The sequence below is a fragment of the Xyrauchen texanus genome, chromosome 2 (assembly GCF_025860055.1).
Source record: "Xyrauchen texanus isolate HMW12.3.18 chromosome 2, RBS_HiC_50CHRs, whole genome shotgun sequence".
Taxonomy (NCBI): Eukaryota; Metazoa; Chordata; class Actinopteri; order Cypriniformes; family Catostomidae; genus Xyrauchen; species Xyrauchen texanus.
This window is the reverse complement of record NC_068277.1, coordinates 12,091,401-12,346,796: the sequence shown is the minus strand read 5'-3', so window position 1 is coordinate 12,346,796 and position 255,396 is coordinate 12,091,401. Positions and strand designations below refer to the sequence as shown.

The window sequence follows — 255,396 nt, the reverse complement described above, 5'->3', positions numbered from 1 at the left end:
TTAAGCTGGGATAGGAGAAAAAATGGCAGAAAAAAGCATTCGCTAGGAATATGTAATGCCAATGTGCAATTGGTGCCCAATATTATGTTAAGATTTTCAATGAAAGTGAAATTCTCATCTTCCTCTTACTTTTAAAGCCATGACAATGTTATGCACAGAAACTTGGCTTATCATATTTGCTTAATTAAAAGACTAGTTGCTATTCTGTTGCAACTATTTATATTTATATTATGCAATTGAGTCTTGGCACATAACCAGGGACTGACACATACTTAATTTAATGGGGCTGCGTAAGTGGCAGAATTTCTGAAACTTCCTTTAATTTTGAAATCGTAAATCTGAGCAGATGAAATCCTTGAGAACAGCATAACATTCAGTATAGTCCTTATAGCTTACTCATTCTGTAGGAAAACAGCAGCATCTGGAGAAAAGCCAACCAATTAGTCTCAGCCTGCTAAGTCAGAAAAAAAGTTGATGATCTTCGGTCGAAGCCTTTGTGTGTTGTGTAGAGTGCAGAATCAGATTATCCAACTGGATAAAAAATCATGCACTGTGGGACTGCTGTATGGTCGACACATGTGTTCACCTCTACACATTGTACATCAATGCTAAGCTGTCTAACAGTATCGTGGGTTGTAAATGTGCTACTTCTGTGCCAGATGTTGCTTTTTACTATTGATCATGTATTCGTAAAAAAGAAAATGAAAGAAAGAAAATGAACCAGGGGCTTAACCACGATACATGTTGACAGGGACATGCCCTCCAAATATTCAGACAATTGGCCTACCAGTATGGGTTTCAGAGGTTGATTCTGAAATTATTACATTTAGCCTCCCTAATCCTGAATATTTGGTTGCAGTTATAATTTATTTTGCTTAAAGAAAAGAAAACCTATTAGGAGCATTAAAGGATCCGTATTCCGGCCACTGTTTACTCACCCCTGTATTGTTTTAACCATATATGACTTTCTTCCTTTTCTTAACACAAAGGGAGAAATGTGATGTTATACAATTGCAGTTTATGGTGACCTTCAAGCTTCAAAAGAATGCAAAAGTATAATTCAGAAGTTGAATAAATTATTCCATGAGACTCATGATTGTTATGAAAGCATATGATAAGATTTGGGTGAGAAACAAATTGAAATATAATGTGTTATTTAGTGAAAATGTTCACTGACCATTGATCTCCTGTGTGCGTTCATTGAAGAATTGATGCATTTCTATGCCCAGCCTTATTTTTTTTAAACTTTGCATAAATGCTTCAACTACAAACTCTTAAGACATGTTTAGTAAGTTCTGTTCTCTGTTTTATGTGCAGCTGTGTTCTGTTGTCACTATCGCTGTGGAGTACCTGTTTTTAGATAAACAAAATTAGTTTCACTTGAACACATTATGTCGCACGGGGCTCCGTGAACTGTTGCTCTCGTGCCCTATCATGAACGCAAACAGGAGATCAACGGTCAGTGAACATTTTCACTAAATAATACATTCGATTACAGTTCATTTCTCACCAAACCTTATCATATGCTTTCATAACAATCATGAGTCTCATGGAATAATTTATTAGACTTCTGAATGATACTTTTGCATTCTTTTGAAGCATGAAGAGGTGGTCACCATAAACTTCCATTGTATGACATCAATGAGCACAATTTTTTTTTGGTTAAGAAAAAGAAAGAAAGTCCTGTGAGTTATAACAACAACTGAATTTTCATTTTTGGGTGAACTATCCCTTTAAGATTTGTTTTGCATTGTGACATAACAATTAACGGGCTTATGCACGATTGCACTTTGTAGATTTTAGCTCCGCTTTTAATACGCTTCAGCCGCAGTTACTTCTGAGTAAGCTTGGAAAGAGTGATGTTAATCCTTTTATTATTAAGTGGTTTTTCTCTTTCTTAACCAAACGTACTCAAATTGTAAAAGTAAATAATACACTCTCTTATCCAATACCTATTAGTATTGGTGCGCCTCAAGGTTGCGTATGCTCTCCTTTTCTGTTTACTTTATATACAAATGACTGTTTTAGTACAAATAAGAATAACTATATAATTAAATATTCTGACGACATAGTAATATTAAGTCTTTTGGCGAAAGATCATGATATATCAGTGTATCAGTCTGAAATTGAGAATTTTGTATGGTGGTGTAATGTAAATCATCTCATCGTAAATACATCAAAAACTAAATGATAAATTAGGTGATTATAGCCCCGTCACCATCTATGATAATACCATCGAGCAGGTGGATACCTATAAGTATCTAGGTGTGGTTATTGATTGTTCATTTACTTGGAAAGCCCACATTGATTACGTTGCCTCCAAATTCCAACAACGCTTGTATTTTTTAAGAAAACTTCGGCTGTTTGGTGTAAATCAGAGAATTATGCAATTATTTTATTATGCAGTTTTAGGTAGCCTTTTAAATTATGGCATGCAAACTTGGTATGGCAATCTTTCGGTTCAATTAAAATCACAACTTGCACGTCTTGTGAGAATTGCAATGAAGGTTATGGGTATAAGGGAATACTCATCACTTCAATCAATTTATGAATCGTTGGTTTTAAAAAATGCACAGACAATTGTAGGTGATACCAGCCATGTTTTATTTCCAATGTATGAGTTGCTGCCATCAGGGAGACGGTATAGAGTCCCATTGTGTAAGAGTAACCGTTATAAAAAATCCTTTATTCCTCTATCAATTCATATGTTAAATAGCAAGATGCAGTAATGTAGGTCTATAGTTTGTGTGTGCATTTGTTATAGGTATATATTATGCAGCCTTGAGTACATTTGTTGTATGTATGTTGTGTATTAATGCAGCTTTGAGTCCAAGACAAATTTCCTGAAAAAGGACAATAAAGTATACAAACAAACAAACAAACAATTAAGCACATTTTCCACCAAAATCCCATTACCATGATAAGCAAAAAATATAATTCTCATTAGTGTAATGCAGAGAAAATATTTATATATTATATACATTTTAAAATGTGCATACATTTAATGAAGAGGATCTCACAATAATCAGCTTTTGAGAGTAGTGAGTTTGATGCATTACAGTAATAAGAATGAGGATTTATTTCACATTACAGTTAATGAGAATGTGTGAAGGGCTTTTTGTCATAAAAATGCTTATTTTTGTAAATTTTAATACATTTTATAATAAAAATAAAAATGTATTATGAAATACAAAAGTTATTATTATTATTCTTATAGTAGAATATGACTGTGATGTTTTTGACAAAGATTTCCTAAGATTCACCCAAATACTGTTCTTTAATTGGAATTTTATTTTTATCATTTTTTATTATTTTTATAGAGTATGCACAGTTTTCAGAAAAAATTATTATGCCATGATGTGCACACTCACCAAAATAAATAATAAAACAGGAAATTCCCAATGCTGCTGATTGCCCCAGGACTATCCTCTTCACAGAGTACATAGCTGAATTCTTAAACACTGTTTGATTGCTGTTGGACTGCCTTAAGCTCTATATCAAGCTTGAATACACTGGCTCAATAGGAACCTTGCTTTGACCCTAAGATCCTTTTGTAACTGTTTATCAAGGGTTGGACCGAGTTCACTTGCAGCACAAGTACCACAACATATCAGAATGTGAAAATTTTTTGAACGCACCTGTTTTCCCCATGGGTGTGTTTTGGGCTATAAAACAAGCAATAATACTTACTGGACTCACAGTTGGGCAGTTGGGCTTTACCAGTTTAACACTGTTTCAGAAGTTCTTTGATCAACATCTAGCCAACTAAATTGACCGTATCAACTTATTTCATCCCTCTCAGGAGCGTGTGTCACAGAGATGTATGGAAGTGAACGTTTGTAGTTAAAAAGTATATATGTATTGTTTTATTTCTAAAAATAATCAATAATTTGGGTTCAGAAGGACTTTATTTGTTGACTGGAGTCATGTGGATTATTTTGATGCAACATAATTAGGTATTTTGGACCATCAGAAAATGGAGTACATTCACTTGCATTGTTTAGAGGAGGAAGCCTAAAATGAAATCCTAAAAATTATAAATTCTGTGTTGATGAAGAACAAAACTCAAATACATCTTGGATGGCCTGAGGGTGAGTAAATTATCAGCAATTTTTCATTTTTGGGTGAACTATTCCTTTAATTAAATCATGCTACCATAAGTAAATGGAGTGTAATCTATACACTAGGGGTTGATTTAGTCAATATAAGAAATCTCAGTGGAGAAGCATCACAATAGACCTACACAGTTTGCACTGGTGCACAAAAGGAAGTTTCTCCACCAAGCAACATGTGCCCCAGTTTTTCTCAGTGATGTCAATGGAAAAAATGGTCTCTTATCCTAATTGTCAGAGTCAGTTTATCTGCTCTAACTGCCAATACCAAAACAGCCCTGTGATATCTAAAGCAAGTTTTAGTGCAGCCATAGCTACCGTAAACATACAATAGAAGCAAAATACATCACAGCCACCACCTGGTATACAGGCAGAGTTTTATTAAGCAAATCCTTGAAATTATGTTTGCTTATGTTGGTCTTGATAGCATCACCCCAAAAGCTGGACTAGGTTGGTAGGATAATATGCCAGACTCCATTTAATTGTGTGCTTGATTTAAACTGTGATGCTTTCAAAAACAATAATCTAAATGTGACACTTTTTTAATCAACCAGCAACCATGCCTTAGTAAAACCTTGGTATTTCAGGTTGGTTAAATTCAGTTATATTCAGTATCTTTAAACACTTTCATTTCAACAAACCCAGTTAATTTAGATGTTACAACATGAAGTACATTTTCTAAGTTGAACTGACAAAAAATGTGTTTCAGTGTATATACATATACGGTATACTATAGAAATAAGTGTAGTGTGGTAGAATGCTATTGTGAACATATAGCCATCGTCACTATTAATGAAGATCAGCAATAAACAATTCCTGAATTTGATATACCCAACAAAACATTGCAGCTCTTTTCATTATTCAAAAATTACTTGTTTTTATGTCATAGTCAAGGAAACTACTCTGTGTCACTTTGCACAGGTGACTTAACATCCTCTTCAAAGGTTGATAATTCACATTAACAAACTAACATCACATGCTGCCAGTTCTGTTACTGTTTTTGGCAATTTACATACTACTAACCTTATGAACTTATGGCTGATGATAACTGGCCTGCGGTTTGGACTTTTAACGCTCACAGCAGGTGGTCAAATGACATAAGAAGCTGGCAGAATCTATAGACACAGTTCTGAGGCACTGTGGGACCAAAATTGGATTGGGACGTAACAAAAAATACTTAAAAGGTCAAGAGCAGGTTGCTGAAAACATGGTGTAAAGGTCCCTGAAAGGAGAATGCACATACAGGAGCACCTGCGACTCCCGTATTCAAGTCATCATAGTCAGCATTGAGCTCAGGCATGCTGCCATTATGTAAACATGCAGAATCTGATTATGATTGACAGGTAGCAGCCATTCAATGTTTAATGGATTTAGTGGTGTTTGCTAAGGCAAGTATCACTATTCCTATTCCTCATACTTAGGGTTCGGGATTGGAACAAGCCTATAAGCATTACATTTCGATGTGTAACTCATCCCGCTATCTGACTTGCAATTTTCACCAGACGGATGATGAGTGAAAACAATCACGTAGAAGTTTACAGACAGAAGAACCAGAATTTCATAGAACGTTGGGGGTGTGCTATTTTGACTTGGGCCATTAAGAAAGGAACTGGCAACTTCCCAAATTACCCTAGCAACCACCAAGAACACCCTATAAACCACAGTTACGCTGACAAATATGTAACAAAATGTGTCTTACACAGTGAATATACAGGGTACATATGTAAAGGAAGAACTATAAAGATGTTCTTGTTCTTTGTTTATGGAGAAACTGGTATCCTCAGGAGATCAATTAAATCATGTTACCATAAGTAAATGGAGTGTAATCTATACACTAGGGGTTGATTTAGTCAATATAAGAAATCTCAGTGGAGAAGCATCACAATAGACCTACACAGGTTGCACTGGTGCACAAAAGGAAGTTTCTCCACCAAGCAACATGTGCCCCAGTTTTTCTCAGTGATGTCAATGGAAAAAATGGTCTCTTATCCTAATTGTCAGAGTCAGTTTATCTGCTCTAACTGCCAATACCAAAACAGTCCTGTGATATCTAAAGCAAGTTTTAGTGCAGCCATAGCTACCGTAAACATACAATAGAAGCAAAATACATCACAGCCACCACCTGGTATACAGGCAGAGTTTTATTAAGCAAATCCTAGAAATGATGTTTGCTTATTTTGTTCTTGATAGCATCACCCCAAAGCTGGACAAGGTTGGTAGGATAATATATTTACATTTACATTTATGCATTTGGCAGATGTGTTTATCCAAAGCGACTTACAGGGCCCTTATTACAGGGACTTATTACAGGGACAATCCCCCTGGAGCAACCGGAAGTTAAGTGCCTTGCTCAAGGACACAATGGTGGTGGCTGTGGGGCTCGAACCAGCGACCTTCTGATTACCAGATTACCCGTTATGTTCTTAGATCACTACACCACCACCACTTCCAAAAACCAAAATCTAAATGTGAGACTTTTTTAATCAACAACATTTTTATGAATTTGTTATGAAATGGCATTAATTTTTTAGTGAAAATAACAAAAGTAAATAACGTTTATCCAAAAGTTTTCATTGCAACATGAAATCAAAATGTACTCTCCTTACTTTCTTGAAACACATTCCTGTTCTTATTGGAAATAAATCATCAGTGCATGTTAATTCAAAGTAAATGTAAATACTGTCTTCATAAACTTTAATCATAGTATAAATGCCTTATTGGTCCACCTCTGAAAGCACTTCCTTTTCAGCTGATGTCACTAGCTGAGCTCAGCCCCCTTATTTTTTAACCCCTCCCCTTTATCTACCTGTCATTTAAAGACCAGTTTTTACTATTCACAATTCCTGAAAAATAAAATAGGTAATTTTTTTTTTATTGATTAAATAGATTAATAATGGATAAAAAGACTTCTATCCATTTTATATCCAGTTAATGCATTGTATATATCCATTAGAGAAAACGATAAATTGGATCAAATTTATAAAATGGGATACATTGGTTAACAAACAAATGGATAAGACTTTTGTTAAAATAAATATAAAACAATTATCTATTTTCTATCCATTTAGTTTAAACTATTCCTAGTGGATAAAATGGATAGAAAATTGTTTTAAAAATAATATTACATATATAAATATTGTATATAAATGTGAAGAAAATTTGGGGCATAAACCAGTCAACTCCTGATGGATAAACATGTTAATAAATGTAAAAAAAACTAAAAAAAAAAAAAAATAATATATATATATATATATATATATATATATATATATATATATATATATATATATATATATATATATATATATATATATATATTTAAATATCCATTTTATCCATTAGGAATTGAGTGGATTGTGCCCCACATTTTCTTCATTTGACACTATATCAGTGGTTTGACAATATCAGACCACAGGAGAATGTATATATTGACAAAAAACATACAAGCATTAAATGGAGCATATGACAACTGTACTCACTACCAAACCAAGGTCATAACAAATCAAATCAAGTTTAAACTAGTATGATCTGATTTTGCCTTACACCACATCAATACCAGTAGGGTGAGTGAGGCCACATATCCACCAGCCCAATTATTTTGTGACCTGCTGCATTTACAATCTCACCCTGTTAAAATACTTTTAATGCAAAGGGCTAAATGGATTACACAGTTAATGCGAACTTGTCATTAAGCCATAATTCTAACTTGAGACATGTTAATTTAAAATTTAAGGAACTTGGTAATGAATGCTAGCACAATTCATGAGTATAAGCCATGGCTTTAAATCAAGCAGGAAAATTGAAAACGTCAGCTTCATTTAGCAACTAATGATATTCTACAATTCTTTCCTGGTCCTTAATATCATTATTCAAAGGGGGATATATACATATGAATGTATACAGTGTGCTGCTCATGAGGGATTATATGGTTCACTGCTATAATGGAATTTATTTCAAGGTGAGTGTTCCCTGACATTGTGTACTGTGGTACCCCCCAACCAAAAAGGCCCTATGGCTAGGTCCTTTTATTCGATAAAAAAAAAAAAAACAGTGTTTATAATACGTTAGCAAACATTTGCAATGGTTTGTTTACACCTAATATAGTTTATAATAAGAAAATCATCAATCCATTACAATTTGTATTAATTACATGATCCCGATTAACTAATAAAATTAACCGCAAATATCTATAATTGCTGAGAAAATCCCTAAATTAAGATAATTCAAATAGATTAGCATGAATTATTGTAGTATGAGAGTTAATCATTTAATAGACATTGCAAAAAGTTGCTTAGGTCAATATATTGTTTGTTTATGTTGCCAAATTGTTCTCACTTTAGGAAATGACTGGGTGTTGACTCATGTGAGAAAACAACCCAGCTCCTGAAAATTCTGCAGAACTTAGTCATTAAAACTGCATCTACTCTATAACAACTGAAGATCCATATGTGGTGTTAAAACATACAACTAGCATGCTATCAGTCTGAGCAACAGACACACATTCACCCTCAAATGAACATTATATAAAATACTCCGCTACCTTACAATGAATCATTTTGATTTATTAAGTCATTTCAAGACCTTGAATATCAGTGGAGGAAGCATTATATGTTCCTCAGGGAATAAATTTGCAGAAGGAAAATGCATTGTCTTTTAAATGGGCTTTTCAAGTACTTCCTATGGAAAGGAGTGTCCAATTCTGATACACTGTGACCCCTCTTAGCACACTCAAGTAATGTGCCTGATTTCCTTTAGCATTTTCAAGTACAGCACAATGGTCAACCACTGAATATACTTCTCCTTGTCAAATCAGAGTACATGTATATATATTTTGATCCGGCTCAAATGAGAAACAGCATTGCACATTATAATAAACTAAATGGTTGAATAAACTAAAACTTTTTATGTAACAGGATTAGACAAATGGTGGCCAGATAACAGTGGTCTTACATTACATCGCACCAGACTACTGCTTTCATCAACAAAAAGAACAGTATATATAATGCAAGTCCATTACAGGTCCAAAGCTGACAATACTTGAGCACTGAACAAACTATATGTCCAAGAGGGCTAAACCTTGTCACAATGGAATACTAGTGTACTGCTTACTGCAAACTGACCACTATATACTGTATACTGAACTATTTTATTTTTAAAAAGCAGTATGCAATCTGAAACAAAAAGGTTTTAAGCAGTACTATGCTAAATTGTTGGCATATGACCACACCAAAATTGCATGTTTAATACAGAAAGTGTAGACCAATTAACTTGGAAATAAATATGGTTATTTAGCATTTTTTGTCAAAAATAAAAATAACAATAAAAATTCAATTGTTTGGCAGCTGCATCAAATAAGACTGCATTTCCTTGCTGGAAAAAAGAAAACCTGCTTAGATCAGCCTAAGATTGTCTGCTGGTCTTGAATTACCACCCAATTGGCCACCCCACTTGCAATTGCTGTTTTAGTCATTTTTGGCACCATTTAGTTCTTTAGAGGTGAAATCATCTCTGTACAAATGTACGAACTTAACATGTGTGCACACCAAGGTTGCCAAACCTCTCCATCCAGGGGGTCATTGTATCCACTCACACAAACCCACCCCCCAGTCCGACGATATAAAAATGCTGCCCGTACATTTCTGTGCCACCACAGACTGATCGCTTGCCCCTACCTGGCCACCCTTTTTAAAAACTCCTGGCTCCGCCCCTCGTTTAAAGGATTACTTCACTCAAATATGACATTTCAGTCATTGTTTACTTACCTTTGTGTTGTTGTAACCCTATATATCTTACTTTATTTTTCTTAACACAGAGAGAGAATTTGTGAAAAAATAATATGCTTAGTGATGTTATACAATTGCAGTTTATGGTGACCTTCAAGCTTCAAAAGAACGCAAGAGTATAATTCAGAAGTTGAATAAATTATTCCATGAGACTCATGATTGTTATGAAAGCATATGATAAGATTTGGTGAGAAACAAATTGAAATATAATGTGTTATTTAGTGAAAATGTTCAATGACCGTTGATCTCCTGTGCGTGTTCATGATAGGGCAAGAGAGCAACAGTTCATGCAGCCCCTTCGCATTGGGGCGAAAACTTGTATTGTTTATCTAAAAACAGGTCCTCCACAGTGATTGCGACAACAAAACACAACACAGCTGCACATAAAACAGAGAACAGAACTTACTAAACATGTCTTAAGAGTTTGTTGTCGAAGAATTGATACATTTCTATGCCCACCCTTATGTTTTGGAAAGTTTTTGGACCGGTGCCAGTTCACAGCGGACAGAGTGCCTGACGTGATGCCAAAAATAGAAAACAAGCCATCGATATAATGTACCGTTGCTCATCACGGCTGGTTAGGACAAAAACTCTGATTAACATGTACATTTTATCGCATTTCGTTTGCCCACAGTTTACAACACGTTGTGACTGTGGCTGCCTGTAGACTTGTCTATGTTTCTGTTTGATTTCCGAGTACTCAATAAATAAGGCTGGGCATAGAAATACATCAATTATTTGACTACAAACTCTTAAGACATGTTTAATAAGTTCTGTTCTCTGTTTTATATGCAGCTGTGTTCTGTTCTGATGTCGTGGAGGACTTGTTTTTAGAGAACTAGTTTTCGGTTGAAAGCCTCAATCTCGCGATAGAGCTGTGTGTACTGTTGCTCTCATCATGAATGGCGATTTAACGGCCAACGGTCAGTGAACATATTCAGTAAATAATACATGATATTTCGGTTTGTTTCTCAACAAATCTTATTGTATGCCCAGACTCATGGAATCATTTATTATAGACTTCTTAACAATACTTTTGCGTCCTTTGAAGCTTGAAGATGTGGTCACCATAAACTGCCATTGAATGACATCACTGAGAAAAACAATGTCCCATAATTTATCCCTTCCTGTTAAGAAAGATAAAGAATGTCATATAGGGTTATAAAAATTCAGGGGTGAGCAAATAATCACAGAATTTTCATTTTTGGGTGAACTATGTTTTAATGTGTGTTTTATTTTCAGCAGGGATTTTGCTTTTGGTTCATTTCTCACACTGGAAATTGATGGCAAAGTGCAGTACATTGCATTCGAGGATATAGTATTCTTTGCAGTATGCTCTGTTTTGTATAAGTCAATCCTGACAATAAATAAATAAACATGTAATTTTTACACATATAATATAATTCCAAAAATGTAAATTTAGGGAAATGTATAGCCTAAAACATTTCCCCACTTTGGTTATTTTAGGCTAGTTCTTTATTTCTTTCTTTTTCATTTGTGCAGGTTTGGTCCTCTATACCAACCTCTATATTCTATACACACAGACAATTTGCAAACTGTGCACAATATTCATACAAGATACCACAGAAATAATATGAGAAGTATGGAACTAGCAAATGGCATATATGGTACTATGCTATTTCTCTTAAACAGAGGAAGTGTCTCCTAAACTAGGGAGCTGCTTACCTATAAAGCAATTTGGTGCACCAATAGACGCATTCCGAGTCACACACACACTGGCCAAAAAGGCTGTCTATGTAGGCAGCGCTACAATTTGAAACAGAGCCACTGTGTATATCGCCATCCAAATGTGTAGCAGCTCTGTTTCGACACAGCAAGGGAAAGTGTGAGAGCGCAAGGGAATAGAAAAATTGTGAGGTAACTCCTCCCTTCGCCGGGACTGCAGTAAATAGTGTACTAGAGCAGAGGCGGGGTTTGACCTCCGCACTGAAACCAGCTCGAATCCAGAATTTCAGGTGTCAGCAGTCAGTTAGTAAACTCTGGAGCTCACTACTGCCGCTCATGTCAGTAGTACACACACAGGACTACTGCGGGGACCTTTGAGCTCACGGAATAGCATTTCAGAGTAACTAATAGAGTGAAAAGAGAAAAACAGTCATTCATTAAAGAAGACGAGTAGCCTATGATGTCATAGAATGTAGTGTACATACAGAGTCGCGTGTCGCTTCCGCTTTGTGTCAGTCCAGCAGTTTGACGGCGAAATTCAGCTGGAGTCAATGGGAATTTCTCATCATCAGTAATTTCACTGGAAACGGACAGAATTTCAGGAATACAACTCGCGATTACTGTTCATATGGTGAGTCGATGTGTCTCTTGTCCCATCTGTACATATTGTTTTCATGAAACTTTTTCTTCGCCATGTTTCATTCGCCAGTGCGCATGTGGAGGAAACGTACCTGAATCAGGTAGACAAATGGCCTCAACATCAAGATTTAACAGCTGAAAACTAACAATGAGAGTTTGTGTGTTTATTTAGAGTATTAGCTTAATTTAATCCGTTTACATAACACATCCACAAGTAGACTGTTTTGTTAAAAGGTTACCTTTTAAAAGAACACACATCTTGTGACGTTGCAACAACATAAGTGTCTGTGTGTATGAGAGTTTAAACATTCCCGAAAATAATATCAACATATTTTCCACTTCGATAAACTATCATTGAGTCCAAACAGATGCCTTCATGTCCTCTTTGATACTCTGAAATATATACTAATAATCAGGCTGGGTTGCATTTAATCAGGTTGTATTAATGGAACTCGTGATGCAATTGCTCATTGTTTACATCGCTGAGAAATATTTGTTCCTTTTGTCTTATTGACATATATTTAGATGTAAACATTCCACAGAACAGTACAATACAGCAACAAGACAGCGATAATAATAATAATAATACAAAAATACTAAAAAAATAAATAAATAAAAATTGTATAAAAATATAAATGTAATAGAAAATGTAGTATATATAGAATATACACAATAATACAAAAATACACACACACACACACACACACACACACACATATATTACACATATATGTTCAAGGGAATGTAATGTCAGAAGAGATAGGATGTGTTGGATAAATATAAAAAGACTAAACTGTTTATTGTGCATAATTATTGCTCAATGGGGAAGTTTTAATTGTTGATGAGATGGATAGTCTGAGGGGAAAAGACTGTTCAGCAAACAGACTGTTTTGTTTATATGATACTTTTAAAAAGTACACTGATCTTGTTAAGTTTCAACAACATAAGTGTCTATGTGTTATAGAGCTAATTGCGTTCATTGCCGTGAAGGACCACTTAAGTAAACTACAGATGTATCTATTTGATATCATGTAGTTTATAATAATAAGATGCTAAAGAATGACATAAGATGCTTCACAAAAGCATTTGTCTTAAGATGGTTATTTATATCTTCAGATTTAGTGTGTCTGTAGAAAATATAAACATTAGACTATCAAACTTTACGTTTGCAATTAGAAAAGATTTGACCAGAAGAACAGGGAGCCCTGCAACAGATGCCATGGCCCTCACAAAGCCCCCCACTGAACATCATGTCAGTCTGAGATTACATAAAGAGACAGAAGCAATTGAGACAGTCTTAATAGATAGAAGAACTGTTGCGAATACTCCCAAGAAGCTTTGAACATCCTATCTGCCAACAACCAAGAAAAACTGTGTCCAGGTGTACCTAGGAGAATTGGTGCTGTTTTAAAGGCAAAGGTGGTCATACCAAATATTTATTTAGGTATTTTTATGTTTACTGGGCTTGTATGACATTAAGTGATAAATGAAAACAATTCACAAGTGCCTAAAACGTTTGCACAGTACTGTGTGTGTGTGTGTGTGTGTAATATATATATATATAATTTAGATGAAAACATTCTGCAAATAGGCTGCTTAAAACTAAAGAACATTTTAAGATTTTTGGTTTAGCTTTTCTCTTTTACAAAAATAGTGAGAATGCATTTGGGGTTGCTAATGTTATTTATTCGCTTCTTTGCCATGAACACTTCAGCTGATTAAATTGGCTGCACACACCTGCCAAAGCAATCTCCTCATTAAAGTTTTGCTATACTGGCAATTCATTTAAATATCATGCAGAAATTTCAGCTTTGCATTAGCTCATTTTGTGTAATGGACATTAGAATAGAAACATGTCAAGCACATTTGCGTTCTCTAATTATTTCTCTGATCTCTCTTGAGAGTTATGTCATCAGAACTTATACTACAACCATCTTAATTAATGTAGATATTAGTGCAGGGTAATTCAAATTAAACTACGAATGAATTTTAGTCCTAGTGACAAATTTAAATCACCATAATTGTTTTTCCCTCTGATTAACACTTTTTATTGATTCACACAATGAAACAGAAAAGCAAAACATATATTTACAGAATCAACTATAAACCCCCATTATTCCCCCTCCCAAGCCCTAACCCCACCTGACCCTCAACAAATATCCCTGTGGTCACAACTTGAGCATACACACAAAAAGAATGAATCCAAGTTGCCAAGCCAATATGAAATTTCTTCGAATGCCTCTACCCTACCCATCTCTGTCTACTACCCCTGCAATGAGGGCGTTTCAGCTGACTTCCATGCATTTGTGTAGTTTTAAACTTGTCTGGTATATTGTGAGGCTGAGCAGCATTTCTTTACTCCCTGGTGTAACCAGTGCAATATAGACGACATGTAGTAAAACTGGCTGTCTTCCCCAATACGCTAATATCTACTATATCAACTAATGTCAGATCAGTTCTGTTTCCTAACCACCCATAAATCAGTCATTCAAATGTGTATGAAAACTGACTTCAGATCATGTCCTACATGTAGGTACGTATTCATAGCTAGAGCCTGTTGCATTAGTCCTTAAGGTGTTTGCTGATGGAAATTAATGTAATTGTTCTGGGAGGAATTTCAGTGTAAGTCAGTTATGGAGATCGGGTTTGTGGAAACTAGAATTATTTTACATTTGGCTACCATGGTGTGAACATGGTTATCTTACAGGAGTGTTTATGTTTTTGTGTAAAATGTGCATGTGTCTGTGTGCATGACAGGTGTGTGTTTGCGATAGAGCAAAGGGTATGACTGTTCATTCGGGTTTAACAATTATCACGTTTACATGCACCCTCATAATGCGATTAGGTTGTGATTTCAGGCAGTACTGTGATTAAATTGTTGATCATGTAAACAGAATATTGCGATTGTGATATTGTGATTATGCAAATAATCTGAGTAATGATAAGTGAAGTATGATTTGTGGAGTATTACATTTACATTTACATTTATTCATTTGGCAGACGCGTTTATCCAAAGCGACTTACAAAAGAGGAAAAAAAACATCAGCGAATCATCTTAGGGGGACAGTGGTACAAAAAGTGCCATATTACAAAGTTTCACTATCATCAGAATAGTATACAAAACAGATGTAAGTGCAACAAGAAATGTAAATATTTAAAAAAAAATTTCTTCTATTCTTATCGCTGCAGTGCTGCAGACGGATGATGTTACGTGCAAGCACAGGTTCAAAAATATTTTAAATATTTTCCTGAGTTGTGAATGTCAGTTTGGCATCTGAATTGAATGTTGGTGTGATAAAAAAGCTGTATATCACAAAAAATGGCAAGTACATCTTTCAAATGAGTTTGTCCTTGCAGGCGGAACACAACATCCAGCACGTGTATTCAGATTCAAACAAGTGACTCTTATGAACCAATTCTTTTTAGTGAACAAAACAGACAGTGCATCCTAGTCCGACAATATTATCACAGTTGTGATACACATTAGCCAATATTGTCACAGTTGTGAATCACCCTGGAGTTGTGTATGACTTTCATTCTTCAGAACACAAATGGAGACTTTTAGAAGAATGCAAGTGAATGGTAACCAAAACTTTGAAGCTCCAAAAAGTGCATAAAGTCAGCATAAAATTCGGTTTTGGGTGAGGATTGTTCACAGCCCAAAAATGATCAGATCACTTAAGAATACATGGATTTAACCACTGGAGACGTATGGATTACTTTATGCTGCTTTTATGTGGTTTTTGGACTGCAAATATAAGTACTAATTAAGAAAGGGTGTTTACTCTTAAAAAGAAACAGACAAAAAAATAATAATAATAATAAAAATACAGTGGGACAGGACAGATTCACATCATCGTCACATTGTATCTTTTTACTGTGTACCTGTTTTTGTCCATTTTGTTATAGGGTCTCAGACTACTTTTCACTATTGTTTTTTGGAACCCAATAATAATTTATAATTATTAATAATAAATAAAGAAATATATTTTTGTAAAATTCTACTAATTATTATTATTATTAAAAAGTAGCATATTTATGTACTAATTTGATGCACTAATTACGCTTGCATGTAGCATTGCTATGCCATGAATCTGGTTAAACACATAAGCCTTTATTTTGGCGGAGATTTTATTTTGACGGAATATGAAGGAAGACGTTTGTATGTAGTTGTGTTCAAATGGTCGTTTACTGCAGAGAAATGCTCTCATCCACTCTTCTGTCCACAAAAACCCAGTGTTATGGGGTTGTTTAGATTTGGATAGCACCTTTTAGCAGCCAAGCATAGTTGGAAGTATGCTTGCTTTGAGTATGTGTGCAAAGAATAGATAGTCCATTCGATTCGTGCATCATATACTAAGTAATACGGTCATCATTTTATGATGAACAGACTGATCAGTCGGTATTCACCAGAGCCATTGAAAAAGAGATTTGTGACACTCCCATAGACTTCAAATGTAATCGAAGAATGCTGTAGTAACTCGTGTCATGGGCCGACCAATAGTTTCAAAATTTTATAGTTCCAACGTGCAACCGCATTTATTTTCAGTGTTTCTGAAGCACGCTCGCTGGTACGTTGATGAAATGACTGAAATGTTTTCATATTCCAAGCATTAGTGGACCTCCTATCAATTTTGTTTAGTGGTATTTCATGTAGCCAGCTTTAGTTAAAGTTTATCGTAAGATAACAGATCGTTAGTATTCAATTACTTGGTTGTCATCAAGCTCTGCTGAAGCCTGATAACAACCCATTCATTTGAATCAGGTATGTTAGAAGAGGGAAACATATAAAACACGCAGGGCAGGGAGTACTTGAGGACCAGGGTTGAAGACCACTGATCTAGATCACCAGATCTAGCATTGCAAATAACAGGAGAGGAAGACAATGGGTGGGGGAACCACCTTTACCCTCTCACTGGACATATTGTATAATAAAATGTTTTATTGAATGCAATTGTTTGCCTTGTATATTCTGTAATATTGACCAAACTCCTTTCTTGGCTTAAATTGAGCTGGTGTGATTGATATTTAGATTAGATTTAACTTTGTCATTGCATCGAGTACTATAAATGTAAGTACCAGCAATGTAGTAAATTGTAATGTGGGCTAATTAATTAAAGAACATGTTTAACAAGTCCCATTTACTTAACCACTCTAACGTTAAATGAAAAGTAAAACAATAGTCCTTAGTAGGCTACAGTACGGTAGCTAGCATAGCCATTTCTTGCTCTGCTTCACAATACTGTTATATGGTAATGTAATATAAATAAATGTAAATAATAATAATAAAGTAGCAGACATATAAATTATACAACACACCAGTAACCAATGGGCATTATGTGTTAATATACCGAAAATTGCTGTAAATCTAGTTGGTGCTGTTATCTGTCCCGCCGAAAACCATTCAAATCAGAATTTTCATTTTTGGGCAAATTATTCCTTTAAACTTCTCTGAAAGAACTGAGGTAAATGTACCCAAAGTGTTAGATGTTTTGCTGAAATCACTGAATAGAAGAAGGCCTTTTCTCAGCAAATAAGCCAGCTACTTCATTTGTTATTGTTTACAAGGAATCCTCTTCAGAATATCTGGAACTTTCTGACTAAGCACTCCACTAATAATGCATGAAGCCACTGAAGCTTTAATAAATGCTTCAACCCCTGTTGGAGGAAACCCCATTTTTCAGTGAGAAAATGAAAGGAAGGAGAGTTGTTGCATGCATTGTAGCTTTTGCATATATTGGCAAGCCACAGGGAAGCCAGGAAACATTTAGGAAGTCGAGTATGTTTAAGAGAGGATATTGTACTTCAGTAACTGACAAAAGTTTTTAGATTTCAAAGGAAAAAGTTAATGTCTGTTTTTGTTTGTTTGGGAGTTTTTATGTCACCTCCAGACAAACCTAAGGTGCTATTGAGTGGAGTTATTGTATTTTGAATGGGTGAGAGAGTAAGTGACCTGTTCAGTTTCTCTGGACTCAAAGTGCTGACCATGTGCTGGAATGCAATGCATGGCCAACAGGATGCCCACTCAGGAAACGGCCACAGTATTGTTACTTGAAGCCAAATCAGCCTTCTCCTGTCCTAAGGGAGTTCTGCCTTTCTCTTAGTGTTGTTTCAGGATTTCAGGAGCGTGTCATGTTTCGACTCAGTAGTGTGGCCCACCATGTGTTAACAGGCCTCTGCTCTTTCTTTACAGCAATTTTTGTGGATTTGCAATCAGGAGAAATATTCTTTAAGTTTTATTTTAATATTATTTTTTTGTTTCTAATTTATTTTTAATTTGTGCTTTCATAGTAGTTTAGTTTTTAGTAATTTTTTTTTTTGTGGATTATTTTTTATTTTAGGGCATGTTTTAAGAGATTGTGACACTTCCAGGTCAGTAAAGGGGGAAAGGAGAAAGCTGGAACCAGCTTACACACTTCACAGTGCTTTATTTTTCACACAAAACTGTTCAGGTTTCTTCTAGATCAACATAAAGTCCTTACTTCAAGGTTCACACTGACGTAAATGCACGCTGCTGTCCACAGCGTATTCAACTTCAGTTCTCCCTCCTTCACTGCTGCTGTTATCTCTTACCGGCTTTCACTGTTAACACAAAACAGCTGTCAGAGATAATTTTCCCCAGGTGTCAATCTTTACCGTTCTCTCTCTCTCCCAGCCTCGCCCTCCACAGACGTCTCTCGGCCACACCCATACCACATACACCCATTGCCCATCACCTAATCCTCACCCCCATTTCTAGAGAGGAAGTCCACCACAGCCATCTGTGCCTCACCTCTAGATCACCTCAACTTAAAAGGCTGGAGAGCCAGGTACCAACGGGTGATCTGCGTGTTGGTATCCTTCATGCAATGTAACCAAAGGAGCGGGTCATAGTCCGAACAGAGGATGAAAGCACACCCCATCAGATAGCACTGGAGGGTGAGGACCGCCCACTTGTTGGCCAAACACACCTTCTCAATCATGCTGTACATAGTCTCCCTCAATGAAAGTTTGCAACTAATGTACAGCACTGGATGCTCCTCCCCGCCACCATTTGGGAGAGTACCACTCCCAACCCTCTGTCTGATGCATCCATCTGCAAGATAAAAGGGAGAGAGAAGTCAGGAAAGTGTAAAGTATTTTAAACCTTCTTTTAACAACTTGAATATTAAAAATATGTTTTCACTTTCATGGTAATTATCAATTAAAGACATTACAAACAACATCTCTTTTTATGAGACAATAATGCTTGGACATCATAGTTTTACACTTCAGACTCCAGAAGACATGGGGACTTTTCTGGTAAGGGAACATATTGAGCAAGTATGCTCCCTGGTTTTACAGTGCATTTGGGGAATTTTTAGGGAGAATACGGATATGTGAGTGCAATGTCTGCTATATCATAATAGTCGCCATATGTGTTTGGCCCCCGACAATAGTCTCTTGTGGCTATATTTAGTTTTTCTACAGTAAGACAGAATTGAGTCATGGTGCAATTGTGTATCTTCCCCAAATGTTTCAGACATCTGCCTACAAAATGAAATTGCTGGCTTAATTTATAGATGTAAAAAAAAAAAAAAAAATTGTTTTTTGTTGCATAACTAGCCATCTGTCATTCTGTGCAGCCATTTCTAATACAAATTATTCTCAGTCTCCTCCCTTGGTTGAATATTTCTATTAGGCTATACTTGCAACATTATGATACATTTACGCATTTGGCAGACGCTTTTATCCAAAGCGACTTACAGTGCAATTATTACAGGGACAATCCCCCCGGAGCAACCTGGAGTTAAGTGTCTTGCTCAAGGAAACAATGGTGGTGGCCGTGGGGTTAGAACCTGCGACCTTCTGATTAACAGCCCTGTGCTTTAGCCACTACGCCTCCACCACCACTTGCTGGTTAGCAGTGGTTGTCTGTTTCACAACCATGTTTGTCATTCATATCCTTTTTTTCTTAGACTAATGCTAAGATTGGGAAATCTCAGAAAATGGCATGATACATTTTGTAGCCCTCAAACAAGTTTGTTACAAGTGCATGACAAGATTTCCACATGCTGCTTTTCAAGTCAAGTCATCTTAGAAAATCATTGAAAACTTAAATGAAAAGAACATACCAGTAAACTTTAAACCTTGAAAAGGTCAGATCTTATTGTGTTAATATTTTACGAATGTACCTTTTTTTTTTTTTTTTTAGCACTGATAATAATTGTGTATTAAAACTGCCTTTAGAGTGATTTACACCTGCAGGCTTTTCATTCCTCCTGTAAATCTCTTCTTAATCACTCAAACCACTTTAAAAAAGAGCTGGAGCTAAAGCAATAAGTCACAAATGTCCTTAGTGTTACTGTGATTTAATGGTTAAGGGGGTAAAACAGTCCTTACTCATGGTAAAATCACTATAAAAATGGCTTCGGAATAAGCAATTTTTCTTACCCCAAGTAAAATAGTTGATTTAATGTATTTATGGTTGCAAAGAAACAAAGCAACTGCAATTTGCACAGTAGTACGTGCAGACGCAAATGTGTTTAATAGCGTTTATCAATGTTTAATGGCTTCGAACGTGGCTCATTCAATCAGATGAGTTAGAACATTTTTATCAGAATCTGCTGTATTGCCAAATAAGCTTACACATACAAGGAATTTGTCTTGGTGGCTGGAGCTTCCAGTGCACAACATTGCAATACAGCAACAAGACAGAGATGATAATAATGAGAAAAAATAAATACAAATAGAATAAAATAAATGTGATATATGCCACATTATAAAGTAAAGATTAATTCAAGAAATAGTGAGAGAAATTTGTGTGTTATTGCTGTTTGAGAAGTTATGCAAGTTGTTGCATATTTTCCTGACAGCAATTTTAAATTAGGATGCTTAAGATGTAATGAGAACACGGGTAATTATTACATCCATTGCGCATAAATTCCATTTCCCTTTAGGGTGGGAATTTCCGCATTGACGTTAGGTAAGAATTGACTTGTTAATATAGCAAGTAGAAGAGTGACATGGCATTTTTAAACCTTGACTGAAACCAGACTGTTGCGTATATTTTTTAAGGCTGTTCTTGAAAACTCTGCTTTTGTCTATTGGTGTAGCTCACCTATAGTATGTCACAGGGACACCAGAACCAGGATTGCATTTTTAACCCAGTTGACCAGTTTTGGTCTTTTCATCTGTTATTAAAATGTTCCATTGGCCCCATTCTCTTCCATTGTAAGTGTCTCACTGGAACCCAGATATTTGCTTTTTTTTTTTTAAGAAAAGAGGGGACAAGTTGAAATTAATTATGACATAAATGCTGTAGATAGAGCTTAACTTGTATTGAACCCAGAATTTTCATTTAATGGATCACTCAGACAGTTTCTCAAAACTGAAAGTTAGTGTAAATGTATTTAAGCAGATGTAAAGCTGATTGTTTCACAATGCAGGGTCCGCATGGAACGCCTGTAAAAACATGCATATCTGCATGTGACATGAATTTATAAGTATACCAAGGTGCGCTGGCTCATAAATATTTATATGGATACCTGAATGGACAGTCTAGGAAGATTACCTGAGCTAATACTATTCATAAGTTCAGCCTTCCCCTTTAGTACTGACATCAGGACTTCCTTGTCTCACCCCTTTCTAAAATGTGTTTGTCATGACTGGTATGTAGTGTTACTAAAATTCAGTCAAAAAATAAATTCATAATATAGATTTCAAATCATTTTGTGCAGTGCCCATGTACAGCAGGCAGTGTGTATGCTGTAGGTTTCTAATGGCAGGTATTTATACACCTCCCTTTTTCTGTGCTGCTTCACCCTCACTATTGCTGGCCAAGTTTGTGTCATGCTGGGATGAATGACCAGGGCCGGTGGCTCGTGAGAAAAAACCATCAGCTGTAATGTCAACATTTTCCACTCAACAGCTACATCATCAGTGATGATTAGACCGCAGATGACTCTGGATGTGGGCTCTTTTTCCTGCCTGTTTTCTGCCTTTCTCTTGAACTGAGAAGTAATTGAAATATGAGAGCACCAGACGGAAGTGGTTGTGACAGATTGTGGATGTGAGTAATCAAACTTTTGTTTAATAGGAAAAAAAAAACAACAAATTAGACAGAAATTAGGTGCTTGAAATACACATTATCATTAATTTACCGTCAATACTTTATCTAAGTAATGTCGCTCGCATCACCGTTTGAATGTGTGGATATTTATTTGGGTACAGAAAATGACACCATAAGAAATGTGCTCCTTTGACCTGAGAGATGGGTATGTAAAAGTAATGTTCATTTAGGATCAGTGCATCCACACTGAAACTGAAATGATCTCCATATCCACATACTTTGGAAAACAATAACTATTGGAAACTGAAAACGGAGGTTTCAAACTTGAACGGATTAGTGCGGACGTGGCCTGAATTTATTGTACATGATTCATCAGAGCGTGTTATTCCAAAAATAATCTTTCAAAAATTATTCCAAAAAATGAATCGTTCAACAAAATGTAATAAGTACTCTGCTTCTTAAACAGCTGTATTTTTCGCTGATGTCACCTGGGCAGCTTATTTAAAATCCCACCAGTAGTCATTTATTGGTTAACGTGAATGCAATACAAGGAATTTTAGTCCAGCAGACCTGATTTCTGGGACAACATTTTCATCCTCTTCAAAGTGGAGTGGTGGTGGTGGTGTAGTGGTCTAAAGCACATAACTGTTAATCAGAAGGTGGTTCGATCCCCACAGTCACCACCATTGTGTCCTTGAGCAAGGCACTTAACTCCAGGTTGCTCAGGGGAATTGTCCCTGTTATAAGTGCACTGTAAGTCACTTTGGATAAAAGCATCTGCCAAATGCATAAATGTAAATGTAAATGTGGAAGTGAATGGAGGCCAATCCATAAACATTTTAAATATTCACGGTTTCAAAAGTATAGCCACAAGTCATAAACAATAAGCATGTTAAGATGATTTTAGTGTGATAAAATCACTTACTAATCTTTTCTGTGTAAAGATAAAGCCAACAAACCCTAACATTACTGTAAAAAATTACGATTTAAACAAATTTACAGCTCAAATAATGCATGAGTTTTAACAGAAGAATTAATGTAAGTGCTTTTATAAAATTATAAGCTTCACAATTAAGCCTTTAAACCCATCCAAAAATTGGCCCCTTTCACTTTTTTATTGCTTTTACAATTTTTGCTTTTTTTAAAGAGTGATACTTCTGGGGCCTGGGTAGCTCGGCGAGTATTGACACTGACTACCACCCCTGGAGTCACTAGTTCGGATCCAGGGTGTGCTGAGTGACTCCAGCTAGGTCTCCTAAGCAACCAAATTGGCCCAGTTGCTAGGAAGGGTAGACATGGGGTGACCTCCTCGTGGTCGTTATTAGGGGTTCTCGCGCTCAATGGGGTGTGTGGTAAGTTGTGCATGGATCGTGGAGTGTAGCATGAGCCCTCACATGCAGAGTCTCTGCGGTGTCATGCACAACGAGCCACGTGATAAGATGCGTGGATTGACGGTCTCAGAAGCGGAGGCAACTGAGACTTGATTTATTTATCATTAACAATAATAAACTGTAAGTTGTGTACAGCTTGAAACTCCAAAAATACAAGAAACATTTTTGTTCAATCAAAGCTTTATTTATACAAATATTTATTTTTTACTGACCAACCATTTTAATGCAAACTTGAAAACATCAACATCGGAGAAAAATTCCTTACTGTAAAATGAAAACGTGAACGCAAAACAGCTACCCAAATATGCATGTAGCCAACTGTTTATAAATCATTTAAATAAAAAAATTAATGTGAATTTTTATATTTTCCTATTTTGTTTTGTAGATTTTCTCCCCAATTTGGAATGCCCAGTTCCCAATGCGCTCTAAGTCCTCGTGGCAGTGTAGTGACTTGCCTCATCCAGGTGGCGGAGAATGTCAATCCGCGCATCATATCACGTGGCTTGTTGAGCGTGTTGCCGCTGAGACGTAGCGCGTCTGGAGGCTTCACGCTATTCTCCGCGGCATCCTCGCACAACTTGCCACACACCCCACGGAGAGCAACAACCACATTATAGCGACCACGAGGAGGTTAACCAAACGTGATTCTACCAACCCTAGCAACCGGGCCAATTGGTTGCTTAGGAAGCCTGATTGGATTCACTCAGCACGCCCTGATTTGAACTTGCGACTCCAGGTGTGGTAGTCAGCGTCTTTACTTGCTGAGCTACCGAGGCTCTGATATTTTCCTCTTTAATATATTTTCAGTGTAGTGTATTTTTAATACATTCAGCCTGTGTTTAGTATGAATTTGTGAATTCAATCCTGCTTGCTGTCCCGGCGAGAACTGACATGATTTTTGGGATGGATGATACAGGGAGACCGGCAGATTAACAATGTTTTGTAATCAATTATTGTCTTGTACTGTAACACACTTTCATGGTTTATGTAGTAAACGTAGGCTGCGTCTGAAACCAGGAAAATGCTGAACCTAGAGGCAGTATACAGAGATCGGAAGGGATCAAGGCATGTCCAAATCCAATGTTTGTGTCACATCTTGTCTACACAGACCTTCGTTTGATCAATTTTTGAAGGCAGCATAGATGCATCCTTCGCTGCCTATGAAATCCCACAATCCTGTGCTCCCAAATCCACAGCGGTTGAGCTGAAGAATACAAAATGGTGGCCGAAGAGGCAGTTTATAGCCAATTTGTGTATAAGTGTACGTTTTTATTCACTTTTTCCAACTTTTGATTCCATTTGCTTTCACCTTTAGTGGACACCTAATGGCGTTAATCAGTTGCTGGTATCCAAGCAATGATGTAAAGTTATGCTGCCTCAGTAGCCTGTCTAAAACCAGTTCCTGGAGGTAACTTAATACGCAAACACTGTCTGTTGAGTCACTGTCACTTTGACTGATGGGGCAGCGAGGCACCAAGACAGCTACCTTTGGTTTTGGATGCAGCCGTAGTGTTCATCTTTAGAGAAACGCTCCATGATTAGCATGGAAGTAAAGGATGTGGATCTGTTTTTATTCTATTTCTGACAGGATGTAACATGCAGTGCTCAAGCGACTTGTGCATTCTGAGATGCTAATCTGCTCAATACAATTGCACAGAGTGGTTATCTGAGTTACCGTTACCAGTCTGGCCAGTCTCTGCTGACCTCTCATCAACAAGGCATTTCCGGCCACGGAACTACCGCTCAATGGATGTTTTTTTGTTTTTGACACCATGTTATTGTAAAGAGTAAACTCTAGGGACTGTTGTGTGAAAATCCCAAGAGCTCAGCAGTTGCAGAAATATTCAAACCAGCCTGTCTGGCACCAACAATCATGCCACGGTCCAAATCACTGAGATCACATTTATCTCAAAATTCAGTCTAAATTACCAAATGAGCAATCATTTTTAGAGTCCACCTTGCATATCATGTTCTACCCAACCCTACAAAAATGATTTCAAAGTGGAACATATGTTACTGTGTAAGATGTATACATGGAGATGTGTCTCCTGGGCCAAGCTCTGAGCATAATCCTGAATACTAGAGCTCTTTAGCAACAAAGTGTCTTAAATGATCACCTTGGAATGCTGTTGCTATTGTCATCTGTAGCCACATTACAAATGAGAAGGACACCTCAGAGCCTCAAGTAGCCATTTTTGTGCCTTGTTTAATTGCCTAACCCTAAGAAAAATGTCTATTAGTGGGTCAGTGGTCATACTGTTCTCTGTTGGTCACTGTATAAAAGTTCTTCTGAATTTTTTGAATACCAGTGTGAATGAAATGCTGTTGAACAGGTTTTTGTTTGTCTTATGTACATGCATTCACATAGAGACATTCACAAGTCTGTACAAAAATGAACAAAATCATTTGAACGCGTTTAATGCAAGGAAACTTCTGGTTGTTGGGATCCCATTCAAAATGAGAGAAGTGCTGGAGACAAATAAACGTGTAGCTTTTCTTTTGGAAAATTTTTTCAAATATAATAATCTGAAGCTAATCTGTAAAAAACTAAACAAAGGATGTCTTACATTTTTGACCAAATTAAACAGTTTAACCAAAGATTTCTCCAGACCTTCACACCACGATCTCGGCCAAGAACTAACCGTGGTTCTCAAAGTGTGTGTAGCATTTTTGGAACACACACATTTTGTCTTGGAACTTCATGTCCTGTTCTGTCTTTACTTTTTAATATTAAAAGAACCTCACTTCAGCAAGCCACACGACTTGAGGTATCAAATATTAATGTCCGTTGCTCAAATGTTGTTATGAATACAAGTTATACACTAAAATGTAATACTTAAGGTTAGAGGTTTGTTCGAACCATTAACCCTAAAAATATGACTTGGAAAAACTTGATAAGACGTTCTAAGAAGTCCATATTTTTATGCCAACCAACTGCCAAACTGTCGATTATGGATGTTTATTACACTTATTATTCGGTATCACCACTTGTGATCTCTAACATTGGAACAAAAAAATTAAGACATTATACCAGTTTTAAAATGTCTGAAGGTGAGCAACTAAGACCCTATTACACTTCGTTTTTAAGTGTTACATTAATGTCAGCCTGATTATATTGGATAACGTCACCTTGCTCTAAAAAGTAAATAGGTTGGTACAAAGGATAGTCATAAAAAGTTAAACAATAACATTATTAATTGCAGCAGTATCAGTTGTTTGAGAGCTGACCTACTGACTTTTGCACAGTTTTGAGGTGTTTAGCCACTCCTCCTGTGGTGAAAGTTCAAAGGTTCAATAAATATCAAAACATTATTTCCAGTGGTGGTTTATAAAACATTGTTTATAGTGATGGATGGTTCTATATTGATTACAGTGTCACCATTTGATTAGACATGAGATTAATCAGGTGATAAAGCAAAATAATTGCATATTTTTTATGCATATTTAAGTATAATATGATTTAATGGTTAAAGGGACAGTTCACTAAAAACATATACAGTATATATGCCATTATTCACACAAGAATACATAAGGCAATGTTAAGTAGAATGTTGGACTCAGTCACCATTCACTTTCTTTGTGTGGAAAAAGGATGCAATAATGATGACTGAGACTAACATACTGCATAACATCTCCTCCTGTGTTCCACTGAAGAAAGTCAGTCATATGGGTATGAAACAATATGAGGGTGAATAAATGATGACAGGATTTTCATTTTTGGGTGAACCGTTTTTTTTTTGTAACACACTATTTGAGCAATCATGTTGTAAATGTAAAATGTTTTCCTCACTGCATACAGCGCTTCAGGAATTCACACACCGCTTCTCTCCGCAGAGTGGATGCTACTGAAACCTAAGGCTGATATCCTCCACTTGCAGCGTCTCAGATATGGATGACCCTTTAAAGGTTGACTGATTTCAGCTGACACCTCATGTGTGCTTCATAACTATGCTGCGAGTTACTAGAGGCCGCATGGCCACAGTACCCACCAAGGACCCGCTCAAATCCCCCACCCCATTCAGGGAGTGATCAAACCACCTTGTCTATGACAAATGCAATCAAGAGACCTCTTTCACACAGGTCAGTAGCAAACCAAAAGTATTCTTGTTACTCTTGTTACTCTTTGATTCACTGGAATGTGTTTGAAATGGACCATTAAATCCTCAAATTAAAAAAATGGTTCAACCAAAAATGAAACTATCATTATTTACTCACCCCAATGTCATTCCAACACAAAAGTAGCGTGTTAGGGACTGACAGCCTCAGTCACCAATCGCTTTCAATCTCAGTATCTGTCCATACAATTAAAGTGAATGGTGAATGAGGCTACCATTCTGCTTAACATCTCTTTTTGCTTTCCATGGAAGAAAGAAAATCATATGGGTTTGAAACTACATGAACGTTTCATAAGATCTCTGTCCTTTGTGCTTCAGCTTTGAATGTGGACTAAAATGTATATCAATACTCAAAATCTGCTTGAACAATTACTGTTAATCAGCAGGAAGGCAGATACCCCAAATCCAATGGCATGGGTGAAGTTCTTCAGGAGACCGGGGGGCAATCTTTCCAGGTCGTACCAGCCAGGATCTATGCTGTCACTGGCCCCAACCAAGGGACTTCTAAATGAGCCGGGACAGAACAGCTGCTTCCTCAACAGTGCAGTGCAGGTACATGTTTGTCCTAAAACTAAAGGAACGGTTGCATAATAAGGTCTGTTTTTCGTAGACATACCTTTTGAATGGTAATTTTTTAATTGGCCCTATTTTTATCTATTGGCTATTTTGTTTTATTTTGTTTCTTGCTATCGCAAAAAATTGCTCAAGTGAACGCACTCAAAAAAGTTCTTGGTATGACATGGTTTTTAGACTTTTGTTTTTGGGACATGTACCATAGTAATACCATGGTTTTCTTTGAAACCAAACATACCATTTGAGTACTATGTAAATAGCATGGTATATTATTATGCCAATCATTTACTACCCAGGTATATTTTAAAGTAGCAATGTATTCCCATCTGATACCTTGCTTGAATAGTACCGTAATACTTTACCCTATTTCTATCAAATGGCACACTTGTTTTTGCTATTACAAAAATAGCTTAATTGGATTTACTTACAAAACATACAAGTACATGGTTAGACTTGGTTTTTGGACAGGGTGCCATGGTATTGCAAAATCTTTTGGACACCTACCATGGTAATACCATGGCATTAATGGTGCAGTATGTAAGATTCATAAACCCTTGTAATTAATGACACCTGTGGCCATTAAGTGAACTGCAGCCAGCTACCTGTTGCTCGTGCTTGTGCTCACGCTCGTGCACACACTCTATATGGACACGCGTGAGCATCAACCAAAACAATAACGTAACGTACAAAGAGACTGAACGTGATCCACCTGCATCATGCTAACAGATGAAGTAGCATAATTAAAATTACACAGTTATGATTGTTTTAATAAAAACTTTGAGACTGTATATTATATTTGACTCTCAAGTGCTGGAACAGTGCTAAAACAAAGTGTGGATATAGGTCTGATTATGCGAGACTGTAGTTTGAAGTAATCACTTTTCTTTGCACGATATATAGACTGCATTTATATATAGCCTACATAGCCTATGTCAGTGTTAGCTAGCTAGCCAGCTTTATCAATAGCTGTTAGCTAAATTTGGTGGATGATGACAGTAGCTGTTCATAAAATAGACTGTACATTTATAAATATGTTGACACAATTCAGTATTGATGTGATTCCATCACAACTGTCATTTTGATATATTGATGCACTATTGTTTTATAATAATAGAATGTATATGTTTTCTATCGTATGAATATAAATATTCTCTCATGTATGAATTTACATTGTCTAGAATTCATTTAATGTGTTATTGTAGTTTACCTTGCTGAATAATTACAGATTAACATTGTTTATGACAGTTTTTTTTTGTTTTATTATTATTATTTTTTTTTATATTGCATGAAAATTGTTACATATTGCACATTTAATCTGGAATATGAGATAGTATTTAAACATTGAAAAAATAATACACTTTTCAGCTTCAGCTTTTTTGGGGTTGAAAATACAAAAGTGACAAATTTTCTTAAAATTGGATGGGTCACATTGCCACAGTGCTTTTGAATACTTGGGGCAGTATATTTTCCACTATGTGTAAAACATGGATGGACACACGGAATCCAGTCATAAAAATTGAATTAACTATAAAACACAGAATGTCAATGAATTTGACAAATTTGGGATGAAATTAATGTATAAATACACAATTCATCTAATCAAATTTGTGCTATGTCCTAGTGTGATTATTAAACCACAAAAGCCTGAGATGTAATTAAAGAAATGGCCTACATGAGCTGCATGCTTCATCAGTAATTATAAACTAACCACATCATTAACATCATGCTCTGTGTGTGTATTAATGACAAGATCGTGGCAGAGCACTTTATTCATTGTGAAGCACAGCACATGCAGACTATATATTTTTACAATTATATCATAGCCTTTTGTGTTTAAAATGCACATTAGCTTTTTGTGTAAGTGACGCCATCAAAAACATCCGGGCGTATGCCTAAATAAAAGCTCCATTTAACTAGATGCATGAAATCTTTAAAATTCTTCCAAAAATATTACCTCCTGAATAGTAAAATTTTATTTTCAATGTAGTAGCATTAATAATAATAATATCAATAAAAGTGATATTATACTTAAGCAATATCTCATGCAAGAATTTCATCGCTGCTTTCTATAATACTGTAATGCTCTACTGTGCAGATCTGAAGTTGACCAAATATTAGATTATGGATTGTGCTGCGAGGATCACTATAGACACTATTCATATAATAAAAAATAATCCAATGATTGAAATCTAAATTAAACAGAAAACACACATTGTGGGAAAAAATTTATTGGAATTTTGAAAAAATACAAATGATTTCATAGGGCCCTAAATGCTATGTAAATACCATGGTATACTGTTATGGTAATCATTTAGTACCATAATATATTTTAAAGTACCATGGCATTACCATCTGATGACATCACTGTTCTATGGCACATATCACAGTACTTTTTGTAAGGTTAACATAAATACATAGGATGTTTGATTTGAAGGATTTGTTTATGGGGTTACTGTTTTTTGCCTTTGCAGCACATTTTAAGACTCTTTAAGACATAGTAGCATATTAGTCACCTCCCCCCACGCACCCCCCTAAACAGACTTAAATTTCTTGACTCACATCTGACATCCAACTTTCACAGTCTCAACAGTCATCTCTTCAATGCCCTCTGAGAGAGCACTTACATAATGTTCCATTGAACGCAAATATTCACGGCATCTCAACTCCACCCATCAACCTCCAGATCTTGCTCACAGAAGTCTTTGTCATGTTCTCAGTCTGTCTGCTGGTTACTGGAAAGCTGTTTGTCCCCTGTGGATGGGAATGTGGACATAATGATTGATTTAGTGGGGGTGTGCTCTCTTGTTCATGTACTCATCACCATGAAGTGAGGACATACTCAGGCTGTGTTCAGACTAAGTTTTCTGGGGCTTAAGGAAAAGACATTGAAAGAAGAGTAACCTTATACTGCCAATACACACACACACACACACACACACACACACACACACACACACACACACACACACACACACACACACACACACACACAGATGAACAACTCTCTTCTCCCCATCTTCTGTCAACATAGCCTCACCTCCCTTAATCTCTGTCCACCAAGCAAGGACATTATGAGTCACATTTCACTTCTCAGAGTTTCTGTTCACAATGAAGGCCAATCATTAAAAAAAAGCATGTAAGAAAACATAGTCAATGGAGGTTGGCCTAAAGTTTGAGATATCAAATGCCTCATGCAAAATAAAAAGATTCAAAAATTTAGGAAGATTCATCGGATGCAAAATTGGTTTGTGGAGAAGCACTCATTGGATTTGTTTTTAAAAACCTAGCAAGCGGCCTTGCTGTCTGCTGCTACCTTCCAAGGCAGCATCCAAACTGAAATCGAACCTCATGACTGACTCAAAACACTAAATAGGCAGCGACTCCACATGTTACACAAATAGCGCACCTCACATGAAGCACACAAGAGAATCGCCTCGCTATTTATTCCATGTTGCATGTTAGCATGTTGCTAAGTTAACAAAGAAAACCTAAAAAAGATTTTTTAGGTTTTACCAATTTTAATTTATACCTTTCAGTATTGAATGAAATATATTTAAAATCGACACTTCTCTTGAATCCTTCCGCCATCTTGTATTTTATTTATTGATTTTTTTTGGGGATTGCCTAGTCACGAATACATTTAAAGCTTACTTGGAATTTGTCAGAAGCTAGGTATCTTTAAAGACAGCATAATTTTGCTGCCTGTGGTGTGGGCCAACATTCACAAAGGGAGTGCGTCCGATCCCTTAAAATGCTGTCTAGCTCACTAGTTTTTGGAACAAAGCCAACGTATATGTACGTAACAATTTGTGAGGTGAAGAAATCTAATTCCGCATCTATAATTGTTTGTTCCAGGTGTTATGGCAGCTGGATATCTTCAGACGGAGTCTTCGGCAGCTCCCAAACCACTACTGCCTGGGTGACTCCTGCATTTTCTGTGCTTTGAAGGTATTCTCCTGGCCAAACAAAACATTAAACATATTTAAATAAATGTTTACAGCTTTTGTGGGATAATATTGATTCATCTTTTGTTTATTTAAAATGTTTTAAAAAAGATCATGGTTATAGTTAGGTATTTACAGTGGAAGGGAATGGAGCCAGTTCATAAAGGTTTCAAAACTATAGCCACAAAACATAAGCATTATACGTTGTTAGCATGATTTTTCTGTTATTAAAGGGATAGTTCATCCAAAAAAGGAAAAATCTTGCATCATTTACTGACTCTCATGCCATCCCAGATGTGTATGACTAACTTTCTTTTACTGAACACAAAATGATTTTTAGAAGAAAATCTCAGCTCTTTATGTCCATATTGCAAGTGAAACATGACCAGAGTTTGGAAGGTCCAAAAATCATATAATAAGCAGCATAAAAGTAATCCATATGACTCCATTGGTTTAATTTATGTCTTCAGAAAAGATATGATCTGTGTGGGCGAGAAACAGATCAGTATTCAACAGATCAAAAAGTCCGTAGTTGGTGGCGATATGCACAAAGAATGCAAATTGGCAAAAACAAAAGAAGAATGTGAAACTGGAGATTTATAGTTAAAGGAGTTAAATATTGATCTGCTTCTCACCCACACCTATCATATAGTTTCTGAAGAGATGGATTTAATCAATGGAGCCAGATGGATACTTTTTATGCTGCTTTTATGCACTTTTTGGACCGTCAAAATTTTGGTACCAATTAACTTGCATTGTATGAACCTACAGAGCTGAGATACAGTTGAAGTCAGAAGTTTACATACACTTAGGTTGAAGTCATTAAACCAAATTTTGTAACCACTCCACAGATTTCATATTAGCAAACTATAGTTTTGGCAAGTTTTTTAGGACAGCTACTTTGTGCATGACACAAGTAATTTTTCAAACAACTGTTTACAGACAGATTGGTTCACTTTTAATTGACTATATCACAATTCCAGTGGGTCAGAAGTTTACTTGCACTAAGTTAGTCAAGTATCTAACTAATAAGTCCTAAATCGACATTATCTGAAAGGTTGCTCAGCAAGGAAGAAGCCAAAACCACCATAAAAAAGCCAGACTACAGTTTGCAAGTGCACATGGGGACAAAGATCTTACTTTCTGGAGAAATGTCCTCGGAACTGTTTGGCCTTAATTACCATTGTTATGTTTTGAGTATAAATGGTGAGGCTTGCAAGCCGAAGAACACCATCCCAACCTTGAAGCATGGGGGTGGCAGCATCATGTTGTGTGGGTGCTTTTCTGTAGGAGAGACTGGTGCACTTCACAAAATAGATGGCATCATGAGGAAGGACAATTATGTGGATATATTGAAGTTGTGGCAAAATAGCTAAAGGACAACAAAGTCAAGGTATTGGACTGGAGTTGCCATCACAAAACCCTGACCTCAATCAGAATATTTGTGGGCAAAACTGAAAAAGTGTGTGTGAGCACGGAGGCCTACAAACCTGACTCAGTTACACCAGTTCTGTCTGGAGGAATGGGCCAAAATTTCACTTATTGTGATATGCTTGTGAAAGGCTACCCAAAATTTTTGAACCAAGTTAAACAGTGGAGTGGTGGTGGCGTAGTGGGCTAAAGCGCTGAGCTGGTAATCAGAAGGTCTCTGGTTCGATCCCCACAGTTACCACCATTGTGTCCTTGAGCAAGGCACTTAACTCCAGGTTGCTCCGGGGGGATTGTCCCTGTAATAATTGATAATGGATTGTCCCTGCATTGTCGCTTTGGATAAAAGCGTCTGCTAAATGCATAAATGTAAATGTAAACAATTTAAAGGCAATGCTACCAAATACTATCTAATTGTATGCAAACATTTGACCCACTGGGAATGTGATGAAAGATATAAAAACTGAAATAAATAATTCTCTCTACTATTATTCTGACATTTCACATTCTTAAAATAGTGATCCTAACTGACCTAAGACAGGGAATGATTTCCCGCTTTTACAAGATTATAGGGTTTACCGGTGTTACCGTCATGACGGTATGCAAAAAAGTTTAAATATTGCACAATTCTGGCTAGTAAGCAAGTTACATGTTAACGCGTATAACGTTTATAACTTGTGGCTTTACTTTTCAAACGGTGTGTGTTGTTTTTGACTAGCCCCATTCACTTCCATTGTAAGTCCCTCATTGCAATTGTGTGTGTATGTGTGTGTTTATTTTTAATTAAAGGAGGGATTCGAAAATCAAAATTATGCCACAAATGATGTCAATTGAGCTAAACTTGTATTGAACCTGAAATATCCCTCTTAATATCTTCTTAAATTGTGTTTTGTGTCAAAATTCAGTAAGTACATTTTGTTTGTTGTGCAGGGAATATTCTGTCAGTTCCAGCACAGTCGAGAGCGAGCGCTACCCTCGGATAACCTTCGCATTGCCCTTGCCGAAACATTTAGGGATGAACAGCGCTTTCAGTTAGGCCTTATGGACGATGCTGCTGAATGCTTCGTAAGTGTCTGTCTGTGTGTGTTTGTGAGTCAGAAACCAAAAGGAAAATATCATGACAAATGCTAAATGGGTAACATGTAAATAGAAATGATATTAATAGCTTTTTCAAGTTTAGTTTTTTCAGTCTATTTGATTTCAGGCCATCTGTTGGGTTTTGTTTGGCTGTGTGACCCCCTCCAATTTTAAGACATTTTGTCACTTTTGTATTTTCAACCCAAGAGCTTAAAGCTGACGTGTCTTTTTTTTTCCCCAAAGTTTAAACACTTTCTCATATCCCAGCTTAATGTGAAGAGACATCTATAAAAAAAAGCAATTTTTAGGTCAATTTCTTTTCAAAGTTTAAACTCTCTGGCACAGTAACATTAGCTCAACTAGTAGCATTAGTTTTAGGCAGGACTATCTGCTTGCCTGGCCAATGGAAAATGTGGGGGAATTTTTAGAAGTTTGTTTTACTTTTCTGTTTGGTGATGCAAGTGCCACATAAATTGCACATTTTACCTTCAAAATTGCAATGTGGTTATTTTAGATTGTCTTTTTATAGAGAAATGAAATACTGATATAAAGGGCAAGCTCATATCTTTATGTCTTCAAAACAGTTCCAAATAAAGCTCTGTGTGCACAGTATAGTTCATGCACCCTAACAAATATAAGTGTTTGTATTTCGCTTCCCTTGGCTCCCATGTTACTCTCTCACAGAAAAGGCTGAAGCAAGCATGTTCACTCCTTAGTAATGTGCATTTCTCTCAGGCCACCTAATTGCAGTAAACCTGCTTAGCACTGGAGCCTGTAATCATTTTCTGTTTAGCACAGCTGGACTGTGGAGAGTCAGTCATTACCTCAGTAAAGGTTTGTTTACAGTGCTGTCCTAAACAACATGATCAATGAAGGCGCTCTATCAAGTCAAGCCTGGAGGTGCATTTACATTGATGTCAATGAAGGCTCTTTATCAGTGCTTAGGGAGAAGGCAACGCATCCAATAATGGATTTATCTTTTTTGTTTAAGTTGCCCTTTTGTACAGACCCGTGCCAGTGAAAAACAAATGTTATCCTTAATCTTTATTGGCGAAACATAAAATTAATCCTACTTCATTGCAAAAGGGCAAGTTGTGACAGCACTGTTGGCATTACTCAATGTACCCACGGTTCTCAAGTTTGAAAGGGTATGTTTAAGCAGATAATAGGCTTGGGGAAAATTACGCAAGCTCTGCATTCATTCACTTAATGCTAAGGTATCATTGTTCCAGCCCAAACAAATCTAACGTTTGCTTCTCTGGTAGGTAGAGGAATTGTTTTCATGTTGGTCTATTGCATTTGTTCTTTATTATTTAATATGATAAATCACCTGCAATTGAGTTGAAATATCTTGTCTTCTGTAATATTTGATAAGCTGATTAAGTCTGATGAAGGCCCTGATGGTGGCCAAAACATTGATTTTTTTTTTTGTTGTTATTGAATAAAGCTCTCTTTTTTGCATGTAGCGCAAGTGTTGCACCTTCTTCTTATTAAAGTATGGCATTTTTAATATTGTTTGTACCTCCTCTTTAGTTGGTTAAATTTTTTTTTTTTTTATAATTAAGCCCAGAAACATTCTTTGCTGCTTGAACATGCTTATGTGCGTTCTGGTGTTACCTTTAAAAAATTGCCAGTAAACTGGATCTGATATTATTCAGGAAAGTTGCTATAAATATATTGACTTGCTCAAAAATATTGTATTCAAACTGTTGGTGTGCCATGACAATTGTTGTCTTGGTAAATGCGGACAGTTTACACACCCTGGTGGCACTGTTGAGAATGAAAAGCATACATGCATTGTTATGAATTGCATTCGGACACATTGGAATGCAACAACTCACAAAATCAAGCTGCGATCATGTACTTGCATAGAGTATGTTTCAATCTAAAAGCTAAAGTGTGGTTATGTTTTGGATGTTAGAATACTTCCTCCCAACTTAATGCGCAGAGACTACTTGTAGGTAGATTTCCCTGAAAAGTGTAAACATTGCTGCTTGGTGGTGCTAACAAACCCTGACCAGTATGACACAGCAAAATTAGTTTAACCGTTGGTGTTTGGGGCCTATCCATTTGTTCGACCAATGGGATAAGTGTTTGGGAAATCAGTTTGAAAACAATAATTATTTTTGAAATTCCATTTGTTGACTTGAGTGGCACAGAAACACTTCACCTGTAAATACCTTTTGGAAAAATGCCTCTTTACACAAACACTAACAGCACTTTTTTTATTTATTTTTTTTACAGGAAAATATTCTAGAAAGGATTCACCTGCACATCGCACCTGATTGCGAGACGGATGCCTGTACCTCTAAGTCCTGCATCACGCATCAGAAGTTTGCTATGACACTTTATGAACAGGTATCGCAGTCTTTTTAATACCCTACCTAACATGTGCACACACCTGCAACTCATGTGAGAAACAGAATGGATCACTGTCCTGCACTGGTGGTTTTTAATCAGTCGGGTACAGTGGTTGGCACACACACAGAATACTAATTCTGTGACAGAATTACCATTCCATCGCCCTCCTTCTCTTGAGACGTGGGAATACAGCCCTTAGAAAACAGTACTGTGGTGGTATCATGGTGCATTGATGGTAATATCATGTTACTTTGGGATATAGCTTGGAATCAAATAATTACCCAATTCATATACCATGGTATTTACATGGCATTCCAAGCTACGTCAAAGCCATGGTGTTTATTTATGTATTTATTGATGTTCCTTCTACTCTCCTTATTTTGTGTATTACCTTTCCCTGGCATGAAATGTCCATTATTCTGGCAGACAATTACAGTCTCACTCAGCTGTTTATACACTCTTCCACACTCCACATACATCTTCATTCTCACATTTATCTTACTACTATGTTATTGTCCTACTATCTAACATCAGATGTCATGATTTGTTTTGTCTAAAACTAAAAACAAGTTATTACCATAGTGCATGTCTAAAAACATGGGTTTACCATGATACATGTCCAAAATAATGGTTTTACCATGAAACCCAGGTCCAAAATTTTTGTTACCATGTTACATGTCTAAAAATGCATAATATTATCATGGTACCACATCAAAAAGGGTTTTACCATGGTACCATGTCCAAAAACATACAAAGCATTATCATGATACCTCTCCAGCAATTGTTTTACCATTGTGCATGTCCAAATATAAATTGTTTTACCATGGTACATGTGCAAAAACATGGTTTAACCATGGTACATGTATACAATTTCATAGCATTATCATGTTGTCATTTCCAGAAACAATGTGATACCATTTTACATATATATATAATTTAGAGACCATCATATAAAGCAAATTTATATTTATCCTAACATGTCATATACCTTGTTTATTTGCCGTTTTAAACAGGATATGGCCATTAAAGAAATGATGGGTGCTTAATGTGCTAATTTTACATGCTGTACATCATCTAGGATACACAATATATAAGTGTGTAAAAATACATTTAGTTTGAGACATCGCTTGCATTATAAAGTATAATCAAGACAATTATATGATTATTATAGATTATGGTGACTAGTAATGAATCACTTTGTTTATGTGTGTACGTTTCCTTTAGTCAGTTTGTAGGAGCTGTGGGGCATCATCCGACCCGCTACCCTTCACTGAGCTTGTGCATTATGTGTCCACCACAGCACTCTGGTAAGCAATAAGCACCACACAAACCATCTTGTATGATCTGTGCCAAAACTTAGTGAGCTGCCTTTTAAGGTGTCATTGGCATGCTCTCAACACCACACACTAGCTATTGGTGGAGAGGAGAGTAGAGTGATGTAGCCAATTCAGGGATGGAGAATATTAGGAGGCCTTGATAGATAAGGGCTATTGGGCAGAATTTGTATAGGACACCGGGGTTATACCCCTACTCTTTACGAGAAGTGCCCTGGGATTTTTATCGACCACAGAGAGTTAGCACCTCGGTTTAACGTCTCGTCCGAAAGACCTTTTACAGTATAGTGTCCCCGTTACTATACTGGGTCATTAGGACCCACACAGACTGCAGGGTAAGCACCCCCTGCTGACCACCCTAATACCTCTTCCAGCAGCAACCTTGGTTTTCCCCAGGAGTTCTTCCATCCAGGTACTGGTCAGGCTCAACCCAAAAAAAAGGCTCATAAGTGGACTGAAACATGCGCAAATGTAATAAAAAATGTTTGGTTTGGAGTCGTCGGCACATACATTGACCAGGAAAATAAAAATGGCACTCCATATCAAAAAGGTTGCCGACCCCTGGTGGAGAGAATAAGAAATCTGTCACTATTCTGTCACTTTTTATGACTGGAAGCAGTGTTGGGTGGTATCGGATTACAAAGTAATAAGTTACTGTAATCGTATACATTTTAAGCACAACAAGTAGTGTAATGCATTACATTTAAAATTCTTGAAATCGGATTACAGTTACTGACTTTCAGTGAAAGTAATTACTTTTATGTACATTACCTGGGTTACATATGTCTCTAAAAAATATATAGAAATATGTGTAATACAATTAAAATGTGAGTTCAAATGTTCATATGAATGTCTGTTTGCGTTTCTGTGACATCAGAAGGGTGTGCGATAATAAACAAACAATTATTTTGAATTTGTTGAGTGGGAAAATACATTATTTTTTTTGTGACAAACACTGATAAATAAATAGAACTGGATCGATGACGCAACATTAAACTGCCAGCAGGAAGTGAAGCCACCGGAAGTGTTCGAGTGGCCATCTTAGTATGCCCAACCTCTCATAGAGCGTCAATGACTGACAGGTGAAAACACCCCAGTTTCACCATCTCCGACCTGCGGAAATGATAGTTGCATATCCCCCTGTAGTGACAATCACGTTTAATGCTTGTTATGGCTAATATTTGTTACGAGGTAGGAGATGCAGATCGCCATGTCGGAGTATTCACCTGCCCTGGAGTTCAGTATATTTCTAAATTGCCTTAAATGCTCGGGATTTGCTTGTTTTGACCTTGGAGTACTCCCTGTAGCCTGTTTAATTCATTGTCCTACAGTCAAACCCATATCAATTTTAACCAGCTTTGCATGGTATGTCTCCCTCAATCTCAGCGCCCACTGCGTGTGATAGAGGGAGAGAGAGTGTTCTCTCTTATTCAGGTGACCGTGAGAACAAGCACTTTTTGATAAAATCATAAATCAAGTAACTCTGAACAAACTCTTTGATTATCACAACAAATACGTCTGAAAATGTCTGTTTGTATCTTACCTCAGTTTAACTTGTTTACATTCAGCTGATCTGTTCGCTGATAAATTTTGTTAGAGGTGGATACCGTTTGATATACAGTAGATAGACATAACTTGCTTGTGCTTTCAAGAAACAGGAAACTTCCCGACTTTAAATAAATAAATAATTACATGTGTAGGACGTTTGCAATGTAGGGATGTACATTCAGATTTCAGATGTACAATTGGTGATTGAATGACTAATATTTACTTGCTGAAATGTGATGATTTCCTATTAAGTCAATAGGGACATTGAATGTTTGGGCATAGCAATATGGTGGTGCCGTGGATTCACTGATATGACGTCATGTGCAATCCAGATCTTTCCAGTGTTTTAGAAAAAAGTAAAGTAATTATTAATGTGTTTACTTTTTCAATGAAGTAATTAGTAAATCATTTTAGAGAATTAGTCATTTGTAGTGAATGACTTTAAGTAATTTACCCAACACTGATTGCAAGTATGCTGCCTTAGTAGGTAGCTGCCTATGTAGGAGTTTTGGAATTTACACTTCTCCTTCCTCTTTCTTTGCACTTCAGCCAACAAGTTCTTGAGAGGAGGGATGACAAGGTGCGTCCAGATACATTTGGGGAGTTGCTTCAAGCCGCAAGCACAGTTGGAGATCTGCGTAACTGTCCGGTAGGTGGACTCCGATGTGACTAACCACTCACAGTGGCGGGTGTTCATCATACCTTATACTTTTCCAATCTGGATAATGTTGTGATCTCATATAGTGGGGTCCAAAAGTCTCATTTAAAGCTGGAAATTGACAGTTATTTTTAAGTTAGTTGTAGGGGGAATTTTTTGGTGTTTTGGAAAAAGAAATAACTTGAAACGTTAAGGCGTCAAATGATTGAAGATTCTTTATTATATCTGGGTCACTAATCTAATAAGAAAATGTGTGACTTTGACCATGTTGTATATTTTGCCCTTAACGGATGATAACATAAACAAAATGATGGTTCTTTCTCAATGAAGGCCATGTAATTTCACCAAGCACACCCCATTGACACACAATCTGATATTCTGCAAGTGTAACACCTCTATGAGAAGTAAAGTAGTGAGATGAAATAGGAGATGTCCTCTCACATATCAAAACATTATGCATTTTTAAAAAGGCAAAGTAGGAAGTCACATCACACTACAGGAACTGCTTTTTGTCTTGCTAAGTGCATTGAAATGTTTTGTCACAATGTGTGGTTTAAGTGAACTGAATTTAATCTATGCTTTTGTTTCTTTTCTTACATTTAAAAATTTTTTATCTCTACCTCCTCAATAGAGTAACTGTGGTCAGAGAATCAAAATCCGGCGCGTGTTGATGAACTCTCCAGAAATCGTGACCATCGGGTTTGTGTGGGACACTGAACAGTCAGACTTAACTGAAGATGTCATCCGATCTCTCGGACCACACCTCAAACTCTCAGGGGTAAGTGCATTCGAGTACACAACCTCAAATACTCCATCTGCTTAAGTTGATAATTCAGCAAGACATTTGGCCCTGTCCCAAAGATCCAAAATACAAAAGCTTAAAATTACACCAGGAGACCATGAAACAATTAAGAACATCTGTGGTCATTGAAGAGTTCAAGATTTTCTCCAGTAAGTCCAAAATAAGTGTTGAGTGCCTGATTGAGGTCAGGGCTTTGTGATAGCCACTCCAATACTTTGACTTTGTTGTCCTTAAGCCATTTTACCACAACTTTGGAGGTATGCTTGGGGTCATTTGCTCATTTGGAAGACCCATTTGCGACCAAACTTTAACTGCATGGCAGATATCTTGAGATTTTGCTTCAATACATCCACAAAATGTTCCTTCATCATGATGCCATCTATTTTGTGAAGTACACCAGTCCCTCCTGCAGCGAAGCACCCGCTAGGGTTGGGCGATGTCCCCTAAATTGGCAGTTGACGATGTTGACAGTAAAACATCACGATGGGCGATGATTTCGTCGGTGGGGTGGGGTGGGACGGGGATTATATAATTTCATATAATTTTCAAAAATTATATGAAAAATTATAATTTCGTTATTTTACTAACCCAACTAATGACTCGTCGGCACTTTATCAGTAGGTTGCACGACACGTAAAGCATTTTTTTTTTTAGCTTTCACTTAAGAAGAGTTGTGCACTTTTTATTTTAATATATCTCTTTACATAAATAATATTTTCCACTTAAAAACTATAATTTCATTATTTTACTCACTGATGAGCAAAAGGTCGAGGCAGAAATGACCATGTACCTGCAGGAAATGGCCATTGACGGGGAAGAGGACCCGCTGACTTGGTGGAAAACGAACGACAAAAGGTTTCCGTTCATGGCAAGATTGGCACGGAAATATCTGTGCATATGTGCTACCAGTACTCCATCAGAGCGGGTCTTCAGCACAGCGGGTAGAGTAGTTACTCCAATCCGCAGCTTATTAAAACCAGATAAAGTGAATATGTTGGTATTTCTGGCCAGAAACATCGAAATTTAAACATGGTCTATGGTGAAAGATATTAGACTTCTTTACGCATTTTTCGCCATCCGTTGCGGAGCTATTCGATATTGCATATTATTTTTTAAATGTTCATTTGTGTAGTTCATATGACCACTTCACAATATTTCAATAACATAATTTATTTTGTAGCCTGTGCTGAAGTTAATTGTGCTGCTAATTATAAGTGAAATGTTAATGCCGATTTTCGGTCTGAGTGTTGTTCCCGTTTTCTTGTTCTTTATTTGTTGGTCTTCTATGTTTTAATAAATGTGTGTTATTCATATTCACCTTGTTTCTTTCATTTGATTTGACATTATGGATTTATGGCCAAGGAAATTTTTCTTTAAAAGTATTAACCAGACAAAGGTTATTTGACGTTCAGCTGGTCTGGGTTTATCTTAAACTGCCGCTTCAGTGTATACAAGAGCTATGTGACAATGAGCAAGATTTTCTGAGACACTACAACTACTAATAATTAATTAATAAAGGCTATTTTCTTGTAGCCTACAACATAAAATATTTTAATCTAAATGTACAGTGTAAGACATGTAAAAAAAAGACGAAGCTAACAACGTCAAGATCAATATTTGTGTAGCCTGCCTGACACGGTATTTTCACAGACTAACACGTCATGTCTCTGGCATATACTACAGTATTTAAAATAGCATATATGCATTAGTTATATTCTCAATTTAATTTACAGAGCAATCCCTGCAAAGTTTTTAGGTTAACTATAGAAGAGACTAGGATTAGTGAGTCACACTAGCAAGACTCGCAAAAGGGGCGTGGCATCACGATGGTGGCTCTACATCGTGATGTTGGTCAGCCATCACGATGGACGATGCCATCGTCCACAACCCTAGCACCCGCACAACATTATGCTGCCACCCCCATGCTTCACGGTTGGGATGGTGTTCTTTGGCTTGCAAGCCTCACATTTTTTCCTCCAATCATAACAATGGCCAAACAGTTACATTTGTTTCATTAGACCTGAGGACATTTCTCCCAAATGTAAGATCTTTGTCGCCATGTGCACTTGCAAACTGTTGTCTGGCTATTTTATGGCGGTTTTGGAGCAGTGGCTTCTTCCTTGCTGAGCAGCCTTTCAGGTTATGTTGATATAGGACTCGTTTTAGAGTGGATATAGATACTTGTATACTGGTTTCCTCCAGCATCTTCACACTGTCCTTTACTGCTGTTCTAGGATTGATTTGCACTTTTCGCACCAAAATATGTTAATCTCTAGGAGACAGAATGTGTCCCCTTCCTGAGCGGTATGATGGCGCGTGGTCCCATGGTGTTTATACTTGCGTACTTTTGTTTGTACAGATGAACGTGGTTCCTTCAGGCATTTGGAAATTGCTCCCAAAGATAAACCAGACTTGTGGAAGTCCACAATCTTTTTTCTGATGTCTTGGCTGATTTCTTTTGATTTTCCTATGATGTCAAGTAAAGAGGCACTGAGTTTGAAGGTAGGCCTTCAAATACATCCACAGGTATTCAGTACACCTCCTATCAGATGCAAATTGGCTAATTGTCTAAAGGCTTGACATCATTTTCTAGAATTTTCCAAGCTGCATAATGGCACAATTAATTTAGTGTATGTTAGCTTCTGACCCACTGGAATTGTGATGTAGTCAATTAAAAGTGAAACAATCTGTCTGTAAACAATTGTTGGAAAACGTACTTGTGTCATGCACAAAGTAGATGTCCTAAATGACATGTCAAAACAATAGTTTGCTATTATTGAATTTGTGGAGTGGTTAAAAAAATGAGTTTTAATGACTTCAACCGAAGTATATTTAAACTTCTGACTTCAACTGTATATAAAACAAAAAATCCAATACAGGGGCATTTATTTTGCCTGCAACATTTTGAATTTTTGTCTATTTTTGTGGCATTTTTACCCTGATCCACTCTTAATTTCTACCCCTGAAATGTGCCCACAAAAACAAAACCTTAATCAGATCTTTAAAATGTCAAAAGTGTACTTGAATACACTGCATGCCTGGATGTATGTCCAGTTATAATGGCCATCTTCATTATTCGATCAATAATTGCTGCCATGATCAACAGAAACTGTACACAGACATCTCTTTTTAATGAAATTTGATTTATCATCTGGTAGAGTTTTGTGAATAAGGCGCCATCTATAATTAACTTAATTTACATTGAAAAGAGGCTTGTTTGCACATAAAAGAATGACAATGACTTCATTAAAATTGTCATGCTTCAGTGCTTAGTTGTTAAACTGGATTGTGTGTGATTAGTGAATAAGATGCAGGTTTTTGCACTGAAATACAGTGTACAAAAGTGGCAGAATCGTTTAGTGAATTTGCATCTTATAGTTTCTACTATTGTTATAATGGTATTAATACCTGCCAAAGATTCATATCCAGAGAGAAACATTTTCAGCCCATAGCCAAAACAAGCATCGCTTATGCAAAAAAGCATTCTTTGTTCTTTATGCCCACTTCCAAGTTACCACCCTTCAACACTAGACTCAGTCTAAACCCCCTTGATGAGTACAGAGGCCTTAATTAATTCCGTAGGTCTCCATGTGATGTGGAGACTTCAGAGAAAAACGGCTTCCGTCTGCCTGGAATCCATTGTTTTTCAGGCCTTCTAAGAAAACCAGCTATTCAGGAACCAGGGTGGAGTAACAAGTTTTGGTTACGCAATAGCTACTTTATTCATACTCTGTGTTCTGTGTCATCATCTGCTGCCTTCTTAATCTAGAGGGGCTCCCTGACACTGTGATTTTAGTCATTAGATACAGTTGAAGTTTACATACACCTTAGCCAAATACATATAAACACACATTTTCACAATTCCTGACATTTAATCGTAGAGAACATTCCCTGTATTTGGTCAGTTAAGATCACTACTTTATTTTAAGAATCAGAATATTAGTAGAGAGAATTATATATGTAAGATTTTATTTCCTTCATCACATTCCCAGTGGGTCAGATGTTTACATACACTTTGTTAGTATTTTGTAGCATTGCCTTTAAATTGTTTAACTTGGTTCAAACATTTTGGGTAGTCTTCCACAAGCTTCTCACAATAAGTTGCTGGAATTTTGGCCCATTCCTCCAGACAGAACTGGTGTAACTGAGTCAGGTTTGAAGGCCTCGAAGATTCTATCAGATTGAGGTCAGGGATTTGTGATGGCGACTCCAGTCCAATACCTTGACTTTGTTGTCCTTTAGCTATTTTGCCACAATTTCAATATATCCACATAATTGTCCTTCCTCATGATGCCATCTATTTTGTGAAGTGCACCAGTCTCTCCTACAGAAAAGCACCCCCATGCTTCACGGTTGTTCTTCGGTGTTCTTCGGCTTGCAAGCCTCACCATTTTTACTCCAAACATAACAATGGTAATTATGGCCAAACAGTTCCAAGGACATTTCTCCAGAAAGTAAGATCACATCAACCATTGTGCCTGTTCCGAAGCAAGCTATAATCACTTGCTTAAATGACTGGCGTCCTGTTGCTCTGACCCCCATCATCAGCAAATGCTTCGAGAGGTTAATCAGAGATCACATCTGCTCTGTTCTGCCCCCCTCTTTGGACCCATTGCAGTTTGCCTACCGCAACAACCGCTCCACCGATGATGCCATTGCATCTACAATACACACTGCTCTCTCCCATCTGGAAAAAAGGAACACATGTGAGAATGCTCTTTGTAGACTACAGCTCAGCATTCAACACCATAGTGCCCTCCAAGCTTGATGTGAAACTCCGGGCTCTGGGCTTAAACAGCTCGCTGTCCAGCTGGATCCTGGATTTCCTGTCAGGCAGACGTCAGGTGGTTAGAATGGGCAGCAACACCTCCTAATCACTGACCCTCAACACTGGAGCCCCGCAGGGCTGTGTTCTCAGCCCACTCCTGTATTCCCTGTACACACACATGACTGTGTGGCAACACATAACTCCAATGCCATCATTAAGTGTGCTGACGATACGACGGTGGTAGGTCTGATCACTGACAATGATGAAAGAGCCTACAGAGAGGAGGTGCACACTCTGACACGCTGGTGTCAAGAGCACAACCTCTCCCTCAACGTCAGTAAAACCAAGGAGCTTGTTGTGGACTTCAGGAAGAAAGACGGAGAACACAGCCCCATCACCATCAATGGAGCACCGGTGGAGAGAGTCAGCAGCTTCAAGTTCCTCGGTGTCCACATTACTGAGGAACTCACATGGTCCGGTCCACACTGAGGCCGTTGTGAAGAAAGCTCACCAGCGCCTCTTCTTCCTGAGACGGCTGAGGAAGTTTGGAATGAACCACCACATCCTCACACGGTTCTACACCAGCACTGTAGAGAGCATCCTGACTGGCTGCATCACCGCCTGGTACGGCAATAGCACCGCGCACAACTGCAAAGCCCTGCAAAGGGTGGTGCGAACTGCCAGGAACATCATCGGAGGTGAGCTTCCCACCCTCCAGGACATATATACCAGGCGGTGTGTGAAAAAAGCTCGGAGGATCATCAGAGACTCCAGCCACCCGAGTCATGGTCTGTTCTCACTGCTACCATCAGGCAGGTGGTATCGCAGCATCAGGACCTGCACCAGCCGACTACATGACAGCTTCTTCCCCCAAGCAATCAGACTGTTGAACACTTGATCTATCAGGATCAATAATTAGCACTGCACTTTATTCAGCTATAATCTCACACTGGACTGTCAACATATTCTCCTCAATATACTACTTCATATATATATATATATATATATATATATATATATATATATATAATTTCATATACTCCTTACTTATTGTATTGTATATTGTGTATTCTATATTGTGTGTATTGTATATAATTATCATGTTGTGTAAGTATGTGTACATTTGATATGTAAATTGTGTTGTGTAAGTATGTTGTTTATTGTAATTGGTATATGTCTCGTCACTGTCATGACTGCTATGTTGCTCGGAACTGCACACAAGAATTTCACCTACTGTTGCACTTGTGTACATGGTAGTGTGCCAGTAAAGTGATTTTTGATTTGATTTGATTTGATTTGTCCCCATGTGCACTTGCAAACTGTAGTCTGGCTTTTTTATGGTGGTTTTGGAGCAGTGGCTACTTCCTGAGCAGCCTTTCAGAAAATGTCGATTTAGGACTCATTAGTTAGATACTTGACTAACTTAGAGCATGTAAACTTCTTACTCTGGAATTGTGATATAGTCAATTAAAAGTGAAACAATCTGTCTGTAAACAGTTGTTTGAAAAATTACTTGTGTCATGCACAAAGTAGATGTCCTAAACGACTTGCCAAAACTATAGTTTGCTAATCTGAAATCTTTGGATTGGTTAAAAATGGTTTAAATGACTTCAAACTTAAGTGTATGTAAACTTCTGACTTCAACTGTAGCTGTATAACTTATTTTGCCTAATATCGGACAATTATTACAATAATATTTTTTTTTGTTCGTCTAAATAAATGTACATTTTTGTGTATTTTTGCAGCTCTTTTGCCGTGTCACAGACGAGCGTGCAAAGAAGTGCGAGCTGCTGTTGGTGGGAATGATCTGTTACTACAGCAGACATTACTGTGCCTTTGCCTTTCACACCGAATCCTCCAAATGGGTTTTCTTTGATGATGCCACTGTCAAAGAGGTGAGAACTCTACATGATTGTTATGAATCACTTCTGCCTTGAGTGCTTGCTGAGACGAGCATTACTAGTGTTATTACTCAAAGTTAGGGTTAGGCCCTAAGAATTAAACTTTGGCGCGTATCTCGGCCTACACGGTTTCTGCTTCAGATATGTAGGATACCTTAAATGGTTCTGCTTGTTGAGCAGAGGTGTGCTATTATTTTTTCTTATTGGTAGATCAAATGAAAAAATAAGGCAGGAGCCGATTATGCTGCATTTAGCTGTTTTTCCCAGCATCTTTAACTTTTAAAAAGAGAGTTTTTGAGTAGATTCGATTCCTTTTGTTGACTAATTAAACAACAAAACAAATCTCATGACATTGTCTTGCACACTGGTGTGTTCAGGTTGAATACTGACTGAAAACATTTAACCAAAGTTGGTGGAGCTTCAGGTCACACTTACTGATGACGTGGACCAGTGGCAGCAATATGGTGTTTGGAGTTCACTTTATTCCAAGTCGTCTTAAAACATTTGATAACTTTGTGTGTTGAATATATATTCTGAAATCCTTCCCCTTCACTGTAGAATCGAATCAGATATGTCACAATATGATGCATCACCTCAGGTTTCACATCAATGATGTTTGACAATGAGGCAAACACAGACTTCAGTGGTGCTTTTTTTTCTTTTTCATTTTGGGAAGTCCCCATCCACTTACATTATATGGAAAAAAGCGTTCAGGATATTTTTTAAACATCTCCTTTTGTGTTCTATGAAAGAGATGACGTAATATGGGTTTGGAACAACATATGAGTGAGTAAATGATTACAGAATTTTTGACTTTTTAAATTTTTATTTGTAGTGCTTTTCACAACACACATGGTTTCAAAACAGCTTACAGAAAATTATGCTTTAACAGAAAATAAAGCTATAATATCTGTAATGTCTTCATTGCACAGTTTCATAAAAACGTGATTGTTAATTGTGCCTTTAAATAAATAAATAAGTAAATAATATTTGTATTTAGACCCCCAGTGAGCAAACTAAAGGCTACTGTGGCAAGGAACATTAAACTCCATAAGATGTTGGTTAATGGAGAAAAATAACCTTGGGGGAAACCAGACTCACTGTGGGGGCCAGTTCCCCTCTGACTAAACAGCATGAATATAATGCCAATAGTAGTTATTTATGCATAGCTGAATAATTTTAAACCATGACTTACACTAAGTAAGTGTTAGGGGCTAAGATTTTGTATGAACTATTCCTTTAATACCTGGTCTTAAGATTTTATTCCTCTAATTTCCTGTCTGCTCTTGTTTGCTTCTACCTTTTGGCAGTTTGTATAATTGCATTTCTTTAGTGGGATGCACAACATCAACAAACTGCTTCTGGAAAAGGTCCCAGTGACATTCTCTCTCTCTCTCTCTCTCTCTCTCTCGATCCTTCATTTCCCCCATCCATTAATTAAGAAGGAAGCTTACATCTGTTTGCCTAGAGAGGTTTTTTGTAGTGCAGTGATGCTTTACATATACTCTTACCTAAACCATCCTGAGGCATGTGTGCTTTCATGTCTAATAACAATCTAATGCACCCTATATAGTTACACAGCTCTATCTGTTTTAACTATGATGTCATGTTTGTGTACAGGTGGGAACGAGATGGAAAGACGTGGTCACCAAATGCATCAAAGGTCACTTCCAACCTTTGCTTTTGTTTTACTCTAACCCTGACGGCAGCGCCGTAACCACAGATGAAGCCCAGAGGCCTAATAGCGCCACCACCCAAAATAAGACCTCTGTCAATGGAGAAACACCAGGTAAAAACATCCATGCACCTGCATTTAAAGGTAGTTAATTTGTGTTGTGCTAGTCAGCAAAGAGCTATCAGATTATTGCATTTGAATAAAGGATTTTTTGTTAAAGGGATAGTTCACCCAATAATGAAAATGATCTCTTCATTTACTCGCCCTCATACCATTCATGATGTGTACAGTCAAAGTTTTTTAGAAGAATATCTCAGCTCTGTAGGTCCATGCAATGCAAGTGAATGGTCAAAAACAAAAAGTATTCCATATTACTCCAGTGATTTAATCCATGTCTTCAGAAGTTAAATGATAGGTGTGGGTGAGAAACAGATCAATATTTTATTCATTTTTACTATAATTATCCTCCCTTCCCAGTAGGTGGCGACATGCACAAAGAATGTGAATCACAAAGAACAATTGATGAAGAATGTAAAAGTGGAGATTTATAGTAAAAAAAATACTTAAATATTTTTTTTTTCTCACCCACACCTATCATATCACTTCTGAAGACATGGATTTAAACACTGGATTCTTATAGATTACTCTTATGCTACCTTTATGTGCTTTTTGGACCTTCAAAGTTCTAGCCACCATTCACTTGCATTGTAAGGACCAACAGAGCTGAGATATTTTTCTAAAAATCTTTGTGTTCACATGAGAGTAAATGATTAGAGAATTTGCATTTTTGGGTGAGCAGTTCCTATTAAGGCATCATGTAATGATCGTTTTATTAATTTAATTTGTCGTTCATTCATTTGGCACTCATGTGCATTTATCTCTTTGTCACAAAGTCGCATAAGGACAGAATAAGTCGTTTTTGGACTGCGGAGAAAGTTTTGATTTCTGAAAATTTCTGAATGTTTTAATTTCAAAAGTTTAAAGAAATTTTGATTACTCATGATAGGACTCCTTTAAAACATTTTACACATTGGTTATTTTTTTAAATGGTAGTGGACTTGTATTGTAATATCCTGCTGTCAAAATTAATATAACATTTAATTGAAAATATTTAATGCAGAAATTGTTTTCATAGTTAATGCATTTATCTGATACAACATTATATCAGTCATTCTGCTTTACAAAAAAAAATATGGTATTAATCACAATTAATTGAATCAGTTGACAGCCCTAATCAAAATATGTCATTTCAGATGGTAGCTGTCTTATGGTGATCAAAATGTAGAGTCCCAAATATATTGTATTTATTGAACTTTTCATTCAGTGGTTTTTGTCTTCCAAATTTTGCTGATGTGATCTAATAGTAGAGAATGTAATTTCAATGTGAGCCTGTCTAATGTTAGTATCGATTGTTACAAATTGATCATTGCTTGTTATTTTTAGAGTCTGAGTACTCTATGCCAATGCTCAACCAGTGCCATTAGTAGTAACATCATTTAGTTTTATTATTGGCTTCACTGGGAACTGGAATATTTGGTTGACCTCAACTAGTGTCACTGCTATTGATCATAAATATAAGTTGAGACCTGGATAAAAATAGCTGCACCACTGACAATGATGAGTCACTGTAAAATGGGAATTTATGAATACAATTTATTCTTCAAATTGTAAAATGTTTGATAGAAGTTTAACAACCCTACAGTTTGTGCTGATTGGCTTTAAAGAGTTTGCAAACCTATATTTCATAATGTGCCATTTATTTTAATCATAGGCCAACCCACAATAAACATAGTTGATCCCTAAAATCAGAGGGAAATGTTATGTTGATAAAAATTTTGTTCAAGCCTGGCAATAAAATGTGATCGGCAGTTAACAGAAGTTGTTGTTCTAGGACCAACAGTGTTGTTGTTCCAGGAAAATGTCTTACTTATGTACATCACATTAGTGAGCGTGCATTGTTATAGTGAACATTTTCATAAATCACTGTATAAAAATTGAACAAAATAGCTTTTTAGTTGAGTTGCAGCCTTGAAAGCTGTGGTTCTGTAGAACTCTTAAAAGGGCTAGCTTGCAGTATCATGACTTACTGTCTTTACTGGGGCTTCAGTTATCTGGTTGACCTCACAAGCCCCAAATGACACAAGGCCATTTCAGGTCACTTAATTAAATTGGTCATCCATGCTTACTATAATTTAATTTTGTATGAAAAAATCATTTGTAGCCAAGTATGATCCAACATACAATTTATTATCTGTCACAGGTACTCCAATCTCTGGTGGTAAAAAGTTGGATTTGACTCGAGAGAACCTGACTGCTTTCTTTTCTAATCATGGCACAATGAAGCAGAAGTCGCAGCCACCCTCTGTCTTTAGTCGTGGCAGTAACCAGACCAGTGGCGGTAGAGCGCCAGGTAAAAAAAAAAAAACACACACACACACTTAAAGGAATAGTTCACCCAAAATGTATAGTTCTCTCATCATTAATTCTGGGTAACACCAAGATATTTTTAAGGATGCATGATGTGTTTTTGTCCGTACAATGCAAGTCAGCATTAAAGTAATCCTTATGTCTCGAGTGGTTTAATCCATGTCTTCTGAAGCGATGAGATTGGTTTTGGGTGAGAGGCAGACCAAGATGCAACTCCTTTTCCACTGTTAATCTTGACATCTGCATTCTCCTTTGCACGATCATGATTTGAAGCTCAATTACACTTCTTTGCGTGTTGGACCCCATTGACTTGCATTGTATGGATAAAACACCTCATATTTCCAACAAAACATCTTCATTTGTGTTCTGCAGAAAAAATAGTCATGCGAGCTCGAGTCTGCATAAAGATTAAAAAAAAAAAAAGATGAGAGAATTATTATTTTGGGGTGAGCTATTCCTTTAATGTATGAATTTCATCATATTAGATAACAAAAAATCATACCAAGTGGCAAATAAACCAATGGATACTTGCATCACTGCTTTTATCAGTAGTGGACACCATGCTTAATGAGGGTGAGTAAATGATGAGAACATTTTATTTTTGGGTTAACTATCCCTTTAAATGTGACCAAATACTTGTGGGCCTCTTTAAGTGTTAACATGAAGTTCAGTAGGATATCTTGAAAGTATGTTTTTGAATATAAGATGCAATACAGGATAGATTGGGTGATGTTTTTGCAGAGGTATGAACTTTATATGCCTTTCATTTTTGCTGTGTCCAGTAACCATTATTTACTCTAATAGACTGTTATGAGACTGCAGTTTGTTTAAGGGCAAGAAATGTCCTCTCTCTTTCCCTCTCACTAATATCTCTCTCTCTCCATCTCTCTTCGCTCTCTTGCACTCTTGTAACACTTCACTGCTTTTCTCCTCCAGCACAGCAAAAAGCTGGAACACACACACATTGATTGCGGTTAAGGCTCTTACACTGTCCTGTCCTTCCCAGCAGCCTCAGGGGTGCATTTAAAGAGTGCAGAGGCCACACTTTCTCCCACCGTCCCAATGATTCTTAACTTTGAGTGTACTGTAAAGCTTTATTTGAAGGGTGCTACATATGGATTTTACAGCAGAGCCATAAAACATATTTGACAGTTTTTGTAATGGCCACATTAAAATTCCTATTTAGAAAAACGGTAAGATTCAGACTGTGACATATGAGCATTTATAGTTAAGCTAATAAATTTAAGCTGTATAGTTTTTAATACCTTTTTAGGGACCTCTATACATGACTATAGGACAGTAGCTTAAATTTGTAGAATTACAGTTCTGGTCAAAAGAACTGCATTTACTTGAGAGTAAGTTTTTCTCTTACAGGGAAGACGAACTTTGATCCAAAGAGTCGATTCAGAGAGATTTTGAGGGAGCTGCCAAAAGAGGTCCGTCCCATCAACCTTATGAAGAAGGAGTCGGACAGGTCACAGGGCAGACCAGAAACACCGAGGCATCGGGGTAAGAAAGAATTCTTGTACTTTCAGACATATTCATACACAAATAAACACATCATGACCACTTTAGGTGAGAGTATTAAAGGTAATGAGTGTGATTTTTCTACTTCAAGAGCATCAAAACAGAGTTTGAAGTAACAAAAGTAACGACTTAACAGGTACAGTTGTCCTGCCAAACTCCATGCTTTTGCTTGAGGCAAATATTGACATGGTGGTCTGAAAGTGCCACAATTTTTACTGTATTTTAACGTTGAGAAAATAACACTATTCACTGTTAAAGTAAATTGTCTCTTTGTTTTTAAGACTATGTCTTAGCTTGCTGTTTAACAGCACAACAGGCTGCATTACATATCTAGAGTCTCTTGTACCCTCTTGCATTAGATAATGCCCCTTGAAAGTCTTTACAGTCCTCTTAAGTGAAGCACAGATTTATGGTAGTTACACTGAGAGCTTTTATCAGAGCTTTAGAGTGGAATAAACTCTCTGAGAGTGCTCTGGTGGTACTTATGTAACCTGGGGTCAGTGAGAAGTGTTAAAAAACGCAGATTACCTCTGACGTGCGCTCCATCCTCACACTGAGCCCTGTAATCTCTGCAACTGTTCCCCTGTCTAGCTTGTGCTGAACGACCAGCTCTTTTCCAGTACAAAGGGAATGGGTCATATTGGGTTATGCGTTTATATATACCATGTATATTTATACAGATCAGCCACAACATTAAAACCACCTGCCTGATAGATCCCCCTTGTGCCGCCAAAACAGCACCAACCCATTCTGAGATGCTAATCTTCTCACCACAATCTTACAGTGCTGTTATCTGAGTTACCGTAGACTTTGTCAGTTCAAACCATTCTGGCCATTCCCAGTTGTCTTCTCTCATCAAAAAGGCATTTCTGTCTAGAGAACTGTTGCTCACTGGTAGTTTTTTGTTTTTGGCACCATTCTGAGTAAATTCTAGAGACTGTTGTGCGTGAAAATCCCAGGAGATCAGCAGTTGCAGAAATACTCAAACCAGTCTGTCTGGCACCAACAATCATGCCACGGTCTAAATCACTGAGATCTCAATTTTTCCCCATTCTGATGGTTGATGTGAACATTAACTGAAGCTCTTGACACATATCTGCTTGATTGTATACACTGCACTGCTGCCACACGATTGGATGTTTAGATAATCGCATGGATGATTGTTAGTGCCAGTTGATGAGCAGCGTTTGCTGCAGCTAGATTATAACATGATGGCTCGTGTATTTTATCATGAAGAAAATCTCAATTCAAGCTCTATTAAGAAGAGAACGTTTTTTTTTTTTTTTGGTGATTTTAAAGATGGATTGATGTGAACAAAGGTGAGCGAGTGTAGTCTTAGCCCCTTACACTGCAACAAAATAGTTGGCTTGTTTTCCAAAATAATATCTAAAATTTCTTTAAAACAGCATGCATTTAATTTAGGCTGCAGAAGAAAAAAAATTATCATCAGAGAATGTTGAATACAAAATGTATTCAGGGCTCGACATTAACGCTTGTCCGGGACAAGTGGATTTTTGTGAAAGAGAATTTGACTTACCCAACTGGACAAGCAGACTGATTAACACATCAATAATGAAAAAATAACCGGCAATATTTGTGATAGCCTAGGCTTGTGTTACTTATTAGAAATTTCATATTCTTATTTTGCTGTTGAAAGTAATCAAAAGTAATTATTATTATTTTTTTTTTTTTTAAGTTCAATAAATGCATGATGCTTCGAAAGTCAATGAGTAATCGTGTTAAATAATCATGATCTCAATATTGTCCTAATTAATTGTGATTTATGATTTTTTCCATAATCAAGCAGCCCTACACACAAGCCACATGAAGTACTTTTATGATACTTAAAGAAGGTCAGATGAGTTTGGAATGGCAAGAGAATGAATAAATTATGACAGTTATTCAATTATGAATAAATATATTCAGCCTAAACCATTCAGACATAATTTCAGTCTTAGATGTGGTTTCTATTTTTTGTCAACTTTATACTTGCTAATAAATGTAAGAAAAATGTCCCATTGACCTACATTGATGGAAAAGTCAGCATTCAGAATGTTACAGTGATGGCGTTTTTGTAATATTTGCAAGTTACGATTCATCTCATCTTCCTTGCATACTGTTTATTTATCCTGTAGCTGCTTTTACTCTGCACACTGACAATGTGTTGACTTCCTTGCACCGTCAACTGAAAATAAGATGCATGTTGAGTATCAAGACAAGGGCGAAGAGCAATGGAGCAATTCATTTTTAGAAAACCAAAGCCTAAATTTAAAAATGACCTAATATTAGATCACTATTATTTTGCTGCCTTGCTGACTGACTGGTGACTAGTATTTCCCTCAAGAAATCTAGATCTAGTTGCAGTTACAGTACATTTATCTAGAAGTAGAGCTTCTGCAATAATTAGTCATGATACTTACAAAGAAGAGTTCAGTGCATGGAAACCTAACATTTTCATTTGTTTTACATTGTGGTGACTTATAAAACTAGATAAGACGTTTCAAATGGGCTTGCACACACACATTTAAAAATAGGCATAAAGTCATTCTTAACACAGTCAGCTAAGTACAACAGATGGCATCTATGTCTACCCATCAAAAGCTCTGGATATTGTATAAAAAATGGATCTTATATTCCAAATCATGTCACACATCATGTCACATATCAATGTGCAATGCTTTTACACCTCTCTTTTCCTGTTCGCAGCTTAGTGAAGCAGTTTTATTATCACCTAGCCCATTTCCAGATGTCATCTTTAGACAAATGATATCAACACGTCCAGTCAGATTCACTGAGGAGATTAAACGGTGTACGCCACACTGGATCACCAGCACCAAATCTTCACTTGCATAACCACACTAATGCTGTATAGGGTAAATGACACTCAATCAAAGGGCCTATACACACTATAGATGTGCAATGAGTGTCAGTGAGTGTCACCTCTTCAGTGTTTAATCATAATGTCTCACCCCATTGGACCGTGATCATGTGAACAAGCATTCATTATGCCAAGTTCATTTGGTGTGTGTGTGTGTGTGTGTGTGTGTGTGTGTGTGTGTGTGTGTGTGTGTGTGTGTGTGTGTGTGTGTGTGTGTGTGTGTGTGTGTGTGTGTGTGATTGTGATTGTGATTGTGGTTGTGATTGCTGCAAGACAAAGCTGCATTAATATCTAATGAGACAATGCTGGGGTTTGTTTAAAGCTCATACTGCATAACTATATAGTGAACCTGGCCATGTGAAAAGGCACCACAGCATTATAGATTTGCACTGTCACAGAATTTCTATGCCAGCCCATTTAACAATGCCAATATCAGCACTGTTCAGCCAGAGAGTCACTCTTCACCTTCACAAGAACAAAAGGTCATACAGGCTATTAGTGCAACCCCGCATTGCAAAAATATAATAGTTTACTAGAGAACTGTGAATATGAAATGCAGCAGATTTAGAGACCGTACTAGGTATATGTTCTCCCAGAAGCAGAATACACAGGGTTCCCACTATCGTGGACTTAAAACAGGGAATTCCAGGCCTGGAAAAGTCATGGACATTTCTATATACATAATTCTAGTTATTCTCTGCTCTATAATACTTCATTGGCAAGAAATTGCTTTGCATGAGGGCAATCTCTATAAATAATCAGTAACACTTACAATAAGGTTTTATTTGTTAACACTAGTTAACAATGTTAGTTAACATGAACTAACAATGAACAATACTGCCCTGCACTGCAATGGTGTGTGTTCCCTCTTAAGTCATGCTCCACGATTCTCCCGGGAAGCTTCAGCCTATTCGCACATGCACACTCTTTAAAAACCTATAAGAACGCTGCTTATGTGTTTAAATGGCCAAATACGATGAAACCTTTCTTTTAATCCCTTAAATGCCGTAAGGAAAACAGCGTTTGTTTCAGCGGCACCTTGCAAAACCCTGTAATAAGCCGATTGTGCATGTATTGCATATAAAACAATGTCATTGAACGTGAATGGTTATTGCGGGTAACATTCTGCCTCACATCTCCATGCGTGTGTTGAACAACATGACAGAAATTTCTGTTTTGGGTGGACTGTCCCTTTAAAGACGCAATACAAAGTCTTGTATACTCAAGTAAAAGTCTATTTACTAACATTACCTGTTGCCATAGTAACAGGCTTTACTCAATCCTTTCGTAAGTTCAAGAGTGCAGTTTTGATTTTAGATCTTTAGATGCTTTCATTGTGACCAGACTGTGGCCTGGTAAACAAAACTGTATTAAATTGACATTGTATGTATACTTAGTGCATTCAGAAGGAAAGTTGGCATTTTTCCAACTGTAATTATACAGCATATGTACAGTACTATGCAAAAGTCTCAGGCACATTAGATAAATGTTTCACAAAAACATTAGTTTCAAATAGAATAGAGAAGACGAACAAGGAGTCCTGTAATAGATGCAATGGCCCCCACAGAGCCCAAATCTCAACATAATCCAGTCAGTCTGGGACAGTAGCAGTTGAGACTTAATCCATAGAAATGCCCACCAAATATTGATTTAGATTTACTGTACATTGTGTGAAGTTAACTGATAAATAAAAGCTTTGCAACATTTTTCACAAGTGCCCAAAACCTTTGCACTATACTTAGAACTACATAGACTGTGTATTGAAAGCAATCATAGACCATTCTGAAAACATCCATACTGATGATTCTTTAATTTTACTGAACCATCCCCAAAGGTGGTTTGTTTCGCTCCAGTGGTACTGTATGTCTGGTAAATTTTGCAGTAAGAACCACCTGAAAAGTAACTTGTAACTGTTTTTTCTCCCCAGGTCCAGACTCAGCCCCTGAGAAGCCCTATTCCCGCTCGCTGTCGCCTCCTGAGAATGGCTTCAACCATCTGGAGTCACGACTCTATAGTAGTCAGGGCAGAGGCCCAACGAAGGCAGAACGCTGGCCTCACGTCAATCATGAACCACGCTCCCAATCTCAGCCTCGCATCCCAGTCCATCCTCCTAATGGCAATCACTCCCGGAGGTTAGATCTTGGTAACGGCTATGATACGGACAGCAGTCAGGACTCTCGGACTAACGGAGCCTCTCGCAGCCGTGTCAATCGGGCGTGGAGGCCGATGCGGGAGGCACTTAATGTCGACAGTGTAATAAAGACGGATAACAATCAGAACTACCACAACTCTCGCAGACAGACCTCCAATCAGGAGAGCGATGAGTTGCCGCAGGGTCGATGTGACAAACGCAAACCCAAAAGTTTAATGACAATTTACGAGGACGAGCAGAGGCTAGATATGGGCAGCAAACGCTCACTGGACTTGGAGGGTCGGGGACCTCCAGAGCAGGAGAGAGCTAAAGGAACAGTCAACAATCTCAAAATTAGGACTGATAACTGGCAGATGCAACGCACTGAGTCTGGATATGAGAGCAGTGATCGTCTCAGCAGTAGTTCAGCGAACTTGGACTCTCCTCTTGCGGAGAACTTGAGCAACAAAGAAATGTACTCCATACCAGAGCTACACTTGGCCAGGTAAGGACTGATTTCACGGTTCTTTTGAATTTCTTATGATTAGCTGAGCTATGTAATCTTCAACCAAGAGGAGTAGCAAAACATTTGAGTTTAAAGGTGAAATGTGTCATTTCTGCACCACTGTGCAACACATAATGTTCGCCTTTCTTCAGTAAGCAAATAAATACTTACTGAATCACAAATCATTAATTTCGTCATGTTTGATTTTCAAATTAACTAAGAATTGCTCATTAATGGATGAATGGACAAAGAGTAATTACTGGATGGTTGTTAATATGGTAATTTGAAAATGTGTAGTTAAAGATATTAAAGGCAATACCTTAATTAAAAGGTCTTTGTAAACAGACCATTTGCAATAATCAGTCTCATAATTTGGTAACAGATTGCTGAGGGCAGTTAATCCAATGAGAAATGCATTTCTTCTTTCCAAATATTTCTTCCTCAAAAAGAATCTTTAAGAAGAATTGGAACCGGAATCCATAAATTCCTTTGCAGTTAGGGTTGTGCTAAAGGTGTGTTGTTACATTCAAGTCCCATTTGGGTGGCTTTCTTTGTCAGAAGTGTGCTCGCTGTGAATCAAAGTACAGCATGTTGAGGTAATGTTGGGTGGAGGTGTTTACGCCATTCAATCAAATATCTTAAAAATGTTAATGGTGGGAGGAACCAATGTAGATTGACTAAAGAGGCAGTCACACTAGATTTTAAGCACACAAAATTACTTAAACCTCTGTACAGTTTGTCTACCTTGTATATGCTCAATTGAAGTATGCATTATTTTAAACTTGTATAATGAACACAACAAAGTTGAAATTTACATATACGTGCTTATGTACCTGTACTTCTGCATTCGAGTGCTATTATTAAGTTAATGTTTTTTTTTTTTTTTTTTTTTTTAGGGACCCAAGCTACCAAAAGAGATATGACGATTCAAAAGCCAAGTACTACGGTAAGTACCCCAGAAGTTAGACTTCCAAATTGTACAAAAAGGCTGTTTAACAATTATATCAGAAATAACCTTTTTTTAGCTTCTGGTGGATAAAAAGGGATTATATGAATTAAATATATGTCAGGGGTTGGAAGAGTGGTGTCAAGTGTGTACTCTGTCATCCTGTCACTTTCAACCTGTCAGATCTCACCACTGGTGGTCAATTAGACCGCCACACATTGTGTTTATTTGATGAATGTGCAACAACACAGAAACAGTACTTGTTGACAAAGAAATCGATTGTTCTACGCATCATTGAAGAAGGGTTTGAACTTTAGATAATAAACTGGGTTCTCACAGTTATGAAAACCTGGAAATATCAGTAATATTACAATTGGGTTTTTCAAGCCTGAAAAAGTCATGGAAATAACAAAATGTAGTGAATATAATTTTTTTCTAATTACGCTTTGCTATAAAATATTTAATCACCTAAATATTGCTCTTGGTTAGATATTTTTGTAAATTAGAACTTGCTTGCAAGCCATAATATTGTCCCATTTTGTTGTGAATTTTTTAGTTAGTAATTGGCCTAAATTGTCTGAATCAGTCTTAATGATTCATTGGCAAATCAGTCTGAATCAAAATGGTTCTTAAAAATTGGTTTCAAGAAATCGGAAATGACTGGAAGGCTCATTGAATTTCATTGGTCAAAAAGGATATGAACCCTAAATATGTTATATAAGAATAGTATTAATCAAGTAATTATAAGGCGTTATGTTGTAAATAACCCCCCGCATGTGTGGATGTTGTTGTATTTTGGCTTCACTATACGCAACACATAATTTCATTTTAACCAACTGATCTCAGTTCAGATGACTCTGGGCTATCTGTAAAGTGATAAACTTTTCACATAAATTGATTTCAGTGGAGTAATCTAGAAACTACAGTCTCTAGATTAATTCGATATGCCATTTTTAAGATTTGAACGATTTATCGCAAAACGCCGTGCTGCTAAACAAAATGTACACTAATGTGTCCAATAGCACAAGATTTTCATTAGAAATCCTATATTTACTGTGCATTTTCACATTGAGAACATTATATGGAGTTAGGATGAAAATAAGGTGCATGTCAATCTGTTCTGAGCTCAGTGGAGACAGACCGCACACTGGAGAAGTCATTCACTAAATAGGAGCAAGGGAGCATCCTGTCACTTTCCTATGAGCCAATTGCATTCAATCCAAACCTCCTATCAAAAGTTCAGTTTCAGGCTGCAGATGATGTTTGAACCACTCAACATGGTTTGCAGACATGGGACAGTGGTAATCAGTACATTGAATCAGAATTTAGAATTTATAATGTATAATGTATAATTGTATTTTAACCTGTTTGGCATTGATAGGACAATGGTTGCCATAATATAATTATTTATGCTAATTTCTGATTGGTGAAATATATCAGCACTGGCTATCACTTTTTCTTTGACAGTGCAAAAAGAGAACATTGAGACTTTGTTGCCAAAGTAGAAATACAAATATTGTAACATAAGTCAAATCAAGTCAAATAATTTTTATTTGTGTAGTTTTTTGTATTTGTGCTTATCCAAATACATATTGTTCCAAAGCAGCTTGACAGTTAATTAGCTGTAATGTCTGTAACGCCTTAAAAACGTGAATAACCAGCAATCCTGTAAACATAATAAACAATTTGATAAATGTGATCGCTTGGTATTATTTAAAATTTCACATCTCAATTTTTGGGAAAATATTTTGCTCTTTGAATGTATTTTTATTGCATGTTTTATTAGGTGCTACCAATCACAAATCAAAAACGGAAATCAAAGTGCACACAGCAGTCAGGATCGGGTCTCAAAATGTACAAAGTTGTGTGTGCAAATTTTAATTGTGTCCAAATATTTTACAAGAAATTAAAACATTATTTAAATGTAGCAAAAAGTACAAATATTTTTATATCAAATTTGTAATGTAAATAAAAAACGATATGTTTGTGTTATGTAAGTTGCAAAAACAAAAGCTGCAGGTGGCATCTAAAACAATGATAAGATCCAACAACTGTATATTTCCGTACTCAGATCATAGAAGCGATTGTAGGACAGAGTCAAAATAAAAGCGTCAGAGCTGCCCAGCCAGACAGAAAACATCATGAGCTATGCTTTCAGAGTTGTGGCATTTGAACTACGGCCAAATAATATGCCAATGTATGCCTGAGCAGAGCAATCTCGGGTTGTTATCAGCACTCACAGCCCAGATGAACTGGTGAAGTGTGCGCATAGAGTCGTGCTTGGGGACGAATCATTTGTCCTTCTTGTCAGCGCTGGGAGGTGTTTGTGTTTATGTGAGTGTTCTGTGATGGTCAGGATGGGTGGGGGGCTGTTAACCCCAGCTTAAGTTGGTTTACAGGAGTTTTATGGTCTGAAGTAGTGAAGCAGAAAGGACAGCTCTGAGGCATGTGTCTTCCTGCTCGCCTTTGAGGCCATTTTCACTGCAGATCGAGTGTCAAAGCGTTCACTGCCGTAGGAGTATAATGGCTCTGATGTTTTCTTTTGACATTAAATTGGGTAGGAGGGTTTCTAGGATGTTGATAATCTTCCTCTGGCCAGTTTAATTTGTTTTATTTATTTTTTAAGCACATATTGCAATGTCATAAAATGTATTCTCAATAATACAACTTAGAGAAGCTCTGCAGTGCTACTTGATAACAGAAATGTTTGTTGTTTGATTTGTGCTGCATCAATTCTTCCTATTTTATATCCAGTTCCATTTTAAAATTGTATTGACAGTTCTTGTGAAATGTATCAATTTGGCATTAGTTCAAATGTGGTGACTGCTGTTTTTGTTGCCCCCTCACTGGCCTGATTCTGGCAGCCATTAGAAATGAAATCATTTTGAAAAGAGCTAAATATATATATACACTGTATATGCATATGCGCAATGTTGGAGCCAATGTATATGAGGATATGCTTTCCCCTGCCCTTCGTCAGATTGACCAAATGGCAACAGCCTCATTTTCTCCATACTCTCTTGTGTAGTTTTAATTCTGTGCTCACAGTTTTCAGTGTGCCAAGTGCACTTTGTATCCAGTAAGATGTTTGAATAGGTCAGACCAGCATGAGTGGCTGAAAATGCACTCTTGTAAACAGACAAACCCCTGACAATTGATCTTCCTGTCAGGGCTAACTGCCTTTGTTTTGTCCCCTTACTGCATCCCTGTAGACGCCGTAATCGCCTGTTGATGATCTCTCAGTCTATATGCAATTTGGAACAAAATACAACTATGTTTGTAATCTCTGGGATAGATGGTTCTGTTTTATTCCAATAAACTTTAGGCATTTTATTTAGGCGGTGGGGGTTCCTAAGTTCCGCGCATACTCCGATGAAGTCATTTTAGTATAGCATATCACATTTTTCCTCCATGTCTCGAATCCCTAGTCAACACAAGACAGAATCAAGGGGTGTGTGTGTGTGTGTGTGTGTGTGTGTGTGTGTGTGTGTGTGTGTGTGTGTGTGTGTATGTGTGAGCGTGTATTTATCACTTTGTGGGGACCAAATGTCCCCATAAGGATAGTAAAACCCGAAATTTTTGACCTTGTGGGGACATTTTGTCGGTCCCCATGAGGAAAACAGCTTATAAATCATACTAAATTATGTTTTTTGAAAATGTAAAAATGCAGAAAGTTTTCTGTGAGGTTTAGGTTTAGGGGTAGGGTTAGGTTTAGGGGATAGAATATAAAGTTTGTTCAGTATAAAAACCATTATGTCTATGGAAAGTCCCCATAAAACATGGAAACACAACATGTGTGTGTGTGTGTGTGTGTGTGTGTGTGTGTGTGTGTGTGTGTGTGTGTGTGTGTGTGTGTGTGTTAAAGGTACAGACAGGAGCAGTCTGGCTACGTTGCCGCACACCTACAGTATATGTTAATTGTTAATAATCATGGGACATTACTTTTAAAAGCTCACACAGCTGATGTTATTTTTTTTTTATTCAGTATTTAATTTAATATGCTACGCTAACATGTAAACTGACATGCTTTAGTTACAAGCTATTTTTCATCATGTTTGTAATTCTGTTAGCTTTCTTATTTATTTTATTTATTTTCAATAATATAACTTTTTTTACACATTTTACGCATAAAGACTGTTATCGTACTGTGAAAATCTCTTACCGTTGCAACCCTAGTTGGAATTCAATATGAATCTATAGTATCTGTTAACTCCAGGGTATTTATTTAAGAATTTTGTGTTTATACTCTTTCGAGCCAAACAAGTTTAATGACAAGTTTGTTTAATGACCCCTAAACCACAATGAATCAGGTGTTAAGTATAGCGCAATTGATCCATCCACTGGTATTTATTGCCCTTTACTACAATGTAGTCACCATATTGATGTTCTTCTTTCTTCTCTTTGTAATTGGTCTTTTTGCCTTGCATTTTTTAAACTTAAAACTCTGAACTGAAATTGGCCTACTCCTTAAAACTAATTGAGCAGATTGCTATTTGTTAATTTGAGAAAAGCACAGTCTGTTTAAGGCCTATTTTTTAAAGACTAAATTTGAATGCATGCATGCTTGTCTAGTTGTTTTGAGAGTTTGAAGCATGCCTCTTCTGTATGGCGCATTAAAACCTTGACAAGACAATCTCAAAGTTGCGTTTAAGACATCCTGTTGCACTGTGGAAAATAGTTATTCTTAGACATCAGTAAATATTTTTGACAGGTCGGCAGATCCAATTCAGTCATGTCTAATGCGATACATATGTTTGTATTTATATATGCAAGTATTACTTTGGCAAGCAATTGCATATGGAATCATATTCCCATTTAGCATTAATATAAAAGGTGGTGAAAATGAGAGTCATTTAACACTGCCGTAAAAGACATTTATCACACACTTAAATATCTGCCTAAAGGTGCATTCTAGCTTGGCCAATTTTCCATCTAAATGTGGTGCTGAACTTTTTACTTTTGAATTCACTCCACTATCAAGTGCAAACTAGGAGAACAGGTGTGTCAGTCAGCTGTTGAGCTGGCAATGATCTCATGTTGGCATGACACCAGTCCAAAACCTTCAGTCTGATCTGCTGCTCAACAGACTTCTGATGTAGGCCTGTCTGGACGTGTGATGGCTGTCTATGTGCTATTATTCTCACGGGTGCGGATACTCTGGCTTTACAGAAATGTGAGAAATATGAAATTGTACATGCTGTTCTGCTCTGTGTTTTTTGCTTTCTATGTACGTGTGCTCAGTTGACATGGTGCATGGTATTATAGCCATATATTTAGCAGTTGCTTTCTGTTCCTCTTTTCTCTCTTCCTTTTTATGATGTTCTGTATTCCGTAAAACATACTTATTTTTGTGAGTTGAATTGGTCATATTTGTTTTTGTGAGGTGAAGAGGTCATACTGGTTTTCGTGAGGGGAATAGGGTCCGCTATAGTGCAGAGCGTCTTTTGGCATCTGTATATGGTCCTGTTCCTGTATCACTCCGATGTATCCAGTTTCTCCCCCTTGATCATACAAGCCTTGTTGTCACTTTACTATTGGCTGTTCCTTGCCTCATGAAGAATATAAATAACATGCTTGCTGTAATAAACGTTGAATAGATTGAAAATAGACACTCCCATGTGTTGTTGTTCTTTCTCCTCCCTTCGCGAAGTCTTCAGAGACACAGACTCACGACTGCACCTCACTGGGCATGAACATAGAAGGACGGGACCGGGGAATTGGAGATCACGACTAGATCCAAAATATTCCTAACAAGAAACTTTATATGAATTTAACAAATAAGCGATTAACAGTGTTGAGATTAATAACCAATACAATACTCTTACAGTCATTTTAAAAGGCGTAGTTGTATGACTAAAGCTGGTAAAGTTCTCATTTTCTTTTCTTTTGCAGGACAAGCTATTACTCACAGTTAATGACATCAGTTTATAGTCAGTAATGACAAATCCAACATCACAGAGTTATCCTTTATTGGTGGCGCTTGCTAAGTCAAGCATCACTGCTACTGTTGCTCATGTTAGGGTTTTGAACAAACGTACATCATTTTTAGTCATGTGGTGTGCTGTTGCCTTTCTAAACAATCATTAAAATCAACAAAATTCCCATAGGCCTGCATGGAAGGAGATACCAAAGCCATATCTAAAGAGCAGAAAACCATAGAGACTTTATTAAGTGCTTAATAGGTTATTAAGCAACCACTCAGAACACTTTAGCAACCACATAACAACACCCTGGCAACCACCAACACTCACCCCCAGTATCATGTCAGTGGGTTTGTACAGGCAAGCACACTGTAAAATCGCATTAGTTAACCGTACTTAGATTTTTTTTAAAGCAATTGGTTTGCATGTTTGTTTTTTTTTTTTTTTTTTTTTAAATAAGTAAACACTTATTTTGCTCAAGTAAACTTACTAAACTAAACTTTTTATTTGTATTTTATATATATAACATCAACTAGTTACAAGTCATCTGTGATTTAAGGTCTTATTGCTTTATTTAAATTCAAATGAAGTTATTGCACATCTTTTACAGTATTAGGGAAATTATTACTGGAATCTAAGTATGGCTCATTTGATTCTCCTCGGTACATCTATGTGCACATAAATCTGCTTTTTTGTAAAGTACAATTGAGTAAAGAAGAATGGATTAAATTTGACAGGCTCCAAGTTCACCAGAAATAACACTTGTCACCCTAATGTGCCAGCTACAACAAAACAACAACAATAGAAACAGGAATTAAAACTATATTCATATTTAAATAACAATAGTAATTTTTCTACATAAATTCCCTTGTTTTGCCTAAACATACGTAATTTATTCAAGCACAAGGGCTTATGGGTATTCCACAAAGTCGCAATTGTGTACATTTTGAGTTTGTTGTACTCAAAGCCAGTTTAAAGAGTGTATAAATTTGAGTAAAGATTCCAAAATGTGGCATTTCAAGTACTGTAATTAGGACCAATTAAATGTTTTTATTAATGACAACTTTAGGGTTTAGAGAGTAACAGTAACTTAATTAAAACTAGTAAGAATAGTAAAAAAAATAATAATAAGCTTGTAAAGGGGTTAATGGGCAAGGAGGAGGCAAGAACCGGCTTGACAATATAAATAATATTTTAATGAAAAACTTAAAATACACAAACACACACATGACGGTCAGCTGCCCGTAAATGCTCGCGCTCTGTCGCACCACCATCCGCAGTCGGCCTTTATTCCTCTCTGAGGCTTAATTACCCTGATAAGGGACCGGGTGTGTATAATCACGACCCGGCCCCGCCCTCCGCCCTGTCACAAAGCTTAAGTTTGAGTAAATTATTTAAAAAAATATATATTTTTTTTTAATTTGAGAACTATTTTCATTTACAGTGCACCACTCTCATTGTAAATATTTATTTTTCAGAAAATGTAAATGTCTAATCTAGTCAGTTGATTTCAGGACTATGAGGTACTGAATGGTAATAGAAGTGGATTTGATCTAAATGTAACTATTTGCTGTCCTTGATCATGTTTTAAAAAGTGCAGGCTCTGTGGCTTCTACTACACACAAGCCATTTCATGATAGGCTGTAGACCGGCTTTCTGTTTATCTTCTATATTGTCGATGTTGTTATCAGCTTGCCAACACTGCAAGTAGTGTCCATCAAATGGAGGTTCTTCTCATGAGGCTTAGCAGCTTAAACACAACAGGATGGAAAGACTAGAAAATGGGGTCTAAAGTCCAATCCTCTCATAATTGCATGCTGGCCAAAGGGATTTAGTTGTTAATGCGCTGGGAAAAAACAAAACAGTTCATCACACACACACACACACATGCACCCTGCTGCTTGAATCTCACAGGCCTTGACATCGGGAGCAACCGCTGTGCTCAGAAAGCAAATACAATCAGAGTTTCCCATGATAGCAAGCAAGTATAGGACTAATTAAAGAGTGTATTTGCTTTTTTTATTTCTTTTGTTATTTATGAAATTTTTTGCATTAAAATATGCAGCAGTCGACTGTTGAAAGTGAAATTTATATTAACACTAATGGGTTTAATTAAAGTTCTGCTCACTGGATTTGAGACAGTACATGTACACAAAAGCAAATCTCTGTGATACTTTAGGGACATCTGTCTTTAGGACAGGATCTGCAGTGCCCTCTAGGGATTGTGGACACTTTCACTTACTTATTCAGATCCCAGTTCTTAAAAAATCCTGTAACAAACAGTTTTCTTTCCTTTACTTATTTCCCATTGAAATAGGAATTTAGGGCAGGACAAATCAAAGGGCTTGTTCTTTATTTATTTATTTATTTATTTATTTTTATATATAAAATTGTGTGCAACAAATACCCTTTAGTAGAGCTGACAGAATTAACACTTTTAACAGGCGATTCATTTAAAAAAGTTTATTTCTTAAATAAAGTAATTGTGATTAGCGCATTTACCGTTAATACAGCATAAACCAGCATTAACAGTTGTTGAGAGGGCAAAACCTTTGCAATGTGTCTGCCCAGATTCATTACACTAACGCACACACACAACAGCACTTCCCTGTCAGTGAAAGAATTATGGAGAAAAGGACCTCTTAGCCCAGATGGGACAGCCTATGTATGTAAGGTGTGTTTTAATGACCATAGAAGCACATTGAATCTTAACTATCACCAAAACAATATGAGACGTTTTTGTCTGCAAGCGCTTTTCATGTGGAGTTCAAAGTGACGCTTGACGCTAGCATTGCTGCTCTGATGCAGATTGTGAACGCAGCTTCACGATTGCTGTAGAAAAATAGATAGCCACAGTCTGCCGGCAAATTAATATTGTGGCGGATGAGAGTTTAAAAGATTTCATCTAATTTAAATCTTTGGCTTTTTTAGTGTAAATTGTAACTGATTGAAATTTTTTAAATATTATCTGGAACATATTTACATTGTATTAATTTGATAGCACATCTTTTTAATGTAATTTTATGTGTAAACCTGAAGAAAAACATTGTAAATTTATCTATGAGTCTTAAAAAAAGCAGAATAAAAGAATAACAATATTCAAAAAAATATATATAATTGCTTTTTCCACAGATCCACTAGAACCCCCAGTTTGAATCCCCTGAACCAGCATATAGATGGTCACAAAGCTATCAAATATGGGCTAAAAGCAATACAAATTAAAGTTTTCCATGGCGTCAAATACTACCTATATTAACCTGGAACATTTTCAAAATCCAAACTTATCTATTATATATAGAATTCCTAAGCTTGGATTTTGAGTTGTGATATATTTTTTCCTTTATACATTTATGCCATACCTCTACATTTTAAGGTGTGCATTTACTTGTCTCTTCAAGGAAAACTGATTTGAGAAAAGTTGCCCAGTGACTCTGCAACCGTTGCATGTGAACGTGTAACCATCATTTAGCTGTGCAGTCACATGCCTCAAAATTACCAAAATCCACCTGGCAGCTAGTCAGATTTACAAGGTGTGGTTACTACAACAACACATTCAATTTTGAAGGCTTTCCTCCCTTTCTCTATTTTAATTCATGTTCTCCTACTCAGTGCCCACTTGGCATGGCAAGGGCATTCTTATGGTCACATTTACCCCTTCAGCTCTTTGTTAACCAGCCATAGGGAGTGCACTAAGATGCTGGATTAAACCAGATGGGACGGGGCCCCTCTGTAGGGGCCCAGTGCCAGAAAACTGAACTGCATCAGACAGACCAAGGCCTTCCCGCTGTGACACTTCCTCACTGGACCCAGACAATGCCCTAGCCCTGACCCCTGTTACATAACATGTCTGTACTGTGAATTTACAGCCAGGACTTGCCCTCTGTGGAAAAATCTGCCAGAATCTAGCCACAGTCTATGTGTGAATGCACAACGCTAACCATCTTTTTCACAGTTTGTCAGTGTGGAAATATTAAAGTGCAAATAAATATGTATTAATGGGTATATAACAAATGTTATTTTGCATTTATGTTGTAGGTGACCATCAAAAGAAAACACATGATCATTCCATGAGTCCTGTCATTCCAAGGTAAGCTGTTTATGAACTAAATTTCATAAGATGAGACTTCATGCATAGGTTTTTTACAAAAAATGTATGTACTCAGTACACACATATATGTTTAACCATACATGCAGTGGCCCCAATTATGTATTTGGACACAAAGGAATATTGCGAGATCAATACAACTTAAGCTCAATCAACAGCAATTGTGGCATAATGTTGATTACCACAAAAATAATATTTTGACACGTTCGTCCTTTTCTGTAAAAAAATAAATAATTGGTTACTGTCAGACACTTACAATAGAGCTGTTTAAATCTTTTTTTAACATCATTTTAGGGTTTGTTAACAGTTATGCAATGAAGTTGTAAAATTGGATATAACGTTACACAGAAAAGTTAGTAAGCGATTTTATTACACTAAAATAATCTTTTTAACATATATTGTTCATGTCTTGTGACTATACATTTGAAACAGTGAGTTTTTTTTTAACTATTACGGATTGGCTCCATTCACTTCAGTTGTAAGTGCCTTTTGCATTTTTTTCCAAAGACAAATGCTGTCGGTTGTGCTTAACTTGTATTGAACCCGGAATATTCTTTAAAAATACACTTAAAATGTTTGGCTTTCATTGCAGTAGATAACAAAATATAAAATCAAGTTTAGTGGTGGCGTAGTGGCTAAAGCACAGGGCTGTTAATCAGAAGGTCGCAGGTTCGAACCTCATGGCCACCACCATTGTGCCCTTGAGCAAGGCACTTAACTCCAGGCTGTTCCGGGGGGATTTGCACTGTAAGTCGCTTTGGATAAAAGCGTCTGCCAAATGCATAAATGTAAATGTAAATGTAAATGTAAGTGGCATCTTCATACAAATGACGATAAACCATAACAAACATTAATTTCCTTTGCTATTTTTTGCTATTACAACTGGTCCAAAAAACAGCTGGTCCTATTTTTAGTCAATGTATGAAGTCAAGTAAGTGTTTAACTTACATTAACTTACTTTTAACAAAGTCACATTAACTTTGGATCAGATCCACTACGTTTGACCAACAGAAAGTGTCCTAATAATTTCTGTCATCATTTTGAACAGTATATCTATTGTTTTTGCTTTTATTTCAAACCTAACACACTCTTTTATTTCAAACCTAACACACTCTTTTATTTCAAACCTAACACACTCTTTTATTTCAAACCTAACACACTCTTTTATTTCAAACCTAACACACTCTTTTATGTGTTTTGATAGAAAAGTGTGTTTGTGTAATCATTAAAAAAAATCCACTTGGTGTCATATATTGTTCATGGCTTAGAACACTTTTATGAAGGATTTTATGAAATCCCTGTGGAAGAAATTAATGGGAAAAATACTTTGGGAACCAAGACGGCTGAAAAAGTGGGCAGGAACTGTTGTGCTTAATTAAAATCATTTGCTTTACATGACTCTCCCCATCTCTCCTCTTAGGCATCATGGGTATGGCATATACACTTTCCAAAGACATTTTGTGCAAACATAAATATTAATAAAAATGACCCGGGCTTCATGTTTAAATAAGTGAGTTCAGTTCATTGCACTGCCTCATACGGGCAAGCATAGGCAATTGTTGTGTTTAGTTTCATTGATATCTTTGACAAGTCATTCTTTGTGTACAGGGACTAAAAACTGAATGGTTTTCATTTGTGTTCTGTGCAGAAACTGTATTTTTTCATTCTGGTTCCGACGTTCCACAGCCTCCTTTCCAATTGGTAACCAGTTAGAAACTAAATAAAAGAGCAGTTAATATCGTTCTTTTTTAAATTAAAGTACTCTGTGCTAAGGGTGGGTGATATACCAGTTGCAGTGTTGCCAGATCTCACAAGAGAAACATGTGGCCTGGTCTGAAAAACCAAGCTCAAAATAAGGGACGTGCATCACCCAAAATAAGCGAAAATATAAGGAATTTTGTTCCCCATTTTTAAATATAAAAATTATATTTCAATAAATGTAATTATTTAAATGTTTTTATTTCTTGAACTGTTTTTAGTCGCTGCTTGTATATAACATTACAACCTGGTGTTTCCTCCTGCAGAAGAACAGCTGTTAGATACAACCCTGGTACGAACAAGACAGAAAAGACTGGGGGCAAGAGAGCAGATGTAGCAAACAGAAACCCCATCACTCCTTATTTCACCAAAACCAGCAGCTCGGAGTGGAATAGCTCTGATGACCTCGCTGGTCCTTTTTCCGAGCAGGAGGATTCCTCATCACACACTGAAGCAGCGCCTCAGGTTCCCTCTCAGACTCTATCCCACTCTACAGCTCCACCATTGCCTCCAAAGCCACACATTTTAAGTTCAGAGGACCGGCGACGCTTCATGCACAATCCCACTCCGCCCAGCCCTCAACGCCTTCCACGAAACGGCTTGCCCATGTCCCACACAAGCCTAAAGAAGTGGCTTGAAAACTCGGCTGAGTCAAACATGCTCTCATCAGACACAAGCTCCAAATCTGGTTCTTCTGATCAAGACAGGAATGATCTCTCAGCTAGCGAGGGTGAGGAGAAGTTCTCTACTGGTTCTAAACATCTGGTCGGATCTCCTGTGATCCCCACCACATATTTTTCTGTAGATAACTGCATGACGGACACATACTGTGCCAAGTACCACAAAAAGAGAGCTGCTCTGTATATGACTGCAGACTCTAGAGGTGGGGATCATACATCATCTGGAGAAAGTGATTATGGGGACAGAGCATCACCAGCTCCATCAGATTCACAGCCACCACAGCATCCCAGAGCGATACCGGTACCAGGTAACTGCAGTCTCAAATGCACACACACCTACGTATGCTATTTGTCAAACTTCTAATGTTTATATATGTAGTTTCTAAAAATGTCTCCAGAATGCAATGAGAGGTTTCCAAAGCTTATTTTTTTTTTTTTAACAAGCCAGTTAATGTGGTAGGTATCATGAACTAACTATGAACAATATTTTATTGCATCATTTATAAATCTTGGTTACTATTTATGTATTAAAATACTATCCTTTAATGTTAGTTCATGTTAGTTCATAATGCACTGATGTTGACATATACAACTTTTAATTTTTAAAATGTATTTGTTTATGTTGGAAATAACAGTAACTCTTTACACTAAGGTTGCATTTATTAACAGTTTAACGACATTAGTTTATATGAACTAACAATGAACAATATTTTTACATCACTTAATCTTTTTTAATATTATACAAATAATTGTAAATGACATGTATGTGTTAACATTAGTTAATGCATTATGAACTAACATGAATTTACAATAAACAATCGAATTTTCATAAATTGACATTAAGATCAATACCTACTGTAAAAATTTATTGTTCTTGGTTAGTTCATGATGCATTATGCATTTATTACACTGAAAAAAAAATTGGAGTGAGGTTTACTTAAAAAAAAAAAAAAAAAACAGGAAATTTCCACGCAGAAATTTCTAGTAAATTTAACAGACCATAATTTCAAGTAAAGGCTACTATTTCTTGGTGGCTTTAATTAGAAATTCTCAGGAAAGTTTGTTGCAATACTTTGTTTCAAGTAAATTTGACTCACTCTTTGTACATTTACTGTAGCACTGAACAGCGCAATGATTTTAAATGTGTACTAGCGTTTCAATGCTTTTTTTAATATATTAATCTCATACCACATGACAGACAAAAGCCTTCCTCAGGGAAGCGTAATGCATGCTATGTAGTCTATTAGACAACATCGTAAAGATAAGATAAAGATGAAACTTTATTGTCATCATTGAGTACAGGTACAGAGCCAATGAAATGCATTTGTTTTCGCATATCCCAACTAAGCTGGGGTCAGAGCGCAGGGTCAGCCATTAAACAGCGCCCCTGGAGCAGATAGGGTCAAGGGCCTTGCTCAAGGGGCCAACAGTGATATCTTGGCTGTGCTGGGGCTTGAACCACCGACTTTTCGGTTAGTAACCCAGAGCCTTAACCGCTGAGCCACCACTGGCCCATGACCACCGCTGGCCCATCATCTTTCTTTAATGGCTATAAAAACAAGATCCAGAGCTGTGCACGCAGACCTAAATACTTGGTGCATAAAACACAATGACGGTAAAAATCAACAGATTATTTGTTTTATCATGAACCGGTAATTTTGTGTAGAAAATTAATTTCCGAAGTTACCACAAGTAACAACATAATCAATAATAAAAACAGTGTATATCAACTTTCAAACAGTGAAACCATGCAAGCTCATTAATTATTCAAGCCTGTTGCATGCCGGGAACACCAGTTTTTGAAAAGTTTTGTGAAGTGAACCTGTGAAATTTACTCAAATAAGCAAATAAATATGACACTGTTTTCTTCTATAGGATTGATACATAATGACGCATGTATAGATAGCAGACAATCATAAATAATATTTACTTATAAGCTAGAGCATTCATTTGTACAAGTTCATGCTTACACTACCTTATTCAGTGTAGAAAGTACTTCATCTTTTCTGTTTTATCTTTTCAGTGTAGTGTTAAATAAAGGAACCATATTATCAAGTGTTACCAGAATAACATTAACCATGATTAATACGTGCTGTTAAAAATATTGTTCATTTGTAGTTCATGTTTTTGAATAAATCTTTATTGTAAAGTGTTACCAATACTAACATGTTTTGTGCACTTTGTACTTTAATGGTTGATGTTTTAATTGGCTCATGCTATCCATATTGCAAACTCGTGATTATAATTAAGTAGCATTACTGTTAATAAAGTCTTTGATATTCACCAAGTTAATTACATCAGTCTCATGTAATGAAACTGTTAAAATATTAACACTAAATGTTTCATTTTCAGTTCATGCTTCCAGTAAACCCGCTGCAAAATGGAACCCTGTTCCCATAAAAGGACTGGATGAACATGGATTCCTATGACACTAGATTTCATCCAGTGACCTACACAGTGGTGATTTGCATAATATTATGAGCACTCCACCTGAGAAATGTGGATCAGTGTACTTTAAGTTGCCTTCTCATGCAGATTTGTGGTTCTACGTTTTGAGAGAGAGAGAGAGAGAGAGAGAGAGAGAGAGAGAGAGAGAGTGAGTGAGTGTGGGGCAGTTTAAAACATGACATTTGCACATTTTTAAGCAAAGGAGAATTATATTGCAGAACTTAAAAGAAAATGTATGAAACACTCCTTAGGCTCAGAGTAAGTCTGATGCAAAATGAATTAAAAACAGAACTAACGAAACTGAAAGAATGGGTAAGCAGTTGCATGGAAATTCAATATGCCTTATGTATTGCACAGTGCATTTGTTCTTTTGGAGGATATTTCGGTTTACTGCTTATAATTTTCTCTGGAATGGCTTAATGTTTGATTGTGTTTTCAGAGGGTAAAGCTGCTAAATGTGACATGGTTCCTATGTTTGAGAAGAACTGCCTTTAAAAACAGAGATATCATAATCCCTTAATATGTTTAATGGCCTTCTTTTGTTGGTTTAGATGTGTGGTAACTTATTTTTAAGTTAATCCCTGATCACACTATTTTAAATGGGCCATGGGAAAATATTTCCACCCTTTTACTATGTTGAGCAAATTTTTTCGACTAATGTGCACAGAAATGACAGTAGAGGACACTGGAAAATAACATACACGATTGCTGAGATTAATTTGTAAATTGTGTGTTAACAGCAGTCTGGATTTATTTGGGCGCACCAAAGTGTGGATAATTGTCATTTTATTTCTCTTATTTGGAACAAGACAAGTTGTACATTTGTCATATGTTCATTTGAATGATAATGTTTTTGTATATTGCGAGGCAGGCAACACTGAATAGTGCCTTATTTTGTATGTAAAGATGGGATAAAGGTGTTTTTATCTGTATAATGTTAACTTTTTAAATTCTTTTATATGATATGCTAGTTCATTTTGATTGACTTTTAATAAACTGATTTATTTAAATATAATATTGTTTCTTCATTTAGCCGAATTCAATTCAAACCTTAGACGCTAACGGATGCTGAAGATGGAGCATGAGCTTGGTCAGGATTGTGGAATTATATCTGGATGACATCCCAATGTTTCTAAATCTTAAAAAATTAAAAAATATCTAGTTTTGAATAAAGGCCCATTAACTCTTTGGCAAACTAGGTGTAGATAATTTTACACAGAATTGAACAAAGATCAAAGTTTGTTTGCAAAACTACATATGTGCTAATTTACATACTGGCTGACCAAACAGGTGTCATGTATCCTTAGATTGAAAATGAATATTATTTTGCTAATAATTACACCTCATTCATTGCACAAACATACTATGAATTCATAATGTATGTACAGACCTCCCTGTTTTTTCCTACTTTCAATACGGATTGTTGTTTTGAGCTCTTCACATACAGCTAATTCTTTCATTTAAAGTTTTAGTAAAACTTCCAGAAATCTAGAAAGTGTCAATATCCTTACTTGATCAAATAGATTCATTCACTCCTCAATTACAATTAGTAAAAAAGAAAAAAATGCACAAATTAAAACGTATGGAATATATTCCTTAATTTTTTGCCTGAAATTAAAATTCTTCCAAGTTCAGATACCAAAAAACTAAATTTTGTTTGATAAGTTATTTTTTTATTATTATGTCTACACGTTGATCTGCTCTCAATATAATTGTACTTTTTATTTTTTTAAATATAGAATTTGAATTATTTTAACAAACAAAACACCACCAGTTATTTTTATAGAATTTATTGTATTATTTCTACTAGAGCAAGTCAATGATTTCTGGAGGAATAAAAACATTCTTACGATTGTAACGTTGTTCCCTCTTGCCCTTTTCTTATGTGTTACGTGTAATTATTATGAGAGAATGTTTTTGACAATGTAATGAATTAAGATTAAAAAAAAAAAAACTTACAGAAGTTGTGCTTGTTACAAAATAAAAATAAAACATTGCATAGGTGCTTGTAAAAATATAAAACTACTTTCTTGTACATAGTGTTATTTTGGTCCAGATATTTGGTCCCAAAACATGGAAAATCTCAGAGCATACAGAACATATACAATAATGAAATATGTAAAAATAACCTTGACATACAGTACTGGATGAGCATATATTACATTTACATTATATGACAGTCCTCTTGATAACTCTAAAATGTGTAGCTTTTAATCACTTGGCTATAGTAACAGTCAGTTGCATTGCTTGATGCATTCTGTGCTGGTGGCTTTTTCTATACATCACACACACACAATACCGCATGCATGATATTCACTGCACTGTTATGTATAAATATTCCCGATATGCTTAACAACCATGGCAACCACTTTACATTGAGGCCTCTAGTAATTCTATGATATGACAAAGTTCACAAAGCACACGTTTCATTTTCAGTTTCTCAATTAATGATGTGCACATGATTAATATGTGTATCCACCCATGTTATGTAACGCACTGAGGGGAGCAGTCTTTGGGAGGGGCACTGTGAAGCTACGAATGTCCTTGCTCAGCATCAGCCCATCTGCAACTCATGTTTTAACATAACACACATAGCGATGGCCCTTTCCTTTCTTACAGTCTCGTATTTGCCATTTTGTCTTCCTCCAGACCAGGACACACTTCCTTGTTCCCTTCCGCCTGTTTTTTGGAGGGCTCCTCCTCCAGTTGGTGTAACTGACAGGTTCCCCACCCGCCCACTCCCAGCGGCCTTTACTTTCACCTTCATTCAGTCCTGTGATTCATCAAAAAGTGAGAGAAATGCGAATTAACGTTTGAATTGGAAAGCTCAAAAAAATTTACATCCATTGTAAACACATTGATTGTGCAACAGCAATTTTATGTCGAAAGAAAATTACCAATCCAAAAAGGTTTCCTTTCGCTGAAGTCCCACAGCCAGTCCATATCTGTTTTTGACAAAATACTGACCAGGTTTCCATTGAAGCTTGTGGAAAAAAGCATTTAGTTTCAAGTTAGTCACTGTTGTCATAAAGTCGTTTATCTGGACAACTAGTATGTCTCTCAGCCTGACCAGCAGACAAGTGCCCAAAACACCTCTAAAACAGAACAGACTTACAAGTCATGGAGACCAGCTAAAAAAAGCAAACCAGCTTAGGCTGGTGTAAACTTTATTTCAGCAGGCTATTGTATTCTATGTGTCCAATTTGGTTTCATACATTTTTGTAAAGCATTTAAAGCATTTGCTTTAAATAATTATCTTTTTTTTTTTTTATGTCTATAAAAATGTCATGTGGTGTAACTCTCAAAATTTCAAAAAAAAAAAATTTTTTTGGACTGGTTTCTCTGTTTTATGTTTTTTGTCTACATAACCAACAAAATGGCAACCTACATGTTTGTTACACCACATGACTTTGATTTGGTAGACAACATTTTTCAAATATTAATAATATTTATTAATATCTTATTAATGTTAATATCAATGATTAACTCTTCTGCCACAAGAATGTAATGCATTGTAATTATCTGAATATTTTTTTTATTTTAGTCTGCTATATATATATATATATATAAATTTTAAATGTTTAAAGATAACTATGTATCATTATTTCATCATTATATACTGAATTATTTTTATATAAGGAGCTTTCTCAGCAAATATTTGTAAATGCGATTAATCGTGATTAATTATTCGGGACACCATGTAATTAATTAGACAAAAAATGTTAATCGATTGACAGCCCTATATATATATATATATATATCAGTGGGGATTTCTTTAAGACTGCAAGGGAAGCTCAGCTTCCCCTATAATGTCAAAAAAATAATGGTCAAATATGTACTATTGTGTAAACAATTTATTGACTAAAAATGCGTTAGAACACGTTCATCTCGAAGACGAGTTCGTTCAGAATCAGCTACATTACATATAGCAGGTCGGCTGACTCGATTTACTTCTCATACATTCCCGTAAGCGTCAGTGCATTTCCCTGTTGAAGCCGAGCGTCCATTGACTTCAATGGGGCTGCTATGAACAGTTTTTTCAGTGCTCGAAAATAGGCGGTCATTGGATAAATGCTGCGATTATGTCCCGCCCACGGAGGCTCAGCATCTCTGGGGGTGAATGAGGAGTGGTCTGGCCCGGACTCCGGGCTTCCGGGTGATGATTGGAGGATCTGTCGAAAGACTGCATCTCCTTTTGATTGACAGCGAATCTGTACTATAAGAAGTCACTGAAGCTATTTCCCGCTCAGTCCCATCGCGGATTTCTCAAGTGTAGTCGAAAGACAAACTACTGCAACCTATTTCTTTATATTTGTTTGGCGAAATTGCTAGTCAATTTGCATAATACATTTCACACAATTATACACCACATTCCTTGTTTCAGTTTTACCAAGTTTAATATATTTTGTTTTAGAGCGTTCATTCGTTCGTTCATTCATTCATTCATACAGTAGGCTAGGCTAGCGTCGTACGGGTGAAACTGTGCACGATGGCAGACAGTGCTAATATTGTCGACCTGATTTTGGCGAAGCCATTTGAAAGTCTTCCTTACGAGGAAAAAATTAGAATTAAACAGCAGGGCAGATCAACACCTAAGATTGATTTAGTGCAAAAAATAGGGAAAAATAACAGGTCTTTTCAGCTCTCCTGGTATGACAAAGTTAGCTGGCTGACTGGAAGTGCTGTGACAAATAAAATGTACTGCTGGCCATGCCTCTTCATGAAACCATCTCACGGATGTGTTGTTTGGTCAAAAGTGGGGTTTGGAGATCTGTCTAACTTTGACAGGGCATATAAAAGACATGAAAAGAGCAATGAACATGTGAGTGCATGTGCAAGATTAAGTTGCATGGGCAGGATCAGGGTTGAGCATGCAATCAATGAAGGTGCTCGCATTCAAGTGACTAAACATAATGAAACAGTCAAACAAAACAGGGCCTTCCTAAACCACCTTATTGATGTAACATCCTTGCTTGGCCGACAGGAGCTGTCATTTAGGGGACATGATGAGAGTAGTGAATCATCCAACAAGGGAAATTACAGGGAGTTCACAGAAACATTATCTAAATATGACTCTGTACTGTCCACACAATTAGAGTCCTCAACTGTGTTTTCTGGTATGTCCCATACTATTCAAAATGACTTGATCTCTGCTCTTGCAGCCACCATTTCTGATCAGAGATGAAATTCAGGATGCTCCCTTTTTTGGATGGCAGGTGGATGAAACAACTGATATATCCTGCCGTGCCCAACTCTGTCATTGTTCGCTATGTGGATAGTGCAGGTAAAATTCAGGAGCGCTTTATTGGATTTTTTGATGTTTCTGGAGGGCGAGATGCTCAGTCCGTTTTTGATGTTTTAAATGAGAACATGCAGGCCTACAATTTTAAGGATAAGCTTGTGGCACAGACCTATGATGGGGCTGCTGTCATGGCTTCAGCATTCAATGGTCTGCAGGCCAAAGTGAAAGCAATAGCCCCAAGTGCAATGTTTGTGCATTGCTATGCACACAGACTGAATCTGGTGCTGTCACAGGGGCTAAATGTTTGCCTGAGTGCAGAATTTTTTTGCATCACTCTCTGGGTTTGGCACATTTTTTCAAAATCCACAAAGAGGACGTCTTTTCTGGAGTCTGCAGGCTGTTCAAGGTTGCCCAGAAGCGCTCCTACTCGATGGAATTTCACATCACGGATAGTGAGCACTGTGGCAAACAATTATGATGGCCTCCTGCAGACATTTGAAAACATCATTGCAGACACGACAATTGATGATGATACACTGGATTGTGCCAAAGGCTTTCTGAGGAAACTGGAGGATTTTGAGTTTGTGTTCATGTTGTACACATATGAACAAATCTTCACTGAGACTGATGTGGTCTTTGATGTTGTCCAGCAGAGGGCGATGGATGTTTTTTACTGCAAGAAAAGAATTGAATCTCTTCTTGCATTTGTCAAAGAGAAAAGGTCAGAGGGGCTTTCCAAGCTGTTTATGCCAAAACAGCAGATCTCACATCAGACCCACGAGATGAGCCCATGAGAAAGCCGTCTGACCCAATTGCAGGATCCCCAAGAGCACTACAGAAATCTCTACATGGCCATCCTTGATAACATCTTGGAGCAGATTCCTCAACGTTTTTCAAATTTGGAAAGTATGCTCTTCTTAGAATTAGTCAATCCAGGGAAATTTGATGACATGAGACAAGAATTTCCAGAGGAGGCCTTCCAAAGTGTCCTGAAAAGTTATGGCCATCACTTTGATTCAGGGAGACTGAGGTCTGAACTTCAAGTCCTGTATTCAGATCAGGACTTGCAGGGTAACAGGGGAAAGCTGTGTGATTACTTGGTGTTCCTCAAAGACATGGAGTTGGACAGTGCAATGCCTCAGCTTTACAAACTGTTCTCATTAGTGGCAACAATTGGAGCTACATCTGCAGGTGTAGAAAGGAGCTTCTCCTGTTTAAAGCATCTCAAGTCCTACACCCGTAACACAATGGGCCAAGGTCGTTTAAGCAGCCTAGCTCTGCTGGCCATTGAGAAGACACTGGTCAAGTCACTGGAAAAGACGCCTAGTTGATACGACAGAGTCACAGTGCATTTTCTCGAAAAGGAACGTAGGGCAGAATTTACTTTTAAATAAGTTTATAATGTAGGCCGAAAATGAGCTTCCCCTCTTTGAAAGACCAGCAGCCGCCACTGATATATATATATATATAAAACAAAATTACTTTAAACAAAATCATTTAAAACATGCTCATAGAAGAGGTGTATTTAAGTAATTATTTAGCATATTTTGGAATAATTTAATAAAACTGGGCAAAAAATTGTTGCATAACTTCATTGAGCCTTTTCCTGTTTGTTTTGCTTTACCTTTCTCTGCATGCCTGTGCTGCAGTGCTCCATGTGGCTTTGCGGTCTGTGCTCAGTAAGTAACAAAAGTTGTTGTGGTACGTCCATCCTCGAGGACATTTCTGTGCTTTCACCGTCTGGATAAGTGCAGAGTTATGTCAAAACACAAAGGTATAATCATAAATAATCATGACTTATAATGATCTTTCATTTTAAAGGAATAATTAACCCAAAATGAAAATGATCTAATCTTTTACTCACCCTCAGGCCATCACAGATGTGAATGGCTTGCTTTGTTCTGCTGAACCCAAACAAAGATTTTTAGAAGAATATCTCAACTCTGTAGGTCCAAACAATGAAAGTGAATGGTGGCCAAATCTTTGAAGCTCCACATAAATGCAGCATAAAAGTAATCCATAAGACTCCATTTAATTAAATCATGTCATCTGAAGCGATCCAATGTATCTTCACATTAGCAGTCTCCTTGGCGATTATTATTTTAAGATCGATTACACTTCCTAGTGCACTGCGCATGCTTCAAGCACTAGGAAGTGTAATCAAGCTTGAAATCATTATTGTGCCAAGATATTGCAATGGCAAGATTTAGTGAAAAGGGAGTTATAATTTGGTCTGTTCCCACCTAAAACCGATTGGATCGCTTGAGAAGACATTGATTAAACCACTGGAGTTTTATGGATTACTTTTATGCTGACTTTTTGGAGCTTCAAATTTCTGGTCACCATTCACTTGCATTGTATGGACCTACAGAGCTGAGATTTTCTTCTAAAAAATCTTTGTTTGCGTTCAGCAGAAGAGGGAAAGTCATAGACTACTTGGATGGCATTAGAGTGAGTAAATGATTAGATAATTTTCATTTTTGGGTGAACTATCCCTTTAATTACCTCATTTGATGGAGCCCATGGCCTCCAGGTGTCACCATTACAGCGAAACAACTGACCTAAGCTGTCATTGTAATGGAGAAATCCAATAAGGTCAGGTTTACAGGGTTTAGAAGCCGGTTTGAGAGCGATCCTCTGTGGATACAAACAAATAAGCGTTGATTTAATTGATCCATCTGGATCATCATCATTTAATATAAAGGAGTAAAAAAGACACACTCCAAACACACAAAACGCTGACCTGAGGTGTAATATGTTGGCGAGTGTTTGTGTGAAGGGAAGATTCTCGTTTTGTCTCTCTGACTAGGAGAGAGCCCTGCTGCCCCCTGCTGGTCACGTGTACTTTGGCCTGTCTGCCTGTTCTTGAGTCTGTGTTGTCATCCTCAACTGCCATCGATATGAGACCATGATACTGTAAGTTTGTCACATGTTATTGTCACTACAAGCAGAGGTAAATTAAATAAAGCTTAAAATGAGAATTACACATGGGGTGAAAAAATGCACACAAAAAAAGCAGTTCTGTGAGTTGGCTCATAAAACCACCAGGCATCAACATGGCTTCGTGCAAATTGTTTAAAAGATGATCTTACTGAGAATTTTAAGTACTTTAAGTATCTTACTTTGTAAATGACATCAGATCCATGATGTATTGTTTCTGAGGGTTGAATCTGTGAATGTTTCAAAAGACAAGGTATTTCATTCTTGTATTAAGCATATTTACTAGCAGTGTACGTGTTAAATTGTATCTCATGTTTTGAGGGTCAATGACATGATGCTCGTTTTTTTTTTTTTTCTCCAGATCTAATAAGTTATTCAAAAATACAGTTGAAGTCAGAAGTTTACATACACCTTTTCCCTCCAAACATAGCTATGGTAATTTACATTTACATCTATTCATTTGGCAGACGTTTTTATCCAAAGCGACTTACAAAAGAGGAAAACATAAGCGAATCATCTTAAGGAGACAGTGGTACGAAAAAAGTGCCATACTACAAAGTTTCACTATCATCAGAATAGTATACAAAACAGATTTAAGTGCAACAAGAAATGTTTTTATTTTTTATTTTATTATTATTATTATTTTTTTATTAGTGACCGGTTAAGTGCGTTTGGAAAAGATGTGTTTTTAGCCGTTTTTTGAAGATAGAGAGCGAGTTAGCTTCCCGGATTGAGTTGGGAAGGTCATTCCACCACCGTGGTATGATGAAACTGAAAGTCCGGGAAAGTGTTTTGGTGCCTCTTTGTTTTGGTATGACAAGCCGATGTTCCTTCAGGCTTCTGGTGGGAACGGAGGTCTGCATAAATATTTTTAGGTATGCTGGAGCAGACCCAGTGACTGTTTTGTATGCCAGCCTCAGGGCCTTGAATTTAGTACGTGCATGAACTGGCAGCCAGTGGAGAGAGACAAAGAGAGGTGTAACATGTGCTCTCTTAGGTTCATTAAAGACCATATGTGCTGCTGCATTCTGGATCATTTGGAGCGGTCTGATAGCACATGCAGGAAGGCCTGCATTGAAAGCGTTACAGTAGTCCAGTCTAGTTATGACAGGTGACTGAACAAGCAGTTGTGTGGCATGTTCAGAGAGGAAAGGTCTTATCTTCCTGATATTGTAGCGTTTAAATCTACATGATCTTGCAGTCTTTGAGATGTGGTCTGTGAAATTTAGCTCATCATCAATGGTTACCCCTAGATTTCTGACCGTTTTGGAAGTAAAAATGAGGACAATTATGGCCAAACAGTTCAAATTTATTTTCATTAGACCAGAGGACATTTCTTCAAAAAGTAAGATCTTTGTCCCCACTGCACTGTAGTCTGGGTTTTTTATGGCAGTTTAGGAGCAGCGGCTTATTCCTTGCTGAGCAGCCTTTCAGGTTGTGTCGATATAGGCCTCATTTTTACTGTGGATATAGATACTTGTCTACCTGTTTCCTCCATCATCTTCACAAGGTCCTTTGCTGTTGTTCTGGGATTGATTTGCACTTTTTGCACCAAACTGCATTAATCTCTTGGAGACAGAATGCATCTCCTTCCTGAGTGGTATGATGGCTGCGTGGTCCAATGGTTTTTATTCTTGCATACAATTGTTTGTATAAATGAACGTGGTACCTTCAGGCTTTTGGAAATTGAATGACTTGCCAAAACTATAGTGCTAATATTAAATCTGTGGAGTTGTTTATGTTTACAGTCTTTATTGTTATAAAGACTGTATGTAACTTCCGACTTCAACTTTACATTAAAAATGCAAATCACACAAAACACCAGCTTGAATACACCTCTTCTGATAAGCATGTTTTAAAAATGTCATGTGGTATAACCCTCCATAGACAGTAAAACATTTTTTTTATTGATGATTAAGTTAGCTCTCATGTATTCAAGGTGCAAGGGAAAAAATGTAATACCTTTTTAGCAGATGGTTACACCACATGGCCTTTTTAAAGTCACTAGATACATTTTTGTTGAAAACTTTATAAATATATTTTCAAAAATGTTATGAAATTAACATGGACACAATGATTACATTTCTATAAACTTGACACCAGTGTTTTAAACTAGATTCTGACAATGTCATCAGGACCACAACATAAACATTATCCTGTTAATAACGTGGCTATTTACCAAATAAATGGGCATAATATATTGATATATGTCGAACTTCTTTTATTATGTGAGAAGAGACCACAGGGTAAAAGAGACTTGAAACTAGCACAGCAATGCAGGAATTAAGTAGTGTTATTTATATCTCAATTGATGTATAACTTAACCCCGCGCACATCTGTGTATGTTATATTTTGGTTCGTTATACGCAGCGTATAACTTAAGTTCATTTAAACCGACTGATCTCAGTTCAAGAGACTGGGCTTTCAGTAAAGAGTAAAACTTTCGACAAAACAACATGGCTCTGATCACAGCGGAATTTCGACAAAACTACATGGCTCTGATCACAGCGGAATTTGTCTTTGGGAGAAACACCAACAAAACTACATCTGGTTAGAAACCTTATTAAGTTTTTACATTGAAACCTGTTAGAGTCAAAGGATTAGAGTCTCTAGTTTCATCCGGTATGCCATTTTTCAAATTTGAGCAATTGATCGCAAAATACCACACTGCTAAACACAATGTACACGATCGTGTACTTTAGTGCATTTTTTTCCTTTGATATCCTATATTTAATGTGCATTATCACATCGAGAATCAATGGGTTCATCCAAAAGCTGAAAAATGTGGCTTTATATGGAGTTAGGATGAAAAAAGGTGCATTTCGAACAGTTCTGAGACCAGTGCAGACAGACAGCACACTGGAGGTTAAGTCATTACCTAATGAGGGAGCATCCTATAACTCTCTGTGCAGCTAAGTGCATTCACTCCTAAAATCAGACAAAAGTTCAGTTTCAGGCTGCAGATGATGTTTGGACCGCTCAACATTTTTGGCAGACATGGGATGATGGTAATCAGTACATAGACTCAGAATTTATCAAATTCTATTTTAACATGGTTGACAGTGATTCAATGATGTTGAACATTACTTTGAATCATAATTAATATGCACATTTCTGATGTAATGTCTGTAACGTCTCAAAAACTCAACAAAATCAACACTCCTGGAAACAAAATAAACATTTGATAAAAAAAAATAAAAAAAAACATCTATTGCTAACTTAGTCCGGCTCTCCACATATATGGGAATCAATTTAGGTAAAATATTTGCTCTAGTTTTATTTGTATTTATTTAAAATGTTTTGTCATGTTTATTAGGTAATACTAGTTACAAATCAAAAAGGGAAATGGAAATGCACACAGCAGTCACAATCGGGTCTCAGAGGGTTAAATTAAACTTACCACGTTACCATTCCCAATGACTTTGAGTCTTTTCTTTCCAGCAGAGGGAGTCTCAGCTATTACATCACCATCACCTCGGATGTATACTTCAGAATATGGTAAAGTCTCCACCTGGATGGAGCCGTGTTGACGGTATGGCCCTGGCTGCACCTCTTGACCTTGAAGACTAGTGCCCACTTTCAAATGGTTCTCATTACACTTCCCTATAGAAACAGAAAATGACAGCTATCTTTTAGATTAAATACTTTTTCAGAAAAATATAATATATAGATCATTTTGTCTTTTCATGCAAATAATAGCAACAGATCATTCTACTTGGTGAGGTCATTTGTAATCCCTGAAATGTTTAATGGTCTAACCATTTTTGTCCTTTATAATGAAGGTGGCTTTTGTGTTGCCTCTCAGTACTGCACCTACTGGAGAGACCAAGTTAACCTCAAATTTCTCATCGGCCTCCTCCAAAGAGTCCTGAATTATTTCCACGCTCCAAACTCGACTGACCATACCTGAAAAAGAATACCATTTGATTTGTATATATTAGTATTTATCTTTTTTAGTATTTATTATTCAGTTGCAAGACATGACTTAATTGCTTCGTTTGTATCAAGAGTTCCAATAAATATAACTAATAAATTATTTGTGTTAAGGCTGAGTTTCAATGTACCTGGGTCGAACTGAATCAAAGATACGGGAGTAGATATAAAATCTTTTCCAGCGGATGCTGTTAGTTCTTTCACCTATAAGGAATAATACATTGATAATATTAAAATTATATTTTAAAGTAAAACAAATAAACAAACAAACTAATTATGGAGGCCTATAAGGGTCATTCTCAAAAGATGTTGACTTAACGACTTACAAATATTTGATTTTCAGTTCAGTTTGCAACTGTAGCGAACACACCCACACAAGATGAGACAGTCACAATGTTGGATGAAAACTGCTTTATTAATAAAAGGCAGTCCAGACAAAAGTACAAACAAGGGGCAAATCCAATGAAGAGTAGTCGTGGGAAGCGTAGGGTCAAAAGCCGGGAATCAAAGATATAACAAGGGGAAGATCCAATGAGGGAGGTGAACGATAGCGGGGAAAACAGTTAACAAGTAGAGGCGATGAACTAGACGAGACTAGCGGGAACAAAGACAGGGAAACGAGAGGAAAAGGGAGTTGGCAAGCTAAGAGGTAATCAAACAGAGGGGTGGTCAAAACTAGACGAGACTAGCAGGGCAACGATACGGGGAACTAAATACAATAACCAACGGATTCAAACGGAGGGATAGTGTATTTATAGGGGCGAGTGCAGGTGTAGACAATGACAGGTGACAGAGACGAGTGCAGGTGTAACTAATGTGTGGGGACAAGAAGCGCGTGAGTGCAGGTGTAAACAATGTGTGAAGATAGGAAGCGCGTGAGTGCAAGTGGTCATAATGTTCAGGCTGATTGAGGCGAAGTGCGCCAGAGGAGGAGATATTTTACTGAACAAGAGAGCCCGGGGAAGCATAGTGGGCGTGAGGGCTCGAGCGAGCAATGCGAGCGTCCGAACTCGAAGGGGGCGGAACGAGCGAGTAAGCACAAGGGAGTGCTGCGTGTGAGAAGGGAGATAGTGTGCGTGTGTGAGGAAGCGGAGATGGGGCAGAGGAATGGGGTTCGTGACAGTACTCCCCTCTGAATAGGATGGCTCCTGACGGCCGCTCGGCTGCGAGGCGCAGGGGACAGAACAGCGGTGAGCTCGAGGGACAGAACGAGCGTGTGAGCTCGCGGGGACCAGAACGAGAGTGTGAGTTCGCGGGGACCAGAACGAGAGTGTGAGCTCGCGGGGACCAGAACGAGAGTGTGAGCTCGCGGGGAACAGAACGAGCGTGTGAGCTCGTGGGGGGCAGAAGGCACAAAAGGGAAATGAAACAGTCCATGGGGGTCAATGGGCAGTTCAAGACAAGGTCAGGGGGAACATAGTGGACAGGCGGGTGGTCGGGAGGTCTAGGGGGCAGCCATAGGGCAGAGACTGGGTCAGGAGGTCTGGAAGGCGACTGGAGGACAGGGACTGGGTCCGGGGGTCTGGAAGGTGACCACCGGACAGGAATAGGGTCCGGAGGCCAGGGAAGAGGCCACAGGACAGGTAGAGGGTCAGGAAGTCCGGGCTGAGCCGTGAAAGGCGGAGCCATCAGAGGTGGCACCGTGAGGTGGCTCTGGAGGGGTCCGGAGGCTCGGAGCTGGAGAGGCTCTAGGCAAGGCCTGGAAGGCTCTGGAAGTGGAGCCGGAGGCTTTAGGGGCTGAAGGCCTGGAAGGCTCTGGAGGTGGAGCCGAAGGAGGCTTTAGGGGCGAAGGCCTGGAAGGCTCTGGAGGTGGAGCCAAGGGGGGCTTTAGGGGCGAAGGCCTGGAAGGCTCAGGAAGTGGAGCCCATGGAAGTGGCGCCGTAGGAGGCTCCAGAGGTGAAGCCCTGGAAGGCTCTGGAGGCAGAGCCGAGGGAGGTGACGCCGTGGGAGGTGGTGCCGTAGAAGGCTCCATGAGTGAAGCCCTGGTAGGCTCTGGAGGCAGAGCCGAGGGAGGTGACGCCGTGGGAGGTGGCGCCGTAGAAGGCTCCAGGAGTGAAGCCCTGGTAGGCTCTGGAGGCAGAGCCGGGGGAGGTGACGCCGTGGGAGGTGGCGCCGTAGAAGGCTCGGGAGGCGAATCTCTAGAAGGCTCTGGAGTCTTAAGGAGCAGAGCCGTAGGAGGCTCGGGTGGCGGAGCCGTGGAAGGCTCGAGAGGCGGAGCCCTAGGAAGCTCTGGAGTCTTTGGGAGCAGAGCCATGAGAGGCTCGGAGGTGGAGCCGTAGGAGGCTCTGGAGGGGGACCGTAAGAGGCTTGGGAGGCCGAGCCAAAGGAGCCTCTAGTGGCCGAGCCCTGGGAGGCTCGGGAGGTGGAGCCGTAGGAGGCTCTGGAGGCAGAGCCATAGGAGGCTCGGGAGGCAGAGCCATAGGAGGCTCGGGAGGCAGAGCCCTGAGAGGCTCGGGAGGCTTGAGGGGGGGAGCCTTGAAAGACTCGAGAGACGGAGCCCTGAGAGGCTTGAGAGGGGGAGGAGCCCCGAAAGACTCGAGAGGGGAGCCCTGAGGAGGCTTGAGAGGGGAGGAGCCCTGAGGAGACTCCGAGGAGGCTGAAGCCGTGAGAGGCTTGAGGGGTGGAGCCATGAAAGACTTCGAGAGGGGACGCCCTGAGAGACTCGGGAGAGGCAGGCCGTGAGAGGCTTGAGGGGTGGAGCCATGAAAGACTCGAGGGATGGAGCCTTGAGAGACTCGAGAGGCGAGCCGTGAGAGGCTTGAGGGGTGGAGCCATGAAAGACTCGAGGGATGGAGCCTTGAGAGACTCCGGAGGGATGGAGCCATGAGAGACTCGGGAGAGCCTGAGGCTGAGCACGTGAGAGGCTTGAGGGGTGGAGCCATGAAAGACTCGAGGGATGGAGCCCTGAGAGACTCGAGAGGCGAAGCCATGAGAGGCTTGAGGGGTGGAGCCATGAAAGACTCGAGGGATGGAGCCCTGAGAGACTCGAGAGGCGAAGCCGTGAGAGGCTTGAGGGGTGGAGCCATGAAAGACTCGAGGGATGGAGCCTTGAGAGACTCGAGAGGCGAAGCCGTGAGAGGCTTGAGGGGTGGAGCCATGAAAGACTCGAGGGATGGAGCCCTGAGAGACTCGAGAGGCGAAGCCGTGAGAGGCTTGAGGGGTGGAGCCCTGGGAGGCTCGTGAGGAGGAGCCCTAGGAGGCTCGTGAGGGGCCCTTGGAGACTCGTGAGGCGGAGCCCGGGAGGGCTCAGAGGGGCGAGCAGAACCCGGCAGAGCCGTGGGAGACTCTGAGGGCGGAGCAGAACCCGGCAGAGCCGTGGGAGACCCTGAGGGCGGAGCAGAGGTCTGCAGAGCCGTGGGAGACTCTGCGGGACCCTCTGCGGTCTTGAGCACAAGACGAGACTGGGGAGAAGGGGCCCTCTTCCTTCTCTTACGTCTTCGGCCAACAGGGGACGTGGCCATGGGGACGGTCGAGGCTACAGGCCCTGGCTCGCTGACCGTGGCAGACATGGGCGCTGGCTCGTTGGCCGTGGCGGGCATGGGCGCTGGCTCGTTGGCCGTGGCGGGCATGGGCGCTGGCTCGTTGGCCGTGGCGGGCATGGGCGCTGGCCTCGAGGCTGGGGCGTGACAGGCCTCGTGGACTGGGGCCGTGTCAGGCTTAGGGACTGGGGCCGTGTCAGGCTTAGGGACTGGGGCCGTGATCAGGCTTCGGGACGGGGGCCGTGACAGGCTTCGGGACGGGGGCCGTGGTAGGCTTCGGGACGGGGGCCGTGGTAGGCTTCGAGGCGGGGGCCGTGGTAGGCTTCGAGGCGGGGGCCGTGGTGTGGAGCGCTGGTTCAGTGTCTGCCTCCCCACAGTGAACGAGGAACCAGAGTACAGTAGGGCGAGGTCAATAAACTGAGCCAGGTTAAGGGGCAGCGACCACCAGGCATTAATGATGAGGTTGGCTCATTCAGACCACATTGAAAAATGGTCTTCAGAGCCACCTCATTAAAATTCACCTGGTACGCCAGGACACAAAAATCCATAATATAAGCCTCCACGGTTTGGCTCCCCTGACGCAAACCCACGAGTTGGGCCGCTGGGTCCATAATGCCGAGGGCGGGGTTATGGGTTACACAACCGCTGCCTCGCATAAAAACCCCTTGGTCAGCGTCTGAAGAGCCGTAAAACCTCTCCGGGGGTGGAGAGCTTACGGCGCTCAAAACGCATGGGAAGCATAAACGGGCTCAGGGGCAGACACAGGTGACGCAGGGTGACAAAAATCAAAAATCGCACGTACCTGCTGGCCCTGGGCTGTGAGCGCGCGATCATGCTTCCACACCGTAGCTCCTCGCGCTGAATGTGACGTGTTCCTCCGCTCTATTGAGCCGCGCGAATCCTTAGCGCGGGGCATTGTGACTGTCAACGGTGAGGTTGGTTATTCTGTAGCGAACACACCCACACAAGATGAGACAGTCACAATGTTGGATGAAAACTGCTTTATTAATAAAAGGCAGTCCAGACAAAAGTACAAACAAGGGGCAAATCCAATGAAGAGTAGTCGTGGGAAGCGTAGGGTCAAAAGCCGGGGAATCAAAGATATAACAAGGGGGAAGATCCAATGAGGGAGGTGAACGATAGCGGGGAAAACAGTTAACAAGTAGGGCGATGAACTAGACGAGACTAGCGGGAACAAAGACAGGGAAACGAGAGGAAAAGGGAGTTGGCAAGCTAAGAGGTAATCAAACAGAGGGGTGGTCAAAACTAGACGAGACTAGCAGGGCAACGATACGGGGAACTAAATACAATAACCAACCGGATTCAAACGGAGGGATAGTGTATTTATAGGGGCGAGTGCAGGTGTAGACAATGACAGGTGACGAGACGAGTGCAGGTGTAACTAATGTGTGGGGACAAGAAGCGCGTGAGTGCAGGTGTAAACAATGTGTGAAGATAGGAAGCGCGTGAGTGCAAGTGGTCATAATGTTCAGGCTGATTGAGGCGAGTGCGCCAGAGGGAGGAGATATTTTACGAACAAGAGAGCCCGGGGAAGCATAGTGGGCGTGAGGGCTCGAGCGAGCAATGCGAGCGTCCGAACTCGAAGGGGGCGGAACGAGCGAGTAAGCACAAGGGAGTGCGCGTGTGTGAGAAGGGAGATAGTGTGCGTGTGTGAGGAAGCGGAGATGGGGCAGAGGAATGGGGTTCGTGACAGCAACCATTAAAAGCTGACCATTTGCAACCATTTTAACATATTGACATTATTTTTATTCATAAAGGTGAACTTGACTGTTCTTTATTTTATTTTATTTTATTTATGTATTTATTATTAAGCAAGTGTTGTAACACCATTGCCAAAATATCTTAAAAGATGAATTTTCTCAGATGTGTTAATAACAACACAAAACATACACAGCTGATCAGACTTAAAATCAATAAATCATAACATTTAAATATAAAAATCTTTCACATGAACATTAAACAATGTAACACCAATGCCATATTTAAATGTACCATGTGAAAATATACTGTTCAAATGGGAATATCACTAAAGGCACATTTGAACAACTTCTTCCTCTGTGAGGAAGAACTCCACAACTCATTTTTAACATTAATAACATCAATGTCATGAAATCAATGGACAAACATTCTTTTTAAAGTATTCAAATGATTCATTACTTATTTTGTTTTACTTTTTTGCACACTTTTTAGGCCTTGCACTACTGCTTGACCTGAGAAAACAAAATAATTAAAACATAAACAGATAAATAACAAAAAAGTGGTGTACCAGAAGAAGGGTACAAGGGTTTTTGTTCAGGCAACTGTCAAATTTAAATATATATATTTTCTAAAAAATGTGTAAAACAATAGTCAAACCTTTTCATATTATTTAATAAAAGGTTACGTTATAAAATGATGCATTTTAAATGGGGTTTCTTGACTGTTTCTTATCTTTTTTAAGACTGAAAAGTCAAGGAAAATTTTTGTCACAATATTTTTATAATTACCCATAAATTAACTATTGCATGAGTAAATAAATGAGTTAACACTATAGTCTATACCTGTACAGTGACATAAGATGAGTCCTGTACATTTCCACTCCTCTGGATGGTAAGTGAGACTGATCCCTGATTCTCACATATAACATACTCAGAGTTTGCCAGCTCAACACTCGCCCAACTGAACTCCAATCTGAGGAGAGAGATTATTTTTAGACATGTACATAGACAACATGTAATACAAAAATACAGTATGTGTGAATGTGTAATGCTCCATTAAAACTGTTTTTTAAGCAGATGTTAACTAATGGAAATTAGCATAAAATGTATATAATAATTAATCAGCAAATTGTAAACGCATGTTGTGTTTTTCAATCTGTTGAAATATATCTACACGTTATTTCAAAGAGCATGCATTACTTTTTAGAGGGTCCAGTGTTGCCAAGTGCATCAGAAACAGCAAACTCCAGACTGTCGGTTAGAGCGTCCAGAGCAGAGTTTATAATGAAGAGAATATTCCTCTTGTTAAGATCCCTTTGAGAGAAACGCTGCCTCACAAACTCACCTACAGAAATGTTAAACATTAGAATTAATGTGTGTGTGTATATATATATATATATATATATATATATATATATATATATATATATATATACTGTGTGTGTATATATATATATATATATATATATATATATATATATATATATATATATATATATATATATATATATATATATATATGATTTCTAACAAGACCTTCCTATTTCAGTCTCTCACCATTGGTATAATTTTCCAGGTACCCAAAGTAAGGTGCTTTGAGGATGTGATAGATAAGATCTTCATCTACAGAGTTAGAATCCTGAGCCTTAAGCTCTCTTGATGAAATGAAGATCCCATAACGACCATCTTTGAGAAGCTCCACTTTCCACAAAGTTTCAAGCACTACTATCTGTGGAGCAGAGCTGTCCAGTGCTTCAATCTAAGGCATTAGACGTTGAAAAAAATTAAAGGATATTCAATATGTAGCAGCGTGCAGCTGCATGATAAAGAAAAAACTAATGAAAATTTTCTTAAACATGTCAAGAAAAGAGTGTCAAAATATATAAAAACTAGACAAAACAAATAGAAAAGTCAATTGCTAAACCAACTTGTAGTGTGAAGAAGACTGGCTCAGTTTGCACTTTTCCATCAACCAGGAAGCCACTCTCTGTGCTATCAGAGGCTGTGAACCTGAAGTGATCAATCTGAGAAGCTCCACCAGAGTGTCTGTATGCCACATCCAGGTCATGAATGTTTTGTTGGGTAAAATTACTACCAGTGAACTGAGGTTGTCCTTTCAAAAGCAACTGGCCATACTGGGGTGGGTGGACTATCTTATAGATCAAGGCAGTGGGTGGGGTGTCAGGGTCAGATAGGAACAACGCATCAGGAGTTATAGATATGGTGGACCCTTGGGGAACCCGTAGACCAGCATTTTGCACTAACGTGGGCAGAACTTTATCAGTAATTTCCACCAAGATCTCCAGCGTTCCACTGCGAGTTGATTTGCCATTGCTGACCACAAACCTTGGAATAATTTAAACATGTTGCATAAATATCTTAAGATTAATGATTATAGTACAGTAGTTGCACAGACATTCAATGAGAATTTACCTAATGCAGTAATATGAATTTGGGGGTGGGGGCAAATGTGCTTAATTGTAATGAGAAAAAATTTAAAATGCACCAAAAAAGTTAATGTGCCTACAATAAGCTTCATTTGCAAAATATACACTCACTTAACACTTTATTAGGTACACTTGTACACCTACTTATTCATGCGATTATCTAATCAGCCAATTGTGTGGCAGCAGTGCAATGCATAGAATCATGCAGATACAGGTCAGGAGCTTCAGGTAAAGTTCACATCCACCATCAAAATGGGGAAAAATTATGATCTCAGTGATTTCGACTGTGGCATAATTGTTGGTGCCAGATGGACTGGTTTGAGTATTTCTGTAACTGCTGATCTCCTGGGATTTTCATGTACAACAGTCTCTAATGTTTAAACAGAATGGTGCCAAAAACAAAAAAACATCAAGTGAGCAGCAGTTCTGCAGAAACACCTTGTTGATGAGAGAGGTCAACGGAGAATGGCCAGACTGGTTTGAGCTGACAAAAGGGCTACAGTAACTCAGATAACCACTCTGTACAATTGTAGAGAGTAGAATAGCATCTCAGAATGCACAACCTGTCGAACCTTGAGGCGGATGGGCTACAAAAGCAGAAGACCACTTCAGGTTCCACTACTGCTGCAGTGGGCGCAGGCTCACCAAAACTGGACAGTTGAAGAGTGGAAAAATGTAGCCCGGTCTGATGAATCTCGATTTCTGCTGAGGCACACAGATGATAGGGTCAGAATTTGGTGCCAACAGCATGAATCTATAGACCAAATCTGCCTTGAGCCAACAGTCCAGGCTGGTGGTGGTGGTGGTTTAATGGTGTGGCGAATGTTTTTGGCACACTTTGGTCCTGTAATACAAATCAATAATTGCTTGAATCTTCTAATGGCTCCTTCCAGCATGATTAAGCACCATGTTACAAAGCAAAAGTAATCTCAAATTGGTTTCATGAATATTACAATGACTTCACTTTTCTTCATTGGCCTTCCCAGTCACCAGATCTGAATCCGATAGAAAACCTTTGGGATATGGTAGAACGGGAGATTAGCGACATGGACCAGAATCTCAAATGAATGTTTCTATCATCTTGTGGAATCCATGAAAAGAAGAATTGAGGCTGTTTTGAGAGCAAAGGGAGGCCCTGCCCAGCATTAGTATAGTGTTCCTAATAATGTGCTCAGTGAGTGTATTTTTTCTTTTTAATTGGGTGAAATATGACCCAAATATTCTTCATGAGGTTCAGCAAAAATTAATACAGACTGCAACAACTGTTGCAAAAGGTGCTTACTGCAGTGTCTCTTTAGATGAGGTGGCTCTGTTGTCATGTACATAGCACACCAGGTTTGCTGCTATGTCCAGTTGATTGAAAGACTGAATTTGCACTCCGGTGTTTTTGATGTACTCCACGTGTCCATGTGCTGCAGGTACAGTGATAATGTAGAGCAGTTCCTCTGGCTTATCAGTGCCGTCTACAGCCAGCAAGACACCTGTAGTGAGGACCACACGCTCTCCGCGACTAGTTCTCACAGGCCTCACGATCAATGCTATGTCTCCTGAAAATCCATAAAGAGCAGACAATGTTGCAACATTGCCGTTTACATTTTTGACAAATTTTGTTTGCCACTCTAGTCCCTCATTATCATTAATGTTTTCAGACAACAAAAATATTATTAGTAAATTAGATAAAAATCGAACTAAAACACAAGCAGGACTACAACCAGTTACTTATCATAAACCAAATTAAAATGTAAACAAATTTTTATGTTACCTTTCTCCAGTTCTTTAACTGCAATGTAGAAGTGCTGAGCTGGAGAGTGGTTCTTGCCATCCAACAGATGGAAGACAAAGAAATCACTAGTGAGTGCTCCAGTCTGACCAGTGTGAAGGTAACGTAACAGGTTCATATCCAAAACCTCCTGAGAGCAGTTCATTCCTGCAGTTATAGACACCCAGTCTGTTAGTGGGTTCTGATGGGACAAATGAAAATAAAATAGCTTGTTATTTGATTATATATTGTAAACATTGTAAATCCAGTCATAAAGAAAGAAAGAAATTGCTGATTTGGCCAGCTAGAATTGGAGTCACAGTGTTGCAACATGCTTAATTTGGATTTGGTCAACAGTATGTTAGTTATGATACATTATTCTATGCTTTATGTGCAAATAATAGTTATAAGAAATCATTGCTACATTAAGTTTTGATCATCTATATTTTTTACCATTCTCCTTGCATCTTTAGTGCACTTACCTTAATCTGAATGACTCCATGAATGGGTAAACTCTCAAACACATAGATGATTTCAGAGGATGGAGTGTCTTTGTCTTCTGCACTGAGTACAGCACTGGAGATAAACCTGGACTCCCCAGCCTCTATCTCAATCCCTGTGTTCCTGGGAAACCAAAACAGAACCACAGAGTCTGCCTACCACACATTCTTATTCCCCATTGGACTACCACAATTTATATAGTTGGTAAAATGAGATTTAGCAATATAAGACCTGGATCAATATTCTTGTTGGTTGTGGTACAACATTTATCTCAACCAATCAGATTTTATGGTTAGGTTTAGGTTAAAGCTTAGGTCTGGGTTTAGAGGTTTGAATGACAGTGTCATCAATGTATCATTTCCCTCTTATTTAACCCTTTAAGCTCTGAAGGTGTTTTTAAAGATTTCCTGTTTCAGAGGTATGTGCAAAATTGAAGTCTTTAAATTCAATATAACTAACAAAACTAACAATAAAAAAAAAAAACTAAAAAAAACAATGGGAGCCAATTGTTTGGTATAAATTTAAATATTTTTTTTTTATGTTTTTATTATACAGATTATGATAAATTAGGAGACTCTCAGCCTAAGAAACTGCACAAAAATGTGACATCTAATATGACATCATATATCTCTGGGTGTTAATAAGGTAGCTCTGAAAATCTGCTTTTGTTTTGTTCCCAATCAATCTCATATGTGAGTACAATTTTGTGTTGATACGACAAGGCAATCAAAAGTTATAGCATTACAAAAATTATTTATCCTAGTGTCCAAAAACACCTCCAAGTGTCCAAAAGCCTCTCCAAACAAATAAAGCATAGTAACTGTACATAAGAACTAATTATACAACAATGAATGTATGCTCTCTTTTCAAAGCATGCAGGCATGAGTAACGAGATCTTATTCAGTTCCATTCTGTGTCATTTGAGCCAACATTGTGTCTGTGTCATGTTCTTGGCACCATCTCCTGGTGGCTATATGAAGTTGTAGTGAATGATCCTCTCTGCCCATATTTGGATGACTTCCACCTCTGGTTGCAGCGATCTGAATCCTAATACTTTTGATTTAGTGTTCTATGATGCAGAACATAATGCTACATCATTTCAGATGAAGTTATCTGATTCAGGAAATCTAACGTGTTTTTTGAGTCAGATAGCTGACTAGGTGGTTGCTGTATGTATAGGGTTTGGCCTATGATTGTTTCAGAGAAATGTTGCTCCAGGACCAACAAAGGACTCGTCTTTCTTTGATGAATCACATAATTTGCTGCTCATAGCAGTTACCTTATAATATGTGGCTCCTCATCATTGACTGGCAGCACTTTAACCTGCATGTGTCTTTGGAGCTGGTGTTTTCCATCAGAGAGCTGAATGATAAAACCATCCTGCTCACTCTCAGAGTCATCATGCATGTACATCAGAGCCATGCCTGAGGACAGGGCAACACACACTTTCTTTTTTATCAGATCTATGATGTAGACATTACAGATTACAGATGAATATTTTAAATAGAAGAAAAAAAAATTACATAAATAACAAATTGTAGATTAATAGGTCAAATACATGTTTAGATATTTTCAAATAGATTTGCAAACTGCAGATCATACTACATGATACTATATGTGAGTGGTTCTTACCCATGTGAAAGTCATGGTGCTAGGGTAGTGTGACTGGTTGCCAGTGCATTGATATGTGGTTAATAGGGTGTTGTAGGTGGATGAGAGGGCGTTGATATGTGGTTGCTAGTTTGTTGTGGGTGGTTGCTAGGATATTGTTTTGTATTTGCTAGATTGCTGTAGGTGGTTTCCAGGGCATTGTCATATGGTTGCTAAGGTGTTGTGAATGGTTGCTGGGCTGATACTATTAGGTTGCTAGAGTGATGTGGATGGTTGCCAGAGCACAGTTATGTAGTTGCTAGAGTGTTATGGGTGGTTGCGAGGATGTTGTTATGTGGTTGCTACCCTAGCTTTGGGTGGTTTCGAGGCTGTTGCTTTATGGTTGCTAGGGTGTTGTTGGTGAATGCTTGGATGTTAATTTGTTTCTAGGGTGTTGTGGGTGTTTGCTAGAGCATTGCTATGTGGTTACTAGGGTGTTGTGGGTGGCTGCAAGGACTTTGTTATGATGTTGCCTGGGTGCTGTGGATGGTTTCTGGGGCGTTACTATTAGGTCGCTAGGGTGCTGTGGGTAGTTGTTTGGATGTTTTTACTTGGTCATTAGGGTATTGTGGGTGGTTTCTAGGGCTTTGCTATGTGGTTTCTAGGGTGCTGTGGTTGATGTGTGGTTGCTAAGGTATTGTGAATTGTTGCTTGGGCATTGCTATTAGGTTGCTAGGGTGCTGTGGCTGGTTGCCAAACCATTGTTATGTGGTTGATAGGGTGTTGCTGTATGGCTGTTTGGGTGCTGTAGCTGGTTGCCAAGGTATTTATATGTGGTTGCTATGGTGTTGTGGGTGGTTGCTAGTGTGTTGCATTCTGGTTGCTAGGGTGCTGTGGCTGGTTGCCAGACCATTGCTATGTAGTTGCTAGGGTGTTGTGTGTGGTTGCAAGGATGTTGTAATGTGGTTGCTAGGAGCTGTGGGTGGTTGCCAGGGTATTGTTCTATGGCTGCTTGGGTGCTGTAGCTGTTTGCCAAGGTATTGATATGTGGTTGCTAGGGTGTTGTGGGTGGTTTCTAGGGCATTACTATGTGGTTGCTAGGGTGCTGTGGCTGATTGCAAGGACATTGTTATGTGATTGCTAGGGTGTTGTGGGTGGTTACTTGGACATTGTTTTGTGGTTGCTAGTGTGCTGTGGGAGGTTGATTAGACCTTTCTATGCAATTGCTAGGGTGCGGTGGGTGGTTGCATGGAATGTTTTTAGATTTGAAATAACCCAAAAGCCCCAGTCACACAAGAGAAGACGAGAGACCAAAAGAAAATCTATGTCATACCTGAATACATATTTTTTAAAGCTGTGTGTTTTTGTTGTTACAGGAACGTGAATAGACATATATTTTTATATTTGTAATAACATATTTTTTTGTGATTTTTTTATTTTATTTATAAAAACCAGAAGCTCAAAGCCCAGTGTGAACACCCCTTAAGTATTAAAAAAACAGAAAGAGTGATGCTTGCCTTAGAAAATTGCATGAATGAACCAGATTTGCTGGTCTGGTGAAAAATAGAAACAAATTCCAAATCTTTAAAACATACAGTACCATTCCTGAGGTCATCCATGGTGAAGTGTTCTACAGGGATCTCAGATCTATGCTTGTTCAGTCTTTTGTGATGCATCATGTCATTGCGGTGTGGCACACTCATAATAGAGCCATGCTGGGGCTGCTGGATTATGCTGAATATTAATCGGTCTCTGGGAATATCCAGATCCACTGCACTGATGACAGATGGGTCCAACTCTCTCATGTCTCCTTCTTTAATCTGAGAGACAAAACTTTGTCATCACTCCTAAACTGATGAATGTCTTCTAGCCAGGAATTGTAAAGTGTGTTCTCCCATCAGCTATTCGTGTTTTATAAAGTTATAAAGATCATTACTTTCTAACTAACCGTGATATTTCTGGCCAGGAATTCTGGTATCTCATCATTGGTTGGACTGATTATAATGTAGAATGGGACTGAAGTGGACTGCTGTTTTCCATCAGAAACACACAGCATGAACTGGTCAGTGGTAGGCTCCATCCTCTGGTGTCTTGACTGGACATAGTTAATGTGGCCGTTCAACACATCCCTGTACCTGAAAGAAGCTGAAAAAAAAAACTATATGTTTTTAGACAGTACAGTCTTGCTGCATTATTATGTTCATTGCTTGTTACACTGATAATTGAAATAAATGGGGGGCTGTTTAATACTTTAATCTCAGATTGGCCCACCGAGAAAAAACTAGCCTGTTTGTTTTACTCACTTACAAAATAGAATGAGTAATAGCTAAGAACATGTCTTTGACATACATGTTACATGTAAACAGGTGTTCCTTATAAGCTGCGTATTGCCTAGAACTTCAAAAATAAAATAAAACAGAACATAAAATATCTTATACCATTACATTTATGATGCAATTAAAAGCTGCCAGGTCAGCATTGTTTTAGCAATATATCATAGTATATATAATATAATATACTCATAGAAAATAACCTCAAGAGTCCTAGGTGTTTATTCAGTACTGTGACTAAATTGGTTAGGATTAAAGCCTCAACTGAACCAGATATTCTGTCGTAGCACAATAGTATTGACCATTAATTTCTTTACTGATAAAATTGAAATCATCAGAAATAAAATTGGAATTATGCAATCATCTGTCACAGTACCTCAGAAAACATTGTATCATAATTTACCTCACAATCAACTATAATCCTTCACTATCATAGGTCACGAAAAGCTAACAAAACGTATCAAAACATCAAAAGCCACAACATGTATGTTAGATCCAATACTAACTAAGCTCTTAAAAGAGGTATTCCCTGTAATCTCAGAACCTCTTCTTTATATTATTAACTCCTCGCTATCCTTAGGACATGTCCCAAGAAACTTTTAAATGGCAGTTAGCAAACCATTTATTAAGAAGCTACAGCTTGATCCTGGAGAACTGGCTAATTATAGACCGATTTCAAATCTCCTATTTATGTAAAAGAAATACTAGAAAAGGTAATGTCCTCCCAATTATGTTAATTTCTACAGAGAAATAGTATATATATGAACAAATTCAGTTAGGATTTACGCCCCATCACGGTACAGAGACTGCACTTATCAGAATTACAAATTATTGTTCTTAATATCTGATCACAGCTGCATTTCATTTCTAGTGCTTTTAGATCTTAGTGCTACTTTCAACACCATAGATCACAACATTCTCTTGAATAAGCTTGAGAATTATGTTGGCATTTGTGGACTTGCATTAGCATGGTTTAGGTCATATTTAGCAGACCGCTACCACTTTGTATGTGTGAACGAGGAATAGTCAAATCAAACAAAAGTTAAGTATGGAGTGCCACAGGGTTCAGTTTTAGGGCCTCTGTTTTTCTCCTTATATATTCTTTCCTTGGGAGATATTATCAGGAATCGTGGAATAATTTTCCACTGTTATGCCGATGCTCAGCTTCAACATTCTGCAGTGCCACGGAGCACATCTCGCATAGTTTTCCATTAAATTCGACCCTAATCATTATCAAAGGACAAAGATTATTTACTTTAGTATAACTGGATGATATATTGTTTATAAGTATCTTTCATAGAGCCTAAACAATGTATTTTCAGTAACAAGTATGTCTTTTTGTGGTTTGACAGCTTAAATTCATGGCTACATATTGAGAAATTGCATAATAAATGTCATGCAGTTCCACCAGTTTCAGTAACCTGAAAACTCATCAGTGTCACTTTTCTTTCTAGAAGTACAAAAAACAATGTAACTTTGGACAGCCATCTGTGCCTCTTCAGATCGTCCTGTTTGTGTGTGTGATTGTGACCGCGACTGGCTTCAGTAAATGGTATATCCCAAAGCTATTGCACCAGACTGTTAAACAGAGGCCAACCGAGTGTATTTAAAAGCACGTCAAATGGGCATAATATGTAAAAATATATCAATAAAATAAAGTGCCGATCAATAATTGATATATCAATATTTTATGACATTCCAAGTAAAACTTTTGATTGCTTTGTTGTATCAACACGTCATTTTTCTCAGTTACAGGTATCATTATTGGGAACTGAACAGAAGCAGATTTTCAGAGCTACCTTATTAACACCTTGAGATATATAATGTCAAATCAGAAAAAAATAGAAAAAGTAAATCTTTGGCTCAATGTTTTTTTTTTTTTTACAGTTTCTTAGGCTGAGAGTCTTATAATTTATCATAATATAAATCATTAAAAATATTAAAAGTTTTCTTTAAAATTATACCAAACAATCAACCCTCTTTAGTTTTTAGAGTTATGAGCCTTTAATTTTGGGCATGCATGCCACTGAAACAAGAAATCTTTAAAAACACATTCAAAGCTTAAAGGGTTAAAACCAATCAACAAATAAAGTGTTAAATCCAAAAATCCATGGAGGAGACACATGACACTTGACTGACCAATACTGATTCCCATATTGCTCTTTTCGAAGCCTGGACTGGGCAGGATATTCTCTATGTAGCCATACTGTGGAGGAGCAACCAGGATGAGCTCCAGATCTTCTGGAGGAGTGTCCTGATCTTCAACTCTCAGATGGGTTACTGTGATAGCGGTCGACCCACCCTCATCCACCTTGAACACCTCTCCTGATGTAAGTCAATGAAGTATAATGTTACCATGATATGTGGTAACAGTGTATTTCACAAATGTTCATTTCTATATTACTACAATTTCTCTTACCAATAGCAATAGATGGTGGTTGGTTGTTGACAGGATAAACAGTGATATTAAGGTCATAGACAGGCAGGGAGTTCTGGAGTTGAGGTGTTTGTGCACTAAATAAAGTGGCCTTGCCATCGCAACAGGAAGGAACTGGCTCTGATTCTCCATCAGAGATCACAAACGTTATGATGTCATGATAAGGCTGTAGCCCAATCTCTTGTCCTTGGATGCACAGCATAAATTAATTATCACATGGGTTTATAATAACATTATACTGTACATATCACATAAAACACATGCATACAAAGATGGGCAAATCCTCTAGCAGAGCAGTCACAATCCTCTAGCATAGGCATTTTGGTTATACTCAGTTGCTAAATTTGAGGAATTATTACAAAAAATTATAATTATTATTAACAATTATTTTCACATTACCTGTGTGCCTATAGGAAATTAAGCCAGCAGTTACATCCGCTTGAATGAAACGGTCAACCACAATGCCATTTCTTTGAACTACCCCATAATATGGTTGCCGGGCAATCAAATACATCAACGTGCTATCATCACTGTCAGGATCTGTGGCACAGATGTAATCTATGGTGATGAGCACTTCTTGTCCCTCTGCACAGGATAAAATGGGGTTCAGACCACGCACAAGGACTGGCACCTCATCGTTGACTAGTGTCACCTGTCAAAGTAAGTTTGTAAGACTTCTTCTTATGTTTCTATTGTGATACAGTTTTATATTATGACATGCAAAAATACTGTAAGATAAATTACCAATACCTTGACATGTAGCACAAAGTCAGCAATATTTATCCCATCAGTGGCTATGAATTTAATATTATCTTGATCTGTCTCAGAGCTGTCATGGTGATATCTGATGGGAAAAATAGTACAAACTAAAGAAAACTGGATCGGCAATGCCCAATTATATTTAAAAGTATTAAATATGAATATATAAATAAAATATAAATAAAACATAAAAGGGCAGTTGACAAATAAGGTTATCAGAGATGATAAAATTTAGCAATTTAAAAAAAAAATCCAGTTTAAAACACATGTGCCAAGTTCGTAGAAATGCAGTATTTTTGTCCATGTTGGTTTCATACATTTTTGTGAAACAATTACAGCATTTCTAAAAAAAATAAAAATATTTTAAATAATGTTTTATTATTTTGTAACCATCAAAGTAAAAGGTATTAAAATAATTTCCTTGTACTTTGAATACATGTGAGTATACACAACTTAATTTTAACCAACCAATCATTTTAAAAACATTTTCAAACATGTTTGGTAAAAAATATTTAACAAGTAGCCTATCATGACTTTTTGAGTTACGGATATCAAGAAGTTTTCTTAGGGTTCCTACATTTGACCTGAACAAAATGTGCCTTTTCATAAAAAATGTCAAAATTATTTTTAAACATTTAAAAAAAATTCAAAACACAGTCATCAAGGTCGAAACGTGTCCTATGTTTTTTTTTACATGACAATGAAATGGTTACCTGCATGTTGTTAACACCACGAGACATATCAAATATTCATATTCTAAAACAAAATAGTTCCACTTTTTATTTTTATTAAGAAAAAATCATAACAAATTGTCCTACTTATGCGATCAATAATATTTTCAAGAATTTCAGCATAAAATTAGACTTTTTTTTTAATGTCTCCAGACGATTATACCACTAAGATTTTGAAAATATCTAAATGATTTTGAACCTAGATTTTAATATACTGTATTTTTGAATAGCTCAATAGATCTAGACAGAAAACAGCATCACATCATTGACCCAAATACAGTATACATTTTATAAATATTTTTAAAACATATAAATATGTATTACTATATAATTTGTTTTGCTTTTTGGACATGGTAAAATAGTAATATCATGGTTTTTGTTGACATACACCATGGTATTCTTTGAAGTAACTTGGAGTACCATGTAAATATCTTTAAACATACTGTAAATATGCTAATCATTAAATACCATGGTATATATCAAAATACCATGGCATTACCATCTGATAACATCACTGTATCATAGTATCACCACAGCACTTTTTAGTAAAGGTATGTGGAACCACATCTGACCTAACTTTTAGGCTTTTCAGATCCCTCACTGTGAAAGTCTGGCCCGGACTCATGGGGGTGCCATCAAGGTAAATATTGCCATGCTGGGGTCCCGTGTTTAGCTGCACACACAGAGAGTCCTCTAATGAGTCCTGGTCAGTTAGACGAATGTGGTCTTCACTCACTCGGCCCTCTGCCCCCTCATGCACTGTCAACTGCTTCACATACACCTAAAAAGGACAAGAAACACATCCTAATTTTACCACTTGTGTTGGGGGGTTGTTTAAAATTGTATAATCAATAATTTTTCATGTCCAAGAGTGCATGGACTTCAACAGTGCAAGACATACTGTAATGTGACAAACTTTAACATTTAGGGGTGTGGGTTTAGAACAAACTCCTAACCCAAAATATGTGCAATAGAAAGCAAGCACCACTAATTATTTTGTGTATATACTCTATTATATATTTGGTTTTGGATAGGGTAGATGAGGGCTACCTCTGGTGCAAGGTTGTCCACTGGTAAAACCGTTATGTTGAAGCAGATTCCAGTGGTTGTGCTGCCTTGCTGGTTGGTCACTGACAGGACAAACTGGATGTGCTGGGAGTATGGCCCAATGTCCAGGATGGGTGGCATGTAAGCAACTTTCATGTAGTTGATTGCATGCTAGAAGGTTTGAAAGAGACATAAGAGAGAATTCAGTATTCACCTTCAAATACACAGGAAAATTATGTCTAACCCTATTTCAGAGTATTTACCTGGGTGAAAAGTCTCAGCATTGGGGCATTTGGGTCCTTCTTCCATTTTGGGATACTATCAACCATGAACAACCTTCCAGCATCTGACCCTCTGTAAATGAACACATACATCTCCATAAAGCTCTTTCAAGTATTCAACATCATCCTGAATTATCTTGTCAACTTATGTGTTGCAGGTAAAACAACTCTTTGAAGTGAATGGATGTGTCCTGTGGATTGTACGGTCTTCTAACAGATTGTTTGGAATACTGTAGCTTTATTTTATACCCATAGGTGGTGCTGTAGAAGGGTGGGGTGGTGACGGTGTATGTGAGCTCACTATCTGGTGACTCCAAATCAACAAAGTGCAGCTGTTGCTTGGTCAGGAAAATTACATCGGTCTCATTAACAACCAAGGATCTTGTCACACCTGGTGCCTCTTGTGGAGGCTGATCAGGGACTGGCTGAATTTGTATCACAATAACCTGCAAAGATCACCTGGTTAGAGAGTAACCCCATGTAAAAGGTTGAGAAGAATTATATTAGTGAATCAGCTGAAAGAGGCTAAGATCTTAGTAACAGTTGAATATCAATTATATAGATAGGTACACTACACCGATCACTGGGGGAAATCGATGTTCAGGAAATCAAGAAATTACCTGAGGGTCTGAAAGATTAGGAGGGTCATGAAAGTCAGACAGCACCACCTCAAAAGAGTCATCAAACACCTCATTGCCGGAGTGACTATAATAAATGATGGAATGGAACAGGTCTTTCTGAAGAAAACGGGTCACAGGGTAACCTGAAAAAAAGTGAATCTCTGCAATTGGAATGTCAATGAATATTCAATATCCCAAATTTATTTTGTGATGAAGTCATGGTGACAATGCTACAGTATGTTGTTTTGGGTGGTTGCTAGTAAGTTCCTATGTGGTTGCTATGGGATTTTTCACCAGTCATATGTCTGCTAGGGAAAAATCTGATTGTCAGATCACATAAAAAGTACATCAAGCAACAAAACTGTAGATATCATTCAAATCCAAAGCACAAACAAGCAGTAAGAGATATGCACCGAATTCGAATACTTAGGGTTAGGGGTTTGTTCAAACCATTGCCTTAGAAAACACTGCTAGCAGACATTTAATTTAGCATACATTTATTTTGTAAGTCGCTTTTTATTCAAAGCAATTTACAAAATGAGGAAGGATACAACATAAGCGATTCATCTTAAGGAGACAGTAACACAAAAAGTGCTGCATTACAAAGTTCCAATTGCATCAGAAAAGGGGTTGTGTTCACACATAACCTCTAATCTGAAAATTGCAGTACATTTTCCGGAAAACGCTGTTTGTGTGAAAGGGACTATTGACAATATTCATCCATAAATTTATCCTCACTTCAATGCATATTTTGAAATGTTAATAGTAATGGGGCTAAGTCTCCATCATTTTAAAAAAAGAGTCCCTTGTATGTTTTGGGTTTGTTTGTAGTTAAAAGTCCCGCATTATGCACCAAATCTTATTAGTTATTAACGATTATTGGGATTTCGGTTGAACAATAAACTTCATCTAGGGTTTTATTCATTTCGGTCTCTTGTAGCCTCTATGTAAGTGCCTGTCATATTAAGTAAAGACTAATAATGTTTTTCATATTCTATAAATCAATTTTATAAACTATCAATCAATTAATCGTTTATCTGCCTTTTCCACCACCTTAGTTATCTGTATCGGCAAAATCCACTATTGGTCAGCCTCTAGTGATGGCAATCAGCAATAACATCACTATTTCAAATGACAAATCTGAATATACACTGAGAGTTGATAGCTTTGAAATTTTAGCCTGTTCTCACCTGTAATTCCAGGACCTGGCATCTTCATGATTTCTCCTGCCTGAGGTGGTCTGGTGATGTTGAACATAATGTAGTCATCATTGGAGTCCATATCACAGGCTTGTAGAATGGATCCCCTCAAAAGAGCCATCTGACCTTCATACAGCTCCAGCACCATATTAGTGATGAGGAACGGTGGACTGTCATCTTTGGGCAGGATGTTGATGGGAAACTTGTGTCTAGTCTGATGCAAACCATCAGTAATCCGGAACGCTATATAATCTTTAGTAGTGTCACTGTCATCGTGGTGGTAGCTCACCACACCTTCCTTAATGTCATTTACAGTGAACATGAAACTTCTTCCTCCTATAATGAACATATAGTTATACTATTGTAGATTGTTTTGTACAAGGTTATGACTGAAACAATCGATTTAACAAATTAAAGGTGCTGTAAGTAATGTTTTCAGAATATTGCATATACAGTAAATATCTCTAATAATATTTCTTATGACAGATATCATTAAAATAGGTGACATCCTGAGAAACCATTCCTGCCTCTGGGATACAGCTGGGGGAGCAGCCTGCACTTTGTTTAGTCAATCAGAGATTGGTCTTTGCTTTTGTAATTTTGTAAAGGGCAGAGTTTTGGAGAGAGGGCATGTGGTTGAAAGGACTGGGATGGTCCAATTTAAGCAGAAGTCTAGCAGAAGTTAGGAAAATGGCTGAAATCACTTACAGCACCTTGAGGCCAAACTGTGCAAGTTCTATATGTGTACCTCTGACAGACATTCTCCCATGCTGAAGGCCATCTACAGTAATTATTTTCACAGCTTTCAGGTTGTCGTTGTCAACAATCTGCAACTGATCCCATGTGATTGGACGCGATTGACCTTCCAACAGGCTGAGACCTATTAATATGGCAGGTATAAGAAGAATCAATTACATCTACTGTATTTGCAATGCTGGATTTGTGAGTTTTAACTGCAATTTTTGACTCTCTAATGCTGTTTTCTCCAGGTATAATTGAGGAGTTGTCCGGCTCCAGTTCAAATTCCAATTTAGTTTGAAAATGAAGCCTCATCAAGTATGGTCTTAAATGGGTCATGTCATGAGGAATCAAATTTTCCTTGATATTTTGACATATACAGTAAGAGTTCATACTATTCATGAATATGTCTATTGTCATGACTGTTGTGCTTGAGATAAGCAGTTTAATATATTTGGATGAAATGTGTTGGATGTGTGTTATGTGTAAAACCTGAAACGCAGTTTCATAATATTGTGGAGCTTGTTCATTCTCTTCCGACTGAGATTCAAATATGGCTGATTTCAAGGGGCTGCACGCTGTTAACCAATCATTACAGTGATTGTTTACGTTGATGTTTTAAGAAGACGCTTAGGCCCAAACCACACATTTTAGACAAAGGGCCAAATGCCGGTGAAAAATTATCATATATTACTAAATTATGACCAAAATGTATCTTTTGATGCAAAAAAAAAACCTTCATATTATCAGTGGACCTCAGCCAATATAATAAAACTATTAAAAAAGAGCATTTCAGTATCAGAATCAGAATGAGCTTTATTGCCAAGTGTTCTCGTTCTCGAGTGCAGACAGAATATAAAAGTATATAGAGTGTAAATATACATACAAATAATAGGACATATAACAGAATGGCATATGTACATGCGCAAGTGGTAATATAAGTGCAAGTTAGGGGTACGTACAGTTATTTAATTAAATATGAGTGAATTTGCATATGTACATGAGATATCTATTTAAATTATTGCACTATGGGGGAGTCCTGAGGCAGTTTAACTGTTCATGTGGAAAATGGCCTGAGGGTTAAAACTGTTCTTGCGCCTAAATGCTCTGTAGTCCTGTCTAGAGGGCAACAGTTCAAAGAGGGATTGGGCTGGGTGTGTGGGGTTCAGAGTGATTCTACCTGCACATTTCCCCACTCTGGAGATGTACAGGTCTTGGATGGTGGCAGCAGGGGCGGACTGGCCATCGGGAGAACCAGGACTTTTCCTGAAGGGCCGGCAGCAAAACGGGGCAGAATGGGCTGCGATAAGCAGAAATGGGCTACCACGTTATTCAGAATGGGCCACAAGTTGGCACCACAATATGCCGAAGGGGGCAGCGATATGCAGAAATGGACAGCGACACGCTATAAGAGTGACAGGTCTGTAGTCATCAAGTCCTGTGGTTTTGGGGTTTTTGTGAACCGGAATGATGGTGGAGCATTTGAAGCAGCAGGGAACTTAACACAGTTCTAGTTTTCTGTAGAGGATCTGTGTGAAGATGTGGGCCAGTTGGTCAGTGCAGACATTCAGACAGGCAGGTGAAACACCGTCTGGGCCTGAAGCTTCCTAGTATTTTGTTTTCGAAAGATGCAGTATCATGTGCTGAAAACTGTTTTATCAGCTTTTCTGAGCAGCTTCTTTTAGCCAAACTATTTTTCAACTTTTCAGAGTATCTACTTTTAGTCAATCTGATCTCCCTAGTCAGTGTGTTCCTGGCCTGGTTGTACAATATTTTATCCCCACTTCTGTAAACATCCTCTTTGGCATTATGAAGCTGTCTGAGTTTTCTTGTAAACTGTGGTTTATCATTACTGAATAATAAAAATGTCCTAGTAGGGATGCAAATATCCTCACAGAAACTGATATGTGATGTTACAGTCTCTGTGAGCTCGTCCATGTCTGTGGTTGCAGCTTCAAAAACTCTCAAATCAGTGCAGTCAATGCAGGCTTCCTGATCTGCTTCATTAGTCCATCACTTTTTTAGCTGATTTTAGCTGCTGCTTGTAGGTCGGAAGAAGATGAACCAGACAGTAATCAAAGAGTCCTAAAGCTGCACGTGGGACAGAGCGATATGCATAATTTAAAGTGGTGTAGTAGTGGTATATTTCTGTCTCCAGTGGGGCATGTGATGTGTTGTTTGTATTTTGGCAGTTCATGAGTGAGGTTAGCTTTATTAAAATCTCCCAGAATAATAATAAGTGAGTCTGGGTGTTGTTGCTCTGTGTCTGTCATCTAATCAGCCAGCTGTTGCAACGCTGCATTCACGCATGCTTGTGAAGGGATCTACACACTCACCAGAATAAAATAGGAAAACTCCCTTGGTGAATAGAAAGGCTTACAGTTTATGATGACATATGACAGCACATCTTCTTCAATAATGTTACATCTACACACCAACTTTCATTGTGTTGAACCAGAATGTTCCACCACCTCTTGATTTCCCAGATAATTCCACAACACGATCCACTCTGAACAGCCGGAAGCCCGGCATATGAAGCGTGCTGTCTGTAATGGCTTCATTTCATGACCCCGTTAAACAATAATTGTATTGTACTTGCAGCCCACTACCTTGCAAATATACTTTTTATGAGAGTTATTAAAATGAAGCAATGGGAACAGAGTGGATGGAGTGGGATGTAAATGGTATGAGAAAGTTATATTACACAGTACATACCCATGTTCCAAGATACCCTTGGTGCATTGGTATCAGCTGTCCTGACTGACACATGTACCATCATAGGCTGGCTCTTCACAAAGTAGAAATCATACACCTCAAACTCTACCTAATAGAAATGAACAATTAATGACACTAAAAAAATGACAAATCTGTCATCATTTACTCACCCATATGTTCCAAACCCATATGACTTTCTTTCTTCTGTGGAATACAGAAGGAGATATTAGGCAGAATGTTAGCCTCAGTCACCTTTCACTTTCATGATGGTGAATGGCGACTGAAGCTAACATTTTGCCAGCTCTTTCTGAGTTCCACAAAAGATAGAATGTCATATAGTTTTGGAATAAAATGAGGGTGAGTAAATTATGAGTTTCCCTTTAAATGCAGGATAACAGTTATGTAAACTTGAAACTTAAGATTAAATTCAAAGCTTAAGAAAGAAAGCGATGTTTTTAACAAAACTTCTGTTGAAGCTCATGTTAGCACTGTTACCTCATAGTTCCGGCGCTGTGTGTGGCTGGAGTTTGGTGGTTGGTAGCTGATCAGCATATCATTGAGATCCACCCAGGTGAAGGAGGAGATTGGTTTGGTGTGATCAGACAGATGGGTGATGAAGCCCTCTCTAGGAGGTTTGGTGATGTTAAACACCAGCCTCTGGTTGGGTGTTTCGGTGTCCTCTGCATCCAGTGTTGCCGTGGTGAGTGGAGTCAAAATGAACTGGTCCACCTCCAAGATGAACATGGACATAAATGCAGGCTTGGGTGGCTGATTGGGCATGGCATCTTTAATGGTCACAGGGATCCAGGCCTGCTCTGTCTGGAAGTGATGTGGATAGAACAATTGTTATATCATTTTATTTACTCTCAGGTTGTACAAAAGCCATACGACATTCTTTCATCCATGGAAGCCAAAAGGAGATGTTAGGCAGAATGACAGGCCAAGTCACCATTCGCTTGTATGGAAAAAAGATGCAATGAAAGTAAATGAAGACTAAGACTAAAGGCCCCATTACAGCCTATTTCAAGCAAAATCAAGAGTGACATCATTGCAAATAAATTCTGGCCAAAAAGGTGTTATTTAGTTTGTTTTGATGGTTCAAAACAGCTTGGCAGTGCATTTTAAGGAAAATGTCTTACTGGCTGGTAAACACCTTCTTACTGCCATTGGTCCACGTCACCCGGTGCTCCACCTACTTTAAGGCTGGAAGCTAATTCTGATACATTCTTCAGTCAGTTAAGATCAGGCAACATGAATACACTGGTGTGCAGATTTATAAACCTGGTGCAAACTTACCTACATCTGTATGATCATTCACGTAGAGGCTTTTTTGAAGACCATGTTGTGTTCTTTTTTTTAATTAGTCTACAAAAGGAATCAAATATACTAAAAAACTCTTAAGTGCCAATTCATGCAGCTGTTTGATATGTTGCTTCATACTTACCATCTGCAGCCGAAAGCAAGCTGAATTCACACATTTACATTTGCGTTATCATCATTCTTTAGTCTGCATATTTAAAATAATATGCATCCTCATATCTAAATTATTTTTAAAATGCCTCCTCCCAGTGCCGTGGCCAGTGTCTAAATGTTCACAAACATTATACCATTGATTGACTGTTTCGAACGTCTTTTTAGCTCTTAGTGAAGATTGAAGTAGAGCTTTGCAGTGAGTCCATTGGAGCCTTAACATACATGCCTAATGTCTCCTTTTGTGTTCCATCAAAGAAAATACTGTCATACTGGTTTGAAACAAAAAGTGGGTGAGTAAATGACAATGAGAACTAAAATTTTTGCATGAACTATCTCTTTAATTGTACAATGTATACCTGGATGATGCTCCTGCTTCTCGTGTCTGTGAGGTCCAGTCTAATGGCAATATAGTCTATGTTTGGAGATGGAGGGTCAATATGATGGTAGCGAATGCCCATCATGAGGAAATCACTGCAGGGCACTTTGATGATTTTCAGCAGTTTCAGTCCCTTTAGACAGTTATCACTCTTACAGTGAGCTCTAGCTTTATTGTCTGCAGGGAGGACAGCAGAAATTGTCCAAATGATTTAAATAAAAAAACAGACTGTTAAAAGATTGCAATCATTTAATTTTGACCAGATAAATCAAACAGGTGTTTAATTAAATTCTGTTATGTACTCAAAACATTTTTAAGTATTTTCATGTATTATGAATTAATACTGATAAAAAACATGAAAAAATGTTTTAATCGTAAAATACCATCTGCAAAAATCCATTGCCTTCCTTCCAGTCCAAACAGGTTTAAATATAAAAAATTAAATAAAATTACTTTGTACATATAATATTTTGTGTATTTATAGTCATTTTAAAATATGATGTAGTTGTTTAATTGTATTTAAACAGCCTTTGGGCTTCCATTTGACATGAATTTGAGTCAAGACAATATGTAATGTATACAGTATACCCTTTGACATTATGTTAGTGCAACTGGAAAATATTTCATAATATACTACTGTACTTCTCAATCAACCAACCCATTAAATTTGGTGTGCAAATATTGTGCATTGTTTGTTACGATTTTACCCAGTTGTCTTCGCAGAGGAACAAAGCTGTCTGGTTCATCCCCTCTTGGTCCTTCTGGTTTCTCAGGCTCTCCAGTGACCAGCTGACCATGACCAGGTAGATGTGTCTCCAGAGTAGTCACCCAAACTGTGCACTCAATATTATGTCGGTGCTCATAGTGAAAGGACACCACATTACCATCCATAACATTGGAGAGGCCATAGAACTCTGGCACCTCAAGACTCAGTGGTCCCAACTTAATCACATTACAGTCAGGTTCCATTACTTCAATATGAAGAGAGAACACCTCAGTGTAGGTTTCTGTCTCTGAAAATCTAAACAACAAACCTTTATGAAATGTTCACATTCATAAAAATAAAAATAAATTCCAAATGAAATATATTCTGTTCAACTTCTATTGCGATATTGAACAAATGTACTACTCATACAATAATATTAGTTTAAAACAGCATGGAAAAACATACCTGTATAGACGAAGTTTAACAGTGTCCTCTTCTAAGATAGGACAACCATTATGAGTGTATTTTACTTCGTCAGCAAAAAAGTGACAGTCAAAAACCTGTCAAATGTGAGAAATATAACAGAAAATAACTGTATTACAAAGTATTACAACACAATCTTAATAATGTTGCTGGGGTTCTATATCTGAGAAGTTGCCGAATAACAATAAGCATAATTTTATTTAACATCAGATTTTTGCTTAAAATGTACTATGATAAGTACAGTAGTCACCATTGCTGTTGAGTTTTTCATCATTATTAATCACATTTTAACTTTTGCTCCATGCTGCTTAAAATAGATTTAGTTGAAAGTCCTGACAATGCTAGCCAAACAGGATGGAGTGTTTTTATGAAATTGAAATTCAATGCATAAATCTTAAAAATAGCCTTTAATATGGGCATGAATAAATTACGCAGATTACAATGTAGCCTACTGTTTATTCTTTAACTTTTTGCCTATTTTATTTATGCTGCTGTTGTATTTGTTGTGCCTTTTGAAAAATAATTTACTATTATTATTATTATTATTATTATTAGAGAAGCCAATTATTTATTGAGAGCTCATATTATTCATAAATTGTTTTTGGTTGTTACCGTTAGGCCTATTGTGGTTTGTGGGTTATATATAAATGATTTTATTCATAAAACTCAAGAGGCAGCCTTCACATCGTGATGCATCAAAATGTATCCAAATTTCTTTGTTAAGCATAGTAGATCCGAACTGTTTATGCCTCGTCGCGCTGGACAATTATTTAAGAGGAGGATAGCATCCAAAGTTCCAGTTTGCTTATTGCTCAAGTGCACTCACACTCATTTGTGTCTGTGGTGGCATCCACTAATATGGCATAATAGTTGTTATGGAATTAGTAACTGGAATTTTGTGACATCTTAAAGCTTGGAATTTGTGATGTAACGTCTGTCGGCTATATAAAGCCCACGATTCTTCAGGTTTACTTGCCTTAAGGTGATGACTCTTTCGAGACCACTTCACGGTGAAAGTTCTGCAAGGTAAATGGGGTGGTGCGGTAGTGTTTTGATTGACATTTTATTGAGATTAGAGATGTTTTGTTAAGTAATGTGATGTAAAGCATATGAGGTGCTTGCCATTAGATTCGTATTAGTTCATAGTTTGGGTGAAATACTCTTAAGGTAGTAAACATAACTTGACGATACGCTGACTTTTGTTTATACAACATAAATTACACACTTTCATACCTCAAATTAATTTTGAAAAAAATAAAATAAAATATGTTATAACTTCATATTTCACATTTGAGTTAGGACTGTGTGTAATTTATGTTGTAGAGCAAAACATCCATGTATCGTCAAGTAATGTTTACCGCAGACCTTATTTTACACATATATTCAGAAACCCCATTATAAAAACCCAAAGCAAAATCCAGAGAGAACACATGCTGAATTTTATTCTGGGTTTTTGGACAACAAGCTGAACTGCTCTATAGCTGCAGGCCTGAGGTCTCCAAATGGCGGCAGAATCTCCAAAAGAGGGTGGAGTTACTCCAGAAAGGGGCGTGTTACTACACAAGGGGGTTACGCCAGCTCCAATAGGGGGCTTCACTTCCACTCATGCTTAAGGTTCAAGAAAGGGTTAGGTTAGGGGCTCACTATTTCTTTGCTGGCAGTTTGGAGCTCTGCCTGCAGCTATATCCTTCTTGCATCAGGAAAGGCACATATATGATCCTTGAATGCTTTTTTTCTTTTTACGTTTCACCAATTGGTTTAACATAGTTATGGCTCACAACATGGTACAAAACAAATATAACAATCAATTTGTCATAAAAAACCTATATCTGCAATAATTTTCCAAGAGTACAGTAGCTGCAATCTTCATTTCCACATTTAAATACTGTACTGCACTAATGTCATGATGATTTTTTTTTAATCTTATTTGAATGATTAATTAAACAATGGATAAAAAAGACATGGATTGTAGATTGATTATTGACGGGTTGCGGATGGAATACCAGAATATAGAGGTTAGTAGAAAGTTAGGGGAACATTAGGAGAATGTTAGGGGAACATTGTCTTTCTGTAAAAAAAAATCTAAAAAACATCTTGGCTAACCAAAAACACCGGGAACCAAAAATTGTTAGCTGGGTTGTAGGGCTGTTCTCACAGAATGTGTTTTTGCTTCTTTATCTTTGTCCTCCTTGCCTAATACTCACCTAATTGTTTGTTTATGTTGTATGAAAACACTACACCACATACTGATACGTTGTGTAAAGGTAACTCTTTAATTGTCTCTTATTAATGACAAACAAAAACATATAGGATAATTTAAATGGTTTGTATTAGTATTAATGGACCACACAGATTTATAGAATAAAATTACTTGTGCAGTGTATTGAGGATCAAATTAAGCTGAAAGAAACATCTTATATTTCACAATTCAAAGCAATTGTGTACCAAAGTGTTAAACCAACTTAATGTGCAAACTAGTATTGAAAATCAAAATGAGTAGAAAGAAAATAACTTTAACCATAATGTAACACCATAAAAATGTATTTACAATAACACAATACTAACTAAACAACCAGTGGGTCAGTGGTAAATGAAAATGTGTGTACACTATATATTGTAGTTAGTGACTATTTTAAGCTTTTAACGGTCATCACTACCAACAACAATCAGTTTTAAAGACTAAAACACTTCAAAAACCACTGGGACAAACATTGTTAAGTAGGCAAGTAAAAAAGACCACAAGTGTGGGTATTGGGACAGGCCCAATGTCCCACTTATTTTTTTAAACAAATAAGCATATGTTATTATCATGATTATCATAAACATATCATTCGGATACACAGGCAGAATTTTTACTCATGACACAAATTGTCAATTTGATGGCAACACAGCCAATTACAGCATTGATTACAGACCCCCATTTAACTACAGAGTGGAACTCAAGTGTGCCAAAGATACCACAAAATTATCGAACAGGGGGAGATGGCAGGTCTCATTTACTATTATATTACAACAGTAATCACAAGAAGTCTTTTGAAATATATAGTTGACTCGGAGGCCGACAGAAAGCCACAGGGTCAAATTCACTTGAGTTTTAGCAGCCTTTAGTTTCCGCTGCTTTCTGAAGAAGGTCACAATTACCAGCCTCCAAAACAGATGTGTTGACCAACTATGTAATGAATCACAGAACAGCCATTACAGACCTGAGGTGAAAAGCAGCTGAACGCATCTCAGCTTAATGACCAGCAGGGATGTGCCAGATCTGTCCAAGGTAATCATTTTGACACAACCATGTGTTGATGACAGGCTACTCTGACTTTAATTACACAGGTATCAAAGGTTGCACACGTTATGACCCTTAATGAGCAATAACAATGTTTTGTGCACAGCCAAGCTAAAGGGGCCATGAAACTAAAGCCACATAATAGAGGTCTATGAAATTTGTTTGATTTGCTAAGGCAAGCATCACTATTGCTCATACTTAAGGTTATGGCAAGTTTTGATCGGACAAGTAACAACCACCTTTCTGCAGAAAATTGAAATGCTGTCAAATAGAGGGAAACTCTTTGATGTGGACAGTAGAAAAGAATAATTAAAAAAATCTGAAAACATGGTCAAACGTTTTTACCTGTGGGGACAGCGTGCCGACCCGTTGTGTAATGGGCTCGTTCAGCACAACTTCCACCTTGCAGACATCCTTTGCTTTGGGTATATGAAACTGGAGGTCCCCCTCCTGTAGAAACGCTGACTGCCCCCTCTTCACCCTGAGCCCAAAATTGGTCTTCACCAGAGAGCCCTGAATGTGGTGAAAAAGCCCCAGAAAAAGGAAAGAAAGAATTGCCCAGGGTTTTGGATCCATCCTGTTCAGTTTATGAGGATCAAGACCTCAGTTGATATGAGAGAATTATTGAATTGAGGAACGATTGTTTGGGCTTGCTGTGCCTGGTGAATGTTTTCATGCAAAATCATCTTCAAAGTTCCTTTCTTCTAGACTGAGAGGGTCATAAACACTGCTTATGGGTTTTCAGAACATGATGTCAGTATCCACACTCTCTCTCCATTGATGTTCAAGTAATATCTGAAAAGATAAGCAAAGAGAACAAAATTTATTACACTTTATTTTGTTGCATAAACACAAAACACTATATTCTTGCAAGTTGTGGCTGAGGTAAGGGTCGGACTGGGGAACAAATTAAGGACAGGAGTCTCACACTCATCCAGACCATCCCATAAACCCATAACAAATTGGGAAATCGGACTAATTTTAATCACAGGCCTGTTTGGACTAAATATCTCCTTAATGTGGGCAGAATAATTTTTATTGTATTAGTGTACCTATAGAGCACGCACAGTACATGTTGTTCTGGATATATGAAACTCCTGAATCGACTTTATACTACTTTAATGACAAATACTGGGGTAAAACAAAAGGGAGCACACACTCACTGCTCTTTGCTTTTGAACTATCCAAGTCTGAACATTATCACAAGTAAGGCTTAAACAAAAATATAAACTGCAGATATCATTTTGATTAGCCTACAAGTCAGGACTGGCCCGTTGTTTTGAATGGTCCTAATGCCGAGTTTACACTACATTATTTTAAGCCCGATGTCCGTTCGCCTACAGTTTTGTGGAGATCGCCAACAAAAGCCTGAAATCATGGGCAAATCGGAGCTCGCTCCCGTGAGCAACGATCGCTATGTATGAACTATCAAAGACGCTATTTGAGAGAATCAGTGAGATATTTCGAATGTTAAATATCTGGACCTGTCTGCGACTCCAAATCGCGCAATGTGAAATATGTTTTGACTGAATACAATAGCAGCGTTGACCTACAGCCAATGAGAGAGCAAGAAACGGGGCACGGGAAGTTTCAGTGGGAGGAGTCCTGATGTACCTACAACAGAACATTAACTAGCATGGCTGCGGTATCAAGAAACTCTAATTGGACTGAAGAAATGGAGGAAAAATTTGTGGAACATTGGCTGGAGCACCAGTGCCTATTTGATGTTTCCTCTGAACTGTACCACAACCGGGTGGAGAAAGAGAAGAGTTGGAGAGAAATTCCCAATTCTCTTGGACAGTTAGGTAAGCAAATAGGTAGATTTTTCAGTCGGAGATACTTTTTCATATTGTAACCAATAAAATATATGATGCCTTGAGGTGATTACAAACATACACATCATATTCTAAAATGCATAACATATGATCATGCATTTGTTTTCGTATCTCGTATCACTTCTCGCGTGTACTCTGTGTTGAAACGTAATTTGGAGTCCAGGCAGTGTCGTCGGGGATTCGTCAATAGTGAAATGTCTTGTAATGTGTTCACCCCTGTCGCGGATTTGTCGTGTAATTTGAAAACGCTATACTTCCATGACAAGACAGACAGTTTTGTAATATGAATGGTACCACGATCTGACGTCTTTGAAAGTCGTGTAGTGTGTAGGAGCCATAAGCGTGATCATGAAAGCGGGCGCTATCGGTGTAGTGTTAACATTAAACATCCATAGAATAATGTAAACATAACATGATCTTTTTGATTGAAAGCACTAAAGATAAGCAAATTAGTGGGGTTGCAAAATAGGGTATCACACTGTAGGACAGTCAACTATGCTTTCATGCTTATTTAGTGCAACAAATAAGTCATTGTGAAGGAAAACTGTGAGGTGCCGACTTGTGTGTAACAATGAACAAGAAAGAAATATATACATTATGTAGAATTTGTTGAGCGGAAAAGTATTTAAGAAAATAACTTAAGTAATTAGTAATGTGATTATTTTATCAGCGAAGTAATCAGTAATCTGAATAGTAATTTGTAGTTAATTACTATTTTTAAGTAACTTACCCAACACTGATAATAATAAACTAAATAAATACAAGTAATAAATATATTCTTTGTTATTATAACTATATAATAACTATACACACAATCCTCTTTAAAGAGCAGATCTATGCCGATAAACTGGTCATATTTTCACTTGAGTTACTTTTTCACAAGTTTTCATGTCAACAGTTGTTCTCGAGATTGTTCTTGAGAAAACTTGACAAATGCCATGCTTTGACAAGCACCATAGGGGGCTTCGCTCAGGGCGCCATACAAGCTAGAAACGCTACTGCTCACAGAAGTGAGTTGTCAAGTTAAAAGATGACCTTTGACCCTAGGTAATCTCCAGGCCCTGGAATGACCAATTTGAAGAGCAAGGCTGTCTCTATTGTCAACACTGAATATTCTGCTAAAGAGGGTTAATTTTGTCACCTGCAGTTAAGTGACCTGCTAAACACAGGCTCAAGGGCATGATAAATGGTTTCCACCTTGCAGTCTCAATCAGCTGCATTCTCCCAGGCTTCATGCCTCAAGTACTATTTTACAAGTGGAATTGCAAAAATAATCGCTATTTTCAAACAGATCCAGAAATCTCCCCCAATCTTCCATTGGTTACACAAATATACAGTATACTCCTGCCTCAAAATCAAACCATTGTTCGAGCCCATGTTGCTGTTTTGGGCTGGTAGGCTGCTCAAAAAAACAAAAATGTTTTGAAAGCATCACAGAGCCACAGCGTAACACTTTTAGGTTAAATCAACCAACAAAAGGCTTACTTATCCTCGTACGACCCTGCTCACACATACGTCGAATTTGTATTTTGGCTTTGCTATATGCAATGCATCATTTAAATTCATTTAAACAGACTGTGCGGTCATTAAAGTGTTAAACTTTAATTTAAACATGTGACAAAACAACATGGCGCCGACCACAGCGGTATTCGTCTTTTGGAGAAATGCCAACAAAACTAAATCCAGAAAGAAACCTAATTAAGTTTTTACATTTAATCTTGTTTGAGTCATCAGATTACAGTCTCTAATTTCATCCGACATGCCATTTTTTTTATTTATTTGAGAGATTTATCATGAAAAGCAGTGAACACTAATGTGTACAGTACATTAGCAAATTTTTCATTAGAAATTCTATATTTATAGTGTATTATTATATTAAAAATTAAATTAGAGACTATAATGTGAAAGCTTAAACATTTGCTTTCAGAGGCTTTATATGTGAAAATAAGGTGCATTTAGAACTGTTCTGAGACCAGTGTGGACAGACAGCATGCTGGAGGTTAAGCCACTCACTAAATAGGGAGCTAGGGAGCAATCACTCATAGAATCTGACCAAAAGTTCAGTTTTAGGCTGCAGATGATGTTTGGACCCCTCAGCGTGTTTGGCAGACATGGGACAGTGGTAATCAGAACATAGATTCAGATATAATTTCATTTTAACAGGGTTGGCAGTGATTGGATGATACTGGCAATTACTTTGAATCAGAATGAATTATGCAAATTTCTGATGTAATATCTGTAACGTCACAAAACATGAATTCGCAACACTTCCAGAAACATAATAAACAAGTTAATAAAAAATTTTACTTCTATAGCTTGGTATTATTTAGAATTTCACAAGTTAGTCCCACTGTTCACATATGTTGCCATTAATATTTATGAAAACTATTAGCTCTAGAATGATTATTTATTTATTTTTGCATGTTTATTTGGTGCTTTTAGTTACAAATAAAAATGGAAAATGTACACAGCAGTCACGCTCGGGTCTCAGGAGGGATTCATCTGCATATTAAACTTGGATACATGAAATAAATTTAACATAGCAAATTTACACAAATGCTCCTTATATTCGAAAATACTAATATATATATATATATATATATATATATATATATATATATATATATATATATATATATTTCCAACACTGCACATATGGATTTTATGTTTGCCCTTCCTCTTTCAGAAAATTTAAGTACAATTCTTTTTGCAGCTTATTAATCAAATCTGTTTTATCACAAACAAATGAACTTATATCAGACTTTTGGCTCCAATTATTCTACAAATCCACTAAAAGCAAAGCAATGAAATACCCTTGGGATTTACACAATAAATTACTATGAATTTGGGCTCACTGGATCCCATTTGTCATGTCTTATTCTGGCATCAAAACATCTGGAATTAGTCTGTCTTTGTTTACTCACTAATGTGTTTTCTTTAAAAAGGCCTCTCCCCCTTTTCTTCCTGCTGTCTTTCTCCAGTGAAAAAGCCAATTTTCTAAGATTGTTCCATAGCCTCAGGCTAAATGAACTCTACTAAAAAAGACTAAAAAAGCTCAGATGTTCAGATAGTGATCCATTTGTTTTGTTGGCGTAAAACTTCGTAAAGTTAGTACAAACAGGGTCTATTCAACATAAATACAGTCAGACTCTGAGAATACAACACAAAAGCTTTAAGCCACAAATTAATCTCTTAAAAAAGCAAGAACTAATCACAAATGACTAATTAATATACTAATTCTTGTAGAATTAAAATGAGAAGGAAAGGGAAATAAAACAGTTCTAGGCAAGTTTGCCAGCATGAATACAAAGTTGTTTGAAGTGTACAAAGGAACAGCAAAACAACTCCATTAAAACTGGACCACTCATATTTTAGATGACCTTTCAGTCATCTTATATCAGAATTATTGCTGAAAAGTGTAACATCATCTTAACATCTTGGCCGTGTAGAGCACTGTGATGGAAACATTCCTGATATGTGAAAACAGATGTGGTAAATGTATTTCCTATCAAAATCCCAAACCCTTGCTTAGGTCACCTCTAGTCAAGAAACCTTAAGTTTGGCATTACATCATACTTTTCATTGAGAGCACATGGTTTAATTGAGAGCACACCTGGTTGTCCTCATGCATGGTACATGAACTGTATTCAGTGCCTTGGGCCTTTCACAAAGAGCTAACAAACATGCAAGTCTACATAATAGAAATGATCCCAAATAGGGCTGTACTTTTATGACAAAAATCATAATTGACATTTATTTCCCTTGTTATTGTAATTACGATCAATTTCAATTCATATAATTTACATACATTAAAATACTTATTTTATGTGGCATAACTGCACATCATATACTTTTTGTAGCCTACATGTCCATCTTAAAAGTGAACTTTACATTGGCCCTCTTAGCAGCAACTTTGAATAAATTATACACAAAAAGCAAGCAACAGACATGTCTGTAATTGTTAACAATGCTGAACTGCAGCTAAAAAAGGAAAAATAAATAAATATATAAAAATAATTTAAAAAAAAACACTTTTTTGAGGCAACAGGAATAGAATTGACACTTTTCACGATTAGTTAGTGGCAGCTGCAATTGTTATCTGCAATTGCCTTTGACTATGCAATTGCCCTAATTCTACCTGAAAGTCGCTTTAACAATTAAATAACTAAAGGCATTACTAATAAAGGAGTACTATTACACACACACAAAAAAAAAAAAAATTATATATATATATATATATATATATATACATATATATATAAACTTGTAAAGATGAGATACATGCACAGATTCTCAGACACTTGCTTCGTTGGTCCCTTTGTTATCAGACTGATTTGATTATACTTGCTGAAAACAGATACAGGTCTGTATCACAAGAGTGCTATGGTAACTAATCTGTCTAGAATCAGTCCAGTAAAACAGTTTCAATATGCAGTGGAGACCAACATCAGAGTAGCTTCACTCATAACCCTGAATTAAAGTGATTGTTCACCCCAAAATTAAAATGATCTCATTATTTACTCACCCTGATGCCGTCCGATATGTGTATGGCTTTCTTTCTTCTCCAGAACACAAACAATGATTTTTAGAAGATTATCTCGACTTTGTAGGTCCATACAATGCAAGTGAATGGTGGCCAGAACTTTGAAGATCCAAAAAGCACATAAAGGCAAATCCATACACATAAAAGTAATCCATACAACTCCAGTAAGTTTAATCCATGTCTTTAGAAGTTATATGATAGGTGTGGGTAAGAAACAGACCAACATTTAAGTCTTTTCTTTACTACAAATATCCACTTTAACTTTCACTTTCCCATTCTACTTTTGTTTTTAAAAATTTGCATTATTAGTGCATATCACAACCTACTTAGCAGGGAGGATAATTTATAGTAAAAATGTACTTACATTTTGATCTTTCTCTCACCCACACCTATCATATATCTTCAGAAGACATGGATTTAACCACTGGAGTCATATGGATTACTTTTATGCTGCTTTTATGTGATTTGGAGCTGTAAAGTTCTGGCCACCATTCGCTTGCACTATATGGACCTACTGAGCTTAAATATTCTTCTAAAAATCTTTCTTTGTGTTCAGCATAAGAAAGAAAGTCATGCACATCTGGGATAGCATGAGGGTGAGTAAATTATAAGTGAACTATCCCTTTGAGAGACATGAAGGTGATAGAATAACATGGCAAAAATGTGGTCTGGACATACCTTGCCTTTAGAGAGAATGCTCACAAAGGATTCAAAAAGAGAGCAGACTGCTTGATTTGGCAACAGGATTCTTAGTTTGTTTATTGCCTTGCTCTATAATGGCTATTATAGAAGTCTAATGTTCTCAAGGAAGAAAGATTTAATTTGTGTATTAAATTTGGTCACTTCCCCCTGGGATAGTGTCTTAAAGATGTTAGTTAACTCCACTGATGTGATGTAAAGATAAGAAGAGGATGTCTTAAGACCACATGTAAGCTGAGATTTAATAACACTGCAGGCTCAGGATGTCTTTAACAGTCGAAGGATTACAAGTGCACTTCACAGGTTATTCTTCAAACAAGGCAAGATATCCTTGTTCTGCTCTGGGCAGATTACTACTGGGGGACCCTTTCACTTCAGTGTAGCTCACCACTGACCACATGCTCTGTCAGTCCAGTGGTTACAAGTCAAGTAAGCATTACTGCCTAAGCCTGCAATATAGATCTCTTTTCAAAGCCATGAAGACTTAAACTGACCTAACTTTTTCAATGTTAAAAATACTTTCTACTATCCTAGCTTAATGCAGAATAAGCCATTCGCAGGTTGATTTTTTGGAAAACTGTAAACACAGTGTCTCTTCGGTGCTATACGTATATTGCTCTGTTTGTTGCATAGCCTGACGTCTGACACAGCAACAGTGAGTGAGTTTAAATGCACAGCAATACGCTAGTAACAACCAAAAATCAGCTTATTAAAATTAATCTGACAAGGCAAGGGACCCACATTTACATAAAACAGTCATGTGCACAACACTTAGCAACAGCTAAGCCGGTAAGAACGGCAGTAAAGGTGTTTACATGCAGAGCAAAATCAGGGAAATGGGCAAAAATCAATGAGTGCTTAACCGTTTGTAACCTTACTTGGATCAAGGAATGCATATTTGTGTAATTTCATTAAGTGGAGCAGAAATTACACTGTTCAAATGTAAGTAGCTGATTAGCCGATAACATAAACTGTAATAAAACAAATACTGTTGAGTTAGTTATTGTTTAAGAATTGACCACAATTCTTGCTCATGATGGGACTGATTACATTTTATAGTGTTTGATCATGATAGTGTTTGATCTGAATGTGTGAGAAGATTAAGAAAACAACAAAGATCTTTTGATGAGGAAAGTGTTTAAAAGAACCTAGTCAGGCCAACATTTAACAACTACCATTATGTATTTACAAGGATGAAAATGTGCTATCCTATTATTGGACACTTTTCAAATAGTTGTAAAACAGATGTTTTGCTATTCTCAGATTAATGACTTCTTAGATGCCTTTGAGGGATTTGATTTTGTGTGCACACCACAGGAAAACCACCAGTACATTCTCAACTCTTCACTCGTGTGATCTCACTGTGTAGAAACTGTCAACAATGTTCTCAGGGCATGATTCTACATGTTGTACAGTCTATGATTATGGTTCACCCTGTTTGGGATGTTCTCTGTAGGTCTGGTGTAAGTTCAACAGACTAGTGTTGAAGGGATCCATCATGGGTTAAGGTAAACACAAAATGAGTCTGGGATAGGCTACAGTGAATAAGCATGTAAGAGATGAGGAAGAATTTGAGAACTTAATAAGGAACAGTACAACACAATATGTGTGTGTGTATATATATATATATATCACACACACACCTGTATATAGGTTGAAGCGTTATCTTACATCCATGTAGGAAAACATCTGAACAATGCCACCAGCATCTCCACAGAACAGCTGTCCACTTGAGGGGAATAAAAGAGCTCAATCCCTGTGAATGGTGTCTCCCCTACACTCTCAAAATACTTAGACATTTGCATACTGTATATTGGAATATTTAGCAACAACATTTAAATATATTGTTTATTTGCTAATAATCAACAACAATTTGAAATCACCTGTTTCCTATTGTTCCATTGATTTTAATTCAATGACATCATTCACAGTGCTTCATGGGACTGTAGTTCATTCCCTCATTTAAGACATTAAGTACACAGGCTTGCACGTTTTGTCTGATTTTCAAATATTTTTGCTTCAAATGAAAGGTTGTAACGTTATGATTCACCTCAGAGCTGGTTGATTTTTGTTCATGAACTTTCTATGAGACAAAAATGCATTTGAAAAATACTTCTGGAACCAGATGGCAGAAAAGTGAGCAAGAACTGTTGCGCTCTATTGAAATTCTATTAGATTCCATTAGATGTAAAGCACCCTAAATACATATATTTATGTAAGATTCTATTTTATTTCTAAATTCCATTAATTCTATTAATATAATTTTCTATTATATTTCAATGGAAATTGTGAAACATGTTTAAACTCATCATCGCATCATACCTTTTCATAATATTTTAGGAATACATTTGATCAAATATGACTGACCTGTTCTACATATGATCTTGCAAAAAAAACTATTGACATTTAAAACTACAAAAGTCACAGGCCATTATATACAACAATCATATAAGTCACAAGCAATCAGAACTCAATTAAAACCAGCTGACTGAGAATAGCTATAATATGTGGAAGTTATGAGAGCATTTCATAGAGGTTTATTTGTACTTATTGGACATTGTTTTAGTAGCATTGCTTGTTCATTATGGTGATGGCTGGGCCCATGGAAAGATATGTTTCAAGTTCAGCCAAGATTCACATACTAATGTTTTGGTGTAGATATAGAGGTGATTAAGAGGCTCCAGCCAGGAAACCCCATGGCTGTCTAGGTGGGTGGCCCTCACCCCACTGCACACTTTCTAAACTCTCCTCTGGTTCCATTCAAACATGTAGGGGCAGTTTTGCTGTCATCAAAATGTGCCAAGCCCAAGTGTGAAAAAACAAAAAACTAAATGAGCACTGGCATAATCTGTACTTCATAAAGAAGAGTAAAAAACATATACATATTCTGTAAAACTTCACAGTATGAGACCACTGAAAATGGTGCTATTTTGCATTTTTTTTATTTTAATAATTACAAATGATAATTTCCATTACAAATTGCATAACAAGTTAAATGAGAAGTTTAATGGAAAAATGTACATGAATTTAAGAATTTCTTTCTTTCTATTTTGGTATGTTCCACTTGAGCTGGTATGGACTCCACAAGTTTATGCAAAACCTGAGGATTCCTGTGAAATGAACACCAAAGGTGATGCAATAACTTATGTTGTAATGTTGTCTTATTTAATCTAAATCGATATGATACTTCTAAGGCAATACATTTGAACATTTTGCTTTTCGTAATCAACTACATTTACAGGCTTGCTTGAGCCAGATCAAATTGCGCGGTAGTTCAAACTTTAGCGAACATTCCAGGGGGATGGGGGGAGGTTACCCCACCACCAATAATCAAAACAAGCAAGTAACCCCCCAAATTGTTTATACCATGATCAATGCAAACAAGGGTAAATGCTTCACTCTGCAACCCCTCATTGTTCAAGCCAAATCTACACCTTTGAGCTAAACTAATAGAGTTTGCAATGCAAAGGACGGGGGGGTATGAGTCCTGAAATGCAAGTGAGTTGACAAGTGATCTGAAAGTGTTACAGAAGGACCACTAAATGATGTGGTTGCTTTAGCAATTAAGTTTTTATTGTCACATTTCCTTTTTTTTACATTCTAGGTCAGGGTTAGGTTTAAGGATTAGGGTAGGGAGGTAGGTTTTGTTTATTTAAAACTCGATAGAGCATCAACCTTAAAAACCATATCTGATTGGAAGTCATCTGAACTCACTTTTAGTGCCAAAAAATGGATATTTAACCTCGAAGTACTTCTAATGAACCTCGTAATATTATTATTTTACAGAAATGTTGCCAGTCTCATAATTGCCATGAGATAAGGCTGTCCTACGACTATCTTGTGTACTTAACTTTTGTGCAAAGTAGTTAACATGGTCAAAGTCAGAAATCTGCTTATTAAATTTGTGACATTGAATAGTCACAAAGTGAAGTATTTTCTTTGTCACATTTCTTCGTATTACATTTCAAATAATTAAATATACAGGTTAAATTAGATATTTAATCCCAGATTTCCACTGTTACCTCAAACTTACCCCACTGTACCTTTTTGACCTTAAACCTCTCCTCAGGGAGGTAACTATCCACCTTTCAGCTGCACTTGTTAAAATGAGGCAACTATGTGGTTACAGTATTTATTTATTTTTTGATTTAAAAGCTGTGATCACATTAAGTTCCATTACAGCGAAAAGGCTTTAATACCACCATGGTATTAAGTAACTGTACTTCTTAAAATGTAAGGCAAAGCAAACTGTCATTTTCTTCGAGTGCACTCATCAGAGCATGCAATTTCTGGGTCACACGGGAAAAAAATCTTGCATTCCTCTCTTTTATAAGTGGGCATTCTATACAGCTGGGACTGACTGGAGACTCCGGCTGGAGCCAGCACAAATTTGCTGCCTTTCCTCACAGCGCTGTGCACTGCTTCTCATCTCGCTAATGACAGGGTAACGAGCAGCCAACTATTTCCAAAGCAAAGATGAGCAGAGCGAAAGGGGTAGGCCCCTTTCTCTCTCTCAATAGCACTGGACCCCATTTGGCAGCATACCAGAATGTCCTTCCTCAGTGTTTGTAAGTGCTGAGGACTCCCAGATTCAAACAGCGAGTTTGGTTATCAGTTGGGGTGACTTCAATTCTAAGCTTATAAAAATCTCAGTAGAGGTTGAGCGGTGGTATAATTCACAAGTTTGACATGTTTAATACGACATGCTTAAAACATGACTTTAACCATAATAAATCAATAGCCACTCAGAGAGCAACTGAGAATTCGCTCATGAGTAGAACAGTTGTCATAGTAGCCTAACAACGTAAGCCCTGAAACTGTTCTTGGTCAGATATTTCGTAACATTAATTAAGTATAATTCATAAACACTGTTTAGTAAGTAAATTATTCAAATTATTTTAGGGTTTCAAATGTACAACAAATTGAAGGGACCAATGGGTTGACAACAGATTCGAAATTCTCTATTTCAGAGAGACTATCATCAGGGAGAAATCACTTTGAAAATAACCGTCTTTAAAGTATGTTGAAAATGTTTGCTTTCTCAAGCAAATTCTTGAATAAAATTAAATTTAGTGAAATCAAATATGTGGTCCTACTTTATATTTAATGTCTTTAACCACTATGTACTTCCATTAACATATATACAACACAATGTATTTATTGTGTAACTACACGTTGCTCTGAAAAATGCTCTTAAGGTTCACATGTGCTGCTACTGAGGTGGAAGTACGGGTAGGTGTATGAGCTGGTTAGGGTATGGGGTCAGGGGGTTAGGGTTAGGGTTAAGGGTAACAGTGTAACTACAGATGTACTTAAATACAGGTACTTTGAATGTAAGTACAATAAAACACCACATATGTGCATAATAAGTAAATTGTATCAAATGGTTATGTACATAGTAGTTAAAGACACCAAATATAAAGTGGGTCGAAATATGCTTATGGGCTACAGCCAAAAACAAATATTGCAAATACAGATAAACTGCAGCACCCATGACAAAAAGTGTCCCAATTGTCCTGAATTCACCCCTACATTTGGTATAAATATACACAAGAGAAATTTGGCTTACTTTTACAATTTTAACAATTTTAATTAATAACCTTTAATATTTTTTTCAGTTTATGTATTATCTAAACTAATAATTAACATTGTTATTGTTGGCTCAACATTTTAAATATGGTAATTAACTTTTCATCTTTCAGATTGGTTCCATGAGTTTAAACATCGAAGATTTAGCCAGTGGCATTGTTATACACTACTAAACACATACTCACACAAATAGAGTACACATGCTGTTAATCTTATATGTCCTTACCTGAAATCACTCCACAACTGTTTGTGTTCCTTCTTCCTCCCTGCTGACTCAAAGCACACCACTGCTTTCCACAGCAACTGTCTAATTGACAAGAGTCCTGAGCCCCGATGGCAATCCACACCCCTGCACAGTGATGGGAGAAGGGAAGGAGGAGGGTGTTGTGTGGAAACTCAGAGCGGAGAGGTTGGATTGTCTTGCTCTGGAGGCTTTAAGGGAGGAGTGAGGATGGAAAGTCGCCTGACAAAGGGAGAAAAAAATGCAGAGGCAATCACAAAAAAGAGAGAAGCAAACAAAAACAGAGTGAGATGAAAGAAAACACTCTACACTCTGACAACACCTTCACCATTAGATAATGACAGATTGAGGGTGACTTCCATCAAAGGTGTCCAGATGACTCATGAAGATAGCATGTTTGTTATCAAAGATCTGTGAAATAATTTTCTTAGAGTCTCAAATTGGGTTGTTGACAAATAGCATAGTATAGGAATTATGTAGTGACCAAAATGTATTATTATATCTCGTTCTTATATTTTAGACATTTTAAAGTAGCCACCCTAGATGACAGCTCTGCACACTTTGGCATTCTCTCAAACTACTTTAGGAGGTGCAACATGGGACGCTTTTCAAAGTTCTGAAGGATTTTACATTTACTATAGATATACACAGGCAAGAAATAGTATTTGAACCCTTTGGAATTACCTGCATTTATTAAAAAATTACATTTTAAATCTGGTTTGATCTTCATCTAAGTTGAGATAATGAACAAACACAATTTGTTTTAACTAATAACACACAAATTCTTGTATTGTTATTGTACATATTGAATACATCATTCAAACATTCACAGTGTATGTTGGAAAAAGTATGTGAACCTCTAGGCTAATATATAAGCTAATTAGAGTCAATTAGAGAGTAAACCTGGCATCCAATTAATGAAATGAGATTGGAGGTGTGGGTTACAGCTACTTTGACTTATAAAAAACACTCAAAAATTTTGAGTTTGCAAGTCACAAGAAGCATCTGTTGACATGGACCATGACTTGCAAAAAAGAGACATCAGAAGACCTACAATCAAGAATTGTTGCTTCGCCTAGAGCTGAAAATGGTTACAAAGTTATCTCAAAGAACTTAGATATTCATCTGACCACAGTTAGACAAAATGTCTTTAAATGGAGATGATTTAGTACTGTGGCTGCTCTCCCTAGAAGTGGCCGTCCAGCCAAGGTCACTCAAAGAGTACACTGCAAAATGCTCAATGAGGTAAAAAGAACTCAAGAGTGACAGCTAAAGACTTGAAGGATGTATGAATTGGACCTGATAATAATAAACTAAATTTATTTATTTATTATAAAATATTATATAATATATCGTAATAAATAAATAAATGTAGTTTTGTAAAACCCTAATCCCCAACATGATCCATTTTTATATACATACATATCTTTATAAAGTCACTAAATTAAAAAATAAACAGTGTAAAATTATTTTAGATGAAGTGTAGCATGTCACACTATGCAGGACACTGCTTTCATTCACTGACATGTTAACTAACCAACTTGTCTTAATGACTCGTGCTAATTTTGTGTCCTCCTCTAACGTATTATTTATTAATGCCAAGGCACAGAAAGACTGGTTTTAATCTTAGTAGAACAATGTCCAACCTTTAACTATTACATTCTGTCACACAACAACCATAAGTCTCTTCTGCACTAACCTTTGGCCTTCCAATCATTGTTAATCTATTAACCAAGTGTAGTCTCCAAATTATTAACTAATACATTCTGCCAACTGTGTAAACAGGATGTTTTGTTCTTCACTCTGAATGAGGAAAAATAAATAATGAGATCACAAAGGCATGAAAACATACAAAACAGGCATGTTCAACTTCACTAACTTCATGCCAGGTAATTCAGAGTAAAATGAATGGATCTACATTCAAGTTGGACCCCCTCACAGACCACACATGTACACAGAGACAATTATCGAAAGGTTTCTTCTCACAAGGCCTTTCGCTGCATGACATAGGTCGGACCAGGCCCTTTAACTTTTTGCGTTTCAGTTGTATAACACTTACTCTACTACATCTTTTACATTTGGATGTTATGTCTATCTGTTAGGTCTATGTGTTAGGCTACATTATGTATATGAGAAACATGGAGGCAAAGGTTCCGAATGGAATGGAATCATTTTCAAATCAAACACCATTAATTTGTGTTTATTGTTATAGTGAGTGTGAAAAGACAAATGGGCCTCTTGGAAATTAAATAAAGTCTAGAAACAACACTGTATCTACTATCTCAGTTCCCTCTTAGTCAGGTTACCATGACTGCACAGTTTTGAATAAATAAGAACCAAGCTAATCCCTCCTAAAACCCTTTTTATAAAACAAATTGATTGAAGCTTGTAAGAAAAGTCAACCACTTCATGTGGAGAGTCTTAACAGCATTTATTCAAAGTCAACAGAGTATATTCATTTAAACATCACATACAAACAGTGTGTTACAAATTTACAATTGAAGACAGCCACTTCAATTGCTTGTAATCTTCACTTCAGATAAGTTCCTCCAAATATTGGCTGTTCAATTCCTGGCAAAGTCCAGATTGAAATCTTGCATTAACTTTTTGAGTATCAACAACAACTTAGAGATTCATCATGAAGTTTGTTTCAGGAAGGCTTTGATATTATGTTTTTATCATTACATTTGAAATGGCTATAGCTGAGCTGTCTAGAAATCATATTTTCCCACGTCAGGCCTCAACTGTTTTCTCTTTGTGTTTTCTATTCAACATCAATAAAGTCCAAAGAGGTGATCCCTAACCCAACAGTGGTTTAACAATGAATAGGTAAGACATAACTTTGTCTCCTTGATTTGCCTCAAGGCAGAAGGGACCCCCCCTCTCCTCAAAACAGAGCAAACTAAGAGGCTTTTCAACAGTGTTGGTTAATTCTAATGTTTAAATCCATTAGCAAAAAAGCTTAAGGAAGAGACATTATGTTCTGATCATTCTTTGCATGGTACTGACAGACACAGTGATCTAATGACAGATAAGAGTGACGGAGTGTGAAAAGAGTGAGGAGGTGAGGAGTCCAACAACTCTCGGAAAGAGTTGCATTCATATGGGATCATGATATGGGAATGTGTTTGAGCCACATTCACTATGATCAACTACGAGAGGACATCTGACGAAGCACATGGAATTCTGATAATTGCCAATTTATGGTAGTTACAGACTTGAATAAACTCTAGCCTCTAACACTATCCCCATCTGAATGGAAACATGTACACATCAAATCAAACATATCTTGCAGTGGCATATGTTGTAGCATCTCATCAACTTCTTGATGATCGAAATGTTTTATACGGTATATTGGTAACACTTTACAATTAGGTTCCATCTGTAAACATTAGCTAATGCATTAGGTATCACAAACTAACAATGAACAATATATATTTTTACAGCATTTCTTAATCTTTGTTAATGTTAGTTAATAAAAAATAATTGTTGATGTTAGTTTATCCTACTGAGACGCTGTGTCCACATGCGTGGACATTACATTTTGGCTTCGCTATAGGCCATACATAATTTCAATTCATTTAAACTTACTGATCTCAGTTCAGGAGACTCTAGGCTGTCATTAAAGGGTTAAACTTTTGACAAATGAGTCATGTGACAAAACAACATGGCGCCGATCTCAGCTGATATTGTCTTTGGGAGAAACAGCAACAAAACTACATCTGTTAAGAAATCTCATGAAGTTTTTGCATTAAAACCTGTTTGAGTCTCTAGTTTTATCCGATATGCCATTGTATAATTTTCAGCGATTTATCGCGAAGCGGCACGAAAAGCGAAATGACCACATATGTGGACTAGATGCTCATTTTTCATAAAATATCCTATATTCGCTGTGCATTATCGTAGAGAATCAATGGATGCATCCAAAAGCTGAAAAGTGTTGCTTTTGAGACATTATATGGAGTCAGGATGAAAATAAGGTGCATTTCAAAATTGTTCTGAGACCAGTGCAGGCAGACACCACACTGGAGGTTAACTCATTATCTAATTATGGAGCAAGGGAACATCATATATCTTTCCTATGCAGCCAAGTACATTCACTCCTTACATCCATTCAAAAGTTCAGTTTTAGTTTGCAGATGATGATTGAACCACTCAACATGTTTGGCCAATATGTAACATTGGGAATCAGTAAATAGATTCAGAATTTATAATGTATCATTTTATTTTAACATGACTAGCAGTGATTGGATGTTGCTGACCATTACTTTGAATTAGAATGAATTATGCTAATTTCTGATTGGTAAAATGCTTCAGCATTGACTATCACTTGTTTGCTTTACTGTGCAAAGTAGGAACATTGAGATTCTGTTGCCAAATTTGAAAAAAAAAAATAATAATTAAAATAACAGTGCAACAGAAAAGTAAAGTCAAATAATTGTTATTTGTATTTTATTTTTTATTTGTGCTTTTCCCAATAAAAGCAGCAGTAATATCTGTAATGTCTCAACCAACACTCCTGGAAACATAATAAACAGACTTATATATATAAATAGACTTTCTATAGCTTGGTATTGTTTAACTTAGTCCCAGTGTCCACATAGGTGGTCATACATTTTTAGGGAAACTATTTGGTCTTTTTTTTCTTTCATATGCCATTTTGCCTTAACAAAATTCACAAATTATTTATTTAACGTGCAAAGAACTCTAAACTGAATTTTGAACTTTCATGGCTAGGGTTTGCTAACTTTACATTACATTTATTTTTATTATTATTGTTGTTGTTGGTCTATAAATATATATTGTATTTTCTGCCATAAAATCAGAACAGTTTGTCCTTTATCCCACAGCCATCATTGTGTTTTTGAATCTACCAGCCTACATGAACTAAACAATAGTGACATCTATTGCTCAAATGTGAACCTACAACTATTGCATAACTATCCTCAAGGTTATAACCAAGGGATTGCACTTGATACTTTTGTTTGTGCCAAGAATGCAAAAGTTAATGAACATAGATGCAAAGAACACTATATGTTTACATGGCGAGAGCAACAAGTTGAAAGGAGCCCTTGATTCAAATACATGAAAGGTACTCAAGCTTTAAACCAAAACAAGCCTGTTCACTTAGCAACTCTGCCAGGAAAACCGACACAATGCCTGTCAAATGGAGTGTGACATTCCAGAGGTTTTCTGTGGGAGAGCCGTAATTGCCTTTTTTCAATGTTTGGCTGTTGGTTGCATGGGCTGTGAATTCTCCCCACCCACTAATTAGTGAGCAGGATTATACTGTCCCTACTGTTTTCTGAACTTGTTCTGTGGTAGAATCAAGGCTCAGCTTCTCAAGTGAATCTTTCATTTTTGCAGAATGAGGATTTTAACGTCATTTTTATGCTACTCCATTGGTCTTTTAGGATTAGGTGGGATTCATGGCCTGATGTCAGTGGACAATCTGGGTGAGGAACTGGAGGACAAAGACCTGAGCAAAGCTATTCTGGAGATGCTACATATTAATAAACTGTCTCAACCTCAGCAAGTAAAGCCACACCCCTATATGAAGCAGGTTTATCAGTCCTTGGACACACAGGCAAGAGATTTGAGTGCTGCTGATGGAACTCTTGTGCAGAGTTTCCGGAGCACTGAAGGTAAAAACATATCATTTTTCTTTCATAAAATGGAATTAAATGTTAAAATAAAATGTATTGTCATTTACCAACACTTTATAATCAACTAACATTGCCCTTTATTTGTTTAGAGTTTTACCTTTACTGTAAAAGTGAGTTACAATGTTCTAACACTGGTAATGAAAATGCTTCTATTTAGATTTTTTATTTATTTAATTAATGCTAAATGTATCTTTACAAAGGACATTAGTGTAACAATTTAAGTTAACAATTATCCATATTATCCCATCATGATTTCAAAATGTTTCTAAGAGCATATTTCTTGTGAATTCAAGCAAGGAAATCTGACCTTTAGTACAAAGGAGTTAAAAGAATGTTCCATGGTTTCGTACAAGTTCAGTTCCATCGACAGCATTTGTAGCATCATGTTGATTACCACTGAAAATAGTTACTATAGATTTTAGTGTGATCAAATCACTGTTCTACATCATTTAAATCGCTAACAGGTTTTACAGGCATTTTGTCACCTTTTGTCACACATTTTATATAATTACACTTAAGCATAGTATGCGATTTTATAACTTTTAAATCATATTTAGACCTAGCCCCATTTACTTCAATATAAGTGTCTTACCACAACCATGATTTTTTATAATTTTTTTCATAAAAGTAGGATGATTCAAAATATTTTTTTATGGTAATCAATATTATGACACATATGCTTGTATTGAACCAGGAACATTCCTTTAACATAGTCAATGTCCCTAATCTTAAATATTGCATGTAGAATATGGAGAGAATTTTAAATATTTCTTCAATTTACATCATGATTTTTCATCATGTAAAATATTAAAATGTAACTGTTTAATTTCAGTTTTAAAAGAAGAAAAAAAATATTACATTCTCAATGCAGTCTTGGACTTTTGGACCCTACATACATTTAAATTAGTTTTACTTTTACACTCAGTGGCGTCTCTACATATCCACCCCACCACGTAATGCAATTGTGCAAAGCATTCAATGATAGTCTGAGGGCCACGTTCGGCTTTGCCGCTTTAGCCATTCAAAATCTATGATCATACACTCACCGGCCACTTTCTACTTATTTATGCGATTATATAATCAGCCAATCGTGTGGCAGCAGTGTAATGTATAATATCATGCAGATACGGGTAAGGGGCTTCAGTTAATGTTCACATCAACCATCAAAATTGGGGAAAAAATGTGATCTCAGTGATTTCGACTGTGGCATGTTTGTTGGTGCCAGACGGGCTGGTTTGAGTATTTCTGTAACTGCTGATCTCCTGGGATTTTCACTCACAACAGTCTCTTGAGTGTAAACAGAATGGTGCAAAAAACAAAACCATCCAGTGAGTGGCAGTTGTCTGGACGAAAACAGCTTGTTAATGACAGAGTTCAAAGGAGAATGGCCAAACTGGTCCAAGCTGACAGGAAAGTGACAGTAACCCTAATAACCACATGTTACAACAGTTCTATGCAGAAAACATTTCTGAACACACAACACATCGAACATTGAGGGAGATGAGCTACAGCAGCAGAAGACCCCTCTGGGTACCATTACTGTCAGCTTAGAACAGCAAACTCAGGCTGCAGTAGGCACATGCTCATAAAAACTGGACCGTAGATGATTGGAAAAACATCAGTTCTGACAAATCTGGATTTCTGCTGAGGTACACAAATGGTAGGCCCATGGCAGCCTCCGTTTTCTGTTCTTGGCTGACATAAGTGGAACCCAACGTGGTTTTCTGCAGTTGTAGCCCATCCGCCTCAAGGTTTGACATGTTGTGCATTCTGAGATGCAATTCTGCTCACTACAATTGTATAGAGGGAATATCTGAGTAACCGTAGCCTTTCTGTCTGGTCAGCTCGAACCAGTCTGGCCATTCTCCATTGACCTCTCACATCAACAAGGCGTTTCCATCAGCAGAACTGCCGCTCACTGGATGCTTTTTGTTTTTGGCACCATTCTGAGTCAACTCTAGAGACTGTTGTGTGTGAAAATCCCAGGAGATCAACAGTTACAGAAATACACAAGCCAGCCCATCTGGCATCAACAATTTCCTGGAAGTTTAAAACTTTCTAAGTTTTCAAATCTGAAGGAATACATGAAAATAAACTTAAAACCCTTAAAAAGTGTTCTTTTTCTAACAAGAATTAAAGTACAGCACTCCAGGATGGATCTGGTTCAACATGTCTCAGCTGAGCCCCTCCATGAGGGTTGCAGAGCTGGTCCTGTTGAGGAAGACTCTTCATCCCAAGCCACTGAGTGTGACAGTCACAGTGCACAGTCTTTCACCAGGAACAGACAACCTGAGCATAAGCGGCCCTCTTGTGGAACAGTTTCTGAGCCTGGACCAGCTGCCTCCATCAGGCTATGATGTTTTTGATGTGACATCTGCAATAAACCAGCACTCCCGTCGTTCAGATGTCTTGGGCTTCCAGCTTCGGTTTGGGGATGAGAGTGGCAGCTTGGTTCTCCATGAGGCCCTCACACAGAGCCTCTACTGCCTGGATGGAAGCTCCCTCAGCCAGCCACTCCTAGTCGTCTACAGGGCCAAATCAATGGAACTGCAGCACAGGGCTACAGGAGAGAGTTCTGAGCACAGGCAGAGGCACCACTGTATGTTTAGCTCAGATTATCAAAAACAGAGTATACAGTTGAGGCATGTAAGACATGCGGCTAATGCTGCATGTAAACTGTATGTGCATCACATCAACCTTCATAAGACCAAGTTAAGTCAATGGATTCTACAGCCATCCAATTTCAACATCAGCATTTGTAGGTATGACTTGTCTGTTTTAATACAAGGGTTAGTGCAATTTGATATTTTAATTGGAATGACAAGTAGAGGAATTTCTTGAATTACAAATCAACGAAATTCAAATGGTTACACAACAGAGGAATTGTAGTCAAACACAAGTTTTGTGACCAAATATAAATAATAAAATGATGCATTTTTACTAGTTCATTTTTTACTAGTTTTAGAAGTTAATGCACAATACATTTTCCACTATTTATTAGACTGATATTTCCAAACTTCCAAAGTCAAAACAATCAGCACAGCCATCAAAGCAATGGCATTTTAATTTAGCCATATGGCAGCACAAAATGCCCACCACATTATTCATATTAGTTATTTGATTATTTTGTGTGAATAATTATAAAAAGAATTTCAAAGTGAAATTGTGAATAAAAATAGCAAACAAACACAAAAGTCTCACATCTACTCCGATCACTGCTTCTGTAAGCCTTAAACTCTATACCAGCTCTTACCTTAGGTTGTTTTTATACAGAATGAGTCTAATTTTATTTGTCTCTTAGCTTGTCTGTGTAAATAATACACTTTTAAGTGTCAAATGTCCAGAATAAAAAGCACAAAAAAAAGGTATTATTAACAAATAATTTAAATGTGTTCCTGACTATTGATGAAAAGTTCTTACTTTTCAAATGACGCCAAGATCAAGTTTATTGTCCATTGGGAGGCCAAGATAATCCACAAAACATGAGGGAAGGGTGGAGCCTCCTAAAAAAGACTGGATGTGTAGGGCGGAGTCATAAAACACATTGGAGCGCCCTGTGCCTTTCAGATCTGTATATTGTGATAATGAAAAAAAATCTAAACATCTTTCTAGTGTTTGCTGCCATCTAGGGGAATGATCTAAGACTAAAAGTAGGGCGATATTGCAAATAGAGCCTGCATTACAAGCTTTTGAAATTGAAGGGAAAAAAGGTCAATTTAATTTGATCGTTAAGACCATCCAAGGGTTAAACCAGTTAAAAAATATATGCCAGTGTGATTTGATTATGACAACTTCCATGTGTGACAACTGGGATAACTCATACTGAATAATGAAATTTATTATTTTAATTGCATAAATTTATTTCCGTTTCATTCCATGTTAGTTCTACTTAGGCCTAAATTCAAATTGGGCTTTCTGTTTGTGACATTTATTTAAATTTAGTAATTTAATCGAAATGCTTAAACATCTCAATTCAATTCTGAATGACACATCCCAGGTTAATAATGCATCACAGTGATGAACATAAATATTATGTGTTTTTATTGTTTGTGTGACATGGACAAATAATGTTTTTGTATTTTCCTATATTATATTTTTAGAGGTATCTGTAGGAAAGAAATGTTTTTGTCATCCATGACTGTTCAGACACAGGACAAAAAACACAGAGAAAACAATTTACTTAAAAGGTACTGTACAGTACATTAATTCTCCTTCTCTACAGGTTTTTAAAGTTACAGTATGAATGACAAGTGTGAGTCACAGTTTTTGATACACTGTTATGATAGAAAGTAACCTTAAATTATTTTCTATTTTCTAGATCAAGCTGCATACCACAAGGGCTGTCGTCTCTCATTGTAATGTACAGCAGTGACACTGCTGACATTATTATAAAGGAGCTAAAGGATATCACAGCAGAGCGATGTGTATGCCAGCCAAACACCCACTGAAAAGCACTGCATATAGCCTATACAAAATCACATTTAGGCCAATGATGTGACACTCAATTTACTTGAATACAGCTCTTCTATGATGAATATGTATTCATGTAAATATGAAAGTGAAAGATATCATGTGGAGTAACCAGACAGTAATGTGTGTGTATATATATATATATATATATATATATATATATATATATATATATATATATATATATATATATATATATATATATATATATATATATATATATATATATATATATATATATATATATATATATATATATATATATATATATATATATATATATATATATATATATATATTATAATTTATTTGTATTTATATATATATATATATATTATTTGTATTTATATATATATATATATATATATATATATATATTATTATTATTATTATTTTTATGTCTCTTGAAAAAGCGGTAATACTTGAAAAAATTAATGTTTTCAATATATTAAAATATTATTAACTAATATTATTAAATCAATATTTAGTATATGAAAAAAAAAAATCATTAAACCAAAGTCATTTGGTGTTACCAACATGTCAGTCGCTGTTTTGTTGTCATGTGAAACAAATTTAAAATAAACAGAAAATATCCCTTTTGGGCCCCCAAGACTAGTGTGTGTATAAAAAGTATTAAATTCATTTATATGACAAAGCATATTTGAGAAGCTATTTTTCTCACCACAATTGTACAGTAAGTAATATTCCACCTGCATGTTTAGACGGATACTTACCTGACGGTGGTTTTATATATAACCACCGTATTTTCTGTTTATTTTAAATATATATATATATATATATATATATATATATATATATATATATATATATATATATATATATATATATATATATATATATATATATATATATTAATCATTTGTTTGATCACTTGGTTATTTTAATATGCTTTTTTGTCTCATTTGGAGTGCAATTTCAATTTGTATTTGATTAAATTTTTTATTTTTTTAATTAATTAATTAATTAAATTTTCAATGCAAAATTACTAAAGCAAGAATATTATATATATCTGCGCATTTTCTACCGGTCTGGTATTTCGTTGTCCCGGAAAATACATCATGTGTGTAAATACTTTTGTTTTGTTCCCTCCTTCACGATATATATACAGTATACATACGATATATACACATATAGATATATATCGTGAAGGAGGGAACAAAACAAATGCGCTGAACAACACACATTTAAATTGCACTTGTTTTTTTCCAGTTCATTTGAATTAAAAATAGTTCAATAAATAAAAAATAAAGTTCCAAGTTTGAAATCAAGGTGTCTTGGTTTATTGTGTAGGCTTAACCCTAACCCTGCGAAAATTTCCCCATGACTTTCATTCTTCAGTGAAACACAAAAGGAGATGGTAGACTATACCTCATTCAGCTACAGTCACCATTCTCGTTAGTTGTGTGGGAAAGGATGCGCTGTTGATTTCATAACGCGCGTTCACGTAAGGGGCGGAGAATCCTTGTGGGCAAGACAGACGCACAGCATCTGATTGGTTACGAGTGCTGTCAATCAAACCACACACGTCAAGTAGGACAAAAAGCGGTATGAACTAATTGCGGAGAGGAAGGGGCCGTTATTTGGAGTGGTCAGCGGATTTGTTTATAAATGACAGTCATAACTGTGCATTATATAGGCGCTGATAATACTTAGAGGTGCTAGTGCAGTCTGTCAACATTATGTTTCCTTTATGTGGATAATAACATTGACGGGGCAGTTTGTCATCGATGTCAAGAGCGGAATAATCAAATTGAACCTGCTTCGCGTTTTATGTGACCCGACAGTTTGCGTTGGAGAAACCGTATGTCGAGTCAATGATGTCAGGAAAGCATTACAAGGGACAAGAAGTCAGTTGCTGCATCAAATATTTCATATTTGGATTTAACATCATATTTTGGGTAAGTTCCTGTTTTGCGATACCAACACTGTACCTCTTTGTTCATAATGTCATGTTCCTCTCTATGTCATTACGTTTGAATGTCAAGCTGAAATATGAGTATTTCGCTCGAGTGCGAATTCTGTTCCTTTGTTCGTTCAGTTGAAGTGCGAGAAGCCGATGTTTACTGCACAAGACAGACGTGATCTGTCGATTAAGATCACTCGATTCAATTGTTGAACGTTGAATACGTTGAACGTAAAAATGCAGGTGTCTCGAGACGCGTTTTTAAAAGTTGACGTTCTTTTTAACCTTTTAAAACGCTACGCTCCTGCGCGAGACGCTGAACTACGCTTAACAAAGGCGTCCATCTAGCGCATATTTACATAGAATAAAAATTGGGAACACCGCGCAGACGGACGCAAAAAGGCGTTCGGTGTAAACAGCCCCTACTGTGAAACAATTTCATTTATCTGACAGCAGCCGAGTCAAGTGCGTGCTGCCGATAATCGGCGTTCTCTTGCTCATGCATCTCAGAGGCAGAGCAGCACGTAGGCTACAATGAGACTTAACTCATAGATCCTGTATGTTGCATTAAATATAATATCTTAAGTGACAAGAGATTAGATCATGACGCATGGCTCAGAAAATGCACTAATATCAAAGAGAGCCTTCAGAGATATATAGGCTGATGTAAGTAGTATTATTATTATTTTACAATATACCTTTTTTATTTGCTTGATGTTAGTTCAAGTTCATTTCACCTATTTTTCAGTGATTTGTCTGGTACACATTCAGCGTCGCCCTACTGTGGTGTCGTGCCCCTCTCTTTGACCTCTGTGCCCCCCCTTACTCACAATCACGTATATAATTAGGCCTATATGTGTATTATTATATCAATGCAGTGACAATATGGGTCAAAATTTATGTTGCAATTGTTTTTGAAGCATAAACGAGGGAGACATTTTGTACTGCCGGATCCAGGCCCACCCAAGAATGATACCACCAGTCTTCAAAAATGTATATTGAAAATTGGAAAATATTAATTACACAAAACGCAAAAAATAATTAAATAGCATTAACAACAAAATAAAGATAAATGACGAATACATTACTTTAAAAACGAACAATAAATGGCTATAAATAATAAATTGAATAAAAAAAAAAAAAACAGACCTAGTTTTGCAGTGCCCCCTGGTGGCTCGGGGGCCCAAAGTGGCAAGTCTAAATATTTTATATGTTGCTTTTCAAGTAAACGTATCTTGTTTTAAGGATTTTTAGACAATTTTTTAATGGAAAACAGACAAAAACACTTGATAACAATAGGGTTTTTTGCAGTGAATTTCTTTACTGAATTAAACGTAAAAGTACAAAAAATACAACCAGTCGAAGCACAAGCTGAAAAATCGGTTAAGAGCTAATGATTAACCGTTGCAATAATCGCTGAATAGTCGAATAATCGCTCTAATAATCGATAGATTAATCGATTACCAAAATAATCGTTAGTTGCAGCCCTACTTGTCAGTTATCTGTAAAAAAAAATTACAGATAATTCCTAATGTTTAGAAGCTGGAAAAAGGGATCAGAGTTGTTGTTTGTCATTTTTACGTAGTCCAACAACACAGGATAAAGCAATCAAAAGAATGTCGACCTCTGTCAGGCTCAACACAACAAACCCAAAATAATCAATCAGTTCTAATGCCACATTGCCCAATCTGTGAATGCACAGAACAATATGCATTATAACAGTTAAAGCATGAATAATGTATCATAAGTGTTAGCTGGGGTTACTTTTAAAGGTAAGCTACACCTGTGTAAAGACATCCTAAATTTTAATTTAGAATTACTGAAAATGGCTATGCTGAGTCATTTCCAACACCTACTGTGCCCACGCTGGAGGCAGCACTTTAAAGCCGAATGTATACTTCGGTTGTCCACATTGTTGATCACTCTGTGCCTAGTATCCTTGATGCAAATTACACCATCAGCACAGTCTGCGTGGACTGTCCATGTGTGGCCCAGATTTTCTCGACGTGCGCACAGTCCTTGTTTGTACGGTGCGCCAGCCATTGACTGTAATATAAGAGTATCACAAAGCACTCGTAGTGCGCATGCGTACAACACGTTTGTATTCACTCAAGGACAAAAAAGTAAACTTTGAAAGACTCGGCATGATCCGATCCAGAACCCAGAAAAAGAATACCCGGGCCTCAAGTCTCCATTGCAGTTACTGTCTGAAGGCAGCTGCCTATGTTGGCAGGAGACAGTGAGGCAGCTCAGTGAGGTTTGGAACAGACCCATTGGCTATATTAAAATATCAAATATAAATAGAATGGCATACATTTACAAACACAAAACTACTCTTATCGGTACTTGGTATTGGTCAATACCTAAAACAAGTACTTGGTACTTGAATCTGTCTTAAAAATTTGGTATCAGTGCATCTCTAAAAATTACTACAGTTATTAGTTAAAGAATACATAGAGTAAAGAACTTAGTAATAGCCACCACTGTCATAAAAAAAAAACACACACACACTTGATAACTTGAATCAAGTGTGATTTTTGCCTATTTTGTTCTTCATTACATCAGACAAGAACTCCTCCATACTAGCTATTTCACATACATAATCACGTCATCTATATAAAAAGAAATGGCATTATGGACTATACTGAGACTGGAATGTTGAAGTCAGAACGTCCTGTTATGAGCTCACCCAAGTCATTTCACTTATTTATCTTAACGTTCTTTATTTGGGTTGACATTTAGGGGCAGTCTGACACGGCTTGCATGCTAAACATAATTCTGAAAGATGACTCACAATGGAAATCTTTCATTGCAGTCACGTATGAGAAAGCAACTATACTAATTCTAGACTACAGTAACAGTGAACTACTGTATACTTGTGTAGCGTCAGTGCTGTTGATATTACTATTTGTCACAGGTAAAGGATGGGCAAGGAGGAGGCAGGAACCGGCTGAACAGTAAACAAAGTTTAATGATAAAACTCAACATAAAACAAACATAAACATAAACAGACACAGACACTCATGCGGCGTGGCCACGTGCGTCTATCTCTCTTCCGAACTGGCATCTCCGGCTCTCCCTTATCTCGCTCTCCCACTGATTCAGTGCTGGCTCTGCTCCATCATGGCCCGGCCATGCCTCCTCACCACACTATTATCCTCTTGAAGACAGTCAGTCCATATAGTAGACTGATTCTTGAGATAAGGGACAAAACAATGTCCTACATACAAAAGTCCTCTTTATGTTGAAAATCAAGAAATTCATTATAATAAAAATATTGAAAAAGTTAAATCTAAAGGAAATGTGTATACTCAGGGCATTTATTACTTATATTTTTAAATAATTTTTAAATTCATGCTCTATACTTGGAAGCACATGTATCTTAACCTGTCCTCGGCAAGAGATCACAATGTTAAACTGCTAAAAAAAAACAAAAGTTTAAAAATGCAACAAATTCATAAATGTAAATGTCAAATGAAAGGTAGGTATTTGTAAGATATCAAACAATACATAAAGTAACATTCAGACTATATTTTCCATAAAAATCATAAAAACATGAATCAAAGTTGTGCCCTACCCTCAGTTTGCATCAACTCTGTCTGATTTATTCAGGATTATAAAAAAAATCAGACAATGTCATGGTTAGCAATAATTATGAGTGCCCTTTTCCCACTTCCTGCTCATTGTGGATGCAACAGTAATGGTTAACTATGGAGATATATATATATATATAGGGCTGTCGATTTAATTCAGTGTGAAAAAAATGTACGCAATTAATCGCAATACCCCTGGATTGTAACAAGGAAGATTCCTGAGAAATGCAAGCTTATAGTTCCACTAATTAAAATTTCAGCTGTGTGGCAACATGCAGTTTATACAGTGAAGAAAACACTTCAGTAGACAGAAGAACACAAACATGCGTCACGTTCTTGCGTTCAAATCACTTGATGGAGCGCAAATTCAAACTAAGGGATCTCAATATGTGTTCTAAGTATTAAACTATATTTAACCTGACACAGTGACCAAAATTTGTATATTTATGACGCAACGAACCCAAGACGCTACACAAGCATGTCTGACCCAGGTGTACATTGACGGGACCTTAAATAAGCCCTCATAATAAATCTCCAACTGATTGACAAATTCACTTGTGAAATGGATTGCTGTGGACTGTATGCCAATGATTGACTTATGATCAATAATATGGTAGTAAACAATACATTGTATTCTAAAGCCACTTTTGTATTGTCTTATAAATTATTAACTCTTCTGCCACAAGAATGTAATGCATTTTAATTATCTGAATATATATATATATATATATATATATTTAAAGATAACTATGTATATGTGTATATATATATATATATATATATATATATATATATATATATATATATATATATATATATATATATATATATATATATATATATATATATATATATATATATATATATATATATATATTTAAAGATAACTATGTATAATTATTTCATCATTATATATTGAATTATTGTTATATGAGGGGCTTTCTCAGCATATATTTGTATATGCGATTGAATGCGATTTATCACGATTAATTAATCGGGACATCATGTAATTAATTCGATAAAACATTTGAATTGATTGACAGCCCTAATATATTGTATCCCCAATATTGTCAGCGAGACTATTTCGCAAGTTGGGCTGAATTTCCGGTTGGCTAGTGGAAGTGCGTTTTGTGTGTAGCCAGTCTCTGTTTTCTTGCATGACATGCGGTTAGATTCTTGCTTTTTAAATGTTGAAAGATGTCTTAAAAATTTCCCAGACAATGTATGCAGTTATTGGATATCTTAATAATCAAGCGAAACTAAAGTTTTATCTAAAACAGCAATGTCATGATGAGAAACCACTCACAAAGCACAGTGCTCCAGTCCCAGATGCTGCTTCTTCCAATGGCTGTCTACAGACGGATTGACTTAGAAGCATCTGTTTGAAAAATATAACACCTAAATATAGCTTTTTCAGCAGTATAAAGTTGTATAAAAATCCCGCCGGGATCCCGCCCACTATCACCTGGACCTTCTCCTGTCTTCACTATTCTTCTTTCACAAAGCTCTTTTCACTGTGAAGCCCCCAGATTCCCCATTGTTTTGGACATTTTAAATAAATGCTTCTCTGAGGCCTGACGCCGCACCCACTGTGTCCGTCTCTTGCTCACCCCGCCATACAGTGTTGTCAGATTTTACATCTTATTTGAAATATGTTCTTTTATCGTAATCTTGACCAACCTTTTTGGAGATTTCCGTCTTTCTCCATTCAAGAGGCCTATAACCAGCCTGTTCTGATGCATCTCTTTATAACCAACGGTTATGCATAATTCATTTGGCTCTACAGTATATGTCTTCTAAAAAGACTAGCAAGAACAAGCAAGATTTTCTTTGGTCGACCAGCTACACCAGCCACAATACATAATGCTTTTGTGAGGCATAGTATTGTGCACAGTGTGGGCGTTGCAGATGGAAAGATGGTGGGTTATGAGAGACAAAAATGGCTGTTTAGACTGGAAGGACTTGGCAAAATGTAGCCGAGAATGTTGCTTTGAATTGTGAATGAAGCTCTGGGGGTTTTTTAAGCCTGTGCTGGCTTGAGATATGCAATGTGATCTGACAAAAGGCCACTGTTCATGTTTGAAAGCAATAGCGAATACATTGACTGAAATGCCACTTATGCAATGTAGCTCAATGTTTTTAAAACCAAATAATTTTTGGACAAATAAGGGCAACTGTTCTGAAAAATTCAGATTTTTTTTTTTTTAACAAATATATTATTAAAATGATAGGTGTTATTATTTAATTTATTTTAAAACAATAGTTGCAGTTTTGCTACTGTTGGTATCTGAGGGTTTAAAATGATTATTCTTTTCTATTCTTAAAACAATTTGTGAGCATTAAAGTTTGAACACTGTCTGTTAGTGTTTGTGTGATAGCAGAACATGTAAATGAAAGAAAGGCATGTCCAGTTATGAAAGACTAGAAGAATCACAGCCCTATATACAAATGAGGACATCAGTGTCTTGGGAAGAACCAAAAGTACACTACCGTTCAAATGTTTTAGAACACAAAGGCATTTTTGTTTTTGAAAGAGATTGATACATCTGTTCACAGAGGATGCATTAAATGGATCAAAATACTTCCAAAAACATTAGTTATGTTGCAAGTTATTAATACTGTTTGAAATAAGTTAAATTATAATTTTTTATTTCATTTGTTTTTTTTTACCCATGATGGCCAAGCCCCATTTTCAGCAGCCAATAATCCAGTCGACTAAGAATATTCAGTACTGTGTCACCTAAACCTATTTAATTTTATTTATTATTATTGTTATTATTATTATTATTAAAATAGTTGAAAGTTGCTGAGGTATTGTTCACACTTGTATTTCTTACACATTGCTTTACACTTGCAAGTCAAATTTTGGAATTAAAAATGGCCAAAAAGAAATATATCTCCTGAAATTCATTGTCCTCTGTTTTTAGAGAGGCAAAGTCTTTTTTTTAATTTTTTTTTATGCACTACTGTTTTGAAAGACTTTATCTAACTAGGACAGATAGGGAAGTGGATGGCCCAGATGGACAACAACAAGAGGACAAGTACAACAGACAATCTAGTTTGAGAAACAGACCCCTCAAAGGTCCTAAATTAGCTGCTTCAATAAACAGTACATTCCAAACACATATGCGTTACTGCAATTAGAGGATTCTTGGATGAACAGTATTTTTGATGAATATAGCATTTGTTTAAATTGAAATAGTCATTTAAAACATTATAAATGTCTACTGTAATTCTTCATCAATTTAATGAATCCTTGGTGAACAGAAGCATAAACTTCTTTCAAAAACAAAATATAAAAATGTCTGTGTTCTAAAACTTTTTAATGTTTTGTTCAGATTCCACCATGTAAGTGAATAAATGTCTCCTTAATATGATTCGCTTACGTTTTCCTCTTTTGTAAGTCGCTTTGGATAAAAGCGTCTGCCAAATGAATAAATGTAAATGTAAGATCGAGTAGTGACACTACCTACTGAAGTGTTTTCTTCACTGTAATAAACTGCGCGTTGCTCATACAGCTGAAATTTCACTTACTGCCCTCTGGAGTAAACAGGCGGTACTACAAGCTTGCATTTCTCAGGATTCTTCCATATTATGGTCCGTGGGCATGCGATTAAATGCGTTAATATTATTTTTGGTCAAATTAATCGCACTGAATTAACGCGTTAAATCGACAACCCTAGTTAAAATAAAAAATAAATAAAAATAAAAACAATCATACAATATCTGTATTTATAAAGGAATCTTGTAAGTGAATGAATCATTCTCATTCACTTTCATTGTTTCGTTTGTGAATGTGTTTTTTTAACTGATCTGTTGAATCAAAGATTCAATGACTTGCTCGTTACACTAGTTTGGCCCCACCTACTGCCGTTTGTAATGTTTCTTGAATTAAGGCTAATCTACCAAAATAGTTACTGAACACATGAGTGAAGTAATTTATGTAAAATGTCCAAGACATCTTTAGACTTGCATGCTTTGTTAAAAACATTTGTGTAACATCTAATGAACTGAATAGAGAGTAAATTTTACATATTGCAATATCTATCTTTTTTTTTATAGTTGCTGGGGGTGGCTTTCCTTGGAATTGGATTATGGGCATGGAGTGAAAAGGTGAGGATAAACTAGATTAAATATTAATTATGTATCTTAATATGAAAGGCCGAACTTTATTTTCAGTATATGTAAGTGAAGTTGAGATCTCATTATGTTCTTTCCATAGCTATGACCATACCTGTCCACATTCCCGTTTTTCCCGGGAATCTCCCGTATTTCACACCCATCTTGTTATTTCTCCTGGGAAACTCACGTAATTTGTATGGCCCAAACCTCGTTATATGAATAATCACGTCAATATATTTATTATTCAAAGGTTGTCCAGTTGCCAGATCTTGCATGAAACGCATCCTACGAACACAATCGACACATCGTACAAATTTCAACCCATTTGTGACCTCATCCTGGCAACCTACAACCCAGTTGTACTGTTGATATCTGCGCAGGTAGTAGACGCAGGAAGTTGAATCAAGCATCACTGGTAGATGGGAATAGAAGACTTGGGTAGTTCTCTGGCTGGAAAAACAAAATATACATGTAAATATAACAACAGCTTGACGGAAGAATTTAATTTCATGTATCGACAATGGCCACGCCTTTTGCAAAGTGTTTCGCACTGATTTTAATATTGGACTCGGTGGGAAAAATGCCATTACTCGGCACATTAAATCACAAAGGCACAATTTGTATGTATTTAGCCTGCCATCCATCACCCCCCACCCCGCTCAGAGGTCTCCCGGACTTCTTTTACCCAAATATTGACAGGTATAGCTATGACATGACTTGGATACAGTGATGTGTTGGCACACTCATACATTTTATCTAGTTATCTTTCTTTCTGTCCCTCAGGGAGTTCTCTCGAACATCTCCTCTATCACAGATCTGGGTGGATTTGACCCAGTGTGGTTGTTTTTGGTAGTGGGAGGAGTGATGTTCATTCTGGGATTTGCCGGCTGTATCGGGGCCTTGAGAGAGAACAGCTTCCTGCTCAAATTTGTAAGTTTTAAAGGCATTGAAGTAAGAGAGTGCTACATATCAAGAGTAGGAACATTTTTGAGATTATGTTCACAGAGTAGGCATTGGGCCTGAAATCTAATGAGGTTTCCAAACATTTAAAGCCAGCTTGCAGGACAAAAGGGCATGTCGTAGTTCTTACTGGGGTAGCCTCATGGTTGAGGATCTGGGCTGAAAGCACATAAGTTGAATGTTTCCAATTGTAAGTGTCTGCCAAATGGTCAACCGCACAAACATGATTATATTCAAATTCTGTTCCAATAACCTATTCTATTAATTATTGTTCAAATAGGACTAAATGTTTTCACAGCCTAAAATTTATTATAATATTTTATTTTTGTGAGCTATTTACCTGAGCCTTAAAGGGATAGTTGACCCCAAATTGAAAATTCTCTCATAATTTACTCAATCTCATGCCATCTCAGATTTGTATGACTTTATTTCTTCTGCTGAACACAATCGAAGATTTTTAGAAGAATATTTCAGCTCTGTGGGTCCATACAATGACCACACAAGTGAATTGTGACCAGACCTTTTGAAGCTCCAAAAATCACAAAAAGGCAGCATAAAAGTAATCCATAAGACTCCAGTGGTTCAATCTATGTCTTTGGAAGTGATATGATTGGTGTGGGTGAGAAACCGATCAATATTTAAGTCCTTAAATATTCTCTATATATAATATTTTTTTTTCAGAGCCATGAAAATGAATTTTAGTTTAGTTTCAGTTTTTCCAATTATGTTGATTTTTATTTCAGTTTATGTTTAGTTTTCATTTTCATTCTCGTTTTAGTATTTGTTTACGATAATATCCTTGGCATGGTCACCATTCACTTTATTATAAGGACGAACTGAGTTGAGATATTCTTCTAAAAATCTTCAGTCTTGTTCAGCAGAAGAAAGAAAATCATACACATCTAGGATGGCATGAGGGTGAATAAATAATGAGAAAATTAAAAATGTTGGGGTGAACTAACCCTTTAAATGTCAACTTGATAATGCAAACCAGACAAAAGCTGACCCCTTGGCTTTAGTAAGTCATCTCACATTGTGTTGATCATTAACACAATCAGTTCCGACAAATAATGCAAAGCAACAGAACCTAACACAGGAAACCTGTCACCAATTGCACAGCACAATGCAAGTTGTCCAAATATCATATATTCAGTTACAGAAACCAACCATTTAAAAAGTCCCTTAATTACTGTAATAAAGTCTATTTGTCTTTCTCTTCTCCAGTTTTCTGTGTTTCTGGGGATAATCTTCTTCCTGGAGCTGACTGCTGGGGTCCTTGCCTTTGTCTTTAAAGACTGGATTAAAGATCAGCTTAACTTTTTCATCAACAAAAACATACAAGCGTATAGAGATGACATTGATTTGCAGAACCTCATCGACTTCACTCAGGAATATGTAAGACTTGTGGCCAGAGCTCATGTCATACATATTACATAGGGACTTGTCATAAATATAAAACTTGAACTAGATTTTTTAATTTTCTGGAGAAAATGTGAGTGGCTCATGGTGACCAACGGTGCTTTGAAAGTTAATTTTCTGTAGGATTAAATGCCTCAACTAAGAAAAGACTAGAAAATGCTAATCAACAGTGACAGAATATTTGTAGATCTGTGTGTACAGGAGATAAAGAAAAGATCTGTTTATCTCCGCCACACAGTACCGTACACACGGTACACACAGTACTATAAGCAGACTACACAGTCTGCGTAGGGCACCAACTCCCTATGGGGGCACCAGAAAGTCCACTGGCTGCCCTTACTCACATGTTAAATGTTATTCAAGGGTCTGAAAGCAATTCCACCACCTGGAACTCTGCATATGGCATCAATTTGGCCAGTGGTGGCTGCCGCGTCACCAAAGATGAGCACACAGCCAGTTCCCATAGCAACACGGTCCATCGCTCGATGGCTCTTTATCCAGTTTCCTGTCTCTTTTTGAACAATGTGTCGGCACAGCAGTACAATCAAGCCAGTTAATGAGATTCATGTCTATTTAGATTTATTTTTTGTAAGTTGTCAAACTTGGTTGTTAAGTTAAAAATAGCACCCACATTTTTAAATATTAATATCCTTTGACAAAAACATTGTACTGACATTTAAAGTGTTACTACACTGACTTTACATGTCAAACAGCAGCTTATATCTGTTTATTCCAGATCTATGTTCTGTACTGCAGTTGTCAGATCTATTTTCAGCATTTGACTTTCCTCGTGACAAATTTAATTCAATATCTGAGTTAGGCAGATGCAAAGGTGTTATTTCCTTGCTGACCTTGCACGATAAGGATGACAGACACAGCAAATCACTGCATGTCAACATCAAATGCTAATATAATGGGAAAACTTGGAGGGGTTGCGGCTTTTCTTTCATTTTTGCTGCAGATGATACAGACTAATGATTTACTGCTCTTGCAGAAATTCCAGAATGTTGTGTATTATTCCAAATGATTGCAATTGTATCTCAATTATTTTATAAAAGCATATATCAAGACTAAAAATTTGCAATTGCAGTTTTGTTATTCCATTCTTGTTTTTTTTTTGACAGTGGGATTGCTGTGGGGCATTTGGAGCAGACGACTGGAACCTTAACATCTACTTTAATTGCACAGACACCAACCCCAGCCGAGAAAAATGTGGCGTGCCCTTCTCCTGTTGCACCAAAGACCCCGCGGTAAGAGGATTGGCAACTTTCTGTGATGTGTGATCTGTGATCACTTTTTTTTTTTTTCTAAATGTTTCAATTGAGACTTTTTATTAAAAATGTTACTGTTGAGATTTTTTAGATATTCAAAGGTCATATAATGAGAAATAATTACAAAAATAATGTAATCTTTTGAATTAAAATAGTTCAGAACTCAAAGTGTAGTATCTTGTTCAAAAAGACCATTTATTGCAACTAAATGGCTGCAAAAATGGCTCATTCCAAACTTCTGCAAAATTCTAACATCCAGCCAGAAGAACTAATGATAAAATGAAAAATTCGGCCATTCTTTATACTTTTCCTAAAGCTGAGTGTATCACCAGCTACTCTGCAAGGTTTGTACAGGGTTCACACATTTGTTTTACGAGTTAATTTCAATGATATCATGACTTTTACGTTATTTTTCCAGTCATTCAGATTACATCAATAATAATTTGCAATCATAAAGAGCAGTTTCTATGAAATAAAATATATATAAGATCATAACTACAAAAATGCATAATCACTACAGAAATATCCATTACTATTCAATATATAACTAATTTTCCAGGCCTAGAAATATTTTAAAATTCCCTAAAATATTCTCAGGTTTCCTGTAACCATAGGAACCCCAATTGTATTTTGCACAGAGGCTGTTATTGAAGGAAAGGGCAGCTTAAACTACAATATACAGCACCCGAAAGCAAACCTGTATGTGAGCTCAGAACAGTACTGTTTCTTATTTAACATATGAAGAAGCCATTTATATAGTTGTCTAAAAGCCACAGCAGCAAAAAACATCCTGTTTAATTCTAAGGATCTGAGAGAGGGTCATGAAAAACAACAGTATTACTGTTTTTGTTAATACTTGACAAAGACTGAAAAGCACAAAATTAAGGACACCTCCTTCAATTGGACAATTGACCAAATCATAAACAAATTGAAAAACACTTAAGGGAGTACAGGGACCATAAGAAGGACATAAGCAAAAGCAACTGGGAAGGAGCAACAATGTTTTGGACTCGGACACGACCAGCCTGCTAACTAAACGGGGCATTGAATTCAGCCTGTCATGCTTGTTATGAACAGTGAATCGCCGGTGTCCTCTGCAACTGATCTCAGTAAATTGTTATATTTGCCAACTTTCCTTTTCTTACACTGTTGTCATCTTATTTTGTGCATTTTGTTCTGTAAGGGGATTTTTGACCACCTATTTGCTAAGTTTGGAAGATCGCAGCTATTTGTTAAGTAAAACGGTGGGATTCTCAATCAAGAAAAAACCCTATCTGCTCCAGTGGCACTGTTTCATGGCTGCTCTGACCCCAGCTTAGTTGGGATATGCAAAAACAACTGCATTTCATTGGCTCTGTATCTGTACTCTGCACAATGACAATAAAGTTGAATCTTAATCTTACCTGTTGTCTTTAACGTAGATGTCCTCTCTAACAATCAAGTTGAGCAATGTAATAACGATGGATGGTTTTAATCTGTATGTTTAAATATGTCCTCAAAAACAAGAGTAAAGAGCTGAATAAAAACACATTGTGACGCGCCATGTTTGTTTATGTTTGAGGTAGACACGTGAAACTACCACTTAGACAGTAACCTTTTACATCACTGTTTTGCTCTCAGGACAGTTGAAAAGCACGGCCGGTTTATGATAGGCTTCAGATTGCCCCTGAAAACAGTGGAGCACATGCTCTGCACAAGATCCATCTCAATTTCGGTGGAAAGGGCTATTAGAGGACAACATCTAAGGCAGAAACGGAGGAACATTGAATGACATTTAACGCTTAAATTATGGGCCCTTCAACGAATGAAGAGATAAAAAATTTAAACATTAGAGAAAAAGAAGTTGTTCATTTGCAATACATTATATTTAGGAAGGTGAATATAAAACAGTGATAAACTGCTATAAAAAGTTTGTTCATTTTTGGGATTGATTTAAAAAATGAAAACTATTTAAGTTTTGGGGATTTGAAGGAGAAAAGAAGATCCTGTTACTAGTTTGTAAGGAGGAAGGCTTATAAACATGATGGGTTCACACCCTTAGAGTCTTATCTCTTCACTCCACTCACACTGGAATTCTTCTTGGCTATCAACATTTTTCCTTTAAGATTAAATTAATTCCACATAAATGATCTGCTTTGCAGGAGGATGTTATTAACACGCAGTGTGGATATGATGTTCGGGCAAAATCGGTGAGTCACTCCTCTCATTATTTTTCATCCCTGTCTTGTTTGAAGGTACTTTAATTAATTAATTAAAGTAATAGTTCACCCAAAAATAAAAATTCTCTCATTATTTACCTCGTGCCATCCCAGATGCGTATGACTTTCGTTCTTCTGCTGAACACTAACAAAGATTTTTAGAAGAATATCTCAGCTCTATAGGTCAATACAGTGCAAGTCAACATGTTTCACAACTTTGAAGCATCAAAAAGCACACAAAGGCAGCATAAAAGTAATCCAGACTACCCCAGAGGTTAAATCCATATCTTCAGAGGTGTGGTTAGATAGGCCAGTTAGGTGTGGGTGAGAAACAGATCAATATGAAGATATGGACTTAACCACTGGAGTAGTATAGATTAATTTTCTGTTGCCTTTATATGATTTTTGACTCCCATTGTATGGACCTACAGAGCTAAGATATTTTTCTAAAAGTCTTTGTTTGTGTTCTGCAGAAGAAAGAAAGTCATACACATCTGAGATGGCATGAGCGTGAGTAAATGAGGAGAGGATTAAAATTTTCGGGTACTATCTCTTTAAATCAGTTTTCATGCAATGTTCCCTTACCCACTGTACCAATTGTCTTGGTACATCTGAGAGTCAATGTTTAAAAATATACAACTCTCAAAGTAGAGGGCTGTATGGTTGACCAATGTAGGATTAAACGAGAAGGAAGTGGTCTTCAGATTATTTGGTATACTCTTGTAGACTCACTCAACAGGAAAAACTAAATGATCATTATTTTGCTACTATATTTATGCTATTCATTGTTATGCAAAAAAAAGTTTTTATAATTGAGTTTGCTTTCTCCACAAATTTCCTGAAGGTAGAAAATTGGCAGAAGATAATGTATTAGATATATCAGACCATTTGTCGCATTAACCTGTATTATTTTTTATTTTTTTATAAAACAATTTGTAAATTAAGTCTTTCAAATGTGGTTCAACATCAACGACCATCTGTATCATTTAATATTACCAATAAGATTTTGCAATATTTTTAATCCAAATATCAAATAAAGTAATTTTAGGCACACCTCATTTTTTATTATTACCATTTTCCACATTTTAGAATAATAGTAAAGTCATTAAAACTATGAAATATAACAAATGAATGTATTTGTGTATTATTTAATTCTCTTCAAATATTTTTCATACATTTAAAAAAAAAAATTTGCTAAAAGAATATTTCAGGTTCAATACAAGTTTGTTCAATACATTTGTGGCATGATGTTGATTACCACAAAAACATTATTTAGACTCGTCCCTCCTTTTCTTTACAAAAAGCAAAAAATCGAGGTTACAGTGAGGCACTTACAGTTAAAGTGAATGTGGCCAATCATTGGAGGGTTTAAAGGCAGAAATGTGAAGCTAATAATTTTACATTAATTCTTCTGGTAATTTTTACAGTTGTTTTAGGGTTTGTTGATATTACGTCATGGCAACAAAGTTGTAAAATTGGATATAACTTTACACAGAAAAGGTTACAAAGCGTTACTAATTTCTATCACACTAAAATCATGTTAACACATATTGTTTGTCTTGTTGCTATAGCATTGAAACAACAGTGAGTATTTTAACATTTACAGATTGGCCCTGTAAAGCAGTGCAATGGAAAGGAGGAGGCGAGAACCGGCTTGACGACATAAATAATATTTTAATGATTAATTTAAACAAAAGACAAACACACACACACATGACGGACATGTCCGTAAATGATCTCTCTCTGCTGCACCACCGTCTGCAATCGGCCTCTCGGAGGCTTAATTAGCCTGATAAGGGACCGGTGTGTATAATCACGACCCGGCCCCGCCCTCCGCCCTGCCACAGGCCCCATTGTAATTACCTCACTGTAACCCAGATTTCTTTTTTTAAGTGGTTATCAATATTATGCCACAAAAGCTGTCGATTGAGCTTAACTTGTATTGAACCTGGAATATTCCTTATATGAATAAATTCCTATAAATACGCACAATTTACATTTGTCTACAAACTCATTTCAAGTTTTTAGATTGAAGGATCTTTGAAACATACATTCAGTCACATGTTTACGGTATATATGTGGCATATATACATATGTGAAAAGAGGACAAAATATATATACTGATATCAAACATTTGTTCCTCATTAGGATGCAGAGCAAAAGACTTACATTCATGTCAAAGGATGTGTGCCGCAGTTTGAGAAATGGCTTCAGGACAACCTGACAGTTGTGGCTGGAATCTTCATAGGACTCGCACTACTGCAGGTGAAATGTTGTTGCTGACTGTACATGCTACTGTATTTATACTTTGGTTAGTTATGCTTCTCTCTCTCCTTTTTTACATTTTATATTTCAAAATATTTTTGTTCTTCACAGATATTTGGAATATGCCTGGCACAAAATTTAGTCAGCGATATTGAAGCAGTGAGAGCCAGCTGGTAAGAACACACACAACATGCATTTATTCAAATAATTTCTGCAACGTTTACATGTAGCAGCAGCAGCAAGTCTCTGTCACTTCAGTGCTTTAAAAACAGTGCATTATCCTGTTAACCTCTATTTCACAATGCACATGATTCATGCACATGACTTAATGACTCAGCGTTACATTTGTACTTGAGCCTTGAAACATCTTTAGCTCAGTCTAAGCATTGAGAAGTGCCACCATGTGGACAAAACAGGAAACAGAAAATGCTGACATGCGATCAAAGCTACTGTTCATGTTTGTAAACTTCTAGACAGGTCATATTTTACATGCTTTGATTTATTGTCTACATAGTGTCTGAAAGTACTGATATTAAACTTAAAGGCATAGCAAACTTAAAAATGAAAATTCTGCCATCATTTACTCACCCTCATATTGTTCCAAACCTAAATGATTTTCTTTCTTCCATTGAACTTAAATAGAGATGTTAGGCAGAGTGTGATGGACTGACAGCCTCAGTCACTATTCAGTTTCATTGTATGGAGAAAGGAGCGTTGTGAACATTCGTTAATGTTCCATGGAAAGAAAATTGCAACAGATTTTTTTATTTCTGGGCAAACTTACTCTTCTATAACATGAGATTAAAGAAACGGATCACCTAAAAATGAAAATGATGTCATTATTTTCTCACCCTAATGTTGCCCCAAACCCTTATGACTTCCATGGAAACAAAAGGAAATTTTTCAAAAAGTTTTCACACAGTTCAACTACTTTGAAGAATTAAACAATGACAAGATTTAAATTTTTGCGGGAACTTTTACATTTAAACAATCTTGCACATTTAACATTAGAGCCTAGAGTTATTCTCTTTTCACAGTAATGTAAAGTATTTCATGTGAGATTACAATATTTTCTGGGGTAATTTCTCACAACACAACACCCCTCCAACCACACTGCACCATCCTCATTATTCCACACTGTCATAATCACGCCAACTCACCTCAAGACTTCACTTCTCCTCCCCCATCCTTCATCAGGGTACTGCCGCCCTCTTACGTCATCCGCTGCCCCCTGTCCTACACCAGCAAGAAAGCCTTGGCGTACTCCTGAGGGAGTCGCAGGGGTGCGCGCTCGCCCGGTGGGTGTAACATTATCCCGGCTTGTGTTATCTCTGGTCTGAAGTGTTTCCTTCTAGATAAATACCAGTCTGTTTCCTCATATAATGGTTACTGAGAATGTTCTGTTAGTGTATGTCTTCCTCCCATGACAATAATCATTCATCAAAGGTCAAGGCAATCTCTAACATCGAAACAAGTTTCACTTTAACATGTTTAATCTTCTTCATATTCTACTTTTTAATAATACCACCAAATCTGTATCTGATCAAAGGTTCATCTGAAAGTTACACAACTAGTGTACCAATTTAATATATTCTACAAGTATCTGTATTTTGTAAAACATAATTTTTAATAAGAATTTTTTTTTTTTTTAATGAAAGAAAGAGTTTATAAAAAAATCACATATTAATTTTAGCAAAGGATTGGGGGAAATTATTTGGGGGATGTTTTGGTATTGTCATTTTCTTTCCCAAGAAATATATTCCATTATTAACAAGTTGTTAAAAAAACTAAAGGACTGAAACTACTACAAATATGTAAGTCAACATTCTTGACAAATTGGACAACTGTTATTTAATAGCTTGTTGGCAATTTCCATTTTTAAAACACAATAACTTTGAGAATTATCATTTGAGTTAGACACATTTTTAGACATAAATTAGTCATCTTCAATTAATGTTAACAACAGACATTATTTTACTCCTAAATCGAAAAGTACAACTATAAATAAGAATTGGAAATACCTGGGGGAGCCCATAGGGAATTAGCTTTCCAGGTTAATTTAAGTTAGTTAGTTAACCGCAAACCACTCCAGCCCCACTGTACCATACCTCCAGCTGCGTGGGCTCTCCGACAGCGCATCCCTCCTCCTCCCTGGGTTTTGGCACCAGTGTAATGGGTAAAGGTGGGGAAGGAGGAGGCGGGAACCGGCTTAGTAGTCAATGTAAATTCTGATATCATAAATTAACTTAAATCAACGTAAACACATAGACACACACACACACACACAGTGGCCGTGGGAGAGCGCAATATATTTGAATGTGTCCCCATTTCATGATCTTTGTCGTTTTAGCCCCATAATTTTGCTCCTTCAGATTCTCTCTTCCTCTTCTAGCCCCGTTTAGCTCCTCGGGCAGTGCAGTGCTGTGTCAACCCCCATTCTTCATTATATATCTTTGAAATAACAGCTGGCCTAGCTACAAACCTTCCATCCATCCCACATCAGTCCTGTTCTCTCCTCTTGAAAACCATTAAATCACACTGTAGATTTCAATTGTGTTTTCTCTAATGCAAGGTCCCATTTGTCAAGTTGGCATGAATAAACAACCCTACATTTCCTTTATTAGAAAATGTTATGGAGTAATGGCCATCCAACTGCTGTGAGCGGGCCCAGACAGAATCTGGGGACTTCACTTTTTATGCACTGGTTTTGAGGGAAAACTGTGAAATAAATGTAAACATGGTATCATTTGTAAAAAATCAAAAAAGAACTGAAAGTACTGCAATCTTATTGTTAGCCAAAAGCTTAATCAAATTAACTAAATATTTAATAAATTCAATGTGTATATGTAGAACATTATTCACATTCAGATTCTGTGGAAATCATCTTAAGATTTCTCTGCAGTTTTTTGGCTGCAGATTCTGTCTGGGCTGCGTATGAGGCTCGGATGATTACACTTCTAATTTATAGCCTCATTAATATTTGTAATTTCCTTTTCTCATTCTCTAATGCAGTTTGTTCACATGAAGTGGCAGCTATTCGTTCAGACATTCACAGGTAATGCAAACTCTTTCATACACTTCCATAACATATAATACTCTGAATTACAACCAAACTATAAGTACAAGTAGCCCTAAAAGCATTTGGACACTTAAGGCACACTTAACATTTCTGAATGTTATTGGATTATATAATAATATTAAACCAAATGGCATCTGTAAACAAATCGTTCCTCAGATAATTCCTTTAGTGGATATATGAAGGGTTCTAGCAAAGTAACATCGTCTGCTGTCATCACATTAACTATAGACAATTTACACATAAGTTTGGCAACCACAAAATATCATAATACTTTTTTCTTAATTTTCAGTAATATATCTATTGTTTTATGATTTGGAATTTGGAATCTTTGCCTGAAAATTGTGGTTTTGCTATTTTTCTTTAAACTTAAACTGATATTTTGTTCTATAATTCACAGATATTCAGTCATTTTAAGTCTGACTAAATTGTCCAAGTATTTGTTATTTTTTCGATTTAATTTTCTTAAAGTGTCAACACTTTTGAAAACATAAATTTTGTGTAACTAATCGCCTTTGCTCATATCACAAACCTTTCTAGTATGTCAATGAACATTGCATTTTCTGTGTAAGCAGGTCTATGCCAGCATGACACCGGTTGCAACTGATGAATCCAAGATGCCAAGTGCACTGGGTTGTGTGTGGGCAGATCTGACCGCACCATTACCTTGTACCTGTATCTGTAAATACTGCTACTTTTCGAGAGTATTTTATGTGTCAAAATGTGTAATACATGTGAGAAAATGTTTGTGTCCATGCTGTTGAAGTGAGAAAGAGTGTGTGTGTGTGTGTGTGTGTATTTGAGGGTCAGTGAGGGATTTGAGGGTCAGTGAGGGATTTTTTTTTTCATTGTCAAACTATGTCCTGCAATGTTATGTTTTGTTTATCTTAATAACATTGTTTACTACATGCACTTAAGTAGCATTATATTTGATTTCTTTTCTTTTAAAGCACTGGGGTAACAATACAAATTTAAAGCAAATCTCGTTCCAATTGATGGAAGAGACCGTAATATTAGGGAATAATGCAGCTTGTGTTCTTTAATGCTATTAAGCAGTCAGAAAGTATTTTAAAATTCATTTTTTTGTTATGTTTTTATGAAATGGCATCCTTGCACTAATGAAATCCTGGTGGCACTTTACAATGTGGTTCCACAGTTAACATGAACGAACAACGAACAATACTTTAACAGCATTTATTCATCTTAGTTCTTTGTTCATTACTACATATAGCAAAAAAAAATTAAAATCAAAAGTTGCATATGTTTTCATTTGTGAACTAACAATAAACAATTACATTTTTTATTAACAAAGATTAATAAATGCTGTAAAAATATATTGTTTGTTGTTAGTTCACGATACCTAATGCATTAGCTAATGTTTACGAATAGGACCTTATTGTAAAGTGTTACCAAAATTTTCTTATTACATGTTTATCTTTCACAAACAATTTCTGATCAAAGACAAAAATGTAACATAACAGTTTTTTCTGTATCAGGACTGAAAGGTTCCATCCATCCATCCATCCATCGTCAACCGCTTATCCTGTGTACAGGGTCGCGGGGGACTGAAAGGTTGTTAGTTTTAAATAGTTTTTTTTGCAGGTTGAGTGTCATTTCTGGCACTTTAACAATCCCAAAATAGATGGGTGGTATGCCACTCTGTAATGAACTATAACACTCGTTTAATTGAACATCACTAAAACACCTTTTAACACATCTTTGTCTCTCTCTCTTTTTTTTCTCAAGGTCATACTGGTGTCATTTTTACTAATCTGTTTTCAAATATTTTAATAACTCTACAACCATGTTAATGTTTTCAATTAGAGAGGATAGACACGATTTTTGAAGTCTGAACCTGTTCTCTGGTGCCAGTTATTCAAGCACCAGTTCATGCTCCAGCAATAAGGACAAAAGCTCTCAATAAATGATTTCGCCACATTTTAGTGGGTACATTTTCTGTGTTTGGACACTCAAGTCACACTCACAAATGTATGGATGTGATTGCATTAGATCAAAATATCAAAGCACTTTATCTTTATTCTATATTATATATCTACTATTATTATGTATGTTTATTATTTAAAATCTAAAAAATTGGTTTCACTGAAAAGTCTTTCTTTACACTTTATAAGGTTCCATTAGTAAATGCATTATCTATTGTAAATGAACAATACATTTTTATAACACTTATTAATCTTGGTTAATGTTAGTTTATAAAAATACGATTGTTCATTGTTAGTTCATGTAAGTTCATAATGCATTAACTAATGTTAACATATACATTTTTTAAATCAAAATATGTATATGTTGAAATTAACATCAACCAAGATTAATAAATGCATGTCCATGCGAGTGAATGGGTGCCAAAAATCATATAAATCAGCATAAAAGTAATTCATATGACTCCAGTGGTTTCATTTGTCTTCAGACATGATATGATAGATGTGGGTGAGAAACGGATAAATATGTATAGTACATTTTTATCATATCACTACTGAATATATAGATTTAACCACTGCAGTCTTATGGCTTACTTTCATATTTCCTTTGTGATTTTCATGAGCATCAAACATTTGGTCACCATTTACTTGCATTGTGTGGACCTACAGAGCTGAGATATTCTTCTAAGAATCGTTGTTTGTGTTCAGGAGAAGAAAGAAAGTCATACAAATCTGAGATATAATTTACTCACCCTCATGCTTGTTTTCATATTTGGGTGAAGTATCCCTTTAAAAACTGATATAAACAATGAACAACAGTATTTTGATAAATAAACATTAACTACGATTAATAAATGCTGTAAAAAATATTGTTCATTGTTAATTCTTGATACATAATGCATTTACTAAAGTAAAAAAGTATTACCAAAATATTTACATATCTTTTCATTCATAGATTAATAGACATTTAATAGACTATTTCTATCCTGATGTGAACACACCCAAAGCTATTTAACTTAATTACAGTGTTGGGTAAATTACTCTAAATAAGTAATCCACTACAAATTTCTAATTACTTCTCAACCAATGTAATCATATTACTTTACCGATTACTTCTTTTAAAAGTAATCACATTACTAATTATTTTACTTTTATGTTACTTTCCAAATTACCTTTCCTAGAAACATTTTTGTTTTCTGCTCAAATTAAAAATATCTATATTTCCTCCTCATTGACTGTCGCACCCCCTTCGGCTCTCACAGAAATGCTAACAGACATACATATGAATTCATATTTTTAAATGTATTATACATATTACATTAGTGCAAGTTATGTACTTAAAAAGTAATTAACTGTATGTCAGTTACTATAATCTGATTACAAGACTAAAAACTGTAATGCTTTACACTGCTTTTGACAAAAAAAAAGTAAAAAAGCCTCCACACACGCTACGTCTCTGAGGTAACACGCTCAACAAGCCACGTGATAAGATGTGCGGACTGATGGCCTCAGACGCAGAGGAAAATGAGATTCGTCCTCCGCCACCCGGATTGAGGCGAGTCACTACGCTACCACGAGGATTTAGAGCATTGGGAATTGGGCATTCCAAATTGGGGAGAAAAGGGGAGTGGAGGGGGGAGGGGGGTAAAGTATTTAGATTACAGTAACAATTTACTTTGTAATCGGATACACCCAAAACTGCTAATAGGCAAATTAAAATCATAAAAGCAAACGTGTCACCAGCAATTGTTTTAATAAGTTTAAATCTTTCAAATTTACAATTCATCAATGACATTTACAACAATTATTTCAGTTTATATTTCTAAGGTTGTCACTGCAGGTTTAATAGATTGCCATGTGGTTACTCAAGGGTATAAATATGATAAGAACTGACATAAAATGACCACATAACAGTGATTTTCACAGTATCGGACATGCAGGGAGATGCATGTTTCCATGATACTGGAAAGAGTTGAAGGGAGAACAGGCAGATCAACATGCAAAATATACACTTTTCTTAAATGAAACATGTACCACAGTATCAAATATTCACAAAGAGTGTGCATTCTGAAACATTATTATTAGGTTACCTTACTCCGCATAACTGTGGCGATATGTGGAGTAGTTTTCCAATTACACCACAGATACACACACATACACACATCAATCTGTCCCAGCCCTTGCAAGTTAGTAACGCACTTCTTTTAGCAAATCCGAAGTATGGAGCCTACTGTATTTGTGTGCTGATGGCAGACATGCTAGTTAATTCCTGATCCAGAAAAGTGTTTTGAGTTAGTGATACTGTATCTTAATGATGTCACTTCTTTTTTGGACTGATGTGATGAGGTGTACGTTGCCCTGAAATTCTAAAAATAATTTTTCATAAGAAGCCATTATGTAAAACACTTCAACTTTAGTCCTTGGTACCAAGACACATTATTTATTCATACATCCATATGATAATAATAATAATAATCTATTTTTGTAAATACAACAGACTGTTGATATATATGAATTAGCTCTTTCCAGTAAAGTGACTCCATAGATATGGACATGGGTGGTACAGGGACCAGGAGGCAAAATATGAAATGTCCATGCTGGTCCAGAGGTCCCCTATACAATACGAACACATTTTGATCTCTACTTGTATATGCAAAAGGATTGAGGTTGGTAAAGCAGGAGAATTGGGCGGGGCTTATCACATGGGTGTGGCTTGAAAGGCTGAACACAGATATATTGACAAGTGGACAATTAAAAAAAAAACATGCACAAGTGTGTTGGTATATGTCATGAAAGCACAACTGCGCTATTTCCACTGCCAACATTCATTTTTTTCTATTTTTAATTGTTTTTACTCCACCTTAATGGTTTTACAGGTGGCTTTTTTTTTTTATATCACAGCTACGGTCTTTTAAAAAGTATTTTGCTATTGAATCTATTGCACAAGGCTGTGTACAAAGTATGGCCGCCCTTGAATAATGCATCTCTGCATGTTTTGAGCAAACAGAGGGGTAGCAGGGTCTGAAGCAGGAGGGAACAACAGCTTGGCACTTAACAACGAGAGATATGGAGGAAGTGTGTGTTTGTGCAGAGGGAAGGCAGGCAGGGTCCTTTAGCTCTGTGCTGTTAGCCGTTGCTCTGTGAGAGAGGCCTGGTGGGCAACCGTCTTGTTCTCATGCGAGCGCAGACTGGAGACCACATCGATGAAGGCCAAGCTCTGCACTTCTGTATGAAGAGGCTCTGAGATGAGAGAAGAAAACACACAAATCCTCAGTCCCAAATTGAATAAATTGTTACAGTATCATGAGAAATAAGCTCTTGATGTCATTGTAAATTTTGGGTTTCCACTCTTTTTGACCAATGAAATTCCATGATTTCCATGATCTTTCCAGTAGAGTTGGGAAAGATTTTCCAGATGATTATCAATATATATAGATCAGCCACAACATTAAGCAACCTGGCTAATATAATGTAGGTCCCTCTCGTGCCACCAAAACAGCTCTGAACCATCAGGCATGGACTACATTAGACCTCTGAAGGTGTCCTGTGGTATCTGGCAAGAAAGACATTAGCAGCATAACCTTTCATTCCTGTAAATTGTGAGGTGGGGCCTCCATGGATTGGACTAGTTGGTCCAGCACATCCCATAGATGCTCAATCAGATTGAGATCTGGGGAATTTGGAGGCCAAGTCAACACCTTGAACTCTTTGTCAAGTTCCTCAAACCATTCCTGAATTGCAGTGTGGCAGGTAAGACGCCCTGCCACGCTGCAAAAAAGTTTCAGGAATGGTTTGAGGAACTTGACAAAGAGTTCAAGGTGTTGACTTAGCCTCCACTAAGGGTGTAAGTGGTCTGCAACAATATTTAGGTAGGTAGACATCTTTCTATCATGGCCAGCAATACGTTTTTCAGAAATTTTTCCTATGGAAGTTAAAATAGGCAAAAATATTATTTTTTGAGTGTACTGATGTTGTTTGGTTGAATTATATGCTATAAATGCAGTAATTTTCATATAAAACAAGGAGTAAACAATCATAAATAATATATTTTATTTCTTGTATAATGGCCAGCAATGTGATTTTCAGTCATTGATCAGGTGTCCAGGAATATTACAGGGCCAAGTTGGCAACCCTAGTGAGAACCCTGTAAATAAATAGTGTAATAACCTTTAAGTCAATGACTAAAAGACTATTTGAATGTTTGTTAAATCTAGATTTAAGCTATATTTATTTCTTTAGTCCTACACTTTGTTCAGACAGGCAGCAAACTCAGATTTTATTTTTTACCATATTTGATGTTGGTGGTATGCAAAAAAAAATCATTCATCATTTGGGATGCAACATGTAATGTCATACAAAACACACATCAACATCTAAAGTATATTCAGAATTCACACACTTTTGCTATATACTGTAGAAAACTGTTCACTTTCTGAACAAACAAGTCTGATTTTATCACTTGCAAAAAGACAATGCAGATTGTGTTTATTCACCATTATAGAGTTAATTTACCTGATCCCATTATGGAGCAGATGAGAATCATGGAGTTATATTTGATCTCTGGTGCACTGCGCTCATCTGTCAGCAGCTTATGAAGAACCTGCACCAGACTGGAGCCAACAAAGTCCTTTTCTGCGCAATCTGAAATTGAAATGATAAATTACTGAATTAGCTGTTTGAATACAATGCAAAACTTTATTGCAATTTTTCTAATGACAGAAGATAATGATAATCCCAGTTTCAGCAATTACCAACTGGACTGGTTTAACTGGAAAAAGTGAATCAGTTCAAATACTGAATGCATTCAGGTGTATCAGAGTCTCTTTACAAATGTATAAAATGTATAAGAATGTATACAGTAAGTCATCTTTTATCTTTACCCAGGTCTAGTGCTGCTATGAGACCCAATGCTACCAATGCTTCATTCTGCATGATCATGTGTTCACTCATCGCCATGGTTATTAAGTGCTTAACACCTCCGCCTTGTATAACTGTTCGGACCACATCCTGTACATAAACAAAGGAAAGAAGAAATATCAGCACATTTGCTGCATCTGAATAATAACAGATTTTCAACACAATAAACTGTCAATGTACTTCTATAAAACAGTGTGATCTGTGAAATTTCTAACTATATAAAAACATCAAACTCATCTGGTTGGTCATGGATATATTGATGATGACTCCGATTATATTCCCATATAGTTTAACACCATTTCCAGCCATATACAGTACAACGTGACAACATTTGGTTGAAAATAAAACAAATGTAATCCTTACTAAAAATAAAAATACTGATCAAAGTGACAAAATCACACACAATCAGAACATATCTGATGTTTAATATACAGCTATGCATGGTAAGATGTGGTTTGACAGTGGGTGGGGCTACCCAGTGTGACATGACAGAAATAGACACCAAAGCTGCACCCGAATTTGTGTACTATCAAAGAATGTACCGTTGGTGAAGCACGTTCTTTAGGCATGCAGGTGAGTATAATGAATATATTTCCAGCTTTTTTTCCAACACACTATGGCCGAAATCTCAAAATAATGCTTTTATTTTTAATTTTACAGATTGTAGAAATCACGAAAAAAAATAAAAGGTAGGACCATGTGCCTTGAGATCAGCTTTTACAGTTGTGGCCAAAAATATTGGCAAGAACACATGGCAAGTGATCGGAGACCATTCCTACAAATTCAGAGGTCCATGTTGGTGGACTCTCTTCTTCAGTTCACCACACAGGTTTTCTATCATGTTCAGGTCAGGGGACTGGGATGGCCATGGCAGAACCTTGATTTTGTGGTCAGTGAACTATTTTTGTGTTGATTTTGATGTGTGTTTTGGATCATTGTCCTGCTGGAAGAGCCAACCAGAGCCCATTTTAAGCTTTCTGGCCAAGGCAATCAGGTTTTGATTTTTTTTTTTTATCTGTTGGTATTTGATGGAGTCTGTGATGCCATGTATCCAAACAAGATGTCCAGGACCTCTGGCATAAAAACAGCCTCACAACATTAAAGATCCTCCACCATATTTAACTGTGGGCATGATGTACTTTTCCATATGGCTACCTCTCTGTGTGCACCAAACTCATCTCTGGTGTTTACTGCCAAAAAGCTCTATTTTTGTTTCATCTGACCATAGAAACCGGTCCCATTTGAAGTTCCAGTAGTGTCTGGAAAACTGAAGATGCTTGAGTTTGTTGTTGGATGAGAGCAGAGGCTTCTTTCTTGAAACACTCCCAAACAACTTGTGCTGAAGTAGGTGATGTCTGATTGCAGTTTGAGACTTTCTGACCCCAAAACCCAACTAATCTCAGCAATTCTCCAGCTGTGATCCAGCCACTCAAACCATCCTCCTCACTGTGCGTTCTTAATTATTGCACTGATGGTAGAAATGGGTATTTTCAATGCTTTAGCTATTATCTTACAGCCATTTCCCATTTTGTGAAGCTCAACAACCTTCTGCCGCACATCAGAACTATATTCTTTAGTCTAACCCATTTTGATGGATGACTAAGAGAATTTGGCTTGTGTGTTACCTCATATTTATACCCATGTGAAACAGGAAGTGATGGCTGAAAAATGTCATGTTCCTTGTCACCCAGGTGTACTAAATAATTTAAAATATGAATGGGAATATAATACATATATATTTTACTCATAAGAATTTCTAGTGGTGGCAAACATCTTTTGGAGAAAAGTATTTATTTAATTATGAGATTTTTACACCCTCTAATTGAAGTTTACTAGAGGATATATTTTTGTGAATATTTTGAATGAAAGATCAAAAGGATAAACATTAAAGACATATTTTTCACAGCTTTCTTTGCTCATATTTACCAAGGGTGCCAGTATATTTGGCCAATACTGTACGTACGTTACTTTTAGATAAAGATTTTGAGTTGATTCCAGTTTAAATACAATTGATGTAATTATTTGCAGGGACCCCCATCCCTTTAATATTAAAAGACTCGCTCATTAATCCTCACCCCGGCCTCTCAAATGTTTGTATCCCCCAGGCTACACATTTTTGAGGTTAAACAAGAACAATGTAACCACAAAGAACAACTGTGACGAGGAGGAGGGCACATGCCCGGCCCTGAATCGGGCTGAATCAGCCAGGAGGGGCATAAAGACGAGCCCGTTCGAGTGAGAGACACACATGTGGCCACTGTGTGTGTCTATGTGTTTGTGTTTACGTTGATTTAAGTTAATTTATGATATTAAAACTTACATTTACTGTTCAGCCGTTTCCCACCTCCTCCTTGCCCACAGTACCCCATTACATTGGTGCCAAAACCTGGGAAGGAGGACTCCCTGCCGTCTGCCAGGGGAGGGGCGATCTGTCGTCTGCCAGAGGCCGGAGGAGTGGCTGAGGACCAGGCAACGGCATGTCCAGGGACCGGCGAGACAGTTTATTCTCTCTCCTCTCTCTCTGTTGCTCTGCCTCACTCTTTCCCTCTCCCCTTTTCCTCTTCTCTCCCAAGGCTCAAGAAAGGTGGGGAAGACCACAGCCGGAAGAGCAACATCCCCCCCGGCTGATTAGCCCGCTTCAAGGCTGGACGTGTGTCCTCACGACCCGGCCCCGCCCTCCTCCTCGTCACAACAACATACTACCCACCTAACTATATACTGTATATATCACTTACAGTTTAAACGCGGTCTGTTCTACAATTTATTGTTCTATAATTTATGCTTCTACCACATGATCAATAGGCTTATCAACATATAAATCATATGCATTTCTGTCTGGATAAAAAAGTACAACAGCCAGAGAAGGAGAATGAATGAAAGAGAGAGAGAGAGAGAGAGATTTGTTTTAACCTTTGACTTGCTGTGTCGGATGAGAGCAGACAGCAGACGGTTGGACTCTCCCATCACTCCAGCGTGATCTTTTGCCTCACACCACTCCACCAATCGCTCCACCAGCTTTGAGTTTGTTCCCAGCTGCTCTGCTGCGTCAGCTGTATCACATAGACAGCACTGAACACAAACTTTAATGGAGCACATGTGCTACAATACACACAAGACATTATTCCACCATACAACCATTGATTTGTCAGCATAATACACAGCTTCATAAATGACAGACACCACTAAACACACATTAGACCAAAATCTACCTGATTTTTAGAAACACACATCTTAGGAAAAGCTAATAAAAAGGGATAGTTCACCCAAACATTTGAATTCTCTCATAATTTACAGCCATCCCAGACATATTTGACTTACTTTCTTCTGCTGAACACAAACTAATATTTTAGAAGAATATTTCAGCTTTGTAGGTCCATACAATTCAAGCGAATGGCTGTCAGAACTTTGAAGCGACAAAAAGCACATAAAGGCAGCCGAATAGCCATAGTTCTCTACTATATAGTATGCCAATGGAGTAAAAAGTCAGAATCCACAGTATTCATGAAGCAGTAAGCGAGAAATACCCGAATGACCTACTATTTCTGGTTCGATTCCGAAGTGCGGATCGACTGGACACTTAACAATCCCATAATCCATATGGAGCTGAAGCGACGTCATGTTCAAAACACTAGATTTAAAAGGAACACTGGTGAATTGTGAGGCAGATGCCTATTCTCAACTGTAAGTGCTATATTTACTAAGATAATTGTTCCTTCTTCTTGAATGGTGCTTGTTTAACAAAACCAAAGCAGATAGTTTTCGCGGTTGTTCTTATTACTTCATATATTCGGGTCATGAGACGATTCCAAAATCAGAGGATGTCCAAAATCTAATCATACTGCTCGCATGCATACCTAACGTAATGTTTGCCAGCAGATAAGTGCATCCTTCATCAAATACAGTATAGTATGTGGTTTCGGATGCAACATAAATCTCCACTTTCACTTTTGCCTTCTTTTGATTTTGTGGTTTCGCATTATTTGTGGATATCGCCACCTACTGGGCAGGGAGGAGAATTTATAGTAAAAAGGACTTAAATATTGATCTGTTTCTCATCCACACCTATCATATCACTTCTCAAGACATAGATTTAACCACTGGAGTCGTATGGATTACTTTTATGCTACCTTTATGTGCTTTTTGGACCTTCATAATACTGGCCACCATTCACTTGCATTGTATGGACAAACAGGCTGAAATATTCTTCCAAAAATCATTGTTTGTGTTTAGCAGAAGAAATGTGAATACACATTTGGGATTGCATGAGGTGAGTAAATGTAGTAAATTTTCTTTTTTGGGTGAACTATCCCTTTAATGTACATTTGAACAACTCAGAAATGCTTTGGACACATAACTTAAAGCATACTCTTAAAGCAATTTTCTGGGGAAATACAACTTAAGCTAAACTGACAGCATCTGTGATCTACTGTTGATTACCACAGAAATTTTGACTTGAAAACACATCTACAGTTTTGCACAATAAAAGCCAAGCAGGTAAGCATTTAAAGGGGTTTAAGCGCAGATATGTGAGGCTCAGATATTTGTTTAAAAAATTACATAAATTCTTCAAACATTAAAAATGCAGTAACACTTTACAGTTCCAATCTTTAACATTAGATAATGCATTAGGTATCATGAACTAACATTTTACAGAATTTCTTAATCTTTTTTATGTTAGTTAATAAAAATACTGTTTATTGTTAGTTCATACTGATTTAACTAATGTTAACAAATACAACTTTTGATTTTAAAAATGCATTACTATATGTTGAAATTAACATGAACTAAAGATTAATAAATGCTGTGAAGTATTGTTCATTGTTAGTTTAAGTTAACTAATGCTGTTTACTAATGTTGACAAATGGAACCATATTGTAAAGTGTTACCAAAGATGTTTCTTATACAAGTTGTAAAGAAATCAAAATTATACTTTCGAGATGGGAATTTACTGATTGTGCGCTACCAATGTGATTTCTGCATTTGGAGTTTGCTCTGTATAAATAGTTGCTTTACAGAAGATTGCATAACTTCCATTCGGTGTTACTTCCTTGTATATTTATATACAGATTTCATGTGGAAGTAACCAGATTCATATAGTTAAGAAACAAGTTGAAAACATGCATATAACTTTGCACAGACAAGTTGTGCTTAACAGTGATTATACTGCATCATACCAGTCTGATGCTCACAAGTCAAATTTGTTAACTTAACTTATAGCTGAACGTACTAGTGAAAAGTATAGTGTGATGAATTGCATATTTAAAGTTTTTATTTGTGTTACTTTTTTTTTTTCAAACTGAGGGACAAGTACAAATTATTTACTAGCTTAATCAACAGCATGCTATAGACAATTAAGATGTAATTTCCTTGTTATTCCTTTAAAACCTAACCTACCATTGAAAGCTAATGTGACTGGCTCATCACCAATGGAAGACAACACATCTGTGCCTTAAAAAGAAATGACACGCTTTCTTTGACTGAGCTAAGACATATAAAGATTGGAGGTTAATCAACTTTGTCTAAATTAGATCAAGTTCAGAATGTTTTTTTTCTCTAAAATAAAACAAAAAAATACTATTCCTTGTGTCAGTAATCATCAAGCCAATAGCACTGTCTGAGTCAAATATCAGATTGTCCTCCAAGTAGGACATTAAAGTGGAAAATTACTCTCAGTCGTTTCTGAAATGTTAAATGTTTAGATACCCTGTGTGTCAATGAGCATCCGTAATGTTCCAAGGAGCTTGAATTGAACTGGCGGCATCTCAGATTTGAGGAACTTCAGCACTACATCCGACACACCAGCCAAGAGCATCTTGGATTTGTTGACCACTGGAGAAGAGAGGTAGCAGATTTTAGCAGGATTATAAATTAATTATAATTTACATATTCTTTAAAATAAAATGGTGAAAAATAAAATGTGTATAATTATATTAATGCTGTCAGTGGATACGCTTTTTTAATCATGATTCATCTCAGATTTTGAAAGTCCTGAAATTTGACTCTATATATATATACATATATATATATATATATATATATATATATATATATATATATATATATATTTATTTTCCTGTCAAAATGCATTTATTTCCATCTTAGAAAGAAAACAAAACAATGTAACAATATAATGCTTCATTAACATTTTGCACTAAAGAATGAATGCACTAAAACTGAACCAATTCAAGTAACTTTAAACGTTTCCTAAAGTTTAAGTGGGAGTTTGACTAATTGAAAGTGCTAGTCTCACCATAGGTTGCATATTCATTGCAACGGGCATTCAATCTCGTAAACTCTCATCCTCCACAATATTAATCTGCCAGTAGACTGTGGCTATTCACTTTCTTTGAGTAATCATTAAGTCGTGTTCATGATTCCTGTCAGGGCGTCAACACTAGTGTCAAAAACGTCACTTTGAACTCCACATGAAAAGCGCTTGCAGACAAAAACAGCTCATGCGTTAATGCATTAAATCTGACAGCTCTAAATTATATAATGTTAAATAATAATAAATACTAATATTTCCTATTAAATTATATAATTTTATTACATAAATTTAAGTACAGAAATAATCTTTCAATACTTTGGCAGTACTGCCATTTCAATAAATCTGAATTAATTTAGCAATAAACTGAAATATATATGGAAAATTTTAGATAAAAAAAAAACATAAGTACAGCTGTAAAATGTAACAAAAGTAGAAAGTAACTTTTTTTAAATACACTTTAAAACATTTAATTGACATGTGCCTTATTTTTAAATATAAAAAATAAACTACAGTGTGTGTATATATATATATATATATATATAATAATTAGAGCTGTCGATTTAACACGTTAATTCAGTTCGATTAATTATATAAAAAAATGTCCCCGGACCATAATAAGGAACAATCCTTCCAACTGATCAATTCAAGCTTCAAGTACCACCTGTTTTCTCCTGGGGGCAGTAAGCGAAACTCCCTGTATAAGCAATGTACAGCTCACGGAGCAGACAACACAAGATGGAAACACATTATTGCGTTCAAACACAGCTAGATCTGAATGTATCTGAATCACAAATCTGAATGCAGGGATCTCAAGTCATTTAGCAGTATGTTTAAAAACTGTATGTTTATGACGAAACATAACCGAGATGCTCCAAAAGCGTCCATCTGATGCAGGTACACATTGGCACGTCCTTAGACAAGCCCTTATAATAAATCTCGGACTGATTAACGAATTCTATTACAAAATGGATTACTGTGAACTGTATGCCAATGATAGGCTTACAGTACATTCAATAATATGGAAATAAACTAAATATTGCATTCTAAAGTCACTTTTTGTATTGTCTTTTTTAATGCTTCACGTCTGTGCCAAAATAATATAATGCATTTGAATTATCTGTATTATTATACTATGTAACACCATTTTTGTTCCATAACCAAAAAAATACAAATAAAAAAAAATACAAATTGTTACACAGTGTTATTTTTTATAATACATACAATGTATTTATAATTATTTAATCATTCTATGCTGAATTATTGTTATTTGGGGGGCTTTCTCAGCAAATATTTAGGTATGTGAGTAATTTGATTAAAATGTTTTGTCTATAGACAGCCCTAATAATAGTTATATAATATTATATAAATAATTATGCAATATTATATAATTGTATTACAAATATATATATAATAAAATAATTATATTACTTTTACACATTTAAGTATAAAAATATCCTTACAATGCTTTGGCAATACTGCACTCCGAATGTCATGACAAGAAAGCTGAATTAAATTCGCATTAAATTGCAATATCTGTGAAAAACTGTTAAACCAGTGTGCTTATATCATAAGCACAGCTGTGAAGGTAACAAAAGTTATACAGTATGTATCTGAATTTCTCTAAATACATGATTCAGTGGGTCATTTCAGACTGACCTGGGATGGCCAGGTTCCTCAGGGCACTGAGAGCTGCATGCTGCACCGTGACATTTCCCTCCTCCACATGTCTGTCTAGCAGCTCAAGAAGCTTCTGTACAATACCAGTATCTACCATGTGGATGCAGTTCCCATCTGTAAACACAAAAGGATATTCATATTAATATATATATGAATGATATAACACTGGCAAAATATTCTGCATCAAGTGAGCCATCGAGTGTCAGAGTAGTTCACATATACTGCAGGTTTAAACTGTATTTTACTAAATCTTTTACAATTAGTATACATGAAGTTTTTATGCCTCAAAACCAAAGTTAAAAGGTGGTTAAAAATTGTTAAACAGCAACCAAAAATATAATTTCCCTTATACATTAGAATACATTTTGAAATGAAACCTTCAAAATTGTATTGATATGTCATTTGTCAGCTACACTTATATTGACAATCCAACTACTAGTCTAAAATTAAGTCTTGGACACATGGTGGACTGATTCAGAAACTTTCTAAATATTGCAAACAAAGACATCTTCAAAATAACCAGGTCTTAAACAATTTAAATGAGATGTAAATGTGTGTGTGTTCTTCCTCAAGCGTTTCCATCCAATTTATAGGTGGGGTCATACAGGGACAAAAATGAAGGCTGTATCTACATAAACACAGAGAGCCAAAGAGAATCTCAATTGCTCTGTCAAAGTCTTAATTTGGTAAGAGTCAGAAGGCACAGTCTTTATTCTGCATACACTCTTTTTGTATGCAGGGTGTGTGTGGTATGTGTAAACATCCAACTGCTATACAGCTGATGCCAGCAAGCAGAGCTCAATAACATCCAGCAGTTATCTACAGCACTAGCGTTATTGAGGGAATCCATTTCCTTTTATTAATGCATTTCCAAAAATACAGGTAAAGCATTGACAGAGTAGCTCTAATGAAACAATGCAGCACTATGCTACAATTAAAAGTTACCATTCATTTCTAACGTGCATGGTAAAAGTAACATATATGTGCAATAGAACATATTTTCAAATTTGACAAGTCAGAGTTTTGTTAAAACAACTAGTCGGTCAATCAGACCCAAGTAGGGTTGCAACGGTATTAGATTTTCACAGTATGATAACCGTCTCAGAAATTATCACGGTTTCACAGTATTACACAATTACTAATATTAGTGAAAATAGAAGGGTTATTTTATTTATTTATTTATTTTTGAGCAAACACTTTATTATAATTGAAACTTGAAACCATTAATTTTATTGAAGTATGTGTAAAAAAAAAAAAGTCTCCCTTTTGAAAATAAAATAAATAGAAAAAATAAGAAAGCTAACAGAATTATAATAGTAAACAGAATTATAAACATGATAAAAAAAATAGCATGTAACTATAACATGTCATATAACTAAAGCATGTTAGCATAGCATGTTAAATGAACTACTAAATGAAAAATAACATCAGCTGTGTGAGCTTTTAAAGTAATGTCCGATGATTATTAACAGTTCATTAGCACTGTAGGTGCGCGACAGTGAGGCCAAACTGCTCCTGTCTTTTTTTGAGTGGTTCTCAACTGGTTTTGCTTCAGGACAGATTTTGCATTGGACATCAAGTGTCGACCTGCCATAGATTAAACATAACCTGTATTTAATGTATCCTTGGTCTCATTTCCTTTTATGTTGCATAGTTTTGTTCATGGTTTTCCAGTACAAGGACACGCATCAAGTGACATTATTTTTGTAGTTGATGTCAAAATCTACAGGAAGTTTTCTCTCCCCCTATTAAAAATTGAACAGCATATTTACTTATAAGAGCCCATTATTATCCCATTTGTTACCTAATATTACATATTTATACACATATTACACAGGAAGAAAGGCTCCTCATTACCATGGTTAGGTCAGTGTGCTAGTCTTAAATAATAGTAATATAATAATAATAAATGTATTTATGGAAAATAAATACTAGCTGAAACACATCTTGAAACTTTAACTACACACTGCCACTGCTGATATAAAATGAGGTCTAATAGATTCTACCTTTAGATTATTTCATATGAAACTATAACATTTTGTTAAAATATAACAGTTACTTTTACTCATTTAAAATCCTGAATCAAATTTGTAAAGGTGATGGTGTGTAATTTGTTTGGCGCATAGCAGTGTTGCTCTTTTCCTCAGTGCTGTTTGGCATGTCAGGGCTGCTAGTGTTTGAGAGGTTTGAATTGACTTCCTCCATAACACTTTAAACTAGAAAAGTCTCGCTAGAATTGAAATTGGTCACAGTTTTGATGTCTGCACTCCGCAATATCGAGGGAAACCCAGTTGTTGAACGCGGGCGCCAGAGAGAAGAGCAGATCATTAGCGCGAGCTCGTTACACTCGCGAAAGTGCAGATGAGAAGTCTTTAGCTGTTTGCGAGATTATCATTAAATCTGCCTCGGCAGGTAAATACTCGATCATTAGGGCGGCCGCTGAAATATCTTCAGTGGGAGAAGTTTCCATGGCATTGTTATTTCCCTGCTGTCCGCGACCCAGTCCGAATAGACCAGCTGAGAAACACACACACTCATGTCAGACCCCCTCGCTTCTCTCTGACATCTGCTGCATGTGTGTGTGTTACTCAAGTTGACAGTCGAGAAGGAAAGGAGATGCGTGTGAGAATCTCCATCCAATTGCATTTTTTTCTCAATACCACAGATAAGCAAATATACATGGTATGATAACTGTCAATTTTCAAACCGTGGTATACCGTGAAACCGGTATACTGCTGCAACCCTAGTCCTAAGAAATCATTCAAGATATAATTAGGCTGGTTTTGGGTTCTCCTGACCCAGGTTGGAAGCATTTCTTAGGGGGCTTTACATAAGACTTGTTATTGAGTTTAAAAAAAACAGATGAACCGCAATGAAACTGAAAAGCAGCGGTCTCGAGATGTTTTTTTAAACTTGACACACTGTCTTAAAAGCACAACACTCATGGCGGGATGCTGACAGAGAAGTGTGAGATGTGATGCATCATCTAAATACATATGGCTGTATCGGCATGCTTTAAAAGGTACTTTTTGACTCTTTCCTACTGACCAGCATGTCTGGTGGTGGCAGGCTCCATGTTTACCAATATTAAATAATTGGTGCAGGGCAGATGACTTACCATTGCGGGCAAAGTTAGCGATGGCGAGTGCTCCTGCTAGCTGAAGCTGGTGGTTGTTGGAAGGCACCCATGAGAGAACCCTATGAAACACACTGCCTTTACCCCCCTCAAACAGCTTCTGCATCGACTCATCTACAAGAAAACACATTACACATGACTGCAAACACAGTACGACAAACTCATACACATTGAAAGGGATAGATCACCCAAAATGATAATTTTGTCATCATTTACTCAGACTTCCTCTATTCCATGGAACACAAAAGGAAATGTTATGCAGATGTTAGCCTCAGTCAACCTTCACTTTCATTGTATGGACAAAATATGCAATTAAAGTAAATGGTGGCTGAGGCTAACATTCTGCCTAATTACTCCGAGTGTGCTTTTCGGAAGCAAGTCGTACAGGCTTGGAAAAACATGAGGAAATGATGACAGAATTTTCTAATTTTGGTGAACTCATGCTTTAAGTTCTACATGATATGACGCAAATAACAATACTTTCAGTTTTAAACAACAGCCAACATCAGCTAAGCTTGTTAACCCTTCCATGCTGGGTCAAATGCACAGCTCATGAGTGACAGTGTCCTGTTTGTGATGAAGCATGTGTGAGAGACATGGTGACAGATGTGTTCAAAACCACATCTGTGGACGATGTCATAACATTTCAGCCTGATTTAAAGTCTAAAATTAGCCAAAATGACCTGCAACAGCACAGAAGGGTTTTTAGATGGTGAACAGATTGAATGACCAGTTAAAACCATCTTATTGACCAGTATAAGGCATGTTTTGACAGGTCGTCCATCATAGGTAATCCAACAATAAACTAACCCAGCTTGTGCAAATAAAATACCACCAATGCATGCATCTAAACCAGTGAAGACCATCTTGGAGTTTAAGCTAGTCCAAAATGGTTTAAAATGGTCTAAACTAAGTTTCAGCATAAACTGCAGTAAACCGAGACAGAATACTGTGAGCTTTTGGAAACTATAGTAATACAGAAGGTGAACCAAATATATTAATACCCCATCAATAATGAACAAGTTCTAGGCAAAGGGTGACTACTTTGAAGATGCTAAAATATAACACAGTTTTGATTTATTTTGGATTTTGTTTTGATGACTTTAATAGTATTCTAAAATGTGAAGAATAATTTTTTTTTTTATAAAAAATGAGTGTTTCAAAACTTTTGACCGGTAGTATATGCGTTTAATGGTAAATGGTGTTTTTTGCCATTCACTTTCATTATATGGAAAAGAGTGAATAAAGGACATTCTTCAATAATTCACATTTAATGTTACAAAGAACAAAGTCATACCGGTTTAGAAGATGAGGGTGAGTAATAGATGACAGAATGTTTATTTTTGGGAGTATGAAGTAATAGCTTAGTATTGTGTCATTATGTTTTATTAAGAAAGGTCCTGTTTGCTTTATTCACTCAGTGGAAATTACATAATAAACTTAAACATAAACATATTAAATTCTAATTAATATTTTAAAAAGATCTGCTTGAGCTTTGGCTCTGTACCTCCTAACAAGAGAAGCACCATGAGGTCTGATGCCGTCTTGAGTTGAGCCACGTCTTCCTCCCTGTCACTGTCCACTGTCTGAGCCACCACATCCAGCAGACACTCCACCAGACCTGCCTCCACAAGCTGAAGCTTGATCACATCTAATAGAGAGAAAAATAGAGACAGAGAGAAAGAGTACAAGTTTTTACACATACATGTGGTATTACACACTTTCAAAGCACACATTTACTAGCACCATGATGCATTACAGTCATTTTAAAACCATATTTAAATTCTAGTGGTTAAAACCCTTGTTAGAGTTAAAACCAGAGCCTACAAGATTCAGACTAATACCAGACCCCTTAAGACCCTGACCAATAATAGACCCCCTAATAACCAGGCCAAGACCAATAACAGAACCCCAAAAATCCAGACCAAGGACAATAACAGCCCCTTTAAGAGCCTGACCAACATCAGACAACCTAAGACCCAGCCTAAGATCAATTACAGACCCCCTAAGACTCAGACCAATGGCAATAGCAGTCCCCTTAAGACCCTGACCAATAACAGGCCCTTAAGATCCATACCAAGATCAATTACAGACCCCCTAAGACTCAGACCAATGGCAATAACAGTCCCCTTAAGACCCTGACCAATAACAGTCCCCTAGATCCATACCAAGATCAATACAGACCCCCCCTAAGACCCAGACCAATAACAGACCACCTCAGATCCAGACCCCTTAAGACCCTGACCAATAACAGGCCCCTAAGATCCATAGCAAGATCAATTACAGACCCCCTAAGACCAAGACCAATAACAGACCACCTAAGACCCTGACCAATGACAAAGCCCCTTAGACCCAGACCAAGACAAATTACCCACCCAAATAAGACATTAACCAAGACTAATAACAGACCCCCTAAGAACCAGGCCAAGACAAATAACACACCCAATAAGACCCTGACCCAGATCAACAGACCTCCAAAACCCAGACCAAGACCAATAACAGACCCTCTTTGACCCAGATCAAAACCAATAACTGACCCCTTAAGTCTCTGACCAATAACAGATAAAATAATACCAAGATCAAGACCAATAACAGACCCCCTAAGACCCCAATGAAGACAGATCCCTTAAGACTTTGTCCCATATCAGACCCCCTAAAACCCAGAAAAGTTCAATAACAGACCCCTTAAGATGCTGACCAATTACAGACCTCCTACAACCCAAAAAAAGAGCACTAACTGACCCCCTAAGTCCCAGACCAATAACAGCCCCCTAAGATCCAGACAAATATCACACCACCTAAGAAACAGACCAATAACAGAATCCCTAAGATCTAGAATAATATAAGGCCCCCAAAAACCAGACAAAGAACAACAACAGACCTTATTAGACCCAGACCAAGACCAAAACCAGACCACATAAGACCTAGAGCAAGATTAGACCCCTTCAGGCCCAGATCAAGGTAAAAGACCTTATCCCAAGACCTAGATCCAGGCTAAAACCTGTCGGTCTAAGAACTAGGCTGTCCTTTGAATTAACTGAAAAAGAGAAAATGCTACATTTATTGCAGCATTCATTTAAAACTCTGAGCCACATTGTACAGCACCAACTAGTGGTTAAGGAAAGTATTAACTTTTTTATGTAGGAAATAGACTACAGTTTTGTCTAAGACAGGTGACTGACAGATTGATCAGAACATTTTTGACCAATCTGAGATTACTCATCTGGCTTGGCAAATTATCAGAAGTGTTAGTTCCACCTTGTTCCAAAATTCCAATAAATTCCAAAATCTATTGACAGACTTGTCTATGGATAGACAGTTTTTAGTGAATTGTGAAAATTGTGTAAAATAAAATTAATTTGATTTCAGAAATTTGTCATCATTAAATTGTATTTTGTATATCAGCATTATATCGCCCACCAGCCACCATGATCTCTATATGATAATGTGTAATAAAACCCATATTTGTCGAAAACTGAGACCATAAATAAGGAGTCAGATACAGACTAAGGCCATGTTTACGTGGATTCGAGAAGTCTCAAGGAAGACCAAGACCACAAATGATGACTCTCTGGTGCACACTTCATTCTATGTTTTCCCCTTTGAATACATTAAAATCTGAATCACAAAATCTGATGACCCAAAAAGATAAAACCAGACACAGTGATGTAATTAGTATTACACCATGACACAGATTCCAAAATCAAATCAAATACAATTCTTATGATTACAAAAATGTCCAAATGACCAATCCAAATCAACAAATATTGATGATTCATCAAATAGGAGCTAAAACCTAGCTCAGATGAATTTCTGAGGCCAGAATCTCCACTGACATATGGCTCTCACTACGCTTTTGGCTGGTTATGAATCTCTTACAGTGTTCAGGTACAGCACAGTGCACCCCATATATCTCACAAACACACACACACACACACACACACACACACACACACACACACACACACACACACACAGAGAGAGCACACAGAGACACACTCGCTCTTTCAAGGGTCCATGTGATTCATCCAGCTTCTCCTGTAGAGCTGTGTAGTGGCTGTAAGTAGGCCGTTGTCTTGGAGACTGGCAGTATGGGATAGCGGCACTGTGCACAGAATGCTAACAACCAAAGTGCTGCCTTCACACATATTCTCAATGCATTCCGCTCCATCTCCCACGCTTGCTTTCTCTTTACCTTTCCCTCCCTCTCTTCCTTTATGAAAACAGACATTTTAACAGTTCAGATTTTATCATTAGCTTATAAGTTCCCTTACAAGATTTACTTCTTTTTTTGATTTCAATAAACAGCAAAAATGCATGATGGTAGAAATAGGAAATAAAATAATAACTTAGTTGGTTTTACGCTTCAAATTAGAGAACAAAACCTGCCAATGGAACATGTTTCTGAAAACATGTACTAATGGCTTGTGCAATTTTGCTTCTCATGTATATGTATCATGTTTTAAGGATGTTTAGAGGTTACTCTACTCTAAAGATGAAAATGGATTAAAAATATATAAATATTTTTGTACTTTATAAAAGAAATGCATACATAAAATCCTTTATGCAGCTTAATATGCAGAGACAGCTTTAAGTAAAGCCATTTGTAGCTCGATTCCCCCGAAAAGTGTAAACACCACGGCACAATAAAAATATTAGGGATGTACCGATATGGAATTTCTGGGCCAAACGCAATAATTTACAGCTCATTGTGGCTGATACTGATACAGATAAAATATATATATTTTTAAAACCTACTAATCCTTTAACCTGGAACTGCTAGCTAATTCATTAAAAGCTTCTCATTTAAAAATTTGTAATTTAAAAGGTCAGAAATTGGACTTGCTGCTATTTAAGGTTTGATGGATGCAACATGAACTAGAAATATGCCTATATTATAGATGAATGCTGATTTGAATGAGAAATAAATGACAATACACTTGCATAAGGTCACAGACGCTTGATACAGCGCTCATCTGTGACAGTTCCACTGTATAACTTGAAATGAAATGTGAACACAACAATCATAATGGGAATACGCAACATCATACAGATCGAATAGTCACAAGTCTTAATGTTAGAAAAGTCTAAACTCGTAAAACACAACAAGCATATTCGTTTTTCTGCACAAACTAGTGTTTTTAACCATCTCGAAGCACTCTGTGAGGATTATTTCAAGATAATCGTACCATATAAGGTTGTGTTTGGACTAGTTTTAATCGCAATGCTGTTCTCTAAATAACAATGTGCTATTTCTCACATTCTGTTTATGCTTCATGAGGTAATAAGCGAAAACGATTCCCCACAAGTAACATGTATGCATGTTTTGGTCACGTTGTCGTTTATTGCCAGAATGTGCGAAATGGCATATCGTTACTTAAAGCAGATTACTAAAGCCAGCCCCAAAACAATGTAACAAGGTGCAGAGATGTTGAAATAAACCTTGCAGAGTGTCATGAGCTTGTCTTTCACTCACACAGAAACACTGTGTATGTGCACGCGCACTGTTGTTTGAGGCTGCCCGAGTCCCTGCCTGAAAAAAAGAAGAAGCTGCAAGCAGTAAGAGATTCTCAGCTGCACCATCACAAATTATTGGCGAAAATATCAGGGGTAATTCCAATAATGGCACAATAATTATATTTCGATTTTACTGGTTATCGGTTAATAATATGTCGCCCGCCGATATATCATGCATCCCTAAAACAAATTGCTTTGTTTGTTTGACCAGCTCAACATGGCAACATTGGTTCAATCACTGGTGTAAGTTTGGGGCAGGACTATCTGTTTGTCCAGCCATTGACAGATGGAGTGAGTGTTCAGGAAACCTGTTTGAAAACATTCAGTTTTTTGCAATTCCATTTGGTACCACTAATGGCACAGCAATTGCACACTTCACCTTTAAAAAAACAAATAACAGTACACATTCAAGTTTATCCATCTCAATGTACAATTGCTTACACAGCTATTTCTTTCAAGCACACATTTCACTGTCATATCAAATCTGCAGACGAGCTCACGGACAAAAAAAAAATTAACAGCTGACCGCGACAGGCAGATTCAAATAAGCAGTCCAGACCACAGCTGTTAGCAGACCCCCAGAGTCCTATTTGAGGAAGAGATGTTGGCGACAATGGCAGAGGAGACAAGTGATAACACCAATTATCAAAACAGAGTAGAAGCCGTGAAATCTCATGCATCGGCTTAATTGCAACCTTCTCTCTCAACTGCATGCAATAGTTTGAGTCTTGGGAAATACATTTCTTTCTTCAAACTGTTTTGCAAAGGATGTCAATCTCTATAGCCAGGCTGACTTGGATGTTCCAGCTTAGATTAAATAAAATGCACTGGAGAATTTTACATGTAAAATTTCAACAAAACAACACAACACAACTCTATGGGCTCGTACTAAATTGCAATGTTTACAGAGCCAAAACACTGCTGGAAACACATTAAATAATGTCAAAAAGTCTTGTTTCCAGCCACAACAGGTGGCATAGTACAACTTTCTTTATATGTTATCCTATATGTTCACAGCTGAGAGAAAAAAAAGCCTTTGAGACTGCTGAAAAGTGACGCCCAAGTCACTCAATCACTGGGTCAATGGGTCTGCAGCGGGCAGCATGCCAGCTTCCATATCCATTTTCAAGGTTGATCAAGCCCCTAAACACATGCTGAAATCAGCAAAAGCAGCATGACCATTACTAAACTGGAAAGCCTGGGCTAGCTTTGCAATCCATGTAAATATGAAACAGAAATCCTGTGAATGAAAAATACTGGTCATCCTTCAATATGTAAGGACAAAAGATGTGTCCTAGACACTTCAGTATCAAAACAATATTTCGTAATCATAATACAACTATTGACACTAGTGTTGATTTGAGACACAATATTGGTTTGATTATTTTCAGTCATTATTGAGATAACCGGTTATAATCACTTTCAATAATATAACATCAACAAATATGTATTACAAGCTCTCTGGAATACATGCTTATGATTGGTCAAATGCGGCACAAGCTTTTGAAATAACTTCAAGTTATTGCTAAATAAACCTCTTCAGGTTGATACAAGACCCCTTTGCTTTGCGTTGCATGTTACCATTACACATGAAAGCAATTCTTACCATTCTCAGCAAGTGGTGCCAACACCTCAAAGATCATCTCTTTCTTCTCATGTTCAACCTGCTTACTGAACATCCTAACAAGCACCTCTGCAACTTTCGTAGAGGCAAACTGCTCCTTACTTGATTCTGTTCGCAGAAAAAGTGATGCATTAGATGTATCACAGCGGGGATATTTTGTTGATCAATGTGAGGTGTTAGACAAAAGGAAACATGGCTTGGACTGGTAACTCACTATATGAAAACATTTTTGCTCCATTCAATGGAGTAACAGTAGACTCACCCAGCTCTGCCAGGTTCCCAAAGGCAATGAGGCACATCTCTGTAAGCGCAGTGTTCTGAGAGTGAATATCCAGCAGTTTTACCAGTGTTGGAATCACACCCATGCTGATGAGCTGGGCCTGCAATGAATCTAGAGGAAAACAAAAATGAGATTTTCTATTCTATTTTTGTATCAAACAGAGAGATACATTATGTCTTGAGACAACAGTGATAATACAATGAGCTAAATGTGTCTTATATTTTAAACAGTTGTGTTTCATGATTAAGATACAAGGACTGCAGGCTGAAATAGACAGTTAATTAGCTGGAAATATATGTAGCCACAGTATAAATTGCTCTGAAATTTCATTTTTCCAAAGGGCTTTGCTGAGACCAGCATAGAAAACATAGGCTTGACATGAAAATGTGTTAGATAAATCAATATGTCAGTGGAAGAAAAGGACAGTAAACTGCTTAGCCATTACATTATATATACAGTATAGGGGTGGGCGAAAAGACCAAAATCTTATATCACAATATGAATTATTTTATATCACAAGAACGATATATTTCACAATATAGTAAAAAAAATTATTGGAAAATCAATGCAAATTGGTTTATATATTAAATAGCCATTTTGTTATTTCGTTTAGAATAAATTATACTTTTATAAATGAAAACTACTTAATCTTTTATAGTTTTCTTTTTATTTAGAACTTGACAAACAAAATATATATATTTTTTTTTAAACTACACTTGGTTTTAAATCAGAAAATTTCACATTATGCCACATTTCAGTCTGATATGTTGTTGACCAATATTATTATTATTACTATAAACATTCCTCAAGTAACTCAACATCTACTCATAGCAATGCAACAAAAAAATAAGTAATAAAAAAAATCCACCAAAAATACAATAAAAATAATCCAAAGAAAATAAACATTTATAAGCTGTTAATTATTTAAGTAATACATATAGCAAATATATGAATATCTGAATATCTGATTTGGCCACCAAATCTCTAACATTACTCGAACAGAATTTATGCAAGGGATTGTGAGGTTTAGATTAACACCCCTTTGTTTTGGCGCATGACACAGCATTGTAGATGTGGTTGGAATGTCGGGCTGTCTAGCCGTTTTACTTTCTCCATAGCACTTTAAGGTAAATAATCAAAAAAATGTGTGGTCTGTGTCACGATTTTAAGGAGCGCAAGTGATCTCACTCTGCACTCTCCTGTCTCTGGGGCACAAAAATCAGGAAACATCTCAAATGGCTGGACAGCCCGACATTCCAACCACATTCCAACATTCCAACCACATCTACAACACTGTGTCATACGCCAAAATAAAGAGGCGCTAATGAAGCGTCGAATGCAAGATGAATGTCATTGAATTTGCAGAATTTCATTTAAAAATGTTAATGCCGGAAAAAACCCCGTCCATGTCTCTTTAATTCTCTCAATGTTACCTGAAGCCCTGCCCACTTGGATGTTTACATATTGCGATATACACAATATATAAAAATCTCTATCGATTGAAACTTTATACTGTCATCATATCATCCAGTCCTTTTTTAATCACAATCTTTGTCTTGTTTTCCAAATAAAATACTTCAACATAATTAAAACTAAATCACCTGTACCTGAAAAACTGCTTAACTGCATAAGATATTAAGACTTGTTTTAAGAGTACTATATCTTGCAAATTTAATGTGTATTTTGTCTTGTTAGTAGTGCAACAGATATTAGGTGAATCCATCAACTGAGAAAACACAATATAACGAGCCAGCAGAACTGGACCATATCCACATATCAATGAGGAACTTGTGCCAGTTGTATTTAGAGCTAAAGACCAAACCATGTCAAGAAAGTGTCAATCAACCTGCACATCTCATTTTATGGATATTGATGTATAAACCATTCCAATATGTATACTCAAATATGGTGTCTGTAACAAATATTACCTATTTGCATCACGTCTCAAGCCCATGTAAGATTGAAATTCTTTGGTGCACTATTGCCCAATTGAAGAGCCATAACTTTTACTTCTATTGCTTTTTCTGTGACACCAGCCCTTTTCTGTAAGCAGCAGTGATGTATCAATATTAATGAGGGCATATATAACAGTGACAGGTTAAAAACAGTACAACTCAACCAACTGCACAAATTCGATTCCACAGAATAATTGCAAAGCCATCTGCCTCTGCATTCTTGTTTGCAGTGTAGACAGTCTTACATTCTTCAAAATACATACAATGCATAAAATACATACAATAAAATGTATAGATCTGATCCGGGATGCTGATTGGTCTATACAGCATTCCAGCAGTACTGTCACTATAAAACACACTGGTCTCCATGTATATCATTGTGCAGCACCCATAGAGGTCAACTATTAACCTTAGTTTACATGTCACTAAATATAAGATCAGCAGTTACAGACTCAAACCAGCCCATCTGGCACCAACAATCATGCCACGGTCCAAATCACTGATCAAAAATTTTCCCCATTATGATGGTTGATGTGAGAATTACCTGAAGCTCCTGACCCATATCTGCATGATTTTATGCATTGCACTGCTGTGACGTGATTGGCTAATTAGATAATCGCATGGATGATTGTTGGTGCCAGATGGGCTGGTTGGAGTATTTCTGTAACAGCTGATCTCCTGGGATTCCGGGCCGCATCACCAGAGTGTGCGCGAACCAACTGGCTGTTTTTTTAATGGACATTTTCAACCTGTCCCTCTCCCTGCCTGTAGTCCCCACATGCTTCAAAGCGTCCACCATTGTGCCTGTACAAAAGCAATCAAAAATCACTTGTTTAAATGACTGGCGTCCTGTTGCTCTGACCCCCATCATCAGCAAATGCTTCGAGAGGTTAATCAGAGATCACATCTGCTCTGTGCTGCCCACCTCTCTGGACCCATTGCAGTTTGCCTACCGCAACAACCGCTCCACCGATGATGCCATTGCATCTACAATACACACTGATCTCTCCCACCTGGAAAAAAGAACACATATGTGAGAATGCTCTTTGTAGACTACAGCTCAGCATTCAACACCATAGTGCCCTCCAAGCTTGATGAGAAACTCCGGGCTCTGGGCTTAAACAGCTCACTGTGCAGCTGGATCCTGCACTTCCTGTCAGGCAGACATCAGGTGGTTAGAATGGGCAGCAACATCTCCTCATAGCCCACTCCTGTATTCCCAGTACACACATGACTGTGTGGCAACACACAGCTCCAATGGCATGATTAAGTTTGCTGATGATACGACAGTGGTATATCTGATCACTGAAAATGATGAAACAGCCTACAGAGAGGAGGTGCACACTCTGACATGCTGGTGTCAGGAGCACAGCCTCTCCATCAACGTCAGTAAGACCAAGGAACTTGTGGTGAACTTCAGAAAGAAAGACAGAGTACACAGCCCCATCACCATCAATGGAGCACCGGTGGAGAGAGTCAGCAGCTTTAAGTTCCTCGGTGTCCACATCACAGATGAACTCACATGGTCCGTCCAAACTGAGGCCGTTGTGAAGAAGGCTCACCAGCGCATCTTCTTCCTGAGACGGCTGAGGAAGTTTGGAATGAACCACCACATCCTCACACGGTTCTACACCAGCACTATAGAGAGCATCCTGACTGGCTGCATCACTGCCTGCTACGGCAATAGCACCGCCCACAACCGCAAAGCCCTGCAAAGGGTGGTGCGAACTGCCAGACACATCATCGGAGGTGAGCTTCCCTACCTAAAGGACATATATAACAGGCGGTGTGTGACAAAAGCTTGGAGGATCATCAGAGATTCCAGCCACCCGAGTAATGGGCTGCTCTCACTGCTACCATCAGGCAGGCGGTATCGCAGCATCAGGACCTGCACCAGCTGACTTCATGACATCATCTTCCCCCAAGCAATCAGACTTTTGAACACTTGATCTCCCACGATCAGTAATCAGCACTGCACTTTATTTATCTTATATCTCACACTGCTCGGAACTGCACACAAGACTTTCACCTACTGTTGCACTTGTGTAAATAGAGATTACTCAGAATGGTGCCAAAAACAAATAACATCGAGTGAGTGGCAGTTCTGTGGCTGAAAATGCCTTGTTGATGAGAGAGGTCATCAGAGAATGGCCAGACTGGTACGAACTGACAAAAGTCTATGGTAACTCATAACCACTCTGTACAATTGTGATGAGAAAAATAGCATCTCAGAATAGCATTACATGTCACATGTTGGTGCTGTTTTGATGGCACAAGGGGGACCTACACAATATTAGGTGGTTTTAATGTTTAATGGTTCTGAAGCAGTGGCTTCTTCCTTGCTAAGCAGCCTTTCAGGTTATGACGATATAGGACTCGTTTTAATGAGGCTATAGATCCTTGTCTACCTGTTTCCTCCAGCATCTTCACAAGGTCCTTTGCTGTTGTTCTGGGATTGATTTTTCGCACCAAATTACGTTCATTTCTAGGAGACAGAATGAGTCTCCTTCCAGAGTGGTATGATGGCTGCATGATCCCATGGGGTTTATACTTGTATACTATTGTTTGTACAGATAAACGTGGTACCTTCAGGTGTTTGGAAATTGCTTCCAAGGATGAGACAGACGTGGAGGTCCACAATTTTTTTTTTCTGAGGTCTTGGCTGATTTCTTTTGATTTTCTCATTATGTCAAGCAAAGAGGCACTGAGTTTGGAGGTAGGCCCTAAAATACATCCACAGGTACACCTCCAGTTGACTCCTATTATCCAATTAGCCTATAAGAAGCTATTTGGATAAATGCCTAAAGGCTTAACATAATTTTCTGGAATTTTGCTTAAAAGGCACTGGATCAATTGTGATATAGTCAGTTAAAAGTGAAACAATCTGTCTGTAAACAACTGTGGAAAAATGACTCGTGTCATGCAAAAAGTAGCTGTCCTAAATGACTTGCCAACTGTAGTTTGCTAATATGAAATCTGTGGAGTGGTTACATTTTTTTTTTTAATGACATCAACCTATGTATGTAAACTTCTGACTTCAACTTTACTCACCGGCCACTTTATTAGGTACCTGTAAATTTACATATTCATGCGATTATCTAATTAAACAATTGTGCATATGATGCATAAAATCATGCAGATATGGTTCAAAAGCTTCAGATAATGTTCACATCAACCATCAGCATTGGGCAAAATTTGATCTCAGTGATTTAGACCGTGGCATGATTGATGGGCTAGTATGAGTATTTCTGTAACTGCTGATCTCCTGGGATTTTCCCTCACAACAGTCCTTAGAGTGTAAAGAAAATGGTGCGAAAAACAAAAAACATCCATCAAGCGGCAGTTCTATAGTCGAAAACGGCTTGTTAATGACAAAGGTCAGAGGAGAATGGCCAGGCTGGTCCAAGCTGACAAGAAGGTAACGCGAAGCTTATACAGAGAACAAGCCACACAGACAGCACAACATGAGAACGCGTTCTAGTGTAAAAACAGAATAAATATATATATATATATATATATATATATATATATATATATATATACATATATATATATATATACACATACACACACAAAATTCAAGTGATACTGACCAAAGTGTAATTCTCACCAAGAATGAAAATTATTGATGCAGTAAGTAGTTGCATTTCTATGTATCTCGCCTAAGTAAAAAAAAAGGTGATTAGAGTGAGAGGAACAGTTTATCATGGTGGTTTACTAAAGATGATGACAGGTTTTACTGTAAGTCAGAACAGATATGCTTAGCATGGAAGAGCACGGTCTGTGACATGACATAACATATTTGGGAGAAATACAAAGATAAAGAACCAGACTGAGATCAAACAGTTTAGCAACAAAAAGTGGCATGTTAATTGTTGTTGTCTCTTAAAATAATTTTTGAAAATTTGTAATTTTCATCAGACAACAGAAAATGAAAACACCTGACCTACATTTTTGTTGGCTTGCACTAGCCTCTGCATGTGAGGTGCAATAGATCGAAGAAGAAAAAAAAAGCAATTACCATTTTAAGCTTTGCCGGCAAACAGGGATGAAGGAAACAGTGCTCAGTCTGTCCATCAATTATTCATCAAGGACATCGTCACAAAAAAGTAAATACATTGCATTCCTGCATTCCCTTAAATATTAAACAATGCACAGCGGTTCTACATAACACAAGACCAGAACCTTATGTAATCTACCAGGCATGCATTCCAAGACTGATAAGGCCACTGGAAACAGTAAAGTATGTTTCCTGGTGTCTCATAGCTAAAGGTATAATATGCGAGTTGTGCTGCTATTTGTCTCATACAATGTTGTATCTCAGTTATGACAAACAGAATAAATTTAGCTTGAGCAGTCAGACGTGTCAACATCTGGCTCACCCAATGGAGTGAGTTTGGGGCAAGAATGCGGGTACATGTAATGAACTGTTAAGCAGGGAATTGGTTAATTTATTAAAATGCGGGAGTTGTAATCTTGTCGCATTGCTCAATTTCTGTGTAGAATGTATTAAAAATGTAATAACCGTTAAATTTTTGTCGTGCTACTACGTGGGAAATTATTAAGTTAATTTACTGATGTATAAAACAGGAATAAAGTAAGCAATAAAGTCAGTTGTGAAATTTTAAATAAAACCATATTATAATTTTTTGAGACATTAATGACATTACATGAGAAATTAGCATAATTAATTATAATTCAAAGTAAATGCCAGCATCATCCAAACACTGGCAACCATGTTCAAATAAAATGACACATTATACATTCTGAATGTATACTGATTACCATTGTCCCATGTCTGCCAAACATGTTGAGTGGTCCAAACATCATCTGCAGCCTGAAATTAAACTTTTAGGATTTTAGGAGTGAATACACTGAGCAGCATAGAAAGGATGCTCCCTTGCTCCCTATTTAGTGAATGACTTAACCTCTAGTGCGCTATCTGTCTGCAATGGTTTCTGACCAGTTTGAAATGCACCTTCTTTTCATTCTAACTCTACATAAAGCCTCTAAAAGGAACATTTTTCAGCTTTTAGATGAACCCATTGATTCACAATGTGATAATGTACTGTAAACATACAGTAGGATTTCTAAGGATAAAATGTCATTAGTCTGCATTGTGTTTAGTAGTGTGGCATTTCACAATAAATCACTCACATTTTTTAAATAGCATATCGGATGAAACTAAAGACTAATCTTTTGACTCAAACAGGTTTCAATGTAAAAACTTCATTAGGTTTCTTACCAGAAAATCAGGCGTTTCTCCCAAAGACAAACTCTGCTGTAGCTGGCGCCATATTGTTTTGTTTTGCCAAATGACTCTGTACATCAAAAATGTACCCCTTTACTGACAGCACAGAATCTCCTGAACTGAGATGTTGGTTTAAATTAATTTAAATGATGCATTGCGTAAAGCAAAGCCAAAATGTAACATCCACTCGTGTTCACGGGGTCGCACGAGGATGAAGTAAAGAAAGGCTGACGAGCACGACTTTACAAAAATGTAACACCGATTAACAACAATTTAGCTGGCCAATGATCTAAAGGAATATTCAAGACAAAAGCAGCACATAACCACATAGAAAAGCCAGCATGTCAGTAAAAGACATTAGATTGAGAGAAGGGTTAAACACCACGTAGGCCTTCTTCGAATGGTCCCCTACAGATATTATCATTAATGTTCAACTGTAGAGTATAATATAGACTTTAAAAAAAAGGAAAGCCAAACATACTGTCTCTGTTGACAACATGAGATAAAAGTGAAACTTGCCTTTTTCATTTTTTATTTAATCAATAGTTTGATCATTTAGTTAACATCTCAGACTATACCAATAAAAGACCATTCAAAAACATTGCCTTCTTGGTTTGATTTGGGGGATTGGTCATTACCATTATCATTGCTATAGTTCATCAGCATGCCACAAAAGACAGTCAAGAGCTTCCCGGTGTCGGGGTCAGTGCTTTCGGCCAGAGCTTTAATGTGCTCGGCAACTATCAGAGCACCACCCGCAGCGTCAACTGCACTTCTGCCCTCATCTGCAAAACAAAGAGGTTACATAAAACAGAAATAAACAATAAAAAAGGCAACAAATGACACAAAGAAACAACAACCTGGAACAAAATGGCTAAAAAGTGATAGTTCACCCAACATCATAAAAGGCGATGTTTGGCAGTATTTCAGCCTCAGTCAACATTCACTTTCACCTAATGGCAAAAGGATGCCATGAAATTGAAAAATGACTAAAGCCCAAAGTATACTTCGGTTTTGACCCGAACGCTTAGCATCTGCGTACAGCCGAACGCTCAGCATTTCAAAGTATACCTCATTTGACTGTGCACACACAGGCGATTGGCGCATGCGCGCTAAAACTGCTATATGATTCTGGACTTTTTATCCTCAGCAGTTTAGACACACAAAGATGTCTTCATAGTTTTTCAGACTTGAGTTATACATATACAGAGATCTCCTGACCTCCTCACAAACATGGTCTTGATGTGCACATCTAGGGCTCTATTTTAATGTGTGCGCAAAGCGCAGCGCAATGCACTACGAATGTGCACATGTCTTATCCAATTTTAGTGAGAGCGCTAATTCTAAATGCAATTTTCGTGTGAACGCAAAGCGCAAATGGGCGTGGTGGGAGTGTTTGCACCACTGTGGGTGTATAGTATGTAAATGAAGTGGTGCAAAGCACAATTTACTATTTTCCTAAGAATTTGGTTGATGCACCTTTACATTTCAATACCATGCCTTAACTCAGCGCAAAGTCTGAATTCAGTTCCTGCATTTGCAGTTTGGAGATTCCACCAGCAGGTGGTAATAAAGTTCATGTCTAAACTCTTAAAATATAGTGGAACATTAAATTAAAGGGTTAGTTCACCCAAAAATGTAAATGATCCCTCAAGCCATCCTAGTTGTATTTGACTTTCTTCTTTCAGCAAAATACAATCGGACTTATATTAAAAAATATCCCGGCTTTTCCAAGCTTTATAATGGGGGTGAATGGTATCTTAGATTTTTAAGACAGAAAAGCGCATCCATCCATCATATTTGTAATCTATATGGCTCCAGGGGGTTAATAAAGGCCTTCTGAATCAAAGTGATGAGTTTTTGTAAGGAAAATATTTATAACTTTATAAACTGGAATCATTGGCTTCCAGTAACGGCCATCCGCACTTTCACGAGAGAGTCGAGTTCCGGCGTAAAACATAGGCGTAGTGTAAGCTCCGGTGAAAAGTGACGTGATAAGAGGATAGATGAAGCCAGTCATATATTAGTTTATAAAGTTATAAATATGGATATTTTACTTACAAAAACATAACGCTTCGCTTTAGAACCCCCTGGAGCTGTATGGATTATAATTATGATGGATGGATGCTTCCAAGATACATTTCAATCCCATTATAAAGCTTGGAAGAGCCAGGATATTTTTTTATATAACTCTGATTGTGTTTGGCTGAAAGAAGAAAGACATATTCACCTAGGATGGCTTGAGGGTGAGGAAATTATGGTATCATTTTCATTTTTGGGTGAACTGACCCTTTAAATCCCTGACAATAAAGGTTGTAGCCGTTTTGAGAAAAAAATATATATAATTATGAGATTGTCTTAAACTATCTAAAGGTCATGGGTTATTTTTCAATTATTATCATTGTTTATTTTATAATTGTATTTAGGATCTAATTTATATTGGCATCACTTCAAAAGGGGCCGGTGGAAGAAGTTGAGAGTAAAAAGTTTGGATTTGGTATGATTTTTTGGACCACTTCGTTATTTTGATTATATTTTCATTTGTAGTGAAATTTGAATTTAGAAATATATGTGGTTTAATTTATTCATGTTTCAATACAATTATTTATTTTTCAAAATAAAAGTCAACCGGTAGAAGTGAAGTGCGTTCCGATACAATCACTGTTAATACTATCCAAGATTTGTGTGTCAGTAAATGAAAATGACAAATAATACTTACATTCTTTATAATTTAAAGCCGCATACATCCAAATTCTGACGAGAATTGCATTATCGATACGTATAAAAGGTGTCACTGTCATAGAAATATGCCTGGCATTCTTCAAGGACGTAGTTCATGCAAAAAAGAATGTAAGTCCATATTTCTATTATTTTAATTCATTGCATACAGTCCATTTACACTACCAATTGAATTAATTTCTTGTCTTTGTTTAAATTGTTGGTACATGAGGGATTGGACTATATAATAGGTTGCAAATGCTGGAATAAACGGAAAAGGATCTCAGAAATTGAACTTGGTCCAGCCTTTTGAGTGTCACATGCATAAATTCACCAAACCCACCTGTGCCTGGGCTTCCTGCATACTTGGACGAAAATCCCAAAACTTCATGGCCATGCCCACTGACTTCGCGCTTATGACTTAAGGCATTGCCTTGCGTGCAATGCTTGCACTCTCAAAACATACTGTTGTTGTTTACACCTTTGTCTCCTGTTGTTTAGCCGCGATTACATCTTCTATCGCTTCTTCATGACAGCAATGGCTTAATTGTGAGTGTTGCCACCTTGTGGACGCACTAATTAGTGCAAATAATTCCAGGCGACACGTTCAGGGTATGCCCGGTTAGATAAATCGGGTGCACACATTCAGTGCTCGAGCACTCTAATGATGACAAAGTTTGTGTCACGTGTCCTGTACACAGAAACCCAGCGTTCACATCTAACCTAAGTTTACTTTGGGCTTAAGGATGTCATTCTCCCTCACATTGAATTTTGTGTTCCACTAAAGAAAGAAAGTCATATGAGGTAGGAAAAACATGGGGGTGATTAAACGATTATGAAATATTTATTTTTGGGTGAACTAGCCCTTTAATATAAGGACAGGTTGGGATATGAATGAATGTATCCTTAAAGAATGTAATATGACAACTGATAATGCTATATGATGAATAAAAAGAAGTAAACATTTTGAGATAACAGAAGAGCAAAGGAAATCAAAGAACTGTCCACTGGAAATGCTATTGCAGAATTTGTTGGTAGTTTGACTCAGCTGTCAAGTTGACATGAGGAGCAGAGGTACTGTAATTAAAGGTAAAACAGAATCAAGAGACCAGAAGTGCAGTAGAAGCATAGCATACCAAGTACACACAGCAGAAATCTACCTAAAAAGGCAAGGTGTCAAATGATGTCTTCATGGACATTTAAGTCCAGTGGGGTATAGGGCTATCAACAGGGCTGAGAAACAAATTAGAATTTTTCACTGAAATATTACAAAAATGTGAATTATATAAAACATCGGTCTCATACATCCACAAGAAGGCACAACAAATCAATACAAACCAATCAGCACCGTGTTGTAGTAACTGTTTATTGCAAAGAACATATCTGGCTGTAAACAAATGTGCAGAAAATGATAAAGTCAAAAGATTTTGCCAGTCCATGTTCTCAAATATGAATTGAAAAAGTAAAACAAAACACTTAAATAGATGGTTCTATGTTGACTTGATGTTGCACAGTAGCCTATATCGGTGCCATAGTACTACCACAGACTGAAGCCTCATATTACCGGCTGTACTACAGTGCTTTCATTACATACAGTTGTGTGTATGTACCTAATGCTTATGCAGCAAGACGCTGATTAGTGTGCAATGCATAGTCAAGATACAACCTCCAAAGACCTCCAACTCTGGGGCAGTTTAATTCGAACGTATCCGTCTTTTTTTATGTCTTTGACAGTTAGGGGGTTAGGTCGTGTCTCATTATTTTTTCAGCATCTTGTGACGTACCAATGCATTTATTTAGACACTGTGTCAATTGAAAAGGAAATTAAACCTGTAAAACACATCTGGAGACACCTGTGCTCACCACGTTTTATTCATTGCACTGTGAATGCTTTAGCTCAAGAATGTACACTACCATTCAAAGGTTTAGGGTCACTTGCCTGAAATGTTTCTCATGATCTTAAAAATCTTTTGATCTGAAGGCATATGCTTAAATGTTTGAAATTAGATTTGAAGACAAAAATATAATTGTGCCAACATATTAATATATTTCATTACAAAACTAAAATTTTATTGAAAAAAAGTTTTTGAAATGGATGACTTGGACTGAATAATTAAGAAAAGCAGCCAATACATGCCCAGCATATAGAGATGGGAACACCTACAATACTGCTTAAAAAGCATCCCAGGGTGATACCTCAAGAAGTTGTTTGAGAAAATGCCAAGTATATTTCTGCAAAATCTTGGCAAAGTGTCGCCACTGTCAAGATGCTAAAATATAACACAGTTTTGATTTATATTAGTTTTTTTTTAGTCACAACATTATTCCCATTTTTCCATTTCTATTATTCCATAGTTGTGATGACTTCACTATTATTCTAAAATGTGAAAAATAATAATAATAATAATAATAATAATAAAGAATGAGCAAGTGATCCTAAACTTTTGAACGGTAGAGTAAGTCTTCATCAGTGCTTGGTTGGCATTCATCCCAAACTAGAATGCTAATTTTAGCATTCAAATGTGCATTTTATCTTAAATGCGATGAATATTTGAATTTGAATTTAAATTTGACAGATTAAGTGGATAACTTGGAATACTAGGTTGAAATACTTTTTTACATAACAACAGAATACTGAAGCGGAAGATACAGCGCAATGAGACGTAAATCAGATCTACCTGACAGCACAGAACAGGGTTTAAATGGGTGTCTCAATGACAAACCTTGCTCGACACATATGTGAACGCTTCGAGTCCCAGCCATAATCTCATGATTTGATAAGCATCAAAGAAGCACCAGGAATTTTCAAAGCCACACAGAACAAAATCTATGCAAAGATGATTAGACAGACACACACACTGTTAAATCAGCAACAACAGGCTTGTGTTTTAAAACTTGCTGGCCCACTTTATATTAGGTGTCTTTAACTACAAGGCATTTGATAAAATACTTATTGTGTGCATACGTGTTGTTGCATTGTACTTAAATTTACATTACCTGCATTTAATTACAACTGTAGTTACACAGTTAACCTTATCACTAACCCTAAACCTAACCTAACTCTAACCCCTAACCCCATTCCTACCCCTACTACTAAACTTTGTCATGACTACTATGTTGCTCGGAACTGCACACAAGACTTTCACCCACTGTTGCAACTGTATGTAAATGTAAAAATGGGATAATGCATAATCATATGCTTTTATTTATCTTAGGGTAACATGCAGTATATTTTAGGGTAACATACAGACTCGCCTTAAATTACAAAAGATTTGCGCCATTCACTGCACCTGAACTCGAGACGCTATTGCATCATGACTCCCTGAATTAATTTTGAATTAAATTGTTAGTTGCCTAAAGATTCCCAACCCTATTCGTTTTATTTGTCCTATCTTAAAAGGACAACTAAAAACTGGCTCATCTTACCCCACTCTTCCATTAACTACTTTTTACAAGATCACTGAACATCCGCATAAAAGCTCCATGTTGAACTATACTCGTACATAGAAAATAGCAGCATGTGGCTCAGGATGTGATTGCCTTACTTTAAAACTAATTCATGATTCATTAGTCAAACTGAAGCATTTCCAATCCCCTATATAGTCTGGTAACACCATTTTTAGACATAATCTTCACAGTGAAAACCAACTACCTTACCTAAACAACTCATTTTCCACCCTCTAATCTTTCTATTCTCTCTCTATTTTAGTTTATAGCTACGTTTTCCAGCAAGATGACAGTATTTATGTGTCAAATATGAGTCAGCTCCATTGATATGAACAATGTTTCAGCTCTTTGTTTACACTGGTGCAGCCCACGCAAAGTCTAGGACAACTTTTTACAACCACACAAACAGAGATGACAAAATAAAGAGAGTAAAAAAAGTTTGAGTGAAAGACTCTCTTTGGTTGCTGTACCGCTTTAAACATAATAAGACAATGTGATAGAACAGAATACAGGGAATAGAGACACCTAGTAACAGATTCCTGAACAAAGGCCTTCTGTGATGACTGTGATGACGTGTCATCTCTGTGAAAGGGTTAGACCCAGCTGCGGTCAAATTCAGCTGCCCCATCAATCAGCTTCATCATAAAGCCCATCTGTGTGCATTTGCCAGAGGCATGTATAGCTCTTTAAATCTAGGGTAATTTGTCCTTATGTTTATATCCACACAGCTAATCTAATCATATATTTGGGAATTTAAAAGTAGGTTATTTATTGTGGATTTGCTAGTATTGTTTATATATACTGTATACACCGATCAGACACAACATTAAAACCACCTGCCAAATAATGTGTAGGTCCCCCTGGTGCTGCCAAAACAGAGCCAACCCGCATCTCAGAATAGCATTCAGAGAAGCTATTCTTCTCACCACAATTGTGGTTATCTGAGTTACCATAGACTCTGTCAGTTCGAACTAGTCTGGCCATTCTCTGTTGACCTCTCTCATCAACAAGGCGTTTCCGTCCGCAGAATTGTCACTTACTGGATGTTTTTTGTTTTTGGCACCATTCAAGGGTTCATTTTAGAGACTGTTGTGTGTGAAAATCACAGGAGATCAGCAGTTACAGAAACACTCAATCCAGCCCATCTGACACCAACAATCATACCACGGTCCAAATCACTGAGATCACATTTTGATGGTTGATGTGAACATTAAATTTCTGTAACTGCTGATCTCCTGGGATTTCACACAACAGTCTCTAAAATTAACTCCGAATGGTGCCAGAAACTAAAAACATCCAGTGAGTGGCAGTTCTGTGGACGGAAATGCCTGGTTGATGAGAGCAAACCAAATTTTGATTTGCCCGCAAACCAAACTTTCACTAACTGTTACTCTTACTGTTACTCAATAAAGTACTTTGATTGACTGATTTGGCTTCATAGACTTAGTCAAAACTCTATGTGTGTTTTCGAGTCTATTGATCCCTTATCCGTGGTCTTTCAGAGCCAGGAGAAAAATTGCTACCTCCAAATCTTCTTTTTATCACTAGACTCATCTGAGATCCGAGATCCAAGATCTACAGCCACACAGACACTCCACGGGACAGAATTCTTACCATTTCTCATCCATACAAAGCTCCTCTTAAATGCCTTTAAACTTTCTACAAGTCACAAAAGATTTGATGACTGCTAGAACTGCATGTCACGACCAGGAGTATGGGGGGAAAGGTAACACTTTACAAAAAGTTTCTATACTAAAAACTATTTATTATATAATTTAGCAATTTTGCCATTCATTAATCTTGGCTTATGTTAACTCAGTATGAACAGTTATTGCTCATAGCTAGGACACGTTAGTTAGCCTGGTTCCTAATGCATTAAATAATAAGGGAATAAAGGTATTTGCACAATCGCAGGACACAATGCATCACAAAACATGATCACTGCCATACGACAGATAAAAAGATACACGCTCATTGGCATTGTATAAAGTTGCTCTGATGCAGCATTTCAATTACACAAAAGGAAAGCCACATAGCAACCTCTGATACTAGTTTATTATACCCACTTAAGCTATTTCTATTGCTTAGGTCAAAGATATTTTAGTACAGCTTTTATGCAGAATCTTTACACAAAATTCGGTTGCCCCTACGCTGTTGCTGAAATATTTACTCAGACTGTGACTGAATAAAAGCCAAATTCACGCGTGAGGTATTTATCGATTGCCATTGTTCACACCGCTGTACAGTTTTAGGGATAAAACGGGCAGACTGAGCAAGAAACAATACTGCCATCATTGTGAATGATGTAGTTTTTCAAAACAGCAATGCCTCCAATAAACATAAAGGCATAATTTAAATTCACTGTTAGTTAATCAGTTAACATGATGTCATTGCACCAGCATTGGAAGCAGGTAAATAGTTGTTTTAAATGTATCTATAAGAAACAAACATCTAAAATTAGTAGGAGCTGAAAGGATTTTGCTGAGCTTTTAAAAACCAGCCTCTATCTAAGCTATCAATAGAAAAGTCTGCAATGCCTGCATCGTGTCACTCATTAAGACAACTGTACCAGCAGTTCCCCAACATATCACCCAAAAGATTCAAAAGATCTTCTTGTAGATAGAGTGGAATGCTGAGGGAGTGATAATGGGAACTTACGGCTGTCATAGCAGATGTTGCCTAGGGCTCGTCCTGTCTGCAGCAGTATTTCCTCGTCCTTACAGTTTAGCAGCTGAACCAGTGGAGGAATGAGTCCTGCTTCCACACATGGACTCCTCATGAATTCTGCAGAGAAACACCATGAATGTCATCAATACGCATTACAGAAGCAATACTTAAAAGGGATAGTTCAAAATTAAAACCATCGTCATCGTTTACGCACCCTCATGTTGTTCCTGACCAGCAAGACTTTCTTCTGTAGAACACAGAGGAATGTTAGCGTTAGTCACCATTCACTTTTATTATATATATATATTATTATTTTTTAAATGCAATGAAAGTGAATGGTGACGTAGGCTAACATTCTGGCTCACACCCTTTTGTGTTCCATATGAGTTTGGAACAACATATGGGTGAGTAAACTATGACAATTTTCATTTTTGGGTGAAATATTTCTTTAATGTTTTCAAAGCTAGCTTTTACTCATTTTCTGTTGTATGGGTGGTGCTAAGTCCTTTTTTACTAGAAATTCTCCTCCCTTCTCAGTAGGTGGTGATACACACAGAATGTGAATCTTCAAAAACAAAAGAAGAAGAATGTGAAAGTTAAAGTGAAAGGACTTAAATATTGATCTGTTTCTTACCCACACCTATCATAGCGTTTTAGAAGACATGGATTAAACCACTGGAGTCATATGTATTACTATTATGCTACCTTTATATGCTTCTTGAACTATTCTTCTTAAAATCTACCTTTGTGTTTGGCAGAAGAAAGAAAGTCATACACATCTGGGATGGCATGAGGGTGAGTAAATGTTGAGAGAATTTGTATTTTTGGGTGAACTATCCCTTCAACTAATGTTAACATATACAACATTTACATTTATGCATTTGGCAGACACTTTTATCCAAAGCGACTTACAGTGCAATTATTACAGGGACAATCCCCCCAGAGCAACCTGGAGTTAAGTGCCTTGCTCAAGGACACAATGGTGGTGGCTGTGGGGATCGAACCAGCGACCTTCTGATTAACAGTTATGTTCTTTAGCCCACTACGCCACCACCACTCCGTCGATTTAATGTTGTAGACATTAACATTAACCAAGACTAATAAATGCTGTAAAAGTATTGTTAATTGTTAGTTCATGTTAACTATTGTGTTAACAACTCCAAACTTGCTGTAAGAAATATGAATGGATTAGTAATGGAATTTAAATCATAAATTGGAACAAACATTCTTAAATGATCGCAATGAAGTCAACTAAGAATCCTCTAAGAATTAAGATCCTGAACTGACCTGAAAATTTGATGAAGAAAAAATAACTCTCGGAATCTGGATTTCTGTTATTCCAGTAATTGACCTTAATTGTTTTTTGTTTTTGCTTATTTGAGGACTCTTGATCCCATTAAGGTATTTAGGATTGTTTCCAAATTATGATAGAAATTCCATTTGAAAGCCATTAGAATTCCATGAGGATGTTCTAAATAGAGATGGTTGTGTGGACATGGTACCACAATAATACCCATTTCTTGGACGTTTTGTGGGGTTATAACATTTTACTGAACCTATACCACAGTAACTGGTATATCAAAGTACCATGCCATCTGATCACTGTCCCACCTCAAATCACACTGCAGCATACATTAGGGATGTGCTACGTTGGTTGGTTAATTGTCTAGTCGTCCAACAACTGATTAGTTGATTAGTGGGGTCGACTACTTACGATATTTTTAGTGGTAGTGGTTTAAATGGGAGATGCAATTCGTAATTGAGAGAAGCAACATCTTGGAGAGTGTTTTTGTGGGATTATGATTTGCTGTGTTTAAATGTGAATAATAGTTTACACAGTAAAACCCTCTTCAAGAAGTTTTATCTCTTTAATGCTTTGGGTTTAGTCTTTTTATGCACCGTTACAGCCAAAGCACTGCATTAACAGCACATTGCAAGACGATCACTGTTGGACGTTAAATCCTCTGCTCTGAGTAATTGTGAAAGACCTCTGATCATTTGGGAAGAAGGAAGCGGGAGCCGGGTGCATGTCCAAATGTACAACATTTATTTTCACACTTTTCGGTGTCTTCCCATTCACACTGCTTTTCAGCATCAAACACCCTAGTGGCTTTTCAGCTCACTGACCATGCAGTCACTCTGCTTTTTAGCAGCAGCTCTCAACCACACACACACACACACACACAGCTCTTGCTCACTGTCTCTCGACAGCAGCTCTGGCTGCGGCTTTATCCCTCACCCGCCAACACCAACAGCTGGGCGAGATAATTGTCCCCAGGTGTCCATCCCGGCCTCGCTCCGCACCATCGCCGCTCAGCCCTGCCCCACTCACCACAGTAATATTCCCATAAAATGCTCTATGTCATGAACTAGATGTGTACATGCAATTTTATCTTGCAGTAATGCACTTTTGAATGCACAGCGAGGATCCCAAGCTCTCGGTTTACATTGAAGTGGGTCATTCTGATTTCAGGATGCGAATCAGCAGCTTTGTGTGTTCTCTGTATTGGAGCCTTTCTTATTTCTTACTTTGACAGTTTTGTGCAACAATATGTTAAAGTTATTTAGCCTATTTAATTTTTAAATATCCGTTACTATGTTGAAGTGCTGCACTTAGCATCCGTATATACCTCTGAAACGCATCTGATCAGGGTCATGTTAACATAACGGAGCCTACATTATAGATTTTACTACTAGTCGAATTTGAAAATGGATGGTTTTGCACATCCCTAGCATCTATGTCATTAACATGCTTAAAATGTATCTTTCCTAATACAGAGTGCTGTGGTTTTAACTGGAGTAAACACAGATGTTCCCAGAGGAATGCTTACAGCCAAGTGCCAGCAGAAGCTGCCAGAAATCTGACAATAAGCAGGACACTGTCATTAGCTACCTAGCAAACTGCTAAAAGCCCATTCATTATTTTAACCTTTTTATCTCGGGCACACTCCATACACTTCTACTCTTTAGCTCTATCTTACTGAAGTGCAGTTTAAAGAACACTTGAATAATTAGACTAAAAGCTTTAGGCGAGGTTGCACAGTGACTGCGCAGAACAGTAAGTTGATGTGCTACAGCTGTAATTACAAATGGGGATGTAGAATCAGTGTCTTTTAGAAAGGAGATTTAGCGGAAAGTAATTGCTGTTGTTCTCCCAGGCTTATTTTATTTGAGGATACCACACCAAGGCCTGGTAAACAATTCATAACTTTCATTAAATCAAAAGAATAGCAAATAAATGTAAAAATACAAATCTAAGAAAATCTAACAGTGATCAGAGAGAATAATTTCTCAAAAAGCTGATCAAAGAATAGAGAATGACCAGCTGCAATGATGGGTCTGTACAATTAATTTACTCGCAGATTTGCTACTGTGCATAAAGGCAATTTATTCGAAAATAAATAATGACTAGATCTTTTAATGAGAGAAGAAAAAAAGGACACATAATATTACATATATTAGTATTGCATTGTAGTGTAGTGCAATTAGTGCAGTGGATTTATGAGTCAGCACAAGTGTAATCTGTTTGTGTGAGACTTGTGTTAAGATTGACTCCCTCTGCTGCACCAATCTTATAGCACTCATCCCAGTCATTTATGTCCTTCATGCTGTCAATACCAGTAATAATCACACGCATGAATGGCCACAGCTATAACTGCAGCGTTATTGATATGAGCAGAGACAAACAAACAGCATGAGGGGAAAACGGATTTAAAAACTATTTTAAAACAGGAGTTTATTACCAAGGATGAGATAAGAGACTAGTGATGCACCAATACCACTTTTTCTCTTCCGATTATGATTTCGGAAATCTCAGTATTGGCCGACACAAGTTTTGTTTTTTTGCATAATCGGTTTAGAATATCTTTACATTATTGTGTGGAACTAATTGGGAGTACTCTTAAAAATGTAAAGAATCACAAACCTCTAACTACACATTATTTCAATATAAATGTAAAGCTTATTAAGAAACACTTTATTATTAACTAGTATACTGTATAATGTAGCAGCAAAATTAACAGACATTCAAGTATAAGTCATCAGTAGAAGAAAAAAAAATTCAACTTGTATCTGGACTTTAAATGATTCAGATCTCTTTTTTGTTCAATTTAGTTGTAAGATATCAGTTAACTTTTCATTCACACAGTTATTTTATGGAATCCATTCAACATAAATATTGTTATAATTTGTAAACAAATACTAATATATTATAATAGTAATATATATATCAATCGTGCACCTTTAACTTTTAAACCCTCATGCTTTTATTTTGACATGCTGACTTCACCAGGAAGTCCTGTATGTGTATGTTTGTAGGCAAGAACAGACGTTTAATTCGCTTCTTATTCAAATTCTGGTATAATGTACCTGCGGTGCCGTTCTAAATGCATATTATAAGTGAACCGAACTATTGAGCATCTACATCTGAGATGTTGTTCTTTAGTAACGCTCAAAAGTTGCGCACCATGAAGGCTAAAAATAGCCGCGAGTGTGTGTGTAAGCAGAGCAGCGCCATTCAATAACGCACTGGAGCTGCATGTGAATTTTAGATATTTACTTATTAAACAGCCTTTTGTGATTCACAGAGCTATCACACGTCTTCAAGTGGCTTTGAATAAAATGTACGAGTCATATGAACTACTTTAATGGTGGTCCTTTTATGTCATTTCTTTTAGCTTGACAGTAACGAACATGAGTAACACACAGTATCGGATTTGGATCGGGCTCGTCAGACCAATACCCGATCCGTCTAAAAGCTTCAGTATCAGAGCCGATAACAATCCAGGTATCAGATCGGTGCATCTCTATTAGAGACTGGCAGAGCTAGTGGAAATTAAGGCTAAGCATTACATTTCTGAAATCCAGAGGACACTGATCATCAAAGCATACCAATTATTTGTATTACCCCGCCAATATTTTTCTTAAAACTATAAATTATGGTTAAGTAACACATAGAAGAGGCAAAAAGCAAGGCTAAACTACCTTTTGCGCTAGATTAGGACAGAAATAGCATTAAAAGGTGGTAAAATGCACTTACCATTTTTGGCCACCTCTGCAATGATGTTGGCTACTTTTGGTGTACATGAGTTCTGAGCCGACAATAGAGCAGGCATCATTGGGAGAACACCCATCTCCTGGATCTTTCCACTAGCCTCAACATCTGTATAAAAAAAAAAAAGTGGGGGACATCTATTTATTATATGAGGCAAATTAAATGTCAGCCATTTAGTTTACATAAAACATACATTTGATCATTGTTTATTTAATATGTTTAATTTAAATTTTTTGATCTTGTCTTTTTTTTCCTATGTAAAGCACCTTGAGAAGTTTCCTTTAAAGGCACCATATAAATAAAAAAAAGTGTATTATTATTATTAGGGGCACAAAGATATGGAAATTTTGGCCGATACCAATAATCAATAATTCTATATACTGTATTTGTAGGCTGATAACCGATAGTGTCCGATAAATCTATATGAAAATTTAACATTTCTATGACCAACTATCTTTTTTCTTTTACAACAAAATGTTTTATTAATTATAAACCACAAGAACTAAACTGCAGAAATCAACCAAAACATCCTGTCTAACTGCAAGACATGCAGTTAGACAGGATCATCTCAGCAATTAAGGTGTGTATCCCTCAATTATGACTTCTACTAAAGATTTTAGATGGTTCGATAGAGGGAGAGGCCATTATCTAGCACAAGCATCTTTTCTTCAACTAAAAATTGGCAAGCTGAGGAGTGCAAATGAAAAAGACCAAGTGAGAGAAACAGTTCTATAAAATCGGCCTATCTTCCTTAGCATAAACAGTACACATTATATTAGCTATTTGTTTAGTTTTTTACTGATTTAATTTATTGCAGGGGCGATTCTAGGATTTTATTTATTTTTTATCCCATTTTCTCCCAATTTGGAATGCCCAATTCCCACTACTTAGTAGGTCCTCGTGGTGGCGCAGTTACTCACCTCAATCTGGGTGGCTGCTCTAAGTGTCAATTGCCTCCGCTTCTGAGACAGTCAATCCATGCATCTTATCACGTGGCTCATTGTGCATGACACCGCGGAGACTCGCAGCATGTGGAGACACATGCTACTCTCCACGATCCACGCACAACTTACCACACGCCCCATTGAGAGCAAGAACCACTAATTCCAACCAAAAGGAGCTTATCCCATGTGACTCAACCCATCCTAGCAACAGGGCCAATTAGGTTGCTGGAGTAACTCAGCACACCCTGGATTCGAACTTCAGGGGTGGTAGTCAGCGTCAATACTCACTGAGCTACCCAGGCCCCGATACTAGGATTTTAACGTTAGGGGGGCTATAAAGATGTGCACATTAAATCTATTGCACTGTTGCATAGATGGTGTTTTGTTTTTTAAACTGCATTAACATCATTCATGCTACCCAGCTAATACTCATTCTGAATATTGTCATTTTCTATAATAAACATTTATAAAGTTATAGAAATAGCCGAAACGGCTTGAAGAATATGGAAAACCCATATATAACTGTAACAGTCTATTTATTGGTAACATGTTTCATCTGCCCTAATCATCTGTTTTTGATCTCTATATATATAACCAAAAATGGTAACTCTTTCCATAAGGTTGTATTTGTTAAGGTTGCATAAGTCGGTGCATTAGGTACCATTAACTAACAATGAACCATATATTTTTACAGCATTTATTAATCTAGGTCCATGTAAATTTATGAAAATAAAATGATTCATTGTATGTTCATGTTAGTTCATAATGCATTAACTAATGTTAACATGTTATTAGTATATAGTATTAGCACAATCAGTGCTGAAAAATAGTTATTCATTGTTGGTTCAATTTAACTAAATCTCGTTAACTGATGTTAACAAATACAACCTTATTGTAAAATGTTACCACTAAAATTACAGAACAGTAATCAACCATTTTGCAACTTCTATAGATTAAAGTTATATCATCACCAAAAAAACCTATTACACCAATAAATGTAACATTTATTTACTGGAGTGAATTAACTCCAGACGATGTTTCCCTGTCTATCATTAACTTGTGACTCGAGTATTTGGAATTCGTTCACCAAAGAGGTTCGTACAGATTCGTTTACTGATCTGTTCTGTAAACACTTTTGTAAATCACACCTTTTAACCAGTAGGTAGCAAAAAACGTTTTTTATGTGTTTTTGAGTCATTAAAGTGGTCATGAAATGGAGAATCAAATTATCCTTGATATTTAGACATATAAGAGGTAACTGTACTAAATAAACACATTGTATATTTCAGAACTCAAAACTTCCTCTCCAGTCTAATAAGAGCATTTATAATTGCAACCCTGCAACTATTTTTGGCTTATGTCGTCATGGCTCGCTTGTGAACCGGATATAATACGATTCAAGCTTTACAAAGGAACGGTTCTTGAAGGATGGGTCAGTTACAAACACTTGGACCCTATCAAAAACGTAAGTAATTCGTTTCATTTATGAATATTTCATATGCATGTTTGTTTGATAGTTTATAGTGATGAGTGATAAAAGTTGTGCTTGAGATGAACAGTTTAATATATTCGGATGGAATGTGTTGGATGTATGTTATTTGTAAACCCTTTTTTTTTGTTTCATTATTGTGAGGGCCAGCATGATGTTAACTAATCATAACAGTGGGCATTTACATTGACGTTTTGACGAGCTTAGGCCAAAACCAAGCATTTCAGACAGAGGGCCAAAAACAGGGTAGAAAATTATCATATATTACTAATTTGTGACTGTTTTGGAGCAATTTTTTTTTAACATTATCATTGGACCTCAGGGAAGATAATAAATGTACAAAAAATAGCACTTCATGACACTTTAAACCTACGATAAAGCATTGAGTCATTCACGACCAAAAAAAGTGTCATATTTATTAAGATTTGTGTGTCTACTAATGTACTTAGATAATTCAGTGTTGAAGCATCACAAATTACAAAAAAGCATATCTCTCATTATGTAAAATGCTGCTCATGACTATACAAAAAGACAAAAATAGGTCTATTAGCCTAAAAATAATTAGAAGTGATTCAGTCATGTCCAGAAGTCATTGTAGTGTCATCAGTCACTTTTAATCATAATCAGTCCAGCCCCTTTCTCTCCTTGGTCAATTATTTTTCCAAACTAAACAACATGCCTCCTCCTCTCCTTCAGTCGGTCAACAGATCATGATCTTCGCTCATTAACAAATTAGCTGACTGATTCGTCCCGTTCACTCGTTCAGACTCAAATGACCAATTGGCTTAGTGAAGGGGCTTATTCACTCAGTGGGTCAAACTAATGATATACTCCTTCACAGCCCGCATTTGAATGCTATTGACGAGCGCTATATTCAGATTTCACAGACAAAAAAAACAAAAAAGCAGGCATTCGCCTTGCAAACTAGAGCTCATTATGGGCAATCTCAGATTTGCGTGCACAGATTTTAAGGGGGGGCTGAAGCCCTCCTAAATTGGGACTAGAAACTCCTAAGTTTTATAGTATATTCAATGTTCATATATAATCCACAGTAACTTGGGGACCACTTAATTTGGACCAAAATAAAACATTACTTGCATTTTGGGTTCCAAAACATCACTTATCTTATTATCATTTTTGCCTCCGACCGTTGGTATAAATAGATGTCTTTAACCTCCCTGCTGTGTACAGAAATTTGATAGTCATAAAAAAGCTTAATTAGATAGTTCACCCAAACCTGTATAAATTTTACTTCTTCAATAGAACTCAAAAGGATGAATTGGGCAGATGTTGGGCAGAATGACAGACTCATTGACTGAGACTAACATACTGCCTTTTGTGTTCCATGAAAGAAAGTTCCAGGTTTGGAACGACATGAAGATGAGTAAATGATTACAGAACTTTCATTTTTGGGTGAACTATCCCTGTAATCTTTTCCACTGCATTTCTTCTGATCCTTTTTTATTCAATCAGTATATTAATTTCACCATCATGAAAATAAACAAAAACAATAAACTGCAAGGTTCTTATCCACGAAATGAATTTTATTCTATCCTGTCTCCGTGGATACTCCGAACATAAAAATATAAGAGAGCTGTGATGCCCTTAAGTCAAGGTAACTAGAGTTCCTTCTCTTTGCTTCTCAATCATCCTTCATTTCAGCTGTTGTCTAGGTAACTAAGGACATCCATGAGTACCATACAAAAAAATTAATAGCAATAAAAAAGATATGCAAGCTTACTATTGTGGGCCAAAGCTTTGAGCAGGCAGTCCAAGCAGCCCTCAATACTGTCGGAAGCGCCGTCTGCCGATGTAAGCTTCAGTGTCTTCAGGGCTTCACTTAGGTTATCTGCTGATGAACGAGAAATAATGCACAGCTTTAGCCTTTCAATCATTTACTAATTCCCAAATGCTCATTGAGATGTTGAGAAAGATAAGGAGTCTAATTTAAAGCCATAGTGCCTAAATGTATTCACTAAAGTGCAACAATCACTAAATGTTTTCATTTGATTATGACATATTTATTATACTATGTCCTGATTTTAAGCACTTTTACTAGGTAGAAGGGATAAACTAGTATCATAAGGGCAGAAAATAAGTGAATGGAGAATGGTGATTCTGAAAACCATGTGTAACTCCAGATATGGTAAAAGCAAGTGAAGCTGTGGTGGAGGGCCTGTTAATAAACCCCATTTAATCCTCTTTTGAGAAAATGGTCAGTAGAGACATTTAGTCAGATCTAACATCAAATCACCCATTTACTTCATATTTAGCATACGGGAAAACAAGAAAAACACAAAAATCAAATGCACTGAAGCTAAAAGCAAACATTCCCAAGAGAGGGGCTAAAAATGAATACTTCAGAGAGAAGCTTTCATATGTTCTATGTATATTTTTATATGAAATGGAAGAAATTGCAGTTGGGTTCAGACATAAAACATTATAAAGATTTTGGTATATTATGCCATTATCTTTAAACTAAGCACAATAAATATCATGAATACAAAATGAACATCACGCATTAAAAGGGTGGAATGTCCATTTAAAATAGGGTATTCAGAGAAACATGGTGTAATGGAATATTTTATAATATAAGGATAAGTTTAAAATAAGGATATTCCAAAAAATAGAAATTTTACCAGAAATTGAAATAAGAAGCGAATTAAACTACTGTGAACTTGCCTACAGACAGACACACATACAGGACTTCCTGGAGAGTTCAGAATGTCAAAATAAAAGCATGAGGGTTTAAAAGTTAAAGGTGCACGATTGAGATATATTACTATATATTACTATTATAATATTTTATTATTTATTTACAATTTATAACAATATTTAAATACAATAGTAACGAATTGCAGTACTGAGCACTGATTCAATCCGGTACCAGCGGGCAGTGTGACTGACACACGACAGCTTTAAAATCCTCTCATGCTTATTTTGAATGCATGATCTGTTACTCCTTGTACACTGAAATGGACAATAAATCAAAATTAAAATTGTAACACGTCCTATTGTGATTTATTAAACTGCTAAAAGTTGCAATCTTATTGTGGAAGAGATGCGTACTTTAAATAAATCTGATCGCTCTTCAACTATAAGTTGAAAATAGTGATATATTTGACCACGTCTTCTCATGATGATTAATTATGCAAGTTACTAAAAACTGCTGATATACACTCACTGAACACTTTATTAGGAAAACTATGATTCTAATAAAGTGCCGGACGTGGTCTTCTGCTGTTGTAGCCCATCCGCCTCAAGGTTCGACATGTTGTGCATTCTGTGATGCAATTCTGCTCACTACAATTGTATAGAGTGGTTATCTGAGTTACCGTAGCCTTTCTGTCAGCTTGAACCAGTCTGGCCATTCTTAGTTTAACTCTCTCATCAACAAGGTGTTTCCAACCCCAGAACTGCCACTCACCGGATGTTTTTTGTTTTTGGCACCATTCTGAGTAAACACTAGAGACTGTTGTGTGTGAAAATCCCAGGAGATCAACAGTTACAGAAATACTCAAACCAGCCCGTCCGGCACCAACAATCATGCAACGGTCGAAATCACTGAGATCACATTTTTCCCCATTCTGATGGTTGATGTGAACATTGACTGAAGCTCATATCTGCATGATTTTATTCATTGCACTGCTGCCATATGATTGGCTGATTAGATAATCGCATGAATAAGTAGGTGTACAGGCGTTCCTAATAAAGTGCTCAGTGAGTGTAGATTATACTGCTCAAATACATGTAACATCAAATAATAAAGAGGTCAGAGGTAATCCAAAAGTAATCAAAAAATTATCAATTTAGATTACCTACAAAAATATAATCCAAGAGATTACGTTACTATTGCAATTTTAGTCATGTAATTTGTAACCAGTGTCGGACTGCAATTCTGAAGCAATCAACCCAGCACTGACAACTGCCTAATCCAAGACTGAAAAACAATTACAAGCAACATTGTATTTATTTATCTAATTCAAAGCAAAGGAAAATTGCACATTTAATTTCCAGTTCTTTTTTCAGAGCGATAGCACAATCAAATGGCTAAATGGCAATGGTTCCTGGTTATCAGATTCACAACTATCAAAGGGTCAAAAAGGAAAACACTCCATCACAAGAATGATATCTGTGTGCACACGTTATGAAGGTGTCAGATTTGTTAAAACTAAAATGCATCTCATAAAACACACACAGCAGCTCATCCCTCAGTCAAAATATTAATTGGTGAGACCTCCTTTCTGCACACTCATCATATTAGTAATCCATGTTCCACATTATTCCTAGTCATTTTAATCATTTTAACATGCACATTTAGTTTACCAAATATGCAGAATGACCCGTTTGCAGAGTATACAAGGCAAGCGCAAGAGCCAAATCCCCTAAAATCTAGTATTCTTGCAGCATATTGGTGTCAAGTATTACATCACAGCCTGTCAATCACACAAGCCGGGTTCATAATGCATTAGGGATGTCCAAGAAATATTTACTGTACCTTTACCAACCTCGTTCATTTTTACATCAGGTATAAACCTAGATAAGTAGTCAAATCTCAATTGAATCTATGTACACTAAAGTCAACAGCTACATTTTGAGTCATCTCACCAAACATGAATATAATGAAACCAAAAACGCCCAAAAATGAAGCATGCAAAATAATCAACTCTTGTTGTACATATTAGCTGGAGACTGCTGTGCATTTGTGAATAATCCATGACAACATTACATCACAACATCCCTCAAGGATGGGATCACATATTGTGTCCAAAGCACATCATGTGATCATTTTGAACATAGCCATGCAGTGGGTGTGTCTCAAAACCTAGTAAGCTGCCTACCTAGACAGCATTTTGGGCATCATAGGTAGGTTCAAGTAAGTTCAAACAGAAGTACTCACCTGATCGAGCCATATGAGGCCCCAAAAAATGTCGTTTGCTAGGTAGGCATCTTACTAGGTTTTGAGACACAGCCAGGGAGGTCAGCCTTCTGCCACAGCAGCAACACAGACCCCAGGAGAAACCCATCAGCTAGCGCCAGTCACGCAAACATTAACTTGTGTATATTTATATGCAATGTATTCTTTATAGTCACTCGGAGTTCATCATCTCCATCAGATATCTGCAAAACAGTAAGTGTTCACGTTTCGCCCTACTTACCCATTTGGCTTGTGTGTGTTATAGTCCAAACTGTCTGAGAATGTAGTCTCTAGATTACTTAAAACCCTGCCAGCGACACTGCTGGTTATCTTGGTGTGGGTACCGGGTCGGTTTTGGTTCGCTTGTCAGACAGATATCCGGGCAAGGCCCACCTTAACCCACGGTGCTCCGGCCAATATGGTGAAAACAGCCTCCACAGCTCCAGATGTTCCGTCAAATGGTCCAGAGGAGATGCGTACACCCGAGCCAAACCCCTCTACGCTGATGTCGGGGGTTACGTAATTTTATCCGAAGAGATCAATGCTCGTACGAATCAAAATAAACATCGGCACTTCCAATGCACTTCCTTCCACTGCGCGAGCTGTCTGATTCTCCGCACACAGGACAAGCACGTCGAAGCTCCGCCTTCCTGTCAACTGATTGGTTCGTGGCCCGTGCAGAAGGTTCCTGTCTGGACTGTTGATTGGTTTAAGTGGTTTGAGTTTGATCCCGCCCACAGTCATATTAATTTACTACACAGTATAAGATTCTCTTACAGTATTAGCGTACTGTGTTTTCAAAAACAGGAGTGTGGAAGAGTCTTCTAATTTTCACAAATATGAAGAGGTATAGTTGATCCTTTTTAAACTGGTAGTAATAAGTTTAACGTAGGCTACTCATTTTAAATCTCCCAAAAAATAAGATCGTAGCAGTACAATCAGCCGAAACTATATCATTAAATCAAGTTACCATATGAATAATATCTGATCATATTGTGGTGACCATCAAGTGGTGAAATGTATTTATTGTTTATATATTTTTCTAAATAAAGTTTTCTGCTCAGAATTAGTCCATGGAGGTTCTAATCTAAATAACTCATAATAATCCCAATTAAAAGGATCATTCAACCAAAAAAAAATTAAATTCGCTCATCGTTTATTCACCCTCATGCCATCCCAGAAGTGTGTGTATGACTTTCTTCTACTGAACACAAATTAATATTTTTAGAAGAATATCTCAGCTCTGTCGGTCCATACAATGCAAGTGAATGGTGATCAAAACTTTTAATCTCCAAAAAGGAGATAAAGTTGCCTAAAAGTAATCCATAAAATCATAGTGGTTTAATCAATGTTTTCTAGGAATTGAGCCTAGAGAATGCAATGACAAGATGTACATTGAAAGCAGTTACATTTTGGTCTGTTCTCACCCAAAACGAACTGGATAACTTCAGAAGACATTGATTAAACCACTGGAGTATGATGGATTACTTTTCTTCTGCCTTTATGTGCTTTTTTGGAGCTTTTGGGGTTCTGGTCACCATTCACTTGTATTATATGGAACTACAAAGCTGAAATATTATTCCAAAAAGTTTTGTTTGTGTTCTGTAGAAGAAAGTCAAATACATCTGGGATGGCATGAGGGTGAGTAAATTGTGAGAGAATTTTCATTTTAGGGTGAACTATCCCTTTAACGCAACAGAATAATGATGTTACGCCCTCTACTGGGCATTATGTAACAATTTATCAGAGTAGAGTTTACTCAAAGTGTCATTTTGGACATGTTTTTGAGTTGACTGTAGCCATTATATTAAACAGCTGATTGAAATAATGTCATTGTTTTACTTTTTTGAAAATACAAAACACTTAGTAAAAATATTACAGACATTTTGCTGTCCCAGCAGTGAAAAAAGAAAAAAAAAATACACTTATTAATAAATAATAATACACTTATAAATAGTATGAGTTCAATGCACGAATTGGAGGGAAATAATGAACTATGAGTGACAAGATTCGAGATCAATTTAATGACATTTAATGAGTGAAATAACCTAATTGTAATTGTCAACTTATATTATATGAGTTAATTCAATACAAAGTTTTAAAATGTAACAAATAAACATTACTTGAATTTGATTTAAAACAGAAATTATTACAGAAAAAAGTATCCAAAAGGGAAAAAGATGTTTGACAAACATTTCATATTAAGAATACATTAAATTACTACAATCATGTGCAAAAGCCAACACCATGTCCTGTCATCAGTCAGTTTCAAAATAATTTAAAAGTAATGCAATTTGTTAAATACTGTATGCCTAAACACTAGGCTATAAAAGATGCAAGCAGCACAACAGCATTTAGCACAGGGTGTCAGTATTGTACTAAATACAACATGGTCAATCTTCCAAAAGTGAGCCTAATATTTGTCTAAAATATACACACAGTGGTAATAGCCACTTGCACTATTTTTAGTTTTGTGGTGTAAAATCATGTTGACACATTTGTGGTGTAAAATTATGATTACCCTTGGAAAAAAAAACACACCACAGTATGCCTACAGTGATGGTATCAGATGGTACTACCATCATACTTTGATACCATGGTACACTGAATTATTACCATATTATTTTATCATAGTATTTACATACTTTGAAAAATAAATAATTAAATAATAGGCAACAACCATTGTTCAAATGTATTTAAACAATTACGCAGTCGAAAAAATACCACTTAGCTATGACTGAAGACCAGTGCTGAGTGTAATCTCATCAAAAAATAATTAGTTCCTGTAATCTACATCTGCCAGCAGACATATCACCCTGTAGTTCAAGACTGGTTGCCCACTAAAGCTAAGCGGGTTGAGCCTGGTCAGTACCTGGATTGGAGACCTCCCAGGGAAAAACTATGTTTGCTGCTGGAAGAGGTATTAGGCTCACCCTGTGGTCTGTGTGTGCCCTAATCCCCCAGTATAGTGATGAGGACACTATATTGTGTAAACAAAAAAACAAAAAAAAACAAAAAAACAAAGCCACCGTCCTTTGGATGACACGTTAAACCAAGGTCCAGGCTCTCTGAGGTCATAATAAATAACAAATTCCCACATTGGCCCTTATCGATCATGTCCTCCTAATACTCCCCATTCATAAATTGGCTCTATAACTCTACTGGTGCACCATGGCTGACATCGATTTATCCAGGTGGATGCTGCAAACTGATGTTTAGATAAGTGACAGGTGTCAAATTGACATCCACATGAATGGCCGGACCCAGAGTTTCTCAGCAGAACATTGCACAGAGCATCACACTCCCTCCACCGGCTTGTTGTTGTGTTCCCACTGTGCATCACGATGTGTGTGTGTGTGTGTGTGTGTGTGTGTGTGTGTGTGTGTGTGTGTGTGTGTGTGTGTGTGTGTGTGTGTGTGTATTGTATATGTACGTATATACCGTATTGTTGTGACTGTGAGGTATAAAACAATTCGAAATTAGAATGCTCTTGCATTCTAATTTCGATTCTAATTTCGAATTTTTATACCTCACAGTCACACAATTCCCATTTACTGTCCAGGGAGGCAAAATAAAATGAAAAGAAATCACATCACAGATCATGTTGCATTAAATGACTGAGCAAAGGTTATCAAAAGAGGATAGTGCTGGACAGAGACACTTGCACACAGACATTCAGAGGAAAGGCAGCGTTCACAGCACATCACACCCCTCCCAACAGCTTCAGTTTAAACCTGCTGCTGCTGCTGCTGCTGCTGCTGTTGCCTTATATTTGTCATCGTTCATTTGTGTGTGATCGGAGGAACAGGAAACTATTGTGCTTCGGTATTCCTTCGCATTCCCATATAGCCCGTGTGCTTCTCCATCATGGCAATGCTGGGGAAAAAAGAGCGGAGAGGCAGGGATGTGAAGGGCTTGCTGAAGAAGAACTGGGTTCTCATAGCAACAATCGCCTCGGTAATACTGGGTAAGATCGGCGCACATGAGTGCATCTTTGTTTTACATCAATTGTGTCCTTTATTTGTACTGTGCATGGCGACATATCTCAGACTGCACGCGTTCTTGCGTTGTAAAAGCTAGACGCAGCGCAACGAATGAAATAGAACGCAGGTACTTCGAGACGCGTCTAAAAACGCAGCTCTCTTGCGTGAGACGCGGCGCAACGTTTAAAGACGTCCGTCTAGCGCATGTTTACATAGAAAAATATTTCTAAAACAACGGAAGGGCCCCAGTGAACACGTCTGTGCGGTAAAATAAATAAAGAAAGAAAAAAATAGACGCATAACGCAGGTGTCTCCATATGCGTTTAACAGTACTTTCTAACTTGACACAGCGTTTAAAAAACGCGGCTCAACTGTCAAAGACGTCCGTCTAGCCCATGTTTACAAAAACAATTGTAAAACAGCACAGGCGCACGTTATATGCGTTCGGTATGAACGACCCCTTACACGGTATTTTGCTTTTAGACTGTACCGCTTTATCTCTTTAAACCGTTAATTATGTATCCACATCTACTGCTTTATTGCTGTTATTCCAAGCATTACATGTCTTTGGTTTGGATTTACATTGATGTGTTAACTGCAGTCAGACAAAGACAATACCATCAGTCACAATTTTGCTGCACATTTTCTGCAGGCGTGTTCATGAATTAATGTGATGAATGAATGCATTGACCCGGATCAGGTGTGTGTGTGTGTGTGTGTGTGTGTGTGTGTGTGTGTGTGTGTGTGTGTGTGTGTGTGCGTGCAGTGGCGGATTTAGGCGTAGGCGACATGGGCAGCCGCCCAGGGCAGCATCTTGGGGAGGTGGGGAGTGGGGGGGTGGGCATGAGGCAACCACACAAACAAGTGGGCACCCTGAACTCCACCAGCCATCTCATTTACAAAAAACCTGGAAAACTCGTTTATTCAATTTCATATTTAAATCCATTTTCATTTTAGAAGTATTAATTTTGGGTTGATTTTTTATTTGAGCACGAGTACAATACAAGCTGGTACTGCTATAAGCAAATCATTTTCAGGGTTACGGCCACTGACAGTGCGTCCTCCATAATGACCTTCTCTCACAGAACCAACATAATGTTGTACAATTTCTAGTCGAGCATACTGCTCAACACTCTTAAAACTGGTCTACACACCAAAGCCAATATTACTGTCATTATTGTTACAGCGTTTATTGTTACATAAACATTACAGCATTTATTTCCACCAACATTTCCCTTGCATTTTCTATGTGGATGAAAATTGAGTCATTGTCAACATTTTGGTTGGCAACTTCATCTGCAAGAGTAAACAAAAATCTCTTTAAAAAGTGCCTTAACTCACTGACCAGAAAGACCCAAAAAATAATGAATAATAATAATTAAAAAAAAACTGTAACTATAAAATTTCAAACGAAAAGACAACAAAGCTTGTGCTTTAATAATGATAATGAAGATTATGCTAAAATGAAAATGGACAGAAAACAGTGCTACTATAATATAAGGGACATTTATTGATTTATTTATTAATTTTATTATTAATTTAACTGATTGATTTAAAAAAAAAATCTGAGGTCATTCCTGCAACACTAGGGCCAATGAATGGAACTGCAAAAATACACAATCTGTTTTCAAAACATCTTTCTGAATACGCTCCCCATCTACAGTTGTTCAAACAGTCCGATTCATTTTCGAGAAAATGAATCTATGAATGGCTTACTTATAGTAAGCCATTCATAATACATATTGTTTAATTTTTAGTAATTTGTCCCTCCATATATTAGGACATACTGTATATACTGTACATAGGCAACATACAACTACATATACATAACATTTGGTGCAATCACATTTACAGTAAAACAAGGCTGGTCAAGTAATCATCCTTGCAATGTTTTACAACACCCTTTATTTGCTTAGTCATAATCATCATTTGGTCATAATCAATCATAATGGATGCAACTAAAGGATCCAGAAACAAAAAAAGAATTCCAGATTGCCCTGTCGAATACAATTTGCAGCACTAGATCAGCTGGATGTCGTGGATGAAGAAGAAAAGCAAACAACATCAGCGATCCTAGATTGTGCCATCCCTCTATGCCCGCCTATCCGCCACCGGACACACCTGTGGATCTCGGATGAGTGCCTGGATTTGGTGCTAGAGCGGAAGCCAGTCAAACACGTCAACTTTGAGCAATACAGACAGCTGTGCAGAGAAGTCCGAAAGAAGAAGCCTATTGGAATAAGTTAGCAGCTGACCTCGAGCAACATTCAGGCACAAGGCTGGACTGGCAAGAGAAATCGATACAGGGTTTTACATTGCAACTGGCACAAAAGTAGTTCGCTGGCCTTTTTCTGTGCTGTTTTGTGGTCCGTTCTGCATAATGTGGCGGCTCATTTTAGCTTATCGCGGCCCATTCAGCCCGTTTATCACCAGACCCACCGGAACGCTCGGCTCTACCGATGGCCAGATCGCCCCCAAAGTGTGTTGTCCTACCAGGAAAATGCCCGGTATGCCAGATTGCCAGTCCAGCCCTGTTCAGGCATGAATATCAAGTCTTGTACCAGACCCTCAAGAGGATGAGTGGATGAAGCAAATCAACAAATGACAACATAAAGAAGATGGATGGAACCCTTCCAAGAGCTACTCAACCATGATCCCCTGCACGGAGTGACAGCAGAGCCAACACCCATCGACCCACCTGAGAATATACTCTTCGATGGCGAGCCAACTGTTGATGAAGTGAAAACCGTCATAAAATCACTGAAGAATGGAAAGGATCCTGGAGGAGACCTGTCTTGTTAAATCGGCTTCACATGCTCCTACAACTGATTTGGTGCTCAGAATGCATTCCATCAACATGGAAGAAGGCCATTATTGTGCCAATTCTGAAGAATTCAGTCGGGAATGCAAGAACTACCACAGGATCAGTCTGCTCTCCTTTATCAGCAAGGTGCTCATGAAGATCGTTCAATTCAGGCTGAACAATTATCTTGAGCAGACAAGCCGAGAAGAGCAAGCCGGATTCAGGCCAAATCGGGGCTGCTGCGATCAAATCTTATCTATTCATCAATAATTGATGGATGAAAGAATCCAATGTGGGAAGCGTACCATCATCATCTTTATTGACTTCAGATCAGCGCTCGACTGCATCCATTGGCCAGCCTTGTGGAGGAGGATGGAGGCTGAACACGTGCCTCAGAAAATCCTCCAAACATCATACGATGGCTTCCCCAACATTGTGTGGATCTGCAGCTAACTATCCGAAGAATTTATTGTCCAAACCAGCTGTTCAATACAGTGAACGATGCCATCATGAGAAAAGCATTTGAAGATAGACAAGGAGTCCAGTATGACGACAACAACTTTGTGACCGATTTGATGTTAGCCGATGACTGTGCCATATTTGCAGACACAAACACTGAGGCCACTGACGTCCTCTACGATAACGACCAGATTGCCCAACTGTACGACCTGAAGATTAATCCAGACAAAACCAAAGTCCTGACAACGGATGGCCAACGTTCACCTCGATGGAGTCCAAATCGAACAAGTGCAAGAATTTAAATATTGGAAAAAGATCCATATCTCCATCAAGACTAAAATCAGCTTTCCGGACACTGATTCTGCCAATTCTTCTATATGGCTCAGAAACGTGGACCCTGCTCAAGTCAGACCTAAACAAACTCGAGGTCTTCCAAATGCGATGTCTGCAGCAGATCCTGGGATTTTCCCTTCTGGACTGACTTCGAAACAAGATCATCCGTACAGGATGTGATAAACAACCAACGATTGAAGAGGCGATTCAATCGAGATGGCTGAGATGGTTCAGGCATGTCTGCCGAATGTACACCAAAGCTAACATATCAGCTTCTCTGGTGCAAAGATCTGTGCCGAAGAATACCTGGTACAAACAAATCCAAGAAGACACAAAGGCCATTGCCATGGATCAACCAGCATGGAAAGGCATTATGAATAAGGTTCTAAGTAGCAAACAAAATCCAGCTAGGAATCAAAGAAGAAGAATAAAAATAATTATGATAATACTAGTCCGTATCTTAGTCATAATCATAATGTAATACCAAAATTATATAATAACATGATAAAGTGCACCAACACTTGAAGACCTTGCAAAGCATTGAAAGCTTTTTCAGAGTCTCTATTTGGAATTACGGAAGACCTGTACCGCAATGTAAAAAAAAAAAAAATTGTAAAAAAAAAAAAAAAAATGCTATTATTTCGAGATTAAAGTCGAAATGTTTCGAGATTAAAGTCGAAGCTTTTCGAGATTAAAGTCGAAATGTTTCGAGAATAAAGTCGAAGCTTTTCGAGATTAAAGTCGAAATGTTTCGAGAATAAAGTCGAAGCTTTTCGAGATTAAAGTCGAAATGTTTCGAGAATAAAGTCGTAACATATATTCTTAGTGAAGTCAAACTGCTTCTGACATGGATCTAAACATAATAGTAGCTTTTTACTTTATGTGGCACGCTGACTCGTATGACAAGCTTAAACCGTACGGCCTCTGCATTAATGGATGTGTTGATGGATTCTCACGTAATGTGAAGTGGTTGAAAGTGTATTTCACCAATAATGACCCGAAAGTCATTGCAACATATTTCACTGAGACAGTAAAGAATAGAGATGGTTGTCCTAGAAGAATCCGTGCCGATCGTGGGACTGAAAACGTTGCTATGGAGCAGATGCAAATCTTTCTTCGAAGAAATGCTACTGATGAATTTGCTTTTAACCGGAGTTTCTTATACGGTTCAAGCAATCATAATCAAAGAATCAAAAGCTTTTGGAGCATACTCGAAAGAGAATATTCAGAATATGTTACTGACTTTATTCTCAAACATTTCGACTTTAATCTCAAAAGCTTCGACTTTATTCTCGAAACATTTCGACTTTAATCTCGAAAAGCTTCGACTTTAATCTCGAAACATTTCGACTTTAATCTCGAAACATTTCGACTTTAATCTCGAAAAGCTTCGACTTTATTCTCGAAACATTTCGACTTTAATCTCGAAAAGCTTCGACTTTAATCTCGAAACATTTCGACTTTAATCTCGAAACATTTCGACTTTAATCTCGAAAAGCTTCGACTTTATTCTCGAAACATTTCGACTTTAATCTCGAAAAGCTTCGACTTTAATCTCGAAACATTTCGACTTTAATCTCGAAACATTTCGACTTTAATCTCGAAATAATAGCATTTATTTTTTTTTTTTACAATTTTTTTTTTTTTTACATTGCGGTACAGGTCTTCCGTAGGAATTGATTTAATTATATATAGCTAGAAATTTACTGTAGTTTTATAATTAGTTGGAAACTTAAAGGGGTCATGACATGAGGAAACAAATTGACCTTGATCTTTTGACATATAAGAGGTCATTGTACTTTAAAAACATACTGTAAGTTTCAGATCTCAAAACTTCCTCCTTACTGCAAAAAGAACATTTGTTGTAACCAAGCTGCCAAAACAACTCGTTCTCTACTTCCTCCACATTGTGATGTCACACTGTGGTAGAAATTTGCGTCTGAGAGAGACAATCACAACAGTGGGTATTTACTTTCAAGTCTTAAAGGAGAAGCAGCACCAAAACAGAGCATTACTGACGGAGGGTGTTTTACAAATATTTTTCTGTTTTCTGTGCGAAAAACTTTACTAATATTATAAGTGAATCTGTAGGAACACACACACATGCAAATTAATAATAAAAAAGGCATGTTATATCCCCTTTAAAACTATGTAGACAAGGCCATAACAACAATGACAAAATAACAGCAACTTGACATCAACATTTCCATGTATAGGCACATTTTTGTTAAAGCTATAAAAAATATATTTTGTGCAAGAACATACTTTTTGGTTTAGATCACAAATGGAGATTTGGCATAAACAAATGAATGAGAAGGTGGTTTCTCTACCTGCATTGCAGTCCCACAGACTTAATTAGCTTCATTGGAAGGCTTTAAAAGGATGCAATGAGATTGATTGAAATTTAACATGATAAATATGTCTGAAATACCTTACACCAGATACACCAGTGTATCCGCTGCAGCGAATTCAGCACATCTTGTACTGAACATAAAATACTTTGACAATAAATTAATTGAAGTTATTTGTGCCAAACAAAATTCACAAATAAATATGAAGTCATTATTGGATGATTTATTGTTGGGTTGATTTGCCTTGATGTAGTTCAGATGCTCCTAAGAGCTTCTTTACAATCAGTTTGACATGCTTTCTAACTCTCTCTCTCTCTATGAATCTATCCTTTTTCAGGAATTGGACTTGGAGTAGTGGTACGGGACTATGCCTCTCTGTCCCAGCTTGAGAAGCAGTACTTTGGCTTCCCAGGAGAGATCCTGATGAGAATGCTAAAGCTAGTCATCCTGCCTCTTATCGTCTCCAGCATGATAACAGGTCTCTTTTGTTTTTCACATTTGTGATATTGACTATTTTATATATATATATATATAAGCAAATAACGTTGATCATCTTCTAACAAGCACACATGGCATGATCTGGGTACACTAGATGGTAAGTAAGCATATCAGTTCTCGTAGTCAACATGTTGAATGCAGGAGAAATGGGCAGGACTAAAGATCTGAGCAACTTTGACAATTGGCCAAATTTTTATGGCCAGACAACTGGGTCAGAGCATATCTGAAACAGCAAGGCTTGTGGGGTGCTCCCGGTCAGCAGTAGTGAGTATCTACCAACAGTGGTCCGAGGAGGGACAAACCACAAACTCCACCACACACCTTATGTACAAGACTTGAATGATCTGCTGCTAATGTCTTGGTAACAGATACAACAGGACACCTTCAGGGGTTTTGTAGAGTCCATGCCTCTGTGGGTCGCACTGTTTTGGCAGCATGCTTAGGACAAACAGCATATTAGTCAGATGGTCATATGTTTTGGCTTATAGGTGTATGTGTATATATATATATATATATATATATATATATATATATATATATATATATATATATATATATATATATACACACACACAGTACATATATATTGTTTATCGTTCTTGTTGATTGATGGCCTTGCTTTTGAAGGAGTGGCGGCTTTGGACTCTGAGGTATCAGGGAGGATTGGTCTACGTGCAGTCGTTTACTACCTCTCCACAACAGTCATTGCTGTCATTCTCGGTGAGTCACAGACACATGCACACTGTTCAATAAACTTAATATCAATAAACTTACAGACATATAGTATTTTGTCTAACAAAGCTGTCATGCTCACAAGGAATCGTTCTTGTGATGACTATTAAACCTGGGGTCTCTCAGAATGTGGAGAATATTGAGAGAGCCGGAAACAGTCCAAATGTGACCACCATGGACACCTTGCTGGACCTTGTTAGGTACAATTTGCAGCCCTTGGTTTACCATTGTTGAAAGAAAGAGATATTACATAATAGATTACAAAGTGGTCCCAGAAAGTGTTTGAACACTTAAGGGAAACTCAGAATGTATAAATATTTTTGCATTAGATATCAAAATATCATATAAAGGACATTGTTCATTTTAAAGAATAATAGCACATGCAGACTTTATAGTTAATGTGTTGAACTACACCTGTGGATACTCTACTAGAACACCAGTGTGAACTTGAGGGGAATGGTATTCATTCATTCATTAAAAGACGACCTTGCAACCTTTCTTTGAGTAAATGGAAAAATGTATAAAAAGTTAGAAAATATATAGCATCATCCGGTGCAACAACATAAATAAATTTGATTTGTGGTTTAAGTGTCCAAATACTTTTTGGGGCAATTGCATATTAAATATTACATAATAATAATAATAATAATAATAATAATAATAATAATAATAATAATAAAAACAGAATGGGATTTGAAAAATTATCTGTTTTATGCATTTAAAATTGTTCTTCTCATTCTACCAAAGGAATATGTTTCCTGAAAATCTTGTGCAAGCCTGTTTCCAGCAGGTAAACATAAAGACATTAAACCATTGCTTTAAATATTGCTTATATAATATTTTGTTGGAATAAGCTCTATTTGTCTTTCAGTACAAGACGCAGCGCAAAGAGTTCGAACCTCCGAAGATCAACATAAACACAACAGTTACAGCTACATTTCCACCATTGACTACAATAATTACAACTGTTGCACAGGTGAGACTAAGACTTGTATGGTACATTGTCATTGTTATAATCACGAGGGGGATTATCTGACAATAGTTTACCTGTTGAAAGCATTCATTTGTGCCCTCTTTATGTTGTAGAATTTGACCAAGGACTACAAGATCGTTGGAATGTATTCAGATGGGATTAATGTCCTTGGTCTCATCGTATTCTGTGTTACATTCGGTCTGGTCATCGGCAAGATGGGAGAAAGGGGATGCATCCTTCTGGAGTTCTTTGATGCTCTGAATGAGGCCACCATGAGACTCGTTCACATTATTATGTGGTTAGTCCTGACATGTGATAAACATGCTGGCAGAAACCTGAATCATTCAGTCACGATTATTGATGTCGATAAATAGAATTTAAAATTTAGACATTAAAATACTTATTTTTTGAAGCAACTGCATGACACAAACTTCATGTAGGCTACACATCCAAAACAAGCTGTCTTCCTGAATCACTTTATTCCTCTTGTTATACATCACCACTGAAAATAAACTTCTTTAAATAGAAAAGAGAAAAATCAAAATGAACAAATAATAAAATAAATCATATAAATTTAAAAATAATTAAGTAAAATTAAGGTCCATTGTAATTCAATTAAATTAAATTTGCATTGGGAGTAGTCCCAATAGTAGTGTAATCTACTATTTTCATGATTAGTTATACATTAATTATTTATTCCATTAATTGTGCAGCCTTACCATTAATTTCATCTTGATCATAGTTGTGCAGTTGACAAATTGTAAGGAGATGCAAAGTTTAAATTTGATATATTTGTATATACATATGAACCAGGAAATCTTTAAAAACACCTTCAGAGCATAAAGGGTTAATAGATTTCCTGGTTCAGTGTTTCCTGTATCATTTTAAAGAAAACTTTTCACACTTTTAAATGATAGAAATAGATTATGGGAAATTATGAGAATATCAGATGAAAATCAAGAAACTGCTGAAAAATCACAAAACAAAACTTGACCCAAAAATTACAAATGTTTCTTATTTTTCTGATTTGATATTATATATCTCTGGGTATAAATATCCTAGCTTGGGAAAACTGCTTTTTTTTTTTTTTTTTTCCCCAATCATCTCACCTGTAAATGCGTACAATTTTGTGTTGATACGACAAAGCAATCTAAAGATATCGCATTACAAATATAAATTAGACTAGTGTCCAAAAGCCTCTCCAAACAAATACAAATATCCTAAAAGCATAATAATTGTACATAAGAACTCATTACACATGCAAATACAACAATGACTAAAGGTATGAGTGGTCTGCGGGAGAGGGAGAACGGTAAGTCACGTCAACTGGCCTGTAATTATCTCAAACACATGTCTCTCATTTTAGTGATGGCGGTGAGAGACATAAAGAACACGCCAGAGCGTCAGAGAGAGGGGCTAGAAAACAAAACACTCCCAAACCAGAGAGAGAGAGAGAAACAAAAGACCATTGTCTTGCTTTATTTTATTATTTCTGAGTTTTTGATGGTTACAGTCAATTGTGTTAAAAAAAAAAAGGCCAAAATAAAGGGACTTCAGGTCAAGGACTGACCTTGAACCTGCTTCGTTGTCTCCTGACTCCCCCATTGCCCACGTACCAAGATCCTTCCACAGTATGCATTATTGACTCTGCATCATGTACTTTATGGTGGCCATATGCAATGTGAGTGAACGATCCTCTCTGCCCATATTTGGATGACTTCCACCTCCTGTTGCAGCAATCAGAAGCCTAATACGATGGTTTAGTGTTCTATGATGCTGGACAACATACTACATAATTTCCTATGAAGTCACCTGATCCAGGATAATAACGTGTTTTAGCCAGATAGCATGGTTTTGTCTTGACAACACTATTTTGTCTTGGTCAATACTGTAGTTATTAATATTTTTATAATTATTTTCAACAGCAGGCCGATCCAAGCTTAAAGGGTTAAATACAATTTTGTTTTACTGTGAAAATCATTTGAGGTGTGATGTTGCTTGGGGTTTTGAGTCATTTTGATTATGAATTGAATGACCCTTTATGAATTTTATTTTGCAGTTACATGCCTATCGGCATCTTGTTCCTGATCGCTGCCAAGATCATTGAGGTGGAAGACTGGGAAATCTTCAAGAAGATGGGCCTGTACATGGTCACGGTGCTCAGCGGGTGAAGGATCTTTAATGTTCCCTTGTTGATCACCAGTGGAGCTGATTTACTACTGCTGTTAGGCTAGCCGATTAGATACAGTTTAATAACAGCTCTGTCCATACACAGATAAGGCCAAGGACATTTAAATCTGCTCAAGCTGCAGATGTAGTTATAATACATTCCAATAACTTCAAATGTCCACTAGCTTGAGTGCTATAATGCTACCAGTCAGTCTTTTCTATTGCTGCAGTTAAACAAATGTAATTTGCAATTATGCGGAATAGACCGAAACGACAAGTTTGGGTTACACATTCCTGAGTCATACAGAAAATTGTTTAGCTCTTGAGACTAGAGAGGACATAAATCCAAATGCCCTTGGTCAAAATTGTGTTGATTCCCCACCTAAATGAAAGCAATAATTGACTAAACGTGTATCTTTATTTAAAAAAATTATAATCATATATATATTATAATGAAGTCTCTTTATTCTAATGTTAATTCTGATCATATGATAATGCACTACTTTCTGCAGACAAATATTTTGTTTTAAAACTTATTTCCACTGTGCCTCCACAGACTTGCCATCCATTCCATCATATTCCTCCCCCTTATCTACTTTGTCTTTGTGAGGAAGAATCCATACACCTTCACTTTGGGGATGGCACAGGCCCTGGTGACAGCACTCATGATTTCCTCAAGGTGAGCCAAAGAATCTGAATTTTACAATAGCATATTTTGAAAAAGGGGCAAAATAAGTCTTGATGAATCAAATCAAGTGTAGTGCAATCTCGCATCACCAAGCAGCAAAATTAAGGAGGGAGCCCTCCACAGAATTGAACTAAAATGTAACATTTCATTGGTCTGTCTAAATTGGTGTGTCTAAACTCTTGATGTTAGATTTATCATATGAGGGTAATACATGAGTCAGTCTAAAGAAACAGGGCCATTTCTGTCTTGTTTCAGATTTTCTTTTATTACTTTTTTTAATCATTTCATTTAAAATAGTTACTGTTGAAATTAAGGTTAGGGTTAGAAATTCTCACTAACTTCCTAGCTCTAACAATAACATTTTAAAAACCGTTTATTTCAACTCTGTCACAATTTGGAATTCATAAAATGTCCTTATAATCACACATTGTAAGTTTAACTTTGTTTGTACAGAATAATATACTTTCCGAGACAGAGTCTTTAATGCTGTGCTTTGGTCACATTTTTAAAGAAATAGTTCACTCAAAAGTGAAAACTCTCTCATCATTTACCCACCTTCAAGCCAGATGTGTATGACTTTCCTTCTTCTGCAGAACACAAATTAAGAGTTTAGAAGAATGTCTCATCTCTGTAGGTCCATACAATGGAAGTGAATGGTGACCAAATCTTTGAATCTCCAAAAAGCACATAAAGGCATAAATGTGAAGCGATCGAATTGGGTTTGGGTGAGAACAGACTAAAATGTAACTCCTTTTTCACTATAAATCTTTACATTAGCAGCCTCTCTGCACATGCGTAAAGCACTAGGAAGTGTAATCGAGCTTGAGATCATGATCGTTCCTAGAGACTGAGATGACAAGATGAACAGTGAAAAAATAGTTATGGATTAAGGATTATTTTATGCTGCCATTATGCGCTTTTTGGAGCTTCAAAGTTTTGGTCACCATTCACTTGCATTGTATGGACCTATAGAGCTGAGATATTTTTCTAAAAATCTTTGTTTGTGTTCAGCAGAACAAAGAAAGTCACACATCTAGGATGGCATTAGGGTGAGTAAATAATGAGAGAATTTAAATTTTTGGGTGAACTATTCCTTTAAGATGTTTATAGCTGGGATGCTATGCTATGTGTGTGTGTGTGTGTGTGTGTGTGTGGGCAGGTTTGGGTGGTTCATGAATAATTTTTATTAGGTTACAAACTGGTCATTACAAGGGTATAATGCTATAAATGTGGTTTATGATGACATTTCTAGTGTCCCCGAAATTCAAATTGCTTAAACACACTAAACGAATGTTTTTTTAATTTTTTTTTAATTTAGGGATAAAGGATAGAAATTATTGTTAGATCTGTATAAAATAAAATAAAATGCATGGAAGTTAATGGAGAGTCCTCACAATGATAGAAAAACAATTGTGTGTGTGTGTGTGTGTGTGTGTGTGTGTGTGTGTGTGTGTACAAGTGACATTTTCAACTTCACAATAGTCAAAGAATTGGGACTGTTTGACTGTGTAACCATATAAAGCCTTTTACGATAAATGTTTTTACCATATCAGCTCAGCTACCCTGCCAGTCACCTTCCGATGTGCAGAGGAGAACAATAGGATTGACAAGCGTATCACCCGGTTTGTCCTTCCGGTTGGTGCCACCATCAACATGGATGGTACTGCCCTCTATGAAGCTGTTGCTGCCATATTCATAGCCCAGTTAAACAACTATGCCCTGGATGCTGGGCAGATTGTTACCATTAGGTAAGTGGGATGTAAGACTTTAATAAGGAGTTTCTAATACAGTTAAGTGGCTTTTTGTAAAAGATGCACAGTCCTTGAATAAAGCAATGAGGCTTAAATTATTGTTTTTGTTTGGTTTGGTTTTGGTCTGTGCTGGGTTTTTATTTTATTTTTTTGGTTATATTTGTTTGTTTTTTATTTTGCTTGGTTTGGTTTTTGGTTTGGTTTTGTTCGTTTGTTTTTTGGTTTGGTTTGGGGTTTGTTTGGATTATTCTGTAGTATCACAGCAACAGTAGCCAGCATTGGTGCTGCAGGAGTTCCAAATGCTGGGCTGGTAACCATGGTGATAGTACTCACGGCTGTGGGGCTTCCTGCCAATGATGTCACCCTCATCGTTGCTGTTGATTGGCTGCTGTAAGTTTCTCACATTCCATGTCCAAAGTCCCAGATACAAAATAAATTCTGACATACAGTGGGGGTACAAAATGAAAATCTTGGATTCAAAATATTTAAGCCTGAAAATAAACAGAAAATGTAAAATTTGACATACTTTGACGTAAAATGAAATATTTCAGATTTTGTGAAATTGACCATGTTAACTTTGTACAAAAGTCAGATTTCCTTCATCATGTTGGGATAATATGGATCATTAGGTTTTGCACAATAAATTACAGTTTTGAACCCCACTGTATATAAGCTTTATTTACACCCAAATTTTACTGAATTTAAAACAGATTGACTTTTTGTTAACTGAGGCATAATTTAAATAGTATCAGAAATTAAAAAAAGAAATGGTTCACTACACATGACGCAATAGTTCAGTTGACCATTGTTACACAATTCTCGAAAACTTTCAAAACAGTGATCGCTTCCGTACCATGATTAACGTCCTGGGAGATGCCTATGGTGCTGGAATAGTCCAGAAGCTGTCAAAGCAAGAGCTGGAGAGGATGGACCTCACGTCAGACGTAGATGCAGCCAACCCCTTTGCCCTAGAGACCACACTGGATGACGAAGAGTGTGAGAAGAAATCGTACGTTAATGGTGGATTCACCATTGACAAGAGTGATGCCATTTCCTTCACTGAAACCTCGCAGTTTTAAAGGTGAAAATGTGCCATCACTAAACGAAGGGTTCAGAGAGGTAGGAGCCATTCATAAAATCAGTGCCATGACAACGAGTGAAACTCATTTCAGAGGACTTGATTGAGTGCAGACATTAGCAATACCTGTCCTTGCTGTTCTCCTTCATTCTTGCTATAACTGTGCCCTTCAACTTATATCAATGTGTGCGCTAGACAGAGAGAAAAAATATCAAGGAAATAAGAAAACAACTGTGCTTCCACTGTTCAGGAGTAGTTCACCCAGTAATTAAAATTCTTTCATTATTTTCTCTCACTCATGTCGGTCCAAACCTGTATGCTGTTTAATTTTTTTCAATGAACTAGTGAGATTTCAGGATTCGGCAAGCGAGAAGGTTTTCAGTGAATAATTACTTAAAGTAATATTACAGGTTCAATACAAGTTAAGCTCAATCAACTGCATTTGTGGCATAATGTTGATTACCACAAACATTTATTTTGACTTGTCCCTTCTTGTCTTTAAAAAAGCAAAAATCTGGGTTGCAATAAGGCACTTACAGTGGAGGCAAATGGGGGCCAATTTTTTTAGAGTTTAAAGGCAGAAATGTGAAGCTTATAATTTTATAAAAGCACTTTCATTAATTCTTCTGTTAAGCCTTGTGTATTATTTGAGCTGTAAAGTTGTTTAAATCATAATTTCTTTACAGTCATTTTAGGGTTTTTGACATTACATCGTCATGGCAACAAAGTTGTAAAATTGGCTATAACTTTACACAGAAAAGGTAAATAAGCTATTTTATCACACTCAAATCATGTTAACACATACACTGTTTGTGTCTTGTGACAATACTTTTGAAACAGTGAGTATTTCAATGTTTACACATTGGCCCCCATTCACTTCCATTGTAAGTGCTTCACTGTAACACAGATCTTTGCTTTTTTAAAGACAAGAAGGGACAAGTCAAAACGTAATTTTTTTAAATCAACATTATGCCACAAATATCTCGTTTGAGCTTAACTTGTATTGAACCTGGAATATTCCTTTAAATTTCGGTTGTTCCTCACATAAAGCTGTCGAATGGCTTCAGAAGACTTGGATTACAGCGTCATACCCTACAAAAATATTTTAGCCTGTTTTTAAGATTCATTCGTGCATTTCAATTTCTTTACAAGATTCCATTCAATTGAATTTTTAAATAAATTAAATTCATAAAAGTTGAAATATTTGATGTTTTTAAATTAATTATGAAAACGATTACTCAAATTATTATTATTTATTTATTTATTATTATTTTTATAGACTACTTTTATAGGGCTTTTATTATGCCTTTTTGGAAAATCTATGAACTGACACTATCAACTGTTGTTTGAAGAGCGTTTAAAAAATGCTCTTTCTTGAAAATAACAGCTTACGGTTTGGATGCAACATGATGGGTGAGTAAATAACAACAGATTTCTCATTATTGGGTAAACTATGCCTTTCACATGTTGCCATAATTTATGCAAAGGCATTTTATATTATTGTTTTTTTATTAACTGCAGTTGTTTCCCTTGATTTCATACTAACCAGTTACATAATTGCTTTTAAGCAGTAGATGAAGATTTTTGTATATGTGTGCATGAACAAGAGCTCTGTGCATCCATTGATTTGAAAGAAACTTTGCAGTTTAGTGTACATTACGCATTGCAACAAAGAGCACGCTTCCAGCCAGACAATGCAATTATAACACAAAAAACGCTGACTTTAAAGTTTCTGCATTTGCACTTGCTATTGAAAGCCAAATGTTTATGAGCTTTGTGTGTCTTTCATTTCAAATCTGTGCCAAACTGAGTGTGCCGATAAGAAAGGAACATTTTTATACAAACTTTTAAAATTAAAACTAAATATTGCATGAAGCAATTTGAAAAGGAGTACAGAAATGGCCTTTAGAGTGAAAATCAAATCTTTGGTATTCGCTTTCATGATAAAAATACATTATTTTGTCATTAACATTGAAGGTGGCAAGCCTTAATACTTTCTTTAGTAAGCCACTGATTTTATTTGATTTTGTTATGAATCACATAATTATTACAAGTCAGTGCCAAATTTATGCCATTGAGCCACTTTTACATTTCTTTTGTTTTATATAATTTCTTTAATAGTTGATGTTAATTCAGAAATAAGAGAAACAATGTGAGCATTAATGGTCTGTGTTTGGAGTTCTGAAACAGGATGTACACTGTAAAGCACATCTCTGTAAAACTGTATTCATACAGCAGTCAAACTAGTTATACTGTATGATTCAACAAGTACTGTATGTCCATCCACAAAATAATAAAGACAAACATGTCAACTCCAGAAAAATAATGCATTCTCAATAAATGTTTTTAATGATATTTACTACTTTTGTTGAACAAACCACCTATTGTTTGGTTCTTACGTCACAAGCAACGGCAATATAGTAAAAAGGTATCAAAATCTATCTGTGTCTTTATAAAGAATATTCTTTTGGAAAATACCCTGACATGCTTAATAACAAGTTAACAAGATTTAACTTGCATTATCCAAAAACCAGCGTGTACTTTAAATGTACAGAATATACTCTGAGTAATACAAGACTAATAAATAACAATCAAAACGACTTTTGAAATATGACATTGTGCAGGAAACAGCCATGGCTAACACAGTAGTGTGTGTGTATTTGACTGGTACTCACATAGTCTATGAACTGCTTTGGGAGATGTTACAAGGCTTTGAATGTGTTCTTGAACTTAATGTGTGAATTAGGAGAGCCCAAAAGAGAGCTGTGAAAAAACAACACCCCTTATAATTTCTCTCAATCTTGTTTTTTTTTTATCACACCTAAACACTTTACTGACCATCTCTGAGCACAGCTCTAGTTGACGTGTCTCCAATCAATTGTAGGTCCATTTCCACTTTATCTAGCTCCAAAAGATTCAGTGTGTGAGTGAGCAGTCTGAACGAATCGAACTGAATCAACAATCGATTCAGACTCTTTTGTTGATCCGTTTGGCCTATTGCCGAATCGCTGAAAAGTACCAACTCAAAAGAATGATTCATTTGCGATTCATGGGGTATCGCTAGTTGTGATTCAAAACAGATAGACGGGACACATGTCATGATGCTGAAATATTTGGAGGAAAAAGTCGGAGCGATCATGCTACGTACATTGTGCACCCTACGCATTGCTGCATCGCTGCAGGTGTCACAACCTTATATCACGGTAGCGCCATCTTTGATTTTTAAAGGGAATGACAACAAGGCTGTGAGGGATATACCATCTATTAGCATCTATTCAATGGCAAGCACAATATAAAGCTCCTAGATAACATCTGATTTCCCAATCATTTATTTTCATTTATTTGTGTTATTTTTTGTGTGTTGTGTCTACATTTTGTTGTGTTGTGGCATAATTTACATTTACATTTAGCAGACACTTTTATCCATGCGACTTACAGTGCACTTATTACAGGGACAATCCCCCCGGAACGACCTGGAGTTAAGTGCCTTGCTCAAGGACACAATGGTGGTGGCTGTGGGGATCGAACCAGTGACCTTCTGATTACCAGTTATGTGCTTTAGTCCACTACACCACCACCACTCACACAAAGAAACAACATTTATTTGTGTTGTGGCATAACTGTGTTGTGTCTACATTTTGTTGTGTTTTGTTGTGGCATAATTGTGTTGTGATGTGGCTTAAATTATTTTGTGATGTGGCTTAATTTATTTGTGTTGTGTTGTGGTTTAATGTATTTGTGTTGTGTTGGTTAGTGTGGTAGGTATACAATCTAAAGCTTTCATGCCTAAAAAACACTCGTGCACAAAAGCATTCAGCCTCTAGCTTTCAGTCCTGGAGTGAAATCCATTAGGGAATAATAGTGCCCACTTCCTAAGCAAAGTCAAGGAGATCATCTGTCTGAAGAGTGCACATCAGGGACCTGTAATAATAAGGGGAAAGTGGCAGCTTATGTCTGTTAACACACCTTATATTTCCCTGGGGGAATTATTCAATTAAATAATGTGAAGTACAAGGTAAAAGATCAGACTGTTTCATCAGTTAATGTAGACAGATTTTAAAGTAATATTTCTGGTTTAGTACAAGTTAAGCTCAACTGACAGCATTTGTGGCATAATGTTGATTACCACCACAAAAAATTATTTTGACTTGTTTTTCTTAAAAAAAACAAAATAGAAGCAAATATGTAGGTTACATTGAAGCACTTACAATGGAAGTGAATGGGGCCAATTTTTGAAGGGTTTAAAGGCAGAAGTGTGTATCATTAGCAAGCGATTTTATCACTAAAATCATGTTAACGCACATATTGTTTACGTCTTGTGGCTATACTTTTAAAATAGTAGTCACGTTCACACATGCAGCCTTTTCCAGAAAATTACCTACAATTTCCAGATTAGAGGTTATGTGTGAACACAACACTTTTGAAAACACTGGTACATTTTGCTCTGGCAGTTTTCCTTAATGCAAAGTTGTATCATTACCTATACGTTTCCTTATTGATGGTATGTGTGAACAGCACATTTGGTACATTTACCAGAAAAGGCAACCCAAATATTTTCCTGTAATTTACCTGCTTGCATGTGTGAACGGGGCTAGCGGGTATTTTAATGTTTACAGATTGCCCCTATTCACTTCCATTGTAAGGAAGAGGGAATCTTTATTTTTAAAGAAAAGTAGTCAGCATTGTGCCACAAATGCTGTCGATTGAGTTTAACTTGTATTGAACCCGGAATATTCCTTTAACTTCCAGTTCAGTATATTCTGTTGAGCTATAGTAGAGGTTTACAGACAATATAGACAAACAACCCAAGGTCTGGAATAGCTGTTAAATGAGTTTCCTGAGGAGAAAATGCAAGTGCGTAGTAGGAATATAGATTATAAATTAACATTCTGTTGGTTAAACCATATAAAATCTGTCAAACATCATTGAACTGATTAACTTTAAACTTTAAAGATCTACTTAGTTTGCATCAAATGTTTGCATCAAACAGCGTTATAGTATTTATACCTGCTTCTATTGATGATGTTGAATGATGGGTGAAAAACTCCTTAAAATGGAGCTTCTGCCCAAAATAGCAGAATAGTGGGAAGAAGGCTGTCCACCTAACCATGACTCCTTCATGCAAACCTGCAATGGACATATAAGCGATGAAAACACAAGCAGTAGAAAAGTGCAGGAACTGGAATCAAATCAAAGATGTCTTGTAGATTTGTTCCTTCAGTGAGCTTTTGTGCCCTCTGCTGGCTACCACTGATTCATCGAAAACCTATAACACCTCCTGTGTAGGGCCTGTTTAGTCTTGATCTTGAGACCTTTCAAGAATAAATAATAAATAAACATGGCTTTAGGCTGGGTCTGGTCCCATTGCTTAGTGTCTTGATCAACCCCTAGTTGGCACAGTATAAATCTAAATATGAACCGCTTTCCCCTTAATATCTCAAAGAAAGTCTGATATCAGCGTATGTGTGTAACTAAGTGTGTTTTAGGGTGTGTTTCATGACCCTTTCATAACCCCACTAAAAGGAAAGATGTCTGGACAGCTTCTGTACTCTTTAGAGGTGTATACATCAAAGGTAACTTGTATTTTTATTTTCTGTTTTGGTCAAACCACTTGATTTTTAATTGATCTCTAATGTCTATTAAACGATTGTTTTCTTTATAATAAATGTAGAGTTTTGGACAAATGTTGAAATATTTAAAATGTTACCGTTGAAATGAATGCTGCATGATTCAGCATTTTCCCTTTCTCAGGTTGGTACAATTTAGAGCTTCATTCTTGAACTTATATTGACAGATTTTGGGCTTTGTCTCAGTCTGTTTCTTGGGGTTAGGTCTTGATTTGGGTCTTGACTGCCCTGTTTTGCCAACCAATTAATGATCTATTCAATATGTGGATCATGTAATGTATATATACATTAGCTACCTGTAAAACATACATGTCTGTGTGTAGATTCAAGAGAAAAACTGATCATAAAAGGGGGCAGTTAAGCCAAGTGAGGAACCTCCGATATCTGACCTCTGATCCTGAGTCGTTTTGCCTCCATGGAGCTGAAGAGGGATATATTTGGGATGAGAGAGTCTTCTTTGCACTCATTCTTGTCATTGACCTCTAAAGCCAATAAAACATATTACAAAGTAATAAGCAATATAGCAATCAGTATTTTCAAGCAACAAAGGTACAAGTTCTTTCTCCTATATCAAAATCTGTGTTTATTTATTTTTATTTTTACTTGTGTATTATTTAAGCGGTGAAGTTGTTTAAATCATTTTTACAGTCGTTTTAAGGTTTTAGGGATTACGTTGTCATGGCAACAACATTTTAAAATTGGCTGTAACTTTACACAACGTTAATAAGTGATTTTTATCACACTTAAATCATGTTAACACACATATTGTTTATGTCTTGTGGCTGTACTTTAAAACAGTGAGTATGTTAACGTTTATGGACTGAGCTGCTGTTGTAAGTGCATCACTGGAATCCAGATGTTTGCTTTTTTTTTTTTTTTGAAAACGAGGGACAAGACGAAATGAATTTTTGTGGTAATCAATATTATGTCTCACATGCTGTCAACTGAGCTTAAGTTTTATTGAACCCGGAATATATTTCTTTAAATGATGCTGTGACTTGTACATTTGTATGCCATTACGGCAATATGCCAGTACATTGCAAAAAGTCAAATTGATTCAGTTTTACCTGGGGGAATCCACTGAATGAGTTCAACTTTCACAGCTTCAAAGAGAAGAATTATACTTCGATAAGAAACTTTTCAGATCTGAAGACAGAGAAGGAGAACCGTGGAGAAATAGCACCAAAAAAAAAAAAAAAAAAAAAAAAAAGGAAATGAAGGGGAAGGACAATGACAATAAGAAGAAGAAGAGAAGGTGAAACTCACTGTAGGAAGTCAGCAATTGTACCAGGATCAGTGGCAAACTTCAGCATCTCAAGAAAGAAGTAAGAGTTTACACAGTGTGAAATTTTTGTATTATTATTATTTCGTTTTATAAAAAATACATAGACTAGATAATAAAAATAAATAAGCATCCATTATAGAATATATATATATATATATATATATATATATATATATATATATATATATATATATATACTGTATATATATACATACAGGGTTGGGGAGTAATGGAATACATGTAACGGGATTACGTATTTAAAATACAAAATATAAGTAACTGTATTCCACTACAGTTACAATTTAAATAATTGGTAATTAGAATACAGTTACATTCTAAAAGTATTTTGATTACTGAAGAGATTACTTTGCATTTTATTGTCATTTGTTTCATTTAATATTTAGTCCTTTCAGATGGAAAACATTTATACATATATATGATGAGATCCAAAGTGCATTTGAACAGAATGAAACACTTTCTTATGATGTGTTACATTCATACGAGTTCATCCTGTTGTGAGTGAAAAGGTGGATATGACGTCATTGACTTACTTTCCCTTGGAGCTACAGCTCAACAAGAAAACAGTTAGAAAGGCTTTGACAAATTAAACATAAATCCAATAAATACACGATTACTTGCCTTGTCAATGTTTTTTATGAGGTTAGGGTATTTGTACAAGAAATGCTAGCCATTAACATAGTAGAAAGCTACAACCAATATATCCATGACGAAAATGCACATTGGAGCATACCTTTCTTTTCTCTAGTAAGAGCTTTGATATTACAGCAAAGATGTACTGCAAAAATCTTACTCTTAATGAGAATTTCAATATTGTTTGAAATTCAAACAATATATATTTTTAAATCCTTAAAGCAAGATGAATTTAAGTGAACTTTACTTTATTTAATTGTTTATAGTCAAAGCAAGTGAAACATTAGCCAGTACTGAAGAAGTAATTCAAAGTATTTAGATTACATTACTGACCTTGAGTAATCTAATGGAATACGTTACAAATGACATTTTCTGTAATCTGCAGTGGAATACTTTTTAAAAGTAACCTTCCCAACTCTGTATGTATATATATATATAATAGTATGCTAAAAATGTCATTAAAAAATAAGAAAATATATATATATAAAAATTAAACTGTAATCAAATAAAATACCTTTTCAAACCTAATTTTCTCCCGAAACAGTAACGGAAACACTGCAGATTTCCTGATTTCCATTATTGGTTCATTAGACACACACTGATGTAGACTTCGTCACGTTTCCTGGGCAACGCCAAAGTCACTCTAGCAAGTCAGCCATCTTTGGAACGCTCTCGGGAGGCTATTTCCAGTCATGACAGTGCAACTTCTATCTACTTGAATGGGAATAGATCGAAATCTCTAAAATGGTCGGTCAAGATTACGATCAAAGAATATATTTCAAATCAACAGTAAAATCTGACAACAATGGTGTCATTAATTGCGCTTATTTACCTCACATTACGCTACATAAAAGCAATTTACCCGGTTTGTATAGCTTATGGGCATGCGCGTAATCGAGTTGATTGACAGGCGATGTCTGTCTCTAAAAGGTGATTGGCTCTTTTACTTGTTTGGTGGGACTTAATTTCTGTATCCGTTGACCTTTTAAATTCTACCATTCATTTAATAGAAGTTGTACATCTCTGCTAAATAATCTCTGGTCTTCGCTCTTGTCAAGTTGGCGGACTTTTATTTTGAAGTCGGCAGCAACCGGAAAACAGATTGGAACACGATGAGATGTTGTTTTTAAGTGGCTGCCTTGTTTACTTGTAGTTTTCCTTTTATCAACAATGCACTGTAATTACAAGTTAGTTACCGGTGAAGTTAATTATCATCTGGGCGTTTATTTATCAACACACAGAGACAAAAGTGTCCTAAAGTGACGAGAGTGATAGCCTAATTATTTTAGAATTATTATTCATGCAGTGATTATGACGTTTATGACATAGGCAATGGCATATGTGTGTTGCTAACAATTAATGTAATAGGAAAAGAACTGTGAACTGCAAACAGAAATGAATAGTAATTGCAAAAGTAAAATACTGAATAAAAAACTTGAAATGGTGGCCAGTTCAAGCAAATACAAATGTACACTTTCTCTCAAATATTCCTATAAATGTAATATATCAAATACATTTAATCTAAAATCTTGATGTAAGACAATTCTAAGACAATTTCCATGTTGTCAAGTACCCAACTATGTCTTTGAGTTGTGGTCAACAAAACACCTAGCCAATATGCTATATTTATAACCCTTTGTCTTTATTTGGACTTTGCAACATCTTTTGCCCTTCAAAGACAGGGATTTTGTGAGTGGATTTACTTTCAAAAAATCTGTGTTGCCAAAACAGTTTAGATAAAAATAAAAAAACGAGTCAAAGCAAATGGAATGCCGCAGGGAAACTCATAATACTTACAACACACCTGAAACAGTAAATATTCTAAGCTTTTGTCAAATATCTTTCCAAGACTAACAATTACTGAAAGAAATCTCAATTTAGTAGCTTGCGTTCTGCTCAGTGATTTAGTGAAGAAACATGACAGTAGACAAAACAGGTGTGCGTTTGGTTTATATGGTCATCATCAAGAGTACCAGAAAAATAGCAGCTGAATACAAAAAAAAAAAAATATTGCAAATAAAACTTGCACTTGAGACTTACAACTTAAATATTAATCAAACCATCTAGAATCTTCTAGGTACAATAATAAAAGTAAATCAATGTAACAGCAAATCAGAGTTAGCGGACACAGAAAACGTTAGTCCGATTTTTTCAATCTGACTGGCCAGCTAGTGTTGTACTGTACATGCTAGTTAGAAATCCTGTAGCATTGTTTGTATGCTCAGAACAATTTTAAATGAGTTTACTCTGAAAGGTCTGCATTTTATGTGCGCAAATAACTGAATATACAGGGGAAAACAGCTTAATTGGCAGAATTAGCTAACGCTTACGAATATCAAAGGCGAAATTTAATTTGCATTGAATTATATTTAGTGTCTCTCCGTTATTGACACCGCTGTATAAAAACCATGAAAATGAAAAACTGCTTCTTAGTTAATTCTTAATAAACACCAGAATGTCAGACTAAAGGGAAAAAACAAAACATTAAAGGATATGATAAAATAAATGCAAATGTGCATCTGATACTTCAGTTCTGAGAACGCTATGAGATGCCTATATATTGATTTAAAAGGCAAAAGGGGGGTGGGTGGGGGGTATTTCCCTTTGGCTCTATTCTCCGTACACACTCTCATCACTGTAGGCAATGTAAAGGAAGAAATCTTCTTCATGATGCTCCTGCGTGTAAGAAACAGAATAATAAGAGAAACTACATGGCGTAATATCGACAAGAAAATGCAATGTATGAAACAAAAGAGAGAACTACCTGGTAGAGCTGGCCCATGGTGGCAGAGGTAGGGGGAATGACATTGTTTACGAAGAAGAAGAGTGCATCCTCAGCTCTCAGGTGAATTCGTTTTCGGATGAGAAAGTAAAACTGGCCCACTGAAAATATAAAACATTGTATAAATAAAACATGCTTTTATTACGTTGTTTTGCGAAGCTAACATCAAAATTCTTGATACAAAACAACCAAAAACCCAACAATGGATACTCTGACATGATGATGATTTTTCTCAACAATATCATCTCAATTAATAATTAACATAACTGGCGAAATTACCTGTCAGATCAGAAGGGACAAGATATTTCTTCTTGTCTAGGTCCCCTATTCTGGCTTTAGGAGCTTTTTCCACAATTACCTAAAAGAGAAAACAAACATTTAGTCTTACGGTTCATTTAAAACGTATGGGGATGTGTTGTACAGTTAGGCTAGTCTTAGTTACTGAAATTAATAGTTTACTTTCATTTCAATTCACTCATTTCTTTGCCATCTCAAACCCACCACAGGTGATTTTTGACCTTGTGCAAAGAGGATCTGAGAAAAACGGCTCTATTTTTGATAATGAGGCTGCAGATGAGGAATGGCATGAAACCCTTAAACTTGGTCTGTGTCCAAAATACAAAATTCCAGCCATTTAACGCTGATTCTTAAGAAATAATTGTTTTAGGCATTATTGTTTCACATTGATATAACAGACTCATGGAGCTACACTTACAAAATTGCTGATACATTGTATTAGTTGAGTGAAATATGTAAATTACTACTAGTGATTGACCGATATTCTGAATTTTAAAATGATTGGCATCGGGCGATACAATTTCCCGTTTGTCCGATTAGTGCCTAAAGCAGCAACGGCGCATAGAATCGCCAGTGCACGTGAAGGAGCCGTCTGAGACATGTAAATGACCAATCACAGTTCATTTTGTTGTTAGTGCCATCGTGTTACAACAATAATAGACCGGCGTGCAACACAGTATCATTTAAACAGTCCTGCATAACAGAGCAGCGGCAGACGCGTATGACCTCATGATGTTTGAAGTGCCCGGTTAGCAGTCAGTAGATTGATGCTTGTTGCATCTGCACTAGTGCGTTAGAACAACTTCAAAATACAATAAGCTATAAGTAACTGTTATACACTCACTGAGAACTTTATTAGGAACACTATGACACCAATAAAGTGCCTAACGTGGTCTTCTGCTGTTGCAGTCAATCCGCTTCAAGGTTCGACGTGTTGTGCATTCTGAGATGCTGTTCTGCTCAATACAATTGTACAGAGTGGTTATCTGAGTTACTGAAGCCTTTCTGTCTGCTTGAACCAGTCTAGCCATTCTCCGTTGACCTCTCTCATCAACAAGGTGTTTCTGTCCACAGGACTGCCGCTCACTGGATGTTTTTGGCACCATTCTGAGTAAACTTGAGACTGTTGTTTGTGAATATCCCAGGAGATCAGCAGTTACAGAAATACTCAAACCAGCCCATCTGTCACCAACAATCATGCCACAGTTGAAATATAAATTTTTCCCCATTATGATGGTTGATGTGAACTTTAAATGAAGCTCCTGACTCATATCTGCATGCTTTTATGCATTGCACTGCTGCCACACTATTGGCTGATTAGATAATTGCATTAATAAGTTGGTGTACAAGTGTTCCTAATAAAGTGCTCAGTGAGTGTATATTCACTGTATGTGCAATTAGTTTTATTCTGTCTTTTTGTTCCTTTTTCCTAATGTATAACGATTTCTTTATGTGCAAACAATTACTAAAATGGGACTAAACAGAAACCAGGAGAAACTGCTTTCTACTATCTAACACAAAATCTAATTTTTTAACTTTTTTTATTTTTTTTTTAAATGATAATTTCTACAAAGTAACTTCCATTCACTTTCATTGTAAATGTCTCACTGTAACCAAATAATTTAGGTGTTTTAAAGAAGGGACTATTTCAAATGACTGTGGTAATCAACTTTATGCCACAACTGCTGTTGATTGAGCTTAACTTGTATTGAACCCGGAATATTCCTTTAAATTTAATAATTAAACATATATATTTTTTAGCCAATTTATGCATGTAATTTACAATAATATGCATAAATATGCATATAGTGTGATATATCGGCCACCCTGCTTTCTGACTATCTGCATCGGCCATTAAAAAACCCATATTGGTGGACCACTAATTACTACAGTGTTTCTGCTGGGGAGGGACGACACGAACATCTTTGGTTACAAGGTGAACTTAATGCGTTTAGTTTAATTTGTTATTAATGGATGCAAAATTCTTAATCTCGTGTTAAAGAGATGTTCTGTTGTATACGATTTACGTAGGATTACTAGTTGTGTTGTTTTTAATCGTAAAGCAAACCTTGTGGACATACACATGTTGACAGAACATCTAAGGTATAGAAGTTTCACAGCACACCATGTTCCTAACCAAACAAATGTATCATTTTACACAATTGCATTTTAAATAAAACCATGCATAAATACCACGATAATAGTGGTGGAGGTTCAGTCTTTCCATGAGCACTATGCATCAAACCACAAGGGACAACTAAACAATGCACATAATGATAAAGGCTCTTTTTGGCTGAAAGATTAACAAGGCCTTCAGCTGTTTCGCCCTTCACATGCTTCTTATGCTAAATCTCTTAGTTTAACTAATGGTTCGTAAGAAATGCTTTACACACGGTGTATAGTCTATCAATGATGCACCGATAATATAATGCAGATATATTACGACTATCACGCTTTACTGTAATATGCTGCGAGCTATGACGCAAGCGTGTTTCCACATCTCGAGCGCTATAAACCAACTTACAGGCACCCTGTCTGGGTATTTCTTCCTGATCTTCTCTCCCTCTGACCGCCGCTTTTCAAATGGATGCTCTTCTTTGTATTGGAACTTCATGCTTGTTTGATGAAGCCGAAAATACACGGTAAATTTGTCTTATCCACACAATGTACTCTCCGAGTTATCTGATGGTTGCACGCGCACAGCTGTGTTTTCCCCTTCTGACGCGCATTAATATCATTACGCGGTATTTACGATATTCTTGTAAACGCAAACTCGCGTTTCTGAAAAACAGACAATCGGAAATAAATCTTTGAAGCGGAAAAAGGTTTGTATTTTTATTTTGTCGACTGAATATGTTGGGATTAGTATACGTGTTGTGGATGAGTGGTAGGGACTACTTTTTCGGCAAAACGTGAAGCAGTGCTTCGGTCGGTCATATGACCTTTCAACACGCTTCCGGTAATCCAAAATGACGTGGAAGTTGGTCTGATTAACAGGACATTAAAGGAATAGTTCGGCTAAAAATGAAAATTCTCTCATAATTTACTCACCCTCATGCAATCCCATTTGTGTATGACTTTCTTACTTCTGCAGAGCACAAACGAAGATGCTCAGAAGGTTATCTCAGCTATGTAGGTCCTTCCAATGCAAGTGGATGGTGACCAGAACTTTGAAGCACCAAAAAGTGTATAAAGGCAGCATAAAATTAACACATAAGACACCATTGATTTGATCCATGTCTTCTGAAGCTATCCATTCAGTTTTGGGGTGAGAACACACCATTCACCCTTCTTTATTCAGGGGTTAAAAGAAGTTCAAAACCGTTGAGCAACAGTCTACTGTTTGCAAACATTCAAACACCGGTCCAACAACTGTGAAGTACATTTAAATACGAGGACACTCAGTAAAACCTTTAATGTGTCATTAAAATGTGTTATCAATGTCTTTATGCTTCTTTCAAAGTAGAATTCCCTCTAGATCAGTAAAAGAGAAAATGAGCAATTTGTCTTAATACTTTGAATGTATGACGCTAATGCGCTAACCGCTAAACACCATAATATGCACCTAATTAAACAAAACAAAAAAAATGAATTAATTGTTCTTGGAAAATACCTCTACAAAAACAATCGTACAGATGTAGGTCAATTTGCACCAGCTCGCTGATAACTGCCTCCCACTGTGTTCGTGTTGACTGATCTTGACTGACTGAACACCATGAGCGGGAATTAGCTGCTGGCCTCAAGTTAGGTTGGAGCTCCAGGTCGCACCCACCGATTATGTGGACTAATGGCAGTAAGAAAGTGTTTAGCAGCCAGTAAGACCTTTCCACAAATTTGCCCAGACGAGCTGTTATGAACCACCGAAACAAAAGCAAAAACACTTTCTTTTTGGTCCGATTTTGTTCCAAATGACATAACACCTATTTGTTCTTCAATTTCCTATGAAGTATAGCAAGGTCTTACATTTACATTTATGCATTTGGCAGATTCTTTTATCCAAAGCGACTTACAGTGCACTTATTACAGGGACAATTCCACCGGAGCAACCTGGAGTTAAGTGCCTTGCTCAAGGACACAATGGTGGTGGCTGTGGGGATCGAACCAGCGACCTTCTGATTACCAGTTATGTGCTTTAGACCACTACACCACCACAACTCCCAAATCTTGGCATCGATTACATTTCCTAGCACTATCTAGCGCTCCATGCATGTGTCAAGCACTAGGAAGAGTATTCAATATTGATATCATGATCATGCCTAGAGACTGCAATGGCAAGATATATGGAGTTATATTTTGGTCTGATCTCACCCAAAACAACTGGATCGCTTCTGAAGACATTGATTTACCCACTTGAGTCGTATGGATTACTTTTATGCTGACGTAGTGTTTTTTAGTGCTTCAAAGTTCTGGCAACCATTCAATTGCATTGTACGGACCTACAGAGTCGACATATTTTTCTATAAATCTTTGTGTTCTGCAGAAGAAAGTCTTACACATCTGAGATGGCATGAGGGTGAGTACATTATGAGAATATACATTTTTGGGTGAACTTCTGTATTCCTTTAAATGATATGTACAATATTCTTTAATCATTAACAGTAAGGAAACTACTCTCTTCATACACGACAGTCCTGTACTGGTTAAAATACTTTTACATATTAAAAGTGTAATTAGCATTTTGTAAAGGCACACGCCTACCTTAAGAGGACATTTGTTGTTTCACAACAAATTTATAACAGCGTTTCCAACATTGTAGACCAATACATTTGCATGACTTTTCCAGTTGTTCATGACTACTGGATAAAGATTCACTTTTTACTGAAAGAGCTGGACATATTTCCAATTATATGCCACGTACCAATCTTTGGAATTTATATTTTTAAAGGATTATACTTGGAAAGTAGTAAATAAATGTCTTTAATAACATATTGTGGTTCTAGCTGGTTTAAGATCGTCTTCCAGCCATCTGGTGCTCAGGGGGTTACCAGTTGTTCCTCTAGCCTGACCAGCTAAAAAGTGCCCAAACCCCTCTAAAATCACTCAACCAGCCTAATCAAGCTAGGCATCCAGTTAACATCTGTACTGTGAACAGACCAGTGTTATAATGGTGGCTTGCAACACATTTTACTTTACCAAGAGCAATATCTAGCCCATTACATATTTTAGATATTTATATTCCCTATAGTATCTTTCATGACATTTCCTGCCCTGGAAATCAATTTTAAAAATCACTGACATTTTCAGTTTTTACTATGATTGTGAGAACAATGACATAAAAGGCATTTTAGTAAAAGAAATGGAACGCATTACACACCAATCAGCCACAATATTATCCCACCTGCCTAATATTGTGTAGGTCCCCCTCGTGCCGCCAAAACAGCTCTGACCCCTCGAGGCATGGACTCCACAAGACCTCTGAAGGTGTTCTGTGGTATCTGGCACCAAGACGTTAGCAGCAGATCCTGTAAGTTGTGAGGTGGGGCCTCCATGGATCGGACTTGTTGGTCCAGCAAATCCTGTAGATGCTCAATCAGATTGAGACCAATTCAACACCTTCAACTCTTTGATATGTTCCTCAAACAATTCCTGAACAATTTTTGCAGTGTGGCAGGGCGCATTATCCTCCTGATAGAGGACAAAGCCATCAGGGAATACCGTTGCCATGAAGGGTTGTACGTAGTCTGCAACAATCTTTAGGTAGGTGGTATGTGTCAAAGTAACATCCACATGAATGCCAGGACCCAAGGTTTCCCAGAAGAACATTGCCCAGAGCATCACACTGCCTCCACCGGCCTGCCTTCTTCCTATAGTGCATCCTGCTCCCATTTCTTTCCCAGGTAAACGACAAACCTGTGATTCATCAGACCAGGTATCCTTCTTCCATCGCTCCATGGTCCAGTTCTGACGCTCACATGCCCATTGTAGGTGCTTTCGGCAGGGGACAGGGGTCAGCATGGGCACTCTAATTGGTAGACTTATGAAGTGGCTGCCTTGAGACTTATCAAGTGTAAAATGAGAATACAACTGGCATTATATGACAGGTGCACAGAGAAACCAAGGCAGCCTTGAGTTAAAATAAAATAAAAAAAAAGGGGGTGTTTGTTTGCGCAGCCATCTCTTCAGTACAATTAGTATAAATTCAAGTCTTGCCCTTAGTACATTTTTAGGAAAAAGAGAGAAAAAAAAAAAAATGGCAAAAAGGCTTCCAAGTGGTAGGACTTCATAGATTAATCAAATACATTCTGTAGAGAAGAATAAGAGCAAAAAGGCTTAAAATCTGTCATTCAGCTTCTCAAAAACACATAATATATCTTCCCTGATAATCATGATTCAAATGAATTTGCTGCCAAGAATAAAAGATTAAAATAGACCAGAATAAAATTTGCTGCAGAATATGGAGAAAAAAGTTGAACATTTTCACCACATCAAAGTAGCGATAGGTCTACCATACATACATCATTAAAACCAATGTCTTCAAAGACTGTACCTCAATAACATATACAACTCTACCACAATAACCCTGAAATCTACTGGGCAGTTGGAATCAGTGTCATCAATAGTTATTCCAGTGAAATCTATTAGATGGGCAGAGTGTTGGTGGCCAATTACGAGACCTCGTCTCTTTACCAGACCTCTGTTTGTGCCACCTTTTGAAGTGAGGTCCCAAAGCTGGGACTGAAGACAGATCACGAAAAGGTCTGTTTTCCTCAGTTTCCAGTCACTCCATATCTTCAAATATTTAAAAGAAAAGCACCAGGCCCTCTCATACACACATACAATCATAACTGTAAGCCAGAGACTCTTATGAAGAAGAGGGGGAAAAAAGTTGACTTCCAACACATCCTAATGTTTGCCTTTTCCATCACCATTTTGGTTTTGAGTTCACAATTGACTCCCCTTTCTGATAGCACTTTTTTTAAGGCTGTTGATGGGAGGTGACAAGTCAGAGTTTAGGGTGAATGGACAGGCAGATGTCAGATAGGGAAGCAGTTGAAAAAAATAAAATACGGTGGGCTTGAAGAAAGCCTTCAGTCGGATGATCACCAGAGTCGATGCTGCTGGAGATTTCGGCTCAGGACGGATCGTACATCTGCGGTGAATCTTGAAAAGAAATACACATTCAAATGGTGTCATGCAAGTTTGAGTTTGTACCATTAAAAAAAAAACAGTCAACATTTGTTTTTTTTACCTTAGTGCATCCAGCATTGGCAGCAAGTTAAGAAGTGCTGTGTCACTGGGGTCACTAAACCATGACTTTATAGGTATTGCATTATCTATGGATAAAAAAAAAAAAAAAAAAAAATCAAACATAAAAACCAGTTACATATTCAAGAAGTATTGTGCACCACCATTTACCTACTATAATAGAAAGACATTTTCAAAATATTTCAGTTCTATATACTTGTGTGTGTGTGTGTGTATATAGTTCTATATACATGGCTCTTAACTTGACTGGAAGACTTGTCTGTCAAATTTCATGAAAAATTATGGAGACAAATATTTTCTTTGAAATAACGTGTAAATGGGATCAATTTTGATTTCATGTTGACTTAAAGGCATGAAGCTTTTATTACTTCCTAACACAATATGGAAAATTATCTGCAAGGTAAAGATCCACTTTAAAGATACCAGGGCTGTCAATCAATTACATTTTTAATCGAATTACATATGCTGACCAAGTAATCAAATTAAAATCACAATTCATTGCATTTATAAATATTTGCAGAGAAGAGCCTTTCAAATAACAATTAAATATCCATAATTCAATTCCACATTCTTCAACATTTGCCTATAATTCGCCTACAGTACAGTCCACATCAATACATTTTGCAATCTGTCCAAGAGAGGTTCATTATCAGGGCTTTTCTATGTCAATGAGCACGTTTTCATGCACGTTCTGAAATGATCGATTATGCTTAATAAGTCAACAACGTGTGAGGTCATGTAACGCAATAAACCGCGTTCCTATATCAGCGTAAAGGCCATAAACTTATGAATAACCTGATCGACACGGGTAGATTTGTGCCCATTACACTGATTTCACATGCAATGTAAACACCTTACTCGGCGTTCTTACCGGCTCGTCCTGTGTGCGCACGTGTTGAGTGTATGCCTCTTCGCGGTTTGACGTCAAAAGTAGAAAATAACGCGACTATTTCAAATGTCAAGTAAACGCAAATTTCTTGCCTTGTCAGATTTTTTAAATAAGATGATTTTAGAGAGTAATCAGCATATTGGTGTGCATGTAAATGGGCTCCTCAACTATGTTTATATGGACACCAGAAAGCGGATTACTGCAAGAACACTGTGTATTGCAAAAAAGCAGCATCCCCATTTGCATGCACTGTAAGTGGCATAAACTTTACTCCTGAATACACTCCTGCAGCTCGGTCAGTAAACTGCTTTCTCCGTAGCAACGTTATTTTCCACTTGAGTAAATAACAATCATGGTCTCCGAGGAAGACTTCTATATTTATTCTCTGTTGATTTAATTGCTTTATTTCCAGATATTACAGAGATATTGCAGAGTTTGTTTTCTTACCTTTCTATGTGACCTGCAAAATAATTGCGCTTCAATAGTGGAGTTTCCCTGTTACGTAAACCTCAGGGATTCCCTCAATGTACCAGCTCAAATACCCAAACATAAGGGATATTACAGTGGGGTTTATAAATGGGTATAGTTTATAGTGTTTATGCTTATCCCACTGTACTCCTAGAAATGTTTTGTTGATTTGTTGTTGGGCTTCATCCCATGATGTTTGTTATTCGGTCTGTTCCACGCACATGCACACTTTTCAAAAACCTGTTAGAACGCTGTTTGTGTTTACATGGTCACATAAGCAGCTCTCTCCAGGAGAAACCTAGGTGTGTTAAACCGCTTTCTCTTATCCTCTTAAGCTCTGCAGGGTTATGGGGCTGCAGCCTGAAATTTGTCAAACTCAGATTTAAAAGCTCCCTGTTTACACATACAGTGGACTAATTTCATAAAAAAAAATTGTCTTATTTTACAGATAACCCCCTACATTTTTTGGATTGAAATAATTAATAAATAACATTGTATATGTTTACAATTTTATGATGGACATTTAAAAAAAATTTTAATGTCTAAAGTTTAAAAGCATGCAATTTCAGTTCTGTGTCCTCAATTGTCAAGAAAAAAAGTCTTATTTATTCCACTGGATGACAGGATGTACTTTTCACCTGATCACATGTGCTGATTGTTCCTCTTATCACCTTCCTTCACATTATACTGATCTGAAATGTAAGTGGTGCATTTTATGCCTTAACTAATTAATATTTCACTGTGATATATTTTTTAATAATTCAAACTGTGGTATTATGGCAAAAAATACCTCACTGTACAGTCACCTTCCTAAGAATCCGAGCTTTCATTTGATATATGACTTCTCTATTTAAGTGCTATGTGACGGACTTTTATATTCATTTTTAAAATGTCTACAATGTAACCTCTAGGTGGGGCCAATTTGCAATGTTTAAGGCCATATTTTGTTATTTTATAAAAATAAATGCAAAAGTGATGGGGTTCTCTGAAAAGTACATATTCTAAGCTTTCAGATTATACAAAATACGCCTAACTTGTGCATACAGGGACGTCAGGGTGTTAAGTGTTAAAACGGCTTGCCATATATCACCTCCCCACGGACCCACCGGTGTCCAACATTAGGTAATCTCTTTTCTCTTTTACATGACGTTTCAGAACGCAGCTTTCCACATAAATCGTAGAATAAACCATTTTCTGAAGTGCTTTTTAACTTGGTAAATGTACACATGCCTCAGACAGATGCTCTTGGGGCATCTCACTGTGGATACATAGTCAAACACAGCTTTTTTTAGGTCTCTTGTGTCGAGTTCAAGAAATTTAGAAGAGGGCGTCTTGAGACCACTCCACTCCGAATTGCGCTCCGACCAGCCGTGTTTGAATGCAAGAACGCAATTTCAACTTAATCGGTCACTGAAGCAAAACTGTTCACACCGCCAGCAACACAATCTCACTCATTTTCAATGAAAACAGACTGACTTCCGATGACAAGATGTGGGCATGGTGGGAAAAGTTGAGAAAAGCTGAACTTTTCAATCTGTAACCACATACATCTGTACAGCTGGAGTTTCACTTGCTGCCAAAGGCTGAAAACAGGTGGTATTTCAAGCTTCATTATCTCTGATGGTTAGAATATTTTATATTACGGTCCAGGGACATGATTAAACGCATACATTTTTAACACATCATTTTTTTTTATCTAATTAATAGCACTGAATTAACACGTAAAAGCCCAAAAATACAAATATATTTGGATGGAAAAACTACTGAAATTACAACTTTTCAAATATTAGTCCCATTCTTGCTCGGATGACCAAATGTTCACATGTAATTTACCAAAAATCCTATTTTTTATTTGATTTTTTACTTATGGCTTACATTAGCCCAGTACTGAACATCATAAACATGATGTGAATGAGCGTAAAATGGCCTTTTAAAGCATGCATCCAGAGATATCACGCTGAGAGACCAGCTGGGTAACACTGCTCGTACACAAGTTAATCCTGTGTCCCAGACAGATCCAAAAAAGTATCAGACATAAGCGCTACAGACTGGTGTTGAGATTATGGCAAGTCTTACCTGGATGACTTCGATACGCCCCTGGAGAGTTGTCAAGAATCACTACACTTGATAAGTCCTCATGTACAACAGAGAGGTCTTTAATATAACTACCTGAATCCAGTGTACAATGCTGCCACAAGAAAAAGACAAACAGAAAGAAATTAGTGTATTACACTTTACAAGGTTGTATACATTAGCACAACAGGTAATGAACAATAAACAATATTTTATAGCATTTATTAACCTTGGTTAATGATAAGTCTTTATGTACTTGTACAAGGGCTGGGAAATTTAAAGCATTAATTTCTGTGATTAATAGTTGACTGTTTAATGCGTTAAAAAATATTAACGCAATTAACACCGTATCTATTTTTTTTTTCCTCACTTCCTGTGGCTAAAACTGGCATATATAAATTTCTAAGCGGTACACGTTCGACTCAATTGCACATCCTAGCACAGAAACTGATTGTGTGGAACTGTGCACACTTGTTCATTATGCACAATGCATGTCCCAGACACAATAAACAGGAGCGGATTTACTGCACGCAGGGTTCGTACAGATGATTCAAAGTTAAATTTAAGGATGTGGCATGGGGGGACGTGGTCATGTGTCAGTCTGCGGAAGAGCGGCAAGGCTCGTCACTTGGGTTGTGAGTACTCCAACACCTGTCTCTAATTATAGTGATGGCGGAAGGAGACCTGAAA

At 36.9% G+C, this 255,396-nt stretch overlaps 8 protein-coding genes across 20 annotated transcripts in view; 4 read left to right on the top strand and 4 right to left on the bottom strand.

Annotated features, from left to right (window-relative positions):
• The first annotated feature begins 11,851 nt into the window (after positions 1 to 11,851).
• LOC127653224 (inactive ubiquitin carboxyl-terminal hydrolase 53-like) lies at positions 11,852 to 76,142 on the top strand. 4 transcript variants are annotated; one of them, XM_052139849.1, is made up of 18 exons: positions 11,852 to 12,212; positions 27,476 to 27,721; positions 28,143 to 28,308; positions 32,185 to 32,277; positions 34,632 to 34,766; positions 37,023 to 37,136; positions 38,364 to 38,446; positions 40,571 to 40,670; positions 41,311 to 41,457; positions 47,995 to 48,144; positions 49,771 to 49,939; positions 52,086 to 52,235; positions 53,627 to 53,761; positions 58,585 to 59,293; positions 60,190 to 60,239; positions 70,196 to 70,247; positions 72,290 to 73,011; positions 75,056 to 76,142. In XM_052139849.1, the coding sequence occupies exons 2-18, from the start codon at positions 27,687 to 27,689 to the stop codon at positions 75,130 to 75,132; spliced, it is 3,087 nt and encodes a 1,028-aa protein (XP_051995809.1). In that variant the 5' UTR covers positions 11,852 to 12,212; positions 27,476 to 27,686; the 3' UTR covers positions 75,133 to 76,142. The 4 variants fall into 4 exon arrangements, with proteins under 4 accessions (XP_051995809.1, XP_051995793.1, XP_051995801.1 ...); XM_052139833.1 differs by having other exon boundaries at positions 28,140 to 28,308; XM_052139841.1 differs by having other exon boundaries at positions 27,441 to 27,721; positions 28,140 to 28,308.
• Positions 76,143 to 76,854: 712 nt separating this feature from the next.
• frem1a (Fras1 related extracellular matrix 1a) lies at positions 76,855 to 131,014 on the bottom strand. Of its 3 annotated transcripts, XM_052153835.1 has the most exons (37): positions 130,831 to 130,998; positions 118,284 to 118,733; positions 114,638 to 114,732; positions 114,174 to 114,487; positions 113,447 to 113,643; positions 112,113 to 112,436; positions 111,618 to 111,726; positions 108,913 to 109,044; positions 108,156 to 108,500; positions 106,966 to 107,108; positions 106,595 to 106,791; positions 106,328 to 106,418; positions 106,068 to 106,235; positions 105,590 to 105,798; positions 104,278 to 104,371; positions 103,927 to 104,179; positions 103,510 to 103,713; positions 103,230 to 103,415; positions 100,709 to 100,905; positions 100,361 to 100,580; positions 98,450 to 98,594; positions 97,152 to 97,293; positions 96,673 to 96,871; positions 96,193 to 96,457; positions 94,392 to 94,809; positions 94,021 to 94,222; positions 93,664 to 93,808; positions 93,307 to 93,436; positions 87,398 to 87,470; positions 87,093 to 87,239; positions 86,734 to 86,936; positions 83,516 to 83,563; positions 83,137 to 83,307; positions 82,899 to 83,030; positions 82,018 to 82,133; positions 78,049 to 78,134; positions 76,855 to 77,924 (listed from the first exon to the last, which is right to left on the bottom strand). In XM_052153835.1, exons 2-37 carry the CDS (start codon positions 118,512 to 118,514, stop codon positions 77,722 to 77,724), a joined length of 6,534 nt encoding a protein of 2,177 aa, XP_052009795.1. In that variant the 5' UTR covers positions 118,515 to 118,733; positions 130,831 to 130,998; the 3' UTR covers positions 76,855 to 77,721. The 3 variants fall into 3 exon arrangements, with proteins under 3 accessions (XP_052009795.1, XP_052009803.1, XP_052009811.1); XM_052153843.1 differs by lacking the exons at positions 113,447 to 113,643; positions 114,174 to 114,487; positions 114,638 to 114,732; positions 118,284 to 118,733; positions 130,831 to 130,998 and having other exon boundaries at positions 111,618 to 111,722; positions 112,113 to 112,124; XM_052153851.1 differs by lacking the exons at positions 76,855 to 77,924; positions 78,049 to 78,134; positions 82,018 to 82,133; ... (19 more) ...; positions 104,278 to 104,371; positions 105,590 to 105,798 and having other exon boundaries at positions 106,101 to 106,235; positions 106,647 to 106,791; positions 130,831 to 131,014.
• Positions 131,015 to 136,158: 5,144 nt separating this feature from the next.
• Positions 136,159 to 141,105, top strand: LOC127662313 (growth/differentiation factor 6-A). The gene is made up of 4 exons (XM_052153446.1): positions 136,159 to 136,490; positions 138,643 to 139,273; positions 140,612 to 140,698; positions 140,830 to 141,105. The coding sequence occupies exons 1-4, from the start codon at positions 136,214 to 136,216 to the stop codon at positions 140,957 to 140,959; spliced, it is 1,125 nt and encodes a 374-aa protein (XP_052009406.1). The 5' UTR covers positions 136,159 to 136,213; the 3' UTR covers positions 140,960 to 141,105.
• A 1,433-nt stretch (positions 141,106 to 142,538) lies between these two features.
• LOC127662497 (tetraspanin-5-like) lies at positions 142,539 to 163,783 on the top strand. Of its 4 annotated transcripts, none has more exons than XM_052153708.1 (10): positions 142,539 to 142,900; positions 150,561 to 150,611; positions 151,404 to 151,550; positions 152,805 to 152,975; positions 154,124 to 154,249; positions 156,412 to 156,459; positions 158,617 to 158,733; positions 158,845 to 158,906; positions 161,746 to 161,788; positions 162,382 to 163,781. In XM_052153708.1, exons 1-9 carry the CDS (start codon positions 142,817 to 142,819, stop codon positions 161,756 to 161,758), a joined length of 819 nt encoding a protein of 272 aa, XP_052009668.1. In that variant the 5' UTR covers positions 142,539 to 142,816; the 3' UTR covers positions 161,759 to 161,788; positions 162,382 to 163,781. The 4 variants fall into 4 exon arrangements, with proteins under 4 accessions (XP_052009668.1, XP_052009660.1, XP_052009677.1 ...); XM_052153700.1 differs by having other exon boundaries at positions 162,385 to 163,778; XM_052153717.1 differs by lacking the exon at positions 151,404 to 151,550 and having other exon boundaries at positions 162,385 to 163,783.
• Positions 163,784 to 165,490: 1,707 nt separating this feature from the next.
• LOC127657788 (rap1 GTPase-GDP dissociation stimulator 1-like) lies at positions 165,491 to 216,244 on the bottom strand. Of its 3 annotated transcripts, none has more exons than XM_052146700.1 (15): positions 215,852 to 216,244; positions 212,434 to 212,544; positions 208,245 to 208,367; positions 203,198 to 203,323; positions 195,013 to 195,159; positions 187,151 to 187,279; positions 186,871 to 186,996; positions 181,255 to 181,398; positions 179,730 to 179,861; positions 176,591 to 176,725; positions 174,370 to 174,495; positions 171,577 to 171,716; positions 168,630 to 168,756; positions 168,262 to 168,390; positions 165,491 to 166,989 (listed from the first exon to the last, which is right to left on the bottom strand). In XM_052146700.1, the coding sequence occupies exons 1-15, from the start codon at positions 215,853 to 215,855 to the stop codon at positions 166,862 to 166,864; spliced, it is 1,827 nt and encodes a 608-aa protein (XP_052002660.1). In that variant the 5' UTR covers positions 215,856 to 216,244; the 3' UTR covers positions 165,491 to 166,861. The 3 variants fall into 3 exon arrangements, with proteins under 3 accessions (XP_052002660.1, XP_052002668.1, XP_052002674.1); XM_052146708.1 differs by having other exon boundaries at positions 212,434 to 212,541; XM_052146714.1 differs by lacking the exon at positions 195,013 to 195,159 and having other exon boundaries at positions 215,852 to 216,243.
• Positions 216,245 to 219,298: 3,054 nt separating this feature from the next.
• On the top strand, positions 219,299 to 233,893 carry slc1a1 (solute carrier family 1 member 1). Its single transcript, XM_052148414.1, has 12 exons — positions 219,299 to 219,577; positions 225,877 to 226,017; positions 226,665 to 226,757; positions 226,855 to 226,969; positions 227,517 to 227,559; positions 227,641 to 227,745; positions 227,856 to 228,040; positions 229,802 to 229,909; positions 230,468 to 230,590; positions 232,153 to 232,347; positions 232,606 to 232,740; positions 233,189 to 233,893. The coding sequence occupies exons 1-12, from the start codon at positions 219,478 to 219,480 to the stop codon at positions 233,427 to 233,429; spliced, it is 1,584 nt and encodes a 527-aa protein (XP_052004374.1). The 5' UTR covers positions 219,299 to 219,477; the 3' UTR covers positions 233,430 to 233,893.
• An 8,798-nt stretch (positions 233,894 to 242,691) lies between these two features.
• LOC127618125 (gamma-aminobutyric acid receptor-associated protein) lies at positions 242,692 to 246,717 on the bottom strand. The gene is made up of 4 exons (XM_052090414.1): positions 246,595 to 246,717; positions 244,053 to 244,131; positions 243,756 to 243,874; positions 242,692 to 243,667 (listed from the first exon to the last, which is right to left on the bottom strand). The coding sequence occupies exons 1-4, from the start codon at positions 246,682 to 246,684 to the stop codon at positions 243,602 to 243,604; spliced, it is 354 nt and encodes a 117-aa protein (XP_051946374.1). The 5' UTR covers positions 246,685 to 246,717; the 3' UTR covers positions 242,692 to 243,601.
• A 1,972-nt stretch (positions 246,718 to 248,689) lies between these two features.
• LOC127659416 (CTD nuclear envelope phosphatase 1B) overlaps positions 248,690 to 255,396 on the bottom strand; it is a 15,519-nt gene continuing 8,812 nt past the window's right edge. For 2 of the 3 annotated variants that reach the window (XM_052149220.1, XM_052149226.1), the window contains 3 exons: positions 254,710 to 254,821; positions 251,260 to 251,344; positions 248,690 to 251,171 (listed from right to left, as the gene is read on the bottom strand). In XM_052149220.1, coding sequence (XP_052005180.1) covers positions 251,111 to 251,171; positions 251,260 to 251,344; positions 254,710 to 254,821 — 258 coding nt within the window. In that variant the 3' untranslated portion in view covers positions 248,690 to 251,110. The remainder of the gene's footprint in view (positions 251,172 to 251,259; positions 251,345 to 254,709; positions 254,822 to 255,396) is intronic. The other variant, XM_052149235.1, reaches the window with a different exon arrangement.

Excerpts from the sequence above, each read along its gene's own strand:
- LOC127653224 (XM_052139833.1), top strand. The coding sequence starts at position 27,687 with ATGACAAATGCAATCAAGAGACCTCTTTCACACAG. Across the intron at positions 49,940-52,085 it reads TGTCAATGGAGAAACACCAG|GTACTCCAATCTCTGGTGGT; the intron begins GTAAAAACATCC and ends TATCTGTCACAG. Across the intron at positions 59,294-60,189 it reads CCAGAGCTACACTTGGCCAG|GGACCCAAGCTACCAAAAGA; the intron begins GTAAGGACTGAT and ends TTTTTTTTTTAG.
- frem1a (XM_052153835.1), bottom strand. The coding sequence starts at position 118,514 with ATGGATCCAAAACCCTGGGCAATTCTTTCTTTCCTTTTTCTGGGGCTT. Across the intron at positions 104,372-105,589 it reads CTGAAAAGCCTAAAAGTTAG|ATATCACCATGACAGCTCTG; the intron begins GTCAGATGTGGT and ends TTTTCCCATCAG. Across the intron at positions 86,937-87,092 it reads CATTATAAAGGACAAAAATG|GGAAGTGTAATGAGAACCAT; the intron begins GTTAGACCATTA and ends CTGTTTCTATAG.
- LOC127662313 (XM_052153446.1), top strand. The coding sequence starts at position 136,214 with ATGAGGATTTTAACGTCATTTTTATGCTACTCCATTGGTCTTTTAGGA. Across the intron at positions 136,491-138,642 it reads GAGTTTCCGGAGCACTGAAG|AATTAAAGTACAGCACTCCA; the intron begins GTAAAAACATAT and ends TTTTCTAACAAG. Across the intron at positions 140,699-140,829 it reads GAAAACAATTTACTTAAAAG|ATCAAGCTGCATACCACAAG; the intron begins GTACTGTACAGT and ends TCTATTTTCTAG.
- LOC127662497 (XM_052153708.1), top strand. The coding sequence starts at position 142,817 with ATGATGTCAGGAAAGCATTACAAGGGACAAGAAGTCAGTTGCTGCATC. Across the intron at positions 142,901-150,560 it reads GATTTAACATCATATTTTGG|TTGCTGGGGGTGGCTTTCCT; the intron begins GTAAGTTCCTGT and ends TTTTTTTTATAG. Across the intron at positions 150,612-151,403 it reads TATGGGCATGGAGTGAAAAG|GGAGTTCTCTCGAACATCTC; the intron begins GTGAGGATAAAC and ends TCTGTCCCTCAG.
- LOC127657788 (XM_052146700.1), bottom strand. Across the intron at positions 179,862-181,254 it reads GGTGCTTCTCTTGTTAGGAG|ATGAGTCGATGCAGAAGCTG; the intron begins GTACAGAGCCAA and ends GTTTTCTTGTAG. Across the intron at positions 168,391-168,629 it reads CATAGCAGCACTAGACCTGG|ATTGCGCAGAAAAGGACTTT; the intron begins GTAAAGATAAAA and ends TTTCAATTTCAG.
- slc1a1 (XM_052148414.1), top strand. The coding sequence starts at position 219,478 with ATGGCAATGCTGGGGAAAAAAGAGCGGAGAGGCAGGGATGTGAAGGGC. Across the intron at positions 227,560-227,640 it reads TGCAAGCCTGTTTCCAGCAG|TACAAGACGCAGCGCAAAGA; the intron begins GTAAACATAAAG and ends TTTGTCTTTCAG. Across the intron at positions 229,910-230,467 it reads ATGGTCACGGTGCTCAGCGG|ACTTGCCATCCATTCCATCA; the intron begins GTGAAGGATCTT and ends GTGCCTCCACAG.
- LOC127618125 (XM_052090414.1), bottom strand. The coding sequence starts at position 246,684 with ATGAAGTTCCAATACAAAGAAGAGCATCCATTTGAAAAGCGGCGGTCA. Across the intron at positions 244,132-246,594 it reads AATACCCAGACAGGGTGCCT|GTAATTGTGGAAAAAGCTCC; the intron begins GTAAGTTGGTTT and ends TTTCTCTTTTAG. Across the intron at positions 243,668-243,755 it reads CCATGGGCCAGCTCTACCAG|GAGCATCATGAAGAAGATTT; the intron begins GTAGTTCTCTCT and ends TCTTACACGCAG.